General features: G+C 43.6%; 9 protein-coding genes, 2 long non-coding RNA genes and 1 pseudogene across 16 annotated transcripts; 5 read left to right on the top strand and 7 right to left on the bottom strand.

The window, feature by feature from the left end:
• The first annotated feature begins 2,681 nt into the window (after nucleotides 1–2,681).
• Nucleotides 2,682–13,821, top strand: LOC133501365 (protein tyrosine phosphatase type IVA 3-like). The gene is made up of 7 exons (XM_061821073.1): nucleotides 2,682–3,017; nucleotides 8,299–8,742; nucleotides 10,224–10,369; nucleotides 10,457–10,549; nucleotides 10,633–10,763; nucleotides 12,377–12,451; nucleotides 13,002–13,821. The coding sequence occupies exons 3-7, from the start codon at nucleotides 10,274–10,276 to the stop codon at nucleotides 13,117–13,119; spliced, it is 513 nt and encodes a 170-aa protein (XP_061677057.1). The 5' UTR covers nucleotides 2,682–3,017; nucleotides 8,299–8,742; nucleotides 10,224–10,273; the 3' UTR covers nucleotides 13,120–13,821.
• A 1,718-nt stretch (nucleotides 13,822–15,539) lies between these two features.
• LOC133501117 (zinc finger protein ZFAT-like) lies at nucleotides 15,540–28,964 on the top strand. 4 transcript variants are annotated; one of them, XM_061820589.1, is made up of 25 exons: nucleotides 15,540–15,656; nucleotides 15,739–15,769; nucleotides 17,113–17,271; nucleotides 18,277–18,441; nucleotides 18,523–18,654; nucleotides 18,778–18,885; nucleotides 18,962–19,108; nucleotides 19,194–19,267; nucleotides 19,572–19,660; nucleotides 20,152–20,220; nucleotides 20,599–20,747; nucleotides 20,920–21,011; nucleotides 21,095–21,243; nucleotides 21,315–22,155; nucleotides 22,249–22,366; nucleotides 22,888–23,120; nucleotides 23,442–23,523; nucleotides 23,759–23,872; nucleotides 24,855–25,028; nucleotides 25,212–25,300; nucleotides 25,799–25,937; nucleotides 26,140–26,243; nucleotides 27,929–28,013; nucleotides 28,094–28,200; nucleotides 28,282–28,963. In XM_061820589.1, the coding sequence occupies exons 2-25, from the start codon at nucleotides 15,751–15,753 to the stop codon at nucleotides 28,471–28,473; spliced, it is 3,630 nt and encodes a 1,209-aa protein (XP_061676573.1). In that variant the 5' UTR covers nucleotides 15,540–15,656; nucleotides 15,739–15,750; the 3' UTR covers nucleotides 28,474–28,963. The 4 variants fall into 4 exon arrangements, with proteins under 4 accessions (XP_061676573.1, XP_061676574.1, XP_061676575.1 ...); XM_061820590.1 differs by having other exon boundaries at nucleotides 15,565–15,645; nucleotides 28,282–28,964; XM_061820591.1 differs by lacking the exons at nucleotides 15,540–15,656; nucleotides 15,739–15,769 and adding an exon at nucleotides 15,830–16,477 and having other exon boundaries at nucleotides 18,277–18,426; nucleotides 28,282–28,964.
• Nucleotides 28,965–29,280: 316 nt separating this feature from the next.
• Nucleotides 29,281–52,820, top strand: mtbp (MDM2 binding protein). 2 transcript variants are annotated; one of them, XR_009794844.1, is made up of 24 exons: nucleotides 29,281–29,479; nucleotides 30,190–30,273; nucleotides 30,498–30,571; nucleotides 30,800–30,951; nucleotides 31,478–31,536; nucleotides 31,683–31,827; nucleotides 32,006–32,120; nucleotides 34,059–34,166; nucleotides 37,053–37,147; nucleotides 37,992–38,058; nucleotides 38,181–38,298; nucleotides 38,967–39,146; nucleotides 40,078–40,185; nucleotides 42,220–42,366; nucleotides 44,024–44,117; nucleotides 44,237–44,395; nucleotides 44,775–44,870; nucleotides 44,980–45,243; nucleotides 46,025–46,182; nucleotides 46,314–46,378; nucleotides 47,326–47,439; nucleotides 48,836–48,901; nucleotides 48,985–49,518; nucleotides 51,637–52,820. XR_009794844.1 is itself a non-coding variant. In XM_061818692.1 (23 exons), exons 1-23 carry the CDS (start codon nucleotides 29,413–29,415, stop codon nucleotides 49,021–49,023), a joined length of 2,574 nt encoding a protein of 857 aa, XP_061674676.1. In that variant the 5' UTR covers nucleotides 29,281–29,412; the 3' UTR covers nucleotides 49,024–52,820. The 2 variants fall into 2 exon arrangements, 1 of the variants encoding a protein (XP_061674676.1); XM_061818692.1 differs by having other exon boundaries at nucleotides 48,985–52,820.
• Nucleotides 52,821–53,698: 878 nt separating this feature from the next.
• On the bottom strand, nucleotides 53,699–88,119 carry sntb1 (syntrophin, basic 1). The gene is made up of 8 exons (XM_061818691.1): nucleotides 87,140–88,119; nucleotides 77,191–77,437; nucleotides 72,482–72,599; nucleotides 72,299–72,388; nucleotides 69,381–69,520; nucleotides 68,240–68,436; nucleotides 59,464–59,693; nucleotides 53,699–57,380 (listed from the first exon to the last, which is right to left on the bottom strand). Exons 1-8 carry the CDS (start codon nucleotides 87,582–87,584, stop codon nucleotides 57,288–57,290), a joined length of 1,560 nt encoding a protein of 519 aa, XP_061674675.1. The 5' UTR covers nucleotides 87,585–88,119; the 3' UTR covers nucleotides 53,699–57,287.
• Nucleotides 88,120–90,012: 1,893 nt separating this feature from the next.
• Nucleotides 90,013–95,944, bottom strand: LOC133500851 (CCN family member 3-like). Its single transcript, XM_061820038.1, has 5 exons — nucleotides 95,587–95,944; nucleotides 95,051–95,270; nucleotides 94,726–94,980; nucleotides 92,921–93,132; nucleotides 90,013–92,434 (listed from the first exon to the last, which is right to left on the bottom strand). Exons 1-5 carry the CDS (start codon nucleotides 95,635–95,637, stop codon nucleotides 92,141–92,143), a joined length of 1,032 nt encoding a protein of 343 aa, XP_061676022.1. The 5' UTR covers nucleotides 95,638–95,944; the 3' UTR covers nucleotides 90,013–92,140.
• Nucleotides 95,945–104,325: 8,381 nt separating this feature from the next.
• Nucleotides 104,326–120,709, bottom strand: scgn (secretagogin, EF-hand calcium binding protein). 2 transcript variants are annotated; one of them, XM_061821172.1, is made up of 12 exons: nucleotides 119,500–120,709; nucleotides 117,162–117,439; nucleotides 116,758–116,828; nucleotides 113,585–113,677; nucleotides 110,691–110,780; nucleotides 110,343–110,399; nucleotides 109,019–109,096; nucleotides 108,878–108,933; nucleotides 107,229–107,274; nucleotides 107,088–107,147; nucleotides 105,121–105,189; nucleotides 104,326–104,927 (listed from the first exon to the last, which is right to left on the bottom strand). In XM_061821172.1, exons 2-12 carry the CDS (start codon nucleotides 117,229–117,231, stop codon nucleotides 104,799–104,801), a joined length of 819 nt encoding a protein of 272 aa, XP_061677156.1. In that variant the 5' UTR covers nucleotides 117,232–117,439; nucleotides 119,500–120,709; the 3' UTR covers nucleotides 104,326–104,798. The 2 variants fall into 2 exon arrangements, with proteins under 2 accessions (XP_061677156.1, XP_061677157.1); XM_061821173.1 differs by having other exon boundaries at nucleotides 119,704–120,709.
• Nucleotides 120,710–120,754: 45 nt separating this feature from the next.
• LOC133500822 (F-actin-uncapping protein LRRC16A-like) lies at nucleotides 120,755–173,696 on the bottom strand. The gene is made up of 39 exons (XM_061819983.1): nucleotides 173,204–173,696; nucleotides 172,998–173,089; nucleotides 164,570–164,667; nucleotides 150,517–150,567; nucleotides 146,596–146,655; nucleotides 145,740–145,861; nucleotides 144,602–144,699; nucleotides 144,396–144,466; nucleotides 144,238–144,311; nucleotides 144,059–144,134; nucleotides 141,069–141,157; nucleotides 140,593–140,687; nucleotides 140,045–140,131; nucleotides 138,314–138,417; nucleotides 137,780–137,857; nucleotides 136,832–136,908; nucleotides 136,140–136,244; nucleotides 135,982–136,051; nucleotides 134,197–134,278; nucleotides 134,017–134,116; nucleotides 133,866–133,920; nucleotides 132,056–132,228; nucleotides 131,916–131,984; nucleotides 130,794–130,887; nucleotides 130,506–130,604; nucleotides 130,227–130,355; nucleotides 129,912–130,043; nucleotides 129,319–129,494; nucleotides 128,925–129,012; nucleotides 128,701–128,841; nucleotides 126,354–126,420; nucleotides 125,924–126,159; nucleotides 125,740–125,849; nucleotides 125,424–125,672; nucleotides 124,400–124,610; nucleotides 124,139–124,175; nucleotides 123,726–123,920; nucleotides 123,496–123,651; nucleotides 120,755–121,795 (listed from the first exon to the last, which is right to left on the bottom strand). The coding sequence occupies exons 2-39, from the start codon at nucleotides 173,035–173,037 to the stop codon at nucleotides 121,614–121,616; spliced, it is 4,176 nt and encodes a 1,391-aa protein (XP_061675967.1). The 5' UTR covers nucleotides 173,038–173,089; nucleotides 173,204–173,696; the 3' UTR covers nucleotides 120,755–121,613.
• Nucleotides 152,520–152,628, bottom strand: LOC133501593 (5S ribosomal RNA; annotated as a pseudogene).
• Nucleotides 173,697–174,345: 649 nt separating the features above from the next.
• LOC133500823 (tumor necrosis factor receptor superfamily member 6B-like) lies at nucleotides 174,346–177,979 on the bottom strand. Its single transcript, XM_061819985.1, has 5 exons — nucleotides 177,739–177,979; nucleotides 177,249–177,669; nucleotides 175,609–175,788; nucleotides 174,977–175,058; nucleotides 174,346–174,883 (listed from the first exon to the last, which is right to left on the bottom strand). Exons 1-5 carry the CDS (start codon nucleotides 177,790–177,792, stop codon nucleotides 174,625–174,627), a joined length of 996 nt encoding a protein of 331 aa, XP_061675969.1. The 5' UTR covers nucleotides 177,793–177,979; the 3' UTR covers nucleotides 174,346–174,624.
• On the top strand, nucleotides 174,954–175,602 carry LOC133500824 (uncharacterized). Its single transcript, XR_009795040.1, has 3 exons — nucleotides 174,954–175,089; nucleotides 175,178–175,256; nucleotides 175,325–175,602. It is a non-coding gene; the product is annotated as an uncharacterized LOC133500824 (long non-coding RNA).
• A 1,334-nt stretch (nucleotides 177,980–179,313) lies between the features above and the next one.
• On the bottom strand, nucleotides 179,314–204,818 carry LOC133500907 (tumor necrosis factor receptor superfamily member 11B-like). The gene is made up of 6 exons (XM_061820165.1): nucleotides 204,696–204,818; nucleotides 191,860–192,087; nucleotides 189,706–189,850; nucleotides 185,181–185,396; nucleotides 182,792–183,016; nucleotides 179,314–181,975 (listed from the first exon to the last, which is right to left on the bottom strand). The coding sequence occupies exons 1-6, from the start codon at nucleotides 204,708–204,710 to the stop codon at nucleotides 181,581–181,583; spliced, it is 1,224 nt and encodes a 407-aa protein (XP_061676149.1). The 5' UTR covers nucleotides 204,711–204,818; the 3' UTR covers nucleotides 179,314–181,580.
• Nucleotides 190,926–211,634, top strand: LOC133500908 (uncharacterized). The gene is made up of 3 exons (XR_009795052.1): nucleotides 190,926–191,225; nucleotides 193,590–193,699; nucleotides 211,452–211,634. It is a non-coding gene; the product is annotated as an uncharacterized LOC133500908 (long non-coding RNA).
• Nucleotides 211,635–212,431: the final 797 nt, after the last annotated feature.

Here is a 212,431-nt window from a genome sequence, read left to right as displayed (position 1 = left end):
CTATATTTCATTTTCTCTTGAATGAACCTCACACTAGAACCTGACTGATATGGAATATTTTTTTTTTTTTTTTGTCAACATTAATCGGGCACTCTAAATTGCCCCGAGGTGTGATTGTGAGTGCAGTTGTTTGTCTCCATGTGTCCTGCGATTGGCTGGCAACCAGTTCAGGGTGTACCCCGCCTTCTGCTTGTTGACAGTTGGGATAGGCTCCAGCACTTCCTGTGACCCTCGTGAGGATAAGCAGCTAAGAAAATGGATGGACGGATGGATGATTGATCTTAGTCTGATTTTTTTCTATCTCAGACACGTTTTTCTTATCCACAGTACGTGTGTCGCAAAGATCGCTGCATCCAACGTTAGTGTCGCAAAGTGAGCTGGAACCGATCCCAACCGACTCGTCGCCGGCCAAACGCAAGGCCCAGGCCCATAACAGACAACCGTTCGCACCTGTGGTCAATTTAGTCTTCACACGCACGGTTTGGGAATGTGGGAGAAAGATGGACGACCCGCATAAAATCCAGAAACAACACAAGAAATTGACACTGAGACTCAAATCTGAACGCTTTCTATTGCGAGGCAGACGTCCTGAGAGAAAGCATTATTATCTATCGAAACTCAAATATTTATTGTCAATCTTCAATTCTAGCGTAGCGACTGGAATTCACACAAAGTTCACGTTCAGATGAGCATTTGAACAAATGCAGCCGTGGTAAAAAAAAAAAAAAAAATGTCACGACTACTTGCAACAAACCTTGGTCAGTTCTTTATTTTGAGCGGTACAATTTCACATTTAAAGTGGCCAAAAAATGCTGCCTGTCTGAGCAGCATGGTTATTTTTATCTATAAGTTTTTTGTTGTATATTTAAAGCTGTTCATGTGTGTGTTAGCTGAGTCACTTTCACCTCCACTCAGTGATTGATAGCAAAGAGGGGCCCCAGCCAGGTCTGCTTGAAAAAAGGCTCTGCCTGTGACAGTCTTGTGACTCTCTGGCCTGACAGACACCAAAACAACAACAACAACAACAAAAGTATGTACGATAACTTTACAATTGATTGACGGCCTCTATCAATAACTTTCAGTCGGGAAAATGTTGGACAGCTTTTGAATTTTTAACAATAATCTGCAGCAAGTAAGAAAACACACTGAGCAAAAATAGGACTGCAACGGCAATTTTGTTTCCATCTTGTATGAGCAAAGTTCAAGATTTTGTCTAAAAGGCCTGTTTTTCATCCAATATTTTTTTATGAATTTGTCCAATTCTGATGGTGGCACGGTGGAGCAGCTGGAAAGCGTCGGCCTCACAGTTCCAAGGTCCCGGGTTCCATCCCGGACCTACCTGTGTGGAGTTTGCATGTTCTACCCGCGCCTGCATGGGTTTTGTCTGGGTACTCCGGTTTCCTCCCACATCCCAAAAACATGCAGCATTAATTGGACACTCTAAATTGCCCCGAGGTGCGATTGTGAGTGCGGGTGTTTGTCTCCATGTGCCCTGCGATTGGCCGGCGACCAGTTCAGGGTGTGCCTCGCCTCCTGCCTGTTGACAGGTGGGATAGGCTCCAGCACTCCCCGCGACCCTCGTGAGGATAAGCGGCAAATAAAATGGATGGGTGGATAAATTGTCCCTAGGTGTGACTGTGAGTGCGGCTGTTTGTCTCGATGTGCCCTGCGATTGTCTGGTAACCAGTTCAGAGTGTACCCTGCTTCCTGCCCGAAGATTTCTGGGACAGCCTCCAGGACTCCCATGTCCCTTGTGAGGATAAGCGGCAAATAAAATGGATGGGTGGATAAATTGTCCCTAGGTGTGACTGTGTGTGCGGCTGTTTGTCTCTACGTGCCCTGCCATTGGCTGGCAACCAGTTAAGGGTGTACCCCGCCTCCTGCCAGTTGACTGCTGGGATAGGCTCCAGCATTCCCCGCGACCCTCGTGAGCATAAGCGGCGAAGAAAATGGATGGGTGGACAATCAAATTTCAGGCTCTTTGTGCTGCAATGCCAAACTCCCTCGGTTCTTTCCGATGACATTTAACGAGCTCACCATTTTCCCTCCTCTAACTGGTCGGTCGGTCGGAGCAAAATTTTGTTCCATCCAAGTTTGGTGAGCAAAACACATGCAGCAATCTTTGCACATTAATACAGTGCATCATGATTATGCAGTATATCTTATTTACATTCTTATTTCTGGTTAAAAAAAAAAAACAAATGGATTTTGAAACGCTGCGAATGACGTAGACGGCGAGTTGCGTACTGTTCTATCTTGTGTGGAAATGGTTTCCACGGCAACGCGTGGCAATCCCAGTTTCGAGCGGCGCCACGCACGAGTACACGCAGACGCGGCCGGCGAGCAGCCCCTTTTTTAGGGAGAGAAGATGGTTAATCCCATGAAGTGCACTCAAAGGCTTGACTTGTCCAACCTGTCTGGTAGCTCCAAGAGGCGTCTATTTTTAGAAGGGGGGAAGGAAGGGAGAAAGGGAAAAGCAGAGGAGGCACACACCAAGATTCGTTTTTATTGATGTTTTTTTTGGGGGGGGTTGCAGATGAGTTACAATGGAGAACGATTGTAAGCGGCGGTGTGGCTCGGAGGAACGGAACCGAGCATTAAGTGTCACGAGCGCTCGCCATTCGTACCTGCAAGGGAGGGCAGAAAGGGGCGAAGTGGATGGCAGAGAGGAGGCGGCGAGAAGGGAGGAGTGAGGCTCTTCTCCCTCTAAGAGCATTAACCGTCGAGTGTTCTGCCGGTGACAGGGCTGTCAGGGTCAGATGGCCGCTCAGCCAGTTCGCACCGGCTCACCGAAGATCCTCGGCTGATACCCTCGTGCCAAGCCAAGCGAGCACCTTCCGCACTCGCCCGCCGCTTTCCGCTCATCTATTGTTTTTTTTTTTTGTTGTTGTTGTTGTTTTTGGGGGGCCGGCGAGGAGCTACAGGTGGTTGCGCAAGAAACGTCGAGAATATAAACCTTCTCGTGGACGTCGTGGGGAACACGACCCACCTGCGCCGGGAAGCTCTCACAAAAAGCGGTGAGTCGAGAACTCTCACGCGGTGATGTTTTGTTGTTGTTGTTGTGGGCGAACTCCCGGCTCGCTAACTTGGCAGCTTGTTGCCACCTCCAAGCGAGTGCGTCACCGCACAAAGACGGATCGGGGGCTCCTCTTGCGTAGGTTTGCTGTCAAAAAGGAGCCGACGAGAGGACGAGCAGCCTCTGAGACGTCGGAGCCGAAACGCGGCTTGGCAGCGGTTTGTTTGACTACAGGAAAAATCATAATAATTAAAAAAATATATATATAAGTGAACTCCAAAGCCTAAAATAATATAGAGGTGGGAGAAAGTACACACACGCACACACAGAGATACCAAACTTGCTTTTTTTTTTTTTTTTTTTTTGCGGAACCAGCCCTGCTAATATATATATATATATATATATATATATATTATATATATATATATATATATATATAGAGAGAGAGAGAGAGAGAGAGAGAGAGAGAGAAGAGAGAGAGAGAGAGAGAGAAATTCTATATAAATCTAAAAAATAAAGCATTTGTACAGAACAACTTGTTCTATAGAACTTTGAATGTGATTTTTCTACTTGGCTCCTAAAGTTCTATAGTTCTTTAGAAATTGTTTAAAAATGTTCTCTAGATTTTTTTTAGCAGGGAGATTGGTATCTGGTTATTAAAAAAGGGGAAAAAAACTTAAGTGAACTCCAAAACCTAAAATAATAAAGTACACACACGCACACAGAGATACCTAACTTGCTTTTTTTTTTTTTGTAGAACTAGCCCTGCTAATATATATATATATATATATATATATATATATATATATATATATAAATTCTATATAAGTCTATAGAATTTGTACAGAACAACTTGTTCTATATAACTTTGGCTGTGAATTTCTATAGAAATTCTATAGGACTTGGGTCCTAAAGTTCTATAGTTCTTTAGAAATTATTTAGAAATGTTCTGGTGAACATTTTTAGCAAGGAGATTGGGATCTGTTTATTAAAAAATAAAAAAGATTGTCAAGTCAACTCCAGAGGCCAAAAAACGAGAGACGAGTATCTGTTTTTTTTTGTTTGTTTTTTTTTTTTTAAAAAAAAAGCTCGTCAAGTGAATTTAAAAGCTCAAAATAAGAAGAGATGGCAAAAAAAAAAAAAAAGTGCACGCACACACCAGATACCAAACTTGTATTTTTTGTAGACTGGTATCTGGTTTGTTTAGAAAAAAAAAAAGCTTGTCAAGTGAACTCCATCCATCCATTTTCCAAGCTGCTTATCCTCACAGGCGTTGAGAGAATGCTGGAGCCAACTGAGCGTAAAAGACTGGCTACACCCTGAACTCCAGAGACTAAAAACAATACAGAGGTGCCAGAAAGTACACACACCAAATACCAAACTTGCATTTGTCTTTCTCTGCAGAACCAGATTGGTATTTGGTCCGTTAAAAAAAAAAAAACAAACTCTTAAAGATACTCAGGCACAAAAACAAAGTCTGTCAATTACATGCATTGGCATTAATACTGCATAATATATTTTGATAACCTGCCATGATGTTTAAAAAAGAAAGCACACAAAATAATTTTGACAGTGTTCATACCAAGAAGAAAAAAAGGTTTTTATGCCATTAAAACAACATAACCAGGTTAATGTTGTGAACTGACTTTTGAAATTATTAACCCGTAACATTATCCATCCATCCAATTTCTTTGCTGCTTATCCTCATGAGGGTCGCGAGGAGTGCTGGAGCCTATCCCCGCTGTCAACGGGCAGGAGGCGGGGTACACCCTGAACTGGTCGCCAGCCAATCGCAGGGCAAATGGAGACAAACAGCTGCACTCACAATCCCACCTCGGGGCAATTTAGAGTGTCCAATTAATGTCGCATGTTTTTTTTTTTTGGGATGTGGGAGGAAACCGGAGTGCCCACCCGGAGAAAACTTACGCAGGCGTGGGGAGAAAATACAAACTCCACACAGGTGGGTCCGGGATTGAACCCATGTCCTCAGAATTGTGAGGCCAACACTTTACAAGCTGTACATCTGTGCTGACCCTGTAAATTATTATAATTATTAATATTTGAACATTATCTTCTTTAATGTAATGTTACCTGTATATTTGTTTATTTTTATGGATAAAACTGAAATTTTCAACACAAGAAACTGGTGGTTTTTTTCATTGATACTACACAACAGACTGTAGGAGTCCGCAACATCACATAGTTCCTCTAAATCAGGCCATGGATGGGGAATATCTTGCTATAATAGGACATCAATCAATCAATATTAACCTCTTTTGTCTTTTTTTTTTCTCACATCGATGTCACATTGCCAAGGTTGAAAAAAGTAAGTCTATTTCGAGAAATTGAGCAGAAAGCATAAATCTGTATTTTTTTTCAATGTCTGGATTAAGGGGTAAGCGATAAGAAAAAGAAATACTCCGGTAAAGTACAAATACGTGAATTACTACAGAAGTACAGTAACCGGGTATTTGCAGTCACGTACATGGCATGCACATGCGTCAACTTCATCAGGCATTTAGCACATCTTTATTTTCTGTTTTGTTTTTGTCAACGTGACTCAGGACAGCTGCAGCGCAAGTATTTGTCTCCGTCACGTGTTAATTGTGTGTCATTTGTATGATGTCTTGCTGCGGTCTCCTCGACGCACAGTACACAAAATGCATGTAACTCTGCAGCCGTTTGTGTAGGTTGGTGGAGAAGCTCGGCCAGTGATTCCTAATCATCTACTGCGGCGCATAAATGTGTCGTTACACGTGTGGAAAATTTCACTTAATTGATACTTTTTTTTAAATTTACTACAAATAATATATTTTTGCACATCTATCTATCTCAGCTACATATAGTGACAGACGAAGCAATTAAATGCCTTTCCAGCAGACGGCAGGAGTTCACTTTATCAATATTTCAGTAAATGTGCAGCACTTTTTGTGACATTTTACATGTTAGGTGGTGTGCCTTGAGTTTTTTCTTCCACTTTTAAACTCCCTGTAATTTAATACAAAATAAATTGGACACACCACCTTCATACGTGCAGCCTATGCTGACATATCTCTCTGTTTCAGACAAGAAAATAGATCCCCATAAAGCTTCCAGTGGCTGGATAAAAAAAAAAAAAAAAAAGACACCAAGCTGTTCTATAAATGGTGGCATCCAGGGAAGATACATTTTTCAGGTTGTAGTCATAAATACTGTAGCTAGCTAACCACACGCTATAAAAGTTGATATGGGCCAAATAATTATGACAAAGTAACTCCCAATGCTGCGGAATAGCCACTGATGGAACGAAGGTGTTCAGTTCTCGTCAAGTATAATCCATCACTTAGCCACGGCCAAAATATAACAAAAACTGAAATGGCGAAAAACTGTTTTACGTCATAATCTCTGCAACTGATGACTAGAAAGTTCTCAAATGTCTGAATTTGCTTGAAGAGGGTCTTTAAAATCGTTGCCTTGGCTCAACAAAGATAGGAAAATATTGAGCTAGGCGGGCCGAGCGTGGCTCCGTGTGTTAATGCTCTGATCCATTTGTAACTTCTTTGGGTCTTGACCCAGCTTATGACAGGAAAACAAAGCCGCTCAACCGTGGCCACGCGGGTTTGCTTGTTTTCAGTTTTGCAAATTGCAGCCAAAATATTATTCATATTTCATACTTCTACCAAGGGTGACTGCCCAGGCTTATTTTTAATTTTTTGTTTTGCATTCATTGGGTCACTGTAATAGATGATAGGTAAATACTGTGTCAATAAAGACTGGAATATAGCTATCGCATCAAGATAAAAGTATGTAAATATTTTTTAGCCGGGCGTCTCTCAACAGTCAACGTGTTCAGTGGCGAGCCGGTGATTCATGTCGTGTTTTGTGTATACTCAGTGGAATTTGTATTTGTATAAGATGGTATTCAAACTCCTCAACATTGGTTAGATTTGCTCAATGTAAAAATTCCATCATTAGAAAGATAATAACGTTCCATTTTGACACCGTGAGAGGTGAAAAAAGTAAATAACTCGACTTAATGTTGTTTATTAGGATTGTTCTTTGTCTTATTAAAAGCTAGTATTAAAAATGCTTCCTAGAATGATGTGGCTATACACACAGTAGTCAGATTTATTTTTTCTTCGATTAATACCTCTCCGAAAGTCGCAATCAAAGCTGAGCATTATTATTTCTGTTGTAATTATTATTATTTTTTCATCCGGGTTATTACACCGTGTGCTTCCCATGACCGGCGCCTCATGTCCCGTGGCTGTAAACTACTACGATAGCAAATAATCTGCGACCACATCACAAGATAATGACTAAATTTAGATTGTCCACGACCCAGAATAGACGACAGTGTTGTGGAACAGTCAGCGAGTGAGTAATTTGCCATGTGACCGAGTGCTTGTCGTGTGTTGCCAGAGGTGAAGAGGTGATCCCGGATTACCCTTTCGTCTTTCCTGGGCTGTTTGTCTGAGTCTTTGCGCACGTGAATCGCTCCCCGGGCCGGGAGCGATTCACAGTCTATCACATTGCTACACTTTGATCCCATTATGTAGTGGAAAAGGTATTCTCAAATCATGCAGTTTTAGTGGATGAAAATGTATACAGGGAGTCCTCGGGTTAAGACTTTACGACGGCCATCCCCCGTCCGACATTTTGTCTGGCTAATAATGCTCGTCCGTGTTTGTGCGCTGGGAGTATCTTCGCATTTTTCGCCCTCTTTTTTTAGACATTATGGCCCCAAAGAAGAAAGTTGTGTCTTTTAGCGATGCTTCTGCAGTCAAAAGAAAATCCATTACCGTGGAAACGAAGCTCAAGATCATAAAAAGATTGGCGATAGGAGAGACGGCAACACCACCAAGGCTTCAGTCGGTCGACCGTGGAGACAATGATTGAAGACCGAGCCTGTATCTTATCGCGTGTGAAGGGTTCCGGTCCTATGTCGGATACAATGATCACAAAACGAGGTTCTTTGGTACTTGTCGAGATGGAGAGGATTGCGGACCAGGTTCCTTGGCAATAGCTAAGCACAGCCTCCCCTTCTTCTTCTTCTTCTTCTTCTTCTCCGTCCACCTCTCAGCGGTAATGCTAAGTACGTCATCTCGTCTATTTCAATGTATTTGATTGTTATACAAAGTATTTTGATGTAAATTCTGACTTTAATGGCGGAGTCCGACTTAAGTCGAAATTGGAGTTAAGTCGCTACTGTAGGACCAGTCGTAGACCAAGGACTCCCTGTACATGGAAGTGGGATTGACCAGAAATCTGCAATTACATGTTGTTTATTTTTGTCTCAACAGAAGCACTGGTTGATGGCGTTTTTGCGACAAAGTGGTGACTACTGCCACGCTCAACACATGTAGACCCCACCGATGATGTATTTGTACCATGCGGCTGCGGGACCCTGAAGCCTGAACAAACGAATTGTGCCTGGCCTAACCAGCCGTCTGATGGGGTAAAAAAAAAAAAAAAAAAAAAAAAAAAAAAAGTCGAGCCTCAACGTTTAAGTGGAGAAGGACTGGAAGAGCTTCTGTCGCAGAGCACGAAAAGACTCAAGAGGAGAGGTTATATCACTTCTGTAATATTAAAACACAGAACTGACACGTTGTCGCCACCTGGGCTACGCAAAACTGATGGGGTAAAATCTTTTCCACAAATTGCAAATCTTCTTTCTTGAATTTCAACATTTACATCCATCAGTTTCACCCACCGAAGACTCAACAGCTGTACGGCTGAAACTAAAGGTGAGAGATTTCATCAATTTGGTGAGCACTTCTGGAAATCTTATGATGCTGTTTTTAACTTTGCGCTAGCTTTTTGAATTTGAACTCAATGGGCCTTTCAAACCTGTCGATCACTCGTACAATAATAGCCAATCAGATAGCCGCATTGTCTGAACCCCTGGCTTGACACGCCCCTTTCGCCGTATTGTCCCACAAGCAATGCTGGTTGTCAGTAGCGGGCGCTTGGAAAAGTTAAAGTTCTGAAGAAAATGGTCCTCAGATGCACTTGGGGAACGTGCAATTCTGATGAAATATATCCTGCTAGGTTACGCAAGGGGCCCGCTTGATTCCTTTTCTAAAGCCTAAAACACAGTTGACGAAGTTTCTACGATGGATTAAGGCTCGCGGAAGACCGCACGTACAACTAAATGTGGACATTAACAACAAACACAAGGCTGTAACTTCGAAGGTAAGTGAGGGAGAAGTATCTTCTCTGGTCTCTGAGTTTGATTGAATTATTATCAATGCTTTATACGTACATTGCAGGAGAACAAATTTCACTTTGTTATCGTATCACTGACCTGCTGAATGAAGAGTTAGTGATACGTAAATGCGCCATGCCATGCAAGAGAAATGTCTATTTGCCCATTTGTATCACTTTGGACTTTTAAGACAGAGCACTGGGTTCCATTACGAGCCAACTCAAATGAATACACCCTCTCACTTTTAAAGACTACAATGATATTACTTGTGATCTCTCACCCTGCTTTACACGCGCAGTACGACTCCACAATTTTATCCTGTTAGATTTCAATATGAGGGTTGTGAGGCGTCAAGCTTTTTTTGCGTCGATCGCCAACGTTTCGCTGTAACGCTGACATTGCGTCCTGCTCAGTCCAAAATCTTGATTCTGTGTACATATCCTCGCGTGAAATAGTGGAGACCTCTGTGTAGAAATCTCTCGGGCAAGTCTGACGCATTTGGCAAAGAACATACTGCAATATTATCTGGAATACCCGATAGAGAATCGACTTCAAACGTGTTCTGTTCAGTCGCCATTTTAGAAGCTTGTGGGACATGGCTAAGGGGGCGGAGCTTAAGCTCGCCATCGGAAAGGTCCATTCATCGTGGCTGTTTCTCCATTGTGGCCCCGCACGTCCATTCATCCGTTTACCGCCACTTGAACTAAAATAGTAGCTGCCAACACGTTGGGGCACGCAAGGCATCTTTGATTACAGAATTTCAGATTCCATTCCAAACTGTTTAGGCACTCCTGTTTTCTCATTGTACTGTATTTGCACAGAAGGCTGCGATTAGACAGAATGCCACGAAATGCTTTTCTTCAACATTTTGTATGTTTGAAATATTTTGGTGCCGTATGCGTGGTTCATCAAATCATAGTTTGTAGTTTTGGTCTTGAAATCTATCTTTTGTGATCGCAGTCCTGGAACTTTTCCGTCGAGTCCGGCATAGTTCTAATATCCGACTTCCAAACTGTAAAGGTCAGAAGTCTTCATTGGACAAATCGTGGGCCAAAGTCACAGCGGTCATCATGAACCGTCCAGCTCCAGTGGAACTTTGCCACAATAACATGCGATTTCTCATTACACATAACCCAACCGACAACACACTCGGCTCTTTCATTGAGGTAAGAGTCCACGTGTCAAACAACGATACGTACTCTTATTGGGAACCCGAAACCAGCAACTGAGTTGACCTACTTTTTGCGTTGCAGGACCTGAAGCGATTCGGGGCCACGACAGTGGTTCGAGTGTGCGACATCACATATGACAAAACGCCACTGGAGAAAGACGGCATCACCGTGGTGGTGAATGAGAACGAACTTGATCCTTCGAGCACTTTACATCCAACAAATGAGCTCACGGCGGTTTCCGACTTGTTCTCATTTAGGACTGGCCCTTTGACGATGGCGCGCCGCCCCCAAGTCTACTCGTTGATGACTGGCTGAGTTTACTGAAGAAGAAGTTTCAGGAGGAACCGGGATGCTGCGTGGCTGTTCACTGCGTGGCCGGCCTCGGAAGGTTCGCTGCACGTTCAATCGCGTTCACATTTCACACATCATCATAGATTTGCACACGAAATTGCACCGGAATTCTCAATCACATTACTGGATTTCATGAAGGTACTGTAATGTACCGTAATTTCCGGACTATAAGCCACGACCTTTGCCACACGCTTTCAACCCTGCAGCTTACGCAACGATGCGGCTAATTTATGTGTTTTTTTTTTTTTTCTAACGGCCGCCAGGGGCGCTCAAGCAGAAAAGGTAAGAGTGAGACAGGTGGATTATTTGTTTAATGTGACTTCGCGCTTTGTGCATGAATAAAATTAGCATGGACAGACCCTTGTCATGGAAAATGCAAGACAAAATGTATTTGACACAGCTTTCAAGTTAAAAGCAATTGAGCTTGTAGATAAAGAAGTATGTGATGTTTTCATTCAAGACTGAGCAGTCTGATTTCCGACACATTCAAATGAGCAAACCTATGGAAGTAAATTCGTGCCGCCTGGATTTTAATTTGAAATGCCACAGAAAACAGGATTTGAATTTGAAATGTAAAGTGATCACATTTTCAATAGTTGTATTTCAGTGTAACTTTTCAATGTTAACAATTCAACTGGCTATAATTCAACCGTCTGTGCCAGCAGGCAGGGTTACTTCAGGTCAGAACCGAACACCCAGCCAATCTAGTTACACTTTCTTAGTATGTACGTCACGTGACTAAGAAAGCGTAACTGCGATTGGCTGGGTGTTTGGTTCTGACCTGAAGTAACCCTGCCTGGTGCCACAGATGTTGCATTTCAGACAGCAAACTGGAGCAACTATTGAAAATGTTATGACTTTCCATTTCAAATTCAAATCCTGGTGGTACTAATTTACTTCCTTAAAGAAGGAAGTAGAGCTGTTGCACATAACCTTCGCAAAAACGAATCGATGGTGAGACGCTGGAAACGGCAGCGGGAAGAACTGGAGCAATGTAAAAAGCCGAAAAAAGCTTTCAGAGGTAATAAAAGCGGGTGGCCCGAACTTCTTTGTAAACATCTCATGTTCAATGTGGGCACATCCATCTTATAGACAGGTGCCGTAATTTCCGGCCTACAAGCCACGGCTTTTTTCGCACGCTTTCAGCCCTGCGGTTTACGCGGTGATGCGGCTAACTTGTGCATTTTTTTTCTAACGGCCGCATGGGGGCGCCCGACCGCAAAAGGTAACAATGAGACCGGCGGAATATATGTGCCGAGGAAGTGACTTTTGCTGGCCCTATTAGCGCTGCGTTCCCGTTAGCGCTGTGCTGGCAAGTTGCTGCTGTGTTACTGGCGTGTCTCAGTGATATTTCTCGGTCCTGTTAGCGTAAGCGCTAGCGTTAACCTCTTTCTATGTACTGTCTTTGTAAATATCTGGTGTTTTTTACAAATGTACTCGGTGACGCTTCTAACCAGGTGTGCTTTGTAGGCCGGGAATTACGGTATGTACAAAATGGTTTTTCCTTTGAAAATGTACTGGATGAGGCTTATGATCAGGTGCGGCTTATAGTCCAGAAATTACAGTGAATAAAACAGGCCTATAGCCACCTTTGTTCGATGTTGATGAGGAATCTAGCAGACATGACTGTGCTCATGCATGTTGACGCAGGGCACCTGTGCTGGTCGCGCTGGCTTTGATTGAGAGTGGAATGAAGTACGAAGACGCTATTCAACTCATCCGACAGTTAGTATACCGCAACCTTATTTTTACTGCACGAAATACAGTATGCATTATTTGGAGAAACTAAATGGGATGCATCTAATAATGTGCTTTTTAATTTGGAGAAAATGACTTCTTGTTTGGGCGGCGCGGTGCCTCAGCTGGAAAAGGGCTGGCCTCACAGTTCTGAGGTCCCGGGTTCACCGCCTGTGTGGAGTTTGCATTTTCATGTTTCCTCCCACATTCCAAAAAACATGCAACATTAATCGGACACTCTAAATTGCCCCTAGGTGTGATTGTGAGTGCGGCTGTTTGTCTCTATGTGCCCCGCAATTGGCTGGCAACCAGTTCAGGGTGCGCCCCGCCTCCTGCCCGTTGACGGCTGGGCTATGCTCCGGCACTCAACGCGACGCTTGTGAGGATAAGCGGCAAAGAAGATGGATGGACTTCTTGTTTGTTTACTAGCTAAATATGTACAATGTTTGACTTTCAGAGACATACGTTTCCATTTTAGATTTTTAAACGGCAACATTGTGATCGCCAAATTCTGGTCCGAACCATTTCTGCGTTCCAGGAAGCGTCGGGGAGCCATCAACAGTAAACAGCTGACCTACCTGGAGAAGTACCGACCCAAGCAGCGACTCCGCTTTAAAGACTCCCACACCCCCAAAAACAAGTGTTGCGCTATGTGAACAAATCACCCATTCGGACAAAAGAAGAAGGCTTGCTAGAGTTGCCCCTGTCGAGCCCCCAATTTCATTTTTGCTTTTTGTTGCCCTCCTTCCAATGCAAGTCACCGTTTTCCCGTTTGTCGTAAAATTGGTAAAGAAGAGTTATGATATTTTGGATGTGATTTTCAGTCAGATAGACCAGTTATGAGAGAGTGGAAAAAGTGAGCAAGTCCGATTGTTGAGGTTTGGCTGACGTTGCCGGGTAACAGACAAGACGGATCATGGAAGAAGGGCGAGTTAATCTTGCAGCGTGTGACCCTAAATATATGCTAGGACACCTTATTTGGGGGGTGGAGGGTTACAGATGTTCTATATAATTTATTGACACCTACATTTCTGATTCGTCCCAAACTTGCTGACTTTAAACAATTCACAGGGAAGGAAAAGAAGAAGATGATCTTCCCCCGGATGTTTTTTTTTTTCTTTCTGTTTCTCGCATGAAAACCTTCACGCCGAAAGCATGTCGGTACCCATAAAGCCTTCCCTTCTGGTTTTCACAACCAATTAATTGTGTGTTTACATTTCAGAGTGTGCATTTTGTTATCCATCTTTAACCGATTGCTAATGTAGAGGTTTTTTTGGAATAAACGGTATATAACGAACGCAATCGTACACGTCTATGATCAAAAATGCCTGAAAGGTGTGGACTAAATGTAAATATAAAAAGAGTATTTGTTGAGTTAGTGTCTCAGGTGTCTTTCTTCCACCCCACCCTCATTTGGTTGATCCAACAAATTCTAATTGTAATTGGCATTTTTAACAACTGTATTTTGTTAAAATAGTGCTTGTTTGTTGGAGCCAGACCAAAAAAACATTCCAGGTATTGGCCCGTGTCACCTTGACTGGGTCAGAAAAATGGTCAAATGTTGAGACAGTTTGTATTTCAAATCTTTATTACTTTCTCAAAAAAAAAAAAAAAAAATTGAATTACTTAACAATTCAAAAATGCTACATTGTAATCAAGCCTTGCCTTTGACCTTGCTACAGTAGGGGGTCACTTGATATAACCCTTCAAGAACAAAAGATGATTGTCTTTTTAATTAAGCCACACAATCAAGTTATGGGAAAGAGTAATGGAGGCTAGATTCAGGACAGAAGTAAGTATCTGCGAGCAACAGTATGGTTTCATGCCTAGAAAGAGTACCACAGATGCATTATTTGCCTGTGGAAAAGTACAGAGAAGGTAAGAAGGAGCTACATTGTGTCTTTGCAGACCGAGAGAAAGCCGATGACAGAGTACCAAGAGAGGAACTGTGGTACTGCATGCGCAGGTCTTGTGTGGCGGAGAAATATGTTAGAATACTACAGGACATGTATGAGGGAAGCAGAACAGCAGTGAGGTGTGCCCTAGGTGTGACAAAAGAATTTAAGGTGGAGTTGGGACTGCATCAGGGATCCGCGCCGAGCCCCTTCCTGTTTTGCGGTGGTAATGGATAGGCTGACAGACGAAGTTAGATTGGATTCCCCTTGGACCATGATGTTCGCAGATGATCTTGTGATCTGCAGTGAAAGCAGGGTGCAGCCGAAGGAACAATTAGAAAGATGGAGGCACGTACTGGAAAGGAGAGGAATGAAGATTAGCCAAGTAAAACAGAATATATGTGTCTGTGAATGAGATGGGCAGAAGGGGAAGAGTGAAGCTCCCGGAGAAGAGATAGCAAGGGTGGACGCTTCAGATACTGGGGGTCAACAATCCAGAGCAATGGAGAGTGTGGTAAAGAAGTGAAAAAACGGGTCCAAGCGGGGTGGAACAGTTGGCGGAAGGTGTCTGGTGTTCTATGTGACAGAAGAGTCTCCGCTAGGGCGAAGCGCAATGGTGAGGCCGGCCGTGATCTACGGATTAGAGACGGTGGCACTGAAGAAACGAAAGGAAGCAGAAGTGGAGGTGGCAGAAATGAAGCTGTTGAGGTTCTCGCTCGGAGTGACCAGTTTGGATAGGATTAGAAATGAGCTCATGAGAGGGACAGCCAAACGTGGATGTTTTGGAGGCAAGGTTTGAGAGACTTGGATGGTTTGGACATGTTCAGAGGTGAGAGAGTGAGTATGTTGGTAGAAGGGTGCTGAGGAAGGAGCTGCCAGACAAACGAGTGAGAGGAAGACCAAAAAAAAGGTTGATGGATTTTGTGAGGGAGGACATGAGGACAGTTGTTGTTAGAGAGGAAGATGCAGGAGATAGGCCGAGATGGAAAAAGATGACACGCTGTGGTGACCCCTAACGGGACAAGCTGAAAGAAAAAGAAGTGTATACTAGCGTATTATAAGACCTGATTTTTCCCACCCAAATTATTTGACCAAGACATTATTTTTTTCAACAAAAATGAATAGCAAACTTTTTAAATCTTGAAATGTCAGGTGGTCACCTACACGGCAGTGTGGTCTTCCTCCAACATGGAGGCGCTGTAGGTTGTAGGAGCAACAAGCCCAAACCGCTTCCGCTGGTTAGGAGGACATCTTTCACACATTCGTCAGAAAATCGTTATATTTCAAGTAAAAAGCAGGCACGAAATTGCATTTTGTGAATGATATTCATTTTTTTGTGTCTTATGCGTGTTTATAAATTGCTGTATATTTTCTTCGCAGGCTTGAAGGACAATGGACAAGCAAATAGCAGGTAGGAATTGACATTAACTTTACGTCGAATATGTGTATCGGCGTCTACTGTAAGGCCGAGTCGACATAAACAAGGCTGCGTTGAACGACGGAGGCTGTTTGCATTTTCTGCACATTATTTCATCTTACGTCCTGATTTTATCTCATGTATTTATTGCTTTAATAGGTCACAGAGCTCGCAGGTTTTGAGAAACTGTGACCGTCGTCTTGTGGCGTAAATTATTATTAATTTCTTTGTCGAAGAGAAACATTTTTGTATTAATACCCAGTTAAAACATCTTTACAGTGGTCTCAAATAGCAAAGCACGGTTCTTGAAAAAGCACACAGAAATGAATGTATCCTGATAATTCCCAAGGTTTACAATTGGTTGATTGCCTGAAGATGCTGCTGTACAGGGACAAAAGCCTCTGAATTTTGTGCTTGGCGCTGCAGTCGTAAACCCACATTATAATGGAGGCTCACTACTTGGACATTAGAAGAATAATAATTATCATGCGAATATTTAAACGATGAATTTGCATGGCGATATAGCTCGTAGTTGTAATTCAGGATAAACGGTAAAACACGTTGTACAAACATGCACACGCAAACTGGATGTCGTGTCAAGGCATGGCTGGAGTGGTCACCGTTGCTGACACTGAAAATCTAAAATCAAATTAAAATATGAGGTTCAACTCACGCAAAACATGAAACAGCACCACTTGCACGGTAAATACTTCTAATTGTGCATGAATATTGTCACATTTGAAAGATTGGTGTTGTCCGTGTAGACGTATTGAAAAGTGTTTAGAAATGTGTAACAATAATACATATCTAAGTAGATTTAAAAAAAAAAAATCATACTCCTGTTGTGGGGTTTTCATAAGATCCTGGGAGTGCATGACATAACTCGTGTGCCCTTGAGCTTCCTCCAATTAACAGTCACAATTCAAAGTGTGTAATTTGCATGGTGTAAGAGTTTTAGACGTTCTGCCAGGCACAGTTAGCAAGTTCACGGTTTGAGTCTGGGCTCTGGCTTTCTTGTTCTGAAGTTTGTGCATATTCCTGTGAGCTTGTGTGGCTTTTCCGTGTTTCTTTTTCCCCTCTTTGGCCTTGTCCCACATTCCACAAATCTACATTTTGGGTTCATTTAAGACCTAAGTTGTCTCTGGGTGTGAATGTAAATGGTTGTTTGTTTTTACCTCGTAATTGGCTGGTGACCAATCCAGGGTGCAGCCTGTGCCTTGCCCAAACTCAGCTGGGATTGGGTCCAGCAACCCTAATAAGAACCAGCGGAATAAACAATGAAAGGGAAGTTCCACGTGTCTCTGTCTTCAAAAATGCCATTCTCTCCGTCTCTCCAGCTGGTTCTGTGTTTATGTGTCGGCTCTGCAACCAGTTCTCTCCCAGTCACTCCCTGCTGGTGGACCATTGCTCCCAGCTGCACCCCCTGCAGGAACCTCACGAAGACATCATCGTTGCACTGCAGCCCCTTGCGGGAGTGCCACTGGCGACCTTAGCAGGTCAGATCAGCCTGATGATATCGTGACAGTGCCATTCTCAATCATTAAACCTTGACAATTTCCTTATCGACTAAAATAAATTTTACATTACCTCTCCTTACAAGCTAGTTTCACTTTTACGAACTGTCTTGACATTACCACGGAAGCCAAAGAACTTTGTGCTATTTCACACGCGACATCGATATGATTGGTTCCGTGCTTCAAATATTCTTTGATTTTGATGGAAAATTGACCGCCGGTTCCCATGATGCAATACAAAAGCTCTGCTGCATTATGGGAAGTGGTGGCATTTCCCCACTCTTATTTCATCATCAGAAATTGCGTTTTCACCCATTTCTGTATTTCACAGAGTTCATTTTTAGCCACAAACCAATCCAAACTAGGTAAATATAACGCCGTTCTGTGGCCGTAATGGATTATCTGCATTTCTGTTGATTACCTCAGTTTGTGAATGTTTGTGTTTGAGAATGGGGTCATGGAACATATTCCATTTGTACCCTAAGATTCCATTGTATTACTATTATTTCTTGAAACATTATCCCAACTGAACTGCTTCAGTCTTCATCTGGGGGAAAAAAAGTTAAAGAGCAAACATAAGGTACCAAAGTCAAATTGAATACTTTGCGCTTTTTATGGTTGATGTTAGGAGTGTTTTAGTTACTTTGTCTGCAGGGTCTTATTTGTTAATGTCAAAGACGTCACCCGGTTTCTGCAGTGAAAGTTATTAAAGTAGAATTATTCACACCCTTAACAAACCCAGTCAATCTTCTGCATCATCTTGGCAAATTCCACGTTTGTCTCGTCCACGTGCTTGACAATAAGTGGGATCCGGATTTGGATTATAGCCGAAAGAAAGTTGTAAATTGCTTAATTAAATAATAATGTTTTGTATTTATTTATGTATTTCACTTTTGAAAAAGCCAAGGTCGGTTGTTTTTTTTTTTTTTTTTTTTTTTTTTTGCACCACTCAGAATGATGTAAGTTTCTGTTCCGTGTTGTGCACAGAGACCTCGGTAAAGCGAAAACGAGGGCGACCAAAAGGCTCCACCAACAAAGTACGCAAATATCAAAGGGAAGGCAGAGAAGATGTCGCGCTGTCCCCGGTAGGAAAAGTCCAAAGACAAGAGGGACAGAAAGAGGAGGCCGACACGCAGGGTATGGCCCCAAATGGTAGGACGGACAGTATGGATGGAAATAATCTGTTCTCCGATATAAGTACGCTCATTCCAGTCTTTTCTTCCCTTCGGCTAGGCGATGACAACAAAATAGCTGAGCTGAAATGCAACGACTGCCATCGTTTGTTCAGCAACAGACGGCAGATCGTCAAACACATCTGCCTGAAAGCGCAGTTCGAGGAAGAGGAAGACGACGACGACGACACTGGTGAGGAAAACAATCATGTGGCCAAGACAAGAAGCGTGTAGCACATTGTCGTTCACTTGTGGAACCGTTTGAAAAATATGTTTAGCTAACTGAAAGTGCGCTGAATATTTGCATCCCATCCAGGCAGCAAACGCAGCGGTCTTGAGGATTGTGAAAATTTGGACCCGGAGGGACCAGATAAAACCCAAAAGCAACAAAGCCCTAAAACGTCAGGAACCAAGGGAAGAATTGGTAAGCACCCCTTCAGAATTATTCATTTGAAAATTTGAATCATATTCATTGATGGTCTACTCTTCTCCGTGCGTAGGAATGAAGAGTTTTCAAACCTCGAAGTGCAGCAAGAGCAGTCAAATACTTTCGAATGGGGAACGTCTCCCCACCTCCAAAGACGACGAAAGCGGAAGCAAAAAAAGTCTCATCGATGTCCTTCTCACTGAAGATGAGTCGCTCCCAGGTCAGTCTCGTGTTCCTAACTGCGGATTTATTTGGAGAACATGTTAAGGGGACACTTTTAATTTTGTAACCTCTTAACACCACAGGTGTCATTAAAATGATTCCAGTCGAGAACATTTCTGGTGTTTCGGAGTATTTAAACAGTTCGGGCGGGTTTCGGGTGAGTCTGATTTTCTACTCTGAGTGTACTCAATATCTTTTTTGCTTGCTACCAATGTTTTTGTACCTGTGTGCGATCGCTGCCATTGGATACCAGAAATCTGTATGGGATCAATCAGCGAAGTAATCTAACCTAACCTGACCAATTTGACAAAGTTGGTCCAAACTTGCAGCGCCCCATGAATGAAATCTCATTTATTTGGAAAGCTTTGAAAAAAAAAAATATGACGAAAAACTGTTGTATTGTATTTTATAGTAGTTGTTCGTAGTAAACCGTGAACTATCTACGTTGTTGGCTACATCAGAATGCTGCAGTTCCTCAGGATGATGCAGAAGACATTGCAAGTCAGTCTGCAGCCGGTGTTGAAGACCCCAAAGCAGACCAGGACCCGAGGTACTATTAATTTACCACCACAGGAAATTGACAGTACATAACAGAAGTGGGGTGGCACGGTGGATCAGATGGTAAAGCGTTGGCCTCACAATTCTGAGGTCCTGGGTTCAATCCCGGACCCGCCTGTGTGGAGTTTGCATGTTCTCCCCGTCCCCGTGCCTGTGTGGGTTTTCTCCGGGCACTCCGGTTTCCTCCCTCATCCCCAAAAAACATGCGACATTAATTGGAAACTCTTAAATTGTCCCTAGGTACGATTGTGAGTGTGACTGTTGTCTGTCTCCATGTGCCCCGCGATTGGCTGGCAACCAGTTCAGGGTGTACCCCGCCTGCCTCCTGCACGTTGACAGCTGGGATAGGCTCCAGCACTCCCCGTGACCCCCGTGAGGATAAGCTTAGAAAATAGATAGATGGATGGACGTGAGAAAAAGTAACAAGCAGCATTTGCCATTTTCTGCTCGGCTGATTCATTTTTCGCTCTTCTCCAATCGTAGTTCCGACAGAACAGAAATCACACCCGGAAAAGGCTTCCTGGAATATTCCGTCAAGCAAGATGTCCCCAAGTACTGTGAATATGTTCATTTTATATCATACGTTTTCATATTTTATCACTTCATTTGGAGGCCTAATTAACTGCACCTCCATGTTTTGAGAGACGGAGTGAATTAATAAATCAATTCGGGGTCATTTGCTCATTGACTGAGCCCTGATGCACAAATCAGGTTTTGTGTGGAGGTGCCCCAATACTTTGGTCCATGTATATACAGTGTACTTGACGGAAGCTATTGTACGATAAGATCGCAATTACGGTCATGAGCAGAGTACCAAAAGAGAAGTAGTAGTGTAAAAAAAAAAAAAACTTTTGACTTGACACAACAGCGGTGTGTATAATAAAAAGCTTGTTGACATGGTGATAGAATAATTTCTCTCTCTCTCTCCAGTTTGATCCCGAGCCAACTGAAGGTCTTTGGCTGTGAGTTCTGCAATAAAATCTTTAAATTTCGACACTCGCTGATGTCCCACCTCAGGACTCACACCCAAGAGAAACCATTCAAGTGTCCACACTGTGACTATGCGTCCTCCATCAAGGGTAAGTCAATCCTCATTTTTTTCCCCCCAAGGGAAATGTTTCTTTTGTTTTGTGTTTTCTTCTCACTAAATGTGGTAAATTCAAGTACAGAGGACTGACAGCACAACGTGTACATTCCCATAACATCCAGGCTTCCTTTAGTCCAATATTTTTTCCCCTTTGTTGTCTGAAGCCAACCTGAACGTTCACCTTAGGAAGCACACCGGAGAGAAGTTCAGCTGCCAACAGTGCGCCTTCAAATGCCTCAACCCGGGACACCTCAAGGTCTGATTCCGTACCCTCGCAGAAACTCCCTCGCGGGCTTGGCGCAAGTCTTTCGCGTGAATCTGCTGTCTGCGGTTCTTTAGGTCCACGTCGAGCGTGTCCATTTGAAGGTGAAGCAGCACTGCGGCTTCTGTCAAAAGAAGTACTCCGACGTGAAGAACTTGATCAAACATATCGAAAAAAGTCACAATTTGAAAGACCCGCTCATCCAGAAGAGCTATCAACAACTGAGGTTTTTGATACACGCCGTGTAAATATTTATGAAAGAAATCTACAAGTAACCTGCTCGATGTGTTTGTCCAGGCTGAAGACTCGCCAGGGACTGCGACAACTGCTCTACCACTGTCCCACTTGCAGCCGCTGCTTCAAGAACCAGATGGAGCGCGAGCGCCACTTGCTGGTCCACGGGCCTCAGCGGCCCTTCGCCTGCTCGCTCTGTGACCAGGCCAAAACCTGCTTGGCCACCCTGGCCGCTCACGTCCGGAAGCATCCCTTCCTGTACGTGTGCCGCACGTGCGAGGGCAATTTTGTCAGCAGTCAGAGACTCAAGCGGCACCTCCTGGAGGTTCACCCTGAGTTGGAGCAGGAGGAGGCATTCAAAGAGTGTATTAAAAACAGCTTCTACCTGATGAACGGTGGAAAAATCTTACCGGTAGAGGAGGAAAGAGAGGGCAGAGAGAGAGGCTTGAACGCAGAAGGAGACGCCGAGTTGCGAGATGAGAGCAGAGAAGATCTGATGAGAACTGGCGAAGACGGTGAGGAGTGGAGGGATGGGGAAGACGACCCGCAGAAAGCAGCAGCAGCAGCACCGGAAGATGCGGACCGTGCTGAATCTCACGCTGAAACTGTTCAAGCAGACTGGACTGGAGAAGGATTTACTCAAAAACAGGAAGTCAAAAGCGTTGCCGAGAAACAGAACGACGGGCGCGTGGAGTCCTCTGCGACGGCACTCGCACACGACTCTGCGGAAAGCGATAAGCCGGGGCACGAGCCGCACTCGGAAGACGCGACCGCCGATCCAGACGTTCAGTTGGCGGATGATCGCGAGTCCGCCGCAAACACTCCAGTGAACAATTTTATCCCACGCGCGCCTTTGCCTTCAGCACCTTCAGAGGAAGACGCCCAAACGGCACAATCGGAGCAGGTCAAATCACTTTGATTTCACTTTTTTATTGTTCCCCCCCCCCCACACACTTCATCTTGCTCGAATATAATGAATCCATATTTTATCTTCCAGGACTTCCAATTAAGTGCATTCCAGCAGGTGTTGCTATCACTTCCGAAAACTCTTCTTGATATGGAGACCTTCCAGCAGCTTAGGAAAATATACGGAGACCTGGAGTGTCAATATTGCGGTGAGATGAGGGAACCAACGACCTGCTCAATACGATAATAGCAGAAATTCTGCTTGAACCATTTGGTTTGTCTTTTATTTTAAATTGGAGATACGGTGCACCTTTTCCAACGTTTTTGCACAAAACACAAGTCCTCAGGAAGCAGTGCACTTCTACACCACTGCAGACTACAAACATTAAAGCCTGAAAAATAAGCGCAGCGTGAGACAAGTGAAAGATTTTGTTCTGAGTCGCAATTGCTTGTGTCACTTTGGCTACCTTATTCTCACACGCATGTAAATCCATCAATTTTTACAAATTTGTCTTTTTTTTTTTTTTCCCCCAGATCAGGTGATTGAAAGTTTGATTCCCAATTTTTCTCCACACAGTAGCCAATTCTTCTCTCACCCACCATCCGAAAAACATCGACCCACAGCACACATGGTCATCTCCAACCATCCATTTCCCGTTGATTTTGACACAGCTCTGACTTGAGTAAATTGTTGTAATATCTGCTGTTGTTTTCTATGATCTCCCTGCAGGGAAACTCTTCTGGTACAAAGTCCACTACAACGCCCACGTGCGCACACACACAAAGGAGCACCTGCACTACTGCTCCAAGTGTAACTACTCGTCCATCACCAAAAGCTCTTTAACGAGGCATCTGATTCAGAAGCACAGTGGCGTGCTGCTGCCGTGTTCCAGTCCGGGATGTAAATACACGACTCCTGACAAATACAAACTACGAGCCCATCAGACGAAACACCAAAAAGAGGTAACAAACCCTCTTCCTACATATTGCTCACAAATCCTAGGGGATGCATTCACATGGAAGGCCCTAAATTATATGTAATTACTATATGTTTTTTTCCTTTTGCCTTCAGTGAAATTTCTTGTATTTTCTATATTCTATCATCTGTGGAATCAATGTTTATCTTGAAACATTTAGGGTGTTTTTAAATAGGGACAAACTTTCACAGAGACTAACTTTCATTGAGCTTTTGAAATTGTCTTTTGGAGGCCGAATCAAAATGGAGGCTTGTTTAGAAATTTACGATTGCAATTCTCATTGATTTTCCCGTTATCCTTTTTGCAGGGGAAAAGTGCGCCCTGTCCCATCTGCCAAAAAACCTGTCCAGAGCACAGGCTTAAGCAACACATCCAAGTCTTGCACCCTGGTAAAAGACACTCAAATATCAACAAATCAACAAACGTATAGGTTAAAGTCAAAACAATTTCTGGTATTCAAATGTAAAATGAAAATCATTTGAATTCATTTCTATGGTGGAAAGTTTGCAGATTTAGCTAAACTCTTCACTAATTATACACGAGATAACTGGATAGTCTGAAATGTAGATTATTTAGTGACGTTTTGTCAATGTCGGACATTTACTTTTTGGTTGCTTGTTGCAGACGCAGTACCAGTCAAAGGCCAGAAGGTGAAACGAGCAGAGAAATGCCCATACTGCGAGTCCTACTACCTCAAGAACAGCAGCGAATTTCAGCAGCACATCTGGGCCCACCAAGGTGAGATCTCGCCCGACCTTCGGCGCAAATACGCTGTACCTGTGATGACTTGCAACGCGACTGCCTCGTGTCAACCGTGGAGAACTACAAGTTCTCGGGAATTACAGTCTCAGAGGACTTGAAGTGGGGGACGGACATCACCTCCGTCCCCGAAAAAAAGCCCAGCAAAGGACGTACTTCTCGCGGCTTCTGGGGAAGCACGGCCCTGTCACAAGAGCTGCTGAGACAGTTCTTACACGGCGGTTATCCAATCAGTACTGTGTACCTCCATCACAGTCTGGTTTGCGGCCGCCACAAAAAAAAAACAACAAACTCAGACTACAGACTCAGACTCAGACTCCACCAGCTCTTCCAGCTCCTTCCGTCGGGAAAGCGATACAGATCAATGAAAGTCAAACGTGGCAGGCATTCCAACAGGTTTTTCCCCTCTGGCAATTAAGTTATGGAATTCCTGATAAGCGAACCTATTATTTTTCTGCCTTGTGCCATGTTAGGACACTCAGTCGCACCCTGCTGGTCCAAGCCGTATTGGTATGAGTAGTATTTATTTATTTGACTTTATTTATTTTGCAGACCACACAATTCATCACTTAAACTGCTCCCTTTGCACAAGTGACATTAACACACTTATCTTGATAGATTTCACATCCTGCACGTCTTATAAGGAATCATTCCTATAAACAGAAATGTCTCGTTCTTGTTGTTGTGTTGTTCCTTTTTCTCCGTGTTTTTTGTTCTGTGCCTCGTAGCAGGGCAGCACCGACTGCTGGAGAAAAATTCCTTCCTCAGTCATATGCAGGAGCTCCATCAAGAATTCTGTGTTTGCAAATTAATGCTCTGTTTTTGACTATTTTAGTACTGCGCACTGTGTACATTTTGTTACCGAGGTTGTAGTTTGGAGTGCTGAAGAACAACCAACAATGTATCATACTCGCAGTTTGTTTTCACACAAGTGCACATTTTTGTTTCATTCCGTTTGCAGGCGTGAAGCCATTTGTCTGCAATATTTGTGACTACGCGAGCCGCAGCAGGAACAACTTGAAAAATCACATGAACCGACATAGCAGCGAAAGATCTCACATCTGCGAGCTGTGCGGTAAAACGTTTAAATCCAAAATGTCGTTGAAGAGCCACAGACTGAGCCACACCGACCAGGGTACGTACGTTCATCTTTTGCCTCAATGAGGATTGTTTACTTTCATTTTGAAGTTGCATATTCATCATTTGTTTTACATTGGTCAACATAATGACAGTTCGTTAAAAATATACTGTACATGGCTTCTTTGTTTGATAAATGAAGCCCTGCCCTTTATTGTGTGTTTTTGTTTTTTTAATTCAGGGAAGCAGTTCAGCTGCTCAGAGTGTGACTTCAGTTCCGCTTTGAAGGCTCCCTTGCTGAGGCACATGGAGCAGCATGCGAGATTTAAGGTCAGAATCGCTCGGCACACCCCGTACGAAGGTTGGCAAAGGCATCGCTCAGTAAAGTAAATTCAGAAAATAAAATACAACGGACACGAGATATTCCGACTGTCATGACTATGCAATTAGTTATCACTAAAATTCATAAAAGCACAGGCAGCACCATGGAGCAACTGGTTTGTGTGTTGGCCTCACACTTGTGAGGTCTGGGGTTCAAATCCAAATCCAGTTTGCATGTTCTGTCATGTCCAAAAAAAACCGTGCACCGATTGGACACTCTAAATTGCTCCGAGGTGTGATTGTGAGTGCGACTGTTGTTCGTCTCCATGTGCCCTGCGATTGGCTGGCAACCAGTTCAGGGTGCACCCCGCCACCTGCCCGATGATAACCGGGATAGGCTCCGGCGACCCTTGCGAGGATAAGCGGCTCAGAAAATGGATGGATGATTTGTCCGTTTCTGCCCGACACGGATTTTGATGTACTTTTAATTGCTTTGCCGGTTCGTAGCCATTTCAGTGTGGTCACTGCCTCTACTCCTGCAACACGTCCGGTCCGCTGAAACGACACTACAAGACAAAACACCCGGGTCAGGAGTATCAAAATGTCGGAGAAGGTCTCTCAGATGCGGAATATTCCGCGCAACAAGGTTTGAATTCCAAGTTTCTGACTTTCAGTACAGCGGGAAGCAATTATTTTCACATTCTCCTGATAACTGATTGTTCTTCTTTGAAGGTGTAAATGCTTAAAATAAAACAATCGCAAATTGCGTCCGCGCTACTCCGTTTGTATCGCCACAAAGTGTTCTGAGAGTAAATGTTTTTTATTTTTATCTTTGCCCGTGTTTTCAGCCATCAAGTGCCCTGAATGCAGATTTGTTTACGGCACCAAATGGGAGCTGAATCGGCACATGAAGAAGAAGCACGGTACAAAAGAGACGGAATGCACTTGGGAGGTACACAAACATGTTGTTACAGTCCCAGTGGTACTGGGTTATCCATTTGCTCGTTATTAGAGTTGTGGTAAAAAGTGGAGTGCTGCACATTATAATCACCCCACAGTATTTAACTAAACATTATTTGAATAGCTCCGTGATGTTTTCATTCAAGACTGAGCAGTCTCATTTCTGACACATTTCAAATCAAATGAGCAAACCTATGGAAGTAAATATGTGACCACCAGGATTTGAATTTGAAATGTAAAGTCATCACTTTGTCAATAGTTGTATTTCAGTGTAACTTTTCAACGTTAACAATTCAACTGGCTACAATTCGCTGTCTAAAACTCACGTCTGTGCTACCCACTGATCTAAAAAAAAAAAAAAAAAAAAAAAAGACTAGATAGCCGCATACACATCGAGTGGTATATTGCCTTGGTTGGCTGCCATCTTGGTACTCCCAAAACGCGTGGAGGACATGGTTTACAGGTTGGATTATGGCGGGGGTTTTCCTCAAAATTTGGCATGTAGGATTAAAACTGGTCGTGTGAGCTTGACATTTTTTCATTTCTGGTAACATGAAGGATTTTTAATTCGACTTGGTAAGCCAAAAAAGGCGAAGTGCAAAGGAAAGACATTGACCAGCGTGACTAGCAAGAAACCTTGCTTATTACCTAGCGCCTGATTTCCGTGACATGGTAACTTTTACCTAAATACGGTGTGAAGCACTACCATCATAACATAGCAGAAAAACTAAGCATTTTTTTGTCATCAAAACATGAAATTTTAAGTAAATCAGTTAGATATATTTTTGTAAATAAGGACTCACAATGGGAAAATAAATGCTAAACGCATTGTTCCTTTTTGTTGTCTCTGTGAATTGCTATTTCAGACAGAAAATTTAAACTTGTTTCCTCGCATTTGAAAATCAAACTCAATTTGCAGAGTTCTGTATTATGAAATTCATCAAAAATCTCACAGAAAATGTGTTTTCTTGCTTATCCACTGATGAAGTTTGGGACAATTTTGACATCGCTTTTTTGCGAAAAACCGTCGGCCTATAAAGGTGAAGCAGAGAGTGAACGGTGAACAACAACAACCATAAAGAAAACTTTGTTCAAGTGAATTAAGCTCATCAGAAAAAAAAAAACTTTATAAACAAACTTTAACAGTGTCAAAGTAAATCTTTCTAACTTACCTGTTGAATGTTTTCTCACAGCCACGAAACTGGCGATTGACGCTGCACAGGTCGGCATGCTTGTTTTGGGAGGATCAAGATGGCGGATGGCGACTTCGGCTTTGGTGGCCAATGAGCCATCCAGTCTTTTTTTTTTTTTTTTTTTTAATAGATCAGTGGTGCCACCAGGCAGGGTTACTTCAGGTCAGAACCGAAGACCCAGCCAATCGGAGTTACGCTTTCTTAGTCACGTGACGTTACATACTAAGAAAGCGTAATTGGATTGGCTGGCTGTTTGGTTCTGACCTGAAGTAACCCTGCCCGGTGGCACAGACGGTTGAATTTTAGACACCAAATTGTAGCCAGTTGAATTGTTAACATTGAAAATTGACACTGAAATATAACTATTGAAAATGTGATCGCTTTACATTTCGAATTCAAATCCTGGTGGCGCATATTTACTTCCATACAAACCAGGCTTTATATATTCAACGCTGTATTATTTTATGTGTGAATTCATATTGAGGTGGAAGAGACTGTCGACAGTCAATTTGTGCCTTTGGACCAAGAAGAGGAGATGACAGAAGAGCAGGCTGCCCTGCAAGACAATGGTGATAGTTGAGCTACCCTGCAAACAAAATAACATTTAAGTTGTTTTTGTTTAACCGTGTGTGTCCGCATGTGTGCACAGGGACTGATAATATTCTCCAGCAGATTGTCGAGTTAAGCTCAGAAACTCATGACGCCATCACGTCCATGGTTGCCATGGCTCCCGGCACCGTGGCCGTGGTAGAACAGGTGAACGCCGTTCGCTTTGTCCCGAGGCGTCGCGGCCCCGAAAAAGGGGATTTCGATTTCAAGTCGTGGCGGCGTTCGCAGGTGGTGGATGAGGAGGAGGCCGGCGACCACCAGCTGATGGTCGTGGACGCAGACGGGGATCTGTCCGCCGAGCAGGTGATGGTGGTGGAAGAGGGGCAGGAGCTGGAGGCCCTGAGGGTCCTCACGCAAGACTACAGCACTCAGCACTTTATTGTCTACGTTCAGGAACAAACTGTGGAAATCAACTCGTAATGCTGGCGTTTCAGAATAGACTATCAATATCTTTGCGTTATCATCATCAAATATTAGTAGATATTATACAATAAAGCATTGCAGTCTGAATTGTGCCACAGGTTAAATGTGCAATACTTTCTTCCATTGCAATACTGTTTACCTCCAGAGTTTATTTAATAAAACGCCGTCTTGTACTGGTTGGTGTGTAGCTCTATGTACTAATTGAACAGAATTGATGTTCATAATGAATAAATGAAATATTGAAATGGCGAAAAGACAACAATTTAAAAATTGCTGCATTTCTCTCTGCCTAGATATTGAGGTTGTTGCCCCACCCCCCCCAAAAAAAGATTACATATATGAGACCATGTCAATAAATTAGTTTGTACTTCTTTAATTCACTATTTCAATTTTCCAAATTTAACAGAAAAATACTTTTCGGAAGGCCAATGACTAATTTCTACAAGAATATGTAATGTTCTAACTTCTTGGTATGGTGGATTTTGTGTTTTTGTAAGATCTGGTGAAAAAAATAAACATTTGTAATATTTCTCACAATGTAGTGAATCAGCTAAATATGAATTTCATTTTTTTGCATTTAAAAATTTTCCATAGTACAGTATAAAAATGTAATATGCATTTCGGATAAACAAAATAGTGACATCCTCTGAATTTCTCAACCTAAATAAATATAGCCTCTTTATGATACCAAATTATGGACAAAACCAGAGAGAGGAGACGTACAAAATGTAATCTGCAAAAAACAATTCCTGCCCAATATTGTAGTTGCTATAATTCTCACCAATGGGTGGCGGTGTTGCTTTTTCTCGCACAAACTTTGCAAACATACGACGACGAAGAAGAAGAGCAAGCGGTGGGAAATTTGACACACGGAAAAACTTTCCAACATTTTAAGACAAGCAGGATTTTATGTTTTTATTCGGAAGATAACACGAAATGGACAGATATGTGTTGGTTTCATCCTTCTGTCAGGCGGACAGCAACGAAACGGAGGAGTGCAGATGTAAGTCCCCCCCCCCAAAAAAAAAAAAAAAAACTCCATTTCGTGAATTATTACCGTGCTATCAGCGTTTACTAACCTTTCGGCCATTGTAGATTTACTTCGTTAATGCTCGAGTTTATAAAGACGAAGTGGACATTACATTTTACAAAAAAAAAAAAAAAAACGAGACAGGAGACGTTCAATATTATTTACGAGGATTAAGTGCAAATTAAACAAATCCCCTCGGCCTGTAGCTAAATGTACATTACATTTATTATTCCCAGCCAGTCTATGATTTCCATACTCAAAAGGATAACGTCATCAAATAATTTCTTTCTATATATTCTGTGTCAGAATGTTACATCTAGTTTTGTAGTGATGTTATATATACACTAACTGACAATATTATTAGGGACACTAGCACATCAGATACTTATTCATTTAATGTTTTCATCGCTGGGCTTTGCTCGTGATGTTTAACTGGACAAAGTGTATGCTTTTGGATTATTTAGCAAAGCTAGAGGGTTAATCTATTAGAAACACCGCAACGGATAATTTACACTGCTTTTTCCCCCCCAAATGTAAACTTTTCAAGCACTCTTGGATTGTAGTGTGGTAAAAGATGCACTGTGCAGGTGTTCCTAATGTTGGGGTTGATTCGTTGGGGCAATTTGTCATCACAAAAGCAGACCAGCAGTGTAATAAGTTAACACCGTTGTTATCTTGCACAGGTCTGAACCCACTCAAGCAGATTTATGATCAAATAGTGGATTTTTCATCTCCAGAATTAGTCAGAGGAAATTCCGTGCTCCCAGGTGTGTTATGTCAATTATCTATCTATCTATCTATCTATCTATCTATCTATCTATCTATCTATCTATCTATCTATCTATCTATCTATCTATCTATCTATCTATCTATCTATCTATCTATCTATCTATCTATCTATCTATCTATCTATCTATCTAATTTTATCTAATCACTTCTCCCAGAAGTGTCCCACATCATTGTTTTACAACCGACTTCTCCCCTTTCTTAGCGTGTTCTCTCAGCGGAAGCCCTTCAGTTCAACGATGGCACTTTGCTGCTCAGGCTTGCCATGGACTAATGCAGGTAAAACGGTTGTAGGATTTTAGAGTTCACACACGAGCGTTTGGATTCTGCTTTATTAAATGTAGCGACGCAAGATGTGCTGCGTATGGATTAGACAAATGTATCTAATTTCTTCACGCAACACGGCTGAGTCATGACATAACTGCGTAGATGGTAAAATGAAAATTAAAAACTTTGAGGTAGTGCTTTACTGAATTCTAGGGATAAACGCGTGTAAATGTGTTGTAGTTCTGCAGCTCAGACTGGGAGGAGGTGTCTGCTGTCCACCAGAGCGCCAGCAGTGAAGAGGAGAAGCCAACTGCTTTGGAGCTGTGTGTTGGTTCCCTGAATCTTCAAGAGGGATCGCTTCCAAAGTCTGCTGACGAAGCAACGCTCACAGAGTGAGATTTGATTTTCTTTGCAGTTATTGCAATTTTTTTTCATTGGTTGTGTCAAATTTTGTTGCTGGATGAACACAACATTGATCATTCATTTGAGCATAAAAATGGATTCCTCCGTGCAAATATTTCTGTATCCCATATTGCCTTTTTATTTTTTTTTTGTTCCCCTGAATGCTTTTTGAAGGAGCAAATTCCCTATGATCAGCTTTTCAAATGTTTTTAAAATGAAACATTCCGTGTGACACAATTTTTTCACGTAATGTTTTGAATTTTTGGTCACTTTGAAGGTTCTTGACTTATAAAATGTAACGTGTGTAAAAGCAGAGAAAAGTCTGATTTCAAATCCCAACAGAAGAAGTAGTTTAAGGCTGGCAAATTAATACACACTACTCGCAAAAACAGGACTGTTCAGCATTTTGAATTCTGACCTTTACAGGTCACTTTAATTTGAGCTTCTCAAAACTTTTGAATGCACAAGTCCCAAGTTTTCAATGTTTCCCTACTTTCTGCTTTCTTTATTGAAAAGGTTGCTGGAAGAGGCTGCGGAAGGCGTGCACGCGCTGTCAGACAGACTTCCACCTCCGGGTACACTTAATCCTTATTGAATTATTTATTCGGTTGGAAGCTTTTGTTTGCTTGCAATGTGTCCTTTTCTAGTTCCCTTAACAACTGTTAAATATCCACTTACGGTACATTTGATGTGTGTGCCCCCCGGCCCTCCCCCTCCTCAGGTAAAGCATTGCTCGATGTGCTGGTGTTGGGCTCTGCTGAGCAGTGTCCCGCGTTGAAAGACGCGCTACCGCTGCTGGGAGCCTTCAGACACTTGAGCTGCTGGCACTCTGCCAAGATCTCAGTCCTCACCGAGCATTTCCCTGGGTGAGAATTTGTCTCGTGTTGTTGTCTTTCTGTCGTACCACCGCTAGGGGGAGCTCGAGGATTAAACACCAGCAGGTGTCTGCTTCAGGTGGATTTTTCAAGAAGCTCTCTTATATCTTATAATTGAATTTTTAAAAACATCTTTGACCTTATGGCATAAATGTTGGATTTTACACAGGTGGGAAAAAACTGCGTCGTACCTGAGTGCTGATGTAGTGGATTTTAGCGAGTTAAGCAGCTGTATCAGCGCCAGTGAACTGTGGAGAGGGGGCTTGCTGGTCAGAGAGAAGAAGGTAATGCTGAAGGTGCTTCTTACCATGATTATGTTTTTTTTTTTTTTTTTTTTAATGGACCCAGACTATTTGCAGGTTATGGAGACCATGAAGGGCAAAAATCTGCGAATAATTGATGCCCATTACCATTGTATCCATCCATTTTCTTTTCCGCTTATCCTCACAAGGGTCGGGGGGAGGCCTGGAGCCTATCCCAGCTGTCAACGGGCAGCAGGCAGGGTACACCCTGAACTGGTCGCCGGCCAATTCCGGGATACATAGAGATAAACAGTCGCACTCCCAATTACACCTAGGGGAGTGTCCAATTAATGTTGCATGTTTTTGGGATGTGGGAGGAAACCGGAGTGCCCGGAGAAAAGCCACGCAGGCACGGGGGAAAGCAGGCAAACTCCACAAAGGCGGGGTCGGGATCGAACACGGGTGGTCAGAACGGTGAGGCCAACGCTTTACCTGCTGATCCACCGTGCTGCTACCATTGTATTGAAAATGTAAATTTGGTAAACCCAGAAATTCTTGAATAAGCGCGGATATGCGGCCACTCAGCGTTTTCCCGCCAAAATAAAATCAGGAATCCGGGGGGTGCTGAACTGCAAATGCCCGGGCTCCACTTCATCTATTTCCTGCTTTTCTTTTCACCGCAATGTATTCAAGGATGGAAATATGCTTACCGTGCATGAAGTTGTTGTTGATATTTTTTTTGTGTGGCTATTTTGCATACACAACCAAGCGTGTTAGATTGCAATCACTCTGACAATGCCGCAAAGCAAAGAACGGTGGAAAGTCAGCCTATTGTTATGAGCATCGTGTGTTCAAGTGTTTTGCGGAATAATGACCGTAAACAACAAGAAGTCAAACTCACTGGCCCGCCTGTTAAGTGCGTTGTTTTCTTGCTGCTGTACACGGTGGACAGCACAGCTCACTGAGCTGACAACAGTTCTTCGGTGATCTGATGAAGTGGATTTTACAGAACCTCGCAAAAATAAACAATAAAACATAATAATGGTACACCTCGAAAGTAATAGTCTTCTTCTTCAAAGTTTTTTGGGCGTACGGTGGTGTGTTTAAGGAGGACAAATGAAACTCGAACTAGAAAAACAGAACTTATGATGTATTCAAAACGATCACATGGGTGATGCGTCCATCGACCTCTTAACTCTTCCATCATCTTTACAATATCCAGATTAATAAATTATTGCAATCTAGAAAGGAAATGATTTAAATGTGTATTGTACCACATTTAAAACTAAAGATGGTAAAAATGATACAGTTGGAGAAATATAAATGTCATTACTTTAACAGTTAGGCACTGTGCATCACCTCAGAAATAGAAAAAAAAATTGGTTCAGGTATGGCATAATTTGCAGTTGTCGGGTTATTGATGTTTAATGGCATCCAAATGTGGCAAAGTCACAGCTTCCCGTCGACCTTTTCCGACAAACTCCCGCTCGAAGTGAGCAAGTTCAGGCTGGCATTCGGTGAAAGCTGCTCAGCGGGAGGGCGGCGCATGAAGGAATTCCCACAGGATCGAAAACCTGCACGCGGGCCTGGTACCGCAGTTTGTGTGTACGTGTGTGTTGCACCATTCTATGTACTGCAGTGTGCGACAGGAACAAAGAACTTATTTGTTTTCGATTGGAAACCAGCAGCACCTGGTAATTCACTCATCTGATGAATGTCCATTCAAAGACATCGACTTCATCTTCATCTTCACCAAAAGAGAGAAATGATTTGTTCTTTTGCTCCAGAATGCATGTTTTCCCACAATATTCCCACAGGATTTTTTTTTTCCTTCAGTTCTCTTAACAGCTAAACGGGTCAGTATCACTACAAATTGCATTCGTTATCTGAATCGGGATCACTCAGTCATCATGAAAGTGGAGCAGAATAATGTCTCATTACTGAAATCATCGCTTGCTTTTCTCATTTTGTTTGTTTCAGAATGTGTCGGAGCTTCGTTTTCGGGGCTTTTCTCTGCACTCTCCAGTATATAAATCCAATCTCACGGACGTCCCGAGCGCCTCCGTCGACCACAAACTGCACCCCGAGGTGAGTTCTTCCAACACAACTGCCTCGTCAAGCTTCATTTCAGTCTTGTCGCAGAACTCTTCTGCGGTCGATCCTTTGAAGTCAAAAAGGTTCCAGCGGTACCTGAGCTCCGAAGCAGGGAAAACATTTTACCCGATAGGACCCTTCAAATAAATTCCCATTCAGTTACTAGTCTGTTGGAAAGCTGTTACTCGCTTTTTTATCACTCTAGATTGTTAAGATAAGGGACGAGAATTTTCCGTGGGTTCGCGGAAGTCCGATTTTTTTTTTTTTTAGATGAAATTGTCATTTTTGTGAAAACTTGTAAATCCGTTGAGAAAATTTGGCGGGGGCGGGGGCGAGGCTGTGATCAAGGATGGCCGCCAGCATCTATCGGCAACATGAAATTAGTCGCAGCTGTGATAGCGGAAAATGGCATTGCTATCTGTTTGCATTAAATTTGGTGTTTATAATAATGACAGCATTTCGATTTCCAGCAGCATTTTGGTGGGATTTCGTTGGTATTTTCACTCCGATGTTAACATTTCACAGAGAAGCATTCTGTTTACTACGGCGTAGTTATAACTTATAGACATACATACGCATATGTTATCGAGCGGTCTGCACGTTTACCATTATGGCGAAAGTCTTGGAGCAAAAAGATGAAGATCGTGCCGGGGAAATTGATAAAAACCACAGGGTAAGAAAACTGTTTCAGATGGGCATGGCTTGAAAAAAAAGTGTAACCGTCCAGATAGGAACGAAAACTGTACATTTAACCCAACACATAAAAAAAGTGGACATTCCCGGCAAAGTGCTCTGCACTCTTGTGTTCCGACAGGAGCAAAAAATATCCAGGAGCTTATCCAAACCAGGAAACACAAAGGGAAGTGGGACGTAAATTTCTCAAATATTATATAATTGAAAACTGTTAATAAGATTAGGCCTGTCTGTAGCCCAGTAGATCACGCATTTTATCTCTCACTTTTATATTTCATGATCTCTCTATATATAATTTTTTTTTCCTGAAGTATACCTTGTAACTGCAGTAGCCCATTTGATATAAATTTCACTCGGTCTACATTTTCATATCTGAAGTTTGGCAAACTTATTTTGCTTGTTTGGACTCATATTTTAAGTTTTCAAAATATTATGATTGCCCCGTGTTTACACTGTTAGAAGAAACCAGAGGTCACCGTTTAACAGTGTGTTTTATAAAAAAATTTCGTGCCCAAATGGTGGTGCACCGCCCTTTGAACCCCCCCCCGAAGGCAGACATGTTTGGTGTTTTTCCAAATTGTTCATTCTCATCCCTGTAAGATGGATGACATCAGCGCGTCACTGTGCCCCACAAGCGCACCAGTAATAAAGCCCACAACCTTCCGCTCAAGCAAGTAATGATAGCAGTGTGTTAATTTATGTGGCCGAAGCAGCCCCCGTGTTTGTCTAAAAGGTGTGTAGGGCACAGTACGAAAACCGAGAATTTATTTAAGGACAGCACTCGGCCCGAGACAAGCTCTTTAATAACACTTGCTAGAGCGGTGCACTGTAATGAGCTTTTTGATGTAGATTAATAGCCAGAGCAGTAAAAACCACGGGCTGTGTGCACTGCGCAGACGAAGTCAGGGTGAGTCGTGTCTATAACGCACACAAAAGAGTGGACCTGCGCATGCTTGCGTGCAGGAGAGAGAGAGAGAGCGGGAGCGTGACATCAGATAACAGATGGTGGGGATCATTTTGGCACACAATTTCAAAAGGGGGGAGGGGGGGAGGGGGGGAATACCGAATAGTCCCCGCGGTGTCGTGCAAACTATATGCCTGCGTGGACTCTCTCATGATCGCGACTCTTCACTCACAAACGTTCGGACGGGGTGGTCGCACCGGTGAGCTGCGGAAACACCAGACCCGTTTATCCGCTGGGGTATTTCTAATAAATATTCATATTCTCTATCTAACACTTATGTTGCAGTCCACACGGGAAAAGTTTTATGAGAGCAATTCGAGCAGCAGTAATGAGGGATCACATATTATTACGCTCACCATCGACCAATAAATTATCGTTGTGAGGCAAATGCCGCCTACTGGTGCGGCACTTTTCCACAACAGCCTTTAAAAGGGGACAATGATGTATACAAAAACAAAATGTTGTATCAAAATGTATCATAGTCACTAATAGGTTGAGTGTTATGGTAAAAGTACAAATGTGGAAACAGGAGGAAATGTATGTTTGGGTTTACTACACAAAAGATTTTGTTAAATGAGAAGCCAGCCATCGGCAAATTCATTTTGCACCTCAGAGGGTCAGCGGCACATTGAAATAATTGCTCTGGCGAGTCCGTGTGAAGCCAAATTGCAGACTTGACCTTTGACAGCAGTCTGAATGACTTTTGAGAAAGAACTCTCACCGCATTACATGACTGAAAATAAACACTGGTGAGTACCGTGGGCTTTATTTCTTCATAAAACGTAGCACTGGAGGTGGTTGAAACGTTTGATTTTATCATTCAGATTGATCTGATTTCACTAAAGAACTTCTTACGTGAAATAAAAAAAAACATTAACTTGCACTCAATGCACTCATGAAAAATAGTTACTGTGTGATTTATTTCTCATTATGATTATCTGGAGTTAGAATCAAGGTGTGAGTTTTTCATTTATTGTTCAAGAAATGCACACAATGATTCTGTTATTTGGTGTTCCTCCGTCACAATTGAAACAAATTTTATTTTAAGTCTTTATTTTAAGGGGCTCGTTGAATCAAGCAATTAGTGGTGGAATTGAAGATAATGATAGCGATGAGAAGAACCGAAAGGATTCTTGAAATATTTGCATCATCTGTCTGGAAACAATTACTCATCATTCCTGGCTGGCAAGTGTATTAGTCATTCCTGTCCTTCATCTTTGCAGGTTTTTCAGTACTACGCGCCGGTTTTAGACCTGCTTCATGTGGTTAATGTCTCAGACGTGCCTGACTTCCTCAGGTCCAGCACACACTTTGAACTGTATCCTCGTTTCTGAAGTCTCCGCTTCCTTGCAATCAGTCGGACTGGGAGATGCCCAGCAGTTTTTGTGCAGTTGTATTGAAGCAGTTGGTTATTTCAAGGACTTGTAATCAGTGACGCAGTTTTAGATGGTTGTACATTGTACAGATGTACAGTACATGGCCGTGACGAGCTGTTTGCCCCCCCCCCCATATTTTGTACAATGCCAGTACTTGAAGCTGATTGGAATGTCGTAGCCCTTTTTTGCCGTCGCCAATTCAGAACAATTCTGCAAGGAAGAGCGGGCCAAAATATATCCACAGAGATGTGAAAGACCGATTGGCAGTTCTAGAAAACGCTTGATTTCAGTTTTGTTGCTGCCGAGAGTGGCCCAACCGCTGATTAGCTTTCGAGGCATTACTTTTTTGCACAAGGCCAGGCAGCGTTGAATCGTTTTTTTTTTTTTTTTTTTTTTTTCTTCCCTGAATAAATAAAATCACCATTCACCCCACTGTTAGGATGTACCTCTATGTAAATCTGGCAGGCCTTTCAAAGTAGCAAAATACACACAAAAAAGCCTCCAAACCAGCACATGAAGGCGAGGAAAACAGCTTCTCCCACGCTGCAGACCAACGATTGAGCTCAACAAAATACGACCACGGTGTCGTCACCTCCCAACATTCCTCATTATGAAACTTAAGATTGCTATTGCCCAGTATTTTGACGAGATATAATCACATTTTTATAACATACAATACATTTTTGAACCCAGTTTTGAATTAATTTTAAACTTGTGCAGCACCATGTTTGTTGTGTTTTTCTCAATTTTATACTCGCTATGTTTCTTAACGGAAAAAAAAATAAGACTCCTGTCTGGGAAGTCAGTCAAATCGAAGCTTCTTTTGGATCAGCTCAAGTCACTGCGCGGAAAGGTAAGCGAGTACTCGAATTTTCATCCCCGTCACAACTTTGAACTTGTCATGCTCGGATTCATTTTGTTCAACGAGGTCTTCAAAGAGCATTGTGATTGTATCGACTATATTCACGTGCTCAGGTAGCGGCTTTGTTCAGCCTTTCCTGCGTGGTCACCGCCACCGCGCAGCCGTCAGCGAGCCAAATCAGCTCCCAGCGTTGGAGAGAGTCTTTGGCCAGGAGACCCAAGTTTTTACCCTGTGAGTGCCGAGTCGTTGTGGAAATAAATTGGGAACTGGACTTACTTTGTTGCAGATGATAAAACTTCCGTGGATGAGGCAAACTCACAAGGGCAAATCACTGTTGGAAGAATCCAAAAGCTATATTAAAGATAATGTAACTAATACGGCGGCACTGCAACGCGACTGTAGTGCTTTGGCCTCACAGTTCTGAGGACTGGGGTTCAAATCCCGCCCCCGCCTGTGTGGACTTTGCATGTTCTCACCATGCCTGCGTGGGTTTTTACCAGCCACTCCGGTTTCCACCCACGTCCCAAAAACGTGCAACATTAATTGGAGACTCTAAATTGTCCATAGGTGTGATTGTGAGTGCGGCTGTTTGTTTCTATGTGCCCTGCGATTGGCTGGCAACCAGTTCCGGATGTACCCCGCCTCCTGCCCGTTGACAGCTGGGATAGGCTCTAGCACTCCCCGTGACCCTCTTGAGGATAAGCGGCTAAGAAAATGAATGGATGGAAGGATGTAACTAATACAATTTGATTCTAATCTTGTGAAAATTGGAAGAAACACGTGATTGAAAGCTCATTATAGTGGATTTTTGTATTTCAGTGGCGTAGCAAATCTGATCGTTGTCGCTTCAACCAAAAGAATATCTCAGTTTTGACTGACATGAATATTTCATTTTGCAGTACCCGATGTTGAGGTCAAGGGAGAGAGTGCGCACTACTTCCTGTTGGTCCAGGGCTCAGACAAGACTGACAACGGCGGCTGCACAGTCAGGCTGTTGCACTCTGACAGTCAAATTAATGGAGCGGCCGCCATGGCAACGGTCTCAGGGCTGCCAGGACAGAATCCGCTGTCATCGTCAGGTATATTATAACGCAGTGTGTGTGTATTTCTGCGAGGGCCTCATTTACCAATATGTTGTTCCTTTGATTTATTTTTCCTTTGATTTATCATGGAGGGGGAAAAAAATGTCAGCGCCACGAAGAGCGTTCAAACGAGCAGTCGTTCGCGTCAATGTTTGTTCACCCCGTGGAAGGACGCGATGGAAGGGTTGTGCGCAAAAACAAACCATTACTTGGGAGATGAGAGACATTAAAGTATATTCAAGCAAGAGTGATGCGCTCGCGTCAAAGGATAAAAATGAATATTTTTAATAATGTTTTTCCCGTGGAAAGTTGAAGGTTATGACTGGATTTTTGCATTTGTAGTCAGCAAGTGGAGCTACAATTACAAATACATGAAAAGAAACTACGTTTTAAATCAAGAAGTCAGAAAAATGTGTTTGACCTGAGTTTTAATTAAAAAAAAAAAACCAAGGTAAGCAAGCGTTATTTTTAATCACATCGACATCAAACTGTGCACGGGTATGCCGGCTTTTAAGGCCGCGGAATTATTATATTCAAGAGGTCACACTTCGGTGTTCTCTACTGACAATTTCTACGATGGTTAACATTTTGTGCAATGTTCAGAAGACATCTGCAAAATGCTCTAAAATGAGCTGTAAGTGTGCTGCCGTGAGTCAGCAGCGTTTTCGCTCCAAGTTATCTTAATGTCGTCGTTGATGTTGTTGTTCCCAACGCTCACGTGCGTTTTCTGGATGTGTCGGTTACTGCCATTTGTGTTCATCTGTCTCTGCTGACTTTTTGGCTTTTACTTGACATTGCCTCGATGCGTAGTTTTAGGTGGTCCATGGCCCCAATTGTGAATGAGGCTCAGCACGAGTCATCCCAAACTGGTCTGGCAATGCACGTTTATCGGGACCTTATCATTCACCACTTTTTCTCCATCCGGCAGGCACCAGAAGCAACATCCTCTCTCTGCCTTTTCTCCAAGAAGACGATCTGCTGAAGAGAGAGCAGAAAGTGACCCAGATCCAGACCTTGGTGCTTAAAGAATACTTCAGTAAGTAGTTCTCTTAAAATGCTGGCGACTCGAGCGAAGATTGTGTAAAGATCGAGAGCGGGGACGGAAAGAAGAAAATGTACATTGTGTGTACAGTACACCGTATTCCTGAAACCCGAGGTCAGAACCGAACAACGTAGCACTCAAAACTGATGTCATTTTTATCATGTTTTCAGAGTATTGCTGAATTTAATCAATGTATTTTGCACACTGCAGACAATGAGACACATTCATTACTTTTCTCTCAACACCTTTAATCCCCAAGTAGAATGAAAATGTGCCAAGACTGGATTTCCTAGATAAACGTTTACATTATTAGCCTTATTTTTTTTTTTTTGCGTTTGACTTTAAAACCCTCTTAAGTCCTTTATAATCTTGTAAGTAGATATCCAACAATATGAAAATCTTATATTATGATTATGACCATATCCGATTGGATAGCGGATATTATCACAGTGTTAACAAGAACCACAGTACAAAATAACTGGAGATTTTATTTAAGATACAAAAATACAAAATAGAGGACTTCTGTGCTTTTTGGATTGAGAAATTGGAAAAATCAACACTGAAAGTCAATATTTACATCCTAGGATGAGCCCCCAAAATGCAATTAAGTTGTTTGAAACAACAGTTGATCTATTTTAAGATTGGTGTGACACAAATACAATTTATGAGAAGCTTGTTAGAACATTTTTTGGGCGAGGGGGGCACAACAAAGCACTTTACACGGCTCTGAAGTCCTTTACACTTGAGACGGTCACACTAATCATTTAGAATTTTATCACGATTCATCAGTATACCATAACATTTTTCATCCTCCCTTGGAAAATGTTTTTTACTGGACGTTAACGTGAAGCCTAAAACGCGTGAGTCAGGCCTACTGCAGCAGCAGAAATTCTGGACCCCCCGCGTGTTATGGTGTGATCGGAATCCACACTGGTCACTGTAAAATAAAAAAATGAAACATTGAAAAAGTACAATGTATACCACTAAAAGACGACAACGCCATAAATGCAGGTGAAAATAAATTCTGGAATTCATAGAATGAGGTCCACTCATGAGCAAAGGAGGACAAACACTATGTTGATCGAAAGTTCTGTTCTCTAAGTTCAGATCCGGCCTCGCCCGTGTGGCGATTTCATGTTCTCCCCGTGACTGCGGGAGTTTTTCCCAAGTGCTCGGGCTTCCTTCCACATCCCCCAAATTTAAGTGAAGACTCTAAAACGCCCGTAGGCGTGAACGTGAGTACGGATGATTGTTTGCGAATGGCGGGCGACCGTTTCAGGGCTCACCCAAATTCAGCTGGCAAGGGCTCCAGTGCGCCCGCAACCTGAGTGAGGGAGGATCGGCGGTATGGGAAATGGATGGGTAGATGATTGAGCTTCAGTTTTCAATAAAAAAAAAAAAAAACCAAAGACATGTTTCTTTGTTTGCTTTGTAATAGCGACAGTGAAGGGGTTCAAACGCTATTCCATCAGCGGCCTCGCTGAGCATCGTCCTTATTGCTTTTGGCACTTGCTGGTGCATAGGATGAGTCGCAATATCATTATTTTACAGACACGCAGCAGACAAAGATAGCAGAGCTACAGTGGAGTGGAGACAGATAAAAGAAAATGAAGTTCTTCAACCTTGAGGAAACAAACTCAGGCTGCGCTTTGACAAGACCGCAGCAAGCGGCGACTTTCCACAGGGCTAATTGAAAATTGCCGCACTTCACATTGAGTTGAGGAAGGCGCCTGTCTAAGTTGGAGATGTTAAGAAGAAAACTCAAAATAGAACTGCGGGTTGCGTTACTGTTGGAAATTTGATTTTAAAAAACGTTTTGTTTTTTTCAGAGTTCGCAGTGTTACGGAACTGCGCTGAATCATATTGGGGGGCACAATAATTGTAATATTCTGTTTTCCAACACGAACTGATTGCATTCTTTTGTTCAGAGACATTTAATGCAACGGCCCATGAGTGTATGTTCCTGTTTGATGACGTGACAACTTAGTCCAGCAATGAATAAAAAAGCCCGTGTGTTTGTGTGTACAGGACAGAGAGAAAAATCCTCTTTAATACCATCCAATGACTTGAAGGCCATTCTGAGCATGGCCAGGGAGCAATACTTGAAGATGATTGACTCGAAGCTTCCCTGGGCCTCTTCTCTGACTGCATACGGCATGGCCACCAAGGACCCAGGTAATGCATATGTACCCCAAAACCCGATTTATGCTTGACAGTTTGGAATGAGGCGGTACGGCGGAGCAACGGATTAGATGGTTGGCCTCAGCTCTGAGGACCGCGATTCAAATCCCGCCCCCAGTTGTTTGGAGTTGGCATGTTCTCCCTGCGCCCGCGTGACTTTTTCCCGGGCACTCAGGTTTCCTCCCACATCCCCAAAACGTGCATTCGTTGGAGACTCTAAATTGCCCTGAGCTGTGATTTTAAGTGCGATTGTTATCTATCTCTATGTGCTCTGCAATTGGCTGGCATCCAGTTCAGGGTGTACCCCGCCTCCTGTCTGATGATTGCTTTGAAATTGATTGGATTTTTCCGGCACACCCGCGACCCTTGTGAGGATAAGCGGCTCAGAAAATGGATGGATTTGGAATGATAAATAGCCCTGTTGTGCTTGTCAGTCTCTTGACTAAAATGTAATGACTCAACTTAACGTACAGCTTGCTATACTTGACCTTTTAAAGTTCGAATGTTCCAATAAATTCAAATATGTTCAACGACGTGAACAGTGCGGCGCACACTGACAATGCACGTGACAGAAACCCGCAATAACTCCAGCGGCACATATTCTGACTTGCTGACGGGACGTGTCAGAGCTCTTAATCTGTGAGCTCACGTCAACAATGCTTTTAGTAGCAATAACTTTTTGAAGTTTGAGTTGGAAACGGAAACAGGACGGTCAAGACTGCTTTTAGAAATGCAAGTCGACTGCATACTGGAGTCTCACGAGTACACAATTCGACTGACCGTGTAATAAGTATTGTATTTCAGTTGCCAAGGAGGGCAATGTTTTCGTGACTATTTGCGAGCGAGCACGATTGTGTCTAAACTACTCAGTTGTTATTCACGTCAAATTCTGTCGGGGTTGACGTCCCATTGGGGTCATTGCGTTTTGGTGTAGAGCCGATTGGTGGCATTGGTTTCAGTCACAGTATGAAACATTGCGATGCCTTATGTGCATTTTTTTCATGACCCCGGGCATCTCCTAATGGTTTAATTAGCGTTATAGGAGTTGTCGGAACCACTCACGCACAACCGGAGGCCATCTTTTGGCATGAATCATGCCTTACTCGAATGCGCGGGGCCTTCTTTGATCTGTTCCGCACTTTATGTCTTCCAAGCAACATGATTGCCCAAACAAAACAAAAAAAAAAAATAAATAAATACAATAAAAAGGGAGTAGTGGTCGTATATCAACGCATTGCTCACATCTTAGGCACTGAGATTTCAGTTCTGTCTGGCAAGAGTTAAGCCTCTTGACCTGGCTGCAGCTAAAAGTTTGGATAACCGCCGCAATCCATCATACAGTGGAGCTTACCGTATTGGGTATGCTCTGCAGGCAGCCTTGTAGCTTTGTTTATGATTGCACAAGAGGTCTCGTTTGCCCTTAAAATGTTTTCCCTGAGTAGTAAATACAGTATGCTGAGAGTTATAGCTTATTATTAACTCTTTTTTTTCTGAAAGTTATTAAAAAGCTGGGAGATAATGTGATTTGAGCTGTGAACTTGCTACGCAGCATGTCAACAGTGTTTGAATTATACCGTTTTAGGAGTTTAGCCAACTGTAAACACATGTTAACATCTTGATTAAAAAGTCCAACCTTTTTCCTTTGTAATAGCATCCGAAAGAATGTCCCACGCACAACTTACTTGGCCAGAGAAGAGTGTTCTCCGTAACATTGAGAACCTGCAGAAAAGACGACAGAGGAGAAGGTAAGTCATACTGTCGAGGTGTCTAAAAGATCTGTTCTCGCCATTTTATATTACTCAACGTATGACCAGTCTTGATGCGATATACAGTGCTGTAACTAAAAGTGTGTATTGTGCCTTAGACTTGGCCTGTTAGGTCCTGGCTCCGGCGATGGTCTGCTGGGTCCTAAAGACTGTCAGAAGGGTTCCACGACTTTACTGGACGCCAAAGAACTTTTAAAACACTTCACACTAGATGGCAGGCCGACCAGTGAGCTGCAACCTCTGGCCCTCAATAGAGGGTAAGACGAACCTATATGAACGTGTAATGCCTGCAAGTTTTTTTTTTTTCTCCGAGCGCAGAATGACATTTGAGTTGGAGACAAAGAGAAAACTTTTTTTTTTTTTTTTTTTTTTTAATAACGATGACCCCATTTTTGTAGGCAGACAAAAAAAAAAAAAAAAAAAAAAAGGCACACACAAAATGTCCGTGTAGTTTTGTTACTTAGACCAAGCTCCCAAGGTGAGGATTTCATTTTGGTCATGAGTCTACCTCAGTAATACTTCTGTGACCTTTGTTGGAGTACCATTCAGATTTCATCATTCATTGCCTTAGTGGCTGTCTCATTCTTTTCCATTCTGTACTCAGCTTTATTTTCTTTTTCTTTTTTTTTTCTCCAGTCATAATGTGTTCCAGTTGTCACCAGATTTGTCCCCCAGGAGAATCAGTGAGATGTCCTTCAAAAAGGCCACAACCTCCCATTACCACGGCATAGAGTAAGTGTCAAGCGGCACAAATTCGTCAGTGAGGTGCTTGTGGAATCTTATCATAGTAGCAGTATTTGAAATTAACAGCCTGCTAACTTCCCATCTTTGTGTTTTGTAGATTCTGCCTGGACAATCGACGTTCCTTGGACCGAGACCAGGATTTTGTGCGGCTCCAGTCCCGTCTCGTTCGCTACGAGACCCAAACCACCTGCTCCAGGGAACCCTCCGTCCTCCCGTTTGCGACCAGCCCCGCCCCCTCTCCCGCCGTGATGTCGGAACCAGGAAGCGTACCCGACGGGGAGACTCTGCAGAGCGCCGATGTAGCCCGACTCAAACGGAGGGCCTGGGACACGGACGCTGTCGGAGATTATCCTCGCAAGAGGTCGGTGGAGGCATGAATGAATGGATGGATGAATCATTTTAGTCTTTGAGTCTTCCTCTTTTCCTTTCGGCTTGTCCTGATTGGGGGTCGGCACGGCGTGTCATCTTTTGCCATCTAAGCCTCTCTCGTGCATCTTCCTCTCTCACACCCACTGTCCTCATGTCCTCCCTCACCACATCCATCAACCTTTGCTTTGGTCTTCCTCTCGCTCTTCTTCTCATCCTCAGCACCCTCCCACCAACGTAGTCACTCTCTCGCCTCTGAACGTGTCCAAACCATCCAAGTCTGCTCTCTCTCACCTTGTCTTCAAAACATTCAACTTTGGCTGTCCCTCTAATGAGCTCATTTCTAACCGTATCCAAACTGCTCACTCCGAGCGAGAACCTCAACATCTTCATTTCTGCCACCTCCAGTTCTGCTTCCTGTTGTCTCTTCAGTGCCACTCGGTCTCGCATCCGTACACCATGGCCGGCCTCACCACTGTTTTATAAACTTTGCCCTTCATCCTAGCGGAGACTCTTCTGTCACATAGAACACCAGACACCTTCCGCCGGCTGTTCCACCCCGCTTGGACCCGTTTCTTCACTTCCTTACCACACTCACCATTGCTGTCTGTATTGTTGACCCCAATTATTTGACGTCGCCCCCTCCGCCCCTCTCATTCACGCACATATCTTCTGTTTTACGTCGGCTAATCTTCGTTCCTCTCTTTTCCAGTCCGTGCCTCCATCTTTCTAATTTTCTTTGAGTCTGAATGCATTTTTTTCAATGAATGACACAGGATGGCCAAGTCAGAGAGCAGCGACTCCGTCTGTTCTCAGAAAAGCGTCAGTCGCGGGACACACCTTGCCGTCAAGTCGCTACGGCAACAGCCCAGCAGATCCCAGTCGGGTTCCTCTTCCACTTCCTCTTCCTCTGTTACCACAAGGACGGCATCTGGTAAAAAAAATGAATCAACCCAATCTTAACCGAAAAACTTTACCTCTCGTTTCTACTTGTAAGTTGGGGAACTCTGAGGTCAAAGTACTTGTACAACTTTGCACAGTGCCATCGCTTTGCTTCCTTCCCAGGTTTGCTGAATCAGTCTTTGACCAGCAAAAATGTCAAGGAGTCGCGTTCGCAGAAACACAATAGAGTGAGTTACGTAAAAATGAATATAATGTGTTTGCGTTTCTTCTGCTATTACTGTTACCTAACACTTCATGTCTCGTTTTCTTTGAAGCTGTAGACGAAAATTTAAACGTGTGTGTGTGTCTAGGAAATTGCCGTTCATTCTGAAAAGAGTCATTTGAAATGAAAACATTATGCAGACCCCCTGAAAACGTTCATGAATAAAAACCTCAGTGCACCGCTTACTAACACGCCCACACCAACTCACACGCCGGAGTCCGACAACAAATGAGGATCGTATATGTAATAGGTCGAGCGAAGATAAATGATGTCCGTTTTGCTGTGCTTCCAGCATATTTGTGGACTGCACATCCACAATCGCACGGCAACCACGTATGACTACGCAGTCGCTCTATATTACCTGCGCATACGTCGGCGGGCCGCATCCCGACCTTGATGTGTTCTGATCTGTGGACATTATGCTAACGGATGCCGCGCGTCGTCAGCAATACTAATGTGCGGCCGTCCGCACGTGTACAAAAACATTTCCCGTAATTTAGGAGTAAGGACGGCGGTTCACTCAGGACAGAGATTCAAAGCAGTCTTTTTTGGTTTTTGCTTGTGGAACTGAAAGGTCCCTCACTGTAATTTATCGCGTTTATTCAGATCAGCTGCTGTGGAAAGAATAAAGACGGCTCCTTTTATTTCCGAGCGTGTGGCGTCAACTCTTTGAGTAAAACGGTGTGTGGCTTTTACCTGTGAGCCCACGCCGACTTTCTGAAGACAGTTCTATGTGAGGACATCCTTCCCCAAAGTGGTGACACCCTGACATCCATTCTTTAAGAAGGAAGCCTCGCTAAAATTAGTTTCTGTGAACCGGGTTGACGTTCGGCGATAAGGGAATTAACACAAGGAGATTGAAGCTTTTAGCGTTGTGTCCATGAAAACGTGTGTGTTCTCCGTTGCCCTCAGATGCTGCAGGCGGTGGTCTGTAAAACACTCAAACAGCACGGGATCAGTGCCGAGCATACGTGCTTTGAGGCTTGCAGCAAGAGACTATTTGATATCTCCAAATTCTTTCTCAAGGTTGGTGCCCACACACACGAAGCGCCGTCCACTCGTTTCCTCTGAACTCGGGTTTAGTGGTTTGGCTCCCTCCCGCCAGGACCGCGCCGTCCGCCATATGTTGGTTTTTTTTTTTTGTTACAAATTTGTACAACGAATCAACCTCAATGGGAACAGTTTGACTAAGCCTCTTGTTTTTCTTGCCAAATATCTTCTCATTTCCCGTTATTTTGCGCATCTGTTATAAAAAGGACCCAACTCTTTTTTTTTTTGGACATGTTTTTTTCCCCCCAAGAACACGTACACCAGTCAAAACATGCTATTGTGACTATTATGCATTGGTGGAGTGAGAATTAAATTCATTTTTCAATTTACATCCATCTCGGGGGGATCGGTAGGTTCAGTGGCTTAGCGATGAAATGCTTTATCCGTGATAATACAGCAATTTTTTTCTCCACGGGCACTGATCGCATCAGCTTCTTACCCATGACACTGACTTGATGTCTCTGTGAAGTTTTTGGCGAGGCGGGAGGTGTTTGTGTTTAGATGATGTGGCCACGCGCCATAAAAATGTCTTTATTGTCTTTAAGCTCAGGGCGCTCTCTTGTCCTCCAAAGTGCTTCGGCGAGGAGAAGCAATCAGCCGGCCGTGGCAAAAAACACTCGCGAGGATGGCATGAGCGTGTCGTAGACTTCCAGTCCACTCTTTGTCGTTCTTATGCTTATGGCACCCTGCTTGGCACAAATTTGCCACTAAAACCAGACAATTTCAACATGGCAAGAAACATGCTGCATCTTCTGATCTTTGGAGTATATTCAAAAAAGCTACTGGAACATCAAGACACGTTGGATCTCTTTAAAATTGTGAAAAAAAAAGCACGTCTCCAAAAATATGACCCTATATCAGGGGTGCTCAATGCGTCGATTGCGTGCCCAAAATAAAAAAATTTAAAAAAGACGTTAGCCCATCATCCGCCTGGTCACTTGATTCAGGCGTGGCCAATACGTCGATCGCACGAAGATAAAGGCGCGTTCTAGCAAGCTGATCGTAAGCGGCTGGCTGCTTGAAAAGTAAATCTTGGGGTAAAAAAAAGTCCAGGCACCGCTGCTCCATATCATTATTAATTATCCATCCATCATTATTAATTATCGAACCCGGGACTTCAGAACTGTGAGGCCAATGCTTTCCAGCCCGCATTGCTCTATATCATTATTAATTAGTATTTACTAAAAAGAATTTCAGCACTTAACATTAAAACTGGCCTTTGTCATTTCACAAACAACAGTTTGTTTCGACCTGGTTTAAAAACATTCATTTTGTGAGGGTGTTAATGTGTTTTTCGAAAACAAACGTCTGAGCCTTGACTTCACATCATAACTCGCTGAAATGAAAACGAGCGATGACGCTTTGTCCCCAGGATCTGAAGACATCTCGCGGTCTGCACGACGAGATGAAGAAGGCAGCCGGCAGCAACGCCAAACAGGTAACGTGGCCACGCCGCGGGTTCCCTTCCACACGTCGAGCGGACAACAAAACGGCCCCCAACTCAATGTTGTGTGATTGTAGGTTATTGACTGGGTACTGGAGAAGACCGCAAAGACCTGAAGATGACTCTGACAAAAACATATTGAGTCCCACTTTCATTTTTCAGTTTTGGAAATGATTTTATTGAGTCCATTTTCAGTTGCATTTTAAAAAGTCATCGTTTTTTTTTTTTTTTTTTACACTACGAATGCACATTATTTCATCTGTTTTACCTTTTACTAGTTTTAGGACAATAAATTAAAAAAAAAAAAATTCTATTTCCTGTTTTCTGATTTCCTGCATGTAAACGCTCAATCGCATCGTTATAGAAAAGTAATGACTCAACAACTGTGACTTTTAATACACGTACACATTAATAATTTCATCTCCAAAAGGAATTTCAAAAGCAATTTCATTTCCAGTGTATATATAAAAAAAAAAAAGAAAAAACCCTGTGCTAGTCAATCACTTCATCTCTTTTCATCTCAATTTCCATGAAGCGCCAGGCGACGACAGCGTTCCTCTGCCAACAGCTTCTTTTTCCTTCCCGTGACTTTTGTCAGATTCCTTAAACGGGTGAGTAATTTTACTTTTATTTCACAGTGGCAATTGGGAATACGCCTTTCAGACTTGACTTTGATTCCAACCAAAAAAAAAAAAAAACAAAACATTTTGAAATTAGAACAACTTTGAAGTTGAGCCGAGTGTTCAGCTTTTGTTATTCCACTCGAGATTTTTTTGCCCCCATTGTTTACCTTTCAAAATGACACTTTTTGAAAGCAGGACTGTATACTCGAGTTATCCAAACACATACTTGAATGTACACAAGAGAAAGGGAAAAAGATCCCTCGTTGATCCGCTGATTTGATCTTGAAAATGTTTACTTGTCTTCTTTTTGGAAAAATGACGCTTGCTCCAAATCTCCGAGGTCCCTCGCATGCAGTCAGTGGACTCAAGGCCGAGAATTGCAGTCAACATTTTCGTGTCCTCGGCCAAAATGAGATCGTATTAAGGTCCCACTGTAAGATGTCATTCGTGATCACTTACGGGTTACGTGCTGTGCTTCATTATAAAAGCGAAGGCAAACCCCCCGGGCCGACAGACTTAAGGATACCACAGTACTGTAATGCAGTCCAAAAACAACAACCATTTCTAATGCAAAGTGAGCAATGCGTCTTGTTTTATTAACGGACAGCAAATAGTTGGAGCCGCGATAACAGAACTTCGTCAGTGGGCTTGAGACCCATGTGGAGTGTCTACATTGACTACAGAAAATAAGAGGACCGGATATCACCGGTTCACCCTTTGTTATTATTGCTATTGTGTACTAGTTAGCATTACATTGAGATGCGTCGCCGGGCGAAGGTAGAGGTGGCGAAGGCTCAACCAGACGCATATGACGACATGTGCGCCAGGTTGGATACGAAAGAGGGAGGAAAGGCCAGACAGAGGGATAGAGATGGGAAGGATGTGCAAAAAGTAAAGGTGATTATAGCGATGGAAATTTGCTGACTCATGCCAGTCGTGTGCTAAGGAAATGGAAAGACTATTTTGAGAAGTTAATGAATGAAAAAATGGGAGAGAAGGAAGACTAGAAGAGGCGAGCGTGAATGACCGGGAAGTGGCAAAGGAGGAGAAGTTAGAAAGCCACTGAACAGAATGAAAAATGGAAAGACAGTTGGTCCTGATGACGCACCGGTGGAGGTATGGAAGCGATTTGGACAGGTGGCTGCGGAGTTTTTGACAGACTTATTCAACAGATTACTAGCGGGAGAGAAGTTGCCAGAAGAATGGAGGAAAAGTGTGTACGAGTTCCCAAAAGGCGATCTTTCTAACTGTTCCTCCGCCTGCTCCCTGCTTTCACTGCACATCACAATATCATCTGCGAACATCACGGCCCAAGGGGACCCCTGTCTTAACCCCGTCTGTCAGCCTATCCATTCCTACCGCAAAAAGGAAGGGGCTCAGCGCGGATCCCTGATGCTTCCCACCTCCACCTAAAATTGACCTAGGTGACACCTCACCTCTATTCTGCTGCCCTCATACATGTCCTGTACAATTCCAACATATTTCTCCGCCACACCAGTCTTGAGCATGCAGTACCACGGTTCCTCTGTAGGTACTCTGTCATCGACTTTCTCTAGGTGTACAAAGACACAATGTAACAAAATAGTCCGAAAACACAGCTTTTTTCTTTATGGCATTGATGTGATTGAGTGTGGAAACGTATATTACGGCCGCCTCTAATGGTTACAATTTTTTTTTTTTTTTTTTTTTTACACTTGCTTTGTTTGTTCACATGTTGCCTCCACGAGGCTTTTGGGAAGAACCTGCACCGTCCCCGCTTGTTAATCGAATGACATTTCCCGTCTGACACATATTTGAACTCCTGCGCAGCTCATCAAAAACCCCAGGTGTGCGCGCGCGCCGACCCGAGCCGAGCCGTCCGCTTCAAACTCGCCATCGGTAACGTCTGATGTGCGGCGGCTTGTCTCGCCCGTGGATTCGCGCGCTTCGCCCGCAATGCATCGCGGGCTCTTGCATTCATTACTTTTTCATCACGGACCATCAGATGGTAAAGAACACACGATGTAGACAAAAGCGAAGGGTTCAGGGGTGCCGCTGGGAATCGGCAGTGGCGGCTTGTAAAGTTATTACACACACAATGTACGTCTTTTCTTATGATTTTTCCAGAAAGTGGAAGTACAAATACAGGAAGCGTCAAAGTTCCTCTGCACACGGAGAAGGCCAGGTTTCGTGCAACGAATGGAAAGAGGTGAGCGAAATCATCATTTTGCAGTTGCGTTTGCGCGTGTCCGAGAGGTCCGCCACTTCAAACGTGCCCCCTGTCGGGTCTTTTGACCCGATAAGATGACGTTATTCTTATTATTTCATGTACACAGATGCAGACAATTGCTCCATTTAACACTTTGAAAACTGTTAATTAGTATGCTATAAAAACACACGTCATGGCCTTTCGAATTAATTGAAGTTTGACATCCAGCCAAAAACATATCATGCATATCATTTTTTTGCAAGGAAAGGGGAAAAAAAAAAAAAAGGCCGTCAAAATAAGTCAAATGCATTTTAGCCCTCAAATGTGTTACTAATGAGAATGTGAAATTATGTTGCGGAACGCAGATACTCAAGACATCTTTTACATCGTGGATTTTTTTTTTTTTTTTTAACTTTTACTGAACTGCATACGATATTTTCAGTAAATAAGATCGAGAGCCATCAATGTTCATTCATCCATTTAGCCGCTTATCCTCACAAGGGTTGCAGGGAATGAGCGCTGGAGCCTAACCCGGCTGTAATCGGGCCGCAGGCGGGGTTACACCCTGAACTGGTCGCCAGCCAATCGCAGGGCACATAGAGACAAACACACGGAGTGCCCGGAGAAAACCCACGCAGGCAGGCAGGCACAGGGAGAACATGCAAACTCCGCACAGGCGGGGCCGGGATCTCCGAACTGTGAGGCCAACACTTTACCAAGTGATCCACCCGTGCCGCCGTATTCATTCTTGTTCGCGTTAAAGAGTTTTTCCCCTTTTGTTTTCTTTGGCCGTTTGTAGAAATGAAGGCAGAGGATCAGGAGGCGCATTCAAGCAAGTGTTGGAATTGAAATGTGAACCCGGCGGACTGAGAGCCCTCGTACGCAATTATCTATAGTTTGAATAATCAATGCAAAGTGGAGGTTGGCTCGGGCCCGTCAGCCTCTCGTCTTGACGAACACCTTTCCAATTTCCAATCTCGCCTGCCGGGTCCCTCTCGCCGTATTAAGCCCGTTTAGCGGCTTCCCTGGCGTGCGTGCAGACAAGCAAACAGACCACACGCGCGCCGAATACAAATTCGGAGCCGCCCGAGGAACTTCCCTTCACGTAAGCAGCGCGAGGAAGCACACAAACAAAAAGTTGCACGTGAGGCTGGGGGGGGAAATCGACAATGAACGCTCGGAGGAGAAAATGCGGCGCTCGACCGAGCGACGACAGAACGGCGAGCAAAGGTCACGCCTCAGCAGCTGTTAAGCTCGACAGACAACAAACGGCAACGTTACGTGAAGATTTTGAGAGCGCCGGAGAATTATGGCGGTAAACCTCTCAGGATGACGCAAAGGAAGGAAGTCAACAACAGCTCGCTGAAATGAAGACGCAATAATCCTTCCCAATGTGTTCAATATTTTTTGCGCGTATCAGTCAAAAAGGGAATATGCAGTGGCAAATACGGAACACAGTCATTTGAATTTTTACACGTCGCAATGACGTGCACGCCAATTCCAGTGCATTTTTGTGAGTTTGAAATGACAAAAATCATTTGTGAAAACGCAGTAGCACAGTGGCTCAGCTGGCAAGCGTCGGCCTCACGGTCCTGAGGTCCCGGGTTGAATCCCGGACCCGCCTGCATAGGTTTCTTCCCACATCCCAAAACTAGCTTTTTTTTTCTCCTTATATTATACTTTGTACATATTTTTTTTTTTTTTTATTTCAACTGAACACACTTCAGAGGTTTGCAGCTAAAGAAAGTCACTGATGGTGTAGCGGTACACACGCCTGACTTTGGCGCGGGCAGCGTGGGATCGATTCCCGCTCAGTGATGGCGTCAATATCTACTCTGTGACTGACTGGCGACCAGTTCAGGGTGTAGTCTGCCTTTCCCCCCAAACCTCCAGCTCTGCGGTTACCCATGTGAGGATAAGCGGCGAGGGCAGGTGAATGAATCTAACTGGCAACGCAAAGAAAGAGGCGGGGAAGCTCGGTGACCGTGAATGTTTCAGCTGTCAATTTATTGGTGCCTTGGCCCACGCACGAGTTTGCTGAATTGTGGCTTATGATTTGCAAAAAAAAAAGCAAAAAGCATACTTCTGCAAACTTCTTTTTGTTCATTAACATGTTTGAGAGAGAACATTGCTAAATAATATCAAAGAGGCTCAATTGTGCAACAAACGCCGATCCATCGATTCGTTCAGGACACAAGAATCGTTTCTGCTTAGCGGGCAGAAATGCAGGAAACAAGCACAAGTCACAAATGAAGCCCCCGAATATGTAAAAAGCACCAAAACAAAAAATTAAAAACACACCTCCCTCCTTTGTTGTGTTCAGAAAACGTGTTTGGGGCAACATTTTGCTTCTGAAAAAAAAAATGGAAAAACCCCACCAATGAAACATGACCATGTTTCTTTTAAAAGCTATATATATATTTTTTTTAATTCTAAAAACAATACTACATTTTTGGGGGGGAAATCTCATTTTACCATAGGAAATTTCTTTAAAAAAATAATTTTGAAGAATAAACCAGTAAGTAGTAGATAAATTGATAAAATTATATTATGCGTTACACAACGTATTGTCTTTTTTTCTAAATTGTAATTCTAATACTATGAATACTAAATAATATTATTGACAATGAACATCAAATACCAGCATGTATTGAACTACTAGAAATATACGAGACGTGTCCCAGTCCTGAAAGAAATAATCGGCGATTGATTGTTTGGCAATAATCACAAATGAGACAAAGAGCATAATTAAACATCTAATGCATTTTAAATACAGTACATGGGCAATTTATATGCAGCCATTGAATTTAAAAGATGGAATTTTTTTAGTCTGAGTGACAAATGAAGGCATTATTGGAAAGCAGCAGAAAACTTCTCACTCCGCACTTTTGATTGTAATATTAAATATTTCTTCCTGTTGTACAATTTGTTGCATTGCCTAACAATCACTTGAATTAGATGCAAAGTTTGTTGCAAAATATTCATTCACAGAACACCCAAAAAAATGAATAAAACGTGAAACTTCCACTATCTACATAATTGCATATTGCTGCCACACCCCAAAAAATGTTATCATGTTATAACGTGATAGGTTTCATGTTATAATGTGATAAATTACACGTTATAATGTAGTTCATTTCACGTTGTAACATGAGACGTTTCACGTTATGTGTAATTAACCACATTGTAACGTGAAACATGCAGTAATGCCTCGGTTCTCGACCACAATCCATTCCAGAAAAGAGTGCGAGAAGTGATTTGTTCGAAAACCAAATCGATGTTTCCAATTACAATGAATGGAAAAAGAAACAACGCATTCCAAGCTTAAAAAAATTTGGCTTTTTAAAGCTTTTTTTTTTTTTAGGTTTTCCGGATAATAAACTGCATAGTAGAAGAAGCAGTTTAGATACTTTATATAATAAAATAATTTGAGAAATACATTTGCTTAGCATGTATGCTTTAGTAGGAGAGTACGCTAGGCCGGGAGTGGATCGCCGTATCTGGAGCGACTCGGCCCACGGCCTTGTAAACTTTATTTAAGTGCAGAATGACTTTAAACATGCAACTTGACCTCTTTGGAGCCATGATTGGGGGTTAATTTGGTGGTCCTCGACGAGAAGAAAAACAAAAGTCACTACCGGGACACGTCTGTGTACAGAGGGTGCGTTACACAGAATAACAAAAGTGCGCTCGTTGCGCCGAGCGTGTTATGTCATTTCCGGGTTTTTTTCGGCAGCGTGGGAATTCACAACAAAGCGCGTCGTGGGTCAGCTGGTCTGGCCGCGCGCAATATTTTATTTCTGGGTTTTGTCGGGGGCGTTTGAGTACCGATGTTCGTTCAAAAACAGAAGCAAAAAAATCTTGAAATTTTAGTTTGAAAACCGATTTGTTTGAAAACGGGGATGTTCGAGAACCGAGGCTTCACTGTATGGTATAACATGAAACATCACGTTATAACGACTTTTTTTTTTTTTTTTTTGGTGTGGCGGCAATACGCTTCCGTAACTATCAAATGATCGCTGCTATTGTGGGAAAACGTCCTTGGAGACAGAATGTTGTTCCACGTTGATCCTGCGAGGTATTCCTCAACAAATGATTTTTCATTTCCAAGGCACGACAACAAAGCGGCTGCGGAGTTTCGCATTTGTTTTTAATGCTCGATTGCCTCATTGCGGTAGAACAAAAAACAATACTTAAAGGGGATGCTGTGGTACTCTGATTTTTAGATGTTCCCCCAGCAAAACGTTGCAGAGAACTGCCACGAAGATGTTTTGATCTCGTGAAATATCCCCCGAAAAATATCACCGCGGGGCCATTGGGAAACAAAAGCAGTACTGCGCATGTCAAGAATTATACAATAATACAATACTCCAGATTACTCGCTTGACATTGGAGGTTCCACGGTAAGATCGTTTGGGTTAAATCGGTGGATTTTGTTTCCGTTTGAGCAGTCAGTTACATGATATGAAATCAAATACAGTATAAAGATGCGGGCCACCTTAAAGTATCAAAAACTCCAATTTTCGGTTGACACTGGAAGGAAAAGAAAAGGCTCGATGCCTGACAAAGACTAATTAACACGACGACCTTTGGATCAGGGTAAAAAATAGATAACAGTTTATGGGATTCTTGTTCCCAAGAAGCACAATAATCACTTTAAGAACCGCTGAAATTTATGACCAGTAGAGGGCAAACCCGACGTAGTCCTTCGCTTTCGTGTACCGGCAGCTACAGTACTTCACTTTTTACAGGGTGACTCAGATAACATCACGTCAGTCGGTTTTGTGCTTGGACTCGGCTGGTGGAAAACATTTGCGTCCTCGTCTGACGGGGACTCGTTCGTCTGCGGGCATGATGACAGTTTTTTTTTTTTTTAATGAAGAAACAACGCTATAGCTACCATGATGGGCGATACGCCGTAGCTACAAAAATAGAATTTCAACACTGTAATAGCACAGTCGGTTTCGGAATGCAACTTTTTATATTTTGCGTTTAGCGGAGTCGTCCGCCAACATAGACTACTCGTGAAAAAGTTACGGTTTAACGGGTGAACTTTCAAGATGAATCTAAAATGCACGAGAAGCAGTACCAGGTTAAATTAATTTGACGTCCTCTGAAGTTTGATGTGCACGTCCAACGTTTTGACGTTTCCGTACTTTTTGCGCCACTTAAACTGTACGATTCGCAACAGGTGTCCATCGATGAACGGACCAACGCGGTTCCCGGTTTAATATTTCTTCATCGTGCAGTACCTGAAAGCAGAATATCTTTTTGCGGGTCTCGCATGGTTGATGACAAATGGCGACGCCACAAAGAGGAAACAAAGTTGCAATCGGATGACGAATGAAGTGAAGCCAAAGCGTCGAACGTCTCAGTAATGCCCGATCATTTTTCAACCGCGTCCGCTCGAGGTTTTGCTCCCCGATGCCAACGTCGGACGGATGACCGTCAACTCTCGCCGTCTTAACTCGGACCAAAGAGAGGCTACATTCACCGGGTTAGGGTCTCGGACCGGGGACCGGTTCCGCGTGATCTACCGGAATTACGGGAATCCATTCGGGGGTCGCGGTCAGGCCACCAAGCCCAGCCTGGAGATCTTGGCAGAGAGGAAGGAGTGGACGATAAAGACGACGGGCTTGGGACACGAGTGCAGGTCCAGTTGCTGCGGGGAAGTGTAAAAAATGACATGAAAAGGTCAACATTTGCCATTGCAACAGTTTGAGATGTGGAAGAACAAAACGGTTTTGTTTTCTTTTTTAACAACGGGGGCATTTTTGGGTGGGGCCGTGACTCAGTTCCTTTAAGGAAGCTTCGACCTGTAAATTCCCTCTTAAAAGGCAGTTCGCCCGCTCCAATAAAACTCGAATGACGACGGCTATTTTCCGCTCAGCCGTGTCGCATTAATTATAATCTGCCTACGCAATTAAACAGGTCTGCTCATAAATTAAGTTGAAAATATGAATACGACACTTGCCAGCCTTGGAACGTACTGATTGATTGATTGATTGATTGAATGAATGAATGAATGAGTGAGTGAATAATCTGTTTGCGTATGTACCGTAATTTCCGGCCTACAAGCCGCGACATTTTTCACACACTTTCAACCCTGCGGTTTCTGCGGTGATGCGGCTAATTTGTGCATCTTTTCTAACGGCCGCAAGGGGGCACTCGAGCAGAAACGGTCAGAATGAGACCGGTGGAATATATGCGCCGAGGAAGTGACTTTTACCGGCCGGCCCTGTTAGCGCCGCGCTAGCGTGACACAAACATCCCAAACAATTCTGCTTGAAAACTTTCAAAAAAAAAATGAACGTACGGCAATGGCTCTTCAAGGATAAATCTACATTTATCGTTCTAAAATTGTCTAATAACAAATGTTTAGCATGTTTTTATGGAACACACTGATGGTAAACAGTTTTTTTTTCAGTGTTCCTTTAAAAAATTGGATAAGAAAGCATTCACGCAGCGATGATTTATTATGCATTTATGACAACCCGCAGGAGCCCCACACTTTTCTACATCGGAACATAATTGGGCCTGATTTGACTTCCTCAGGTAATCATTTTTATTTCATCAGCTCTTCGCACGACGACCGAACGCCGCACACCCGACGGCTGAGCACTCGCGCTATCGGTTTGCCTAATTACACGTTAGGGTTACCGTTTTGCATTTTGATGACCACATACAAAACTCGAAGCGCGGCGGACCCGATTTGCAGATCGCTATTTTGGTTCGGTTCGGTCCGAATGTCTCTGCGGGAAAGTTAAACAGTCAAGTGCGGGGACAAATTTCAAAACAGCGGTAAAAGTCAAGATGATGACGAGGAGGCTCGGCGGATTTGTCTTTCAAAAGTTGAGCTAATGAGCCATCAGCCAAATCCACAAGTGCCTCGGGACTTTTTAGGAAGCCGCGGTGACAACAAAATGTCTCCTCGTAGCCAACAGAGAGTTTTCACTTTCGCTTAAGCGACGGCGAGCGGAATCCCGAAAGCCAAGAAGGTCATTAACGGAGTCGCTTTTAGCGTTTCGCTCGTTCTCACCCCCTTAAAAAAAAATTTTTAGTCAGTCTTGGAATCGGAACCCGCATTAATATTCATAGTGTCATCAAATGTTGTCCGGGGGGGGGGGGGGGGGGGGGGGGGGTAATGGGATGAAAAGGTGACATTTTCCAAAGTGAGAATGGCAACATTTCATCAGGCGGCGGCCGTTGTGTTGTTGATTTTGCGAGTTTGACCGTAATTGGTGCCGACTGCTCGGAAAACGGACCAACCGCTTCCAACTCGTTAAAAGTCTTACGGCATGGGACTGACTACCCCCCTCCTTTCACTGCAGCTGATTTTTGATTTCAGGAGTTTTTCTGCGAGGATGGGCTGCAACTGACCTTTCCGACCTGTCAATCACTCGTACAATAATAGCCATTCAGATCGCCGCATTGTCTTGACACGCCCCTCTCGCCATATTGCAATGCTGGTTGTCAGTAGTGTGCGCTTGGAAAAGTTCACGTTACGAAGGAAATGGTCGTGCAATTCTGAGGAGCTTACAGGGGGCCCGCTTGATTCATTTTCCAAACCCTAAAAGACAGTTGACGAAGTGTCTACGATGGCTTAAGGCTACATTTTCGGGCCTGTATTTCGAATTTCTTTTGACCTCTAAAACCAACTCCATTAATTCCACAACAGATGACACTAATACAAATTACACGGAAATCGTTTTATTTACTTGTGTAAGGACAAGAAAAATACTCACAATCTCTCCTTCTTTTCCTCCAAAGTCCAGGAGGAGGATCCGAACGCCATCGTCGGACGACGTCCTCAGTTTTTCGTACGGGTAGGACAGGAGCACTCGTTTTTGGGTCGGGGTTTGCCACGGCCCCGGGTCCTGGCTCTCGCCGTCTCTGACTTTGGGTTCGGGCAACACGGAGAAGCCCCGCTCGTAGTGGATCACCAGCCGGCACTCTTGACCCAGGTAAAGACAACCTGCGAGATTTGTTGATTGCGTTCATTATTTGATTGGGATTGTTTGCGTTCAGTGTATTTGATGATCGGCAGAATAATGAATTCAGCAGTTCTTAAAGCTCCACTGTCATGAAATGCATCATTTTCGGTATGTTATCAATGAAGAAAAAAAAGGCAGCCGGAATGGACCCATCCATTTTTTTCCACCACAAAAAATGGTTTTGACTTTTTTTGCTTTTTCTAACTCCCGTCATGAAAATCCTCTCGAGGGATTTGTTTTCCAGAGGAAACAGGAAGTGACGTTAACAGCAGGAGCGCACTCAGGCAGGCTCGTGTGTTTACACGCTTTTTACCTGTTGGAAGGTAGCTCGTTGTTCCTTCGTATTAGCCAAAATGCCGCCTCGTTGTATTGCTAGATATTGTTCGAACACTTGGGAGGATGGATTAAATTGTCATACTTTTCCAAAAGACCCGGTTCTTCATGAAAAATGGATTGCACAAGTGGAAAGGACGAGAGCTTCGTGGGTTCCAAATGACAGGAAGGTGTGTATACAGCGACTAAAAAAAGTAAATAGTTTGCGGGGTGAGGGGGGGGGGGTGTAATCCTCTCAGAATGTAACAAAAGATCCGCGCATGTAAGTCAGGGGTGCTAAATGTGTCGATGTACCCGTCGGCGTGAGTTCTGCTTCGGACGACCTGGCTCATACATACTGTCTGGGAGTCTGTTGTTAGTTAGTTAGAAGTGATCCGCATATCATCTAAATATGGCTCGAAACGATAGGGTAATATTGCCCCGATCACTCCACTCGATTGTGAGGTGTTCTCTTCTTTAAAAAAGAGCTTCCGTGTTCCATTGCAAGTTCCCATTTTGCGCATGGATGACGTGCTCTCCGCTCATATTAATTTTTTCGTACAGACATTGAAGTGAATAACATATGTATTTTTCATGACAATATCTATTTTAGAATGTTTATAGGCATGACAGCAGAGCTTTAAATGGGCATGTTGCGGTGAGTTGAGGAGCTCAGCCGATCCCGAGACTTTTTTGAAAATGACATACAGTATTGTTCTGTCTTCCATCACACCTTATATAGATTAAAATGCGTTTATTATATGCGAGAGCTCATATAAAAATGGATGATCCCAGATACTGCCAGCCCTTCTGTTTGGATTTTTTATTTAATTTTTTTTAATGTAGCTTTGAGATAAAACTAATCCCCGGGGAACCGAAGAACAGCTTTTACCACGCGGTCAAGAAAAAGATCATTTTCCACCAGTGAAAAAGCCTCAAAAAATGAACAAAAGGAAGTTAATAATCCTTTCATACTGAAGAAATTTGGGATGGAAACCTGCGCCACATCCCGGTGGGCAACTTGAAAACATGACACAATGGAAACCTCAAAGACTTTAGATGAGAGTCATCATTTTCTTGAATATAAATATGTCTCTGAAAAGAAAAAAAACAAAAAACACTTCTAATGCTTCGTATACATCATATTTAATCCACAATTATGTATATAAAACAGAAGGACCCTAAATGAGGCGGGGTGAAAAAGTAACACTTTGAATACAAATGCACAGAAAATGAAACCCTGAAAAATGTCTGGCTTTGTTTTCCTTCGCGTTTTTATTCTTTCTCCAAGTTGTGTTTTTCTTGCGCCAACATTCGTCCCCGCACAAACAAGCCCAAAAGAGAAAATTATGCATAACGGCGGAGGCATATTTTGTTGCTTGTCCAAGTTGGGGTCCCCCCCCCCCCCCCCCCAAATCGTCACATTGACGCCCGCCGAAACGCGGCTCAAATTGCGAGCGGCTTCAGACGCGCGTCCCGGAATTGTGCCGCAAACTCCAAATTGCGCGTACGACCTCGGAGGCGTTTGACATTTTTGCCGTCGAACTGCCCCCGTGTGACCTTTTACCTGCAGCCGAAACCAAATCGTGTTACAAATCCATCCATCCGTCTGTTTTCTGTCCTACTTGCCCCCACAGAGAGATTCCAACCCTGGACCTCAGAACTGTGAGGCGTGTGTGTCAAACTCAAGGCCCGGGGGCCAGATCTGGCCCGCCGCATGATTCTTTGTGGCCCGCGAAGGCTTTTCATGTGTCTCAACTTCAATGATTTTTGTCAAAATATGTACCAAAATTTCAAATTGTCAGCTGGAGAAGAGAAATGCTGAGAGCTGGAAGCCAAAACTACGACCTCGGCTAACAGCCACTTATGAGCGGCGTCATTTATCATGCAGGCTCATCTCCATACTGTACGCACCATTCTTAGTTGCTATGTCACGTTTTTTTTTTTTGTTTTTGTTTTTTTTGCTGGGTATAAGCACCGTTGGGCAGCATTAATCTGTTGTGCCTTTTGGCTTGCTTCTTAAAGCGCCATTGTCATGAAATGCATGATTTTTAGTATGTTATTAATATCAATAAGAAAAAAAAGGCAGCCAGAATGGAGGAATCTGTTTTTTTTCCCCAGCACAAAACACGATTTTGCCGTGTATGGCTTTTTTGCTGACGTTGCTGACCAATATGGCGACCCCTTTGGATGTCGAATGAAACTTTCGCAACTTTGCGCATGGATGACGCGCTCTCCGCTCATATTTTTTTTTTCTTGTAGACTAATGTTACTTGTATTTTTCATGACAATATCTATTTTAGAATGTTTACGGGGATGACAGTGGAGTTTTAATTTGCGCACGGCGAGGCCGTACTTCAACGTCGCCTCTGCTCGGTCGCCACCCGGACTACAACATTTCAGTCTCATTATCTGAAAGTCTTCCCGTTTTTTTCTTTTTCCTCCTCTCTCGTGATATCATTTGCTGTCGTGAGCCGCACGTTCGGGCGAAGGAGGGCCACAGTGCCAGAGGAGAGTTATTATGTCGCCATTATTTACTGACAACATGAAAAGGACGTGTTTACACTCTGTGCGTGTACCACTGTTGCATATTCAAGTAGTCGCCCGTGTAAGTGTCTTTTGTTTCACTCAAATCTTTTTTTTTTTTTTTTTTGGTCCATTTTTGACAGTTAAATCTCACGTAGCGCAAAATCCCGTCCTCATCTGTTCGCGGCCTCGTTTGCGTCACATCATGTTTGAGCACAATTTGGAAATTCATGATTTTCCGTTTCGAGAGCAGCAGATGGTTGGTTGTCCTCCGCCGCACATTAAATTCATTTACACCGAATAATGTGGGCGAGAAAATGTTCAAATTTCATTTTACTGCATTACGCGTGTGACTTTGAATAAAAGTATTTTTAGGTATTTTGTTAAAATAACAAAAGCAGTTTGAAGTGGCATAAAAAAAAAATACGGGTTCACAATTATAATCACCACTTAATGTCAGAGCCAATCAGAGGCGTTTTGTGGGAAGTGGCAATTTGCATTTCATTATGATGGAAATATTACAGAGTCCAGTCCGCAGCGCAAAACTAAATCGGTCTCATCTTTTGTTAGTTAAGTCAAAGCGCGTGTGGACAATTCATCAGTTACTTGGATAATGTTCAGCAATTTTTAGTGGGGAATAAAAAAAATCTGCTCTGATGTTTCTACAGTTTTATTAAAGTTGTCAAACGGATGGATGGATAATACCATGCAATAAAAAGACAGTTTCGTGAAAAATGGTTTGCCTGTGCTGCATGTTCTTACACCGCGACACAAACCAGCTAAGTACGTTATCAGAACCTCGGTGCACACGTACACAGAACGCTCGATACATTTTTCGAGTGGAAATCTTACACATCTTCAGAACTTGCATTTTGTCACTTCTATGACGCATCACCAAACAAGTACTGTAATTTCCGGTCTGTAAGCGATATATATATATATTTTTTTTTTCCACACACTTTCAACCCTGTGGTAATTTGTGCATTTTTTTTTTTTAAGGGGGCACTCGAGTGGAAATGGTAAGAGTGAGACCGGTGGAATATATGTGCCGAGGAAGTGACTTTTACCGGTCTGGCCCTGTTAGCGCTGTGCTAGCTAGTTACTACCGTGTCTCAGTGATTTTTACCGGTGTGTTTTTTTTTTTTAAACGGCCCTGTTAGCGCGGCGCTAGCGTTACCGTGATGTCACTAGCATTAGTGTTAGCGCGGCGGCGGCGCTAGCATTAAACTCTCTGTGTACCGTCTTTCTTTGTAAATATCTCATGTTTCAATGTGGGCACTTGCGGCTTTTACACGGCTGCGGCGTATCTATGTATGTACCAAATGGTATTTCCTTTACAAATGTACTGGGTGAGGGTTATAAGCAGGTGCGCTCCGTTGTCCGGGATTTACGGTAACTTTGGATTTACTTGGTCTTTCTATACTGCTGTGAACTTCTTTTTACGCTTGAATGAACGCTGCTGTCGAGCAGGACCCGAACGGTGAACGGTTTTATGACTCTGAAACATCCGCAACTTTCGAAAGTGTTTGTACTGGTTCGGGTCGCGGGGTTGCGTGTGTTTGTGTTTATGTTATGATAACAAGCTCCAGACACGTGCTTTTTAACAACAGCGGAAGGAATTTGAAATATATTATAAATGTTTTTTTGTATTATCTTTAACAGGCAGCGTAAAGACCAATACATAAAAAATGTGCGCGTCTTGCGTCAGGTGCACTCGGGTCTATTAATCTTGCTTCCCCTCCTCGACGAGAGACCGCAAAACAATGTAAGCTCACGAAGAAGGGAAGTGAAAACCCCAAAGGAGTTTTACAAGATCGTTTGGGTAACACGGCGACAATTTTGCAAGGCAAACGTCTTCCTGGTCGCGGCGACAGCCGAGGAGCTCGTCGTGATTACGGATTAAAAGTAAAACTCGAGTCATCGACCTCAGAACTTTGATGTGGAGGGCGAGGACGTTTCGTGCCAGAAAAATTTTAAAAAGACATTTTTTTTCTGCTAGCGTCTACATTCTTTTCTTTTCTGTTTTTTTCTGACGGTGGGTAAAGGGCAAGAGAAAATGCGATAGTGAAGAGTGAAGTGACATTTGAGATAAAAAGAGGCTCTGATATGAAACGCCGAGCATAACAGTGTGAGCTGGCCGTTAAAATGGGGGAAAATTTAAGTTTTGCTGTCATTGTTTGAGCTTGAAAATGACATTAACTGTACGTTACGCTCCGATGATTTTAGAACACCGCCGCGCTGGACTTGAGGCGTCGCAGCAGGTAAATTATGGTAATTTTTTTTTAACTTTCACTCTCAGTCAAAACACATTTCGAAAAGCTTTTTTTTTTTTTTTTTAATTCCCACCTTTCTCAGAGAAAGCAAGTTTCAGATGACATCGGCTTTCTGTTCAACCCGGCCGCTGATTTCATTTCAATTCTATTTTGCAAAATGACCAGCAGCGTTCGCTTTTCCGTGATGCTTGTGAAGGCAACGTTTGCCAACCTTGAAGCAAGGTCTCTCTCTCTCTCTCCTCCTCTCCTCTCTCTCTCTCTCTCTCTCTTCTCTCTCTCTCTCTCTCCTCTCCTCTCTCTCTCTCTCTCCTCTCTCTCTCTCTCTCTCTCTCTCTCTCTCTCTCTCTCTTGCCAAATTTATTTACTTACACAAATCCAATTCACAATAAGAAATAAAAAGTATTAATTGCAGTAATTATACAAGCTGAAGACAAAATGCCTGAATAAGAATCTTTTTAAATTTAAATCCCGCTTGAAATTCGTCACGCTCTTGGACCAACTTTCGGCAAAAATCCAATATTTAATAAACACTCCTTTTCAACACTTTTCTTCTCATTGCTTGGGCCAACTTCAGACTTTGTGCGTTGAAGCGTTAAACCCCCGAATTCAAACTTTTATGAGCATAAATAATATATATTAGCATAAATATAAGCGTGTAAATGTGTGCGTGTGTGTGTACCGAGTCATGAAATATGAATAGAACATTAGAAACAATCACATTGATGAAAATGATATTTAACAAATGTTTTAAATGAGTTTCACGTTTTGAATTGAACTTTTCTACTACTTTGGTCAGATGCGCTAATCCATTTTAGCAAAGCAACTTTTAACAAGAACGGAATTCCAATTTGTTTATTTTGCCCTGGAGGGACGTTCGTCCGCATTGTGTTAAGCACCAAGTTTAATTTGGATCTGGCTAAGCAGTCACTTTTTGTGAACTCCTTCATGAACATCCACCACTTTTCCTAGCCGCTTATCCTCAAAGGGGTCGCGGAGAGTGCTGGAGCCTATCCTAGCAGAAGGCGGGGTACACCCTGAATTGGTTGGCAGCCAATCGCAAGGCACATGAAGACAGACAACAGCCGCGCTCACAATCACACCTCGTGGCAATTTAAAGTTGCATGTTTTTGGGGTGTGGGAGGAAACCAGAGTGCTCGGAGAAAACCCACGCAGCCACAGGGAGAACATGCAAACTCCACACAGGCAGGTCCGGGATTGAACCCAGGACCCCAAAACTGTGAGGCCAACGCTTTCCAGCTGATCTACCGTCACACCTTTTCCACCACGACTGTTGCTATAATGTAACCAAGCGATTGTGACTGGCCACGCCAATTATCACGTATGAGTTTTGGATTTCAATGCGAAACCGGAAAGTCAGCCTCAATCATGTAGGGCAGGAGCGCGTCACCAAAGTATGTATTTACCATAATTAATGAGTCATGTTTATTACGGTCATTTCCGGCCTATAAACCGCAACGCTTTCAACCCTGCGGCTTATGCGGTGATCCGGCTAATTGGTGCCTTTTTTATAACGGCCGCAAGGGGCACTCAAACGGAAAAGGTAAGAGTGACACTGGTGGAATGTATGTGCCAAGGAAGTGACTTTTTTTTAACCGGCCCTGTTAGCACTGCGCTAGTGTCTTGCTTCTGTGTTATTGCCGTGATTTTTACCGGTACGTTTTTTTTTAACCAGCCCTGTTAGCGCTGTGCTAGCGTTAGCGCCGGGCTAGCGTGTTGCTGCTGTGTTACTGCGGCGTCTCACTGATTTTTACCGGTCTGTTTTTTTTTTGGGATGGTGCTAGTTCGTTAGCTAAAGTATTAAAACTTTGAAAACTCTTTCTGTGTACCGTCTTTGTAAAGATCTCATGTTTCAATGTGGGCACTTGCAGCTATTAGACAGGTGCGGCTTATGTATGTACCAAATATTATTTCCTTTCCAAATGTACTGGGTGAGGCTTATAATTAGGTGCGCGCTGTAGGCCGGAAATTACGGTATTTACATTTTGGGGTAAATAACACAGGAATGCTTCTTAGCTGTTTTTTCTGCAGTTTTTTCCCCACACATGAAAAAAGGTCATCTGCGATTTTCGTTGATGTTTGCTGCCACTGTCCTTGTGCGAAGTAATCAAAATGAATCGAAGCAGTAAAAATAAATAAATAAAATCACTTTACTCCTTTTGTCTAGACAGACTTTAGTCATGAAGCTAAACAAGATTAAGAAATGTGACATTTACCCGAAACCAAGTGCGACGTACACAATATAGTTGCGGGAATTCCCCTTCCGGCGTTCAATTTTGCCGAGCGCAGACGTGACCGAACGCTCTCCTGTTGGACGCGGAAAAGCTCGTTTGCGACAAATGATGCAAACTGTCAAAGAGGACGGGAAGCAGACTTGGCGGCCGCTTCCGAGGGGCTCTGAAGTGAAACTTGGCAGCGCGTGGTGAGTCGGGGCTCCCGGGTGGGGGGGGGGGTCGCCCGTGGGAGACGAGCGGTTCCCAGGACATTTTGTGCAGCGAGAGAAAAGGGAGGCAGAGCGAAGGGGGTTCTGTCGGAATTCCCTTGACAGTCAGTGCACAATTACAAAGAGAAAAATGCCGTTCCCCTCTACAAATAGCTCGTAAACATCTTCCATATGGCTCCCTTCTACCTTCTGTGGATGTTTGTGTTGACATTCTGCTTCGTGGGCTCGCGTTAAGAATTTATTCCAGGCTGGCAGCGCTTCGGGCTTAGGCCTTTGCATACCTTCGCCTTCTCATTTCCGCCGCAGCGTGTCCGAACACATCTGAGGACGCGTCGCAGGATCTAGCGCAGTGACCTGTGCCGCTTGTTTTTATTCCGTCCTCGTACGTCTACCTCGGACGCTTCTCTGTTTACCGAGGTTGCGAGTTTAACGTGACATCTGTTTTAAGCAGTCTTTTTTTTTTCCTGTATGCGGCGATCCGTCGCTGGATAGTTGTATTTAAAACACAAGGCCCAGTCTGAGTTTTATGAAATATATGCACAAATACCACCAAATTGGTTAGTAGTAAGAAATGCAAGTAAAGCGCAACGTTTAGCTTGATTTTCTACAACTGCTGTCATTGAAAACATAGCCATTAATTATGGGTTCCCATAATACTTTTTGCACGTTTTAAGATGGTGACCCTGAAGGTGGCAAATCATATTGCATTTATACAACTTGTGAACTCATTAAAAAAAAAAATCATTTATTTTAGCCAATTATAGAAGGGACAAGTAGAAGATGAAAACACTCACAAGGAGGAGATGTTAGCGCATGTAAAATGGCCAAATGGAGCTGAAATCAGAGTTCCTGATGTCACTCACTAAGCCACGCCCCCTTATACTGGTCGCAGAACAACTTAAAACTTTTTGAGTCAAAGTATTTCTGTGTAATCACGTGACGCAGTTGTACTCACTCGTACTGACTTCTTTGATCATCTCGGCTGCGGCGTGGCAGCCGTTGACGATTTGTCGCGTCCACAGGGCCAAATCCTTGCTGGTCTCGGCCCGGAAAAGGTAGGTCTCGATTCCGAGGCGGGTGCCGGTGCGGGTGGCAAAAAAGAGCTCGGTGCCCGACCAAGGGGAACCCGCGTCGGGCCCGGACTGCACCAAACTGGAGGGAGGCAAAAACACGCATTGAATAAATGTGCAGTGGAATCTGCAAAACTTGTTCGTTGTCATTAAAATCCAAATTTTTACGTGTGTGCATTTCTGATAGGCCCAAATTGTCTCCATCACAAAGGCTTTTTCAGGAAATGTTTGAAGTTACAAGTCATGACTGTCCACACTTCTTTTTTCCCTTACAAACAGGTCTCGAAGGTGTCACTGAGTCTGCCCTGGCAGTTTTTTATATAAGCCGTGATAAAGCAAGTCAAAAAAAAGGGGAAGCTTCATAAAAAGGCGGCATTGTCATCATTGGTCACATCCATTCATGTGAAGACGCTTCGATCTTATGAGCCCGATAACGCTTTTCTGAAACCAGAAAAGATGCGTCACTCCCATTCCGTACCTACCAAAATAAACGCTGAGCTGAATATTAAAAAATGTGCCGTTTGATAAAACAGAGATGAACCCGGGATGGTTTTAATAACATTGTTGGGGCAACTCTTCGAAACACAAACACCTTTGGGGCGTTCCGACTTTGGACGGTATGATGAATCATTCACTGCGAAAACACAAAATCTTACCAGTGGATTCATAACATTTCTGGTGAAAACATTTTACTGTCCAGTACTTTTTAATGTCAGTTTTGCTTTTCCCTCCCCCCCTTAATCAACAAGACAAAAAGACGTTTTAAGATCTTCTTTTTGTATTTTGGAATCACATCAAGTCAATTCATTCATTATTCCCAATTTATTTTAGGGACAAAAATGTGTGTTATCTTCAGTAAAAATCAAATAATATTCTTAAAATGGGAAAAATTTTGTATCTTACTGAAAATGGAGGCAAAAAAAGTGCAGGAGGAAATGCGATCATTGTGAGATTTTTGCAGCGTCGATCCAAAAAATTCACCGACGCACGTTTGGAGTGCGCCAGTGAACGTGAAGACGAACCCACCGCGTCGCCAGGAGAGGAAACGCGTGCGCCGGACTCTGCCAGGCCTCCTTGCTTCGCGGCAGGCTGTCATAAAGCAGCAGGTCCTTGTCCGTCACCAGCACCAGGACGGGCTTCCAGCACTGCTTCTCGCTCTCGCTTTGCTGCACAAAAACAAGAAGCGCAACCCGCTTGAGAGCGTTGATCTCCGACGACCTCCAATCGCTAACCCACAGCGAATCGGGATTTTTGGAAAATAATCAATTAATCAAAACGCGAAGAGATGGAAAGGAATACATTGTTTGCACAGCTCGCTGGCCATCCTTGGGTAAACTATCCATTCGTCCACGTTATGCTTTCAATATCATATACAGTACCAGACTTCAGACTTATATGGCTTACGGACGGGCTGTGAGTTGAGCATCTGTAAGCGCTATAGAAAAATGTTCGAGACCACTTTTTTTCAAACTAATACCAGTAAGAATATTCACATTTGATACACAATAACGGAAGATTGACTAACCCTTGAAAAGTACCATATACCTTAAAGTGAGCTCAGGATTGTGAGGATAAGATGCTCACAGTACGAAAATGAAATCATTCCAATTATCAATAATATTTTTTGGTATTTATAGTCAAACTTCTCGAGACAGTTCAGATCCCACTTAAAATAAAACTCACCAAAAAAAAAAATTCCAAAAATAATTATCAGTTTTCACTTGTTTCAAGTTATTTTTTACTTGAATAGGTTGTAAGAAAAAAAACTGCCAGTGGATTAAATTGCTTTGAACTTATTTCAGGTATAATTAGTAGAACTCTAAAAAAAATGTTTTGTTTTTTCACAATGGGTCACATCTTTATTATTTTTAACTAGAAATCAGACCTTTTTTTTTTTTTTTGCCCAACCCTTTTAGTCCATCTTCGGTTGACCCCCCACGGTGAAAACAATATCACAATTCATTTATTCCGTGGCCTGAAAATTGTTTTGAAACATCGGAGAGGTTATTTCAAATGTTTGTGCAGACCTCCTCCAAACCCAATGTGCATTTTTTTTTTTTTTTTTTTTTTACACATCAATGAAGTTGCAAAGTAATGAAAATGTTTCTTAGCAAAGTCGCTCAAGCGCGAACTCCCTACAAACAAAGTAGTAATAATAACGTCTCTGGAATACATCAAATGTGTAACGATGTTAAATCCAGACTTAATGCGTTTTATTTTCCTCTTCTTTCCCAACTCAATAAGCAGACGTGAATGCCGGAGGAATGCGGACCGTTCGGGTTGTGCGATAGAAATGCTAATTTCTTCCTGCCGCTGATGCATCGCTACGTGATTGCAACATTTGCTTCCTCGCGTGAGCCCCATCTTCTAAACGACAACACCCCCTCACCCCCGCCGCCTTCCCTCCAGAACCCACATAGTTAATCCTTTGTATTCGGAACTTATATTTGCCGCACGCCGCTTGGCATTTTACGTTCATAAGTGTTGTCATTATGAGACGAGCCGCAGCCCGGCTATGGAATCCTAAGCCACTCTTTGATGCGTTGTCACAGCCAATCGCGTCGCGCGATTTTACATATCAAGAGTCACCTTTTGAACATAATGAGAAATTGTCATTGAGGAGCAACAATAATGGTTACAATTTGATGATAAAAATTGGCAGTCGTGGACTGAAGTTGGCACTCATGAAGGTGGTTTTCATGTGATTCGAAGTTTGCAATAATTTGACGTGGGTGTTTGTGCAGGGTGGGGGCGGGGGGGGGTCTTTGTTGCATCCCTTTGTCACTTTCTCAGATTAACTTTAACGATCAATATGATCCAACTCAACCCGATGACTTTGCAAAGTGAGGCCACATTCGGCAAACCAAGGACAGTTGGTGCCTTGACTTGATCAAATCAATATTTCCCGTTAAAATCTAGACTTTACAATGATCTGATCGGAAATGGACGATAATCGGAATTTTTTTGCTCATCGGTTTTGAAGTCATAATTCCACGATCCGATCAATGACGTCATGAACTGATCCATTCCGGACCATCCCCCCAAAAAAAAAAAAAAAAAACTACGATGCTTTTGTAACATATTTGTTAAGGATAAGGAAACACTATTGTATAAAAACACAAAAGAGTAATCAAACTTGTAATGGTAATAACTACTGTAATTTCCGGCCTACAGAGCGCACCTGATTATAAGCCTCAGCCAGTACATTTGGAAAGGAAATACCATTTGGTACATAAATAAGCCGCACCTGTGTAAAAGCCGCATATGCACCCACTGAAACACAAAATATTTACAAAGACGGTACACAGAAAGAGTTTTAATACCTTGGCCTATCTTAGTAGGTAGGTTAAAAAAAACGAAAAAAAACATACCGGTAAAAAATGTTAAAAAATAAACAGCTGCGGCAGCTACACAGTAGCAACGCGGTAGCACAGCACTAACAGGGCTGGTTAAAAAAAAAAAAAAAAAATCACTGAGACACGCCAGTAACACAGCAGCAACACGCTAGTGCTGCGCTAACAGGGCCGGTTAAAAAAAAAAAAAACATACTGGTAAAAATCACTGGGACACGGCAGTAACACAGCAGAAACAAGCTAGTGTGGCGCTAATGCTAGCGCAACACTAACAGGGCTGGTAAAAAAAATAACTAAATTCCTCAGCACATATATTCCACTGGTCTCTTACCTTTTCAGCTAGAAGGCCCCCTTCCGGTCGTTAGAAAAAAAAAAAACGCACAAATCAGCCGCATCAACGCAATAAATCGCAGGGTTGAAAGTGTGTGAAAAAAAGTGGCGGCTTATAGGCCGGAAAAAACACCAACACATACAGTAGTGCACATGGGCACAGAATGTCATATGTAAAGTACAACCAAAAAAAAAAAAAAAGTACAAAAATACTCCAGACAACATCACAACAACCAAGTCAGACACGCACGTTGTCCTTACCTTCCCTGCCAGCCATCCCAGGTGTCGAATCTCTTTGCTGCCCGCGAGGCCGGACCCGGTCGCGTGACGAATCACCTCGGCGAGTGCCCGCTGCCACGAGATGACACGCTCAGTCAGAAAGTCCGCATCCGGGTCACACGTCACCTACGGGACGTGATTCTGCTGCGCGAGTGCGAGACGGACCTGCGTCAGCGCGGATGTGACGGCGTGCACGGCGGCGAACCACGTGAGGGCGCACAGCTGGTCCGGAAAGCGCAGGACCACCGTGTGTTTGGCGTCGGGGGAGTGCAGCTCCACTTGTCTGGGGGAGACAATTTCAGCACAAGCGTTTGCTACAGGATTCGCCATTCTTCATTTTTGGCTAGAAGCTGCAGAACAATCAAATGTTCTCGTCTTATGTTTCGGTCCTGACTTCTATGATCCGGTTAAAAAAAATGCAACACGGTCGCCGTACTTTAAAGCCTCCGCGGGGCATTTCGAACAAACGGCCTCCGTAAACGTGCATGTTTGGAGCGATTCTGTCTCCATTGTGTGCTCAGTGAATGTGAATTTAAAAAAATAAATAAAAAAGGATTCTGTCGAAAGGCTTCACGGTGCACCACGTAACACGTTGCCGTTTGAGTTTGTTAAAATCAGTCTTGTTTAATCCTGTGGAAGGAATCGTCTTAAACGGGGGGTGGAAGCATCGGAGGAGAAAAGTATTTTTGTACAGATAAGTGATGATTAATGCCAGCATAATATACAGCCCGTAGCTAAAAAAACAAAATGAGACATGGTAAATGTGAAGCAAAACGATATGGATTTTTCCGTGAAAGTGAGGAAACCTGATTATATCCCACCCCTAGCTATTCCACTGTACATCTACCAATAAACACCCTGCCAGGAAAGGAAATAAATCAAAAATACACATCGTGAAGCCGTTGCGCTCGAAGCAGCGACGACACGTGGGCAGCAAACACGGAGGAAACCTTCAGTTTACGCAGTACGAACGCAACCGCATTCTTTATCTGGCCTGTGTACCACCAACTATGTCAAAAGTCAATAGTCGTCTGTTCACGTGCTCCCGTGGGTGGCGGAGTGAAACGGCCACGTGCGGTTTGCGCAAACAGGCTTTCTTTCTTTTCGCCGTTCTCTGCACACACACACACCTGACACGGGAGACCTGGAAAAAACTCGAGTCCTCTCAAAGTAGGGCTGGGCACATCGAATAACTCCGCGTAGTCGACTTGTAAAAATAGGTCGGCGGAGTATATCTGCCTCAAAGTTTTGATCTGTGAAAGGTGACGTGATTAATTGGAGGCCCAGCAGAGCAGCGACGACAGGAGCACATCTTGTGTTGCCGTCCTTATCCGACTAGCCACCGTTGCTTGGGCAAAAGATAACAAGACTGGTGTGATGGTTTGAGCGCTCCCCCGTGCTGAAAGGTCTCCTTGTGATTAAACCGCGTGCAGGGGAACTCTGGGTACGTGCCAGACGCTTACTGGGAAATCCCCGGGTCTCATAGTTCTCCTTCTTCTACATAGAGGTAACTAACATACGTTTTCTCATAACGTCATCCATAACCATAAAAATTCTTCTTGTTCTTTCAGCTTGTCCCGTTAGGGGTCGCCACAGCGTGTCATCTTTTTCCATCTAAGCCTATCTCGTGCATCCTCCTCTCTCACACCCACTGTCCTCATGTCTTCCCTCACAACATCCATCAACCTTTTCTTTGGTCTTCCTCTCTCTCGCTCGCTCTTTTGCCTGGCAGCTCCATCCTCAGCACCCTTCCACCAACATACTCGCTCTCTCACCTCTGAACATGTCCAAACCATCTAAGTCTGCTCTGTCTAACCTTGTCACCAAAACATCCAACTTTGGCCGTCCCTCTAATGAGCTCATTTCTAATCCTATCCAACCGGCTCACTCGTCACCATCATCATTTCTGCCACCTGAAATTCTGCTTCCTGTTGATTCTTCTGTGCCACCGTCTCTTATCCGTACATCATGGCCGGCCTCACCACTGTTTTATAAACTTTGCCCTTCATCGTGTCGGAGACTCTTCTATGACATGGCACACCAGACACCTTCCGCCAACTGTTCCACCCCGCTTGGACCCGTTTCTTCACTTCCTTACCACACTCACAATTGCTCTGTATTGTTGACCCCAAGTATTTATTTCTTTAGTATCTAACATAACCTTAAAGCAAAAGTTGACAAATGATACACACATATATGTACGTTAAGTTGTGTTCGTCTTTCTGTGACGTCCACAGCGAACATGAACACTTGGTGACAAGATGTCAAATGGCACTTGTTGAAGAAGCGTGGATGGGGATGTTTTAGACTGGCCGGAAGTTTACAAAATCCACACGCATGTGCGTTAATCACAAGGGGACTTTTCAGCACCGGGAGCGCTCAGACCGTCAAACCGGCATTGAAATAGTTACAAAAATAACCGGTCCACCTGAAACTTTGGACTGCTATGAGGAAAATGTGTCTCTCCTTGTTTATTCAACATTGCCCTGTGTACCGAACAAATACCGGCCTCGGTACACGAGATTACAAGTTGGGATATTGACCCTGAATTCTTGTACAAGCGACAAAGCGCAGAAATGGAGAATAGCGCCGACCCGGTGAATGTTCAACTACAGTTACGCTCTCAAATTGGGACCCAAGTTAAATGAGCTTTGGCAAAGTGCAGTTAAAAGTGCCATCAAGCTTTCGGCGGGCTGTGACAGCGGACGTCACGTTTGGCTGATTTAGAAAAATGTCCTATCTGATTGTATTAAACATTCCGGGTCATTTCATTTTAGTCCGTTGCTATCAATTTATGAAAGCCGAACAGTCTGAGCTGGAATATTATGAGAATGCACACGTAGCGTGAAAACTACGGCAGCTGAAGCCTGAGTGAAGAGTGGCTGGAGAGGTTGAGCGAAATTAGCCAAAATGGATGAAGGACTGGAAACAATGTCAGCCTCTTAAGAGAAGAACATTGATTGCAGAAATCTTATCACAAGTAGACAACGTTTCTTTATTAAAAAGTAAAACTAAAACTGTCAAAACGTCGCCTGAAGGGTCACCTTTTCGTTTTTTAAATGTGTTTATTGTCCTGTGGTACACTGGTCCTTAGTCCTCTATTTTTGATGTGATTGCACGCATCCGTCAAAACCGTAAAATCCAAGGAGGTTTCAAATATTTTTTTTTTTAAATGTATTTTTGGAGTGTGAATACAGATGTAACTGAAGACAAACAACAGACCCCCGCCGCTGTTATAAGTATTTGCGCGCACTTCCTAACATTACCGGCAATTTATCGCCGCTCCACTTCAAACTTAGACGCTCGGTGTCTAAAAAACAAGTTGGGGGAAGAAAAGCGACAGCGGTCTCCGAAGGACAACAGAAACGTTTATCTTGTTCCTCCCCGCCGCATAGTTGAGTTTACAATGAGGCCGCTGGGGAATGGAAAACATGAAAAACCCAAACCATTTTTTCATGTCGTCGGGCATGAAATAAACTATTAAGTATGTGGAAAAATTGCTTGGAAACCAATTTCCTATAGCTTTTGCTGCCCACGTGCAAGAGCATTGTAGTAGATTACCTCCCCCCACTTGAGCAGTGTGGTGTCCCCAACTTGATCATACCTAAAATGTTGCCTTGCAACAATACAGTGAAGAAAATAAGTATTTGAACACCCTGCTATATTGCAAGTTCTCCCGGTTAGAAATTATGAAATTCTCATCGTAGGTGCATATCCACTGTGAGAAAGATCATCTAAAACCAAAAATTCAGAAATCACAATGTATGATTTTTTTTTTCACGATTTATTTGTGTGATACGGCTGCAAATAAGTATGAGAACACCTTGTCTATCAGGTAGAATTCTGATCAGATCTGGTCTGGACCAAAATTGAACTTTTTGTTCATAATTCCACGAACCGTGTTTGGAGGAAGACGAATGATGAGTTCCTTCCCAAGAATACCATCCCTACTGTGAAGTATGGGGTGGTAGCATCATGCGTTGGTGGTATTTTTCTGCAAATGAAACAGGACGACTGCATTGTATTAAGGAGAGGATGACCGCGGCCATGTATTTTCGTCCTCTTTCCCTCAGTCAGAGCATTCAAGATAGGTCGTGGCTGGGTCTTTAAAAATGACAATGATCCGAAGCACACAGCCAGGAAAACCAAGGTGTGGCTCCGTAAAAAGCATATCAAGGTTCTGGTATGGCCTAGCCAGTCTCCAGACCTAAACCCGATAGAAACTCCGTGTTTCTCACCGACATCCCAGAAAACTGTCTGATCTAGAGAAGAATCTGTGTGGAGGAGTGGCCCAAAATCCCTCCTGCAGTGTGTGCAAACCTGGTGAACAACTACAGGAAATATTTGACCTCTTTCATTGCAAACAAAGGCGACTGTACCAAATATTAACATTGTTTTTCTCAGGTGTTCAAATACTTATTTGCAGCTGTATCACACAAATAAATAGTTAAAAAAAAAAAAAAAAAAAAAAATCACACATTGTGATTTCTGGATTTTTCTTTATAGAGGATCTCTCTCACAGTGGACACGCACCTATGATGAAAATGTCAGACCCCTCCATGATTTCTAAGTGGGAGAACTTGCAATATGTGTGCAGGGTGTTCAAATACATATTTTCTTCACTGTAAAGCAAAAAAAAATCTAGCATGTCTCCCGTTTATTCAGCTAAATTGCCAAAACTTTGCAACCCCCGTCTTGACTTTTCTATTTTGAAAGCAGTGAAATTGGACCTGGGACACCAAATACTGGGTCCCCTTCACAGTAGACGAGCGTCACAAGATTGAGCCACAGCAGCAGATAATTATCACGTGAATGTGTGGATGACATGAGGAGGAAAAGGTGCAAAGAGCAGAACGGGCGTGTTAGTCAGCTACCTGTTGTCTGGGTCCGCTGCCGTCATGGCTCGGGTTACGTAACACATCTGAAGCGGGAGGCGTCTCCTGTCGCCCTGCAGGGACAGGGAGGCCCGAGCGGGGGGGCTGCCGGCCCGCGGGGGCGACGACGGCGACGGGGCGGGAGTGCCGCCCAAGCGCGGCGACTCGGGCGGGGGGGTTTCCCATCCGATCTCGGACACAGGTGAACCCTTTTGGACGTACGGCGTGGCCTCTCGCATGTACTTGACTGGACACGGAAGAAAGAAAATTTAGACACAAACACAAAGCTGCCACTCGACTACATGAAACTCCTTCAAAGGGGGCAACCACCACCGTTTCATTGGCACGTGAACGCGGATTTGATGATCAAAGTTGGAAAATCGGTAAACGAAATGGCTGCTTTGTTAATCAATGACCATTACGTCTTGAATTCTGTATTTGATGCCGTCTGGTCCCTTTTCGGCGCAACAAATACACATCCTTACAGTATTTACTGATTTGGTTAGAGAAACCTTCCCTGCATTGTTCATTTTAACCTCCACTTACCGTAATTTCCGGCTTATACCGCGACTTTTTTCCCCCGCACATTTTCAACCCTGCGGTTTGTGCGGTGATGCAGCTAATTTGTGCATTTTTTTCTAACAGCCGCAAGGGGGCACTTGAGCAGAAAAGGTAGGAGTGAGACCGGTGGAATATATGTGCCGAGGAAGAGACTTTTACCGGTCTGGCCCTGTTAGCGCTGCGCTAGTCTGTTACTGCCGTGTCTCAGTGATTTTTACCTGTTTTTTTTTTTTTTTTTTTTAACCGACCCTGTTAGCGCAACAGCACTAGAGTTAAACTCTATGTTTTATCGTCTTTCTTTGTAAATATCTTGTGTTTCAATGTGGGCACTTGCGGCTTTTACACAGCTGCGGTGTATGTATGTATCAAATGGCATTTCCTTTACAAATGTACTGGCTGAGGCTTATAACCAGGTGGGCTCTGTAGGCCGGGAATTACGGTATTTGCATTTTTTTTTTCTTCAATATAGAGTATATACGTTTGGACAATTCATTCCAGTGGCCCTGGTTGATGCTTTTTCTCAGTTTCCAAACGATTGATGCCCGGCCACTCCATCCAATGCTAACTGAGACTCGTACAGTACAAAATTGGAGGACTCGAACTTTGCCGCCACATTTTGCAGCGTGTTCTCCGGCGAGGTGCTTGATCCGTCCACCGCGTCCCACGTTGTGAATCCTCGGTCTGCTTGTTATTTCGAACAGACATATTTCAGTGTACACACTGTGTCTAATTGGCAGATGGCCGTCGGCATTTGGGATTCAGCGTACAAGGTATTGTCAAGGGAGACGTGGTGAAACGGTAACAAGCCTACCCGCCAACCTGCCGACGACACGAATGGAACTGTGGCTTTATGCGACTGTCCTCAATGGCCTCCCAAAGACGGCGTTTGCACAAGAGGAATAACCCGCTGAGTCACACCAGCTATGTCAGATTAAAGAGCCAAAGAAGGCCTGATGATTTGTTCTGGCATATGCTGACAAAAAAAAAAAAAACAAGCGACGAGGGTACATGATAAGAGCGCAAGTAATCTGCCGCAGCTGGGATGTGACAACCGTGTTTGGAAATCAAGCATTTTTAAGAAGATCTTCAAAAAGAGCTGATGTCATCTCAAAGTGTGGCTACAAATAGAGCCTTAAATTTCCTTCATTGGGGAAAACGGTTACACCGCGCATGTGACGGGCGGGCGTGTGCATATTCCCACGGGTTCCGTTGCTGTCAAAGCGCCAACTCTGCACCAGACTCCGTAATTGGCAGCCAGTGAGAAGAAAATACAGTGGAAACTCACATTTCAAAACTCATTATCCAATTCAGATCCATTTTATTTAGACTCGCCGTCATTAAAACTTTGCTGTTCAACGTGACATTCAGTGATGTTTGATACAAATGAACTGAAAGGTAGCGAATGTTACTTTGAATTATTTTTACAAAAGTTTTAAAAGCCCAACAAAGCCACAAGTCCGGCCGGAATGTCAATGTCGCTTTTAAAAACGTGCCGAAGAGGAATTTTCTCCAATCTGACGTCTTTTCTCTACGTGGATATGCTCGTTCAACCAGAGCGTTGGGAAAATTTTGCACTATTGTGTGAAAAAATAGATTTTCCAACCCCCCCAAAAAAAGATTATAATAATATAATGCCGCAAAATCACTTTAAAAAAAAGCACAAAAAAGGAATTCAGTAATTAGACCAAGAACAATTTGCGTATTCAGAAAAAGAAAACAAAACATTGCAGTACATCTCACGCAATGTCCACGGTACCATTCACCAACATGAGAACATACGGAAAAAAAAATCTTATCTGTTTTGGTTCAGCATTTAAACTTCGGGAGTAAAAAATGACATGGAGATGAGCTGGCAAGGAGGATGTCGAAAGTGTGTGTACACAAACACACCAGAGAAGATACTCTGGAGAAGACTCAGTCAAACTGTCATGTGGATTTTCTTTTTTTTTATTGATTTGGGGTTTTTTTTGACTCTGCAATGAGATATGGGCTCACCAACTGCTTAAATGACCAAACAATCCTCAACACTCTGTTGATAATAGAAAAAAAAACTGAAAAGGCTCATCAGACCCCCTGCAGGTACTGAACTATTAAAATCCGTCCAAGTTGCTTAGATGCAAATATTACAAATACGATATAAAAACATGTTCCTCGGCCACTGAAGCTAATTAACGTGAGCAACACATACAGTAAGAAGTGGACGGTGGAGGAGTTCTTGCACCAAGCCGACGTTGGACGTGAATTTTATGTTGATGTGAGATTGTTTGCATGCACGTACGCGGCCGTCAATTTCCGAAACTGTCACAAAACGAGCACAACAAAGAGTTGATACATGGATGCCCGCACAAAAATAAATAAATGAAGGCGAGTGAGCTCACCGAACATGAAATGTAAAATTTGAAGAATATTTTGGGCACGTTTTCCAGGAACGACGGCCGAGCTCCAAATTGTACAAGCTTTGCAACTTCTGCTGGAGCTCGTTTGCGCAAACAGACGCTGGCCAATTGTCTTTCTTGTAAGTCCTTTGCATCTCATTTGGATCTGAAGGTTTAAACCCCCCCCCCCCCCCCGCCAATGAACGACAGCTCGGCGCCGGCGATCAGCTGCCGGGTCCGCCGTTTAAAAACCCCGTTCGCTCGTCATAAAACCACTTCACTTGTTCAACTCTACTCAACCCCATCCAATTACGCCTTTTGTAAATACGACGCTCAATTTCGTTGTTGACGGAATCAGCACTTGTGCGACGACTTCATCAAGTCTCATTAAACTGTTTTTTTCCCCCCAATGTTTTCTTTTCTTTCTTTTTTCAATAATACTCACTTGGGGTCGAGGGGGTCCTTCTACGTGCTCCGAATGGGAATCTTAATTGGGGAGCGACTGCGGCGGGTAAAGAAGAGGAAACTTCCTCTCATTAGGCCGGTGACGACTGAGCTAAGAGTTGAAAGGAGAACAGACTGGAGGCGGAAAAGCAGGAGAAGTGATTGCACAATGAAAGCGTTCCTTGTAGGCTCTGAGCAGGTAGCCGGATATATTACAGCAGGACAAGACCTTCACAAGGGGCTTGCCGCAGGTATTTGTCCTAATTGAAGGCAAAGTTTGATGAACGCTTATATATGTTTGGCACAGTTTTACGCCGGATGCCCTGGTGGGAAATGTCGAGAGTTCTTTGCGACAGAAGAGTCTCTGCTAGGAAGAAGGGCAAAGTATATAAAACGGTGGTGAGGCCGGCCATGATGTACGCATTAGAGACGGTGGCACTGAAGAGACGACAGGAAGCAGAACTGGAGGTGGCAGAAATGAAGATGTTGAGGTTCTTGCTCTCATTAGAGGGACAGCCAAAGTCGAACGTTTTGGAGACAAGGTGAGAGAGAGCAGACTTCGACGGTTTGGACATGTGCAGAGGCGAGAGAGTGAGTATGTTGGTGGAAGGGTGCTGAGGATGGAGCTGCCAGGCAAAAGAGCGAGAGAGAGGAAGACCAAAGAAAAGGTTGATGGATGTGGTGAGGTAGGACATGAAGGCACTTAGGGTTAGAGAAGAAGATGCAGAAAGATGACACGCTGCGGCGACCCCTAACGGGACAAGCTGCAAGGAAATGAAAAAGAAGACAAAAGTTTCAACTGACACTGAAATACGATTTAACATCACCTTCATCTTTAACGCAAACATAACGAAAGCCAGTCCCTCGCTATGTGGCCCTCGACTTAAAACATCAATTAAATTACGGCATGAATAATGATGTGTCATTTCAATGAAGGAAATGCATCAGGAGTGCAGGCGGGAACTTACAAAGCTACCAGAGTGGCAGCAACAAAAGTGAGACAGCGAGAGATGACGTCAAGAAAGAAAGAAACAAGTTGGGACATGACAGAAACGAAACAGCTGCGACGACACATGTACAGACTGCAGTCTGATTTGGTGACAGAGGAAACTACCAATGCGGAATGGCACCAGTTCAAAATGAGCCATAATTTAAAAAAAAAAAAGAAAAATGAAAATATCTATGACAGACACACATTTTAATAGAGTCTTGAAGGGATTGGCAATCTTTTTTCCCTTCGGGAGGATCCCACTTCCGAGCGGATCTCCCCGAGGAGGCCGAGCGGAACAGCTGCCGCTGAACCGCTAAAGTCACTCAAGCGACGCACGCAGACTGACGGAAACGTCGGCATGTGAAAATATTTCGCCGCCGAGATAACAGACGCCAAAGAATTGTCGGGAAGCGACATGAAGGTGCCACCATCGCATTGCGGGAAAACTGAACGCCGTCTACCTCAATCGACCAATTTGTCTTGCCCGGAAGAAAAAGCCAAGGGAGGAAAACTATCAAGTAGCGAAAGTGACGCCAACAGACTCTCCTTCCGCTCTTCTGGGAATAATTTGGGGAGTTTTCATTTTTGCAATCCGAGGTCAGGGAAAGCGCAATCTCTCTTCTAGTTCAAAGGTTAGAAATGTTTGACTGGGCTGAGGTCAGGGCTCAACTTTACATAATTATCATTCCAAAGGAGATTTGCTTATCGGCATTTATGCAAATTTACACTGCGGGTCCCAATTTTGAAGGCGGCTATCTGTGTGCAAGTTGTTGAGTGGAAGTTTGCAAGCATGAGCGTCGAGTTCATTTTGGCCTTTCGCTGCCTTCGCAAGCCAATCGGAAAAATTATTGCGAAAATTGGGTGAAAACTTAACGGACGATTTAGGAATCAACTCAATACTACAGTAACTAATGTGCCTCAACTCGTCAGAAAGGTCACTAAACGGCAAACACGAACCAGGCGTTCGGAATTGTATTTCCATCGGCAACAAGCGAACGTTTCCCCGGAGAACATCAACGCAATAAAAAAATGAGGCCAGCGGACTTGATGTGTCAGAGCCGTTATTACCACCCCGCTGGATTCGGCTTCAATTTTCCCCTTCAACTATTCAGTGAAGAATAGGCCATCGGAAAAGAAGGCGTCATCGGGTTTTGTAACCACCATTAAATGAAAATTGGCTCAAACGGTGAAAGACATACCGCGAGCACCTGTACGATAATTACAAGTGGAAGCAGCAGTCGTAGGTTTAAGTCTTCCTTTCACCTCAAAATTGAATACGTTGCGCACAACGTTGCCATGATGCCATCGTGGTCATCATTGGCTCTCGAGTCAGCGTCGGAACTGACGCTAGATCCTCGCGTACACAAAGGTACGCGCACACGCAGTCTAGACAACGCTAGCCGCGACTGAACACCATGACGCGCACAGACTCGTCGGGGGGTGACGGGCCCGGACTGTAGGGGGGGCCCTCGATGAAACGCTCGCAGCCCACTGGCTCATTTGCTTCCAGCTCAAGTAGGGCACTTTTTTTTTTTTTTTTTTTTGATTGTGTTCTTTTTTTAGTCCCCGCTCAAACGAGATTCCAACGCTATGAGAAGCACCCAGCTGTACGGTCACATTAAAAAAAAAATAATAATTAAAATCACCTTCGTGCATGTTGTCAGCTGAGGGAAAGCATTCAGCACATTAGAGAAACAAGTAAAGCACTAGAGGAACTACTGTGTCTTACTAGGAACATTTTTTCCCACTACTTGGTGACATTTCTGCACACTGGCACAACTTTAGCATAAGAGTAGAACAACGTCCTGTTACTTGGAAGGCAAAACTGTGCACTGGTTGACATCTATGTGACTAGTCCCACCAGTGAGTGCTTCAAACCCCAACTACGATGAAATTGAGCCGTCGGGTAAAACGTTCAGAATGATCCGCAAAGACCAGATATACAAAAGTTCAAACTGATAAACTTTTTGTTGTTTTTGTATTCACTCACACTCCAAAAAGGTGGCACAGGCCACGTTTACTCTTGTTTTACTTCATCTTTCCTTTTACCGACACTCAATAAGCCTTTAGGAACTGAGGACACAAATTATAGAAGCGTTCTTCTTTGATTCACAACTTTAGTTGCTCAACAGTCTGATGTCTCCATCGTTGTATTTTGCACTTAACAGCATGATAAAAAATAAATAAATTTATTACACCTCTTGGACATTTGAACTATCTGAGAAGGCTCATAAAACTGCCTGTTCCTCATTGCGAGGGGCTCATGTAGCATTATATCGCCTCAAGATTCAAAGTCTGTATGTTTTCTTAGACAGTAATGAGACATTTGACTGATCAACATAGAGAGCTGTAATGCCTTGGCATGGTTGTCAGCTGTGATATGACAAATTACTTTTGCCTATTACACTGTTAAATCAGTTCATCTTTTTATTCATCACAATACAAATGGCTCTTATACGTTTGTAGAAGCGTCTAGAAAGAGGACGTAACCAGAGATGTTGACGTCGGTGATGATAGCATTGCTGTATGATGAACAACCAAACAGTCAAAGTTCTGTTTTTCTGGGGGTGATTTCCTATAATTTATTTTAGAGCTGCGAGGATTCCACCTGACAGCAACAATATGTATGCTGTAATATGATTACGGTGACGATACATTTGCATGGCTTAAACCGCCATGACAGCCCTCTGAGAGAAACCAGAACTAGAGTAAAGCCTCGGTTTTCGAACGTCCACGTTTTCGAACAAATCGGGTTTCTAATGTAAATTTCAAGATTTTTTTGCTTCTGTTTTCAAACAAAAATCGGTACTCAAACGCCCCACAACAAAGCCCGGAAAAAACATATTGTGCATGGTGTGTTTTGGCATGGTCTATTTGAATCCTCCCCGGGAAAAAAAACGGAAATGGCATAACACGCGCAGCGCAACCAGCGCACTTTTGTTATTCTGTATATCGCAGCATCTGTACACAGACATGTCCCGGTAGTGACTGTTGTTCTTCTTCTTCTGGAGGACTACCCTATTAACCCCCAATCATGGCTCCAAAGAAGGCAAGTTGCTTGTTTAAAGTTATTCTGCACCTTTGTTGATGAAATTTACAAGGCTGGGGGCCGAGTCGCTACAGATACGGCAATGGACTCCCAGCCTAGTGCACTCTATGACTAAAGCATAAAAAAAATATATATTTCTTAAATGATTTTATTACATAAATTATTTAAACTATACATGTATTTCTACTATCCAGTTTATTATTAGGAAAAGCTAAAAAATGCTTTAAAAAGCCCCAATTTTCTAAGGCTGGGAACGCATTATTTCTTTTTCCATTCATTGTAATGGGAAACGTCGATTCGGTTTTCGAACAAATCACTTCTCGCACCGTTTTCTGGAATGGATTGGGGTCGAGAACTGAGGCATCACTGTATGTTTCACGTTATAATGTGGTTAATTACACATAACATCAAACGTGTCATGTTATAACGTGAAATGAACCACATTATAACATGTAATTTTTCACGCTATACCATGAAACATACTACGGTAAAATCTAATACGTTCTCCGTTATAACCTGAAAAGTTGGCGTCAACCTGTTGCGACCCTGTGGTCACTCACATCCTTCAAAGGAAGACACACCGTGACAAAGCAATAACTTCCAGTTCGGGTCCCTAGTTTTAAAAAAGCCTAATAGGTCAGGCTTGGAACGCATTATTTCTTTTTCAATTCATTGTAATGGGAAACATCAATTTGGTTTTTAAACAACTTCCTTTTCGAACCGTTTTCTGGAACGGATTGTGGTCGAGAACCGAGGCATCGCTGTACTTTGTTTGACAGACCGGCTTTATAGAATCTCACCATTTTGCCTACCAGAAGTGAAAATGCCTCCAGTTACGACCAAAGAGCTTGATGGGGGTGAGGTCCTGCGCTCCCATTCCAAAGTAACCACCTTACTTTACTCTCTGGGACAAAATTCAAACACATTGTTTACTCAAACTCAAGGAATGAGCTGCGCCCACAAACATTTATCCTCCCAGCGTAGAAAATATTTCCTAGATAATTGTTTGCTTCCGCAATCTGGAGCTCTCCTCCCCGCAACTTTCTGCTAACAAGTTGAAAACAGTCCGTGCTAAAATAACGTAGGCCCGATGATTGCTTTGGCAGAGCCGGCGGTGTACATAAATTGCGCAAATGCGCAGGAGACGCACGTAGCGTCCTTGTAATCAGTTTCTCGTTGATCTCGCTCTCTCGCCCTAACTGCTTCCCGTCCCGTCTGAGAAAGGCGGCTTACGCCAAGGACTGAGCGGAGCTGTGGGAATATCGCAGATCACGTTTTCCTGGGAATGAAGCGCGCGAGCGTGGGTAAACGGATGATTGCCTCGCGCGTCCCTCTGGCCGCGCATCCGTGTTTCGCCGCTTTTCCCGAGTGAGTGCAAACGCGACCTCGTTGAAGTTTACCCACGGTGCAATATTTTCACATCGCTTTTCTTCGCTTCGCTCATTAGCTCCCCCTTCACCTTTTGCTCTCGCTATTGGCATTTCTCCATTAAAATCACAATTCTGCTCCCCCCCCCACCCTTGCTCTGCTTATTTTTCTTATCAATTCTGCTTTTCTCCTCTGCAGTGTACCCCCCCCCCCCATTCCCCCCTGAGAATGATCATCACCGTGTGTATGAGAGAGCGAGAAAGAAACTCGGCGTTCAAGAGGCCTCGCTGGGACGGGACTAGAGTGAGAAGAGTGCACTTACATGATACATTTCCCCGCAAAAATGATGTTCAGCCTTCCGAGCAATCTACTATCCGGCCAATTTTCATCTTCTAAAAAGGCAACTGTTGATGCCGGTAAATGTGTGGGTGCACGAATGAGTGAGACAGCAGAAAAATGTCAAAATCTGCGCCTTGTATTGCCTAAAAAAAAAAAAAAATAAATAAAAATGAATGCGCCTCTGGTGGTTACATAAGAGCCTTCCTAGAAGTGGAACACTTTTTTTTCCGTGGCCAAATTAACCTCCATAGTCATTTAATAAATAGTTTTCTCCAACTTACAAATGTGAGCGTTTATCTGAGAGAACACGCTGTGGCGACGGCTAACGGGACAAGCCGAAAGGAAAACAACAAGGTAAACATCGAACCTGTTGCAGTTGTTGGGGGGAAAAGTCCAAATTTGGCCCGGCGGTCGGTGAAAATGTTCGGCCGAAGCGGTTTACGGGGTTCTCTGCTCACTTGTTGCTGGTCATAATACCTTCGGCGGTTCATATTTGTATTTTTATTTCTTCTTTACCCTTACCGCTAAGCTTCTATGACAGATAACATAAGAAAACGATACATGTAGAAACAATTCTACAAATGATAAACACGACAAGGTTTTGGACGCAAGGTTCTGTTTGACTCTCCATCCATCCAGCCATTTTCTTCACCACTTATCTTCACGAGGGTCACGGGGAGTGCTGGAGCCGATCCCAGCCGTCAACGGGCATGAGGCGGGGTATTAAGGAAACGAAAGTGTTGCGACTACGTGGATACAATCCAAGGAATACTCAACTTTCGGTTGGAAAAAGTCGCTCACAGCAACGAAACAAGAGCCTACCTTCCAGCGTGACGTCCCTGCCCGCCCGCTTGAGCGCCCGCACGGCCTCGTCGTGGCTCGCGTCCCTCAGGTTGAGCCCGTTGACCGCCAGGATGGCGTCGCCGACGTACAGGGCCTGCGTCTGGTCCGCGGCCAGCCCCTTGAAGATTTTACTGACCAGGATGGGCATCTTGTTCTCCCTGCCGCCCTTGATGCTGATGCCCAGGCCGCCGGCGTCCTGCTTGGTCACCTTGACGCATCGCTTCCCGTTGGCGATGCTCTCCGGCACCGCTTGGGCCCGGTTGTTGGAGTTGTTGTTGTCGAGGTGGGAGCCGTTGGCGACGAGCCCGTCCGGGTCGAGGCGCTCGCAGCTCAGCGTCAGCGCGTCGTCGCTCAAGCGCAGCCAAACTTTGTGCCAGCGAGCCCGCACCAGAACCTCGGCCAGGCCACTTTCCTGCGCGGCCATGTCTCCGGCATGTCTCCGGGGAGCTGCCGGACTTTGACCCCCACCCCACCCACGGTCAACTTTCGCGTCTTTGGGCGTCTCGGGCGGAGTTTGGTCGGTCGCCGCTATCGAAACATCTCGAACGCCGCAGAGCGCGCGAAGAAATCAACGTGAAATGAACGAGCCAAGCGTTGAGGACGACGGACACCGGCGACTACATAATCTCTATCAATATTATCATGGCGAAAATATTGTGACGTGTACAACTTATCCCAAAGTGGTATTAAAAAGAAGAAGCCAAGTGCGCGGGGGCTCGTTGTCCGGCGGGCGCGCGCGGGCGCCTGCGTGCACGGATGGAGGCGTGGGGTCGGTTGCGCGCCTCCAGGAATGCGCCCCTTCCAGTTTCTTTGCTTTTCTTTTCTTTTTTTTATTCACTTCTCATAAGGGTAAAATGAAAGCAATAAAACAATTCTTCTCATTTATCATCATCATCTGTGCATGTTGCTCGACAACCTTTGTTTTGAGAAACTGTTGCTCTCTTCTTTTTCCTTTTCGAAATCGCTGATTTTGAATGGCTGATGTTGCGATGACCCCTGCTGGTGGGATGGAACAATCACGTTTCCTACGAGCTACCAAATTCATCCACCCACCTGTTTTCAACAGCACTTATCCACTGATCTAAAAAAATCAAAATTAAAAAAAAGACTGGATGGCTCATTAGGCACCAAAGCTGAAGTCGCCATCCGCCATCTTGATCCACCCAAAACAAGCATGCCAACCTGTGCGTTAATCGCCAGTTTTATGGCTGTGAAAAAACATTCCACAGGTAAATTAGAAATATTTACTTTGACACCGTTCAGGTTTGTTTGTAAATGTTTTTTTCTCATTTTCTGATGAGCTTAATTCACTTGAACAACGTTTTCTTTACGTTTTTTCACTGTTCATTCTCTGCTTCACCTTTATAGGCCGACGATTTCCCTCGAAAAAGCGATCTCGATATTTTCCCGAACTTCATCACATTTTCTGTGAACGTTTGGATGAATTTCATAATACAGAACCCTGAAAATTGAATTTGATTTTCAAATCCGAGGAAACAAGTTTAAATATTCCGTCGCAGAGACAACACATGAACAATGCGTTTAGCATGTATTTTCCCATTGCGAGTCCTTATTTCCAAAAATCTAACTGAATGACTAAAAATTTCATGTTTTTATGACCAAAAAATGCTTAGTTTTTTTGCTATGTTATGATGATAGTCCTTCACAGTCTATTTTGGGAAAAGTTAACATGTCACGGAAAACGGGCCCTGGGTAATATGAAAGGTTTCTTGCTAGTCACGGTGTTCTATGTCTTTCCTCTGCACTTCGCCTTTTTTTTTTTTTTTTTTGGCTTACCAAGTCGAATTAAAAATCCTTCATGTTATCGGAACATAAAAAAAGTGTCAAACTCACAAGACCAGCTTTAATTGTACATGCCAAACTTTGAGAAAACCCCCGTCATAATCCAACCTGTAAATCATCTCCTCCACTCGTTTTGGGAGTACGAAGATGGCGGCCAACTGGCTTCAACCAATTGACACACCGCTAGATATGTATGCGCTATCCAGTCTTTTTTTTTTTTTAAGATCACTGCACTTATCCCGCCGGGGCCTATTCCAGCGAACTCCGGACAACACCTGGAACTGGTCGCCGGTCAGTGTCGGGACTGAACCCCAAATTCCAGTTTGATAACAACTGTTTTTCTTTACCTCGCTTGTCCTCGTCGGGGTCAAAGTTCAGCTAGGGCCTTGATGGACTCCTGCTGCCAAGGAGACGATCAAGCACATGCAACTTGACAACAATTCACACTCGAAAGTGCTCACCGGGAAATGATGACATCACATATGACACAATCGGATTAGTGATTAGTTAAGTAACAGTTGCGTACAGAGCAGTAAATTAAAGTAGTTCACCCGAACAATGTCAAGTATTTACATAAACTTAATGTTAATTAGCGAGCCGGTTTTTTGAGCGGGGGGGTTCAGTTTGATTAGGAAAATAAGAATATTTTGTCTTCATGAGCTCAGGTTTATTTTGTACTTTTATATGGAAATGAGGCGTGCACTTCAATGCCATTTCTTTGTAACGACCTTCAAAACAGATCAACCGACAAACAGGAAAAAAAAGGGTGTTCTTATTGAAGGGTTATGAAGGTTGATAATTATTTGCTCTTTGAAAGTGGGAGCTGCCGGAGGAGCAAACGTCGACACTCGCTTTGGATGCCGTGACCCCTTGTGTCTAAACAAACCACATAACATCTTCAAGAAGTTTGCTAGCTTAATGCTAAGAGCAGTAGACGGGCTAACGAAACTAGCATCGATGTCACGTTCTTGTAACCTTGAAAGCATGACAATTGTGCAACATGAGCGTGAAAGGATTTAAAAGATGTTTTCTTTCAATCCAGGGTGTACGCAGCCTCTCGCCTAGTCCAGTATTTGAGGATTTGCCCTACAAGCGGTGAAAAAAACTGTAGTTCCCGTCAATGTTGTTCAAACAAGACTTTAAGAGGGTTAAAAAGTCGAACAAAGGCTCAATCAGCTGGAAAAACGTTTTTTTTCTCTTTGAAAATTTAGTGAATTAAAAAAAAAATGTCCATCACCATCATCAATCAATCACGGACACCGGAAAGAGAAAAAGTACAATTGTAACCGGTGAGTAGGACAGCAGGGTCATGTTTAATTAGACATTGGTGTCATCTGCTGGACAGAGAAGACATTGTAGGCAGAAATGACGGCCCACAGTATTTTTTGATCGCATTTAGTCACCTTTAAAATGAACGGCGCAGTTTTGACCTTTCACGTTGGGTTGAAAATAAGAGTGATCAGGGTGTCTGTTGATCAAAGGTCTTGGTTTGAATCCTGACAAAGTCTTTCTCTCTTTTTTTTAATTTATTGTCACTTACTTTAAAAGCACTGCGCCGCAATTTAAAAGCCGATCATCCAGGAACCAAACAAGGAATCGGTGTACCGCTTTGCTGAAGTCATCGTTTGAACTGATTGGATCATGATTCATGACCACTAAAACTGCGATTCGAAAAAGCGACGTCGCCGGTGAAATGATCCCGTTGTCATTGTGGGACTGATAAAGTTGATTTGATCTCAATTCATTGAATCACATCTGAAACAAACAACAGTCGTCCCTTTAAAATCCAACATAAACATGATTAAGAGGTGTTAAGCAGAGCCGCCATTTATGCTAATGCTAACTGCATGCGTTTCCCTGACAGTAACAGATGAAGTCTTTGATACAAAAATACATTTATTTCGTCAAGGACTTTAAGGACAATCAGAGGAGACGAGTCGGACAAGAGGACACCGCAAACCAATGCGGTGCAATTATGAATCATGAACTGAAAGAACAACAACACAACTGCTAGGGCAAGTATTCGGCAAGAACCTCTGTCATGCAGACCGGTGCGAAAAACGCAAACAAATAAAGCACAGCTAGCAAGCATGAATGTCACGAGGCCGATGTTAGAAATGACACAAAGCCCCGGAAATGAGCTGGGATAGCAGGTTGAGCCCTTTTTCAGGGCCACGTCGTCAAGCACACGCTTATGATTAGATTACGATTATGATTACAACAGGCGTCAACATAATGGACCTTTCCGACCTGTCAATCACTCGTACAATAATAGCCAATCAGATCGCTGCATTGTCTTGACACACCCCTCTCGCCGTATTGTCCCACAAGCAATGCCGGTTGTCAGTAGCGTGCGCTTGGAAAAGTTCAGGTTACAAAGAAAATGGTCCTCAGATGCGCTTGGGGAATGTGCAATTCTGATGAAGGTTATCCGGCTAGGTTACAAGGGGCCCGTTTCATTTCGATTCATTTTCCAATATGAAGTTTGCGAGGCGTCAAACATTTTTTTTCTCAATCGATCACCAACATTTCGCTGTAACTCTGACATTGCGTCCCACTCCGTCCGTTCCGTGTACATATCCTTGCGCGAAATAGTTGAGACCTCTCTGTACAACTCTCTTGGACAAGTCTGACGCATTTGGCAAAAAACAGACCCCAATATTATCTGGAATACGCGATAGAGAATCGACTTCAAACATGTTGTGTTCGATCGGCATTTTGGAAGCTCGTGGGACATGGCTAAGGGGGCGGAGCTTAAGATCACCATCGGAAAGGTCCATTGTTACACAACAGCTTGGAGTCTCACAAATCGGGTTACATTTAGCCTTTCGTCAATTTTGGGAGTTCTACACGAGTGGTGCGTTCTGCAGAATTGACAATTTTCAACGCTGTACGGTTTCGTCCTGTAAATGCTCTCGGGCTAACTTGCGCGTTGTCAATGAAGGTCCTGTACGGACATCGGCCTTCATTCTCTCATCTTGATCTCCAAAAGACGGGAGACTCGTTTTGTCGGGCGTGCTAAGTGCTTTCATTCTAAAGACAAATGCGTGTACGACTGTGAATTCATTACATTGCATATCTTGGACTACAGTTAAGAGTTGATGCAACTCACGTTCGAGATTTCGGACCATGGTTTGTCCGACTCACAGAATTCCCCCAAAAAAACCACGCAGCGGCCTACAGCGTCATGCCGCTGGAGCCCAGCTCTGAAGGCGGCCACGCAGCGTTGTCGCGCGGGCAGTTACGGTGGCAGGCGCAGGTCAGGATCAGCATGACCGGCCTCTTGGCGGTCTTACCGCCGGCGCAGGCGAACTCCGCCAGGGCCGTCTTGGTTTTGTGCGGGGTGCAGCAGCGGCCGTCCTCGCAGGAGCCGCAGTAGCGAGCTTTGTAGGCCTGGACGCTGGTGCAGTTCTTGTAGGAGAGATGGACGGCCGTCTCGCTCCTCACCGTCCTCTGGCATTTGTTGCCTCTCTGCAGACGCAGCGGCAAGGACATTTTTCGGATGGTCACCGGCTTGTATGTTCAACCCGGGACAAAAATATCCTTAGAATTATTGCCTGGATCAAATTATGAACGACAGATCTTTTCAAAACGTATTCATTAGCCCGTAATCCTTAACCGTATAGATTATAGTACTTTTCAGGAATAATACTCCGGCTGCTGAAGTGTCCACTGTGCTTGTTTTGGCCTCTTGTCAAAGCACCCTCAGATCTCTGCGTGACTTCAGTTTTTTTTTTTTCAAAAGTGGTGGACAAACCGCCGGTTCTCCGGACCGCATCAGTCTCCACACTTGGACAGTTGCGAGATTCCCAAGCATGACCAAAATTTAACGCGAGTAAATCGTTGCCCTCCAGGAGGAGTCAAGAAATCCGAGCAAATATTTTACCTGCTGTCAAAACAGCTGAAATCGGACCCGGACAGTCTGGTACGGGTTTCGTGGTTCAACGGCGACGGTACCTTTGGCTGGGTGAGCGCCGTCCGGTCGCAAGGTCTGACCACGCACAGCCGGCTCTGCTTGACCAGCTCACACCGCCGGTTGCTGTTGGTGACCCTGGTGGAGACCCCCGCGCCGCAGGTCCGAGAGCAGGCCCCCCACTCCGTGGTCTGCTGGATGCAGTTCAGGCTGGGGTCCCAGGAGTCGAAGCTCGCCGTTTCCTCGCGGCGGAAAGCTGCGGGAGCGCAAAGGACGACCGCATTGCGTAAGAGAGGAACTTTCAAAAGGTTACAATTCGCCTTTCAAGTGAATCCGGAACCTCCGCACAGAAGCCAAAGAATCACGTCAGCGGTTCACATTTGAGGTCGAGGTGACAACACTTTCTTTCTTCTGTGTTGTGCTTCATTGCCGCCTCTTCCTCTGACGGGTCGGAGCTAAGTCAATAACCTTTCAACTCTACGTGTCTCGCACTCGTACGACACCGGGAACGAGCGTTTCTCCGAGTGTGGGAACTGTTCTAAGTCTGCATGCGGCGCATTCATCTCATGAACTCCAGGACGAGAACTGGATCGGACCTGCCCGTCAGTGATATGGAACCAAACTACTTACAGCAAAAGTCTCAGTCATGATTTTAGTCACCAGAAACAGCTCTCGCCGTGCAAATTAAGGCCTGACCAATTTATTGCGAGCTTGATTGGATCAATTATACCATCTTCATAAACTCGGACTGCTAGTGCAACTCCGTATTGGATGATATTCGCTTTTCCAGGTGTACCTCTGAAGTGTCCAATTATAGCGGCCAATATCAGCCCGTTTCAAAAATACTGTAATTCCCGGCCTCCAGAGCGCGCCTGGTTATAAGCCTTACCCATTACATCTGTATAGGAAGACATACGCCCCAGCTGAGTAAAAGCTGCAAATGCCCACACCGCGCAAATAATGAATAATGCAAAATGATCACAAAAAGAAACTTTTGTTGATAAATTGACATCGAATAAGGCTCATTTTGCCTAATCACAAGCGATGATTAGAATTAATGCTAATGCTAGCGCTGCGCCAACGCTAGCGCCACTGCACAAATGCTAACGCGAGCGCAGCGCGAACAGGGCCGGTTAAAAAAAACACATACCGGTCCCAGAGACATGGCAGTAACACCCGAGCACAGTGCTAACAGGGCCGGACCGGTAAAAGTCACTTCCTCTGCACATATATTCCACCGGTCTCACTCTCAACTTTTGTGCTTGAGTGCCCCATTGCGACCGTTGGGAAAAAAATGCACAAATTAGCAGCATCACCGCATAAACCGCAGGGTGAAAAAAGTCGAGGCTTATCAGACGGAAATTACGGTAGTCAAAAATCGGCCAGAGTTTACCGATTTTTATACAAAGTGCCACGTCAAAAAAATACTCAACTTTACAAATACAGTAATGTAGTTGGCCTAAGCATGAATTCATAAAACATGGCAGAGGTAAACGATTAAATGATTCAATTGCATGTATTACACATAAAAGTGATGTAAAATTGCACTCAAAAATGTTAAAAAAAACAAAGCTACGATGCAAATTTATTGTGCTATGCTAAAAAGTCAAATATCACTGCATTGTAGTAAAAAAAAATGCAAAAGAGCACATGATCAGCAAAAACAACCGAAAAAAAGTTTTAAAGTTTCAAAAAGCTGTACGTGCAGCGAGACGCATGATTTGAATATGTCCGTCGTATTTGCATTCCGTGATTCTTTCACGTGCCACCAGAGGGAGCCACGCGTGGTCCCAGCAGACCGTTTTTAACGTTCGAGCGCGCGGGCGTCGCTAATGAAGCGTCTGCTCACCGGCCATCGCGAAGCCTCCGAGGGCGCCGGCTCCCGCCTGGCGCTCGCAGACCCACTTCTCGCAGCACTCGCCGGGCGCCCGCACCCTGCGCGGCGCCGGACAGTCGGGCCCCGGCAGCATGACGTCGACGTCGCAGCGCGGCACGCAGCCGATCTGCCCGTCTCGGCACACGCACTGGTGCTTGCAGCTGGGGAAGAAGGTCTGGCGGTTCCGGTAGACCACGCCGTCCAGGAGACACACGTCGCCTTCTTGCGCTGGAAGGCAAAACGGCGTCAGCGGACCGGGAGTTGTTTTTTGCAGCGGATACGGCGCAACGTGCCTCACCGACGCACACGGCGGGTCGGCCGGAGGAGTCGTCGCACTGCAGGCCTCGGCGCGCGTCGCAGGGGTTGAGGTCAGAACACGGCTGACCTTCCTGGCCGGCGCACACCAGGCAGCAGGCGCAGTCGTCCAGGATGAGGGGGACCCCGGCCCGACAGATCGGGGGCTCCTCCGGGCACTGGCAGCTCTGCGGACACACCTGGGACCGGGCCGGCGTCGGCGCCTGATTGGCGCAAACAACAAAAATGTTTTTACTTGTGGTCATTTTCCAAACTCTGAATAATCGTGCAAAATGTTCACAAAAATAATTTTGGGTTGGTAAATTGACATCTTGTAAGGCTCATTTTGCCCAATCGCAAGCGATGATTAGGATGAAAAAGTCACAATTGTGGTCTCCAGTATTTTAACAGGTAAGATACGAAAGAAAATGTAATCATATGAGTTATAATCATATGTAAATGTATTTTTTAAAAGGCTGCTCACAATGCACTCGTAACAATATGAATTTACGCAAAAAAAAAAAAAAAGTAACTTCCCACCTGTGCTGCAAAGCATACGAGGAAAAGAGCTCGATAAAGCAAGCAGGTCATCTTCTCAGAATGTACCGTTGAATTTAAAATGAATAATAATAATAATTTTGAAAAACTATGGTCTATGCTGAGGGTGGCTCGGATTCAGGGTTGACGTTTCCCTCCTCTCGTGTGTTTTCCGGCCGGCGCGGGAGCAGACGGTCGGAATGAATCTTTGTCGTTGTGGCTCCGTAGCGAGGAAGGGGAGCGCTTATATCCGACGGCCGGCCCACCGCCGCCATGACGACCGGGAGCGAGGAATGCGTGCGAGATGACGCCCAAAGTGTTTGAGGAGGACTTTTTTCCTTTTTCATTATTCTGACATTCTGCCAGAAAAGATGCCGCACTGGACGATTTATTCTCTTCAGGCCACAAAAGGGAGGGGAAAACATTTACTGTATTGCATTCAGTTGAAAACTGAAATTATGGAGTTAAGATGAAATTGGCTAAAAATACATATTATGCAATACAGAACGACAAAAGACAGTGCACTTGGAGTACCTTGCGAATGTATTCATAAAAATACACAAGTTGTGGCACTGCATGAAAAATAAGAAAAGCTTCTAGTTAACTGCCCTCTTGTGAACTGACGCTGTTAAAAGACATTCATTCAATTCACAGAATTTTCAGATTCGGATTCAGATCCTGAACAGATTCAGATTATGAACAGATTCATATTCAGATTCTAAACAGATTCTGATTCAGATTATGAACCGACACTTTACAGCCTTTTACATAAAGTGGGCTCACTTAAAAAAATTGTTTAAACCTCACGAATGCATCATTCTGAGTAGCAGACAATTTCAGAATGTCATTTAAGTGCTGAGTTGGTCATTTGCGTGGTCGTCGAGGCGACCTCCAGTGGACAAACTTGTTTTTCCTGAAAATTTGCAATTCGTGTGTTCTCAATCTCCCCAGAACCCCTGACCGGCCGGTTTTGGCCCGCGGGCTTGATGTAGGACACTCTCGGTCTAAAATTACGATCCGGCGGACCGACTGTCCATCTGGTCGGACCCGTGACCCAAATGAGGAAAAGTGGCCCAGAAAAGAAATGGCGGGACGGAAGGATGATTCTGAACAAGTGGCCGACTGTCAAGTGTCGTTGTTTTTCCAAATGGAGGATTTCATTTCCTCCTTCAGGAAGTGGATGTCACCGTGCGGGGATTCCCTTTGGTCCACCTGCCGGGAGGTGGTGAGCCTTTGACCCCCCCCATCCCCGCCCCTCGGGGCCTTCTTGGGAGGGCGCACACGGAAAAGCCCAAGCGATCCACAGGGATTTGGACCGCTTCCATAAATAGGCACCGGCGTTCAGGAAGTTTTGGCCTGTCGGCAGCTCGGAACGGTGGGAGGCCGGCACGCAGGTCAGCGCATCTGCTCAGAGGTCGCGTTGCGGTTTGGCCCCCGCTGAGACCGAAAGATCCATTTACACACGCCCAACGCTCATTGATACATTCTGTCCGCCGCCTGCGTGGAGCAAGCGTCCAATTTCACGTCCTCCATTCTTTTGTTTCAGATCATTTTGACAATTTGAACAGCTCAGTGATCATTTTTCTCCAACCGCGCATTCCATGAATTGTTTCCATCTGCTTTTAGTTCTAATATTTGATTTGTGTTTTTTTTTCTTGTTTAACTGTAGAATGTTGTGCTTTTTAAACATTCCAGATGCATAACTGTATGACTACATATTTTTGGCTTTTTGGGGATAATTGGAACACGTGGCGATGCAGGTTTAAGTGTTAATAAATGATGGTTCAAAATTTTAGAACGACCATGCTTTTTATTGCCGGGCGGACCAGGCAGGAGTCCATCCATCCATTTCCTTTGCCGCTTATCCTCGCGACGGTCGCGGGGAGTGCTGCAGCCTATCCCAGCTGTCAACGGACCCTGAACTGGTCGCCAGCCAATCGCAGGGCGCAAGGAGACAAATGGCCGCACTCACAATCACACCTAGGGGCAGAATTTAGAGTGTCCAATTCATGTTGCATGTTTTTGGGATGATGGCAGGAAACCGGAGTGCCCGGGGAAAACCCACGCCGGCACGGAGAGAACATGCAAACTCCACACAGGCGGGGCCGGGATCGAACCCGGGTCCTCAGAACAGTGAGGCCAACGCTTTCCAGCTGCCCCACCGTGCCGCCCCAAAACTCACATCAACACCTAATTCCAATCGAGAGTCTTCAATGATCCCGAACAGAAACACGGCAGAACGTGCAAACCCCAACACGGGAAGGCCAGAGCCGGGATTCAAACCTGCAACCTCAGAACTGTGAGCCAGGAGAGCTAAATACTCATCCAGCACGATGCAAGTATTGATGAGTTTTAATGAATTCCACCCATTGAATTGATCAGAAACATAGCGACGTTTCGACCATTAAAAACCTTCCAGTGGTTGTCCGAAAGTACAATTTTGTCCTAAACAACAAGATGCTCGCTTCCTGTTCAAATAAACAGACTCAAGATTTCAGACCGGCTGCGGGAATTTATGAGGCCTGTTTCTGCACGCGCGGTTTAGCGCGCAGTATACAGTACGACTATATAGCGACAGTACGAGCCGGAAGAACGTCGGAGTTCACTGCGCGGCTGCGTTTTTGGGGACTGCGCCGCCTCATTGCTCGTCCGGATGTGATGACCCAACTCGACGTGCCGCCAGCACTGCGAGACCTCTTCCGAGTCGGCTTCTACGAGCACGTGGAGGACCTCTCGCTCTGGTTTACATAACGTTGATTAAACATTGTTCAGATGAAGTCATTTTACTACCCCGTCTTTCATTTTGTAATATTCATGACACTGAGCGAAAAGCCAGTCGGAGTCATGAAATACTTGAAATTATTGTCTGTAAATAATCTTTGTGTTCGTCGAGGTCAGGCTCACAGGACCGAAATGAGGATAGCAAACCATTACAGCATCATTACAAGTCCAAAAATAATCATACGTAGCACAGGTGTCAAACTCAAGGCCGGGGGACCAGATCCGGCCCGCCGCATGATTTTATGAGGCCCACGGAGGCAAATCTTGTGTATCAACTTCCATGATTTGTTTTTTTTTGTTCAAATCTGTACCAAAATTTCAAATTGTCCAATCAAAAATGATAAAGTTGAGCTTTTACAAGCATTTTTGTGTTATTAAACAACAATAGTTGGAAAAACGCATTACCCTTGATTTCTGATTCCAAAACTAGTTCACAAATGTCATGTGTAAATATGATGATGCGCTAAAATAGTTTTGTCGTTTCACAGCCATAACGGCCCTCTGAGGGAAACCGCAAGTACAATGTGGCCCGCGACAAAAATTAGTTTGACACCCTTGATATATAATATTAAAAAGCAATTTGGTGTATGGTGTTTCGCAATACTGCCAATCACATCTTCCGCGCATCCCATTTGGTAGTTCCAACATGAACCTGTTCCGAAGTCAAAGATAATAAAATGCAAAACGACTAAGTTGATATGAAGCAATCAAAGAATATGCAAATATCATTTATTCCTGAAGGAAAACGTTTTGGGCTATGAATGAAATGCAATATTATTTGAAGCCGCTATGATTTACTAAATAGCAACAACAAACTGCAATTGTCAGCAAACATGTTAGCATTGACACCCCAAATAAATTGCTAGGTGAGTCAACACGGTGCCTCAGTTGGGAAAGCATTCGCCTCACAGTTCTGAAGACCGGGGTTCGATACCGGCCCCCGTCTATGTGGAGTTTGCATGTTCTCTCTGTGCCTGCGTGGGTTTTCCCCGGGCACTCCGGTTTCCTCCCATCATCCCAAAAACATGCAACATGAATTGGACACTCTAAATTGCCCGTAGGTGCGAATGGTTACCTCTCTCTATGTGCTCTGCGATTGGCTGGCAACCAATTCTGGGTGTGCCCCGCCTCCTGCCCGTTGACAGTTGGGATACACTCCAGCACCCCGTGACCCTTGTGAGGATAAGCGGCAAAGAAAATGGATGGACGGCGTCCTGCCTGGTCTGCCGGCAATAAAAAGCATGATAGTTCTCAATTTTGACCATTATTTATTAACACTTGTTCCAATTATCCCCCAAAAGGCAAAAATAGTGACGGTATCAAAGCACATTTATGGGTGGAACAGCCTGGCAGCGAAAAGACGTGCGATATCAGAATGAGGTGGGAAGTCTGCAGACGCACATTTGCGCTATTTGCGAAATAGCTGAAGCGAAGACGCGAAGACGCACAGACGACGGCACGCGCGTCCCAACGCCGGCCAGATGAGAAGGAAAACTGCACCCAGCGACGACCGCTTCAGCGCCAGCTGGGCCTCCGGCAGATGTTTTGATCGCCCTGGGACAAAACGCGCTCTGTTCGCTGGAAGGAAATGTTTCACTACCGCTATGAAAAGGTTCTGGGACGGCATCTTTTCCGAGTAAAAAGTCACATCCGCCGCCGTCGTTAGCGAGCCGCCGTCGGGATTCGCGTACTCGCGTTCGGCAATGAAAATATCGCCCGGGAGGAGAAATCGCCCAGAAGTCGCACGTCGTCATCGCGGCAAGCGTGACTCAAAATGAATACAAATATTGTTCCTCGCAATGACAGGCCACAACGTTACACTCATATAATAATAATATTTCAAATGGAAAATTTTTACCCTCTCATGCTAGCTGAAATCGGCTAAAACGTTCACAACAAGCTGGCGGCGAGTGTTTAAAAGTACTTCAGAACGCAACATCGCTGAAATGGAATTTTTATTTCGCTGCATATCCATCCATCCATTTTCTTAGCCGCTTATCCTCAAGAGGGTCACGGGGAGTGCTGGAGCCTATCCCAGCTGTCAATGGGCAGGAGGCGGGGCACACCCTGAACTGGTCGCCATCGCGGGGCACGTCGAGACAAACAGCCGCACTCACAATCACACCTAGGGGCAATTCAGAGTGTTCAATATTTTTGGGATGTGGGAGGAAACCGGAGTGCCCGGAGAAACGCGACGCAGGCACGGGGACATCATGTAAACTTCACACAGGCGGGTCTGGGATTTGAACCCGGGACCTCAGAACTGTGAGGCCAACGCTTTCCAGCTGAGCAACCGTGCCGCCTGCACATTAACATTTTCAATCAAAGATGAATATATGGCGATTTTTTTTCATGAACATTCCGGAAAAAGCCCGTCTGCTGTCGCAACACGATTTGGAACACACTCTGTTTCCTTTCAGAAGAAATGAAAAGATCGGCTACGTTTTAGACTCATAAGAAGATACGTGACACAAGACCTCAAACTAAATTTGCTGATTTTTTTTTTTTAAAGACAAAAGTAGAATATTTTCAAAATTGCCTGTGAAAATGACGGAATGTAGGAATAGCGCACCCTATACGATTCGTACATAATAAAGCGTTTTTTGCTAGCAACCAGTATTGCACCCAAGGATGGAAGACGGTTGAGGAAAAATCCTTGTTAAAATGAGCAACAGGCCAAAAACAACAAGAGCACTCAATGCCAAAGATAAAATCAGACATTTTACACGTCATAAGCGTTACAAATTGTCCACTTCCTGTAGAAATTGCATGTGCTTGCGATTGTTAGTCATTGAGAATAGCATTTACAAAAACAGCGATTCATTTCCAAAATGTTATTATTCCCTCCTTGCATGAATATTTATGTTTCCTAATTGAAATAATGAAAAAAAAAAATGGATACTCAAGCAGAAACCAGCCCCATATCCAATCATGGCTACAAAACCCAAGTAAAGAAAAACCGTGACGTAATGCGGAACCACAAGGATCAAATGCGGTGACGTACATCTCTCGTTTCTGTCATTAAAAAATAAAAAACTCTTTCTGGTTATGTACTGATACTGTAGAGTACATCACTTTGGCCAAAAACCTCCACTTGGACCACTTCTGGGTCACCGAGTTCGTTCGTCAAGTGGCTTCGTCAGAACGGGAGCCCTCCGCAAATCTCTCATTTGGGCTTTATTTCCTGTCTCCGTGAGTAGAAACAACGTAACCATGGCAACGGTCGTATTGCCATATGGAGCTTCCTTGTTTTTGTTTGGGGGCTGATCCAGGATGGACTGTACACATTAGGCACCAATTCACTGAATATCCACTGAAACGTAGCAGGACTTCATGTTCTAAATGATGATGATTATTATTTTTTTTTTTGTTTTGTTTTTTACAGCGCCATCTTAAAGCGGCCTTTTTGGAAAAGTGAGCCCTGTATCAGCGTGCGGCAGCCGCCACGCTTGGTCGGACCAAAATGTCAGAGCCACAAATTCCACGTTTTAAACGTCACATCTTGCAGAATGTTCGTCATTGAAGTTTGCAAAGTATTATTCGGCGTTTCGTTACAAATTTGGCAATAGGTTTGGGTATAAAAGACAATATTTCTTGCATGTATTTTAATCTTGCATTAATCTCCATTATTGTGTCCGTGTAAGAGTCCCAAAAGTAAACATAATTCAGCTAAATAGTTTTTGGGAGTACGATGGATTGTTTGCGGAAAGCATTTGAGAGTTGTTTTTCTATTTTGACCTCATCATTTGTGTTGCAGTACATCGTGTTCAGCCACATGGTATCCATCATAATTTCCGGCCTACAAGCTGCGACTTTTTTCACATAATTTCAACCCTGCGATTTAAGAGGTGACGCGGCGCTAGCGTTAGCACGGCGATAGCGTTAGCTAGCATCAGCGCACCTGGTTACACAGAAAGAGTTTAAGCTAGCATTAAGCTCTTTCTGTGTACTGAGGTTTATAACCAAGTGGGCTCTGTAGGCCGCGAATTACGGTATTTAAAAAAAAAAAAAATACAATAACTGAGTCTTACCTGTTACAGTGGTCAACAATTTTGTTGCGATGAATTTTTTTCTGATGCATCACCCGGCCATCATAGCTGTGCTGTAACCATGGAAACCGGCGCCCCGGCAGATCCATACGTCTTCGGTCGTGTTTACGAGGGCGATCGCGGCATTTTTTGGGGGGCGCCCGTGTTGGGTTTCACCTAGGAGAGGCGCAGAAACGCGGGCCCCAGCTGCGTCACGGCGAGCCCTGTGAGGGTTACAATTTACTGCGTCTGCCTTATTTGTTGTTTACTCAGCCAGCAACCTTTGGAGGAAGGGACACAAGAAAGTGAAATCAAAAAAGAAAAGCTCCAAGGGAGGAATTCGGTATCCGACGCCGAGGCCTTTATGGACTCTTTGCAGTTTCCTGTTGCATGTGCCGCTCAACAAAATAGAACATGCTCGAAAAAGTCTCATTTAAATTGGCGTCCAGTCCAAAAAGTAAAAACTCACATTGGGAACTTCCTGCATGATTCGTACCTCATTTCAAAATGTAAAACATTTTTAATTGTCTCTTACGGAAGATTCAAATATTTGTATGTAATTTGTTTTTTATTTGTCATGAGCCGTAACCTGACATGAATTAATTTTCAAAAAAAAAAAAAAAAAAAAAAACATTTTTTCCCCCTAAATGCATACATTATTGAAGCTCTCATTTCATAGGTAGATTTTGACTTCTGTTATAAATGACTTTCATTTAGTAAATTTAAGTTGGGAATCATTTTTTGAAAATTGTATTTGTAATAGTAAAGTTTAAAAAAACAAAACTAGAGCCTCCCATTCAATTTAATGTCAATATTAGGTCATTTAATTCTGAAAAAAAAAAAAGGTTAGAATTTCCTTTTATGGCCCACTAGAGCTCTTGAAATGAAGTTTGCACATTACTCTATATTTCCGGCATAGTACACGTTATGTTATTTTCCTTTTTTCCCCCCTGATTACGTCATAAATCAATTTTGTTGCCTTGACAACACAACAGCGTGCATTGGCAAGTTTCATGAACGCAAAAGTCGACGCTGCGTTTTTGGAGTTTTGCCGCTAGAGAGCAGCACTACGCAAAAAGTCTCCGTGGCTTCATTTTTAACTCCACGTTGAGTAGAAAAGGGGACCGTGCCATCATGCATCAATCACAAGCATCCCTCCATCCATTTTCCTCGCTGCTTATCCTCACGAGGGTCACGGGGAGTGCTGGACCCTATCCCAGCTGTCAACGGGCAGGAGAAACCCTGAACTGGTTGCCAGCCAATCGCAGGGCACAAAGAGACAAACAGTCGCACTCACGATCACACCTAAGGGCAATTTCGAGTGTCCAATTAATGTTAATTAACGCACGTTTTGGGGATGTGGAAAAAAACCGGAGTGCCCGGAGAAACGCGACGCAGGCACTGGGAGAACATGCAAACTCCACACAGGCGGGTCCGGGCTTGAACCCAGGTCCTCAGAACTGTGAGGCCAACGCTTTACCAGCTGATCCTTCGTGCCGGCCAGTTTATCATTGTCATCATTATTGTTATTATTTGTTTTGATTGCAAAAATGACTAACGCGTTGACTGTTTTGAGCCTGAACATTGGACTTGCATCCGGGCGGGGAGGCTTCTTTGGGATCCACGAAGACGCGTTGGGCGCAAAGTGGACACCGGGATGACGTCAGGCGGAAACAGAACCCCTCACGGCGGGGACGTGTTTGTTCTGGAGCAGCTGTGAGGCAGCTGCTTAATGGCCTGCTCAAACACACACACACCAACAATTTGATGTCATCCGCACACAAACAAATAATAAGCAATGTCTGTTAAATCCTTTCTGGCCCTGCAATTATTCGGAGGATTTGAAAATTGAGGCCCATCAGTACGTCTCATAAAATGTATTTTCAGACACACGTGCACGCAAATGTATCACAGGTGCAATTCCCTGTGGAAAAAGCGGGCGCGGTACTTAAGCATTTAAGTCCATCCATCCCATTAGCGCCTTTTAGTGCCTGGAGCAGGTCAGAACAAACAAGCGGGCCGGTTGCACTCATCGTGTTCGCAAAAGGCCTGGTCAAATGTTCCGTTCACTCAAGTGCGCATAGCAGCCCGACGGATGATGTTCTGATAGCCTTTCGTCATCAAGTCTTGGACCCTTTTGCATTTTTTTTTTTTTTTAATAAGTGGTGACAAAGAATTCTACTTTGAACCAGAAACATTCACTTTGCATGACCGAAGTCGTATTTTAACATGCACAATACATATTTTTTGTTTTTCACTTTAACAGTATAACAACGCGTTCAATTGACCACAGAGAAACTTCGACGATCGATCCAGAACCCGCGCGGACCGCGTGTTCCGTTTCTGCGTCACGTACACGACATTCATGCTTTTTGGGAATCGAACACGTCGACGGCGGCGACGCAGTCAAGGCGTCTGCTTGACCCCCAGACACAGCGCCAGCTCGTTTTTCTGAATCTTGCCGTCCTTGTTGACGTCGGAGTGGCGCAACAAAACTTCCCGCAGCCTGTCCAGATCGGGACCAGTCAGGTTGGGCTGAGGAGTCAAAAGGCTTCGTTTAGGTGCATCGGCGATAAAGTGACAAATCCAAACATCGGAATCGCGGGCGAGAAGTTACGCTTGATATTTAATTCTGTAAAATCCAAATGGAAAACGTTCAACAAGCAAAACAATCGTTTTTTTAAGCCGCATTCGAATGAGGCGCGGATGCGATGTGACCCTTTCTTACCCGGACCAGCTCCATCATGTCTTTGACGAAACCGTCCACCTCGGCGCCTTCCAGTGCGCCCGTTTTGCTCTGAAACGTGGAATAAAAAAGAAAAACAAATTAAAATCAATGAAGTACATCCCAGACATGACACGATGAGGCGAGACTGACTCGTTTCCTGCCCAAATTCTTTGACCAGATTGAAGTGAGCAATTCGAAGATTCGGTCTTGCAATATTTTGTGGTCATTCCAAGGCAAAAACTTGAACCAACTCAAACGAGGACCTTGCTGTAAGTTTTGGATATAAAACTGTCATTTGCAATATTTCTTAATCTTTTATTCACCCCAAGAAAGTCATATGTATTGTCTTGTAAATTCTCAAGGCGAATGCGTGTCCCCAACAGATTTCTGCATCCATCCATCCATTTTCTTAGCCGCTTATCCTCACGAGGGTCGCGGGGAGTGCTGGAGCCTATCCCAGCTCAATGGGCGAAAGGCGGGTACACCCTGAAGTGGTTGCCAGCCAATCGCAGGGCACACGGAGACAAACAGTCGCACTCACAATCCCACCTATAGGGGTAATTTGGAGTGTTTTTGGGGTGTGGGAGGAAACCGGAGTGCCACCCGGAGGAAACCCACGCAGGCACAGGGAGTACATGCAAACTCCACACGCAGGGAAGGCCGGGATTGAACCCGGGTCTTCATAACAGTGAGGCCAACACTTTTACAGCTGATTTACCGTGGCGCCTTTCACGGACATTGTACAGTAAATATATATATAATACGCACAAATTTGGGCAGCATGGTGGTTCGGCTGTAAAGTGGAATGTGTCGGCCTTACAGTTCTGGGGTCCCAGGTTCAATCCCGGACCCCGCCTGTGTGGAGTTTGCATGTTCTCCCCGTGCCTGCGTGGCTTTTCTCCGGGTGGGCTTTCCGGTTTCCTCTCACGTCCCAAAATCACCCAACATTCATTGGACACGCTAAATTGCCCCTCGGTGTGATTTTGTCTCCATGTGCCCTGCAATTGCCTGGCGACCAGTTGGCAGCTGGGATGGGCTCCAGCACTCCCTGCCACCCTCATGAGGATAAGCGGCTAAGGAAATGGATGGAATGATGGATACTATACAATGTCAGAGCCAGAAAACTACCATCTAAAATTGTTTCATTCTTACATTCCATTTAAATGTGTTAATACTACATTACAATGGCATCGTGTACTCATGTCCTTTTTATATACAAAAACACTCAACGTGTCAAGTTCGCACTGGGGATTGTACATTCCTCAACGCTTTTTGAATGTGAGCTCGGTTACTTCATCTAAATTTCTGTGTACAACGCATCCTCCTGCTTATGAGTACACGAAAAAGGTGCAAAAGCCCCCCCCCCCTCCCCCTCCCCACACACACAAAAAAAGCACATAAACCTGATGTGCAAACTAGTGTGACATCATTCGATTTGCATTTCAGACATCTTCCCAAAAAAAAAAGTCCCACACATAAAAGAGATTCTGGTCTAATAATGAGTCCAACGAGGCTCGCAGAACTGCGGTCGAATTTGAGAGAACTTTAAAAAGATGAAGCCTTGAGGTTACGTCACCTTCAAAAACGTCTTTAAAAACTTTCGGACCGGGCCACCGATCGACACGGACGTACGATCAAGTTCTCATTTCAGCGGACGAGAATAAAAGAAAGAGATCAGCGCTGATCAGACCGGCCAAAGGGTGAACTGGCAACGTAATGGGTGTCGTATTTCATTCAAGAGCCTTGGCCCGAAGGAGCAACATCACAAATCATGTTTTACATTGAAAACAGAGCGCATGAATAAATAACGAGGAGGCTGCTGTGTCAATAAAAAGCAACGTTACAAGAACGATGGAAACATTTCTCGTGGGTGTGGACCTTGAAACCTTTTTACGACGTACTGTACACCGCTCGAAAAGCTATCGACGCACACTCGTTTACCGTCCTTGAAAAACAATCGCACTTACTTTGTCATAATGATCAAAAATCTTCTCAAAGTCTCGCTTCCTCTCCTCTTTACTGCCCGCCTGGAAAACATCCGCACGCCAAGCGGTCACAAGTCTTTCGTTTCACGATATGGATTTCATTTTGCAAAATGTCACACTTACTCCCAACTCGAACTGGAGCAGGAAATTCTCTTCCAAAGCCAAGATCCTGTTTGAGGAAAGTATTGTGACAACACTTTTGTAAACAAAGACATTGAATTTCGCCCGCAGGTGCACCAGGAAGACATAAATAGACACAAACGTAGTGCAGCTTCCACCGCGATTTACAAACGACTTAGCCGCTTATCCTCACGAGGGTCGCAGGGCGAGCTGGAGCCCATCCCAGCTGTCAACGGGCAGAAGGCGGGGTGCACCCTGAACTGGTTGCCAGACAATCGCAGGGCACATGGAGACAAACAGCCGCACTCAAAATCACACCTATGGTCAATTTAGAGTGGCCAATTAATTTTGCACGTTTTTTGGGATGTGGGAGGAAACCGGAGTGCTCAGGAAAAACCCACACAGGCAGGCACGGGGAGGACATGCAAACTCCACACAGGCGGGACCGAGATCGAACCCGGGACCTCAGAACTGTGAAGCTAACGCTATCCAATAGAGACACCGTACATCTACAAATCTTGGAATTGAAACGATCTGTCAAAAAACAAACAAACAAACAAACAAAAAAAAAAAACCCTAATCTTTTCATCTTATCCCACAAAGTTGCTTCAAACAGGAAGTACGGTGGCCTTGAAGTGTCAGTCGAATCGGGCGCAAGTTATAAAGTCATAGTTTTAAATGAGTTGTGCGTCCTTGTCTTATAGTTTATCAAAATCGTCCACCCCAAAATCTGTGTATTATCACCAAAAATGTGATTACTCATTTTCAACACATCTCTACATTGAATTTGGTTGCTTTTGACAAAAGGGAATATTCTTGGAAAAAAAATATATGAAAAATTAAAATCAAATTCTCGTTTTATTTATGCATGAATTGCCAGCTGAAATGAATGATTCCATATTTTTTCCCCACATCTTAAAGCAGCTCCCAGCTGTCTTAAAAAAAAGATTGCTGACATTCTAGTGGCAAAATACACAAAAATAATCTCCGCCAGCCTTCTTGTCACACCAAAGTTCCAATTATTATTTTTCCTTTTCCCAGCGTTGGTTACCGTGACAACCAGGACGGAGCTAGGGCCTGTGATGACGCCTTTTCAACTGGAAGTTGTTATCGTTGTTGTTATTGTTACTTTGGATTAAACATTTGAGCCGCAATTCATTTTCAAAATATTGATGTCCACTTTTTATTTTTCTGTGGTGTTATCGGAAACTCCAGGAGATTGGGGGCTGAGCACCTGCAATGGTGTGAAATATTTCATATTTTTGTGCTCCATGAAACCAAAGAAGGAAATAAATATACCAGAATAGCCCGAGAATCTAAAAATATTTATGAAATTTGTTGATGATGGCTCTATGATATGAACGGTTGTTTGTTTACGTGTGCCCTGCGATTGGCTGGGAACCCGTTGAGGGTTGTACGAAGATAGCTTCGACGGGCTCCGGCGCTCCCTTGTGAGGATAAGCGGCTCGGAAAATGGACGGCTGGATGTCTACGATCGAGGCATAATTGTTTGATATCGCTCTCGTCTCGGATCTGATGAGACTGTGTGGCCAAAAATTGCATGCGGGTTACTATGACAGCCAACACGTAACAAATGAGTCATGCTTTTCTTCTTTTTCTTCTTTCTTTTTATTTCTTTTTAAACAACATACCTGGCCAAGTCATTCAGATCCAAACGGCCATCCTTGTTCTTGTCGAAGATTTTCATCTGCCGGGGGAAAACAAGGCGTGAACGTGTTTTTTGGAAGGAGCTTCTGTGTCCCTCTGGGTCGAGCGCGAGGCGTGAGACGTACCATCGTGTCCGTGTAGTCCTCCAGCTTGTCAGGTGACACTTTCCTCCCGTGCTGTTGGAACAGGTCTTTCAGGAAAGCCTGACCGGGGGAAAAAAAAAAAAAAAAAAAACAAGTTCTGCGTCAGAATCCGCTGAATGCAATTAGGTGACAGGAGAAAAGGGGGGCCAAGGGTTAAATTTTACAGTTGTGCTGTCCAAGTTGAAGCATTTGTCATTTGCCTTGTGTGGAGTTTGCACGTTCTCCCCGTGCCTGCGTGGGTTTTCTCCGGGTGGGCACTCCGGTTTCCTCCCACATTCCAAAAACATGCAATATTAATTGGACAATCGAAATTGCCCCAAGGTGTGATTGTGATTGCGGCTGTTGGTCTCCGTGTGCCCTGCGATTGGCTGGCGACCAGTTCAGTGTGTACCCCGCCTCGCCTGGGATAGGCTCCAGCACTCCCCGCGACCCTTGTGAGGATAAGCGGCAAAGAAAATGGATGGATAAAAGTGTGCCAGTTGCTTGTGTGGCTTTTCTTAGGGTATTTTGACGTCCTTGCGCGTTCTCCAAAACATGTATGAGCTTGATTAAAGAATGAATTTTAAAGTGAACGGTTATTCATAGAGGTTTTCACAAATGGGTGGTGATTTGAATTAGCACGCCCCCCCCCCCAAAAATGATTTGGATTCCAATCACAACAAAGGAAAAATCAAACACCCCTTTCCTCATTCTCACAAGAGCTGCAATGCCGCCACGCCACGTTTACTTCGAAAGATACAAAGTATTTCTTGATTTTTTTTCCTAATTTGTGGCCGACGACATCTAGTTTCAAACAAGTTTCTGTGCGCGCACACAGTTGTCGACTGGTCGTAGGCACAGCGTCGTCCTCCGATGAGATTTGGACGGGAAAGAACGGGAGAAAGTTGATCGAACGGCAGGAACGATGACAATCCCTGGCCAGCTAGCTAGAACGGCGACAGTTGGTCCAAGGAAATGAGGATTTATGGCACCGACAGGCGCGCAAACAACCGACCTTTGGCCACGATAAGGCGAGGGATCCTCGCTAAAGTCAGCCATTTGAAACATTTCCTAAGAGGGAAGAGTGGTCGCTAAAATGCGGCTGCCAAAACATGCTAGCATGCACCCTCTGTTCAGTCAGGTGATTGTTTTCAATACAAATAATGAATCGGTGTATTTCGAAAACAAGTCTGATGCCTAATTGTTTATCCAGCAATTATCTGCGCCCCGCCGATTGACCGGGAAGTGGAAGGGCAGGAAATAGCGGCCGATGCTTTCGCAACCGCCTCCACAAAGAAACCTGTTTGCGCTCGCGACGGTTTTCTACCTTCAGCTCCTGAGCCGAAATGTAGCCGCTGCAGTCCACGTCGTATTTCCTCCAGATCTGGGATGTCAAACAGAAGTGATTAGTGAGGATGAGCAGCGGAGAAAAGAAGAGCTAACATTTGCCACAGCAGTACAACCAAACGTGATCGTCACTATCGTCAGTATTCTGGAAAACATTATCCAAAAATAACTGTTATATGAGACAGTGTAGGATTTCTGATAGATAAGCGACCCAAATTTCACAACATATCTCGATTGCATATCTCGGAAATAAAAAAACAACAAAAAAAAAAAACAAATGTGGTTGAGCGTGAATGCAATCTAAATTTCCTCAGTTTTCATAATTCACCTGCATGAAGTCGACGCTGTTGTCAAGGGGAGCTTCTCGGCGAAAGATCAGCAGGAAGTTCTCCTTCTCGGGTAGGATCATGTGAGCCAGCTGGGGGGGGGGGGGGGGGGGGACACAATTGAAAGGACAGGAAATTTTCCTCACAATGTGAAAAATTTGATAGCTTTGTCTTTGATTCTTTTTTTCAATAATTTTTATTCCAAGTGTTTCTGGTGAAGAGAGTGTTGCCATGCAGTAAACGCGAGGGGATGGGAAAACAAAATAAAGCCTTCCCGTCGTCCTCTGCGGATAATCATTGCGTCTCGGTGATTGTGGACAGGGGGGTGGGGTGGGGTGGGGTGGGGTAGAAGTAGAAATGTGCCTTCCCACTAACTCGCCCTCCTCTCGCTCCGACTGGCTGTCCTTTAATAACATTACTCTCCGTCCATTAGTAGATGAAACCTCGGCCGCCGCCATCAATCTCATTGAAATGCTACAAACGGCAAACGCAATGCAGCAACGCGGGTGCCAAGTGGACGCGTTTCAAACGGGGCCCATCACGCAGGACTGCCGTACTCGTTTCCTTCCGAATTCTCCACATGCAGTACCGCAAGATAATACTTGAGGAAAAATGAGCCGCTTGCACAGGAGAAAAACATATTTTGACGCCGGGGCCTTCGGGGGGGGAGAATCGCTCAAATTACTCCACATTTGAACCGCTTAACGTCATCTGGACCACTTCAGAATCGATATTTATCTAACGACATGACCAAAAACATAAATTAAATCAAACTCACCACAGATCCATCTATTTTCTTAACCGCTTATCCACACAAGGGTCGCGGGGAGTGCCGGAACCTATCCCAGTTGTCAACGGGCATGAGGCGAGGTACACCCCGAACTGGTTGCCACCCAATCGCAGGGCACATGGAGACAAACAGTCGCACTCACAATCACACCTTGGGGCAATTTAGAGTGTCCGGAGGGCCCGGAGAAAGCCCACACAGGCACGGGGAGGACATGCAAACTCCACACAGGCGGGGCCGGGATCGAACCCGGGAACTCAGAACTGTGAGGCCAACGCTTTCCAGCTGATCCACCGTACCGCCCTCACCAGAGATGCTGATTATAACATTTGTTAATATGTGCAGATCGCTACTCGAATGATTTGCGCTTCCGCCACAACGAGTTTTGCCCTCACCAACCAATCAGAGGACAGAGAAACGGTCCCATAATTGGTAAAGTGTTTTTTCTTTAAAAACATTTTTATGGCAATACAGGCGAAAACACATGAATTGAGTACATCAAATGGACTGATTGGACAAAAATGAACATTTTCATACACTCGTGTAGGCAGCGCAAGAAAACGGGGAACACGTTAATACGGTTTCATGGAACAAATATGGAAGTTCAGCATTTCACAAATGTTTCCGACGGCAGAGAAGGCCCAAAGTCGTCCACCGTCGAGCTCGGCGTGTACGGTTGAAATACGGCGGGAAAGAATCCCCCGCTCGGCCGTTTTGTAAGTTGAAGCGTGGCCCGGGAGACGTCGTCGCCGCCTCCAAACGGTGATTTTTCATCTCGCTTGTCAGCCAAGTGGACATTCGAGAAAATGAAAAAGGCTCCCGCTGGAGGATCCGACTCGATATCTGGAAAGCGCTTGAGCGGGCATCATTGGCGACGTCCACCGGGGAAAGCCTGCGCAGCACACTTAACCCAATATGGACTTTGTCTTTGTCATGGAAACGTGAATTATGGAAAAGACAGATGAGCAAATGCAGCAGAGGAGGAAGAGGAGGAGGAGGAGGGAGGAGACCTCCGTCAGACAAAAGCCAAATTCTTGAATGCTTTTTCACGCCGAGCCTTTTAATTGCTCAGATGGAAAACGGAGAAAATTGTGCGTTTGCTTTTCCGTTGACGTGCGGCAAAGTGAAAGTTTTGTACCAAGGAGACGATGCCACAATCCATATTTGCAAAGTCAAGAATTTCTTGTACCGCCGCCAAGCACAAAACTGGCTCTTGCCACTTTCCTTCAAACGATGACGTTTTGGTGCAAGTGACGTCGCTTCTGTTGCTCATTTTTAGACTTGTTGATCTGCAATGTAAAAAAATAAAACATCCTTTGATCGTACTTCATTTGGAAATATTTTAAATTACAGGGCATGGGGGGGGGGCGGGGGGGGGATTACTACATTTTAATGAAGGGCAACCGCAAATTTAGTATTTTTGTTTTCCAGTGGGCGGCACGGTGGGGCAGTCGGAAAGTGCTGACCTCACAGTTCTGAGGTCCTGCGTTCGAGCCTGTGTGGAGTTTGCATGTTTTCCCCGTGCCTGCGTGGCTTTTCTCCGGGCACTCTGGTTTCCCCCCAAACCCCAAAAACATCCAACATTCATTGGACACTCTAAATTGCCCGTAGGTGTAATTGTGAGTGCGGCTGTTTGTCTCTATCTGCCATGTGATTGGCTGGCGACCGGTTCAGGGCGTACAAAGCCTCCTGTCCCTTGACAGCCGGGTTCGGCTCCAGCACTCCCCACGACCCTTGTGAGGATAAGGGGTTAAGAAAATGGATGGATGGATGTTTTCCGGTGTACAACATGGCCGTTCATTGCCATCCACTGCTTCAATGGGAGGTAGGAGAAAGTCACATGATCAGCAAGTTGCAAGCGAGTAACACCCCCCAAAAAGAAAATCAAGCGAGTCCCCACCAAACTTCAAGCAACTCGTGCAAGTCCAAAGTTCCTTTAAAGATGTCAGACTTGCAGATAGGTGACTGCCTCCCATCCCACAGTACAACCTGCCAATGGCAAAAACTGCAGTTGAACCGAAACACAAATTAACTTGTTTGTTTTTTTTGTTACCCCATCGCGAATACTGTACACCAATTTTAACGTAGCTGACCGAAGGACTACAGTACCTCCTGGATCTGGAGTTTGCCATCAGCGGAGACGTCGTAGGCGGACATGAACCTCTGCTTCAGCCTCTGGACTCGCTCTTCAGTCGCTTTCTCCTGCGAGGACACACGCGAGCGACAGCAATCAAGTACACGACGGATAACATGTGATGTACGTCACACACAGTTTATTTTTTGATTCCAAAGAAACGGCTCTGTGAAAACAAGATACCGTAATTTCCGGCCTAGCGAGCACACCGGATTATAAACCTCACATGCTACACTTGTTAAGGCAATAAAAGCCGCCAGTACCCGCATTGAAACGCGAGATATTTACAATGAAAGACGGTACACAGAAAGAGTTTTTGAAGTTTTAATACCTTAGCTTAGCTTAAAGTAGTAACAACACGGTAGCACGAACAAGGCTGGCTAAAAAAGAAAAAAAAAAAAACGGTAAAAAAACAAACACGGCAGCTACACAGTAGGAACACGGTAGCATGGAAATAACAGAGCATGTTATAAAAAAAAAAAAACAACATACCTAAAACACTGAGACGTGGCATTAACACAGCAGAAACACGCTAGCGCGGCGCTAACACTAGTGCGGCACTAACACTACCACGGTGCTAATGCTCACTGAGTCGCAGCAGTAACACAGCAGCAACACGCTAGCGCAGCGATAACACGGCCGGTTAAAAAAAAACATACCGGTAAAATTCACTTCCTCGGCATTTATATTCCACCGGTCTCATTCTTACCTTTTCCGCTCGAGCGCCCCCTTGCGGCCGTTAGAAAAAAATGCACAAATTAGCCACATCGCCGCATACGCCGCAGGGTTGAAAGCGTGTGAAAAAAGTCGCGGCTTATAGGCCGGAAATTACGGTTTAAAGATGAAGGCGGCCGATGTATTTGCAAAACAAAGGAGGGAAGCAACACTGGCTGTAAAAAGTCTACACACCCCTGGTCAAACAGCAGGATTACATGGTACCAAAATACAACACTGAGAACTTGATAAATTTAGTTAGTTAACACATAACCTGTCCAAAAAAATGGAATTAGCAAAACAAAACACTTGGGGTCTGTGTGTACACCCTCCCTTTTTTTTTTTTTTTTGCTCCCCTCCGCCCCAAAACATCTGAAGCGTGTAACTATAGCAACGTGCTGGTGTATGATGTGAAACACGACTTCCATGCGGAGAGCACACAGACTGCAGACGCCAGATCCATTAGCGAAAGGCCACTGTTTGTCCTGGTCTTCGTTCTTATGTCAGTTATCGCTTTGTTGTTGCCGGGCAAACCTTTGGTGAACGGCGTTTTGTACGGTCAGCGGCATCACATGACCGCAGACTTTGATGGGCGCGGCTAGCCGGTGCCCTGTTCCTCCCGATTTAATCAATAACAATGTCATAAAGTAGCCCGTTTATTTGTAATCATGTTACAGTTAACAATTGAACATAAATTTTGGGGTGCTGTTGTCTTAACGTGAGTATACAACAGAAATTTAAAGTCGCATACCAACTCCAAAAAAGCAATACGAGCATTTATTGGATTTATTTTTTAATTTTGCCAAAAGTTGTCATCTCAAAGGTGCTAGGATTCATGCTGACAGCGATGATGTATAAAATATGAGTAAATACTGCAACTTTAGAGTACCGTAATTCCCTGCCTACAGAGCGCAACTGGTTATAAGCCTTACCCTGTACATTGGTAAAGGAAATAATATTTGGTACATACATACGCCGCGGCTGTGTAAAAGCTACAAGTGCGCACATTGAAATACGAAATATTTACAAAGTAATACGGTACATAGAAAGAGTTTAACGGTAGCGCAGCGCTAACGCTAATGCGGCGCTGACAGGGCAGGTTAAAAATAAATAAATAAATAAATAAATACCGGTAAAATTCACTGAGACACAGCAGCAACACGCTAGCACAGTGCTAACGCTAGCGCAGCACTAACAGGGCCAGTAAAAGTCACTTCCTCGGCACATATATTCCACCGTTCTCACTCTGCTGTTTTCCACTCGAGTGCCCCGTTGCAGCCGTTAGAAAAAAAATGCACAAATAAGCCGCATCACCACGTACACCGCAGGGTTGAAAGCGTGCGAAAAAAGTCAGCGGCTTGTAGGGCGGAAACTATGGTACATTCCGTTGTCCACGTTGGCCGTGCAGCAATTTGGCCTCTGGTTCAGTCTCTTGTCGAGATACTTACAAAGAAAGACGGTACACAGAGAGTTTAACACTAGCACCACTGCGCTAACACTAACGCTCGCACCACCACGCTAACGCTAAAGCGAGCACCGCCGCGCTAACAGAGCCGGTTAAAAAAAAAAACCATACTGGTAAAAATCACTCAGACACAGCAGTAATACGCTAGCGCAGCGCTAACAGGGCCGGACTGGTAAAAGTCACTTCCTTGGCACATAAATTCCACCATTCTCACTCTTACCTTTTCGGGTCAAGTGCCCCCTTGCGGTCGTGAGGAAAAAAACGCACAAATTAGCCGCATCACTGCATAAAACGCAGGCTTGAAAGCGTGTGGAAAAAAAGTCGCAGCATGTCAGCCGGAAATTACGGTAAATTCCTTTGTCCACACTGGCCGTGCAGCAATTTGGCCTCCGGTTCACTTGCTGACAATCGATGAGGGCAATTAGTCAACTACTGATTTGATTTTCTTGTGGGGGGGGGGGGGGAATACATTCGGAGAACATGAACGGAACACAAAGATGATATACCGGAGAGAAGAAGAAGAAGAAGAAGAAGCCATCACTTTGTCTTGTGTATGTACGTATTATCTGTTTTATCCATTTGATCTTTCCGCTTGTGTACTTTTTTATGATACTGAGTCGATTAAGAAGCGCTCGATGTGTTCACCGGAGGCCGCAAAACGAAACAATGCACTTCTCTTTGTTTTCGCAAACACGAAGACGAGTGCCAGACGCGCGGTCTGTTTAATCCGATCCCATTTGCGGCAAACGCGCAGACGTTCATCAAGTACGACCGGAGGCCGACGTGCCCCGAGAGCGAATGTTATTCCGCATCACTCGTCTACACACAGCACGGTCATATTCCGAGCGACGACCAATCCCGATCATTTGAGATTTTCATTCATTCGTCAGCGCGTCAGGTGAGTGATGAAATCCTCGTGAGCTGCTAAGGCCAACTGGGCGAGTTCAACCGGGTGTCAAGTGGACTTACCTGTGGGCCCAGTCTCTTCATCATGTGACGGAAAAACTCATCCAGCTCCTTGCCCTCAATGTAGCCGTTGTCTGACCCAAAAAAAAAAATAAATAAATAAAAAAATAAAATAAAATAAAAAAAAAAAAAAACATCAACACTTCACTGTTTAGGTCATTTTCAATTAAAAATACCGCAAATAAAAGTCAGGGAATTATTACACGTTTCCCAACTTTGCATTTATGTGACTACGCTACGCTGTGACATGGAACAAAAAGGTCATAAATTGTCTTTTAATATAAGAAACAAACAAACAAAAAAAAAAAACAACAACACTACTTTCTACGCAGAGAAAAACCATGCGACATTTTACGTTTTCTTCACAAGACATATAAAAATAAGCACATGAAATTTATTGCGTTTACCGTCCGCATCAAAGTGCTGCCAAATTTCCAAGAAACCAGAAGCGTCCAGCTTGTCAAAGGCACTGTCCATTGTCACTCTTTCTCTCTCTCTGTCTTTCTTCTGCACAGAAAGCTTCTTGCAGCGAGCTCTGCTTGTCTTTTCAACTCCTGCTTGAACGGTGCGTCCTCGCGCATTGCACAAACCGCACCTTCCCCTCCCCTCTTTGCATGTGGGACGGGAACCGCACAAACTCGAGCTTCTTTCGAGCTGTTTTTAGTGCCATCTGGTGGTTAAGCGTCTACAGAAAGAGAAACAAAAGTATGTACGAGTTAGAACAAAAAAAAAAAAAAAAAGCCTCGGTTCTCGAACGTCCCCGTTTTGGAACAAATCGGTTTTCGAACAAAAATTTCGAGATTTTCATTCTTTTTGCTTCTCTTTTCAAACGAAAACTCGAACGCCCCAGACAAAACCCGGAAATGACATATTGCGCGCGGTCAGACCACCTGACCCACGACGTGTTTTGTCTATTCGAACACCCCCTGAAAAAAACCCCGGAAATGACATAACGAGCGCGGTGCAATCAGCGCGCTTTTGTTATTCTGTCTAACGCAGCCTCTTTACACAGACCTGTCCTGGTAGGGGTTTTCTTCTTATCGAGGACCACCACCGCATTAGCACCTAATTATGGCTCCAAAGTAGGCAAGTTGCTTGTTTAAAATTATTCTGTACTTTGGTTAATAAAACAAAAACGTTTACAAGGCTGGGGGCAGAGTCGCTACAGATATGGCAATGCATTCCCGGCCTAGCGTAGTCTACTACTAAAGTATAGATTTTAAGCAAAAAAGAAATATATTTCTCAAATAATTAAATTTTTACAGACTTTAAACTAAACATGTATTCCTACTATGCAGTTTATTATCAGGAAAAGCTAAAAAAAATGCTTTCAAAAGCCCAATTTTTTAGGCTTGCAACGCATTAGTTCTTTTTCCATTCATTGTAATGGGACACATCGATTTGGTTTTCGAACAAATCACTTCTCGAACCGTTTTCTGGAACGGATTGTGGTCGAAAACCGAGGCATCACGTATATTGTATACAGTATGCACGCTGTGTGCCAAAAAAATACATATTCTGTTATTCAGCTTTAAAGCCGCAAATGGAGTATTTTTGTGACTGAGCAAGATTGTCATACAGACCGTACGACAGCTCAATCAAGTTAAACTGCTAACTTAAATCGACTCGTTCTGCTCCATGCTTTTTTTTTTGGCAACAATTTGGGACTTACTAGAAACTTGAAGATTAATAATCAAGATTCACGCCAAGTTGGTGTCAAACCTATGGGCTGCGGGCTGCAACACGCCCATCAGGGCGTCCAATCCGGACCGTGGGGGTGAAGAACACATTCACTGCTATTTGCCAATTGAAGTAACTTGCTGCTAACTTTGTCCGCGGGTTGCACTGACAACACTTCAGTGACAATGATGCACTAGTGAAGGCCAAATTATGCAAGTAAAAGGCTTTAATTCAAAAGAGATTAGTCTGTTGTAACGGTCAGAATATCTTTCTCATGCACTGCCAAAACTTAAATTACGCATACATTCATAAAGGATGGTGCACGCTCACTGATTATAATACTGTTGAAATACTTTTTTTGTGCTCATATGATTTTCAACAGTATAAATATGAATCAATTTTCTAAAAGTACCTGTAATTATTTCCACCAAGACAATGGGGTAAAATTTGGAAAAACAATTATTGATGGATTTTTATGCCACAAATTTTGTGGTCCAATCCGCTTGAGATCTAATTGGGGTGAACATGACTAGTGAACTAAAATGACATTTGCGACCCTTGGCATTGTCCCTAAAGTGCTAATATACTTGTAGTCCGTTTATCATATGTAACTTTAAAAAAATATATCAGTGAAGGAAAAAAAAATTGTTCAGGCAGAACAAAAACTCACCGAGACTTTAGGCTAGTGACTAGCCGCTAGCCTCTTATTGCATGTTTTTCTTTTTTTTGCTTTCTCTGCTTTTTGTATTGCCACAAGTGTACACTTGAAGGCAAAAGAGGACTAGACAGAAACATACTGTGACAACAGAATAAGCCTGGCTGATGAATACAATTCATTAAATATCAATATCACGACACACAAATTCTGAAAACATGCGGTTAACACGGCTAAATAACATGTAGCTGAAATCAGCTACATGTTATGCTAATGGCTAGCATGAAAATGGCCAGAAAACAATTTCAATCTGTGCAGCCATTTTTTTTTTCAAACACTGAAACAAAAAAATATATGTTCTTTAACATATTTCTTTTATTTAACCACTTTTCGTGTGCAGGAAAACTTACGCTAGCTGGTAGCGCTTCAGTCTTCACCGTGTGTAGTTGTACTTTATAAAACAGATGTTAACTTATGTCGACTACGTACTGGCATTATGAAAACATTTAGCGAAAACATAAAACATGGAGGCTCCGCTAAAATTTCCTCAAACACGTAAACAGACAAGACGTTCTAAAGCCTGTAAAATGATTTTAATCAACATTAATACTCACACGGACACCAGCAGAACGACAGAATGAAAGCAACACGATGATCCGAAACCTAGGTCGAGACAGCATGTGCAAACGTATTCGGTAATTATGTAAGAGTTTTGCATCATTTATTATTATTTTTTTCCAAATCATGACAAAAACGTTAAGATTTAATAAGACGTCATAAATGCATACATGAAGACAAGTTTCTAAACAAAATTTCCAACTGTGAAAGAGAGCGTTGTGGACGTTACTCCGAATGTTATGAGCGGTGTACCGAAAAAACAACGGTGGCTTGTGCACAAAAAAAATTAAAGAAAAAAAAAAAAAACCCTCACTCACAGTGTTCATATTACACAAAAAAAAAAAAACTGTATGGACATATATACAGTTCATACAGTATAGTGCACATCATGCAGTCTTTTTCACACGTACACCTCACTCGGGAGTCGACAACAAACGTGTGACTTAACATCTTTTTGGACCCCCCAACCCCCCCAAAAAAGAAAAATAAATTAATTGGCATCAGGCCAGGGAAATTATGTACAACAGTAACAGTGTTATTTGCATGATTGGAGTTAAGAGAGACATTCTACGAAAACAACAACAAAAAAAAGATTGCTGGGAAATGTGCAACACTTCTTTTGGCGTTGACTTGACATTTGTGCTTCAACCTCAGTCAGTTCATTCTTGTTCTCGCGTCCGCACGTCGTCGCAATCAATCTCGCGTTTCCTTTCCGCCGCATTTTCGCAGCGCGTGTAGTGACGGGCGGCGGTTGCCAGGCTGTGTAAAAAATAACATTTGCCGCTCTCGACATCAAGTTTTGTGCTGTCGAGGCTCTTGAATCAAAAGGTGATTTGTTCCCCCCCCCCCCCCCTCCCCCATTCTTACACTGCATTCAATTTGAACGTTTGTGAAGGACACAACGGAGGCCGTCACAATCTCGTCTTTTAACTCAAGCGTCCGAAGGACAACTGGACAAAAAAAAAAACGGCATGCAACACAACAGCTTCGTATTCTAGCTTCAAAAAAGAGTCACATAGACGTGAATCCCGATCCCCCCCCCCCCCCCCCCCGCAGTTAAAGGGTAACAAAATTATTCGTTCCGCCCACAGTGCGTGAATGCTCGTTAGTTAACAGTGCTGAAGCCTTTGTCGATAGAAAGCTCATTTGAACCGCAAAGAGCGTTTCGAAAAACCTCACCGGCGACGACCCGGATGAGCGCGGATTGTTCCGTACGGGTAAGCTACATTGCTGTGATTCGCCAGTGAGCCGAGATGCTCAGCTAGAACCTGCATTGTCCTGTAAAAAAAAAAAAAAAGATCAGTTGCATAATGGGAGCAGGATACATATTTTAGGCCAGACAGATTGAAGTATCAAAGAAAGGAGAACGCCGCTGAGGCCGGTACTAACTACGGTAAACTTCAAGTACAGGATACTGGTAAGTGGTGTTCTTAAAATTAATCGGGTTTGGTCCCTGGAGACAAGCTACTGCGAGAAAAAGCATATGCGATTATCATCATCATCATCATCAGTCATTTTTCACAGCCTCGCTTGAGAGTTCCGAGCCCACGCTTGCCGTTCCACCGGAAGCGAGTTCCTGCCTCCTCTTTAGTGGTTTTAATCAGTCAGCTCGCACGATTCATCACCCGAGTGAGCGCTCGGGAACACTTTGAAGTACCGGATTGAAAGAAATATTTCTGTACGATTAGGGAAGCTCTTAGTGTTTGGTTTAGTAGGTGACATCAGAAAGAGAGAGAGAGGAAAAAAAAAACATGACGATACCTATTAACAGGCAACAGGTATTACGTCACTTGTACTCTTAGTGTACAAGTTATAAATAAGTATTCCTTATATTGCCCATTTGAGTCGTTTTCAAATGAAACAACATGGGTTCATTTTTTTTTTTTTGCATTTAAATGCCATGCATTTATATTAAAATAATTTCTTTGTCGGCTTCCTCCCCAGGATTGGAAGGTTTTTTGCCGGCTTTGTCCTTGTCCGGATTCGGAGACGGTCCCTTGGGCCTCAAGGGGCCGTGGTCGTCCGAGTTGCTGCGCTGGTGGCTGGAGCGCTGGCTGGGGTCGGACGCGGACGTGGACGCTTTCCTCCCTGGACGATGACAAAAAGACGCAATGAGCGTCGGAAAGGGATCAGTCACCTGCCCCCGTTTGGATAATTGTCAGTGCTAGCAACCTTCCCCCCCTCCCTGAGAAATTTTCAAACGCCGCCGATGTGCGCTTATAGAGCTCGTGCACGCGACGTCACCATTTTTACGACGCCATATTGCCGGTCAAACAGAGCAGCTCGACATCGAACCAGAGGAGAATATATACAATACCCGAGACCTGTTGTGGTGTCGGTTGTCACAACAGACGAGACAGATATTCAAAGAGATCCTTCTATGGAATAGCAGCTGAAAATGTCGATGGATTTCGGCAATTAAATGTGATGCATGGTGCCCGACCAAAATACACACGCGCCTGTGTAGCGATCGCTTGACATCAGGTAGGAATTATTCTTTATAATGCCATGTTGACTCGTTTGAGAACAATGCGTCTCGCAGAAGTTTACGGAGGTTAGGTGTGGCCGCAATCGCTTCCGTGTACGTTCCGTGGAGACGAGGTCCTTTTTTTTAAAAAAAAAATTTCAGTCATAGTTAATGAATGCGAGTTTGTGTAAAACCAGAGGTCATTTATTTAAATATTGGCATTTGTATTGAATACTAGCTGCTGGATTCCGCCAAAGGTTAACGTGTGGCTGAACACGCTTCCGCGTTCACGAGACGTCAAAACCGTCACCGTGTGGGATTTCTTCCTGATTGAGAACAGATCCGGCAACGAAGTATTCGCATGCGTGCAGAATTTTTTACGCTTTCAAACTTTTCCTTGTAAATCTCGACTTACTTACTTGCCAGATCCATGTGTAGATCCAGTTGTCCAAGACGAGCGGAAGCGAAATCACAGGCCAATTTCTTATCGGTGAAAACATCGATTTCGACATTAAATACGGGTCCTCTATGCCGAGTTTATCTAATTTTTCCACGCACCGTTGTTTATTTTCACCTTCTAAATGTCTAACGGTATCGGACAAAACTCTGGGCGTCATATTTCCGTGTCATCTCCAACCGACGACATTGAGCACTGCTTAGCTTGACCGGCAATATGGCGACGTAAACAAAAGTCACGTGATTTGATGACGTAGGTGCACGAGCTCGATATGTGACTTTTCACTTGTCAAAAGTCAAGTAGTAACTTTTTTTTGTCACTTTATGCAGACAGAGCAAAGTCTGTAAAAGTGCTTGACGAACCAGGAAGGCGTCACTCCATTTGCTTGTGTCATTTGGAAAATGACCTACACAACTGGAGTTTTTCTTTTTAATCTAGAAATAAGTTTCTCAGCAGCTTTTCGTTTTAGTTTGAAGAGATTAATTTAAGAGCAGATCTAATAAACTTGTCGAAGGAGCGCTTCCTGAATATCAGTCGTGTGGTTCAGATGTCATCATTTCTGTCTCTCGTGCACATGAAGCCAGCCTAATGTGCACTTTGCAGAAACGACTTTCGCTACCCAGCAGATACTTGACACATATTATAGCATCCCTAGAAACCAGAAGGAGCACGGAGAGAACACGCAACGTCCACACAGGAAGGCTGACGCCACGATTCGAAGCTACGCCCTTAAACCGTGGGGCGGATGTTCTGACCACTCCGGACCGTCTTGACAGTAATGTGATTACAAGCAAAACGGCGCATAATGCGAGAGGTGGCACACACAAGCACAAAAAAAAAAAAAAAAAAAAAGACGCTCCTCACCTTCCTGAGTGGGTTTATTGGCAGAACCTCCCGGCTGCAGACTGTTGTGGCCCTCCTTGTCTTTCTCTGCCAGCACCTTCTTTAGCGACGGGAGAGCTGTCACTTTGGGAGACAGCCCCCCCGGCCCCCCGCCGTTGCTGGTGTCCGTGCTCTCATCTATCGAGCATAAAAGATGAACACGGTGAAATCGCGACACATTTGATGCAAAGCAGAGAGGCTTTGGGCGGCACCTATGCTCCGACCGCTGCCGGTCCTCGGCTTCTGAGGCAGGGAGGGCCGGGAGGACAGGGCGGGCTTTGTTCCGAGGGGCATGGCCGGTTTAGGGCTGACCGGCCCCCCGGGAGCGCCCGAGGAGGACAGGACACGGGTGCGAGGGGCGGGATCGGGCTTTGTTTCAACGCGAGCCGAGCTCTTCTCTGGTGAACCTGGGACAGGGAAAGATGGTCACAGGGATGAAAACTTGTGGACTGAGCACAGCTCGGCAAGCAAAAACTTTTTTTTTTTTTTTTGTCATTGAAACTCATGCAGGTGAAGTTCAAGTAGTGATCCTATTCTGAAAACATATACATATAACATATATACCCTGCAATTCTTTGAGTGTGCCGTTCTACTAGAAGAATAAAAAGCACGCACGATAACTCACCGGTGGCGTTGCTGTCGGGTCTGTCAGGGCTGGAGGACTGGAAGACACAATTTGGATTATTCAAGAATTCGTCGACCACAAGATTCTCTAATCGTACAGCCAAAAATACACATTTAAAGTACATTATGTATCTACAGCAAAGGGCAATGCGGGTATGCGTAGTCCTCTGCTTAAAAGAGTTCTTGTGGTGGATACTGCACATGCCAGAAACTGCCAAGAAAATCCGGCTGACTTTTTTCTGTCCGAATGATTGCAGCTCACCTTATGCGCTCTCCTCTCCTGCTTGGCCTTCATCTCCGCCAGGAGCCCGCCACCCATCATTTGCATGCCCGGGTAGCGCCGGCCTCCCTGGGGACTCCCTCGCCCGTCGGAGCCCTCCCACGGCTCGTCTATGGAGTCGGGCGTCCTCAGCTCTTCCGAGCGTTCCGAGCCGCTGCTGTAGTCTGCCGGCTGTGAGCGACTGGACGAGTCTCTGCGGGATCAACAGGGTGGATTAAAAAACTTCATATGCGCGTCAAATATATTGTATAGATGTGAATAGGTGCCCAAGAATCACATTGCAACAAGATAAATTTCACCTCATTTTCATTTCAAATTTGAACGCGACACTGAATGTTTTCCCTTAGAGCGGCGATATGCTTCTCTAATAACGGGCATTTTAAAATGACATCCAAATAAAATAATTAACCAGGTCCCAATAATTTGGTCAATTTAAATGGCTGACATATATCCCATAATTCCCGGCCGACGGACCGCACCTGGTTATAAGCCTCACCGAGTACATTTGTAAAGGAAATACCATTGGGTACATACATATGCCGCAGCTGTGTAAAAACCGCAAGTGCCCAGATTGAAACCCACATTGAAACACGAGATATTTACAAAGAAAGACGGTACACAGAAAGAGTTTAACACTGGCAATAACGCGAGCGCCGTGCTAACGCTAGCGCTAACACTAACAGGTCCGGTTACAATAAAATTTACCAGTAAATATCACTGAGACACGCCAGTAATGCAGCAGCAACATGCTAGCACAGTGCTAACGCTAGCGCAGTGGTAACAGGGCCGGTAAAAGTCAATTCCTCGGCACCGGTCTCTTTTCCACTTGAGTGCACACATTTGCGGTCGTTAGAAAAAAATGCAAAAATTAGCCGCTTCACCGCGTTAACTGAAAGTCGCAGCTTGCAGGCCGGAAATTACATATGTATACAATCCAAATGTGTGTGCACAAAATTGTATTTTGTTCCTTTGGTGGGATAAACAATTCTGATGAGTTCAACGATACCTGGACTTTGGCTCCGGTGCTGGACTTTTGACTGTCGACTTTGGCGAGGCGGGCTCCTCCGCGATGCTGGAAACGGACGCTAAAGACGCTGAAGACGTAGCCGAGGACGAAGGGGTCACCTGATTTTTCTCCAATTTTTCCAACTTGTCCGATTTATCCGATTTGGAAGAACGTTTGATGAGGTTGAGGAAGCCTCCTTTGCTCTTCTTCTTCTCCCCATCGTGAGATTCGGAGCCCTTCATGGAACGTCTGAGGAGAGATCGATCCAATGTGGCTCCAAAGCCAAAAGTATGAGAAAAATATCGATGTGTCTTACTTTGAATCCATCTTTGTGACTTTTTTGGAGAAGAATTCATCCACCCCCTCATCCACTCGTCCCATCAGGCCGTTCTGCTCCCCATCCTGAGGTGGGGCGTTGTTCATTTGCTACAAAAACAACAACAAAAACGCTGACTCATGACAAAAAAAATCATGCATATCTTCAAATAGATGACACTGACTGGTATTTTGCTGGAGTGCGTCTTCTTGTTCCTGCGGGGTCTTAGTTTTGTGAAGTGCTGCAGCTTCTTCTCCTCCTCGGAGGGAAGCTCCAACATGCCCCCGGGCAGACGCGGCTCCGCTTTGGCCGAGGGCTGAGAAGGAGCTGGAGAAGAGTGCGACGGGGGGGGCGGCGGCGGCGTGTCCTCCACGTGCACCGGCACGTCCTCCAACGCTTTGTCCAGGTCAAACTCCATTTCTGTGGATAACGTTGGAGAAAGGAAAGCAGCACTTAAGGCACACGAGCCACAAAATTTGACACGCCTCAACAATGTCTGCATTTCTTTGGCAAAGAGAATATTGTCACAGATATATTTGACCTTTCCTGGATTACAATCTTTTAAATATTGGGTAACTTTATTGACCGCATTGATCATTTCCACTGCAGCTTACCAAAGGCACGAGACACGGGCCTCAGCATTCTACTATGGATGCTTTTCCTCTTTGTCTTTGGGGTCATCTAGAAAAGAAGCACATACAACCGAATGCGTTTTGACTTATTTATAACCAAACAATATTTGTCCCCGACATATTTATAGAACTGCCATTGAATTGAAAAACCTGTATGTACTTTTTAATCACAGACCAAATGACAGTATGACGAAATGCAGTCTAAATACACCAAATGCTTTTCACTGATATATTGCATACATACTATATCAGTATATCTGATACATTTTCCCAGTATCATTCAGACGTGATTAAAAGAGAGGGGGCAATACGTGTCCCTCGATAGTAAAGCCTGTTTAGTCAAGAACTTGTAACCCTCCTCCTGCTGCGCTCTATACATGAACTCATTTCACTGTGAGAAATCTGAAGAGACAATTGATGGAGTGCAGCTTGTGCAAAGTGAACAATGCAAAAATATCAATACACCTTGTGCGATTCACAAACTTACGGCACGCAACATTTGTGCCCAAAAATCGGGAGAGTACTTCGGTGTGGCGACAGGATTTGATGTCTCCTGCTGAAAATGTTAAGTGACAACATTTTTGGGACACTTCACTTACAGCAATAATCAACAAATCTGAAATTGGGGCCGATAGACAACCTGATATCTAATGTAATGGACCTTTCCGACCTGTCCCCTGGCTTGACACGCCCCTCTCGCCGTATTGTCCCACAAGCAATGCTGGTTGTCAGTAGCGCGCGCTTGGAAAAGTTCATGTTACGAAGGGAATGGTCCTCGGATGCGCTTGGGGAACGTGCAATTCCGATGAAGGATATCCTGCTAGGTTACGCAAGGGGCCCGCTTGATTAATTTTCCAAAGCTTAAAACACAGTTGACGAAGTGTCTACGATGGATTAAGGCTTGCGGAAGACTGCGCCTACAACTAAATGTGGACAATATCAACAAACCCAAGGCTGTACGTTCAAAGGTAAGTGAGAGAGAAGTACCTTCTCTGACTTTGATTGAATTATTATTATCAGTGCTTGATACATTGCAGGAGAACAACTTTAACTTAGCGTATCACTGACATGCCGAATGAAGTGTGAAATGTTTTATGCTGAAGAGTCGGCTCGTGATTCGTAAATGCGCCACGTCATGTCAGCGAAATGTCTATTTGTATCACATCGGACTTTTCAGACACAGCACTGGGTTCTATTACAAGCCAAGTCAAAAGATAAGTGATTTATTATAAAGACTACAATGATATTACTCGTGATCTTTCCAAGTCAAAAGTACTCACCATGCTTTACATGCGCAGTACGATTCCACTATTTTATCCCGTTGGATTCCAATATGTAGTCTGTGAGGCATCAAACATTTTTGTATCGCTCGCCAACGTTTTGCAGTAACTCTGACATTGGTTCCTGCTCCGTCCAAAATCTTAATTCCGTGGACATATCCTTGCGGGAAATAGTTGAGACCTCTCCGTAGAACTCTCTTGGACAAGTCTGGCGCATTTGGCAAAGAACATACCCCAGTATTATCCGGAATACGTGATAGAGAATCGACTTCAAACATGTTCTGTTCAGTCGCCATTTTGTCAGCTTGTGAGACATGGCTAAGGGGGCGGAGCTTACGATCGCGATCGGAAAGGTCCATTTCCTGCAGCCAATAATTTTGCCCATGTAAGTTTAGTGAATAAAGATGTATTTTGTGCTTCTGTCATTATCTCATTTCATTGCTCAAAAGCAGGTCATTTCCCCGGCAAATATAACATTTCTATAGCTTCACATATAAACTGGTGCGTTTTATGTGGCAGAGAGATGCACTAATAAAATACTAATAGATCAACATAGTATTTGTGTGGTACACAAATGAAGACATCCAGCCTCCCTTCTACCTCAACACATCACACCGTGGATGAACGTTAAAGACAAGCAACACGACTTTTTGCACTACAGCTCTCTCGGTTACAAATGACCACTGAGCAGGCAGGTTGAGTGAGGGAAGACAACGACTGTCCACGATTACTTACGCTGGTGCAGCACAGAGTCTCCGTGGAGCAAAAGGGGCAAGAAGAGGATGAACAGAGAAAATTGAAGAAAAACCATAAAGAAGCCCAAAAAAAAAAAGGCAACTGGGAGGAAACTGAGGGTAACAGCCAGGGTGGCAATACGATTAGAGAAGAGGTGTTACAAAAACAGCAAAAAGGAAAAAGAATAGACAAAGGATGAGAAGGATGACAGAAATAAATAATTGCAACATTATGATGACCGCAACTTTTTCCGTCCTTTTAATCAATCTTGATTTTTAACATGACAAAATCTAACTGAGCCTTTGTCTCTTTACCATGCACGACTCCAGTTCGTCCAGCCGCTCGCCCTCAAGGATCTCAGTGGATGCCCGTTTAGGAATCCTCTCCTCGGGAACGTCCAGGTCGACCGACTCCTGCTGCACCAGGGGGCGCCCTCTCCGCACGAGATGGTCTGCCTGAGAGAGGGCAGGGATGAAGGCAGAGAAATAACATTGGTCCGAGCAACAGTAGAAAAATGAGAGCGAAAGCGCCGACGCACCAAAGTGTGTTGCGAAGTGGACAGAGCCTCCAAAATCTCGTCGACGATACGGTCGGACAGGAAGGAGGCAAGGCCCAGCTTGACCTCACTGACAAAAAAAAAAAAATAATATATATGAAACATTTTCTAGTTTCATTGGCATATTATATCTGGGAGGCCCTGTAGCTCAGTGGTTAGAGCACTGGTTTGATAAACCAGGGGTTGTGGGTTCGTATCCCACTGGGGCCTCCACTCCCTGAGAAGGGTTGCGTCAGGAAGGGCATCCGGCGTAAAAATTGTGCCAAACATATGTGCGTTCATCTGAGATGACACGCTGTGGCGACCCCGAAAGGGACAAGCCGAAAGAAACTTACTATTGGCATATTATATCTGCACGTCACAGTACATCACTCACCTGATCTTATTAATGATGTCAATACCAGACTGCTCCAGGAGAGTTTTGGTGACAAAACTCTTGGGGACGACCATCTTGGTCGAGCTGGCCTTGATGAGGTCGGAGCGCAGGTTACACCTTTTCATCACATGCGGACACAGAGACTCCGCTGCGTCCATCATAGATTCCAACAGGCTCTAGAAGAATTGATCGAGTAATGGTTAAGTCCTCAAAAATTCAGGGTGATGTCCATGTAGACGTTATTAGCTACAAAGTCATTCAAGAGCTATGCCAATTTTTTTTATTTTTAACCATCATACACACAATGTTTCTTGATTTTGTCCCTTGAACTCACCCGGTAAGGAAAATATAATCCATGCCTTCACGTTACATCAAATTTTAAAAAATGAGCAAAAAAATATTGGATGATTTGTGCCTGATTATTATGTGGTTTTTTTTTTTTAATTATTATTATTGTCTATAGGCGGCGCAATTCTTTTCATCTATTAATATACAAAATGGTCCATGAGCAGTGACAATTTGGATCTGTTAAATTGCATCCAAATGTATGTTGCCTGAGCAAAAATACGCAGTGAAGGTGTCGTCACGCATACCTGCAGCTGTTGGTCCATGACAGACGTCACCTCGCCCGCCATGGACTCCAATTTCTCCTGTATGGGGCCCGCAGAGGCGCGGTGCACCTCCTCTCTCGAAGTCGAGCCCAGGTGGTACAGGTTTGGGAGGAGCTGTGAAGTCACGGAAAGGCGCAAACGATCACATAGAAAACAAGAAGTGCAATGAGCTCTCGTTTGGTTCCTCTATTTGTATAATGCACGTGGAAAAGGAGAAACGGTTTCAAGGTCGGATTGGAAATTAAACGCCACGCCGCTAACCGCACGAGTGCCTTAAACACGTCTCTCGTTTCTCACCGTTTTCGAGTTCTTTGCGTCTTTGATGAGGCTTTCAGCAGATCTGACGTCTTCAAGGATGGCGTCAGTCTCGGAGTTTCTCAGAGAGTTCAGGTGGTCCTGCACCTTCACGCAAATCCTGTCCATCATCTACACAACAAAAAAGCAGAAGTTCAAAGAGCAGTTTTCATTAAAAGAAAGGGCACATTCTAGCCCTAAAATGATAAGAACAATGTTGCACTTCTATAATGGACAATTAGATAATGTTAGAGGAAATAAGCGATCCCTGTGTTTGCGAACCTGCTGCGTGGTTGTGGTCACAATGCCCTGTTGAAGGCGATAGGCCTGTTCTTGTTGGTATTTCCTGGTTTCGTGATTTCTGTACAGATAGTTTTCAATCTGTGGATGGAAACAGAGACACACAGTGACGCACGTAATGTGAGTAATGCTCTTTTTAACAATGTTTGTCAGTCCACTGAAAGCCAGAATCCCTCTGATTACACCGCTTCCTGTTTCCAGTTTGGATTACCTGAAAAAGCACGCCAGACAGATTGTGACTGATGGAACTAATGGAGCGCGTTACAATACCTTGAGCAAGGCGTCCTCGGTCTTCTCTGGACTGGCCTTGAGCGCCTGAGAGGCGTCAATGATGGGGATGGGCATGAAACGGATTGTGAAGTTCCTAATTGGGCACACAGCCAGAGGACATCATCGAAATGACACGTCAACAAGCGGAGAAATCGAGGATACGCCAGCACAGATGGCAACAAGATAATCCAACTACTCGACACATTCATGTAATTCCTGCTGTTTTTTTGGTTTTTTTACATTAATAGCTCTATATCAAACATATTCTGGATCCACTTCATATTCCTGCTTGCAGAGAACCATTATGTATCCCACAGGAAATTTTGAGGGATAAGACAAAATTCTCCACACTAAATGAGGCTTATTTTCTGCCCCCCAACAATCTGACTTGTTTTATAAATTCATGACACTTTTCCCTTTGAGATTTTATCAAAGTAATGCTAAGTGTGACAATGTAACAGTTCATCCTTTACTCATAACATGTATCATATTTATAAATTTGATCCCAGGCAGGGTTCTTATTAATTTAATCACTGTTGAATTAACAATTTGTACATCATTTAAGAATACTAAATATCTCTGAATAATTGAGGAAATGTCATCTCAAGCATTATGAATGCTTTTATGACTTCCTCAAAAGAAAACGACAAGGGATGTGATGAAATGAAAAAAAAAAAAAAAAAAAGAAAAATGTTACTTCAAAAACGAAATCGTGTGACAGGAGCTGGGGAGATGTTCCTTTAGGAGTTTGTGATAAGCGGAGAGAAAGGCTGATGAATGCAAAAGAAGTAAATCGACAGATATGTCCCAGATGAAAATTTAGATGGAGGCGCACACAAGCAGAATCCCGCCATTCACAGTCGGAAAATCTTAAACTCTGATCAATTCCATCTCCACCAAGACTCAATCTTGTGTCTCTGTGATTCTCCAGCTGTTACTTTCCCTTATCTTATTTTCTGGTTTTGTCACATTCTGCTTTCCTTCGTCCTATTATCCAGTTTATCTAAAAGGTACGGCTCACTAATCACTTAGCACACATGAAATGAAAAAGGTACAACAAGCAAGTTTGTGAACGTTAGCACAATTGGACATCGTACACGTCAAAAGCACATCGAGACGTACTTCTCCAGAGCTGTTGCAACATCCTGTAGACCCTGAGGACCGGTGTTGTTTTTATCCCAGATCACCGTCCTGTAAAGACAAGTCCACAGCGTTAAACAAATGGGCGCACGAAAGCAGCTTTACTCTTTTGCGGCAGTCACCTGAGTTTCGAGTTAATCTGCAGCGCCTTTGCCAGCATCTTGGCACCCATGTCGCCCATCGCGTTGCCGCTGATGTCGAGCCTGGTGAGCGACGTGTTGCTGCCGAGCGCGTTCAGAATGATGGTCAGGTCGCTCTTCAGTCGGGAGTCGGCCAGTGACAAAGAGGTGAGCGGCTGGGGAGGAAAGAAAGTCGCCCGTTTTCAAATCTCGATATTTTTGCCCATCTTTGTTTTAACTGCTAAATGCATTTTACCATCTAACATATAAACGATCGATCCTTAACGAAGCTTCTGAAAGTTCATTTCTTTTGAGTACTGTGGGTCTTCCCCCAATAGAGAACACAACAAAACAGAGACGGAAATGATTATTTCATGCCCTCATGAAAGAAAGGTGCGGGGGGGGGAATTATTTACAACCTGTGTTTGCACACACCAGACATTATGCATGCAAATATAACCAGACAAGACTAATTAGTCGCTCCGTGTTATAAAACGTGGCGTTTTATGGCGCTTTTGTCCAAAGCATTTCACCATCTTATTTCTCAGTCAGACACAGATGGCTCCAGGGCGGCCAAGCAAGGTGGCCTGTCTGACTCAGTGCTGCATGCTGTGTATCAACAAAGCAGCGACTGTGACCCACTTTACCTTGCAGGGGGGAAAAAAAAAAAAAATCTGAGGGCTTTGTACAGTGACTTTAATTCCTTTGCAAAAGGAAAATATGCTAACAGAGGGAGCAGTCGCGTTGACAAAATCGATCTTAAAAGATAATTCCGGACAAAATGACACTTACACAATCATAATGTCGGCATGTGTGGACAAAAAGTAGTGATTAGGTCCACTCCTCCCATTTGGACGTAGAGCAACTGGCTCTCAGATTCCCTTATTAATCATTGAAATTAAGAAATCACCATCCAGGGTGAATGCATCCATCTACCCTATCTAATTAAACTAAAGAAATGAGAAAATGCAATGGTATAATGACAAAAAATTGCAAATTACCACATATTAGAGAGACATTAACCAGTCTTCATGCTGAGCTATATTATTTCATCTAATATTTGACTGCAGATGGGAAAACTGTTATTGCGTTCTACTCAAACATATTTCAATTATTTGATTAATCACTGGAAATATGGTATCTTATTAATAATCTTTGTGGGGTTTTTCCCCCTTGGAATTCATCCATGAATGTGATCAAGAAAAAAAAATGATGTCTGATGTTGTTTTGCTCCTGTGCAATCTTTTTAAAATATTGCTCCATTTGGAATTTCTTTGCACAAAGCCCCTGGCTCTTTATAATAAGCATACATATTTTGCAACCATCATTGCAATCCACGTGTACTCTGCTAGCATTCAAGGAAAAGGAAGTTAATCTTCAACAATATCCTGTGTGTGTTTACATCTCCTATTTTCCTATAATGTATGTCTCTCGTTGCATCTAGAACAAAATCTTTCAGCCGAGCTTCATTCATTTTCTATCAATCTTCACCCTGCTGCGTAAACCTTCACAATCAAAGCATGAGATTTCGCACATCTGTCTCGTGCACCCAATGACACACCCACGCACGGGTGATTCCACCCATGATTCATTTCATTGCTGATGTCCTGTACACGAGCACACGTGATGTGCAAAAAAAAAAAAAAAACAAAGGAGGGGGGACATGATGGAGAAAGATTATCAGAGGTGCAATGGATCGGGCGAAAGTAAGACAGTGAAGTATCAATATTTCAACACTCAACTGATCATTAGAGAAGCCTTTTGTTTACATATTCATATCAGATCCAGACAGATAAGGAAATGAAAAACTCACTGACTCTTCCTCCTGGATCATGTGAACCAGACTGTCCAACACTGGGGCTAGGTTTCTGAATCAGACAGAAGACAAGAGTACCTCAGTACATATTACAAAAGCAATCTTTTATTTTACAAGAGCCACATAAAGTCCATGCTTGTAGTCTTACTTGGACTTGATGTTGTTGAAGTTCTTGCCTAGAGACAAATGCCTTATCGATCGGTTTTTAGCCAACCAAATAAGCAAAGTCGAAAGATCAGAGTCCAGACCTGGAGATACAAAAAGAACTCAGAAAAAAATATATTCCTCTGTAAACACTGAAAAGACATAACAGCACTTAGTGACTCACTATTGTCAGAGATATCCAGGCTGGAGATATTTGGAATCTCAGCAATGCAGCCTTCAAGTATCTGTGACCCTCCAGAACGCAACTGTTGGAACAAAAGTCAGTCAAGTCAGACAACTCCAACATGCACAAGCGCTTCATTAAATGCAAAACCACTTGACATGCAAGACTCAACGGCCGTTGACACGAGACTCTCAGGTGCTTAACCAATATAGCTCATAAATGAAGACAAAAAGTGCTCTGGGTCAAGATGCATAAATGCAAACCTGAAATAAAATTCTCAGGGTGAACATGCAGCTTTGTGGTTGATGGCAAATCAATATAGAATAGGTAGAAAATGATTTGAAAAAAAAAATAAGGCCCTATATGTTGATAATTACCCAGCCACAATATTACATGAATGATATCCAATGCCATTATTGTATCAAACATGAATATTTTTGTATATAGTAGACTTCATCTGGAAAATATTGGCAGAGCGTGGGCACGTTATTACTGTGCAGGTGAACTGAATGTTGTGGCCTGTGGGTGTACATACTGTCAGGGGCAGCGTCACATTCAAGGATGACATGGATCGTGAAGCCCAACTCTAGCTCATTACACACAGCACAGTGAAGAAATGATTAAAAAAAAAAAATAGAGGAAGGTGGGCATTATTTAAGAGCACTAAACCAACAGCAGATGTGCAAATGAAACTGAGGAGTGATGAGATGTAAATTAGGAAGAGGGAGGCCATTGGTACTTACACAATGGCCAAGCTTAGAGAGGCGTTAAGGGGAGAGAACAGCGTGTAAGACAGAAGCCAAGAATTAGGAAGAACAAAAAGGCAGATGTTTAATGGCCATATAGTATACACCATATACACTCACGCGCCGACACGCATTTGAATCTCGCATAGCTCGCTTCTTGTGTACGTACGCTCAGCCCACTCAGTGAAATGCATTCAGCAAAGGGCTCACAAGGGAGTCAAATCATGGCAGGAATTCCTCATTTAATTCCCACAGCTTCAATATGGGAAGAGGGCGACTTCTATCTGGAATGAAATTTCCTGTGTGATTTCTATTCACCCATTATCTTTTGTGGTCCCCATTTAGTGTGCTGAAAGCTCTTATTTTCTTCTAGCACCAGTCGAGATGAAAAAGCCCGAGCGTGAGATATAAAAATTAAGGAAGGAAAATTGAATATTCGCTGTACCACAACCACCACGGCCAGCCAACAACACGCAGCTTCTACCCCGCCTGCTGTCTGCCAAGTATTTCATTATAAAGCCTCTTAATAACACCCGTTGGCATGTCACCAGTCTGTCAAATGCTTTTGGAGTGGCTGCTAAAAAGCTGATTGCAGTAAAGGAGGATCAGTTCCAAATGATCAGATGCCACACTCACCAAACTTCAGCTGAAAAAGGCACTTCATGCGACAAGGGCATCAGTAGGCCCATTTGCAAAGATGTGGCATAATCATCGGTGGGCTTTATGTTAAATGGAAACCAATTTTTTTTTTTTTTTTTTTAAACACTACAGCTGCAGCGCTCGTATTTTACCCAAGAAAAGTGTTTTAGGAACAGAAGCAGTCACTTCGCAGGTGTGCTAACAAAATGACTTACACCTGCACTCATTCGGTTGGTGACCAATATCATACATCCTGTCTGGATCAAAATGAAAAATGTTCTTCGACCCTTGTTTGCATATAAATAAACTAATATTAAGCCTAACAAGCAAAGGGTACTTTAGAGAAATTCAAATTGCAGTGATAAAAATGCTTTGCAGCGGACGCAGGTGCAAATCTCACCTCACAACAGCTGAGGTCTAAAGACACATCCTTTATATTGGGGTTACTGGCCAGACCAAGCAGCAGAGCTCTGTAATGTCCAAGTGGATGGAATCAACAATTAAACCTTTGGAAATGGATGGATTCAAAGGATTTTGCCGCCGTTACGGCTCACTCACTTGAGGACATCCGGTGCCAGTTTTGTTCCTGACACATTGATGGAGCTGAGGGACATGGCGCTGCTGAAGAAGTGCTTGAATGACGGTGGCACCTCCTTGCCTTTCCTAACGAGAAATAGAATAAATGAAACATGACGCAAGCTTTCACCAGAGTACACAGCTTTCCATGGCTATCTTTTCAGCACACGTTCAAGGGATTTCAGAGGCCTAGGAATGGCCGGAAAGCTGGTTATTATTCTGACCCCCTGCCAGTGTGTCATCTACACTTCATTTCTTTTTCTCTCCTGTCATGCTCATCTTCTCTCTAGAGTCAACCACTCCCACGTTCCCCTGGGTCACTTCTATTCATCCCTTGATGAGGGCCTCCACTCCCCTGGAAATCAGCGGGATTAGGTAACAGTGGAGTAAAAGAAAAAACAAAAACAACAAAAAAAAACAAAACATCTTTAATCCATCTCTTACACACCTGATGTGTGCAAACGTGCACCTAACTAATATTTGTCATGACACCCAGTGTCACGGCTGAAGGGGATTTTTTTTTAGACCCTAGAGAACCCATGGCCTCAGTTAGTACATAGGATTTTAAAAGAGGATTTGGATGTCTTGGGTTCTCTCAGGTTTAAGATAAACAATGCACTGAGCATGGATGCAGTGTGTTGGACATTGGTAAGAAACCGAATTTGGGGTCTTACCTGTGAGGAAAGACGCTCTTTGAGACATTAAGGACAGACAGATGCTGGGCCGAGCCTCGTAAGAGAGCAGAACAAACCTGGAAAAAGTAATACAATCATTGTTGAAGCAAAGTAAGTACAGTATCTCTATAAAGTTACATTATCTCCCTACACTGATAAGAGATAAAGGACTAAAGGGTTTTTTTTTTATTTTTTTGCATGACTTAAACCATGTTCTGATCAATTTAATTGCCTGTTTTCATAGATGTTTTGTGTTATGTCATTTTTTTATTGTATGGCTTGATTTCTTTTAACTGATTGTCAGGATGCTTGAAAGGCTCCTAAAAATAAAATGAATTATTATAGTCGGTTGTTACCATCACTGCTCACAACTCTGAACATATAATTTGGACAATGTCCTGGCTGGCCCACCAATATTATAAACCCCAATAAAGTAGATGATCTACAAAAGACCATTTTCTCCACAGAAAGTCAACAACAGAAATTACTTTGAAGCTGTTTTTAAAAAAAAAAAAAAAATTCTACATATCGTTGTTTTATGGGGTGGATCAATGTCGGCTGTGACAGACTGACAGTTGGCTACATCTCTGACAAATCAATATCTTTTATTCAGCTCCTGGAACTACAGCAACGCCACACCCATAGAGTAAGAGCGACGTCGTAAAGTACTCATGAAGTTGGAATAACTTGTTTATTCCGGTTTAAATACATCAGCTATCACTTCTGACCTCGTGAAATGGAGGAAATGAGAAGATGCAGTTGTCAACAATACATTACATTAGGTAAAAAATTCCCTTCATGAACAACAGTAAGGATTAATGTGACCCAATCAACCTTTACAACATTAATCGCACCTCAGGTAACTTGTGAGATGTGTGGACGATAGCTCGCCATGATTATGAGTCTTTAACAATCTATATTTCTAATTTTTCTCTGGCATCTGCTTACTTGATCCAATGAGCAGTCCGTGTTGGAGAGATCAAGGGTTGCCAATCGGTTGGGCTGACTCAAGAAATTGTAGAAATGCTACAAAGAAAAAAATTCAACGCAGTTAGAAGAAAATGTGACTTCTACGTTATTTGGACTTCATTTGCATTTCAGCTGAGTTCCTTTAATATGAGTGAAATTTATGTGTTTGTCCCTTATTGTTTCCTTTATGATGTTTTTCCTGTAGCCTCTCCATCATGTCTGAATACAGTGTTAAAAAAAAAAAAAAATCAATTTCTACTCATAAGAACGCGTGCTTTTGATTCAAATCGGCCTTGACCTTATCTTTGGAACACAAATGAATACAGCAGCTGTCAGACAGGATTGATTTGCTGCCTAGCTACAAATACAATCCATAACTGAAATTGATTAGTATATTTTCTTTTGTTCTTTATTGATTGGAGTTGCGTAGTGCATTATAATGTAAAAAAAATTGCTGTGGCTTAAATGTCACGTAAATACATTTTGGAGCTCTGCGTGTTTCTATGTATACACCTGCATGTCGTCCCCTCTGAGGATGTTCCCTGAGAGGTCCAGATGGACGAGGCTGCTGGGGATGGACGGGTTGGCACTCAGTGACTGACAAAGGCTGTTCACCCCTGTAACGCACACACACGCGCGCACACACACAAAATACACACAGCCGTGCGGAAGCAGTGTCAGCAATTTTCATATCTCCACTTGTGTTTTCACAACATGATGTAGGGAATAAATTGAGGGTCAAGTATTAGAACAAGTGAGAATGGAACATACTGTAAATGTGTTATGGTTGTCCATGTGAAATCGCATACATTTGTCAAACCAGTCATTCTTTTTTAAGTCAAGATAAGAAATCAGGCTGATTCGGTGACCTCTCGACAAGCTACTAAAATCTGAAAAAGTCCTGATGGTTACAATGAAATTGAACAAGTCTATCAAGGTCTTTACATTGTGGAATTTTGGTGTGCGTGACATATGAAGTGTAAAGTTGCTGACACGTCTCACATCTATCACACGCCTCACACGGTCTTTTTTATAATATTGAATCTGATTTTCTGTTGATTGATTTATTTGACAGCTGGTTTATGACCTATATGGAAAAAAAATGAAATAATAACGAAGGCGATGAGAAAGTCAGAATATCACTGTCAAGGATGCGACAGATTATGATTAATAACTTGCAGGCTATCTGACAAATATTTATTCTGTTGTATTACTAGCCGGAACCTTAATCAAATCATGTAAGGGGGGGGGGGGGGAATCAAATTACATGCTGTTTTCAAGGTAATATTCAAGTATTTTAAAATATATTTTCAATCTTTTCTGTAGAACAACTACACAGAAGTACTATTAGTGCTGCACCGCTGAACAGTAAGAGGAGATTAACGTCCAAATCAACACTGCATCAGTCTGTCCCTTATACTGCCAAACAGAAGAAGCAGCACAATGGCAATTGTTGTAGTGTGTCAAAAAACTGCTTAATTAGTTGTAATTATATTTAATTATACTCATAACTGGAGGTGATTCCAAAACAATATCATGGAGTGCAATTTGAATTTCTCCGTTTTATAGTCAAAAGAACTAACTTTTATTTCATCCAGAATCATAGCACATCTTAAACCTTTAAAAAAAACTGATAATTGTAGGAATTTCGAACACCAATGGGAAACCCTTGCGCGAGTTGATCCCATTGGACCAATTGGGAGCTGAAATTATAGATTGAACTGAGCAGGGATCGCTTGAAGCAACGCTTCACTCTGAAAAAAATGATTCTTCTTTTTCATCCATTGCCCAGGGCCGAAGCTGTTTACAGTGCATCCCTGAAGAGCGTCTCCACTGTTGCAGCAGTTACTTTCATGGTAAACCGTAAAAACTGTACTTGAAAGTCATGATTGACAACACTTGCAAATAACTCGAAAATTTGAGTCCAGAATCCCCAAAGTGTCTGCATGTTTGGGATTCAATTACTGACAAATATGTTTCCAGCATCACGATAAGGGATTTTTCCATCATCTGTCGTCCCCAACTCATCTATTGCAGGCTGTGTTTAGCGCACCGATTCCGTGGAATATCCCACAAGTGGGAGCAATTAGGAGAGCACAAGCCGCAAACTGCATCTGATCATCGTCTGCATGTTCAAACGTTCACTAACGAGAATAACAAACCATAATAATCAGATTTAAACTTGTTCTTTCCCCCCCAAATCCACTCGTTACTTGTGGCAGACAAGGACAACACATAAAGTACCTTTGGGTGACACTGAGGTTTTGGAGAAGTTTACGTGCTTGAGCCCAATACGAAGTTTGGCGAACTGAGCAGCAAGTGAGGAAATACCTGCAAGAACACAAACAAAAAAAAAACATACTTTTTAATAGGCTGCTTATCTACCGTGCTAATTGGGCAAAACCAATTAGGCTTACAGTATAGGAATTGCATTTTCTTTTTTAAATAAATGATTTTATGAATAATATAGCCGCAGTCTCAAGAATGTTAAAACTTTTCCTTCTTAGAGGAAAATAAAGTTGTTTATTTGTGGGGGTCTTTTTGTTAATATTTACACAACAATCTGGAAAAGCTAATGATTTATCTCCTACAAATATAAAAATATTTAAAAATACAAAGAGCGAGTCATTAAATACCGGTAAGTTGTAATATCCTGTATAGTTAACAGTCCATCTGATTAGAGTAATTCTTAACAGGAGCATATACAAATCAGTTAATAATTATAAAGCAATTTCAATTGACATGTCCTGGATGGATTGATATAAACGTGGCGTTTGAATATACTGTAATACCTCTATCCTCGAGTGGGTTGTTGGCAAGATTGATGGCAGTGAGTCCTGAGCTGGGGTTGTGTGCAAGGGCAGCAGCTAGTTTCTGGGCAAAATCACTGACGAGAGACCAAAAGACATTGTAAGTATGCACAGGAGCAATACTTGCTAGCTTGTGGTAACATGAGCATTGTAAAACTGCGATTGAATAATGTCTACAAACAGGAAAACCTTCTCTGGGGACACTTTGTTCAAGACGCTTGGAAGCGTTTGTGTGAATTTGTGTCGATTCAACCAAAAGGACACTGGTGAGGTCAAGAGTTATTCATGTTAAACTTCAATCTCTTTATCCCAAAAGTGTTTGATGGAGTTGAGGTCAGGGTTTTTACTTCTTCGAACCAGAAAAGGGCCACAAGCAAAGAATTGCCCTAAATTTCCTCAAAAAATGGAGTAAGCGAAACAAAGACCTTTTGGTCCATACTGCTGACATTTTAACTCACGTTTTGAGTCCTGCGCTATCAAGCACCAGCTCCTCGAGTCGACTGGAGCGAGAAACCACTCTGAGGATCTGCTCACAAACATCTGCAGACTTAGGACAGACAAAGTTAAATTGATGAGGTAAGACAAGCATGAATGATAAAGTTTGGCTTGTTAAAGGCTTTCACTGGCTATTCAAAAACAGCCGTCACGCTACTCAACTGGATCAGCAAAAACGTAACTATAAGAGTTCAAATGTAATTAAACAGAATAACAAAGATCAGAAAGATCCAAAGGAACAAGATGTGCTTCCCCTTAAAAATTCCTCCCTTGCATGAATTAAAAGCAATTAATTTGATCTGTGGCACTTTGGATCCATTCATGTGTGGAAATGAACAATTTGGAAAAGCAGACTTCGGTAAACATTTCAGCGGGACAAAGTTGTCTCCCTGTGGTTGCATCACCACAGGAGACGCACACGTGGGAGCTAAAGCACTCAATTTAGACGGAATTAAAAATTCAACAGTTGGGAGAACACGCCCCGCCTAGATGTTCACTGACCCAGTTCACTGTATACCGTCTCTCGCTCCCTCATGCAGGCACTCGAATGTTTTTACAGTCAGTCGCTAATTATCTGCGAGGACACAACAAATTTCCATCGGAATACCAGAACTTTACTGGACTGTTGTCCTGTTTGTTATTCTTGGTAATTGATTACGGGGGCTGCCTCTCTGGGCCAACAACCCTGTTGAGGCCAAAACACTGGCCACATTGTCCCAAACACTGTGTGAGGGAAAGTGGGGAAGAGGGCAGAGAAGCAGAGTTGAGGGACAGAAAGATGGCGAGATGAATGAAAGAGCCTGTTGTTCCCATGTTTACGCCGGCAAACTATGCAATACCTGAAAAGTAAGTAAAAGTAAATCATAAAATATCACAATGACAAGGTTGGAGACAAAATATGCACAGAATCATTCAGGAGTCAAATAAAGGCTTCTCTTTCTGTGCAGGTCGGAACTAATGACAGCGTCGCACACTCAAGATATACTTTGTTTGCAAGCTGCACTCTTCATACGGTCATCTTGACACTGTTGTCCTTTCCCCTCGCACTTATCTCTCGGCCCGTTCGGCAACCTGACTAGAACACTAACTATGTAAACAGGTTGAGGAGGCAAATCTTCTCCTGATGCAGAGAAATCAAAATACATGTGTTGGTGGTCGTCGCAGAAAATATATTTTGGATTTTCACACGTTTCTTTTTGAATAACAGAACTAACGCAGCACATTGTGGTTACAGCAGCACTAAAAAAAGAAGCAGAGGCTATGCTGCCCTCGAGGTCGCTGTTTGCATGTGAAAAGATTCACCAGAAAATCAGTTTGGTTCTTGAGTGAGGAGCAGATGTGTGCATTTCTCTTCCTGAGATCTCTTCTCTAAACACTCGTTCCCGCTACCTCTTGAATTATTTCATCATCTGGCTCTCCCTGTCCCTCTCCATTGAAATCCAAACTGACCTACATATTTCTGTCCTGTTGCTGTAAATTCTCTGTGTTTCTTTCTTCTTTGGCATTTTGGTGACTGGCATAAGCGCACAAATGGGCCTTCGCGTGGCAGAAAAGGTTCTTCCTCAAACTGCCCCACACATTTGAAGTGATAGAATAGTTCAGTCTTAATGAACAATAAATATGTCTGGAGGAAGTCGGCAAGTTATCTGCGTAGATTTTACAATAACTGTGCAAACAAGCAGAGGGGCAAAAAAATTCATATGAAAAAGTCAACCGACACAGAGGGCAATGTATTAATATATAAGACAGAAAAACTGCCATAATAGAGGATGTCCTCTCAAAAGTTTCACTCTTAAATAATTGAATAAAGAATTACTACTGCTGCTGCTGGTAACCCCCCCCCCCCCCCCCCCCCCCTTCATCGGTCTTAGTGACCGTTTAATGCCCACTTACTTATCCGGGATAGAAAAGGCACGCGATTAACACTTGAGCTGAAATATTCACACGGCGTGGTGGCGAGGAAAAGGATTAAGTGCAACACAAAAGGAACTGGCAATGACAAAGAGATGAGATAATTGTTTGGACCGAGGAAGCAGAGTGTGCTAACTGTTGAGACGGCATGAAGCTGAAAGACAAGACAACTTGGTGATGGAGACCTGCAGGGGGCCATGGTGCTCCTTTGTCTCCTTCAGATCTTGGGAGTCTTATCGCATGAGAACATTTGACTGATCCTCGGTCAAATGCCACGAAGGCACAATGTGGGCAAACAAAGGACACAACGACACAATTTTGCGCAGACGTGATTGGTCATGAAGGGACTGAAACTCAACAAATATTTCAATTACATGTGGAACGTATTTAAAAAAAAAAAAAAATACTGTTTTTCTCATGCAAGAAATTAATGAACTGATCGGCAGACACACCAACAGACAAGTGAAAAGCTGACCTTGTTGGCGCAGTTGATAATGATTATCTACGCTCCAAGTAACCTTTTTACGATTTATTCAATAAATAGCCATGGCAATGACATTGCAGCTGTGCTAAATATAAATGTTCAAAACAAAGGATTGCTCCGCGTGTAGAGGACATTTACAAAATCGCTCGCAATTGAGATCACACATTTGTAAATAGTGACTCACTGGACTAAGTGTGATGGGATTAAATATGGGAAGTTTGTGGCAGCCCATAAGAGTGCCAAATTATAAAGAATAGAAGTACAATGAGTTGGGGAGTAAAGTGAGAATAAATAATTTAACAGTACAATTACCTACAACCACCTTCACAACCATATCGGTAATGGTATTACTAAAAATAGAATCAGGAGGGAAGAGAAGCAGCACCAGACTGCCAAACCAAAACCAAAAAAATCCAATTCACCACATGATTGTTGTCCTCTCTCTATTTGTGGACATAATGGAGGCACACCTGATTTATGGTTAGCTTGCAAAAATGACAAGAAATGTTGTTTGGCGTCCCTGGACCAACAAAGGCATCATAAGTGGTGAGAACCTACCAGCTTGTAGTCCTTAGTGGCGAGCTTGGTGAACCACTGGTTGAACTCCAGGACTGCAATTATAGCCACCAAGTCTCTGAGGAACAAAACACAAAAAGAGAAGGGCGGGGGTCACTCAAACAATTTACGACAATGACTTTCTGATTTTTAATTTTACACCCCAGAGTCAAAAGACACACCTGTTCTCTAAATGGCTGAAGTCCTGCAAGTTAAGCTCCCTGGTGTCTTGTGTCAAATAAATGGTGTCAACATCCTTTGAAAATAATAATTAATTAAAGATGACGCGAAGAAAAAAAAAAAAAAACAATTGTAGAACTGAGGATCCAACAATACTAACCCACTGAACTTCTTCTCTGTATGGCAGCGAGAGCCAGTCGCAAACACACTTGTACATCTGAGAAAAGCCACCTGCAGCACAAGCACAAGCCAGCATCACAAAGACGATTCCATGACTAACGCTTCCAGGGCTTCACTTTCATATTGAATGTTTTTGCAGTCCTTTTTCAGTATGAAATCATCATGTGACACATCACTGCTCCCTACCACACGGTCCCGGGTCTGCGGGTTTGTTGTTCTCCCACAACGTCTGCAGCGAGGTCAGTCTGTCTGCCGGCTCCATGCTGAGCTTCTTCATTGCTTTACTGGCATGAGAAAAGAGCAAAAGTAAGATTTAAGTAAGACATGTTTGTCTATATAAACCCTTCACTATGGGTTGACTTAAAATGATAATGTTCTGGACCCGTATATGTCAAATAATGTCATGTAATCACACACCAAAGAAATGGTTGATGGATGGTGTGAGGGAGGACATGAGGACAAGTGGGTGTTAGAGAGGAGGATGCACGAGATAGGCTTAAATGGAAAAAGATGACACACTGTGGCGACCCCTAACGGGACAAGCCGAAAGAAAAAGAAGAAGTAAAAATTTCATGTAATCTTGAAGTGAACAGATTAAAGATATAATTTTTAAAAAACAATCGTGGTAACTTACGTGGTCATAAATACAGAAAACATTACTGGTACAGTGAAAATTAATGCTTTAGGATGTAATATTATTTGAAATATAAACTAATGGGTTTTCTCTGGGAAGTCCGGTTTCGTCACACATCCCCAAAATATGCATTCATTGACGCTAAATTGCCCCTAACTGTGATTTGTGGGTGCGACTGTTGTGTGTCTCCGTGTGCCCTGCGATTGGCTACCAAACAATGTACCCCACCTCCTGCCCAAAGACAGCTGGGATACGCTCCAGCACTCCCGCGACCCTCGTGAGGATAAGCGGCTCAGAAAAAATGGACGGATGGATAATACTTGTTCATAAGACCAGAAAAAGACAAAATAGAAAACTCCAGTTTATGGTATTGGAAATATGTTTTGCAATGTTTGAAGTCAGCTTTGTAGTCCAGCACAATCTAAGAAATCTGAACACTCACCTTTTAAAACTCAACAATAACATACTATCATTTACTCAAATATTTAATTGAAATGGCACATGCCCTTTATACTTCCATCCATTTTCTGAGCCGCTTATTCGACCAGACGAGAGTCGCGGGAATGCTGGATGCTTCCCGACTCAGTATTACCGGACACATCACCTCCCTTTTCGTGAATATGTAAATGCAGTGAGCATTTTTCGTAGTGTCAAAAATTTGGGAGTTTGTTTGTTACTTATTGGACTCACCTGGGAGGAAGACCTGGACATATTCTGAGCAAGCAGTTTCCGACATGCGCAACCACCTCGTTGACCTCTTCAGTGGAGAGCAGCTTCAATGAGAAGTAGCCCCGCTCATATTCTATAAACAGCTAAAAGGAAACGAGAAAAATTGGTCAGTTTATTGTCTTTGAACTGGACCCCGCGTTCGAATTTGATAATCATTTTTATGACTACTTACTAATCTATCCACGGTAATACCCACACATCTGTCACTGCACCGATTAAAATAAAAGTAAAGATTTGCAAAGATGACCTAACCGTTATGGGACATGCTCCCATTAAGCAAATTATTATGCGCATTTCAACGTCGACGGGTCGAAATTCACATGATCCAATGGAAATTCGTATGGAATGGAAGACCTTTCGTGGAAATATTAAAAGGAGTGACATCTATGGGGTTGGATGAGTGCTACCACGTTTGAGCTGCATGAACTTAATAAAGTGAGAGATTATCATATGTTGTAAAGCAGATCGTGCTGAAGCCAAATTGAAGAGCTCTGCAGTTGGAGAAAGTGGATTTCGGAGCTCTTAATTCTCCTTTTCTCTGACACAACTTCCATTTACATTACACTTCCATTCACACACTAATCCTCCATGTAAAATTGTGCTTTTGGTGTGAATACACTCCCTCAGAGCCTTGAGCATATCTGCGGGCATCCAAGTGTAAAGCGTTCCCTCTCTCCCCCGATGCAGAAGTAGCACTGGTAATTCCAGGCATGTGCAGTTTTGGTAAGCAGTGGGATGTAGTTTCGACAAGGCCAAATGACCACACAGTCACTGTTGTTTATGCTTTGGGTATTTGTACTTGATGGGTGTTTTGTACCTGTGTTGGCTTGTTACAGGCAATGCCCTGGATCTCCAGGTAGTTAAAGGAGTGTTCAACCTAAACACAAAATAGAGAAAAATACATTAGTCACTGTCAGGAAGGATAGCAGCTATCAGGTGACCTAGTCACATAAACATACTTGAATCCAATGTTTGTGTGTGAATTTAATGACGATGTTGCAGCGGATATGCTGTGATACAAGTAATTGTTTGTAATAACAAGACTTGACAGTGACTGTCTGTCTGAAGAATGTGCGAAAAAACATGTCCACAATTTGTAGGTGTAAACAGACTTTTCTTCTCTCTCTCTCTCTCTTGTACACACTACCTTACCCTCTGATACAAATTTTTTTGGGTGACTGGAAAACCCATTTGTGAGTGTAAAACCAATGATCAAACTGTTAAAAGAAGCATTTCGGGGCAACTACAAAACAAGCAGCAGTCTGCTTTCACATACCAAAAAAGGACAAAACAAAAAATAACCTCCATGTGATTGTGGGATATTCTCTGTGCAGAGAAAAATGCCCGAGACTGTTTATTTTACTGTAAGTAAGCAGAGTTCCCTGTTCCATCTCTCACATGGAGTACAGTACACAGGGCCTGAAGGCAGGCCAGGAAGCGAGAGCAGACAATTCCAGGTGGAAACTGATTTTCTGAGAACTGGCTCACAGATGAGAGAGCGGCGACGATAAGCAGACTGTCTGCTGTCTGGCTTCGTGCGTCTGCGCGTCGTTTAGCAAGGTCTGTGCTTCACACCGGTGTTTTGTCTACAGTACAGAAATTGCAACATAAAAACGCAACAATTACCATATCATCATCAATTGTGTGGATGATAGTATAAGATCACTAGGCTATTGAGATAAAACACTGATTCAACATTTTCTATGGTTGAGAACTTACAATGGGTGCCGTATATACACATTTACAGTCACAGAAAATACTTATCAAAACATTTGACTTTTTATAAAACGTTAAATCAAAAGACAGACGCAAAGTGGAAGTACCATTTTAGCAGTATGGTATGTCATTCATACGACTGCTATTAGTTAGCAAATATAAATCCCGTTCCAACTGTTCCTGGAAAAGCTTTACAATGCAACAGTTTTCATAAAATATTTACCGTATTTTTCACACTATAACGCGCACCTAAAAGCCTTAAATTTTCTCAGTGCGCTTTATAATCTGGTGCCCCTTATATATGGATCGCTATTGAGCCTTTAGTGCATCTGCATCTAATGGATGCATAACGTAACCCCAGTCTCTACTGTAGCGTCTATTCTATGCGCCTTATATATGAAAAAGGTTTTTAAATAGGCCATTCATTGAAGGTGCACCTTATAATGCGGTGCGTCTTAGAAGTGCGGAAAATATGGTACATAAATTGCTTGTCCTTGAATCACAACACAAAAGTGGGTTCAATTTGTAAGACATTGGTCGACTGGCTGCTTAAGAAAGCTCAAGTTACAGAGATTTAATAACTTTTTTTGATGTGCTTATACAAAAGCTACATTTTGTTACATTTCATGAGCTAGAAAAACAGAAAATATCTGTAATTAGTAAGATCCATTTTTTCAACTGAGGTTAATGAATGCACAGTTTATGAAGGATTTAAGTAATAGTAAAATAGTAAGCCTGTACTGTAATAGACTTAATAGTAAAATAACCGATTATCGTGCTTATCAAAAGCTGTACACCAACACAGCATTTTGCCTAATCACATAAAACCACAGCAAAAGAGAAACCCAACCAAATAATTTGTGTACTATACAAAATCCTTAACTTCATGTGGAGACAATTAGATACAGAAAACACGTCACTAGTTCAAGAGTAAATATGTATTGTATTATTGTTCGTATTGCTATTTACAGCATGCCACAATATGTGGTACATATTTGTTGCCGTAGTAGCTGCACTGACTTTCAGCCAATGTTACAGGAACATGCTGACACACAGACGTTGGGGGGGGGAGGGACAAAACATCCTGCTGAGAGATGACCGAATGCATTAGCGTTCTCACGGCTCACTCATTTGACCATTGCCCAGCTGCCACTAATGTGACACCGTACAGTATTGGAACAGATCCATTTCAAGGGAAAATATAAAGTATTTTGAAGGTATATGTAAATAAAATGGGAAAAAATATACAGATTTAAAAGCTAAAACAGAAAAGTGGTGATGAAAGTGTCAAAAATGGGTTGGACAATAATTACGTGTTTATGACGAAATGCAGTCGAGGAATTTGAGATGCACACAAGCAGAAAAGCCCACTGGGAGTGTAAGAATGAGCCACGGGGGGGGTTCACACACTCATACACACACACACACACACACAAATACAAGTAAATGGGGTGGGGTGGCGTGGGGGGAGGGGTTACTGGTTTACAATACCTCAACATCAAGGTCTTGCACTCCACCCAAAAGAGTTACAATAAAACTGTCTTATATTTTGTCCTTAAAATATACATTGAAATGAGATGCATATTACATGCATTTTGAAACCAGATAATTTTCTGTGGTCTCATCATCACTCCATTACAGATTTCATGTTTGGGCGGGGGAATCAATGCAACCGGATATATTTTAGCAGTCAGCTCTTTTTTAAATTTGTATGGCAGACTTTGTCTGCTAGGCAGTTGCTGTATCTAAAATCTAAAATCTGAAGCCTCCCTTGGACAAGGACAAGAATCTGTTCGAGCTTTGTGAGATTGTGACATGAGCAAAATCATAAATGGCACCAACGCAATTGCTTAAACGAGCACATAGTTGATTTAAAAAAAAAAAAAAAAAAAAAAAAAAAATATATATATATATATTATATATATATATATATATATATCTTGCTGGACATTTTGTCACATTAAACATCTTTCTTCCACACATAAAGGAAAAAACTAAATCCAGAAAGGAAATGGGAATAAAACATGCCCTTTAGCTGCAGGCAGACATCGTTCTTTGATGTTCAGAACGAGACAGTGCAGGTTATCCCTGCTGACCTTTGACACACTGGCGAGTGGGGGGGGGGGGGGAAGAAATGAGAGCAAGAAGTAATCTGGATTCAGGAAAAAGTGGTGAGGATGAGAGTGAAAATACTGAATGTAAAGCTTAAAGGACATCGGAGCAAAGATGGCCTGACAGGGAATATGGATTCTGGCCTTGGAAGTGCTTCTGATTGAGTCGATCATAAACCAGCTCGGGCTCTAATTCCTCAAGCCAGGATAGTCGACAGAGAAAAGAACAGTCACTCTGCCGAAAGAGAAACATCCCCGGACTGCAAATAGTAGAAAAGAGGGTCAATGTGCAAGGTCTACGGGCTAGGCAGCATATCACTTGTACCACAACCAATCAATCGCTTCAGAACTCTTCCTCGGGGCACTGTATTGGCTTGAAATAATTGTATAGCTCGCTACAATATGAGGCACGACAGTTCAGTATTTCCTGGAAATAGCATAAGCCATGACGCTGCGGTGACATCATTCAGGGGACAGGCGAAGTAACTCAATGCTAAAAAAAAAAAAAAAAAGCCTTAAGAGGGCTCGGGCTTTGGAACCAGTGTGGGATCTTCTTATAAATACTACTATATGTACAATACAGCAGTGTAAATCGAATTTCCCCTTTACGGATAATAAACAGAAACAATTTGAAGGAAAGACTTTTTGGAGGACAATTAAAACCTCTGGCACCAAAATAAACAACACGAAAGAAAACTGAAAGTGGGAAAGCAGAAGCAATCCAAGCAATGTTTCTTGGAAAAACAAAAATACGATTGGTTGGGGGGAAAAAAAAAAAAAAAAAAAAAAAAAATCACGTGCAAGGTGATACTATTCCAAGATGGCCGCGTAGGTGTAGCCCCGTCTGCTGAATATGTTTGGTCAGTGGGAAAATTTGGGAAAAGAGGTTTGAACAAGTTTGTTCAACTTACCTTGGTGGGAATGCGCGCTGTCAGGAGGTAAATTCGGTGGGACGCAAGAGCCTGCGAGAAAGAATAGAGGAGAAAATGAGGAGTCTGTGCCTGTCAATATGCTCTTTACTTGTGAACAACGCTAAAAAGGAAGTGACACAGAAGACAAGTGTGCTCATCTGCTGACTCATCGGGATGAAAATGCTTGCGACTGGGAAAAACCTTTTCAGAAGAAGGGAAAAAATATATGTTTAACTAAAGATGTAATGTATATTCCAACACAACTTCCTAATTGTTGCTGAAACGTATCAACCGTTTCTCGAACCTCCTCCTGCTACCAGACGACATGGGAAACTTGAACATGAAAGGGGCATAAATTGAACGCACACATGCTACATTCCTACGCAGACAACCCACCTCGAAAGGTCATTTTATGTTACTGAGATCCAGACAGAACATAGAATTGTTACAAGGAGTATTTGAACTTGTGAATTCTGTAGTTTCTTTGTCTCACAATTTTCTATATTGCAAATATTAGTGACATTTTGATCCAAAACAAAAGCTGGTCTTGTGACGGATTGACCTTTGAAACAAATTCTACTCAACCAGCCACAGCATATGGTTTTAGATGTTAAAACGGTAATTGTATGCGCCTATAACTTTGTCTGCCAGATATTTCCCTTTCAAAGCAAATTGATAAAAATACTCCAAGCTGACCTCTAAATAAATTACAGAGGCACTCTCATAAAGAGCAAACAGTCGCTTTGCTAAGAAGCACTTTTATTCACGAATCTGACGCTGAGAGGTTTCTCCTCATCCCCCGCCCACCCAAACGCTAATTTAAAATTCACAGTACCCGGAAGATCCCCAAAGATGGAACAAACGATCTTTCAAACATGATAAAACATTTGTTCAATGCAGCTCGTCGGCATACTTTATGTACTGCAGTCATATTCAGAAATGGAATATAAAAGAAGACAAAAGACAAAGCAGATGAAATGGCAGGTTTACATCTGGGAACACGGTGAATGTTATATAGAATAAAAGAGAAAAAGTAAATGTCAAGGGGGAAGCCACAAAGAACTAAAATGTCAGAGAAAGAGAGCGAGACGGATTAAAAAAAAGACTGATAGTGTGTTGTGGCACTGTTGGCAAAACTCCACAAGTAGTAAGAATTGATATAAAAAGAGGCCGAGGGCCTATGAGACCCACATTTACTTTGAGTAAAAAGCACCAGTTGTCAATGCGATGCACATACCTGCCTCTCCAATTCAGACTATGCATTTTATTGAAACAAATTTGGCAAAAGCTTATGTGCTTATATGCTATATGGCCCCGGCCTTTTTATGTACACTGATGTTTTCTAAAGCCCGGTCTTATTGCATAGAATATTATCACCACATCTATCGAAAGGGATGACTAAACCAAGACACAAAAATGACGACGATAAAGCACTTGAATCAAGGTTTAGACAACAATACTGACAAAGTAACATTAGCAAGATAGGATAAAACCTAATTGGACCGCTTAATCTAAGTGAAGAGAAATTCACACAGTCCTGTACTTTTACTTGTTTTTCCATACAAGTGCATACTATTTCATGCTTATGGAAGATGACAAAAGCAAATGGGTGGATATTTAAGAAGAATAAAAACTTTTGTCTGAACATTTAAGTTATTCCATCGACAAAATGAGATTTTTCCAAACTGTAATGGGCTCTTCATTGGACCATGCACCGCGACTCCAGAAGGTTCTGTGGAAGTCATTTAAATAAGTATTACTCCATACTGATTGACAGGTCATTAATTGACTAACAACTTTAAGTGGGTGAAATTAATAGAACTTATGTAATCATTTAGTTTGGTGGAATTAGAACCCACTCAATCTTCGTCTTTTCCTTTCGGCTTGTCCTGTTAGTGGTCACCACAGCGTGTCATCTCAGATGAACGCACATTTGTTTGGCACAGTTTTACGCCGGATGCCCTTCCTGACGCAACACCTCTGCATTTTAGCCGCGGGAGAGAAGCTTACAGCGCCTGCTATTCCCAGGCGGTCTCCCATCCAAGTACTAACCAGGGGCAAACCTGCTTAGCTTCCGAGATCGGGCGTTCTCAGGATAGCATGCCCGTAAGCATAGTCGTATACAGGTGCATTGAGTGGTTAAAAAAAAAGTATGCATATACATTTCGATATGATATTCGATGCCTGTTACGTTACACATTTATATAAAGTACGATAATTTTCCTTTGAAAACCTGTTTGACTCGTGACCTGGCCAGGGTGCAGCCCATCTTTTGCGCGAGTGTGTCATGAATGCTGTTAAAACTTTAAAATGAATCTAAAATAAGAATGTAAAAGCAAGTATTCTTCAGGTCGGGGCCCTTTCCCTCTTGATGCACGACTCCTTCTCAGCACATCCGCCGGAACAGTGCTTTCTTCGAGTATCAGCCCTGTATAATGGACAAAAGCCATAACGCGCATTCCCTTTCCAACAACTCCTCTACTACGTCTATAAGCGAGCGCTTTGAACCTCCCAGTTAGCGAACCAATCCGCACTACTCAGTGGTTACTACCCTGCCTTTAGTGCCACTCAAATATCCAGATGGATGGAGTGCTGGAGCACATCTGCAAGACCAGAGCGTCCATTATTACACTCTTTTCATTCACTACATGTACAGTATGAGAGCCACCAGTTATGTGCATCATTTATTCATTGTCTCTTTGGACACGTTGCTGACCTGTCAGGTTCCCCCGCCCACTTCCAGTTGTGGTGACTTTCATTACAAAATAACTTGTGCTATATTTAAAAAAAAAATGACTAGTTGCTGTAAAAATAATTATTAAAAAGACTTAGTATTGGAAATGCTTGCTTGGTTATAAAATTACATTTTGAATGTGACAGCGGACCCAGAAAAAAGTTGCTCTTTGGCCACACAAAAACTTTGAAAGTAGAATTCAAAACTGAGCAATACCATCTTTTCAAACACAGAATTGTTACCAAGTTTTTTTGGGGTGGAGCAGTCAAAATACATCTGCTTGCCCCAAGTGTAATCATAAAATTATGAATACCAATCCATTCACAGGACCAGCATGCCATCATTCTCCTGATTGTCAAACTGTCAACTCCTTATGACGCGCATGCTGGGTTTCTCTGGTAACAACTGAGTCGGGGGTTATACATAAATTTGTGAACGTAAACACCGTATTTTGATCGGGGGGGGAGTCACGCATGAAAGTGGCGTGCCGTGGTGCCAAGTCTTCGCTCAGAATATCAGTGAGCTTTCGCTTCCCTGAACATCTCATCACGATGGCCTACAGCGGTGCCCGAATCGCAGCGGGAACTCAGCAAGTACACCAAGTGGTTCATCTGTACCCTTTCAGCTGTGACCCAAGCACACATACACGCACAAAATATTTAACCGCCAACTGTACCCCCTCCTTTCTTAGCGTGCCATTCATGTTCCATTATTTGGTTTCGTCATATAGTATAGCACAAGTTTGCATACCAAGACAAGATCTACGGAAAATCGATGTTTGTTAAAAGGAGTGAAGTCGTGCACTTTATACAGCACTTTTAGCTACATCATGATGGTGGCCAAAGTGTTTGACGGAGGTTCAACATTTCACATTGGGGAAAAAAAACAACATTCCATCATCTGCAAAGTCAACATTGGCATATAGAATAATGATTCGAGATTGCTAATTGCTCGAGTACATCATTTAAATCCAGTCTCGTGACGCAGCTGCGGACGACGCACACGCTTTTGTTTCCTATCCCTGTCTCTAAATATGGAGATCAGTACATTTCCACTCACTTGGATGGACAGTCAGGGTCTGATTTACAACGATCCCAAATTGTGAACGTTAAATTGCATGTTTGCTCTAACCCAGTGATTCCTACTAGGAGACCAATGCACACTAGTCTGACATGAGCAATCATTCGTGGTGCTGGGGGTAAATTATTCTACTTCACTTAATTTGTCTGAAAAGTAGGACTTTTTTTTTTTAAATAAATGTTTGTTCATGTATTTACACCAGCAACATTGTGACAGGTCGAACAATTAAATGCTTTTAAATTACATGGAAGACAGTCGTACAGTTATAAAGTCATGGCATTGAGCTAGTAGATCAGCTTTGTGTTTTAATCAAACAGGCCCAGATTTCGCACGGAGTACGTCAATCTGTAATTTAAATAAGATGAGATAATCATTATTTCCGTATTCATATTTTTTGTGAGTGTGTGGTGTAACAGTGTGATTAAAACTGAGGACCGTACACCTGAAAAAACACTCCAGGAAAGGCCAGCACTGAAATGCCAAACACAGATGCAAGGAGGTGATATGACTTGATTCCTTCTTGCGACTGGCTGCAAGTCAGCAATTTGATCATTCAGAAGCTCCAAAATTGAATTGTGCATAAAAAAAGATCACAATAGTTTTTGTTTTGGGTAGTTCAAAAATGTTTATATGAGCGGAAAAGATTCATTCCCCCGGCCACGTCTCATTTTTCATCATGGTTAAAACACAACGGTGCCGCTTGCACTCGCAATCATCACAGCCATCACAATTCATCTCAGGTCAAGCATATTTCATGTGCTACATTAATCTATTTGCAAAACGAATTGCAGCAATTTTGCATGTTTGCTGGATTTGGAAAACAGCTTCCACCTATGTTTGTGTAAGCAATCTAATTTGCCGTATTTTTCGCACTAGAACGCGTAACTAAAAGCCTTTAATTTTCTCAAAAGCCGACGGTGCTCCTTATCATCTGGTGCGCCTTATATATGGATCAATATTGAGCATTTAGTGCAGCTCCATCTAATGGATACGTAACGTACACCCAAACTCTACTGTAGCGTCCATTCTATGCGCCTTATAATCCGGTGCGCCTTGTATATGGGAAAAGTTTTAAAAGAAGCCATTCATTCGAGGTGCGCCTTATAATGCGGTGCGCCTTACACTGTGAAAAATATGGTAGTCGTGTTTTTTTTTTTATGTGCGCAAGTTAAATCAAGCCCTAAAAAAAGTAGGGAAACACCCATGTTGGAACCTTCTCAGCATCCAACATCAAGAAGAAGTTTTCTCCCTTTTCAACCAAAACCATTGCCTTCAGCAAAAACGTTTCTTTCATTACATCTAGAGCCGAAGAGAGCAGCAAGAGATCAATTTTATTTTACCGCTCCCTTGTTTGATAATATAAGGCCAAACAAAAGGCTCAGACTGTTACTTCCTCACATGATGGCATTGGTTGATCTCATCGGGCCACAGCTCTGGGACGCGACTCAATGAATAAACATGTGAAGTGATAGTTCATGGTTGAATCTAATGTGATGATGCTATTGTTGCCTCTTTTGATTTTGGTCTAAATGCAAAACCATCAGCAAAGACGAGGCATTTGAATAGTGAATGAGAAATGAAATGGACTGCCAATTTGTAGGCTCACAAGAAGAGGGATTAACTTCTGTTTTACATAGACAACTAAAAGTTTTCATATACAACAATCAATGTATATGACACTTAGAAAATTAGATTGTGACCATATTTTCTCATGTATTTGTTTTAAAATCTACTTTCAATTGATATCCAATATATTGGTCAGGGATTTCCTTCAACATAACTTAAGCTAAAAAAAATGTTTTAAAAATAACGGTCGAAAACTAATCTCTTACTAATGAGAACCTGCGCTTGACACCACCTTTTCAGCACAATTCAATCCATGTTGAACAACAACAAAAACAACCAAAAAAAATAAAAATAAAAAAATCCACATTGGCACTCCAGTTCTGGCTGTATATCTGTGCTTCAAATTACTAGACACTGATAGGGCAGATCAAGGAGCTTCCATGTAGAACAGGATCAGCCTGCAGGGTGTCCTGTAAGAAGGCTGCATGTGTGTGTTTTGGTTACAAAGATAGGGAACAATCACAATCATTCATCAGCATACCAGCCAGACACGGGGGTGAGGTGGGGGTGGGGGTTCTGTGTGAGAAGTAGCCCTATATATCCTGGCCAAGGTTTATTGGTAAATTATATCAGCGCAGACCACAGCGATGTTACAGATTAAACTCCAAGAAAGAAATTGAGGTGGATGTGGAGTTCATTTATAGCACCAACAAGACAAAGGCAGTGCAGAAACCTTCCAAGGCTCCAGGTTGGACCCAAACTCCATTGTGGATGAGAGAGTTGGGAAATAGGAAGGAATGACAGAGACAAAGGCAGACGAAGAAGAAAGGAGGAGGGAGGGAGGGGAATCTCTTTCTGATGTTGGCAGCACAGCATAGGTTTCCCTCTGGAGTCGACAGATAACATCAGTCCACGCCAATAACACACATTAGTGCAGCTATCTTAGCTGAGGAAAACACTGATATCACATAACCCCTTCCTCCTAACCGCCAAAACCAAATGCCTGAACGCAAACCTTACGAGGTAGAGCAAACCATATGTTCTCCCGGTGCTTCAGTCCGGTTAACCAAAGTACGGTTCAAAATGGTGAATACAGATCTGGCTTTTCAGCAAAGTGTGTGTGGGAAAAACGGCAATGCAAATAGTGTAACATGATAGAAGGACAAGTGTGTAACTCACTAAAGAGGAACAAGACAGTGCTTCTGGATGTGCTGAAAACACCCGTGAAGAAGAAACGGATACAAAACGTTGAATCTCCTCTCAAAGATAACCCGACAGTGCTTATTAAATGATGTTCTTTGTTATCTTCCGCATCGATTGCTGCACACTCGGTGAACTCAACAAGAGACAGGATTATGTCGAACTACCCAACACTTGGATAGTGGACAAGGTATGGTCATAAAAAGATGAAATAAACTGACTGCGGTACTTAAAGCTTCTTCCGGCAGAGGCAGTGCTGATTCAGTCATCTGTGACTTGAGTTTTTGTGATTTCAGTTTTTAATGGTAAGAGGGAAAAATATAAAGGCAGCTTGTGGGAAATTGATCAAAATCCACACAGATCTCTGCTCCAAAGCAGCTCAGATTGAAGGTTAGAAATCATTCGATGCTCACAACAAATACCTTCTCTGGAAGTTGAATAATTCTGATACTTAAATATCAATACTGAGACAAAATTTAAACATAAATATAAAGCTCATGATTGTTTACAATTGTTAAATTGCTATTCCAACTATTTGCATGACCGTGACCTAAAATATCATTAAAATGAATAATGGTGGGAGGGGCTTTCATGGGGCCAGACTGCTGGTTAATATCTCCCTTGGGATGCACTAAACGTGCTAAACCCTCAAATGAAAACTCTATACAGATATTGGTGAAGCCTAATACAACAACACATTTTTGATTAACTGAAATGCAGTAGTCCCTAAGAAAAAAAAAAAAGGTTAAAGAAAACGAGAAAGCTACAACAAGCTGTAAAATTGCACACTAGCGCCATGTATTCTTTCGCTAACCACAGCTTCAAAGAGCGAGAGTCTGAGATGTCCGATAGCATCGGCTGAAGGAAGACTGCTAAAAATGAGTCCTCGCTAACTGCAGTCAGCTGCTTCTTTCATATGGTAGTGACGTTGGCCAAGCTGTTCACGGTGTGACATGAAAAATTTGCCTCAACTGAGATAAGGTATCGCGCCGTTGAGAGGAAAAAAAAAAAAAAAAAAAAACGGGACGCATCTAATGAGATTACCTCAGCGTTTCATTCTTTGGAACTGTGCATGCACAAACTCTTGGTGACCGAGCCACAGCACACAACAACAACAAAAATACATCTGACATGCTACAAAAATTCAAATTTAATATGTATTTATTTATTGAGAGATTTTTTTAATTATACTGTGTATGGAAAGCCTATTATTATAGAGTAATTCATATGCAGCTCTGTAATTGGAAGACCATTTTTCTTGTAGAGTATTTTTTTTTTTATTCAGATGAATGTAAAGTATGTGTAATAATTACTCTCAATTCAGTATAGTGTATAATCTCACAGTACTGAATTGCTGTTTTAGAGTTTGACTACAATACATGTGCTTTGAGAAATATGTTAAATCTGTATGAATTTGTTTGTAATGTACTGTTATATTTTTGTGTTTGGAAATTACATTCAAATACACATCTGTGTGGGAAATGATTTGAATGCTAAATCTAAGTCTAACATGCGTACTACTCTTCACTTAGTATTTTTAATAGCATTTTTTTCCCCCAGATGCGGTATAGACAATCATTGTGGCGTTTGTGTACGCAGTTACAATGATCTCGGTTATTAATTTAATACAACAGCTGAGTTTTTCCACACAATTCTATCAGATTCTCATAAGAAAATATTTTAAGTCATATCACATTTACACAAGACAAGTAAATTCTGCAACGAGGCTTCAGTTCACACAAGCAACTGTGTGAAGCTTAGAAGTAGGAGTAACTTCCTCGCCATTTTTAAAAGCTCTCTGGATAAGAAAAAACAGCCTACAGCACACGCAGGATACTAAAGCCTTTATCAAAAGGAATTTCAAATGTGGAAGATACTTGAAACCAAGCCTTTAAGGAATTGTTTTAGTGGCAGTGGCACTGACAAAAGATGCTGGTGGACTGCGGTTTTCTCATAAGGGAAGCATTACAGGTGGGCTCAAAGAACTGGGTCACTTCCATTTTGTCACTGCTTTAATGACAGGCCTCCAGCAACAAGAGATGATGATGATGACGATGACAAGAAAGACAAGTTGTGGCTCCATATGGAAGCTCATGAGCTCTGGCAGTTACTACTGGGGGATTAAGAAAACGATTTCTTTTGTATTTAGTGATTGACTCCAATATATCCAGCGAATGTACACAATTTAATACAATGATAAGCCAGTTCGGAAGGCAGAAACAAAAACTGCTATGTCACTTTAAAGGGATTATACTACAAATATTGACACTTATTCCGCAATTCTGGACTTTAAAAACGTTGTCATCAGTAAGATTGTTTGGTTAATAATTATATGCTTGTTTTTCAGCCAGATTTCATTCTGCCTGGTGATGACAGCGATAGAAGGAGCACATTTCCTCATACTAGTAAGTGTCTTGTACTATCTGAGTAACCCTGAAGGCTTTAAATTCATAAACGATTAACCAATTTATTATTTGAAGGAACAATTGTGTCATGGCATACAAGAGGTCAATGACTATTCATTTAAATACAGGGAGTCCTCGGTCTTCGACTGAGATCCGTTCCTACAGTAGAGACTTAACTCGAATTTCAACTTAAGTCGGATTCCACCATTAAAGTTAAAATTTACATCAAAATACTTTGGATAAAAAAAACCTAGCATTACTGCTGAGAGGTGGATGGAGGAGAAGAAGGGGAGGCTGTGCTTAGCTATTACGAAGGACCCTGGTCCTCAATCCTCTCCGTCTTGACAATTATCAACGATGGCGGACGGGGGACGGGCGTTGTAAAGTCGAAACGTTTTAGGTCGAGACTGTCTTAACCCGAGGACGCCCTGTACACTGATGTATCACACTAATATATGTTGTAATACAGTCAGTCACTCCTACCAAGCAAACAGCATGAGGCAATAAATAAAGCCTTTTACCCTTAGTTAAGAGTCTCCAGACAAAGACACTAAACATCCACTGCCTTTTCCGTGGACTATGAGATCCAATCCTAAAGGGAGGACGACTGAAACAAGAGTTGTGTAAGGCAGCCACATTTCTATGAATGAGTAACAACATTTCACAACTCCTGGCACGATGACAGAAAGTCACTGAAGCGCTCCCGTCCTGCCTTTATTTGCTCGGTCGAATTACAAGGCTGTAATGCAGGGGGAGAGAAAAAGAGAAAAACAAAACCAGCACCGTTTCTTGCTGTGGAGCTTCATTCGACGCCAAGCTAGTGTGGAGCAGCGACTGTCTTTTGAACAAAAGACTGATTTGGACCTTCTGTAAGTGGTGTCGTGCATTTGAATCCACCTTTGTGCTGTTTGACATGACGAGACGCGAAGTGAGCAAGTGGACCGCTACATTATCTCCTCATCAACCCACTTGCCACAAGTCTCATCATTTTGGCTGAAAAGTAACCACGTTATTTACGCATATTCGCCATTTGACACTCATGGATTTGCACCTTTTTTAAAACAGAGCCCCCATCATTCGCCTAAAAAAAAAAAATGTAAAAATTAAATCACCTATTGCTGTTTTTGTGCTCAAAGTATTTGCTTCGGCATCAGCTTAGTGCCGAGGAACTATGTTGAAGTGAGGGGAGAAGTTTGTCAATTCTTTGTCACCATATTGTGGCATCTTAAGGCAATTATAAACTAGCCTCATTGTGAGCGATTCAGAGTTGAGTCTATTCATCAAGGACAGTCCAGCATGTTGCTATTTTAGGATGGGGGGTTGAATCGCCCCGATACCCCGCTCAGAGTATTTTATGGACTGACGCTATTATCTCAACCGCCATTATCCTGCCATGAGCATCTGCCAAGGCTTAGCGCCGAACAAACAAGGGCTCCGTTCACGGCCCGTGCGGCACACCAATTTGATATGCAGTTAAATACAGAGTGGAAATAACACACATTCAAGCCGTTATTCATCTGTCGAACCTACACCGGTGACAGACTGACTGCGTTAATAGCAGTGACGCTACACTTTATGGCAACTAAATTGGGCCTTGTTGTTTGAGGAAGAGGTGGTGGCATCATCATGGGTGATTCATACTTGGAAATGCCAAATGTATTTAGGTGTTGTCGATTCGTTACAAAGATCTTTTCGCTATCGTTCAGTACAAGAGAGGAATAAAATGGGAGAGGAGTTTGCCACATACTGTAGATGCTACCAAATTATATTACGCTCTCTCTGCTTAAGGCTAGATAGCATCATCTGTTAGTTAAGATATGACAAACATGCCTGCCCGAACTAAACACTCATTTATTGGGCTTAATTTCAAACCCACTGCTCAGCTGTTATCTTATCTTATAGTGTATATAATTTCCTTTAACTCTACTTTAAAAAAATGCTGTGTGTGTTGTTTTCTTTCGGGAATTCATAAATATGTTATAGTTTCAATAACTCTTAAAGAACCATTACATCTATTTTGCATATCTTTTAGATTAGATTAGATTTTTTTCCGAGTAGTATTTAAATGTACACACTATTATTAACATTAAAACTTTTATTATCAAATGAAGCAAAATCTTTCCAAAATGTCAAAAATTAGATACCATACCATTCTACTATGTCACTGTCAAGCTATGCTAGATCCCTGTATAACTTCATCAATCTAATAATAATTAACATTGATGAATGTCAAATGCATGTTCAATTTAGTTTTTTTTTGGGGGGGGGGAATGAATTTTTGGATTCAACAATTACATTTCAAAAAATAAAAAATCAAAATGTTTTGAAATTGTTGCGAAAGTTGACAATATGTTGGAAATTTTCAGACAATTGAAAACTGGTTTCAATTTTGGAAATAAAATGAACATTCAAAATATTTTCAGACACATATGATGGCCATTTTTCTCAGAATAAGACAAATGGATTACAGCATTTGGAATATAACTCATTTCAGATTACATTTGACCCCTATTTTGTAACCAATTTATGACATACCTGTGCAACTTTTCAAACTGAGAAACAACGAACGCTATCCCAGTCACATGATAAAATTCCATACTTGTCTTAAATTGCTTTTCTTCTTCTTTCCAGAATCCATCCATCCATTATCCGAGCCACTTATCCTCACAATGGTCACGGGAAAGCTGGAGCCTATCCCAGCTGGCTTCGGGCGAAAGGCAGACTACACCCTGAACTGGTCGCCAGTCAGCCGACAGGAATCGATCCCACGCTGCCCGGACCAAAGGCAGGCGTGTATACCACAACACCATCAGTGACTCTCTTTCCAGAATCATTTTCCTTATTTTCCACAGCAACTGACTCTTGTTTATTTGTTCAGTGTGGTCAAGCAATGTCGTCCGTTCTTCTCATGCCCTCTGACTGTATAAAATATCACAATTATATGAATTGAAAGTTCTGCACTCACACAGATTCATTCCCATGTCTTTGCATTGTTCTCCGTGCCTCTGTTCACATAATCTCCCACAAAGCGCAAGGACATTTTACTGATACAAAGTTTTATATTAGTATGCCTCCAGTACTCCGATGGCCATATTTCTCTGTGATGTGAGACTCCCCACCAAAGCAGTTAATGAGAGCACTACTTAATTAAGTGACAAGTGCAATTTTCATACACACCAACTCGTTCCCGCGTCGCACATCTCGCAGAGCATTTAGTGAACGCAGGAAATGAAAACGCTAATCTTTTCTGCTCATGTCCCTAGATGACTCGTGGTTTCTCACGATGGCAGAATGGCTTTAAAAAATTGCTGTGTAATGACCACGGTGAGGTTGGGAGGTCGAATGTTGCTCTACAGTAACTGTTATATATAGATATATTGCTGTCTTATTCTCAGACTGTAGCTTTTTTTTTTTTTTTTTTATTAAAAATAGACTGTCACCTTTGTGCCTAACAAAAAGTCAAGTTAATCTAGTGTTGGCTTGTCCTAAATTAAAATTTGGGAGCAATCCAATCTTTCAAACCGTATAAGGAAGGCCCTTTTCTGTTCCAACACGACAATACTGTAATGTAAAAAAAAAAAAATGATCAAAATCACAAGGATACCTTTCATAGATCACATGCCAATTTCGCGAACTTCCTCAATCTTACTGTACCACACGCCAAGGGGAGGCAAGGTGGTGGATTGTTAATAATACACCAGGAATGAATTATTTATGAATTCAGTGGATCTACTGCTCTATGACCAACAGTTAATGGTCTAAGCTGCTGTCTCTACTTGGCCTATAGACACAAAGTAGAGAAACTCAATGACCTGATGAAGGAGCCTTCAGAAAGTCTGAAATGTACAAGTTGAAAAGCAGAATTTGTACGTTTTCCAGGTACAGACAACAAACTTTGAGCTGCTGTTTTCCCACATGTGAATTCATTGAAGTCGTTCACAGTCAACTAAGTGAGAGTCATTTAATAAATGACTGCCAGTTTTTGCTCCACATTATCTGTGCTGTTAGAGTTGCAACAGGGAGTCCAAAGTACTACCCAGTTATATGCATGCCAAAGTATTTAAGACTCTGGAGAAGTAATTTAAAAGCTGGCAGTTCCCTGAAAGTCAATGAGCCAAAGAAAGATAATGAAGCTTCTTGAAGTTTTGGACTTGAATCGTTTCAAACATGTCCCGTTGGAGTAAATTACACCGACCTCACTTAAACTATGTTTTCAGGTCCCCATTGGACTTTAGGGATCTATGGTCGGGTATCGGTGCCTCCCGCCTTGGGCGGCCCCACCTTCTGTGACTTGTTCTGGCCACTGGGGGAGTGGTCGGTAGTGGTGGGTGGGGTGGGGTGGGGATATTAGCTGCGGGGTGGGGAGGGGCTGCCGCCCTTTTTTCCGTGGTCTTCCAGCTGTTCGGGCCGGGCCAAACACCCAGGATTCTACCAATCTTGCTTCACACACCCAGCACATTTTTATTATTTTGCTCATTGACATCTTATTTAGGATCTCTTTGATCTTATGTACACTATTGATAACCAAAATAATAAATGCAGTAAAAATCTATTCAATTTTAGTAACTCTGACAACTTTATAGAATATAAAGACACTAAAATATAGCAGATATCATATTTTACCAACAATTAGGATTGCACAGCAACACGCCGTAGGGATGACATCACAATATCTCAATCTGAAGGGAATCCGATGGAAACGGTTTTCTTGCACATTAGGAATGTCATTATTTAAATACAAATGTATTTTTCATTGGATCATTTCCATGATGGCAATATACCCATAGTTGGAAAATATAGTTGGGCAAAAAGTCAAATTAACGGTAAGAAAAAAAAATGTTAGTCATTTACAATCTAATTTGATCCTCTTGATTCACAACTGGATCTTGAGATAACGGATTGCATCTGGTTGGTCATGATGACAAACTTATCCTCAGATTAATAGCTATTTTGTCTTGAATATTGATGCTGAGAATGAAACAGAGAAATGTGTGGCAGTTTCATGAACACAGACGGGAAAGCAGACGGTTCTTCGGTGCATGCGGGAAAGCAGCAGGAGTCGACTCACCAAGACTCGGTTCTCCGTCTTGTCTCCTTTGATCTCCAGTTTGACTCTCTTCCTCAGTGACAGCTTCACTTTCCTCCCGACTGCATCCCGCACACTCTCTACACACAAGGGACGACACATTTGGAATCAGTGTTGGCGTACATTTCACATCCTATGTCAAAATTCTGTCATTAAAAAACACAATCACTAAATTACACATGGAGGAATTTTGAAAAAAAAATGAAGTTAACCAAAGTGGGGGAAAGAAAGGTAATGGAACCGTGACAGTCGCACACTTTTTTTTTCCGTTTGTTTTTGTTTTGTATGATGCCATCACACAGCCGGGATGACAGAGATGGAAAAGAAGAAAAGTGCACACACTTATCGACACTTAACTATGATGTGGCAATATCTTGGAAACGTGTCCTAACTGCATAGTATAATGTGACTAAAGTGACAATACAGCAGTATAAGTAACCGCATTTGCACTGCAAATTAGCTGGATTTACACTCAATGTGGTGGAGAACGCCTGCTTTACCACTGGTCGTCGTTAGCGCCCCTACTTACACCCCCAAATTTTTTTACGGGTCTCAGGCAAGTCTGAATTTAGTCTTACACAATTTCAGTGTAAGTGCAGAATTTGTGGACAAGAGTCTTCTTTTCATGTCCAGAAAATGACTCCTATACAACACTTTCCCGTTTCTTCAGAGAGTGAGAACAGATGTTATGGAATCATCTCAAAAGTTTACTTTGATAAGTTTTTTTTTTTTTTAAATAAGATCAAATATTAAATTAAATACTGAGAACAGTGTTTTTTTTATTCCGTACATCTAGAAGTTTAAATTTGTTTTAACTGAAAATATTATACATTTTCTGACAGATTTTGGCACGTCATCTTTCAGGTTGAACCTTGCATCAGCGACGAAGACGAGCACATTTCCTTCTACTAGTACATTTTCTTGGTTGCTTCACAAATCACTACTATTGGTCAGTCTCCACTTCATCTGTTATTTCTATGGAATATTAACCAACTCCGAGTGGTGAAACTATCTTCTGAAGTATTGCCTCACTATTTCCCCATTTGCCGGAAGCCTGCTGAGAAATTGTTGCATATATTGACAGTCTGGATGTTTTTCTTTGTTTAGTAAACATAGTAGGGTTAGAAACATTTGAGTAGGCTTGTTTTGTTAAGAGCGAACATAGTAATGCTGTGTTGCAGAAGGAAGGAAGCTGCATGCGATACGAAGATAAGTACGAGTGGATTCATTTCCGCCGATATACACTGCCTTAATCAGCTCATTGTTGAAGCAATTCCATGACTCATGACTCCAAGACCTCTGACAAAGAGTTAGAGACAATTATGTAACACAGGCATTTACTTTGTGAAGTTAATGGCTTCTTGTACCGTCCGTGGTATCGTGTAACCGCTAGGAACTCTGATGGGCACCGTTTTTGTACCATTCCTTTCCACAGTATTACTAGATGACAACCTCTATTCGGATTTGCAACAAACTGAAACGGGTTTTGCTTTTGTAAATATTCAGGGCTAACTCTCAAGTTGCATTTGACGGTAATAGCAGATATGCGGAGCAACAAAATTGTCTAGGAAGCTCCCGCAGTCAGACATCCATATTATTCAGCATATCGTCCCTTCAGCTTGATTGTTCACACCCAGGAGAAGTGCCAAAGTTGGCAAGCTGGCCTAGAGAGCAGAAGTGGGTCAGCTGCCTCTCCACGCTCTTCACACTCCCACTCAACCATTCTGAGGGAGATTCTACTCGAGCACATCTGTGGCGGAATGCGTATCCTTCCTTACAGGCTTCTTCGGATCAAAAGGAAATAAATAATTAGGGAAAGCGCTAAAAACAGTTCAACTGACTAACATGAGCGCTACTTTTTTTGTGTAGCTTTTGCGTGTCTCCAAGCAACGTGAGACCTTCAATATTTTAATGATTTGGAGCGGAAGCAAACAGTTTTCCTTCATTTCCATTGCTAATTAATTTCTCCTGGAACAGCGGTGCTAATTTTACCAGCCGGCTACCCTGTGGATGGAGTTAGAGCGCGTGCCACTTGGTCTAACTGGGAAAGTGAACCTCGAGCTCAAATTGACTCATGTTTATAGACTCCCGGTTGATACAAATTGGTGTACTTTTACGTTAACAATCACATTCATGTCCTAATTGGGTCAATTTATTTCGTATTTAGTTTGTTTCAGCATCAAAGGTTGGAGCTTCCACTGTCAATATGTTAAAAATGCAAAGAAAATATGATCGTTACCACAATATCTTTTGGCACCTTCGCCCAGCGTATCAAATACTATGTTATGGTATGTTGTTGAGTACACTTTTGTGGGGGGGGGGGGGGTGTTTCGTTTTACAACCCTTATTACTTTGGAGCTACTCCATTCATAAAGCACAATGAAGAGGTGATGTTTTTTCAAGCTAAAAACTATTTGGAAGATTTGCAGCATTTGACGTGAGGCAAGTAAGTCATTGGGTGTGTGCATGATTATTTAAATGATTTAATTGTAATGGAATAATTGGGGCGGCAAGGTAAGGGTAAGCTGGAAAGCGTTGGCCTCACAGTTCTGAGGTCCCGGGTTCGATCCCGGACCGCGCCCGTGTCGAGTTTCTCCAGGCACTCCGGTTTCCTCCCACATCCCAAAAACATGAATTGGACACTCTAAATTGCCCCTAGGTGTGATTGTGAGTGCGGCTGTTTGTCACTTTGTGGCCTGCGATTGGCCGGGAACCAGTACAGGGTGTACCCGCCTCCTGCCCGTTGACAGCTGGGGAAAGCTCCGACACTCCCGCGACTCTCGTGAGGATAAGCAGCTAAGAAAATGGATGGATGGAATAACTGTGTCTTGAAGTGGCAGCTAGGTGAACTAGTGATTAGAACATCTGCCTCACAGTGGTGAGGATCTGGGTTGGAATCTCAGCTCCAGCTCAGCTCTGTGTTATTTTTGTTTTCGCTATGCTTGGCTTTTTTCCTTTTTCTTTAACATTCCAAAAACATCTACATTTTGTTCATTGTATCAATTACACTTAATTGCATCCGAGTCGCTTGGTTTTGAGTAGCTGTTGATAGCCACAAACAAATTACGTCGGGCTCTTGGGGGGGAGTGGAAGTTTTAAGGCAGCACGTAGCCTCACTTCAGTCCTCCTTCACCCCGCTACAAAGCCACAACTCGTGAACGTGCACGAGGTGTACGCTTTGGGAACATTCACGGTTCACAAGCCGTTGCACAAGCCGTTATCCACGGTTGGCACATTGCCAGCTTGCATGACTAATTTATGACAGTATTACAAAACACAATGTTATTGGTTTCAACTTGTATTTTTGGAATGCACAATCAATGAAAAAAAAAAAGAAAACAGGTGATGGAACTTTTAAGTTGAACAAAATGTCGCTAGTTCTGTCGATTCTGAATCCTCAACCCCCGAAAGGCAGCGTCGAAGTCTAATGAATGAGAGTACGTGAAGCTTACACTGCTGGCAGCTCGGGCTTTGAGCCTCGTGGTTAGTCCGCTTCACTATCAACCGGTGAGGACGGTGGCCGTGGTGGGTGTTCAAAGCCAAGCGGTGGCTGGATCTCATCGGACACCGCATTACATTGTCTTGGGAATCCAAATTAATCTTTTTCACGTTTGTTGCTAACTGCAGATGGATAATCTGCCCAAAGAAATAAACCGGTACGAGACTGCGAGGGACTGCCCATGTGTGCGATACAAATGACCGATCACGCCTTCTGTCTCGGATGCGTTGTTCTTCCTCAGGCACGGTGAAGACTTACTAAAGAAAAACAAAAACTACAGCAAACTCCCCCTAGAGAGAAAAAAAAAACATTCATAAAAGTTACATTTTAAATGGTCAACAAATCAATTTCATAGAGTGTAAAACAAAGTAAGACGAAAGTGCTTTACTCCACTTGTAAGAAGGGGCTTCACATTCAGGCAGGAATATGACCAACAGGCCTCGTACTGAAAGGAACAACAGAAATTTCAGTTCCAAGTAAAACGCTCAATTTACCCAGACTAAAAGTCCCTGTTGCAGTGCCATCTTAATACAAATCAAAATAGTCCTTTCCAACTGCAGACTTGATCACTTTCCTGAGACGTCATCTCCACTTTGACCCAATCCACTAACTGTAGCTGGCCCACTTTAACGAATGTTACATTAAAGTTCTCGACCTGCAGTAAATGTTAAGTTCACGTCAGCTGCTTCCTGCTTAGGCAACAATGAACATGGACCTTGTTTTAACAGTAGTTTGGATAATGTGCGTCGCCGAAAAATGTAGTCATCGGGCGCCGCCTTTGTTATGGTTGGCGACTCCCCACCATCGCTTTTCTGTTCTTTTATCAATGACTAGCCCATTTTGTGGTTTATTTACGAATAAACAGGTGATGTACAATCAGGCTTATTAAATTGCAGTTTGAATAAACAACAAGCATGTTTCTAGAATGTCAGCAATAGTGTGGATTTTAAATTTTTTCCCCCTTTCCCCCCTCTCAACAGTTTCTTTTTTTAACTTCACCACATGAAGCATTACATTTTGTGATATAGAACTATGCTATTGCGGTTCGATTTGCCAGTATATTTGGCCCACAGGATTATGCTCTTGCTTGCTAGCTAATAAAATTAACAAAATATGGACATTCCTCTCTTTTTATCCAATTTCTTGTCACGCGAAAGGAATGGGACAATCCCAATGTGTTTAAAACTAAATTGTCCATAGGTTGGAATGTGTGTGGGAATGCCCAGCCAAGCAAGTCCAGGGTGTGTACCTTGCCTCTCGCCCTCCAGGTCAAACAATGTCAGCTTTGGGAAGTTCAGCTGGTAGGTTCACTGCAGACTTCTGTTAACCATCCATCCATCCATCCATCCATTTGCTTTGCCGGTTATCCTCACGAGGGCCGCAAGGAGTGCTGGAGCCTATCCCAGCTGTCAACGGGCAGGAAGCAGGGTACACCCTGAACTGGTTGCCAGCCGATCGCAGGGCACATAGAGACAAACAGCCGCACTCACAATCACACCTAGGGGCAATTTAGAGTGTCCAATTAATGTTGCATGTTTTTGGAATGTGGGAGGAAACCGGAGTGACCGGAGAAAACCCACGCAGGCAAGGGGAGAACATGCAAACTCCACATAGGCGGGGCCGGGATCAAATCCGGGTCCTCAGAACTGCGGGGCCAACGTCCGCTAAACATTTTCAGTTTAATTCTTTTGATTCAAATGAATAGACATATCTTGGTCTGTTTCTTCCCCTTTTTTATTTCCACAATGTTTAAAAAAAAAAAAAAAATAGACAAGCGATACATTATACGTCACAACGACAAACATACAATCAGACTCTTTTCTGAATGGCTGCAACATTCTCAACAGGAAGTATACGATTAAAATGGACCAAAGGGTGTTTGTGTAAAGGCGCTAGAAAGAGAAGGAATATTCTCTTAATTGGAAATTCCGGTGGTTTGAATGAACAATGTATCCAATAATAACAATAATGTTGAATATTCGGACGGTTCTTCGGACGGGAATGACGCAGAGTCTGACGAGCTCGCTCCGGCGACCGGCCGCCAGAGCTCGGAAGCACCCCCGCCGCCGGAGCTTGTTCGTCAGACTCCACATCATTCCGTCCGAAGAACCATCTGAATATTCAACATTATTTACATCCAGAGGTTCAAATTTGTATGGGCGTATTCCTCCGTCTTCCCGATCAACCGAAACTGCTATTTCTTCATCAGATGAGCATAAATCAGAGCTGGCCACAATTGTTTCCCAATGTAAGCGAGCCTTTGTTGCCACGCCTACTACGTCACATCTTCGCACGAAGGTCATGTGACTGGCGGCGCCCATGAAAATTCATAATTGCTGATAAAAATCTTCTCAAAAGAACATTAAATGAGAGGATTAACATCACATTGTCACGGTACAGTACATAAAACATGACCTATTGGATTCATTGTTAATCCAGACCACCGGTATTTCCCTTAAAGAATAACTTGACTAAATGTGTACATCTGCATGTTCGGTGGATGATTAAGATCAACTTGAAAGTTTGTCATTTTTCTAATTTCACATTTTTTTGTAGAAGGATGAGGGAGGGAAATCACTGGCACCAGAAAAATGTTGCTAACAATGGCCATCATCCACACAACACCTCACATGACATGTGCTCACAGCAAATTCCTTCGTGTTCTCAATTACTGCACGACTATTTCGATTACTTCCCCTCTACCGCACTATAAATGTAAGATGCAACCTGCGGATGACACATGACGACCCAACAGAGTCAGTGAAGTCATCTCTGATTTAGTGCCTCTGTACAATTTCCTGAATACCGCGTGCTCCATTAAAAGGAGGAAGTCTTTGTCCATAGATGGAATGGAAAGTGCTTGTGCTCGGCCATGATTGCACCGAGGTGTCGAATAAGGACTGCTTGGTCAAACAAAGACAGTTAAACACGCAGCGGCACAACCTGGGGGGAAAAGTAAACGTCCAAGGTAACAATATAAACAGGTCGGAGAAGCCCATCAAATACACGGGGGCCCGTCTTACGAGTTTAAAACTGAAACTGTGGGCCCAGGGCAAACAGTCACAACAAACCGGCAACACTCGTTTTATAGCTACGGGTACAAAGGGGTGCTGCATTTGCAAAGACTCATCGGAGTTTGTATCTGTTGACCCAAATCTGTATGTTCTTTAAGCCCGCGGGGAATGATTGCCCGTCAGGACTAACAAACTGATGCATATCTTGTTTGTTTCTGTATTTTGAGATGAGCTATCACGGTGCTCTGCTTTGTTATTTAAACACACGGTGCGGCCACATAAGGCGCGGCAGATATTTAACGGCAGGCTATATTACGCCACATCAAGTGAGGTGCTGGGCCACCGGGTCAGGACCCCCGAGGCCTTGAGCTCGTCACCAGTTTCTTATACAAGACAGTACACGGTCTCCACGAATTAGTCTCTTTACAATTTGACCAAAGTACAGTATAACAAAAGCAATTGCCGAGGTATGTTTATCAGATATGCTCTAAAGCACGGGTGTCAAACTCATTTTTCTTGCGGGCCACGTTCTAGTTCCAGTTTCCCTCAGAGGACCGTTATGACTGTGAAACCACAAAAATATTTTATTGCCTAATCATAGTGACGCGTGAAATTTATGAATTACTTTTGGATATCGGAAATCAAGGGTAATGGGTTTTTCAACTATTGTTGACGTCTGGTAACGTAAAAACGCTTGCAGTACCTCAACGTTATGATTTAAGCCGTGACAATTTTGGTACGGATTTGAACAAGAATCACAGAAGTTGACATGCATGATTTGCCTTCGCGGGACACATAAAATCATGTGGCAGGCCAGATCTGGCCCCCGGGCCTAGAGTTTGACACCTGTGCTCTACAGCAGTGATTCCCAAACAGGGGTACATTAGTGTGCCGTGAGAAGTTATCCAATTTCATGTAATTGCTAAAAAAAAAAAAACATGTATCTTTATTCATCTATTTATGCCAGTGAGGCACAACGACAGACAGAACAAAACAAAAAAAATCCTCTTCTATTAGACGGCAGGAAGTACAAACATTTATTAATCTATCCATTTTTGGTGACATTTACTTTTGTCGGTGTGCCGTGGGATTTTTCAATTGTAAAATATGTGCCTTGGCTCTATAAAGCTTGGAAATCACTGCTCTACATTATATCCTCAGTATGCAAGTACATATTTAGTCATTACTTTTGTGTATTTCAGGTCACATCTTGATTAAATGGGTTACTTTAAGTACAGTAAAGAATGACTAGTACCCAGGGAAAAAAAATGCACAATTTGCATTGTGGTTTTACTGAAACAAAATCAGAATCACAGACTCAGCAAAAAGAAAGATGTCCAAAATGACAATCATAAATTTGTGCACGGCAACTTACAGAGCTGAGGACTCTTTGTTGTGTTTTAGGCAACATTTAACTCATCGTTTTTCAATAATTTCCACAGATGTGCCTATCATTAATTTTGTCATCAATTTGTTAGCTTATGAAGATATTTATGGACACCCTGTAGATGATAAATGTAAAACAAACAAACAATTTGTACCGCACTAAGGGACATTCACCTTTGGTGCTTGGGAAAAGTACCCTGGAGTCCAATTAAAAAACAAAAAATCTGCATATATGTATTTGGTTTATGAGTATAGCGAGTTCAGTTCAGTTAACTCCACATCCGAGAAAAATAATAAAAGCATTTGCGTGTACTAAGGAATCTTGTTGTCACGTACAGTACTTGTGCATAGTTTAGGTAGCAGAGGTCCACGAGCGGAGACAATCGCACTATTGTGTGCCACGATCACGCACAATGAGAGGCTGTGCAGCGTTGCAAGGGAACACATTCGCGCACACGCGTGGGTCTGACCAAGAGGGTGGAACACATGGCCACAAACGAGCTTTACTCACCCACGAGCTCTTTGGGGACCTCTGACACGTCCTCGCTCATTTTGGCCACGCTTAACTATCCGGACGACACGACGCTGACCTTTCGGGGTTTTCTTTCCGTTCGGGGAAAAAAATGAAAGCAAAAGAAATGAGAAAGAAAGAAAGAAAGAAAGTGTCAGGTGGTGCCACAGTGCCGCCGCTCCGGTGGGGTTCGTCTTGCCGGTTACATGTTCCTCTGGCCCCGCAGCGTCCGGCCAATGTGTCGGTGCGGCTCGGCGGCGGCGAGCATCGCTTTGTGAGTCAAGCCGCTTTAAGATGACGTGATCCGGAAGGGGCGAAGGCACGCCGGCGACGAGCCCGTTTGGAGCGAATCTCCGGAGGAGGCACGGCGGGACAACATGCTCTCTCGCCGTCTCGCTGCTGTCGCTGCTCGTTCCGCGGCAGCCAATGGTAGACACCGGGAACCCGAGCCCCTCCCAGGCCGGTAAGAGCGGCGTGGCAAAGGGGTGGCGGCGGCGCTGCCGCTGCTTGCTGCCAGGCTGATAATAATGAGCGGCGAGCGCGCTACGACCACTCGAAGGAAGAGACCCCGGCTAAACTTTACGTCCGCGACGCACACCGAAGACGTTTAACTATCGAATAATGTGCTGAAACGCAAAAGTTGTCGCTTGCAAATTACCCCCCCCAATAAACAAAATGTAGACATGTCTGCTTCTTCGCTGGTGTTTTTTTTCTCTCGCCGTGACGAGCAATGAGGTAGTAAAAGATGAGAGGGACATCTCGTGGTTGTTAGGGGAATTGCATTGAATTGCACTTTCCCAATGTCACTCGCCACATTTTGAAGTTGGGAGTTTTCAATCAAGATATTGCCAAAAAAATCGACCTAAAGTTTGTTTTGAGATTCAATGCAATTGACTCAAAGTTCCCCCAAACGGTTTGGCTCCCATCTTCAAATCTTCAAAGGTTATCCGTCGACCTTTTGGCTCAGTTTGCGGTTGTCGTCTTGCTGACAATACTGAACATTTCCCAGGCAAGCCCAAGCTTGACATTGTCGGGCAAAGGTTCACCTTTGTCGCATTTGTTCACATTGTAACTGTAGTCTCTGGTCTTTTGTGTGTGTGTGTGTTGGTTGTTGCTGTCAGTCATCCATAGTTGTTTTTTCTTTACAGCCGTCACAATATTTCTGTCCTAATCTTCTCTTCCCTTTTCCCCCCTCGGTCAACCAATTCTGGACATTCCAAATGATTGTATTGTTTGTGCAATTATTGCAATGGATTTTTCCACCATCTTTCAGTTTTACATTCGTAGACATTCCTGTGGTTTTACACCTTTGTTACCCTTCTGACTAGGCAAAACCCAAATCTGAAACTGAGTTGGCAATGAGTGCTATTTATTGTATGAACAATTCAGATTATGATATTGCTGTTACTTTATATCTTGGTGAGCTGGTTGAAAGAAAAACACGCATGGTTATCTGGGGAATGCTATTATTCAATGTGTTTTTGCAATTTTAATGACATGTTTGATGAAGAAAATGTTTGTAGCTCAATACAGTATTGTTAATTTAGCTTTAGCTCTTCAATCCATCAGGAATAAGGTGTATACAGTTTCCGACGATCAGAACAAGTTCTCTTGAAATGTAAAATCTTCAGTCAAAGGCGAATAAAGGCATTAAGGCACAGTTGGGACTCTGCTCTTGGATCTGTTTTAGTCTCTTGTCCAGCTTCTCCACCACGGAGGGGATCTGAGATTCCCTGAGCATGAGTGGCAGTTTCTCCAGCTGCTCCTTCGGGGCCTTGTGGAGCCACGTCTGGATGAGATCCAACAGATGACGTCGCAACTTGCGGGGAGAGGAGACCCAGTCGCGGTGCAACGTCTGCCTTTCCTTCCTCGACGGACCGATGTACCTGTTGGAGATTGATCGATCGTTGATCAATGGAACGACGAAGAAGCAGCCAGGAGCGCTTTTGAATATTCGGCGGACTTTGGCGAGGGCTCACCTGACAACAAATTTGATCAATTTCCATAAATTTATCCTTTGCATGGTAAAGAAGCTTGAGAGGAAGGTCCTGAGGAGCTCACCTGGAGAGGAACGTCAGAGCACGATTACGAGGTGAATCCACGACTGTTTGCAACACCATCCAACAAAGAGGTGATATCTTTTGTTTTGTTTTTTTTAAATTGGATTTGTTTGTTTGCAGGATTTCACTGCAATGCCTGTTAGTATCATAAACAAGGGTGAGCGTTGGCAAAGGTCAAAGGATAACCTATTCCATTTCGGTGAGATAACTGGTTTAAAAAAAAAAAAAAAAAAAAAAAATCAACCAATGTGTATATTTGTTCATTAGACAATGAACATGATTTCATAGAAACTGCTTTGACAAGCGTCACGGAAGAACCGACTACAATCTTGAGTTAAGTGTGTCGATCCAGGATTATTCTTAGTACCTTAACTCGCCTTGCGTACGGTTTATTTTTTTACATTTTTTCACGAAGCACAAATTAGCACGCAGAGACACGCTTTGGGGGGGAAGTTGTCGCTAAAATTGGACAGTTTAGTGCAGTTTTCCGTTTTTAGATATCTTTCCGACCCAAGAATGTTCCGGGCTGTACGGAATCGAGCAAATATCACCTCCGTTGGCGAGCTCCTCGCAGAGGCCGCACATCGTGTCCTGGGTGGCGGAACCATTGAGGAGGACGAGCTCCCCGTCGACGCACGTTTTGTGTTTGGCGCACTCCTCCACGGCGGACCAAGATGACGAGAAGAAGCCGTCCGAGCACTTTTGGCACACTGTGTCGTTTTTGGAAGTACCTAAAAAAAAAAAAAAAAAAAAATCAGTCAATAAAAACAAGCCTCTTCATTGATTTGTGTACACTTCATTTTTCAGAACCCGTCATTTTCGCAGTAATACACAAAATTTTCCACACACCACGGACTTGTTTCCAGTCAATTGCGGGGCACAGAAACTTAACAACTATTTGCCCCAACAGGGGTCTCAAATGTGCTCCAGAAAAATGTTTTAAAATTCAAATCTTGTGTGCGCTGAGAGCGAGAAAAAGTATTTCAATGAGCACTTACCACTCAAGTGAAATATCTGATATTGAGCCACTTGGAAAGGTTACATATTTCAGGGGCAAAGTTAACCTACGTCATATAAAATATTGTGCATCATTTGCACTGCCACAAAATGAAGTTATGGGATAGCGTAGTGGAGGCGAGACTCGGGACAGAAATATCTGTGAGCAACAGTATGGTTTCATGCCTAGAAAGAGTACCACAGATGCATTATTTACCTTGAGGATGCTAATGGCAAAGTACAGAGAAGGTCAGAAGGAGCTACACTATGTCTTTGTGGATCTAGAGAAAGCCTATGACATAGTACCAAGAAAGGAACTGCGGTACTGCATGCGCAAATCTGGTGTGGGGGAGAAGTATGTTAGAATAGTACAAGACATGGATGAGGGCAGCAGAACAGCGGTGAGATGTGCCGTAGGTGTGTCAGCAGAATTTAAGGTGGAGGTGGGACTGCATCAGGGATCCGCGCCGAGCCCATTCCTGTTTTGCGGTAGTAATGGATGGGCTGACAGATGAGGTTAGACTGGAATCCTCTTGGACCATGATGTTCGCAGATGATAGCAGAAATGAAGATGATGATGTTCTCGCTCGGAGTGAAAAGGTTGGATAGGATTAGAAATGAGCTCATTCGAGGGACGGCCAAAGTTGGATGTTTTGCAGACAAGGTTAGAGAGAGAGAGCAGACTTTGATGGTTTGGACATGTTCAGAGGCGAGAGAGTGAGTATGTTGGTAGAAGGGTGCCGAGGACGGAGCTGCCAGGCCAAAGAGCGAGAGGGAGACCAAAGAAAAGGTTGATGGATGTTGTGAGGGAGGACAAGAGGACAGTGGGAGGATGCACGAGATAGGCTTAGGTGGAAAACACCTAACGGGACAAGCCGAACGGAAAAGAAGAAGACTGCCACAAGTTGGATTTATTTTTAGGTGGCAGGGGACAACTGCAGCATCCACCTGAAAAGTTCCCACTTTAGTTTGCGCGTACTTGAAATGTAAAATGACTTTTGGATCTCATCAAGTGGTTTTATAGTGTATCGAGCCACTCTCGCACGTGTCAATCGGAAATTCGCATGATGTTGTCCAGATATCGTCGTATTTGCGTCAAACCACGGGGAAATTCTTCGGAGGACGGTTTTGTTGCGTGACAAATGTTCTTGTTAGGGTTGCTTTCCAAAGTGCTTGAAACGATTGGAACGCTCACCTCTGGTGAGGACGCCGTGGCCGCGGGCGCACTCGGAGTGCCTGTTGCAGTAGTCCCCCGTCATGTGCAAGCCCTCCTTGCAGCGGCACACTCTGTTTCTGCGTGGGCTGCACTCGACCTCCACCTCCTTGTCGCCCGAGCAGGAGTCGCTGCAGTAGAGACATTTGGGCAAGTAGTTCCACAGCTCCGTGAAGTGTTCGTCTCTGCACGGCGCGCACTGCGTTTGCGCGGCGGCCGTGCAGTGAGCCGACATGCGCGTGCCAGGCGGACACTTGTTGCACGCGAGGGTCTCCCCAGTCGACGGATCTCTGTGCTTGTACGTGGGAGGGGACTCCGAAGCCGAGTCGTGGCAGTGAACGCCGCACAGAAGCAGCAGCAGCAGCAGCAGCAATGGCGGCAGTTTAAGTGGCGACAGGGACGGCTGAGGAGAACACGTCTTCAAAATATTAGTCTTAACTTGTCAGGAAGTCGTCGCGGCCCTCGTACTCACCATGCTGATGTTGAGCGAATCCTGCGTGCACGAGGATGCTGCTTTGTCACGCATTTATATAGCGTACAGCCAGGAACATAATTCCTTTCACTAAAGGTCAAACCACTTAAAAGTAGGAAGTGTTTACATAACGGAGTGTGCGCTGTTGAGCAACGTTCCATTCATGAACGTATTTAACAGGAATCCCAATTTGTTTCCGCCGCAAAACGGCCCCCTGTCGTAACTGGAATAGAAATGCACTTGTTACCGCGAATCATTATCGAATATAATGATCGTGTTGGGATTTCTTTTTTTTTTTTTTGTAAGGTCATTTCTGGAGTGTTTCATAGCTGCGAGCAATATTTAATAAAAAAAAATGAAATAAGGAAAGAGTTCACTTATTTTAATAAATATATTGCACAGTGTACATGAGTTTCACGTTTTCAACGACTACTAAAATAGTCAAAGCCACGTGTTTTATCCACAGAATATTGAATGTTGTATAAACTATCCATCCATTTTCTTTGTTGCTTATCCTCATGAGGGTCGCGGAGAGTGCTGGAGCCATTCCCAGCTGTCAAGGGGCAAGAGGCAGGGTACACCCTGAACCGGTTGCCAGCCAATCGCAGGGCACATCGAGACCAACAGCCACACTCACAATCACACCTAGGGGCAATTTAGAGTGTCCAATTGATATTGCATGTTTTTGGGATGTGGGAGGAAACCGGAGTGACCGGAGAAAACCCACGTAGGCACGGTGAGAACATGCAAACTCCACACAGGTGGGTCCAGGATCAAACCCGGGACCTCAGAACTGTGAGGCCAACGCTTTACCAGCTGAACCACCGTGCCGCTTATATATATATATATTATGTTAGATTCTTTTTTTTCCCCAAAGTTCAAGTAAATAAATACTGCTTCCTTGCACGTTTAAGAACTAGCAATGTTATTGTTATTGTAGTTGTAGTTTGCGGTGTTGTAGAACCACACGTAATAAAAATTTCAATATGTTTCTGTACCTAAATAAAATGTGTCTTTTACCTACCGTGATCTGGTGCATATTTGTGCACGCGATCTCCAAAAAAGCTTTGCACAGTCAGCCGATTGACAAGTGCGACATCACGTGGCAAAATGATCCAAATTCAAGAAGCAAAGTTTTGGTTTCCGACGTCCGTAGGAAATTCAAAATCCTGAGTCATCTCATGTATGACGATGATGATTCATCTATATGAAGTGTGACCCCAGGCTGGCGAAACAATATGGATCAAATATTCCGATGACTCAAAGTCAAATTGCTCATTCATGACTGGGGGGGACGCTTTGTTTGTGTTCTGTTGAACAAATTCCATGTCACAGCAGAAAAAGTCTCATCTTTTAGGAAGCAATGCATTTGTACAAACTATTTAACATTAGTGTTACATGGGGCGTATAAACAATAAAATTCAGAATATTTAATGAAAAACAAATATAAAACATCACTTCAAAAGTTGCAGCATTTAGAATCCAGTATTTTTTATATGGCAATAAAAAAAAAAAAACAAGCCTTTACATAGAATGGAAAGGTAAATCCCGTCCCTCCCACCCCCGCTTTTTTTTTTTTTAAATAGAACACAATTTTACATTCATAAAGCTGAAAATTACAAAATAAAATCCCTATAAGCTTCACTTGCCAGCAGTCGCAGACAAAGCATCAAACAAAGGACTTACAGTATATAGCTCATACCTGGATTTCATCAAGAAATCAAATCCTTCCTCTCAAGTGGCGAGAAAGCAATCAGAAATAAAAAATAAACATACAAAATTTTCCTGCCCACTTTTCATAAAATAGTACTATTTACATTTTAAATAGTTTCTTTATTACCTTTCACAGACTCAAACGATACCCATGAAATATTTCCCAAAGATGGAGTTATGGTCTGCCTAGAAATAAAAAAAAAAAAAAATCCCATGATTATTATTCCTCAAAATAACTGAAAGTGGGCAAAAGTATTTGCGTCTTAATTATTCGCCCTTATAAGGGGTATAAGAAATACTATAAACGCCTCTTTATAATAACGTATCTTTTTGTGCTTAAAGGGGAAATCCATTCGTTTGCATGAACAATGTATCCAATAGGTCATGTAATATGTACTCTATTTTGACAATGCGATATTAAATCCGCTCTTATTTAATAGTGTTTTGAGAAGATTTTTATCGACAATTATGAATTTTCAGGATGGTTTTTCGGGCGGAATGGGATGGAGTCTGACGAGCGAGCTCTGGCGGCGGCGGCAGAGGCCGTTAGGCGAGCTTCGGCATCCGGGGAGGCCGTTAGCCAAGCTTCGGCGTCCGTGGAGGCGGTTCGCCGAGCTTCGGCACCCGGGGAGGCCGTTAGCTCGCTCCCCGAAGCTCGGCTGGCGGCCCGCCACCGGAGCTCGCTCGTCAGACTCCGCGTCATTCCCGTCCGAAGGACCACGCGCGTAGGCCTCCGAGTCGTCAGACTCCCCGTCATTCCGCCCAAAGAACCATCCGAATATTCAACATTATTTACAGCCACTGGTTCAAATCTGTATGGAAGTATTCCTCCGTCTTCCCGATCAACCAATACGCTATTTCTTCATCAGATGAGGATAAAAATGAGAAATCGGCGCCAGGCACAAATGGTGTCCCATGTAGTCGAGCCTTTGTTGCGGCACGGTACACGTCACATCCGCGCACGTAGGTCATGTGACTCGCAAAAATGGCAGCGCCCCTGAACATTCGGAATTGTCGATAGAAATCTTCTCAAAACACTATTAAATGAGATAATTTAACATCACATTGTCAAAATAGAATACATATTACATGACCCATGGTAAGTAAGTTTCTTTCGGCTTGCAAACCGGTGCATTTCCCCTTTAAGTAACATCCCACAGACTTGATGCTATCGTATATGAATCCACAGTCCAATTATCATCATCATCATAACACAAGAACTGTGACAGAGGTAATGTTCATTTGATATGACAGACTTGCAAATCCAACTCCCGTATTGGACCCACGAGATTGTTTAGGTGTACCTAATGTTTTGACTGGCTGCAACTGTCGGCTTATGTCGTCGGTGTCGCCCCCACCGTCAAGTTGAGTGTGTGAATCTACGCGTAGGGATGGGCATGAAAATCAATTTGTCATTCACACTCGCTGACTGTGTGGCCGTGAGCACTCGGGAGTTCTCGAGTCTTGTAGCAGTCGAGGCGATATGAAATACTTTTTTTGACTGCAACCAGCGGAGGCGCTGTTGAGTCACCGGCAACGGGTTTGTTGTCTGAAGACGAAGAACATTTCGTAAGCAGGAAGGATGATTCTCATCAGTAAGACAATGAAAAAAGGAGTTCAGAACATACACAGTGTGATTTCCCCAATCATCCTCATTTGGGTTAGCGTGTGAGTTAAGAGTCAATAGCAGGGGAAGCAGCGGTGTGGACCCTGGACTGGTTGCCAGTCCACTATACTTTCTATAGTATTTGTCCCCATTGAGGTTGTGGATGAACTGAAACCTATCCTGAACTTTCAACAAGAGGAGGCGTACACCACTTACTTTCTCACCTATGGACAATTCAATGAATCTAAGATGCAGCCAAGTTTTTTCAGAATGTTGGAGGAAGCCAGAGCACCCGGAGAAAACCAACGCTAGTACTATGAGAACATGCAATCTCTACAGGTCAAATTTGGGGATTGGAACCGCAAAAGCCTCAGAACTGCAAGGCAGACGCGCTGCCCGTTCTCTCAACCAATTAAAAAACGTGAACAATTCATAAAACAAACCACTTCATTGGTCGTTCATCTGCCCGATGGTCGATGAAAGTCAATTTAGTCAAATGCCCACCCCTAATGGAAATGTTGGTTCATTCGTTGAACGGCTTTAGAGTTTTAAAACACAGCTCGTCCTGCAGCATGCTAACAAACATCTTCTCGTAGGTCTTGCGCGTGGAGGTGGAGCCAATAATGCGGCTGATCTTCTTCAAGCCCTTCAACAGGTAGCGAGGCGCCCCTTTGCTGCGCAGCACCCTGACGCTGTGAGAAAGACCTTTGACCAGATCCAGGTCAAAGTTGGCCGTCTTCCACAGGTGCAGGAGCTGCAGAATGTACTGCTTGGGGAGGCACATGGCCGCCAGCGCCGACACATCCTCCTGGTGAACTTTAACCCCCGGCAAGCTGTCGGTGACTTCCAGGAGGTCGCCCAGAGTTACGTTTTTCAGGCTGTTGCAGCGGGAGATTTTCCGCTCGCAGAGGTTCACGCCTGGAAAGGAGCAAAATTAATTTCAGTGGCTGACAACGGAGGTGTGCAGGCGTTTATTTTTTTCAATTTTCTTCAAAATTTACTGATTCGCTGTCATTGTCCATTGGTCGTGTAAACGCAGCCGTATAAGTCACATTAACAGGACATGGACACAGTTAGTGTTAAATAACGGTCGACCATAGTGTGAACACTTCAAACATTAGCTTTGATATTCCATTTGAGGCAACTCATCTTTTTGTAATTGTTTTTTTAAAATCAACACCCAAAAATCTGTACGTGGGCACGTCATTTTCACAAAGAACAGTTTTGATTGCGTTCATTTTCAAACGAATCCATTCTGGGTTAAAACACGTCTGCTTAATCATATTTAGCAAAACCGAAAGAACACGGCATGCAATTTTAACCAAACTTGTGAATTTAGCCAATTTTCTGTCGGTCAAGGTTCGTCACTCACGCCCTTATTACAACATTCAAAAATAGCATCAAAGCACTGTGGAACAACAGCAGGGGTTTGAGTAATGCCAGCAGTGCACTATTTTGTCGCACATGCAGTACTGTGGTGGAACACAAAAGCAAGTCAGCAACCGATAACGGATTGTGAAACACGTAGAGACAAATCGGTGACGCTGATTGTTGCATCTGGGTCAAGAGTAAGCACTGAAAGATCAAATAGTGATTATCCGATGTGCTCCTGAAATTCACTGCGGAGCTCGTTTTGAGTTTATCACAGCGTAGAATCATTGGCAAAATTAGCCCGTGAAAGCCCCGAGGGAGCGCAGACGGAAAACGCGCAACGTTGTCGTCATCTTAGAATACCTTTTATGATACCGTAGAGCTTGTCCTGGTCTTTGTTCTGCTGCCTCCAGAGCCGCAGCAGCTGGAGGACTTGCTGTTGTGGAGAGCAGGCCTTCTTCAGCCTCTCCACGCTCTTGCCGTCCACCCGCCGGCCGGGAAGGCTCTCCAGCAGACGCTCCAGGGGCACGGAGGACAGCTGCAGGGAGGCGAGCGACTGGAAGACGGCCTCCTCGCACAGCAGCACGTCTGCAACGGGAGACCAAATACTGCTTGCATTACAGTGCGGTTCATGCACGATTTTAGGAACCCGCGTTGTTGGCGATGTTTGCGGCTCAGAGTAGCGTTGGCTGGATCGATACTTAAGTACCGTAATTCCCGGCCTACAGAGCGCACCTGATTATAAGCCTCGGTGCACAGAAAGATGTCAACTCTAGCGCGGCGCTAGCGTTTTCGCGGGGCTAGCATTAGCGCGTGAAACTCTTTCTGTGTACCGAGGCTGATATCCAGGTGCGCTAACGCTAGCGCCGCATCACCGCATAAACCGCAAGGTTGAAAGCGTGTGGAAAAAGTCGCAGATTGTAGGCTGGAAATTGCGGTATTGGTACCTTGATACCAGCCTAATCTGAAGTATTTTTACATCGATTTGCCTCCAGAATGAGCAGTATCAACAACTACGATATCATAGCACACTGATCATACAATCAAAGTGAAATATGACACAGTAATGTTGTTTCTCACACATACCGTCATCCTTGGAGCCATTTCAATTGAACAGAAAATGAAACAAAAAATAGATTCTTGAAAAGTTATTTGGTGTGGGGAAAATGAAGACTCATGTCCAGACTTGGTGGTAGTCGTGAGAAAGAATTTTTTCATCGTGACGCTATCAGAGAGGTATTCATTAGACAACATGTTAACTATTGTTGGAACTTTGCATCATTTATAGCCTAATAGCTGATTTAAGCAGCTAATTTGGACCTCAAAGCTGCACAATATAGTTTGTACCAGATTGAGCCGCTGAAATGTGGGCTAGAGTAGACCCTCTTTTGCTTTGTATTAAAAAAACGACATTTGTTTCATCACCCTTCACCAAATTGTTTGAAAACGCATTCCATCATTTGGGTTTCCAGACAATTAGCACATAGTTTTGCTTTGAGCAACCGTCTCCTTTCCCTGCAACGTCAACTTTGCCCAACTCTGCTTCCGATTTCAGTGTACTTTCAGGATGAGTGCACGTTTTTAAAAGAATTGCAATTCTCTCACAAATGTGGAAAGAAATGATTTCAGCCGGTGTGTCACTCTGAACTTCTGAATTTCTTGGAGACACTATTAAGTAAGAGCACGCCCTGGTCTGGCCTAATAGCGTGTATAATAAGTGCTTTCATTGTGTTTGTGTTTTTCCAGGCATTGAATTGATCGGCGACTGTGGCTCTCTCGTGTGAGGCCCTAAAAGATTCCCACCATAGACAAACAAGTACTGGAGAGCCACAAAAAATGCGCGATGTAGTCGAGCTCTAGTTGTACTTTGTAGAACGGATACGTTGTTTTTTGTCGTTGTAGCCAGGCAATCGTATTGCTCAGCAGGAATCGACTTCTGGTTCCAGGAAGGCAGCGACTTCCTTCGGGCGTTTCCACAGGTCCATTACGGTCAGAGTCGTGGGAGCGGCTGCGCAGTTGAAGATGTGCTGCATGTCGTGAGGGCGCCGTCCGCATTTCGGGCAGAGGTCGACGACAGTATTGTCGACACGAGCCATATAGCCATTGAGCATGCGACTTCGTCCGGAGCGGAGTTGCGATAGTTTGGATCTCGTGGCCCACGGAAGATCTATTTCGGTTTTGTTCACATCGGGGGTAGGGTAGCCGCCAAAGATGACTACCGGTTTGTAGCCGGTCACCACGTCTTCAACCGCTGTTCGATGGAGCCTACGTAGCCCGTCTCAGTAGGCTTGTTCGTCGAACTCCGTGTCGGTGCGGATGTCTTCGTCGATGTCTTGAAGGTATTTACGGATGTCATGGCGAAGGGTAAATATTATCTGCGCTCTCTCCAGATACTGTACCATGAAAATATTCTCCCTTGGTGAAATGAAAGGCCAATGTTTGGAGGAACTATAAAGCCTGCATTTAAAATGTGCATAGTCTGTTGTCATCAAATCTAAACCTGATCAGAAACAGGAATACAGAAAATCCCCTGTCCCGAGGAAGGGAACTGGATCTCATTCTGAAAATTAGTCAGCCAAGACTCATGATAACTTGTAACCGGTGTGCACTTCTGTTGTGTGTTGTCGTTTAATTGTTGTATTTCTTTGTACTCAAATGCTTTGAATCATGTGACGCACATTGAGTTGTGTATGAATTGCGCCATGCAAATAATTGTGTTGTGTGCTTTGCTTTAAGGCATCGGCGGACTGACCTGTGCGGCACAAAGTGTGCTGATGAGCGCAATCGATGGCCATAATCTGGCCCTGACTCCCGCAGATGCTGTCTGAAGTGGACGTCCCCCATCTCAGCGTCTTCAGGCCCGAGTCGGTGCAGTTTCTGTGCGGTCGACATGCTTCTGCGGAGGAGCGGCTGCTGGAGAAATGGCCAGCGGGGCATTGCTTGCACACGGTGTCGCTCACCGGCGTACCTGCAAGGAAACAAACCCGACGAGTCATTTCAAGTCCCCAGAAGGCCTGCTAGGAATGCTGCACCTTGAAATTGCGCTCATGTGATAGTTGGGCATGCATTTGGAAAGCGGCTACATTGAATTCATGGTAACATATTATCAGTATTCCAGACTTTTGTTTCCTGACCTTTATTGAACCAAGGTGGACATTTTGTATGGGAAAAAAAAACAAAAACAAAAACAACAATGCACCGCACAACCACAATGTCATAAAACGTGGACACAAAGGTCAATTACTGTGTCACTAACATAGATCTTCTTTTTCTTTTGGCTTCTCCCGTTAGGGGTCGCCACAGCGTGTCATCTTTTTCCATCTAAGCCTATCTCGTGCATCTTCCTCTCTGACACCCACTGTCCTCATGTCACATCCATCAACCTTTTCTTTGGTCTTCCTCTCGCTCTTTGGCCTGGCAGCTCCATCCTCAGCACCCTTCTACCAACATACTCACTCTCTCGCCTCTGAACATGTCCAAACCATCAAGGTCTGCTCTCTCGAACCTTGTCTCCAAAACATCCAACTTTCGCCGTCCCTCTAATGAGCTCATTTCTAATCCTATCCAACCTGTTCACACCAAGCGAGAACCTCAACATCTTCATTTCTGCTACCTCAAGTTCTGCTTCCTGTCACTAACATAAATCCCTTGCATGAAATGAGCACTCAGCAATGACTGCCGGAGAAAAATTCCTCGTTTGTTTTTCCACACTTGGCCAATAAAGCTGATTCTTATTCTGATTCTCGTGGAATACTAAAATGTGTGACACGCTGCTTGTGTATAGAATAAGTGTTCTTGAGAACTAAATCAGTCGAGGCAGGGTTTCATTGGAAATGACACAGACGTTATCCTCTAAATACAGAGCAAATGATTGGTGATTTCGTTGTACCAAGTCCAATGACAACATATTGCAAGCTTGCGGTGAAGTGTGGTGATAAGATTCCAAGCACGTACACCACACAATGTGCGAGTCACGTCAATGGAGCAGTGAATCAGTTAGCTTTTTTTTTTTTTTTTAAATTAATGTCTCACTATCTTAAGTCAAAAGCCTTAGAATTTGAAGCCTTTCATCAAAATATTCAAAGGAGAGTAATAGTAAAGCCAAAGAAGGATGCATTGTGACGGAAAATGCCATTTTTGTAGGAGAAACACCTCCGTCTTGACCGCGCAGTACAATAATTCTCAAAACTGACTTGACACACCTGAAGCACAAACAGAATTTCTACTGAACAAGTGATTGTTTTGAAGATTTTTTTTCAACGCATCTTTTTACAATATCGTTGTGCACGTTGCACAAAGGGTGAGCACAACTGTTTTGAAGATTATTATGAATCCATTGATTGATTGCCTGAGGGCAGTAGAACAGCGGGGAGATGTGCCGTAGGTGTGTCAGAAGTATTTAAGGTGGAGGTGGGACTGCATCAGGGATCAGCGCTGAGCCCCTTCCTGTTTGCGGTAGTAATGGATAGGCTGACAGATGAGGTTAGACTGGAATCCCCTTGGACTATGATGTTCGCAGAAGATATTGTGATCTGCAGTGAAAGCAGGGAGCGGGTGGAAGAACAATTGGAAAGATGGAGGCACGCACTGGAAAGGAGAGGAATGAAGATTAGCCAAAGTAAAACAGAATATATGTGCTTGAATTTGAGCTGTGGAGGAGGAAGAGTGAAGCTCCAGGGAGAAGAGATAGCGAGGGTGGACGACTTCAAATGCTTGGGGTCAACAATACGGAGCTATGGTGAGTGTGGTAAGGAAATGGAGAAACGGGTCCAAGCGAGGTGGAACAGTTGGCGGAAGGTGTCTGGTGTTCTATGTGACAGAAGAGTCTCTGCTAGGATGAAGGGGAAAGTTTATAAAACAATGGTGAGGCCGGCCATGATGTACGGACTAGAGACGAAGAGACAACAGGGAGCAGAAGTGGAGGTGGCAGAAATGAAGATGCTGAGGAATGAGCAGGTTGGATAGGATTAGAAATGAGCTCATTAGAGGCACAGCCAAAGTTGGATGTTTTGGAGGCAAGGTTTGAGAGGGCAGACTTGGATGGTTTGGACATGTCCAGAGGCGAGAGAGTGAGTATGTTGGTAGAAGGGTGCTGAGGATGGAGCTGCCAGGCAAAAGAGCGAGCGAGAGAGAGGAAGACCAAAGAAAAGGTTGATGGATGTTGTGAGGGAAGACATGAGGACAGTGGGTGTGAGAGAGGAAGATTCAGGAGATGGCCTTAGATGGAAAAAGATGACACCGTGTGGCAACCCGTAACGGGACAAGCCGAAAGGAAAAGAAGAAGAAGAAGATGAATCCATTGATTTCCTGAACACTTTTTTTAAACTTGTGTAAATGCTAAAATGAGGATAACTGTACATATTATATGGATATATATTTTGGAAAACCACAACCACTTTGTCGCAAATTAGGTCAAGGTGTGGAATTATTTGCTAAGCACACAAGTCACATCATGCACGTTGTGAGTCACAATCACATCCTCATTTAAAAAAAAAAAAAATTCCAAATGAAGCATGTAGGACAGCAAACAACATTAATCATCTGAAACGCTCGTTTGTCTTTGTTTTGGAGCGTCATTGGATCATGCGATCTGATCCCACACATGGTGTGTTGTTGCCACTTTTGAGAGACGCTTCCAATCTTCCATTGAGAGTCTGCAGCAAGAGGGCACATTAGGCGGCCAACTCGGAAGTTGAGTCACGTCGCTTGGCTGAAGGCTTCAACCGCATCTCTGCCCATTACACACCGAGCCAGGCGGCTTAAGGAAGGGGAAACCCCGGCAATGGCAACCCATGTTGAGGAAACTTGTCTCCTGTTTTACTAAATTGGGGCTGCCAATTACAGGACGGAGGGGAAACGTCATAGGCGCATCCTGTGTGTTCCTTGCAAAATGGGTTTCCAGGGAAGAAAGATGAAATGGATTTATTTTCACAGAAAAAAAAAATGTGATTTATCAATAAAAGGTCTGCAGTGTGCAAGAGGTCCTGTGAAGTCTGAACACTTTCAGAAAGACGGGAAAAGGAAACGGGAGCCGGAAGTTCAGTACACTAAAAATCAATAATAATCATCTTGTTCTACTTATACAATTATCTTGTCCCGAGCTGCTTCATCCAGCTCATACGGTGCCGATGGGTTCCCCGGATCCTCCTCCAGGAACACCTCGCTACTTAGTCAACATCTTTGGGATTTTTAGAGCCGTGCTTTGTCTGGTCCCGCAGCTCGCACTTGCTTGCCATAATTGACCCGACTGGGGCCCTTGAAGAGAACTTCGTAGATCACTGGGACAAACAAAACCTTCCACCACGGTAAGGGGTCAGCTCAGGGAGGAGGAGGAGTAAGAATCAAATATTCTGAGAGCATGTTGCATGAAATGCGCTCACTGAAAACAAAGCTTAAATTGAATGCTGGAGTCTGTAAATACTTTGAGGAAGTTATCCGGTTGCTGTAAGGAAGTTGAACCATTTGACGTGCTTTGTGGCCTTTTTATTGTAAATAGCAGACGTGTGGGACAGGCGTCACATTCACTCAACTGACGATTTGATCTGATGAAACCGCAAAGTCCAGCAACAGACCAGCTCAGTTAGACGTTTGAAATCTATTTGTCCGTCTTTCATCTGAGCCGCTTGCCCTCACAAGGGTCGCAGCAGTGCCGGAGCCCATCCGGGGTATTTTCGTTCAGGAATCAGGGTACAGTCTGAACTGGTTTCCAGACAATCGCAGGCCTCACGCAAACGAGGATTTGCACTCACAGTCGCGCTTAAGGACAATTTAGAATCTCCACTGAATGCACGAAATCGGAGCGCCCGGAGAAAACCCACACAGGCACGGAGAGAACATTCAGACTCCCGATGCTATTTTTTCTTCCAAAAGAAATGTAGTTTGCAAAAAATAATTTGATCCAATTCATCGGCTCAGTCTGATCATTTTCCATTTTTTTGCATTGCACCTTGAGGATCTGGGATGAGCTGCAGGATCTTCTCTTCCTGGACTGGTTGCCAACTAATTGCAGGGCACATATGGACAAACGACAATTTAGAGTCTTCAATGAACCCGACGTGCCCGGTTCTGGGATGTGAGTACGAGCTGAAGTCCCCGGAGAAAAGAAATTCAAACCTGGGACCTCTGGACAGTGAAGCACACATAGTCCACCTTGTAAAAAAAAAAAAAAAAAAATGTGGTTGTGATTGACACCTCCCACTAATTTGCTGGGATAAAACAGTCAACACGACTCCGTTTTTGACGTTTTTGCTTAAAATTGCGACGACAACGCGTCTCACCTAAAGCTGCAACTCCGTAGCCGGCCGGGCAGGAGCTGTGCGTGATGCAGAACTCGACCACCAGGTGGAAACCTGCAGCGCACTCGCACACTCGGTCGTGGGTGCTGTTGCACTCGTGTTTCACCAGCTGCCTCTCTTTGCACACCTAAAACGCAAAGCAACACAGAGGAGCGTGGAAATCATTCTCGGGACTTGGGAGACACGGCGCGGGTCAACCGAGGTGCTGCGTGACGGACCGGAGCATTGAACCTGCATTTCCAAGACATGCTGAGGAAAACAAAAACAAAACCATCATACAACACAACCACGCACATAAAGAAAATATGTAAGAAAAACCACCAGAGTCTTAACATGAAGGGAAAGCTGAATAAAAATATGAAGTCGACGTCAAAGGAATTTTTTGGGACCACTTCACATAAGTGAACGGACAGACGTGAGTCCAGTGCGTGTTTATGTTTTCGGAAACAGAAAAACAGGTGTCTTTCTGAACATTACAACGAACACACCAGGACATTATAGATTCTATTAAGCCTTTAAACCTTTAACCTACCGAGAGGGAGTGGGGGGGGGGGGCATAACAAAAAAGTGTCGGTAATGAATCAATTCCAGCATTTCAGAGTTTCTGAAATTATCTCTAGTACAAGGTGATTTATACACGATACATGTCTTGATAACTCGGGGGGATGTAAAAAAAAAAATCCTTCTCCACAGTTGTTTTTTTTTTTTTTTTTTTTAACCCAAGGGTTGTATTCGCTCGACTTTCAAATAAGGTTTCCCCACAACGCTGCTAAAAATATAAACTGAATGACAAAAATGGGAAAACTTTAACCACACCAGACAAAATGTACACTTTACTTGTTTGTGCACGTTCAATTATTTATTTTTTTTCCAGAAAAGAATCAAAACATCCGAACGTCAGAAGTTGTTGCTTTAGAGCAGGGGTCGGGAACCGATAGCTCGCGAGCCATATTAGGTTCTCTTGATGTTTGCATATGGCTCGCAGAGCCCTCATAACGACATACTGTACACGTGATTTCTGGCGTGCGGGCAACGCAAATGACGCACAGGTAGTTTGTCCTAGTGGACTTGCCGTAGTTCACAGTGGCAGACGATGTGAGCAGGCGCAAAAGGGTCCAACGCAGAGCAGGCGGCAACAACTAAATGTGCAAACGATCGCTCAAGAAAAAAAAAAAAAAAAAAAGGGGATTTGTACAGTTTTCGGCAAGACTGGACACTGGACAGCCATTCAGAGATGGAAGAGTCTGCCAACGCATTCGTGCCTGATGTTGCCATTGAACGTTTTGACAACTTTTTGCATAAAGACAAGATCATCGAAGGAATAAAAGACATGCTATTGTTGGCGAGAGCTGTTCACCATCGTACCATCATGAAATCAAATTGAATTACGTTCAAGATGAACGGATTGAAGTCTCAACGCCTGCATCAAGCTTCATCTAACGACGTATTAAAGATTATAAGGCCATCAGCAAAACCAGGCAGAACAAGAAGTCACATTCATGGTAAGAAGTGCTTTTGTCATCATTGGTTAGGAACATCATCACAATGTTGTTTAAAAGAATTCAGATATTTATTGTACTCTAAAAGTGTTGGCTCTACATAAATGCTAATTACACCTGTATTTAGTTTTTTAAATATTGCATGGCCCGTTTGAAATTACATTTTGGCATCTCTCGGCCTAAAAGGTTCCTCCTGACGTCTCTACTACAAAAATAAGAAGTAAAAAGTCATTTATACACGCTACTTGTCTTGATAACTTGGGGGCCTGAGGGGGGTGTAAAAACAACACAGAATAGTTTTTCTTTTACGAAAAGAAGTTGTTGCTTTTAGAGGCCGGAATGAATCATTCTTGGAGTTGACATCAGTTCTCTTTAAAAAGGGAATGAATGGGGAATATCTTGCTTTTCTGAATTTGTTCAAATCGTCGGTAACGCTTCTTGGCCCCCCGCAGTGCTCCTCTTTCTTTTTTTATTCGCAGATTATAAAAAACCAAAGCCTCAATGCATCAACCTTACCCCTCGCTATTTACATCATAATCCCCCGAGAGAATTTTGAAAAACTGAAGCGTAGAAAGTACACTAAAGTACAGATTTACTGAAGTATTTGTATTTGGTTCCCTCCCGGCGCCGTACTTACCGAGGTGCAATATTGGCACGAGTCCCCCCAGTGCCAGCTGTCGGCAAAATGCCTCTCCGGGCAGACTTGGCACTCCGTGGCCCTGTCCGCGGTGCAGTGTTTCTTCACGGCCGTGCCGGGGGGACACTGGTCGCAAAGGAGGAGGTCGGAGGTCACGGGGTCGCGGTACTGGTACTTGGACGGCTCAGCCTGCTGCTGGAAGGCCCAGGTGAGGGAGGCTGTGAAGAGCTGCGCCAAGGGTACAAAACAAAACAAAACAAAGGAAAAAAAAAAAAAAAAGATGAACACGTGTGATGGTGAAAGGCATCTCGAGCACATCTCGGCCTTCTATTCGCCTGAGCATGAAATATTTCCGAACGCTGGAGCGATGGGCTGCCCAAAAGCTTCCAGTAAGAGCGAGTTGAAGGAAAGGTCAGAGCTGTAAAGTTGTAGCTCCTGGTGGACTCGCTGGCCCGCGGCCAATCGCTGTGCTTTAAAGCGTCTGAGAAGCAAATCGCCGGTTCAGATGAAAAGCCGCGTTGGAAGCGCTTCATTACTGCCGCTTCTCCATCAACAATTCTTCACGGCCTAATGACGCCAAACAAGCGGTAATTGTTCTTGTATGATTTCATCATGCCTGTTAGTCTTCATGACTTTTCTCGCTGCCCTTTGGCACGTTTTCATCATACGCTAAACGGTTTCTGGACAATGAAATAAGTGGAGGCAGATGTTTCATTCCAGTTAGGAGCTTATGAGGGGAACACACCGACTTATTAATAATGAGCTTGTTTACAAACAGTCGGGTTTCGAGAGTGAAACGTGAACTCAAACGACCAAGTCAATCTTTTCTTTTTGAGAAAATGTGTCTGTCAGTGAGCCGTCGTGTAACTTCTGCTGCCCCTCTCTTATGTCACGGTGAAGTCGAGCAACAGTCCGGCTCAATTGCAACATTTTGCACAAGAGGTGCTTCTCGCGATGAATTCGAGCCATAAGACAGGCAGTTCTTTTGATTGCAGTGTTAGCTTCGCTACGTTCTTGATCCCTTAATGAATTTTTTTTCCCAAAAGCATTTAAGTTTGTATGTGATATAAACTGGCCCAGTCCAGAAAAGCCATTAAGACATTCAAGTGTAGTCCAGGAGTTGGGTTCTACTTTCCCAAGAGAAAATAGAATCCACACGCAGTTTGTCGTGGCGCGTACGCGCTTCGCAGTTCGTCGGTCGTGTTTTTCAGATTGCGGGCTCCGCGTGCGGCCACCCGGGTTACGCCCCGCAGTTGTCACGGCAACGAGATTTGGAGCCGCGTCGGGCCCCGCCGAATGCGAGGCGGGCTTCGGGCAGGTTCACTTACGTGAGAAATAACGTGTTTAAAGTACGTTTTCTTCTTCAATGAAGTCTCGGTTGTTTGCCCTTCTCTAGCTTGAAAAAAAACCTGCTGCATCCATTAAAGAGAGGCGGCTGTCCCTGTCTTTCTTCTCATTCGACTTTGTTTTGTAAAACAAATGTCAGCATTTAAAATGATGACCGTAAATCACGTAAAACAAACGACTTTTTCAGCGGCGCAGTTGAGGGAAAATGCTTCTGAATTGCCCCTTTGGTGGAGGTGATTAAAAAGAAAATCATAAATTAAAGGGGAAACTGGGGCTTATATCAACTGACTTTCCAGACCATTTACACAAGACTGCGTTTACTGAAAACCGAAGAATACCGCACTGTGTTGCTGTGTTTTTTCCCGCCGCCGCCCTGTGTGTAGGGGACAAACGCGGAACGGGAAGGCGGATCTCAAGTCGATCGGGCAATATGTCGGCTTCCCACATGATACCGGAGACCAAACAGACGCCGGCGGCTGCCGGGGACCAGAATGTGAGGTTTAACACCCGAGACTCACTGTCAACATCCCTGTGTCGTCAGAGTTACTGAAGAGAACGTTTCCCAGATGAAATATAAACCAAAACAAGCCAAAAAAAAAAGATCAATCAATCTTGCATTCAGCGTGTCCAGAACCCAAATATGTTGTTTCGTTGATCATCACTTGTACCCCGCCTCCTGCCCGTTGACAGCTGGGATAGGCTCCAGCACTCCCGCGACCCTAGTGAGGATAAACGGCTAAGAAAATGGATGGATGATAAAAAGAATGTTTTGTAAAATCGTCAAGATGACTTTGTATATATGTGCGTATATGAGAGGGGTTGAGGGGGAAGCGTGAGGCTGCAGGGAGAAGAGATGACGAGGGTGGATGACTTGAAATACTTGGGGTCAACAATCCAGAGCAATAATGAGTGTGATAAGGAAGTGAAGAAACGGGTCCAAGCGGGGTGGACAGTTGGCGGAAGGTGTCTGGTGTTCTATGTGACAGAAGGGTCCCCGCTAGGATGAAGGGCAAAGTCTATAAAACAGCGATGAGGCCGGCCATGATGTACGGATTAGAGACGGTGCCGCTGAAGAGACAACAGGAAGCAGAATTGGAGGTGGCAGAAATGAAGATGTTGAGGTTCTCGCTCGGAGTCACCAGGTTGGAAAGGATTAGAAATGAGCTCATTAGAGGGACAGCCAAAGTTGGATGTTTTGGAGACAAGGTTAGAGAGAGCAGACTTGGATGGTTTGGACCTGTCCAGAGGCAAGTGTGAGTGACGGGACAAGCCGAAAGGAAAAGAAGATCATTCAAAGGCTGCATCTCAAGACTGATAAAATCCAAAATGCTTGCCTCAAATGTAGTTTTCTTTTCCGACACCCCAAAGAGTTTTTATCCTTTTTTTTTTTCCAAGTCACCAGCAGTTATCACCAGCTTATCCTGTATTGAATGCAAGACTGTCAGTTACCGTGCATTTAAAGGGAATGAGAGGAGCCACTTTGATTGGTACAGACTGAGGTCAGCCATGTTAGCTCCCGTTGTAGCACGGACCTCTCTCTTCGAAATAAGCCAGATCACACCTGTCTGCAAAATTGTATTTTCTTCCTGCAAAAGTATGCTCAAGAAAACAACAACAAAAAAATTACTTAATTGAGCTTGGAACATCAGCGTGATGTAACGATATGTCAAATATAGCAGAAATTTTCTTTGGCCTCAAGCTAAACTTTGAGTGTCACGAACATGGGACATGGCGGAGGACCCAAATGATTTTCGAGGGCGGTTTAATTCAAGGCAGAGGTCACGCACAGGTAAGCAGTCTGGTCTCCGTAAAGGTATGTACTTTTTCAAACGAGATGATAAATTATTCTAAATTCTTTTGTAGAAACTCCAAATGTCTGGCGGTCTCAGTTTTGAGAACCGTTGATTTATAGTCCTCAGCGAACCTTACATAAAACTGTTTTGTGGACCGACAACGCTGGCGTACCAGGAGAGAACCCACCCAAGCACAGAGAGAACAAACTCCAAAAAGAAACACATTCAATGCCATTGACGGATTTAGAAGTCAAATATCCACGTGAACGCTGAGCGACAGCTGTACTACCCAGCCAACCGTGATGCACTGTCACAACTCCGACCGATACCCCGCCACGCGAACGTCGCTGAAGCCGCGTATTTCTCGTCCAAGCGGCCGTGAATCTCTCGGCGGACGCGGGAGAGGAGCTGTCAGTTAGCGAGCGTGTTTGACACGCAGCCACGCAGACTACGGGAGGGACACATGGGGACCAGATGTCAGCCGACAGCCCGCTTCCTTTCGGCTACAGCGTTGGATCCGTGGATTTTCCCCGTTGGCTCAGATGCGCTCTCGCTGTTATACGGGCGTTGCGCAATCGCGTACGTGCTTCTCAGCGTATATAAAGTCATACAACGAGCGTCTACCCTCTCATATTGTGCATGTGCGAGGTAAAGTCTGGCATGTGTGCACAGCGCGCGACGGCTGTGCTCCGTTCTGCGGTCGCCTCCTGGCTCCTCTTTGGTAAAGTAACTGTTGGAGGTTACTTCTGGGCTTTCCCCATTCACAATTCAAAACACTCTGTCCTACTATTTTATCACCCCGGACCGCTGACCTGCGTCTCTCTCTATCCGTTCTCGGGCCGCCGGCCTCAAACGACACACAACGCCAATAAGATAGCCGTGGCAAACCTGACGTGGTCTGGATCCCAGGTCGAATCGGATCTGTCTTATGTGGTACCTTGGTATAAAAAGCACAGTGGGGGGGGGGAACTACATGACACCATACATACTTCTCCTTATTGTGCCTCTATTTATTATCGAATACATCTAACGGAATGATTTCTGATACTTTTATAGCACATTTCTTCGATTAATGAATAACTAACACGTCTCTATTAATCTTCCGATAGTGTGTTAGCCAATATACGTTATCTATCTATCTATCTATCTATCTATCTATCTATCTATCTATCTATCTATCTATCTATCTATCTATCTATCTATCTATCTATCTATCTATCTATCTATCTATCTATCTATCTATCTATCTATCTATCTATCTATCTATCTTTGTCGCTTATCCTCACAAGGGTCGCGGGGAGTGCTGGAGCCTATCCCAGCTGTCAACAGGGAGGAGGCAGTTGCCAGCCAATCGCAGGGCACATGGAGACAGACAACAGTCGCAGTCACAATCACACCTAGGGGCAATTTAGTGTCTCCGACAAATGCACGTTTTTAGGATGTGGGAGGAAACCGGAGTACCCGGGGAAAAGCCACGCAGGCACGGGGAGAACATGCAAACGCCACACAGGCGGGGCCAGGATGGAACCTGGGACCTCAGAACTGTGAGGCCAATGCCAATGTACGCCACCTTTTCAAACTCTAGCTTCCAATTGAATTATTGAATAACTATGGATTACACTGCAATATAGCTCATGCACTTTGTCCAATCGCAACCACCTTGATATGATATACCAGGCCTCATTTGGTACGCTGTCCGCTTAAATATGTCAAAATCATACAGTGGCCTCCGTGCAACTAGACGCAAAGCATCAATTCATGTTAATGTGTTGCGTTCCATTTAAACAAATGAATTTACTCCTTCCACTGATAATGTAGCGTTTCGAATGGCCGACCTCAGTCAACATTTTGTCACTTCTCACGAATCTTTTTTTCTCCACTGACTCTTTTCTGCTCCTTTGCTTTTGTCGTGGGTGTTTTGTTTTCTCCAACGATCGTGACCTTGGTCGCCTTTTGATGGCGTCTGGGCCAGATGAGCGCGACGTGAGTGTTTCGGATTGTCTGCGTTGGGTAGGAAAATTTGGTGGGAATTTTTTTTTGCATTATGAAAAACAAAACCTGATATCTCACAAAAAAAAAAAAGATTTGACCTGCAGTGTGGAAAAAAAAAAAAAAGAGAAGCGGAACTGGACGAAAGGATTTCGCCCAGGGTGACTTCGCCAGCCATACCATGATTACGTGCTTTTTTTTGTAGCGTGGGCGGTCACTTTCATAGTTATGCCAATCATCATTTAAAAAGGCGGCTCAGCTATGAGGCTGCAGTCGATTTCAAGAGGATCGCAAAAGTGTGACCTCGGCTGAGCTAATCTGGTTACACTTACAGCTGTCACTTCACTAAGTCACACCGAGTTCACTGGCGTGCGCTCGCGAGCACATGTGGAAATGCTCTCGGTCGCGTTGATTTTTTTTTTATTTTTTTTTGTCTCAACTTTCGCACAGTGCTCCGTGAGCGCAGTCCAGTGATGACGGACTCGGACGCGAGGCGCGTGACAGACACGCAAGGACGGCACGTGCGTTCTGGGAAAGCAGTGGCGACGACGATGTCTGAGTCATTCATTGTGGGACAAAATTGAAGAAAACGTAACGGTGCGCTCTTTCGATTGCGAGGACATTGTGATGAGGGCCCTGTGGAGTGGGAAATGAAAACAAACGTTGGGCGATGAAACGTGCAGAAGTGCGCGAGGCCACTTGGGGGCAGCAGAGGAGGCACATCGTGTGAACAGAAATATCGCGACACCCGGTTATGGCTTCTACAGACAGAAAAGTGACATTTGCACGAGTTTTGCACGAGGGCACAACAGCTCCTCCACTTCTGTAAAGGCCGATGGACTAACGACAGGCACTTCCTGATCAAAGTTTGATTATCTTCTCCACCTCATTATGCACGGCGGCGTAACTGTGGCGTCTGGCTCGGATTGCTGAGGTTTGGGTTTCAAATCCGGGGGGAAAGTTTTCCTTTTCTCGCCCGTGAAAACCGAGTATGAACGCTTGCTCGTCTATATGTGACCTGCGGTTTCCTGCTGACCAGTACCGAGAGTCCTCTAGCGCCATAGAAAGTGCAACACAATCTCAATAATGTGTTTACGTTTTGACAAAATGAGCAGAGATCACATTGGCTGAGTCCATTATTCTTCTGTATTGTCACTGTTAGGCAGGAACTGCCCGTTTCCAAATTTTTAGAAATGGAAAATATTGGTCAGTTCCCGCGTCGATCTGAAAGGAAATATGTCATTCATTCACATTCATGGTCACTGATTGGCCATGATGTACAATGTTACTCATGGAACAACAGCAATGTATTTTTTTTTTGTTATGATTTAGATGTCTTTAAATTAATTTAGATTACAAACAGCATAATTCAGGCCGTCATCCAACTGCCACTGTCGGGGTCGGGAGCGAGTCTGCACCGGCCACCGGCCATTCGCAGTGCAAAAACAAAGCAATCACTCAGACTTTCATTCACATCCAAAGGGAATTATTATTCTGTAATGTTTTCTGGAAATGGGAAAACGAGAAAAAGCCACTGGAACCACGCGTTTTAAAACTGCGAGGCAGAAACGCTAACCACAAAAGATAGCGAGTGAGAAGCTCGGTCATCCGGGAGGGGCTCAGTGTCGAGCTGCTGCTCCTCCGCATCGAGAGGAGCCAGATGAGGTGGCTGGGGCATCGGATCCGGAGGCCTCCGTGGTGAGGTGTTCCGGGCGTGTCCCACCGGAAAGAGACCCCGAGGACGACACAGGACACGCCGGAGAGACCGTGTCTCTCGGCTGGCTCGGGAACGCCTCGGGATCCCTCCGGAAGAGCTGGAAGAAGTGGCTGGGGAAAGGGAAGTCCGGGTATCCCTGCTGAAGCTACTTCCCCAGCGACCTGACCCAGAAAAGTGGTAGATAATGGATGGAAGTCCACCGTCTTCCTCATCTTTAACAACTACAACTCCAAAAATAAAGAAAAAAATATTCGGTGTGTTTTGAATCTCCAGTTGCTGTCGAAGGCTGCTCGGAAAACCTCTTGTAAGACGACCCAGACAGATGTGCCACTGAAGTATTCAACGCCAAGCCGGCGTGGCTTTGTTAATTCGCGCCACTGTTCCGTCTCGGCGATGCGAACGCGCACCCGCATTTTGGCAGATAGCTCAAGATTGACTTCATTGTTGAATTTCAAACTTGATGACTGGACAAGTACTCCAAGATATGCAGCTAGTTTTATACAAACAATATAAAATATGTGTAAATTACACAACCGCAAATATCCTTTAAAATTAAATGCCAAACAAGTGATTCATGAAAGTATCTCAAAAGTAGAGCGGATGTAGGGCAACATATAATTTATGTTACTTTCAACTGACAGCAATTACTAAGATAAAATAACGTCCCACTGACATTTTGGAAGCGAGGTCGGAGGTTATACTTCCCAAAGGTGTTTGATGGGTGTCGGGAAACTCATCCAAGCATTTTTCATGGACCGACTGGGGCGCAGTTTTTTGTGGAACGGGAAAAGACTTGCCCTCAGCTCTTCTCACAAAGTAAATACTAAGACGAAGGAAGAAGATTTAATGGGAAGCAACCATTCAATTACCGAGTCCACAATTTGTGATGTGATGGTTTTTATTGCTTCCTGGATGAACTGGTTTCGCTAAAACATTGCAGTGTTTCATCACGCGCTCCCAAACCCACCAAAATTGCTCAGCTTTTTAAGAATGAATGCGCTGGAAGACGTCCAGTGCTGTGCGCGAGCGTGTTTATCAACAACTAAAAGACGAGTTGAACTTTTCAACCTCCAGGTTTTGTTTGAAGGCGCACCATTCGATGACATCACGGGCCATCGCTGGAAAAACCAAATTACACGGCGGCTCGGCCCCAGTGACATCCATAATTACACTGTCGGTGAAATAAGTGAACTCAATGGAGCGCTGCCAGACGGGACGAAAGAAAGGATGGATGAAGGTATTCAAGTGAAGAAGGAAATTAAAGGCTCTTTATTATCTCGAGACAGTCTTGTCAAGTGGAAAAGGACAAATGCTCGATGTTGTAAATATCCTGCCTGGGCACTTCACTAAATGAACAACGTCCGTCCCCCTCGAAATCTTTTTTTTTTTTTTTTTTTTTTTTTCTGCAGAAAAATAGAATAAACAAAATCTTACCAGCAAGAAATAGTTAATTTGATCCCGTTTGCGATGTAACCTCACTTGAAAAATGGCAACTTGCTCCAAATCATGTGTGCTCCACCCCCTGCCCCAATTCACAACATGTGGGATTGAAGTGTTTTTGCCGCACGCTGCGAGACTCAATTGGATTCTTAAAAAGCAGTCAAAACGCGTCGCTTTGTGACACAGCACGCTTGCCGCAAGCGTGCGTGGTTCACTGAATGCAAGTCAGCTCACGAACAGGCTCATAACTCTTCTGGTCTGTCCGGTTGATTTACTCAAAATCGTCTGAATGCTGAGAAATGATGTCGACAAAACCAAACACCAAAGTCCGCTGAGTGGAATCCACCCACCCATCTTATAATAAGCACCGGCGCATCCGAGCGGACTTCAGGGCGAGGTTGGGGACTCTCAGGCGAGTCCTGGACACTCTGGACCGGTTGCCGACGCATAAGAGGCCGCAAAGACCAAGAACCGACAACCAGGACTTGCGTCACACAAGACTGATTTCAAATCCAAACTGCAAACTGTCATTTATTATACTCGTTCTAATTCCTAGAAGGAGAACTTCAATTTACACTGTGCAGAATATTTCCGGTTGCACGCAGAGGGTTTCGCTCGTTTGTTGTTGTTGTTTTATTTTGATGCCATCACAGAAGGGTACCAGCGAAGGCTAACATGATACAAATGTCACCATGAGTAAAGAACTGGAAATACGATAGGACAACAGAGAGCAAGACACACTGCTGAGTACTTCTTCTTTTCCTTTCGGCTTGTCCCGTATGTTGTCTCTTCGTCTCTAGTCCGTACATCATGGCCGCTGTTTTATAAACTTTGCCCTTCGTCCTAGCGGAGACTCTTCTGTCACATAGAACACCAGACACCTCCCGCCTACTGTTCCAACCTGCTTGGGCCTGTTTCTACCTTCCTTCACACTGCTGAGTACAAAATGATAAAAACATAAAATGTTTCATCTGTATGCACATTCGTCAGTCATCATTGCAACGATCAGCGGTCAAGTCCATTATTTAAGAATGTTACTTAAAACATTGCCTCCAACGTGTGTTCTGTAATCTCCACAATATTGTACAATTCATTTGAAGTGGAAGTTGACCTGGAAGGGGCGGTCTCCTAACCTCAGGGGTTCCACCGCAGATATGGAGTGAATTTCAAAATCACATCTGTAACCAATTAGCTTTGACGGTATCGTTCACGTAACTCTACATATTTACATTTCAAAGGTTTCTACAGGAAGTAGAAATTTCCTGTGCAATAAGAGCTCGTGACTTCTGGTTTCCCGAGGTCGCAAGTGGCAGCTCGTCCGGCGGGCACGTGGCTTCAGTTAACCGAAGAAAGCAGGTGGGCCGAGGGGGATTCCAGCTCCCCGCCACTAGCTTTACGTCTGAGTGTTTTCCCGAGAATATTTTTTTTTAGCTCATAAAAAGACATTGATGGAAAGGGGAGATGAGGGCGGGTGAAGTGGGAGGGGCGGCGGGATATGCATCCATGCTGCTTTACAAGACGACGCACTGATTCATTGCTCGGTTGCTCCAATTTAAGTTTTTCCCCACCATAATGCGTCAACGGTTGCTCAACAAAATGTCTCATATCAGGCTTTTAATCTGGATTTTGTTGATGTAAAAATGGATAAATAAATCCTAAAATAAGAGTCTTTCAGAAGGTAAAGCGTTGGCCTCACAGTTCTGAGGTCCCGGGTTCAATCCCGGCCCTCCCAGTGTGGAGTTTGCATCTTCTCCTCATCCGTGCCTGCGTGGGTTTTCTCCGGGTGGGCACTCCGGTTTCCTCCCACATTCCCAAAACATGCAACATTAATCGGACACGCTAAATTGCCCCTAGGTGTGATTGCGAGTGCGACCGTTGTCTGTCTCCATGTGCCCTGCGATTGGCTCGCAACCAGTTCAGGGTGTACCCCGCCTCCTCGTGCCCGTTGACGGCTGCGATAGGCTCCGGCACTCCCCGCGACCCTCGTGAGGATAAGCGGCAAAAGAAAATGGATGGGTGGATAGTAGGCAAAAACAAATGTATGAAAAATGAAAATTACAAGCACTCCTTTGGCGGAGCGTCAATAACATTGGGAAAAATCAGACCGGTTATCAACTTTTGAGTGTTAACGGTCTTTTTTTTCAAATGACATACATTTGCGTATTCAAAAGCACAGAAAACAGAAGCATTTGCCTAACACATGCAAACATTTATGCATGTGCCACTACACCCCAGACGTACTCAACAACGCATGCGCTTTGCTACAATTGTTGCGCAGATTTGCATCGGTCAGACTGTTTTGAACGGAAGTAAGATGAGACAAAAAGGAAGGCCGGACAGTGTGACCTTGATTCAAAGAGCTTCACATCTTTTGCACAACAACCCCCCCCGCCCCCCGCAACATTTCTTTGTCGCTCGGCCACGCTCTCCACAAACTGCTAAAATCAAGAATTCCCCCCTGCCCACCACGGAAACTTCTGCTATCTGCTCTACTGTTGATGCAAAAGAGGAAGTTAGGTGCGCATAGGCGACTCACAAATGGAAGCGTTTATTTGTCGAAAAAAATATCTTGCTCCTCCGCACACTTTGAGGCGGAGCCCGCCATCACGTCTCGCGCAGTTCTCGAAATGTTTTTGACTGGGCTTGGTTTTAATAGCGTCCGCCCCCAACGCCCCCTTTGCCATGTAACCGTTCTACAATGGAATTGCAGTCCTCGGACGTTTGGGGAAGTTGCAGCGGCTCACGCCAACGGCCGGCGGCGGGAGGAAAGTGGGGAGAGTGCGTGAAGATAAAGAGGGAAGAGATAACAACAGATACTGCCACATGCAGATATTGTACCACGTTACGACGACGGCATGAAGGCGTAAATGTCTGATTGTTGACGTCGGTGACAAATCGGGTTCTGGAAACTCCGCAGTTGTAAAATCACAAAGGGAGCTCAGCAATGAAATATTTAACAAGAACGATAATCAAATGAGGAAACCGGTGGACAGATGGACTATAAAGTAGTGAGGCCAAGATGGTGGATGGGTGGATTGATGGATGGATAGAATCATGGATGAATGTCAAGATGGATGAGTGACAAACTACAAAGGCCACAGTGCTGGACTGATGGATGGAGGGAGGATTACTGATGAAAGGATGAACAGACAAATAAACAGATGTTCTGGCAAGTGAGCGACCCGATGGATGGATGGATGGATGGGTTTCCAAAAAGACAGATGAACAGACTGGGAAAGAGATAGATGGACTAGCGAATACACACATTCATGGGTAAGACGCATTTCCCTGCTGCTTGGCCTGCTATGAAAGCAACCAGACTTCAAAAACAAAAACGTTGCCGTCACACGACAGTTCGCTTCTTGACCTGCGCGCGCCCTCGCAAGCCTCAAAAGCATTCGATGCGATTTGACGCTCCGCAGATCTCGTTTGAAGACGCTGCGACATATTGCAGCCACATGCGTCGGGGACACCGCCGGGGAAAAGAAGCGCGCGCAGGTGCGCGAGGTACTTTCGCCGCCTGAAAAGCGCAACCGCGCGCGAGGCTCGGACGCGACTTGCGCAATGACGCGAGGACCGGCCGCTTGGCTGCGCGACTCGCTTGGAAGCCGGCGCTCGAATTTGAGGGAGTCCCAGAAGGGACTCCGTTGGCTAATTAACCGGATGTTGAAAGACTGACTCATTAGTTGGCGAAACAGGACCGTCTGAATTATGCAGAAGCACCACAAATGTTATTTTCCTCGCTGATGTATCGAGTATGTAAAGAACTACTCTGCATGATCAGTTTTAAGCTTTGACTTTAAGTCCAACTGCGCATTAAGACTTGATGAATAGGAACTTGTTAGAAATGATTGCAAGAGCCCGTTTGGTGCTTGCAAACAAACAGCCGAGGCCTACAAAAACATTATTTTCACATATTTCTGCAGCAATAGGCGTCTGTCTGGGAAATATATGCAAAATCTCCAGAAGGCGTAATGATGCATGCAAACTACACTGCATTAAAAAAAAAACTGATGGGATCCCAAGATGGGATGGATAGATAGATAGATAGATAGATAGATAGATAGATAGATAGATAGATAGATAGATAGATAGATAGATAGATAGATAGATAGATAGATAGATAGATAGATAGATAGATAGATAGATAGATAGATAGATAGATAGATAGATAAATAGATAGATAGATAGATAGATAGATAGATATTTGCGGCTACAAGACCACCAACGGGTCTAAAATGTAATTTCTTTTGCATGGGATGTATTTGCAGTTCTGTGATTTTTCTCCCCATCGAGACGAACATGACAGCAGACGAGAATTGAGAACTGTCCGTGTTTGAAACGGATGCTGTTTTGTGGCCACAGAGGGACTGCAGTGGTGCACAGCATGCACAGAAATGAGCCACAATGTGGACTCAAATTTTCAATTCATGGTAACAGCTTTTCCAAACAAAATTCAGAGTCTAATCAACGCGCGTGCACAATTTAAAAAAAAATCAAAATCGCGTCCCCTCCCCCCCGGGATCAAAACGACTCCAAACGGAACTTACCAAAATGAGCTTCATGGCCGGGTTGGAGCTTGCAATCCAAGAACTCGTCTCAGCTGCACAAACGTGAACGAATGAACGTGGACTCCATCACAAATGTGCTCTTATACCCAGCAAGAGAGGGAGAGAGTGTGGAAGAGAGCGAGCGAGAAAACCAGAGAGAGAGAGAGAGAGAGAGGGAGAGGGAGAGGGAGGACATTGCCCACCCACTAAGTGTCTCCCCCTGCACCGACTGAGCAAAGTGGTCCATGGAGATAGAGAGAGTGCGACGGAGAGAAAGAGAGAGAGGACTACTTCAACAGTAGAAGGAACAAGTATAACATCTTGTTGATTGGGGATGTGACGTCGACATATTTTGTTTATTCCCAGCCCTCCCCCTCAAAAAAAGGCTTTCATTTCATTTCAAGCATGAAGTGGAATGTCAGAAATATTAGCTTCTCCTGTTGCCATAAAGGTTGAACGTGACGAGAATGTCTTTGTCACACCGCCGTCCATCCAATGTTTATGTCGAAGTTCTTCAGGTCTACGCGGGTTCTCGGTCAGGTTGAATCCAGGCAACTGGGCCGGTTCTTGTTTGTTAAAGACACGTTGCACCTTCAATCCTTTTCAAAATTTGAATCCGAGTGTTGATAAATAGAATCGTCTTTATTTGCAACACAAGGAATTTGTACTTAGTAGCTCAAATATGGGGAAATAGAACAGATAATCAATATAATATAATCGATACATATAATGTACGAAGGAGTATGATGGCTTCGTCGAAAGCAAACATGAATATTACAATAATTGTATTAAGGTTTTCGGATTAAGGGTATTTTTGAGATCAGAATCAGAATCAATACTTGATAATGCCATTACATCTTGCAATCTTATTGAATTGTGTTTTTTTTTTTTTTTTTTTTTACCAAATATCGTTGAAAACTTTCAACTTTTTAGGTTTTCGAGTAACAACTGGTCATTCGTGACGTTTTAATCCAACGGTAATTTTCTCCGAACAGTTTTGCAACACATTGCGCGAAAATGTAACTTGGAAGGCATTTCGATTATGTCGTGTCTCGGTCTAAACACCAGGGGGCTCCATTTCAAAGGAGCACACAGATAAAAGACAAAGAAGAAATAAAGGCCAAGAACGTAGAGTCATGCAGATATTAATAAATGGGGAAATGGATGCCATATCACAAGACTCCTCCAAGTACGGATCTCCACACCGTTGTCGTGACTGAAACGCACCTCAAGCTGGTACACGAGGGTCGGTGTTGTAGTAACTGAGGCGTCCCAATGCACACAAAAATATGTATATTTAAAAAAAAAAAAAAAAAAAAACAAAAACAAGTATACAGAGAATCAATCTAGGGTGAAGCCGTAATCGTGAGATGGGCTCGGTTCCTGCTCGGTGCATTTTCGCGATTGACGTACAGGATCGGCAACGGTAGGTATTGGGGCATCCACAAATAATATCACATGTAAAAAGTGTATTTTTATGAGAATATAGTGGTAATTTTTACTCACTCAGCAGGAGCTCATCTTAACTCGCGAGGTGGAGTACACACAATATTAAGGGGAAACCCCCTCCCCAATTTTAAAAGCATTTTCCTTTAAATCCCACCAAAAACACACAAATGTGTCGGGTTTTACATTTTGCCATATGTCCGTAACGTGACAAGGTGTATATCCATAATAATCTACGAACAATACTCTGTGGAGAAAGTGACGTATTACAGTACCACACAGGGCAAGGCAGATCAATTGTTTACAATAATCTACAAATAATGTATTAATACTACATGGCAGTTTTGTAAAGAGAAACAGCAGCTGTTGTGGTTTGATTTTGAAATTTACAACTTCATTGTAATAACAAGTTGAAAAAACAAACAAACAAAGACTCGTGATATTATTATGTGTTTTTGTTTGTAACAACATATTTTTTTTTTTTATTTTAAAATTACTCACTTTTTTTCCAGTTTGGAAATACTATTTTTTGTAATCATGACATCATAGTGCTAATGTCATAACAAGATTTCAACGAGTGCCCTCCAAAGATTCATTTAAATTAAAATGGTAATAATAATGATAACAATAATGAACAAATGGTCCACGAGTGCAGATGAAGATTTTGTCCAACTTCTGGTGTGGGCCGTGCGGCATCTCGTGCACTTCGAGTCGATTTGTCCGGAAAAACAGTGTGGCAGAACAACAAGTGGAACATTTTGGTGTACCTACAGTGTGTGGTCAGCTCCACAGCAAGAAATGCCGGCGTGCGAGATTTATTACTACTTCATTCATGCTATTAATTATTAGTCATAGAAAATAGATGTTTTGGGAGAACGACCACAGACGCAGCTAAACATACGTAGCGAGCAGGTCCATGACACATCGTAGTGTTGAGTAATTGAACGACTAATTCCCAGAGATGATGTTTGGTGTCAACAAATGAAAATTCATCTTTAGTGTGAGTTGTAAACGCATTTACAAAACATTTAGCAAAACACGGCATTTCTTGTGCCCAAAAATAAAACGTTCAACTGGCGTCTGTCAACTTGCATGTGCATCTCATAAAAACATTTCCCGATCCAAAATGACACTTCTTTCACTCTTAACATTAAATGTACCGTAATTTCCGGCCTATAAGCCGCGACTTTTTTTCACATGCTTTCCAACCCCGCAGTTAATGCGGTGATGCGGCTAATTTGCGCATTTTTTTCTAGCGGCCGCAAGGGGGCACTCGAGCGGTAAAGGTAAGAGTAAGATCGGTGGAATATATGTGCCGAGGAAGTGACTTTTACCACTCCGGCCCTGTTAGCGCTGCGCTGGCGTGTTGCTGACGTGTCTCAGTGATTTTTACCGGTATGTTTTTTTTTTTTAACCGGCCCTTTTAGCTAGCGTTAAACTCTTTCTGTGTACCGTCTTTCTTTGTAAATATCTCGTGTTTCAAAGTGGGCACTTACGGCTTTTACACAGCTGCGGCGTATGTATGTACCAAATGGTATTTCCTTTACAAATGTACTGGGTGAGCCTCATAACCAGGTGGGCTCTGTAGGCCGGGAATTACGCTAATCTCATTATGTCGAACGAGATATTTATCAAGAAAGAGGGATAAACCAACATTAGTATTATTTTAAACGAGCAAAATCATTGTCAGAGAATTTAAAATCTTTTTGATGATGGAACTTTCGCTTTTAAGAGGGCCGTGTCGCAGTTATTGCCATTGACATCTTCTCATATTGTGTTAGCACAAAAGTCTCTGTGAATTTTAGGGCTCAGCGACGTGTGTAAGACTTGTACAAACATTTCTGCTAATATTATAACATTTGTTTGGTTTCTTAAGCTTCAGACCGTGCCTTTGTTGGCTTAAGGGCGTATTTCAGTTCAGCTGTCAATTTGTATTTAGCACAGAGACTTTACAGTTAATTTCACTTGACAACTGGAGAGGAGCCTAAAAACCAAAAGAGGGCAGAGGGGAAAAAAAACCTGGTCCCGACTTGGATGCATCACTTCATATCAGTCAAAGTGTTGCTGATGACTGATGAGAGCTAGCCAGCTATTGCTAATCAGCAGCTAAATGATGAACGGATTTTACGCCACTGGGACTGGCGCAAAACCGTCCGCAGCCACGATACAGCAAGGGATCCCAGTTAAACTAAGCCATTTCCACATGAAAAGGATTATTTTTGAAACTGCTTGTCAAAATGCTTTCTGGTGTTGTTACAAAATTTCCCACCCAATAAACAAAACAAACTGTGACTAGGATGTAACGGCTGACCGGTAGCGATTGCTACGCTGCCAGCTACCCACACACATGTCCCATCAGGTGTCAAACGAACCACCTCACCCGCGCTTACTTCGCCATGACATCCGTAAATACCTTCAAGACATCGACGAAGACATCCCCACCGACACGGAGTTCGACGAACAAGCCTACTGAGACGGGCTACGTAGGCTCCATCGAACGGCGATTGAAGACGCGGTGACCGGCTACAAACCGGAACTCATGCTTGGTGGCTAAAATGGTTTTCAAATTGCGTCATTCATTTGGACAATGACGTCTTTATTAAGGACTAGTACCAGGAGTAGCGATTCGATTCTGATTCGCTACTGTCAGTGCAAATTGCGACTGGGGATCGGAAGGGTAAATCCGAGCCTTTTTGTTCGGGGTCAGAAAAGGGACTGCTACATCCGATTTTACTGAGAGAAAAAGTTGAACTGCGTCCTGGATTGAATGTCATTCAATCACACGGCTCGTGAAATTAGCAAATAGATCCTGCGCCAGTTGCATGAAAGTCATCTATTTGAACTACTACACTACTGATGACCCGTATTGTATTCAGCGGTGGGAATGTTCCTCAAAACTGGAACTGGAACAATCCGACGAAACGCAGCGGGGATATTACGGGACGTTTTCCACCCCTCGCTTTAGTACGTTAAATGAACTACTAGAAAAACATTCAATCAGTGCAGCAATTTAAACGATACCCTCATTTAATCAAGGTTCAAACGGGAAAGCAGAAAACTAGCGCAGGTCATGTTACATGATGGATCGCGGACGGTCCCAAAACAAGACGTCTGGTTTGGGAAACGAACGTGCTGGAGTTTCGAGCATCCGGTGGGTGGTTAATTTTGAGGTCACTTGACATAGTGTAGCGTCTTATCGGCGAAGGCAAAAGAACTGAACTACTCCTTGTTGTACTCCTGCTTTGGATTGAATGGAGCCGAAGACCAAAGCGTGGAATTAATTTTTGAGGGGGAGAAAGCCAGCCAAGGTTGGACCGAGGGAACTTGTTGGATGTGGAAGCGGGTCGCTGACAGAGTGAAAATGTGTCAAGGCAGCGTTGGAAAGACTGAATTCATCATTTTATTATGAAGCCTGAGATACCAAAGATGGTAGAAGGAGCTGAGCTCATCGGTGAAGTCATTACAAGTTCTCTTTCAACACTGACTTCAAAAAAATAAAAACTCCCTCATAGGATGTGTGAGTTTTGCTGTTGTTGATGTGGGTCACTTGAGGTGGACATTTTTTTTTTTCCCAGTCTTGCTCCCCTGACCTGAAAACGCCGTCGAGGTTTAAGACCTCACCGGCGCCCCAAATGCTGTCATTTTACATATTTGTAAATGTATTTTCTACATACTGTTCGACAAGCCCGAAATTGAGATTGTATCGTTTTTGCATGTCGGTTAAAATACCACCATCTACATGCGAACACGTGCATACTCGTACGTGAATGCTATCATCATGCAAATTATTCAACTGTATTTAGGCAAATCAACAGGAAAGTGTCACGTAAAATACATAAAATTCAGAACAATGTCACTTTTAAAAGTGAATCAGAGATTATTCACTCACGTTAATGTCCAAATCAACCCAGAAGTGTCCTTTATTTTTTTTAACATTTTTTTTTTTTTCTTATGAAATGTTTGGATGCACATTCGAGCTTGAAGCTCAATCTTGGCATGTCGACGCCGCCAAAAACATGAAACCCAAAAAGTGAGTTGCAAAATCACTTGACAACATCAGAACTTGTTTACAGTTCAATGACATGCATGCTTTGGAGCGGAAGCCGACGAGAACAGACTGCACAAAGATATGTTCCAATAAAGATTCAAACCAGATTCAAATCCTGACTGTGAGGCGTTCGTGTTCGTCACGACTTTACCGTTCTGCCCGCTCGGTGGCTCTCTGCACGCCCGTCCACGTCGCCCAAACGCACGCACATCACGGGGCATCGGTGCTTCATTTTATGAATTTTTTTTTATACTACTCCATACTGTTTATACAGTATCGGTACAGCTTGGTTGCGTTCGATATGAATGTCACATTTTTACCAGGAAATTCATTCGAATCCTTTGATTCTGGCTGAAGGCGATCCAGTCAATGTGCGCTGACAACTGGTGTGTAACGGGGGGTGCGTGTTTAAATGTTTCTTTGCCGCTTATCCTCACGAGGGTCGCGGTGAGTGCTGGAGCCTATCCCAGCTGTCAACGGGCAGGAGGCGGGGTTACACCCTGAACTGGCTGCCGGTGTGACGGTCTGAGCGCTCCTGGTGCTGCAAAGTCTCTTTGTGAGTAATGCACATGTACGTACATTAATGCGCATGGGCGTATATTTTGTAAACTTCCGGCCAGTCTGAAACATCCCCGTCCGTGCTTCAACATGCGCCATTCGACAACTTGTCGCCGAGCGTTCGTGGTCGCTATGGACGTCTCATAAAGACGAACGCAGCAAACCTACATATGTGTGTATGTCTTTTTTTTAATCCACTTTTGTTTTCAGGTTAGGTTAGCGTTAGGTTATAACATATGTTAGCTCCCTCTATGTAGAAGAAGGGGAACTCTGAGACCGGGAGATTTCCCAGTCAGCGTTCGCTACGTACCCAGAGTTCCCCTGTTACTAACGCATTCATCACAAGGAGACTTTTCAGCACGGGGGACCGCTCAGACTGTCACAGCGGTCAATCGCAGGGCACATCGAGACAAACGGCTGCACTCGCAATCACGCCTAGGGGAAATTTTGAGTGTCCAATCAATGTTGCACGTTTTTGGGATGTGGGGGGAAACCGGAGTGCCCGAAGAAAACCCACGCAGGCACGGGGAGAACATGCGAAGTCCACGCATGAGGGTCCAGGATTGAAGCCTGGACCTCAGAACTGTGCCACCCTAAACGCAAGCACATCTTGAAAACAATTTTGGTCTGACTTTAAATTTGACAACTCTTTGTTGCATCTGAAGTTGAAGGTACTGCTAACCTGCCGTACATTTTCCTTTTAGCCCACACAGTCTGGGACTCAAGATGAATGACCTTATCGTGAAACTGCGTCTGGAAACGTGGGCCTCGGCTCTGTTGTTGCACGGGCAAAACGCGGCCATTGTCTCGGCCTTCTCCTGTTCTTCTCCCCGCCACCCTGCGGTCCAGCTCGGATTTCTTTTCAAGGATATTTTATCGTCCGAGTAGCCGGGCCTGTCAGGCGGAAATTATGACGGATGAGCGGTCAAGGACAGAAACAAAAAAACAGCAGCAAAGGCCTCGTGCGGATGCAGAAATTGCCACTTGACGTGAGAGGCGCGAACGCAGCGTGAGGACAAGCGAGGAGAAGGGAAAGAAAGCTTAAGACAACAGACGCATGCGTGAAAAAGAGCGACGAGCGTTGTGAGCGTTCCTGCAGACCTTGTGCCCGCCGTTGGAAGTCTTGCCAGTCAAAGCAGTGACTCATATGTGGCCTTGAGAGAAGGAATAACAACGGAGGGAACCCTGGACTTCCACGGCAGCTGATGTGGTCACCTTGTTTTCTCTTATGAGGTTTCTGAATATGATTTAGGGGAAACTCTACGGCGCTCCGAAAGCCCGCCGTGTCTGGAGTGACACACAGCAGCAGCACACGGAGGAACGAGGCTCACTCCGAAAAAGCTTCTGCCGCCGTATTAATTCAAGTCGGAACTCAATACACTGTATTTGTCTGTCAAATCCATATTACCCCTTGAAATGAACTGAAATGCCATTAATCCGTTCCAGACCCCTAAAGAAATTGACATTTTTTGGTCACGTGTTTTTAATAGTTGCTGGGTTTACATTCAACGGACAGATGGAACGCAGCCTTATTTTTTCCTATTTTGAACCGTTTACATGATTTTGGCTCACCTTGGGAAAAAAAAAAAAAATCCACATTCATAAAAAGAATGAAATTCCCTCCAGCGCTGGCCTGTTAATTGCAATCGAGGCGGAGCCTTCGTCTTTGGTTTGTGGTTCCTAC

This window comes from Syngnathoides biaculeatus, chromosome 5 (assembly GCF_019802595.1).
Source record: "Syngnathoides biaculeatus isolate LvHL_M chromosome 5, ASM1980259v1, whole genome shotgun sequence".
Taxonomy (NCBI): domain Eukaryota; kingdom Metazoa; phylum Chordata; class Actinopteri; order Syngnathiformes; family Syngnathidae; genus Syngnathoides; species Syngnathoides biaculeatus.
The sequence above is the reverse complement of the archived record's forward strand: the minus strand, read 5'-3'. Positions and strand labels throughout refer to the sequence as shown.

What these genes read in the sequence shown, in the direction of transcription:
- LOC133501365 (XM_061821073.1), top strand. Translation starts at nt 10,274, where the DNA reads ATGAACCGTCCAGCTCCAGTGGAACTTTGCCACAATAACATGCGATTT. An exon ending in CACTCGGCTCTTTCATTGAG is followed by an intron (nt 10,370 to 10,456) that starts GTAAGAGTCCAC and finishes TTTGCGTTGCAG; the next exon opens with GACCTGAAGCGATTCGGGGC. An exon ending in AAGACGGCATCACCGTGGTG is followed by an intron (nt 10,550 to 10,632) that starts GTGAATGAGAAC and finishes GTTCTCATTTAG; the next exon opens with GACTGGCCCTTTGACGATGG.
- scgn (XM_061821172.1), bottom strand. Translation starts at nt 117,231, where the DNA reads ATGGACAGTGCCTTTGACAAGCTGGACGCTTCTGGTTTCTTGGAAATT. An exon ending in GCAGCACTTTGATGCGGACG is followed by an intron (nt 116,829 to 117,161) that starts GTAAACGCAATA and finishes TTTTTGGGTCAG; the next exon opens with ACAACGGCTACATTGAGGGC. An exon ending in TGCTCCAGTTCGAGTTGGGA is followed by an intron (nt 107,148 to 107,228) that starts GTAAGTGTGACA and finishes GATGTTTTCCAG; the next exon opens with GCGGGCAGTAAAGAGGAGAG.
- sntb1 (XM_061818691.1), bottom strand. Translation starts at nt 87,584, where the DNA reads ATGGCCGCGCAGGAAAGTGGCCTGGCCGAGGTTCTGGTGCGGGCTCGC. An exon ending in TGGGATGGCTGGCAGGGAAG is followed by an intron (nt 69,521 to 72,298) that starts GTAAGGACAACG and finishes GTTTTTGTGCAG; the next exon opens with CAAAGCGAGAGCGAGAAGCA. An exon ending in TTTCCTCTCCTGGCGACGCG is followed by an intron (nt 68,437 to 69,380) that starts GTGGGTTCGTCT and finishes GCCTCCCTCCAG; the next exon opens with TTTGGTGCAGTCCGGGCCCG.
- mtbp (XM_061818692.1), top strand. Translation starts at nt 29,413, where the DNA reads ATGGACAGATATGTGTTGGTTTCATCCTTCTGTCAGGCGGACAGCAAC. An exon ending in CTTGCCATGGACTAATGCAG is followed by an intron (nt 30,572 to 30,799) that starts GTAAAACGGTTG and finishes AATGTGTTGTAG; the next exon opens with TTCTGCAGCTCAGACTGGGA. An exon ending in GTTCGCAGAAACACAATAGA is followed by an intron (nt 46,379 to 47,325) that starts GTGAGTTACGTA and finishes CGTTGCCCTCAG; the next exon opens with ATGCTGCAGGCGGTGGTCTG.
- LOC133500907 (XM_061820165.1), bottom strand. An exon ending in CGTGCCAATATTGCACCTCG is followed by an intron (nt 189,851 to 191,859) that starts GTAAGTACGGCG and finishes TTTGCGTTTTAG; the next exon opens with GTGTGCAAAGAGAGGCAGCT. An exon ending in CTACGGAGTTGCAGCTTTAG is followed by an intron (nt 185,397 to 189,705) that starts GTGAGACGCGTT and finishes GTTTCCTTGCAG; the next exon opens with GTACGCCGGTGAGCGACACC.
- LOC133500851 (XM_061820038.1), bottom strand. Translation starts at nt 95,637, where the DNA reads ATGACCTGCTTGCTTTATCGAGCTCTTTTCCTCGTATGCTTTGCAGCA. An exon ending in TCGTATGCTTTGCAGCACAG is followed by an intron (nt 95,271 to 95,586) that starts GTGGGAAGTTAC and finishes TGCGCCAATCAG; the next exon opens with GCGCCGACGCCGGCCCGGTC. An exon ending in CGGAGGCTTCGCGATGGCCG is followed by an intron (nt 93,133 to 94,725) that starts GTGAGCAGACGC and finishes GCGCTCCCGCAG; the next exon opens with CTTTCCGCCGCGAGGAAACG.
- LOC133501117 (XM_061820587.1), top strand. Translation starts at nt 16,456, where the DNA reads ATGAAACAGCACCACTTGCACG. An exon ending in CCTGGAGTGTCAATATTGCG is followed by an intron (nt 22,367 to 22,887) that starts GTGAGATGAGGG and finishes ATCTCCCTGCAG; the next exon opens with GGAAACTCTTCTGGTACAAA. An exon ending in GGAATATTCCGCGCAACAAG is followed by an intron (nt 25,938 to 26,139) that starts GTTTGAATTCCA and finishes CCGTGTTTTCAG; the next exon opens with CCATCAAGTGCCCTGAATGC.
- LOC133500822 (XM_061819983.1), bottom strand. Translation starts at nt 173,037, where the DNA reads ATGAGCGAGGACGTGTCAGAGGTCCCCAAAGAGCTCGTGG. An exon ending in TTCAGCCATTTAGAGAACAG is followed by an intron (nt 144,135 to 144,237) that starts GTGTGTCTTTTG and finishes TTTGTTCCTCAG; the next exon opens with AGACTTGGTGGCTATAATTG. An exon ending in CTGGCACCGGATGTCCTCAA is followed by an intron (nt 136,052 to 136,139) that starts GTGAGTGAGCCG and finishes TGGACATTACAG; the next exon opens with AGCTCTGCTGCTTGGTCTGG.
- LOC133500823 (XM_061819985.1), bottom strand. Translation starts at nt 177,792, where the DNA reads ATGCGTGACAAAGCAGCATCCTCGTGCACGCAGGATTCGCTCAACATC. An exon ending in CCACGGCGTCCTCACCAGAG is followed by an intron (nt 175,789 to 177,248) that starts GTGAGCGTTCCA and finishes TTTTTTTTTTAG; the next exon opens with GTACTTCCAAAAACGACACA. An exon ending in TTGATCAAATTTGTTGTCAG is followed by an intron (nt 174,884 to 174,976) that starts GTGAGCCCTCGC and finishes AATCTCCAACAG; the next exon opens with GTACATCGGTCCGTCGAGGA.